At 37.9% G+C, this 246839-nt stretch overlaps 27 protein-coding genes, 1 non-coding gene and 4 pseudogenes across 46 annotated transcripts in view; 14 read left to right on the top strand and 18 right to left on the bottom strand.

Moving 5' to 3' along the window:
• Window positions 1-6538: 6538 nt before the first annotated feature.
• Window positions 6539-8196, bottom strand: LOC121800563 (annotated as a pseudogene).
• An 11483-nt stretch (window positions 8197-19679) lies between these two features.
• LOC121798186 (probable alpha,alpha-trehalose-phosphate synthase [UDP-forming] 8) lies at window positions 19680-24380 on the top strand. 2 transcript variants are annotated; one of them, XM_042197065.1, is made up of 6 exons: window positions 19680-19919; window positions 20199-20253; window positions 21283-23307; window positions 23402-23669; window positions 23755-24090; window positions 24191-24380. In XM_042197065.1, exons 3-5 carry the CDS (start codon window positions 21326-21328, stop codon window positions 24076-24078), a joined length of 2574 nt encoding a protein of 857 aa, XP_042052999.1. In that variant the 5' UTR covers window positions 19680-19919; window positions 20199-20253; window positions 21283-21325; the 3' UTR covers window positions 24079-24090; window positions 24191-24380. The 2 variants fall into 2 exon arrangements, with proteins under 2 accessions (XP_042052999.1, XP_042052998.1); XM_042197064.1 differs by having other exon boundaries at window positions 23755-24380.
• Window positions 24381-26059: 1679 nt separating this feature from the next.
• Window positions 26060-28874, top strand: LOC121798188. The gene is made up of 7 exons (XM_042197066.1): window positions 26060-26387; window positions 26478-26558; window positions 26637-26813; window positions 26996-27166; window positions 27315-27527; window positions 27622-27710; window positions 27898-28874. Exons 1-7 carry the CDS (start codon window positions 26288-26290, stop codon window positions 28564-28566), a joined length of 1500 nt encoding a protein of 499 aa, XP_042053000.1. The 5' UTR covers window positions 26060-26287; the 3' UTR covers window positions 28567-28874.
• Window positions 28875-29253: 379 nt separating this feature from the next.
• LOC121798185 lies at window positions 29254-32053 on the bottom strand. 2 transcript variants are annotated; one of them, XM_042197062.1, is made up of 6 exons: window positions 31920-32053; window positions 31624-31821; window positions 30822-30986; window positions 30231-30428; window positions 29958-30055; window positions 29254-29884 (listed from the first exon to the last, which is right to left on the bottom strand). In XM_042197062.1, exons 1-6 carry the CDS (start codon window positions 32029-32031, stop codon window positions 29390-29392), a joined length of 1266 nt encoding a protein of 421 aa, XP_042052996.1. In that variant the 5' UTR covers window positions 32032-32053; the 3' UTR covers window positions 29254-29389. The 2 variants fall into 2 exon arrangements, with proteins under 2 accessions (XP_042052996.1, XP_042052997.1); XM_042197063.1 differs by having other exon boundaries at window positions 29646-29888.
• A 138-nt stretch (window positions 32054-32191) lies between these two features.
• Window positions 32192-47272, top strand: LOC121798184 (AP-1 complex subunit gamma-2-like). 5 transcript variants are annotated; one of them, XM_042197059.1, is made up of 18 exons: window positions 32192-32451; window positions 33667-33969; window positions 34141-34282; window positions 34538-34714; window positions 34831-35010; window positions 35199-35353; window positions 35961-36051; window positions 36625-36788; window positions 42725-42779; window positions 43922-44044; window positions 44137-44232; window positions 44317-44444; window positions 44570-44674; window positions 44777-45030; window positions 45750-46007; window positions 46090-46265; window positions 46591-46695; window positions 46957-47272. In XM_042197059.1, exons 1-18 carry the CDS (start codon window positions 32420-32422, stop codon window positions 47050-47052), a joined length of 2640 nt encoding a protein of 879 aa, XP_042052993.1. In that variant the 5' UTR covers window positions 32192-32419; the 3' UTR covers window positions 47053-47272. The 5 variants fall into 5 exon arrangements, with proteins under 5 accessions (XP_042052993.1, XP_042052991.1, XP_042052995.1 ...); XM_042197057.1 differs by having other exon boundaries at window positions 46084-46265; XM_042197061.1 differs by having other exon boundaries at window positions 32192-32503; window positions 46084-46265.
• Window positions 47273-56812: 9540 nt separating this feature from the next.
• LOC121801574 (protein RICE SALT SENSITIVE 3-like) lies at window positions 56813-58559 on the bottom strand. The gene is made up of 7 exons (XM_042201094.1): window positions 58306-58559; window positions 58162-58215; window positions 57933-58070; window positions 57740-57845; window positions 57601-57642; window positions 57464-57520; window positions 56813-57382 (listed from the first exon to the last, which is right to left on the bottom strand). Exons 1-7 carry the CDS (start codon window positions 58440-58442, stop codon window positions 56975-56977), a joined length of 942 nt encoding a protein of 313 aa, XP_042057028.1. The 5' UTR covers window positions 58443-58559; the 3' UTR covers window positions 56813-56974.
• A 16577-nt stretch (window positions 58560-75136) lies between these two features.
• LOC121798402 (WAT1-related protein At3g28050-like) lies at window positions 75137-77468 on the top strand. 2 transcript variants are annotated; one of them, XM_042197389.1, is made up of 7 exons: window positions 75137-75410; window positions 75513-75575; window positions 75878-75991; window positions 76348-76582; window positions 76663-76821; window positions 76948-77099; window positions 77166-77468. In XM_042197389.1, exons 1-7 carry the CDS (start codon window positions 75223-75225, stop codon window positions 77308-77310), a joined length of 1056 nt encoding a protein of 351 aa, XP_042053323.1. In that variant the 5' UTR covers window positions 75137-75222; the 3' UTR covers window positions 77311-77468. The 2 variants fall into 2 exon arrangements, with proteins under 2 accessions (XP_042053323.1, XP_042053324.1); XM_042197390.1 differs by having other exon boundaries at window positions 75175-75410; window positions 75889-75991.
• A 612-nt stretch (window positions 77469-78080) lies between these two features.
• On the top strand, window positions 78081-80711 carry LOC121798878 (WAT1-related protein At3g28050-like). 4 transcript variants are annotated; one of them, XM_042198117.1, is made up of 7 exons: window positions 78081-78176; window positions 78273-78451; window positions 78516-78578; window positions 78640-78753; window positions 78837-79218; window positions 80114-80265; window positions 80454-80711. In XM_042198117.1, the coding sequence occupies exons 2-7, from the start codon at window positions 78273-78275 to the stop codon at window positions 80587-80589; spliced, it is 1026 nt and encodes a 341-aa protein (XP_042054051.1). In that variant the 5' UTR covers window positions 78081-78176; the 3' UTR covers window positions 80590-80711. The 4 variants fall into 4 exon arrangements, with proteins under 4 accessions (XP_042054051.1, XP_042054050.1, XP_042054052.1 ...); XM_042198116.1 differs by having other exon boundaries at window positions 78101-78176; window positions 78269-78451; XM_042198118.1 differs by having other exon boundaries at window positions 78129-78156; window positions 78271-78451.
• Window positions 80712-84218: 3507 nt separating this feature from the next.
• Window positions 84219-87190, top strand: LOC121798478 (WAT1-related protein At1g70260-like). Of its 3 annotated transcripts, none has more exons than XM_042197506.1 (7): window positions 84219-84447; window positions 84618-84680; window positions 84765-84881; window positions 86021-86261; window positions 86360-86518; window positions 86636-86787; window positions 86874-87190. In XM_042197506.1, exons 1-7 carry the CDS (start codon window positions 84254-84256, stop codon window positions 87028-87030), a joined length of 1083 nt encoding a protein of 360 aa, XP_042053440.1. In that variant the 5' UTR covers window positions 84219-84253; the 3' UTR covers window positions 87031-87190. The 3 variants fall into 3 exon arrangements, with proteins under 3 accessions (XP_042053440.1, XP_042053441.1, XP_042053442.1); XM_042197508.1 differs by having other exon boundaries at window positions 84253-84447; window positions 84602-84680; XM_042197507.1 differs by lacking the exon at window positions 84618-84680.
• On the bottom strand, window positions 85351-85422 carry TRNAH-GUG. The gene has a single exon. It is a non-coding gene; the product is annotated as a tRNA-His (tRNA).
• Window positions 87191-87308: 118 nt separating the features above from the next.
• LOC121798479 (MLP-like protein 423) lies at window positions 87309-88065 on the bottom strand. Its single transcript, XM_042197509.1, has 2 exons — window positions 87816-88065; window positions 87309-87677 (listed from the first exon to the last, which is right to left on the bottom strand). Exons 1-2 carry the CDS (start codon window positions 87994-87996, stop codon window positions 87394-87396), a joined length of 465 nt encoding a protein of 154 aa, XP_042053443.1. The 5' UTR covers window positions 87997-88065; the 3' UTR covers window positions 87309-87393.
• Window positions 88066-92925: 4860 nt separating this feature from the next.
• LOC121798182 lies at window positions 92926-99403 on the bottom strand. 5 transcript variants are annotated; one of them, XR_006050029.1, is made up of 5 exons: window positions 98636-99403; window positions 97908-98198; window positions 93839-93990; window positions 93555-93748; window positions 92926-93410 (listed from the first exon to the last, which is right to left on the bottom strand). XR_006050029.1 is itself a non-coding variant. In XM_042197054.1 (3 exons), the coding sequence occupies exons 1-2, from the start codon at window positions 99274-99276 to the stop codon at window positions 97922-97924; spliced, it is 918 nt and encodes a 305-aa protein (XP_042052988.1). In that variant the 5' UTR covers window positions 99277-99403; the 3' UTR covers window positions 95659-96481; window positions 97908-97921. The 5 variants fall into 5 exon arrangements, 2 of the variants coding, with proteins under 2 accessions (XP_042052988.1, XP_042052987.1); XR_006050028.1 differs by having other exon boundaries at window positions 93842-93990; XR_006050030.1 differs by having other exon boundaries at window positions 92926-93371; window positions 93842-93990.
• On the top strand, window positions 93320-97292 carry LOC121798181 (probable serine/threonine-protein kinase PBL28). The gene is made up of 7 exons (XM_042197052.1): window positions 93320-93461; window positions 93543-93727; window positions 93811-94009; window positions 94096-94259; window positions 94346-94453; window positions 96398-96520; window positions 96602-97292. Exons 1-7 carry the CDS (start codon window positions 93392-93394, stop codon window positions 96836-96838), a joined length of 1086 nt encoding a protein of 361 aa, XP_042052986.1. The 5' UTR covers window positions 93320-93391; the 3' UTR covers window positions 96839-97292.
• Window positions 99404-102049: 2646 nt separating the features above from the next.
• LOC121801163 (nucleobase-ascorbate transporter 7-like) lies at window positions 102050-105317 on the top strand. The gene is made up of 15 exons (XM_042200609.1): window positions 102050-102363; window positions 102449-102597; window positions 102694-102791; window positions 102883-103059; window positions 103133-103233; window positions 103315-103390; window positions 103477-103536; window positions 103626-103810; window positions 103893-103989; window positions 104068-104154; window positions 104229-104287; window positions 104371-104462; window positions 104549-104626; window positions 104704-104864; window positions 104943-105317. Exons 2-15 carry the CDS (start codon window positions 102483-102485, stop codon window positions 105159-105161), a joined length of 1605 nt encoding a protein of 534 aa, XP_042056543.1. The 5' UTR covers window positions 102050-102363; window positions 102449-102482; the 3' UTR covers window positions 105162-105317.
• A 6222-nt stretch (window positions 105318-111539) lies between these two features.
• Window positions 111540-112429, top strand: LOC121798566. The gene is made up of 3 exons (XM_042197630.1): window positions 111540-111968; window positions 112075-112181; window positions 112273-112429. The coding sequence occupies exons 1-3, from the start codon at window positions 111737-111739 to the stop codon at window positions 112375-112377; spliced, it is 444 nt and encodes a 147-aa protein (XP_042053564.1). The 5' UTR covers window positions 111540-111736; the 3' UTR covers window positions 112378-112429.
• Window positions 112430-119957: 7528 nt separating this feature from the next.
• Window positions 119958-123483, bottom strand: LOC121801363 (cyclin-D1-1-like). Its single transcript, XM_042200844.1, has 6 exons — window positions 122927-123483; window positions 122653-122739; window positions 121594-121692; window positions 121297-121498; window positions 121020-121150; window positions 119958-120927 (listed from the first exon to the last, which is right to left on the bottom strand). Exons 1-6 carry the CDS (start codon window positions 123161-123163, stop codon window positions 120691-120693), a joined length of 993 nt encoding a protein of 330 aa, XP_042056778.1. The 5' UTR covers window positions 123164-123483; the 3' UTR covers window positions 119958-120690.
• A 648-nt stretch (window positions 123484-124131) lies between these two features.
• On the top strand, window positions 124132-143125 carry LOC121800562 (annotated as a pseudogene).
• Window positions 143126-145026: 1901 nt separating this feature from the next.
• Window positions 145027-149917, top strand: LOC121798177. Its single transcript, XM_042197048.1, has 10 exons — window positions 145027-145352; window positions 145742-146110; window positions 146530-146679; window positions 147730-147810; window positions 148254-148346; window positions 148538-148630; window positions 148706-148849; window positions 149270-149377; window positions 149474-149525; window positions 149608-149917. The coding sequence occupies exons 2-10, from the start codon at window positions 145775-145777 to the stop codon at window positions 149637-149639; spliced, it is 1089 nt and encodes a 362-aa protein (XP_042052982.1). The 5' UTR covers window positions 145027-145352; window positions 145742-145774; the 3' UTR covers window positions 149640-149917.
• Window positions 149918-151078: 1161 nt separating this feature from the next.
• On the top strand, window positions 151079-154225 carry LOC121798174 (nucleolar GTP-binding protein 1-like). 2 transcript variants are annotated; one of them, XM_042197045.1, is made up of 3 exons: window positions 151079-151212; window positions 151701-153749; window positions 154020-154225. In XM_042197045.1, exon 2 carries the CDS (start codon window positions 151715-151717, stop codon window positions 153737-153739), a length of 2025 nt encoding a protein of 674 aa, XP_042052979.1. In that variant the 5' UTR covers window positions 151079-151212; window positions 151701-151714; the 3' UTR covers window positions 153740-153749; window positions 154020-154225. The 2 variants fall into 2 exon arrangements, with proteins under 2 accessions (XP_042052979.1, XP_042052978.1); XM_042197044.1 differs by having other exon boundaries at window positions 151141-151291.
• Window positions 154226-154363: 138 nt separating this feature from the next.
• Window positions 154364-156347, top strand: LOC121798178 (uncharacterized protein YuxK-like). The gene is made up of 3 exons (XM_042197049.1): window positions 154364-155337; window positions 155675-155842; window positions 155916-156347. Exons 1-3 carry the CDS (start codon window positions 155109-155111, stop codon window positions 156140-156142), a joined length of 624 nt encoding a protein of 207 aa, XP_042052983.1. The 5' UTR covers window positions 154364-155108; the 3' UTR covers window positions 156143-156347.
• On the bottom strand, window positions 156281-157581 carry LOC121798179 (protein PLASTID REDOX INSENSITIVE 2, chloroplastic-like). Its single transcript, XM_042197051.1, has 3 exons — window positions 157270-157581; window positions 157061-157156; window positions 156281-156664 (listed from the first exon to the last, which is right to left on the bottom strand). The coding sequence occupies exons 1-3, from the start codon at window positions 157501-157503 to the stop codon at window positions 156479-156481; spliced, it is 516 nt and encodes a 171-aa protein (XP_042052985.1). The 5' UTR covers window positions 157504-157581; the 3' UTR covers window positions 156281-156478.
• Window positions 157582-157843: 262 nt separating this feature from the next.
• LOC121798180 lies at window positions 157844-161858 on the bottom strand (annotated as a pseudogene).
• Window positions 161859-162066: 208 nt separating this feature from the next.
• LOC121798175 (DEAD-box ATP-dependent RNA helicase 22-like) lies at window positions 162067-165248 on the top strand. The gene is made up of 8 exons (XM_042197046.1): window positions 162067-162396; window positions 162774-163049; window positions 163130-163252; window positions 163339-163766; window positions 164038-164362; window positions 164576-164728; window positions 164895-164946; window positions 165042-165248. Exons 1-8 carry the CDS (start codon window positions 162082-162084, stop codon window positions 165092-165094), a joined length of 1725 nt encoding a protein of 574 aa, XP_042052980.1. The 5' UTR covers window positions 162067-162081; the 3' UTR covers window positions 165095-165248.
• A 124-nt stretch (window positions 165249-165372) lies between these two features.
• Window positions 165373-169236, bottom strand: LOC121798176 (UDP-glycosyltransferase 74B1-like). Its single transcript, XM_042197047.1, has 3 exons — window positions 169157-169236; window positions 166322-167160; window positions 165373-166242 (listed from the first exon to the last, which is right to left on the bottom strand). Exons 2-3 carry the CDS (start codon window positions 166964-166966, stop codon window positions 165511-165513), a joined length of 1377 nt encoding a protein of 458 aa, XP_042052981.1. The 5' UTR covers window positions 166967-167160; window positions 169157-169236; the 3' UTR covers window positions 165373-165510.
• Window positions 169237-185516: 16280 nt separating this feature from the next.
• Window positions 185517-190117, bottom strand: LOC121798172 (NLR family CARD domain-containing protein 3-like). 2 transcript variants are annotated; one of them, XM_042197039.1, is made up of 18 exons: window positions 189987-190117; window positions 189603-189909; window positions 188962-189171; window positions 188817-188875; window positions 188583-188720; window positions 188305-188379; window positions 188104-188187; window positions 187939-188000; window positions 187695-187764; window positions 187236-187311; window positions 187038-187168; window positions 186853-186912; window positions 186651-186725; window positions 186472-186576; window positions 186299-186394; window positions 186135-186215; window positions 185947-186048; window positions 185517-185879 (listed from the first exon to the last, which is right to left on the bottom strand). In XM_042197039.1, exons 1-18 carry the CDS (start codon window positions 190026-190028, stop codon window positions 185808-185810), a joined length of 1845 nt encoding a protein of 614 aa, XP_042052973.1. In that variant the 5' UTR covers window positions 190029-190117; the 3' UTR covers window positions 185517-185807. The 2 variants fall into 2 exon arrangements, with proteins under 2 accessions (XP_042052973.1, XP_042052974.1); XM_042197040.1 differs by having other exon boundaries at window positions 185517-185851.
• Window positions 190118-190690: 573 nt separating this feature from the next.
• Window positions 190691-192538, bottom strand: LOC121798171 (IAA-amino acid hydrolase ILR1-like 7). Its single transcript, XM_042197038.1, has 4 exons — window positions 192140-192538; window positions 191780-192073; window positions 191580-191696; window positions 190691-191237 (listed from the first exon to the last, which is right to left on the bottom strand). Exons 1-4 carry the CDS (start codon window positions 192221-192223, stop codon window positions 190848-190850), a joined length of 885 nt encoding a protein of 294 aa, XP_042052972.1. The 5' UTR covers window positions 192224-192538; the 3' UTR covers window positions 190691-190847.
• Window positions 192539-205580: 13042 nt separating this feature from the next.
• Window positions 205581-206776, bottom strand: LOC121800252 (peroxidase 6-like). The gene has a single exon (XM_042199826.1). It carries the CDS (start codon window positions 206637-206639, stop codon window positions 205653-205655), a length of 987 nt encoding a protein of 328 aa, XP_042055760.1. The 5' UTR covers window positions 206640-206776; the 3' UTR covers window positions 205581-205652.
• An 842-nt stretch (window positions 206777-207618) lies between these two features.
• On the bottom strand, window positions 207619-212202 carry LOC121798727 (chaperone protein dnaJ 16-like). The gene is made up of 11 exons (XM_042197866.1): window positions 211748-212202; window positions 211196-211319; window positions 211012-211094; window positions 210793-210904; window positions 210601-210705; window positions 209336-209386; window positions 208755-208844; window positions 208556-208664; window positions 208314-208462; window positions 208181-208234; window positions 207619-208093 (listed from the first exon to the last, which is right to left on the bottom strand). Exons 1-11 carry the CDS (start codon window positions 211882-211884, stop codon window positions 207866-207868), a joined length of 1242 nt encoding a protein of 413 aa, XP_042053800.1. The 5' UTR covers window positions 211885-212202; the 3' UTR covers window positions 207619-207865.
• A 2339-nt stretch (window positions 212203-214541) lies between these two features.
• LOC121799510 (zinc finger protein GIS-like) lies at window positions 214542-215462 on the bottom strand. The gene has a single exon (XM_042198903.1). It carries the CDS (start codon window positions 215410-215412, stop codon window positions 214696-214698), a length of 717 nt encoding a protein of 238 aa, XP_042054837.1. The 5' UTR covers window positions 215413-215462; the 3' UTR covers window positions 214542-214695.
• Window positions 215463-220442: 4980 nt separating this feature from the next.
• Window positions 220443-226340, bottom strand: LOC121798170. Its single transcript, XM_042197037.1, has 8 exons — window positions 226088-226340; window positions 224072-224376; window positions 223654-223784; window positions 223309-223346; window positions 222472-223211; window positions 221719-221799; window positions 221312-221374; window positions 220443-220717 (listed from the first exon to the last, which is right to left on the bottom strand). Exons 2-8 carry the CDS (start codon window positions 224123-224125, stop codon window positions 220661-220663), a joined length of 1164 nt encoding a protein of 387 aa, XP_042052971.1. The 5' UTR covers window positions 224126-224376; window positions 226088-226340; the 3' UTR covers window positions 220443-220660.
• A 1584-nt stretch (window positions 226341-227924) lies between these two features.
• LOC121800561 lies at window positions 227925-229727 on the bottom strand (annotated as a pseudogene).
• Window positions 229728-245523: 15796 nt separating this feature from the next.
• Window positions 245524-246839, bottom strand: part of LOC121801392 (protein JINGUBANG-like) — a 1579-nt gene continuing 263 nt past the window's right edge. The window contains exon 1 of the mRNA XM_042200874.1: window positions 245524-246839. This exon is cut by the window's right edge and continues 263 nt beyond it. Coding sequence (XP_042056808.1) covers window positions 245698-246839 — 1142 coding nt within the window. The 3' untranslated portion in view covers window positions 245524-245697.

Here is a 246839-nt window from a genome sequence, read left to right as displayed (position 1 = left end):
GATCATATGATGTTGATAAACCTCCATGACTTGTAGGCTGCTGATATTCAAACACTCCATTATCTCTCTCCATACAGCACGTTTTGCGTAAGGATCTAGGAATCCACGTGCAATTTGATGGACCTGGGAAGTAAAAGATGATAAAGACTTGATCAAACTTCGCCATTTAATAATGAATGGAATGGCAATTCCATTCCATTCTTGTGCTTGGTAAGCACAAGGAATGTAATTGTTATTCCTTGATTGATTTCATTCCTATGTTTGATAACTACAAATTAATATAGAAATGAAATGGAATAAAATATGAATAATTAATATGTTTGATTCTACCAAAAAAAGCACTACACGCACTTCACACACTACCCACATTTCACACACTACACAGTTAGTATGAGCTGATGACATTTTGTATAGATTAGCAAGTTTATTACACACATCTCTTCCAATTAAGGCTTTGTTTTTTTATTGCTTGTAGATGTATAACCTATATGGGTAATATAGATTGAAGACCCTTATACATGTAAGGAGTTATGGGCCTAAGTGTTTAATATTGGGCCTAGGTATTTTGGGCCGACTATTATGTATAGATAAACAAGTGGAAACGAGCTGATGTTATTGACTTCTCTCGGTTTTAGAAAACTCGAAAATGACAAATCTTGTAGTATTATTCATAGGACAGTTAGGCATACATTAAAGAGTGTACTTATTTTTTGGTATAAAATCGCACAACGATGTTATTTATATCATGCGTCAAGTGTAAATATATAACAAAATGAGGTGACAAGTGACCAGTGCATAGCAATTAGATTACAATCTGGTTTAGACATATATAGGCGGGAAAAAAAGGTGACGAGTTAAGACAAGGTGTCGGGACTCGGCTGGTCAAGGCAGGTCAAGCGGTGTCGGGACTAGGCTGGTCAGGGCAGGTCGAGCGACACATTGTAGTCGAGTTGTTGACGATTTATGATAGACTGTTTTGCGAGCTTTGGTGTGGAACCAATGTCTGGATAGATTTACTAGATGAAGCTCCAAGGATAAAAGAGGTTGTGAATTTGTTTTTGCATAACCAGTTAGGAATGACTTTAGACCGTTTGTGTTCGATATATGAACTGTATTTGAACTTTATAGTATTGCCTTCTTCTTTAGTGAGAAAAAATGGTTCAAACATGTCAAATTAAAGTAGTGTTACGGACGTATTGTTGCATTGTGTGTCCGACGAATCACATTTGCATAAATAATTTTTCTTCTATTTTACATCAGTCTCTAAAAATATAACTCAAATTTAACCAAAATAATATTGTGGTATCCTTTTCACTCAATGAAATATGAGGACTATATTCAGAATTCAGAAAGAAAACAAAAGAGAGGTACGGAGTATAAGTACACATCTTGATGTAAGGATCATCAAAATTGTTCAAAGAACCAAGACTTCATTTGTTTACGAGTGTAATAATGCTATTAGTTTACTATGAACATATCTTTTACATAAATACTACTAGTAAATACTGAGAATATACAAACATTTGTAACAAGAGGACCCTGACCTAGATTTAGCTTTTATCAATTGTAATAGATAAAATAATAACGAAATTTAAAGAAAACACAATACAAAAGATGAAATAGTATAAAAAATTTAAAGTCGAATTTAACAAAACCATTGATTTGAGCTAGCTATAGCTTTGACCAATTGTTAACAGGTGTTCGTGGATGAGATATAGTATATCTTTCTCCTCGATACCAACCATGAAAATATAGTCAGTCATTTTGGGCCCACTTGGGCCATCAAATAATTGTTGAACCTTCACAGATATTATACTGTATATAACAAAATGAATTATAAGTCAACTTTCGATGTAATTAGAAGAAAAAATGATTTGGAGTAGTATGATTGTAATTTACTACCAAAACCGATCTATTGATTTACAAGGATTTTCACATAAAAGCACTAGGAATATCATACTAGTTCTTAACACTTTTCTCTAACACAAAAAGGGAAATTCTAGCATACACACAGACTAAAAGCATGACAAAAATGGAATCCGAGGAAGCCGAAAAATGTCAAAATCCTAGACAAAGGTTTGCAAAAATTGATTGGATCAATGATAGCTCTATTTCTAACAAAAATCATCTAAACAGGAGTACTAATTTTCCACTCAAAATAAAGGATAGTACTATTTTCACAAAAGGATAGAACGATTTTTATTTGATACAACTATTTTCACACATAAATACTATAACTACCAACAACTAAATATGGCGAATATTGACCGTGAAGGATCATCATAAATGGTAAGAGGCATATCCTGCTCTGTATATACTACATAAACACCAACTTATTATAGAGTATAAAATGAAATTGATACTACTCCATAATATAGGATAATATATTGTAATTGAGCATTCATTTGACTCGGAGGTAATTGTCCGATTGTGGAAGAGACTTAGCTTTCAAAGTTACCCAATAAAGGCTGCAAATTGGGTGTGGAAATAATTTAGGATTTGCAAATTTAAGATTGAAGATCATTTGTGGGACATCAGAATCTTTGAGATTTGTAATAAAGAGTTTGCAAGTGGAACAATGAATGTAACGAGTCATTATGTTGTACAATATCCATGCTGTATCAATATGTTCATATGCACTGCAACTTGGAAAAAACACATACCACACACCACACACTTGTTTCAAACAACATACGTATCAATTATTCTCATTCTTCCTCTCTTATCTCCCACTTACAATTAAAATGCAAATATGTAAAAGAACAGAAGAGTTGTTACTTGAGTTTAACGTCAATCTAAGCACAATATAGCTTGAAGATGCGGTTGGAATTTGGAACATTCTTCTTTGGGTGGGTAGAAAAAAAGAAAAAAAAAGGAAAAAATCAAAAGGTGTGGGGTCAAAATAAGAGGGGTGGTGAAAGAGCCATAGCCTGTCTGTTAAATAAGGCCTTTCGGATAAAGTCGGCCCCACGCTCCAATTTCGAACCACGTGCCCATCTTCTGACTAGACAGTTGGATACCCATTTTTGGAAGACGTGTTGTGCGCTAATTGGTACGTCGGCGTCGATGTGGGTCCGTCGGCTGGACGCCGACGGTGGGTGGATGAGGAAAATGGAAATTGTGAATCCAAAAATATCCTTGTCGGAAGACTCATAATTGTCCGATTTGAACAAACTTGTCGCCGCTACAGACCTTATATTACCGTTATATAGAGCATCCACAACCGTGCTCTTGCCAGCGGCACGGTTGTGGGCCCGAGCGGTACTATTCAGCCTGCTCTCTGGCAAGAGCACAACACCCACAACTGTGCTCTTCCGCAAGGACGAGCACAATTAATATAAAATTCAATTAAACAATAACATTTCCATAATATTAAAATCCATTTAAAAACCATAATAAATATTACAAATTACAAATAAAATTAAAAAATACATAATTAAAATCCTAAAAATTAAAAATTACATAATTAAAATCCTAAAAATTAAAAATTACATAATTAAATTCCTAATAAGACTACGCATCCGGCGGGATCAACCCCAATTGTTTTTGGAGACCTTTTTATCATGGTCTCGTGTGTTTCAAGTTGCGTGGGGGTCATAAATGACCTATCGGCCATATTGAGTTGGCTTAAGAGCATCCACAGCGAGTTGTTCGGGGGTGGAGGTGGCACATAGGGAGCGGGAGCGGCTTCGGAAGTGGCTTCGGGAGTCGAGCCGCGACGACGGTTGGCCGCCGCCTTCTTCCTTCCTTGGGGGCGGCGTTGGGAACCGCTCGGTCCGGCGTCGGGGCTACCCAAGTTAGCTCCGGTGAGTTGGCTAGCCACTTCTTCCGAGCCGGAGTCGGATAGGGCTACCGACCGTGATCGTTTGGAGGAGCCGCTAGAGGAGGATGTTATGCCTCCCTTATACTTCGGGTGCGTCCGCGTCTCCTGCCAAACGTTAAGATATTACCGTTCATGGATTGGTAGGTGCTCAGCGCGGCGGTGATGATGTCGACCTCGCTTCGGCCGTTCCCGGCATTCCGGGACTCCTGGATGAAATAGCCGTTGAACTTGCCAATTTCTTCGTTGGCTCGGCCGATGCAGTTGCGCACCATACTCTCGTTGCGCTCGATCATTCCGGGCGGTCGGTTTGCATTGTACCGGCTAGAGACGCGCCACCAAAAGTGATCGCCGGATTGGTTCGTTCCAACCACCGCATCTTCGGAGATTTCCAAGTACGCCTTGAACAATCTTTCCATCTCCGCCGGTGAGTACGGTATGCGGACACCGGCGCGAGATGGAGGAATCGGCATTTGGGAAGGGGCGCGATGCCTAGGCTCCGGTGTCCACCCGTAGCGCCCTTCGGAGGCACCTTGGTCGTCGATTGGGTATGGACGATAGCCACCCGGAACGGCCGAATCTTGGGTTTGAGGAGGGGCCGAATATTCCGTTTCCGGACTAGGAAACGGTTGTGAACCGAACCATTCGGGGTTCCAACCGTGGGAGCCCGAAGGGTTATCGTCTTGGCCGGACATAGTGATGTTGTAGGGTATGAGAGAATGAAGATGAAAATGGATATGAGAGAATGGAGATGAGAATGGATATTGGAGAATGATGATGAGAGTTGTGTAGTTTGATGTGAATTTTTGGGGTGAAATTGGAGGTATTTATAGATGAAAGTGTGTATTTTTGGGGTAAAAAAAATGAATTTTTTTTTAAAAAGGTGTAAAAAACGGTTATAAACGGATATATTTTTTTGGGGAAGTGAAATTTTTTTTTATTTTTATCGGTTTTTTTAATAAAAAACCGATTTAAAAAAAAAATAAAAAAAAAGTTTAAACACAACGGCTATGCCGTTGACGAATGGGAGCGCGACACGTGTGCGTCCGCTGGCACGGACGTGCTTGATACATCGAGCAGCGCCGTGCCAGCGGCGCGGCTGCAGCGGCGGCGGTCCTTCGCCTTGCCAACGGCGCGGACGGCGGTGGCGACTTTCGCCACCGCTGCGGATGCTCTTACGCTTCTGCTACTCCTTTTTTTTTCTTTTCTTTTTTTCTTTTGGCTAATTATTTTATTATAAATAATACTCATACAATGTTGGCCTTCTTGATTTTTCTTCTTCTTTTTGAGATAAAGAAATAAATTAATCCTCTCATAATTATTTCGCATTTTTGTTACTTGAGTGACATTTTGATAGGATAGATAGATCAGTCATTTATATAGGAATTATATGATCAAAAATAATTTAAAATGTGTATTTTTGTTATATTTTACTTTATTTAAGAGACAGTTTGGAAGATTCAAGACATAGATTATGCATCAGTCCATCTAAAATCGTACAATTCTAATTAGCTTGAAATAGAGATACTAGAAATGTTAAAAGGATCAATACAATTTATCACATGACAAATTAGTACTCCATGAATGTGACAACAACACAATGACAAAGTGCAATTATTACTCAATCTGTCCTATACAAATATAGTATAATACATGAATTAAAACAAAATTGGTAAAGTAAGAAATGTGAGTAGAAGGGTCGTTAAATAGTTTTAGTGGATAATGAGACACTCATTATTATTAGTGTTGTAGTGGTAGTATAAATTGTAAATAAATTAATGTATATGAATAATAAATTGTGATAACTTTTCATAAATGTAAATGCTCATATTTTTATGGGACAGATGAAAATGGAAAGTGTACATTTTTATGGGCAAATGAAGTATAACATTATTGGAAAAAATATCTCGAAAGCAAGTATACATAATAAGTAGTACTGCCTCCATCCGTGAATAGGAGTCTCATTTCTATCCGGCTTGAATTTTAAAAACGGTTAAGAAAAGTAGGTTGAAGAAAGATAGTAGAATATGAGTATTACTTGTATATATTAGTTTTAAATGGCATTTGAGTGAAATGAGTTAGTGGAATGTGAGGTCTCTTTACCATTTATAGTAATTATGAACCGGGATTTTTATTCACGGGTGGACAAAAATGAAAAAAAAGGAACTCTTATTCGAGGACATAGAGAAAGTAGTATGATAGAAATAAGAATGTTCAAACACAAATACAAATGATGAAATGAAAAACCTCATTTTTTAGAATAAATCATACTTATGTGTCGTGTACTATTTTGTATTTGTTTGTTTTGTGTTCTGATAGTCACTTGATATTGTTATTTTATAGGAGGTAATTACTAAGGAATTGCACATTCCCAACCTGTATGAGTATAAAATATTCATAAATATAATTTGGCAATTTGTATAAACATTCAAATTTTACACTTTCGCATACCAATAATTTCATAATATGGCAAAGACTAAAGTCCCAAAATGGTCTTTAACATATTGCGTTTTTTTTTTTATTTTGGTCCAAAACATTATCTTTTGAATTATTCGGTCCCTCACATTTGAAATCGGATCACATTTGGTCCATTTGGGACAGTTCCGTCAAATTTTTGACGGTTTTAATTACCGGGTCACAAATTCGTCCCTAATTGGGAGAAACTGACCCGTCACAAATCCGTCACTAATCCGTCACAAAATCTGTCACTAATCCGTCACAAGCTGTTCGAGATAATTGATCAGCTTTTCTTTCAAAAATAATTTCAAAACAAAAACAAAATGTGGTTGAAATCTCTCATCCATGAGTGTTGACAGCTTCCCATAGCAAGTTCCTGGGAGTCATGGAGAAATCACGGGCCTCAACCGCGGCGGTTCTAAGCATTCACAGCGTCCACTTGTTCGCCTCGACGAAGGTTAAGCTCCGGTAGGGCAAGTTGTGCTTCTTATAGAGGTCTTTAATGATGGGGGAAACTTTCCTCAAATGGCACCTCAGCAGCCTGGGGAAGAGATGGTGCTCCAGCTGAAACTGCAGCCCGCCGAAGAACCAATCCATCCAAGAAGGGCATTTGATGTCGATGGTCCCGGCGGTTTGTTTCTCGAACCAGTTGTTCCGCTTGGGCGGGCCCACGTAGACGTCGGCGGTGAAGTGGTTGAGCGTGAATTGGATGTGTTGGATGGCGCAGACGCAAAAGCTGGCTAACACGAAGAGCACACGTTCGGTCCAATTGGGCAAGCATGAGACGGGGAGAGGGAACCATGTCCAGAAAATCATGATTCCCAATATGTTTAGGGCTCGGTCGGGGACTCTGCGGTTGGAGAGGAGGAGGATGAATGTCTGGAGATAGAGATTGACTCTGGCGACGCACACCACGGGGAAGTAGGTGAGGTGCTGGTAGCTGATGAAGAATCGGGCGATTGGATAGAATTCGAGGTTTATGTTGTAGAATTTGGAGGTGAGGTTGGTGAAGAAGAGGGTGGAGACGGCGAGCATCGGGAGGTGCTGGAGATCGGGGTCGTAATCGAGGCTGTTGCAGGCGATGCTGATGCCGGTGATGCAGTTACCGGTGAGGATCTGCGCCAGTTTGTTGAATCTAGGGCTAATCATGATGTTGTTGTGACCGGAGTCGTGCCCTAGGTAGGCGACCTGCATCCAGATCAATCCGAGGAGGCCTCCGGAGAGAATGTGTGTGAGGAAATCGTCCCAGCGGAGGAAGCCGTAGAAGCAGGTGGCGAGGAGCACCGAGATGAAGCAGAGCTGTAGATCACGCCGTGGCCTTTCTTCTCGAACATTCCGGATCTGGTGAACTGTGTCGCGAGGTTGCGATAGTCGCGAGAAAGCTGATCAATTATCTCGAATAGCTTGTGACGGATTAGTGACGAATTTTGTGACGGATTAGTGACGGATTAGTGACGGATCAGTTTCTCCCAGTTAGTGACGGATTTGTGACCCGGTAATTAAAATCGTCTAAACTTTGACGGAACCGTCCAAAATGGACCAAATGTGGTCTGATTTCAAATGTGAGGGACCGAATAATTCAAAATATAATGTTTTGGACCAAAATAAAAAAACGCAATATGTTAAGGACCATTTTGGGACTTTAGTCTATGGCAAATATGTGGACAATAAAATAGGAAAGATGTTAAATGTACATAATTCCTTTATACTTAAATTGGATTTTATTTATATTAATTAATTTGTTATTAGGTAGATTATTTTGTAGTAGAAATAAAAAATAGCAGATGAATAAAACTTTTATGACAAATTCACTTGTGATTTCGAGCTTTATTTGGGTCACTTATAACTACCATATTTTAATAAATCATTATATATTATATCGTATATGTTACTTTTATTACAAAAGTACCATGATCCATTATCTTGTTTCTTCGATATTATTAGCACTTTATCATTTATTAAATAATTAAGTGATATTGTAAAGAACTAAGACGCGCCCACCTATTTCACAACAACCGATAGCTCATTTCTAATACGAGAGAGATAATTAAAAGTAGTATAAAATGCATAAAATCGTAGTCAAAAATAAAATATATAAATAAATATGGTTATCATTTCAAAAAATTGTATTGTACTCCATATATTATAACAAGTTGTTACATGGAGCATGATAAATGATAATCATACAAAATGAGTAGATGTGCAAAACAAAAAAAAAACTATATACTACTCCCTACTACTGCAAAATATAGAATGATACTACTAGTAGTTTTAAGTTTTGAAACACATTTGATTTTTAGGTTTAAAGAAGTATCAGTTGTATAATTTGCATTTAACGATGATATAATAAGGGAGATAGTATGATTGAATTTTGAAAGTTGTTTGATATATATGTGGAACTGGGAAAATGGTGACATTTATACAAATTATGTCAGAAAATGTGAAATATCTACTATTAGGCCACCGCAGCGCGTTACGCGGGTGGCCCGAATCTCGTTACTCCGTGACGAAACAGTGGCGGGACGCATTGCAGCGTCTCGTCCCGTCACCGTCTCGCCGGATCGCCCGTCACGCCGAGACACGGCACGGGACGGCTCGCCACGCGCTCCCGCGACGTGGCGCGCTCCCAGGCCATGCGTGACGCCCACTCGCCCGCCCGCGAGTGGGATTCGTCACGCTGACGCAATAAATTATTAAAAAAATTAAAATAAAATAATTAAAAAAATTAAAAGTGGAAAATGGTTTTCTAGCCGTTTTCTAATTTTTTTTTTACTCTATAAATACTCCTAATTCATCCTCATTTCACACACAACTACACATCTATTCTTCCCAAATCATCTCCATTTCCACTCCAATTTCCATCTCAAATCAACTCTCTTTTATTCCCCAAATTTAATTGATCGCATAGATCCATATGAGCAAATGCGTCAAATAATGGAAGAATCACTTGAAGAAGATCGACGCCAGGAAGAGGAGGAAGCCGCTCCGCCCCAAAGACGCTCACGGACTTACATCCATCGTAACCGGGAGGAAGCCGCCGCAATGTTAGTCCGCGACTACTTCTGCGATAACCCGTGTGGGGAGATACCTACTTCCGTCGCCGTTTCCGAATGCGGCGACCGCTATTTCTCCACATCGCAAATACATTGGAGGCACGGGAAGAGTTCTTCCAAGAAAGGTTCAACGCCGTCGGCCATCCCAGCCACACGACGCTGCAGAAATGTACTGTAGCAATCCGTCAGCTTGCGACTGGACAAACGGCGGATGTGTTCGACGAATACCTCCACATTGGAGACAGCACTGGGAGAATGTGTTTGCTCCAATTCTGCAAAGACGTTCGGGCAGCCTTCACGTACGAATTTCTCCGGAAGCCAAGCACGACAGATTGCTAGTTCCTACTCCGCCTTCACGAAGAAGTGCATGGATTCCCCGGGATGCTTGGCAGCGTCGACTGCATGCACTGGCAATGGAAGAATTGTCCGGTGGCATGGAGGGAGTCGTACACGAGCGGCCACAAAGGCACCCACCCCACCGTTATACTCGAGGCCGTTACCGACTACCGGTTATGGATCTGGCATGCGTACTTTGGGGTCCCAGGCTTGAACAACGACATAAACGTGCTCCACCAATCCGACCTCTTCGCCGAAGCTTTGGATGGTAAAGCGCCGGCCATCAACTTCACCGCTAACAACCAGCGCTATAAAATGGGGTACTATCTTGCCGAAGGCATCTACCCGAAGTGGCCAACCTTCATGAAGGCGTGCACTATGCCTGTGAACGCAAAGCAGACGCTTTTTGCGCAGAAGCAGGAGGCTGCTCGGAAGGATGTGGAGCGGGCGTTCGGGGTTCTCCAAGCGCGCTTCAACATTATCAAAGCCCCGGATCGTACGTGGTTCATGGAGAGCATGGTCGACATCATGTATACGTGCATAATCTTGCACAACATGATTGTCCACGACGAAGGACCCGAGGCGGGAAATTGGTTCGACCCTGAAGCCCCCGGAAGCTCACACGCCAGTAGTCAGTCTCGAAGTGAAGTGCATCCGTCTATACAAGAACGGTTGTCTATTCGGGCAAGGACACGTGACTCTTCCGCCCACACCCAACTCCAAGATGATCTAATGGGACACATTTGGGCAAACTTTGGCGGATGACATTAAATTATATATTTTTAATTTTTTAGGATTTTTAATTATGTTTTTTTTAATTTTTTACGAATTTTATGTTGTAATGTTATTTTATTTTTAATGAAGTGTGTTTTTTATTAATTGAATTTGTTGGAAAAAAATAAAAAAATGAAATTGAATGAATAGTAATTTAAAGGACGGATAAGTGACGGGGGGTTGCAGGTTCCGTCCCTTAGTTACGAGATGGAGTAAAAAAGTACAATGGAGCCCTAAATAGTAATTTAAGGGACGGTTAAGGAACGGTTTAATGACAGCGTTGTGGATGACCTTATAGTCAATAGTTGCGTGGTAACGTGGGAACTGAGACGACCGTCACGAAACCTAGCTTCATGTGTTGTTGTAAATTTAAATTTTTAATAATATATTTAAACTTTTAAACTTATGATGTGGTTTTCAAAATTTTAAGGTAATCTATGTTAAAAATTTGATATTACTAATTTACTAGACACAAAGGCATGCACAAGGGTCGTAAACCGCCGGTTCCGGGCCCGAACCGGCGGTTCAAGGGTCGAGAAAATGCCGAACCTGAACCGGCCCGCCTAGCTCCCGGCGGTTCCGGTTCAGGTTCAAAAAACCGGCGGGTTACGCGGCGGTTCAAAACCGCCGATTTTCGGCTTGAACCGCCGGTTCCGGGCCGGTTCGGCGGTTCGACGATTTTTTTTTTTTTTTTGCATTTTTCAACTTTTCAATTTTAATCAAATTAATTTACACTTTTCAAGTTTGTTTTTGTATGAAATGTGAGTAAATAAAATTGAAAAAAATACGGCTAAAGTTGCAATTTTATTGAAATAGCATGTTTACAAATTACACGTTACAAGTTACAACAATTACAAATTGAAAACATATGGCGGTCTTGAAGTCTTAAACAAAATTTAAATACAAATGAGACTACTAGTGAAGAACTAATTACAAATGACAAGAAATGACGTTGAAGTTCTTAAACGTATAAGTGTATTATATATATACTCTTAACCGGCGAAGAAGATCTTTCTACATAACTAAATTAAGGACACCTTTAGCAATTCAACTTTAAATGTTGAGTTTCGTCTAACAATCAACAATTATAGTAGAATTGTCAAAAGTTTCCCTCATTTAGCCGTATAGAGAAATATACTTCATCGACTAGAGTATATACAAATACAATTATGTAATTGTATTTGCATATTTTTAAAGTAGGAATTAATGGGAAAAAAAAAGAAATAAAAGAAAAAGGACTTGAGCTCAACTTAAATTAAAAAATTTAAGTTGAGGTGCCTACGTATCCCAATTGCTCATTTGCATTAGGGAATCAAAGTCCACGTAGTTCTCTTACCTTACTTACCTATTTGGCTTGGCCGGCGGCGGTTGACGGTTGGCCTAATCTTCATCCCCGGTGAATTCATCTTGTGATCCCTCTTGACGATCATTCCAATCATTTTCTTGTTCTCGGACGTCAGCTTTGGCCCAATCATCAAGTAACATCACGGCTTCCATATTTTTCGCCGAGAGCTTACTTCGTGATTCATCCAAAACGCGCGAGCCAACACTAAAAGCGGACTCGACGGCGACGGTGGAAGCCGGAACAGAAAAAATCTCCTTGGCCATTGAAGCAAGGATGGGAAAATCTTTGTCGTGGGTTCCCCACCAATCGAGGACGTCGATTTGGGCGGGAGGAGTAGGACCTTCATCACCAAAGGAAAAGAGTGATTCAAAATATAAATCTAATTCACTGACCATACCTGAGGACCTTCCGCCGGTGCTGTAGTTGTATAGGTCGGCTAGTTGGGATTGCGCGTCGGGGTCATCATAATCGGCTTGAAATGCAAAGCCATAGTTATGTTGTGGAGGAGGTGGTCTTCTGACTTGGTGAGTGGTGTTATACTTGGTTTCATATTCGGTGTAGAGAGAGCGCAAGTTATACTCGAGGTTTTGTTGCACAACTGACCGGTCCGGGAGGTTTATTTGAAAGGTTTCTGAGAGGTCGACTCCAAATTCGTCACTGGTATCCGATTGGATTGCTTGAAGGGGACCAAGATCAATTGAACTCAAATTGTTATAATAAAAATCTAAAATTCTAGAGGTACCTGCTAATTTCCATTTTGGATCCAATACCTTTGCAATCAAAAACACGTTAGGAATCTCACTGAAATACTTGAGCCATTTTTCAATCATATAATACAAAACGCACATTAACTCGGGAGAAGAGGAAGCATTTTTCATTGCAGTTTTAAAACCAAGGGATATGTACATGCAATGCTCCAAAACACGAACAACAGTGCAATAATAAACACCCGACAATTCAACAGTAGCATTTTTGAAATATTTGAACAATTTAAATAAAGCCAAACTGTTATCCCAACAACTATGCGAAAGATATAAATCACGGTAGGGGTTAGTTCTATAAAAATCACATAAAGCATCTTTATGTGTCAAGGTAGAATTCAGACAATCATATGTCGAATTCCATCTATGAGACACATCCATAGTAAAATTCGTGTACCTGACATTCTTTTGATGGCAATATTTCTTCCATGCTTTGCCAATAGCTGGCTTTTGATGGATTAATCTAACTGCATTTCTAATAGGAGAGACATGCTTTTGCCATAATTCAAGCGCATCCTGTACACATAAATTTAAAATATGGAAAATGCATCTTTGATGAAAATACTTACCTCCAATTACCAGTGTACAAGCCGCAATCAAATCGGCAATACTTGCGGTGTTGGCAGTTGCATTATCAAAACCAATAGAAAATATCTTGTTGCATAACTGAAACTCATTCAACACTTGTATAATCAAAGAAGCAATTTCGGGTGCAGTGTGTGGACTTTCAAATTCTCTAAAACCAATTAAACGCTTGTTCAAAGTCCAACTGTTGTCCACAAAGTGAACCGTAATACCCATGTATGAATGACGGTTAAAACAATCCGTCCAAACATCTGAGCAAATGTTCACCCTGTGGCCCATGTTAACTAAATAACGTGATAATTCTACCTTTTTCTCCAAGCACTGCCGAACGGTAGATCGTTGCACGGTCATTCGACCTATTCTTTTGATTGCTACATTCAACCCACTTTGCATAGTAACCTCAAAACTTTTGTCATCAAAAACATTAAAGGGCATATGCTTCATAGCCGCCCATCTAGTCATTGTATCATCAAAATTCTTTTTATCATATTTAAATAGAGGCGCACCTGACGAACCCGAGCCGGCGGGTTGGAAGTTTAGTTGGCTTTGGGTAGAGGCAGTGCCGCATTCTACCGGATGCTTTGCCACTAAATGGCGACGGAGGGTGCCATATCCACCACCGGCGGACCATTTGTACACTTTATCGCAATAGTTGCAGTAAACATGAAAGTCCGAAGTCTCTTCTTGGGAGTTCGGATCGTGAGAACTTGGAATCACCACCGCCACCTTCTTGTAGTGTTTGATAAAAATGTCCGATTTCAAAGCTTTTGCCGTGTTAGTGGGTGCAGGGGGAGACATCTCCTCATTTCCGCCGGTGCTAGAAGGAATACGAGAATGCGATCTATCCTCGTTGTTGTCCGAGTCCGACGATATAGTAACGTCGAACTCCTCATCTTGTTGGGAACGACCTCCCCTACCCCCACCTTGTTGCATTTCAGCAAGTAGCATGGCGGTCCTATGATCTTCTTCCATCTACAAATATTATGTAAGTAGAAGTTAAAAGTATGAACGCAAAAAAAAAATTAATGAAATTTTGTGCATGTGAATTGGAAAATAAATTTTTCATTACTTACTTGCATGCGCTCGGCTGCCAATCGGGAAACCTCTTCCATAACATCTCGACGACTAGGTCGTCGAGATTTTGAGGGACGCGTAGTGCTTTGATCTTGGGCTATTCCCTTGCCCCGATCACCACGTCCCGATCCACCACGAGAAGAAGACATATTGAATATATTGATAAATGAAAAGTAATATTGACTTGGAATGAAATATGTATAAAGTATAAAAGAAGTGGTAAATTATGAGCACAACAAATATAGTAGTGAGCAGAAAGTGTAGAATTAAACTTGCGCAATTAGAGAGAATAGAGAAATGGAGATTGAGAATGAAATCCTTGTTAACACAAGAATGGGGTAAGGAAATATGGAGGAGAAGTGAGGTATTTATAGGAGTAAAATTGGAAGAAATAAAAAAAAAATTCAAATTTCAAAATTTCGGCCGAACCGTCGGTTTACCGCCTGAACCGGCGGTTCAACCACAAAACCGGCGGTTTTTCCACAAAACCGGCGGGTTGGTCCACGGTTTTCCGACACAAACCGCCGGTTTCTGACCTCACCTAGCCCCTACGCCTGAAATGCTTCCGGAACCGGCGGTTTTCGTCCAAAACCGGCGGTTTTCGCCCAAAACCGGCGAACCGCCGGTTCATACCAATCCCTACTTTGAACCCCTACGAACCCCTACGAACCCTATGCTGTTCGACCCTTTGAACCGGCGGTTCGAACCGCCGAACCGCTGGTTTTGAACCGCCGGTTCAGGTTCAATATATTGTCGAACCTGAACCGGCCCTTCCGACCCTGCGACCCTTCTGCCGGTTCCGGGCCCGGTTCCGGGCCCGGTTCCGGTTCATGAACCGGCGGTTCCGAACCGCCGGTTAACCGTCGGGCCGGGTCGGTTTGTGCATGCCTAGACACAAGCATATAAAAATGACGTATCATAAAACGTTTGGAGATGCTGGTGATGTGTCCGATAAATCTTATCCGATTTTAAACATTCAAGCTCGGAAGTGGGCCCCGGCGTGCTGTTTATGCTCATTCCACTTCTTCCCCTGGAATAAATAATTTAAAAATATGAATAAATAAAAAGAGTGTAAAAAGAGTGTTATGTTGCCTAACTCAATACTTAATTACTAACTATAATTAAATTAAAGTCCTTAAATATTTAAATCAATGGCTTAGATCGTCAACCCAAAATGTTAATATGATAAAAAAATGTCAATAAGGGTATTAAGGTCAATTTATAACAAACTAGTTGTAATTAACATTTGAAAAATATCACATAACTTTAAAACACATATAACTTTTGCGATTTAAATTATTTTTTCGCACAACATATATCGAATTAAAGATAATTTCATAAGAATTCTAACGAGATCTCACTTGCATATGTTCCGATGTCAAAATTTGAAAAAAAATCGAAAATTTTTAATTTTTTCGTACAGTAACAAAAGTCAAAATTGTATATAAAATATGTCAATATAATACATGTAGAATGTCATTTTTAAAGCAATGTGTTGACATAAGCAATGCGTTGACATTCTCAAAGCATTGTGTTGATATTTTCAAAACACTATATTAACATTTTCATTCAAAACCTTAATTTGGTAGTTTTTTATCTTTTTAGATTTAATTAATAAAAATGAAAATTACACGTGGTAAATTTTAGAGCACTAGATTTCTAAAATCATATGGTCTTAAATTAATTGTAGTTAGCAATTAGAGAGTGAATTAGTAATTGATTAATCCGAGTATATAAGAGTAAAATACTTATGATAATAAGTAATCGGAGTGGCCCCGCCCTCATACACACATATGATAATAGAATATTGACTTTTCCATAAAATAAATATTTGTATTTTGAATAGTACAAAATAATGAATACGACACATTCTTTTTGTTCGAGCAGAAGTTGATCTATTGTTAAAAATCAAAATACTATCTTCTCTAATTTACTCTTTCACAATGTGAAAGGTTAAATAATACGCATAAAATCTTGTATCATCTGAAAAGAAAATTATCTTAGTTGGAACAGAAGCGTATATGAATACTTGTCATTATACTTTTTAATCTCTTTCCACTTCATAATAATTTTAATACTATGATAGTTAGAGCGTGGGGATTATGTCTGTATCTACTCGCAACTCTATAGTTCGAAAATGTGTGATTACTTTAACTAAATGAGACAAGACATCGCGAGAAGAAAACGATAATAAAACTTGGTTTTAATTAACACTACAATAAAAAGAACGGCTAAGGACATTTTTAATGCTATTAAGAACACTAATTTATGTTCCAATTATACCACCAAACGTTTCATAAAGTGTCTTTATTATTAATGTCCCAATTAAAATTGGATGACACAAATAAAAGTGCCCAAAAAAAGTAATAAATTAAGATATTTTGTCATCAAGAACGTTTTCTTTTGCATCTTGAATTGTGATTATTTTTTAAAAATTTCAAACACTAGTAATTGCATCTCAATTTTTTGTGTCCTTAAAAGATACAGTTTTTTTGTAGTGTAAAATTATTAATCGACCATAATTTTTTCCTTTTAAGCTATAATCTGAAACCATCTAACAAGACCTACATCAATTGACAATTTGACGTTACGACTAAAAACTAATCCAAAGAAACAGATTGGAGAAATTAGATCTACAACAAATTTGTCAAACTACACCTTGAACACATTGGTAGGATGAATTGTAAATTGGTAGAGACATATTGAAACTCAACACAAATAAACTGAATTTGATTGCACGATGAGGTTATGTTTAGCATAGAGAAGACAAACTCTATGGTGGTATCAGATATTGCAGATGTGAGATGTCTAGTACAACTCAATTTTGCTAAATATTTCTTCGTAAATAAATAAGCTCAATCATAAAGAAACAATTTTTTTTAACTCTTTGTCCTTCTTGTGGTGTTGTCACGTTCATGGAGTATTAATTTGACATCCCAAATTTACAAATACAGTATAAAATTTTAATGTAGAATAACGCTTATAATTACATGTATCAACAGAGTGAAGCAGATGAAAGGCAGGCAGATCCATATTTATATCATTGTTGTTGATAGTAGTATAATTTTGCACGTGTGTATATGTTTCTATGTATATTAATATAGGTTGAAAATAAAGAGTGGTAGTAAGATGCAATAATTGCAGTAGATGAATGAGAAATAGATAAGTGGATAAAGTGCATTAATTGAAGGCAACAAAATTAGATTTAGACCTCCTTTTCATCACAACCTTCGGAGAATTGCAACAATCCTAATATTATTAATATATGACTATAATTTTTATCTAATCAATATACTACTAGTATTAGGTTGCCGTGTGATTGACTGAATAAGTTAGACTAGGTTTAATTAATGTTGGATAGTAATTTACTATCAACAACTGTGAAACAGATGAAAGATGGACTTATGTAGGACCAAAAGTCATATTTAATTAGCAATAACATTACTATGTCCTGTTAAAAATTAAAAATATATATGAATACAGCATTGCTTGATCTGTACATAAGTTTAGGTTTAATGATTAAATGTAACATCTCTTGCGATTTCAATGGATTCAAGATTAAGTCAGTTAGTATAAAAAATATTTCACATTCCACTTCACCAAAAACAAATTTTAGAATGTCTCTTTGATTATTTTTGTAACGAACCCCTATATATATAAAATATAGTATACGTGTATATATTAGATCTCACTCGTGATTTAGTCAAAAAATGCAGGCTACAGGTGGTGGTGACTTACTTTTTTCTTTAGGGAACTATTTGTCTTAATCTTTTACCAAATTAAATAACAATTTGGAAGCACTAGTGATTTGCATATCTACATTTGACTTAGAATATCCAATAAAAATGCTACAAGTTGTACGCCTTCTTCGATAAACAATGGGCAAAATGAAATTCTTTGCATTCAGCGTTTTTTTAAAAATTAAGATCTGTTAATTAGGATTTCTCTTATCGCCATAAGATAAAACAAACTTAAACAACAAATAATTTTGATCGTCTTTATCTATTTGAAAATGACAGTATTCTATTCTCTATTGTATTCCTTGCAATTGTAATTAAACAAACAATTTTATTCTTATTCAATATTTCAGCACGACTAGAATTTTACAGACTCTTAATACTACTCCTACTATATTTTTTCCGGCTTACAACACTCGTTCTAGGAAATTAGTTGTGTATTAGCAAATAGTTCTTGCGTTTGCAAATACTCTTTGCGCCTAAAGTGATGTGTATTCCTTATAAAAACTTGTGCAAAAGTAATACGATTTTTTATTCGCTCTCATACCTTGTTACATTTTACTTTTTCTATTTACTTTTTGGCATAGTTAAAAAAATGAATGTGATTTAATTTGAATTGCCCGATAAGCTGAAACTCGAGCTATGAAATCTGATCCAAAAATTGTAAAATTACTTATAAAGTATTTAAATTCCAAAATTTTAGTATTTATAAGTTATAAGTTTTAAATGAGAAAAATGAATTCCAAAATTTCAAATTTAGGACCCATATTCTAACTATTTCTATTCACATTTAAATATATTTAAAACTCAGTCTCCAATTAAACTTGATCTTAGAGCATCCACAATGGCGCCTAGCGCACCGCCTAGCCGAGCCCCGGCGCTAGGCGGTCCGCTAGGCGAACCATTGTAACCGCCGAGCCGGTTTTCGGAAAAAAAATCGCCTAGCGCTAGTCGATGTGTGGGCGCTGGGCGATCCGCTCGGCGCCATTACAGGCTCCGGATCGCCGAGCGCATCGCCCAACGGATTTTTTAAATTTTTTTATTTAATGTTTTTTTTATGAAACTCATTCTTGGTTGTTTCTGTTTTATAGAGACATCCGTGAATGTTTTATGTTCCACTTTCGATGTGGGACAAACTCATTAATGGGGATGTTGTAATGTTATTTTAATTTTAATGAAGTGTGTTTTTTTAATTAATGTACTTTTTAAAATTTTAATATTATTATTGAATTTTCCCGTATATGTGTCGTAAATTTAATTCCGTATTTTGTGTGATTGTTAATTATTTGTTTTATATAATTTTGAGTGAGGTGGCTAGGCTATGACTGGACTATTTGCTTGTTTTGATGATGTGACATGAGGATTTTTAGTGTTGATGATGTGGCAAGAGAAGTTTGTGGCTAGACTATGACTGAGCTATTGCTGGGCTATTCCTATTGTGGATGGCCTTATTGAACTACCGGAGTAATTCTTATAAGTTATACTACTCCACTAAGTTTTAAATGAGAAATATGAATAACATAATTGTGGTAAATATAAGGACGAAGTAGGGGTAAATGCGGAAATAGAGAAATAGTGGGCTGAGAAGTAGCCTAGGTTTTGGATCACACATCCGGACTATAGTAGTTCTACTCGTCTTTATCCATTTGTTCTTGCCGCATTTTCCACTTCATTTCTAATTTTCTTTTTTCGACATTTCTGCCAGTTGTTTCATTTATCCATCTCGCCGCATTTATTACTTTATCTCTCTAAAACTTAATCCTTATCTCTATCTTTCTTTCTCTCTCTATCTCTAAATTCACACCCACGCTCTCTCTAAAAACTATATCCATCTGCCCGAATACTAATTTCTTCAATTTGTTCTTTCTATCTAATTTGTTCGGTGATTCTTCAATTCTCTTCTCCTCTATTCAACCACAGACAAATTCCGGAAGGTTCATCGGCGCTAGCGTCGACGGCTTACTGTTGTGATCGAAGGTGGGCGATTCCGCGTCTTCTTTATTTTTTTTGTTTTTTCTTATTCTTTTGACTCTTGGATTTCTGTGTATTAGTTACAAATTGTGGAATATGTCGAGATTTCTTCTTCTTCTTCTTCTTCTGATTTTTATATTTTGAAGTTACTACATGAAAATAAAAAATTTCGAGTTTGGTGTGTTTTTTTGCTATTTGATCTGCGTTTCTTAATCGTGTAGCGTTCAACCAACTTTTATATTATTTTATTGTGATGTCGTTTCAACTTCATTTTCCTGCCTACAGGAGTTGAATTCCGAGTATCGTGCTTTGGGAAGAAATCTCCTTTTTTCAGGCTAAGGTGAATAAATTTGTTTTTATTTCTTTTATTTCTTTGGTGTCTGTGGATTTTTTAGAAGTCAATGCTTTGAGTATTGAGTACCTTGTACAAATATAAGCCAGTGGTTTCTAGAACATGTTTATCGCACGAGACACATTCAATCATTTTTTATTGATTAACTATGAATTTAGCAGTCATTCATTTTATACAAGCATATTTGCATTAGATATGTTCTTATATTTCTCCATCTTTCTCTAAATGCTCTTCTTGGGAAACTTGGGTGGATATATCCGTACAAGTTGCAACATCCTTTGAATAAATCATGTTTCAAAAGTTTAAATATTTGCCCCAATTATGTATTAGTATTAGTATAGGTATAACTGCACAGTGATGGCTCTTGCGACTTGTTGCTTGCGTTTTTATGAAGATATTGCAATGTGACTGCTGTTTGGCTCGAATTTTGATCTGCAACTAAAAATCTATGTATTGGCCTTCTGCTGTTCAGACGTCCGTAAGACCGCAAGTCCGCAACTAGTATTAGTGCATCGTGTATTATAGTCTAGCTATAAAATTCTGTTAGATATCAATTTTGTTGTGCATGATCTGTAAATCTATGTCTTTCTTGTTTATTATTCCCCTCCATTCCAACTAAGATGTCCCACTTTTTTGGGTTGTAAGAGATTTTAGGAGGTGTGATTTAGTGTGTTAAGTGGAGAGTGTAAACTTAGTTGAATGTATTAGTTCATTACTTTTTCGTTCTAGATTTGTCATTTTTATTCGATCAACTGGGTTGATGTGATGCTTGCAGACTAGAGTATCTATTTAATTTGTGGAGAAATGGAGCATTTTAATTCCCCCTTTTCTCTTTTTATTCCCATTACTTTGTTAAGTTCAAGTTTTGTCTTACAAAGTGAGTGCTGAGGAACTTATGTTAACCAAAGTGCAGAATTGTACTGCTTACATTTAGTATCTAAAATGTTCTGTTATGTAATGTAGACTTGTTGATAGAAAAAGTTATGGCAGCCTTTTCATTGACTTCTATAATTGCAGTTTCTGAGGAACAAGTTCGTGGGGACTTTTCTCTGGAAGTTACATGGCCTCAAGATCATGTGGAAATTTTTTTGACTTGGCTTCTGGAGAATTGGAGGAAGTTCCTCCAACTCCCAGAAGCCTTCCAAGGGTGATGACTATTCCTGGAATTATAGGTGATGGAAATGGGAACAGTGATGTAGAATCGGATAGCGCGTCAGCTGTTTCCCGTGAGAGGAAAATTATCGTGACAAACATGTTGCCGTTGATAGCTCAAAAAGGTAATGGGACTGATAAATGGCGATTTAGTTGGGATGAAGATTCAATATATTTACAAATAAAGGATGGGTTTTCGCCTGAGACTGAAGTTATATATGTGGGATCTCTAAAGATCGAAATAGAGGCCAATGAACAGGAGGAAATTGCACAGAGTCTTCTAGATGAATTCAATTGTGTACCCACTTTTCTTCCTCCTGATATCCAGAAAAAATTTTATTACGGTTTTTGTAAGCAACAACTCTGGCCTCTTTTTCATTACATGCTGCCTATGTGCCCAGATCATGGAGATCGATTTGATAGACAACTGTGGCAGGCCTATGTGTCTGCAAATAAGAAATTCGCTGATAAGGTCATGGAAATAGCCAATCCAGAGGATGATTTCATTTGGATTCATGATTACCATCTCATGGTGCTGCCTACTTTTTTAAGGAAGCGCTATAACCGTGTCAAGCTTGGCTTTTTTCTTCACAGCCCATTTCCTTCATCAGAGATTTACAGAACATTGCCTGTTAGAGATGAAATTCTGAAAGGACTACTAAATGCTGATTTAATAGGTTTCCACACATTTGACTATGCTCGTCATTTCCTGTCTTGTTGTGGTAGAATGCTAGGCCTCGACTATGAATCCAAAAGGGGGCACATTGGACTGGATTACTTTGGTCGAACAGTCTACATCAAAATCCTCCCAGTAGGTATTCACATGGGGAGACTGGAATCTGTATTGAATCTGCGTTCTACGTGCAATAAAGTCAAAGAATTGCAAGAACAGTTCAATGGAAAGAAAGTGATTCTTGGAGTTGATGACATGGATATATTCAAAGGAATCAGTCTAAAGTTACTAGCTTTTGAACAGCTCTTGCTGCAGCATCGAGAATTGCAAGGTAAACTTGTGTTGGTTCAGATAGTTAATCCTGCAAGGAGCTCTGGAAAAGATGTCCAGGAAGTAAAAAAGGAAACATACAATGCTGCTAAAAGAATTAATGAGCTGTATGGTTGTTCGGACTATGTACCTGTTATTTTGATTGATCGTCATGCTCCTCGGTATGAGAAGACCGCCTACTATGCTGTAGCCGAATGTTGCATAGTTAATGCAGTGAGGGATGGGATGAACTTGGTCCCATATAAATATATCGTTTGCCGGCAGGGATCTTCTATAATGGATCAAGTTACTGGTACAAAACCAGAATCTCCCCGGACAAGCACACTTGTCGTGTCGGAGTTCATTGGTTGTTCGCCCTCTTTAAGTGGAGCTATTAGGGTTAATCCATGGGATATTGATGCTGTTGCTGAGGCCATGAACATGGCGATCACCATGGCTGATGCAGAAAAGCAATTGCGGCACGAGAAACACTATCGATATGTTAGCTCTCATGATATCGCTTATTGGGCTCGCAGCTTCATGCAGGACTTGGAGAGAGCTTGCAAGGATCACTATGACAAGCGCTGTTGGGGCATCGGCTTGGGCTTGGGTTTCAGGGTTGTGTCACTTTCTCCAAGTTTTAGGAAGTTGTCAGTTGATCACATTGTTTCATCCTATAAAAGGACTCTCAGAAGGGCTATATTTCTAGACTATGATGGTACTGTTGTATCTCAATCCTCCATGGTTAAACTCCCAAGTCCTGAAGTGGTGAATATGCTCAATGCTTTGAGCAATGATTCTAATAACACGGTGTTCATAGTTAGTGGTAGAGGAAGGGATCCACTAAGTGAGTGGCTTGCTCCGTGTGAAAATTTGGGACTGGCTGCTGAACATGGGTACTTTCTAAGGTATTGAACATAATCTTGTTCTTGTACTTCTGTTTTACTGAATGTTGGTGTGCCTTTGATGCAACTCAACATGATTATTTCCTTTGTTTGTCAGGTGGAACAAAACCTCGGAGTGGGAGTCATTAGCTGCGGATCTTGATTGGAAAGGAATTGTCGAACCCATTATGAAACATTACATGGAGGCAACTGATGGATCTTCTATGGAAGTTAAAGAGAGTGCATTGGTCTGGCATCACAGTGATGCTGACCCTGACTTCGGTTCCTGCCAGGCCATGGAACTTCTAGATCATTTGGAAAATGTTCTTGCAAATGAACCTGCTGTTGTCCAAAGGGGTCTGCATATAGTTGAAGTTAAGCCGCAAGTATGTCTCTCTCACACACACAAATACTTCAACTCTCTGACTTTATGGATATGAGTTATCATATTGATGTATCTCTCATCTGTAGGGAGTGACCAAAGGTTTGGTTGCTGAGAAGGTGCTCTCAATGTTGGCCGCTGATGGCGAGGCACCAGATTTTGTCATGTGTATAGGGGATGATAGATCAGATGAAGATATGTTTGAGAGCATATCAAACACCGTCTCTAATTCATCCTCCACTGCAGTTCCAGCGATATTCGCTTGCACTGTTGGGCAAAAGCCGAGCAAGGCTAAGTACTATCTTGATGACACTGTAGATGTTGTGAGGATGCTTCGAGGTCTTGCCAGAGCTTCTAACCCGAATCCTCGGCGTAGTGCCCAATTCAAGGTCGCATTCGATAGAGTTTTCTGACCGAAGTCGAAGGTAGGTTTTGTATATTTTTGCTTTTGGACTTCTGAGTTCTGACCAGGTTAAAAAAAAGGAAAAAAAAAGAAAAATTGACACGGGTTCTAACTTTGAATAGGGTGTGGAAACGTTGAGGTAAAATCTTCTCGTGGGATGTTGTGAAATACTTGATAGTGTAGAAGAGCATATTGTAGTTATGCAGATGTTGATAATGGTTGCTCTTCATTGCTTAGATGCCACCATTATTTTGTATATAGTTGAAATTGCTCCTTCACATGTAATCCTAATTTCATCACGATTTCAGCTTATATCTTTTTCTGCGTTCTATTTATGTTTGAAGTTTTTGCATCTGGAATTTTCAATTATTTAGTTATCATATTGTTCATTTGGTTATTTAGGTGATTTAAATCATGGCTCATTGCCTTTTTGTTTATGTTTTAGCCATCGGGAAAAGTGTAATGAATTGTCTACATCGTTATCGTGTTTATCAAGATGGATGAGTAATAGTGGGCATATTTTATGCTACACTTTATAAATCTTATCATGTTAGTTTTCGTGACAATAAGATGAGATGCATATAAAGTTGGCTTGCATGTGATTACACCTAGCTATATAGTGGATATTTTATTCATGGTATTTGATAAATAACACCAAAATATACAAAATTCAATTATCTATACTAGATCTTTTTCTACAAAAAATGATTGACTTGTTGACATACACAAGATCAGAAATAAAAAAGACACATTAATTAAACGTCGTTCTCAAGCACACACCCAAAACTTAAAACTTCATTAGTGTGTCAGTGGCATCTATTGCCACTTAAATTATACATTTTCATTATATTATATTTTATTTTGCGAAAATATTTATATTAGTAGATATTTTGACGATATATTTTTTGATGCACAATTAATAAATTATAAGAGAGAAAATAATGATTCAAGAATGTGATAAAAAGAGAGAAAATTGGTTGAAGTGATGTGTTGTATATGCATAACTTGTAAATATGCATGTATGTTGATAATAAATTGCGATAATTTTTTTTTATAAATAGATACGAATTAATTTTGGTAGATGAATAAAAATGAAAAAAAAATAACAAATTTTCGTGAAAGTAAACAATACTTCCTTATAATGTCATACTATGATTTGCACTACATGTGGTTAGATCATATAATAATTTTAAAGATTAACATCCAATGTTTCTTGATAACTTTTAATTGTTGGTCTTAAATAGATAATTATATTTGCATTTCCCTTGTAGTTGTATAATAGTAGTAAATCTTTTTTCAGGTAGCCAAATTAGATTTTGCAAACCATAATTTTCATAAATGCATAAAGGCTAAAAAGCCCACTAGCCTCTAATACCGTCGGCTATTGATGTGTGTGTGAGAGAATAAAGTTAATGGGCCAATCTATTGTGGACCTACTTGCCTTTTTGCAAACTTACCTGGGGCCCTGAAATAAGTCCATTCCCAACAATTGATGGTGAATATTGAATATCATTATTTAAAAATATATTAATTGATTAAAGGTAAATTCCTCATAATATTAATAGGCCATGGGATTTAGTGTCCCACAACATAATTGTTGACATTTTCTTGTTGCTTAAAATGAAAGCGATTAATGAATTTTGACAATGTATATTACAAATATTTATTGCACATTCTTGTTTTGAATTATCAAAATTGTAGATAACATATAAGTACTCCATTTTTTAGTTTTCAAACGTTATATGATAGTATGATGAACTTAATTTACTTTCCTACTATTTCATTACTGCCTGGAAAGAATGTTTTAAAAAGTTTATATCTAAAGCACTCCAATCCAATATGATTGGAAAACAGAATTTATGTTAAATTGTGTTGGAAAAAATGTAGATGAGAATCTACTTTGACTAACAAATAAGGAAACATTTGGTGTTAAATTATGTTTTTATTAATTGATTGAAAATTAAACAAAATCAGTAAGCAACACACAGTGGTCCACACAACCGTCTCGCTCTCTCGTCTCTTTTCATACCATTCTCTCTCCTCGTCACGCACTCGCCCCTCACAAAGTCCATACTTTTTTTTGCCTCCACCTTCCCCTTTTCCGTCAAGAATCTCAAAACCCACAAAGAAACCTTTCACCCCACTCCCTTTTCTCTGCTAGGGTTTGATTTCCAGCAAATGCCGAGCTTCTTAACTGGTTGCATCGCATTTTGCTAAAAATGGCGTTGAAAATGGGGAAAAATGCTGTTGTGCTGCTTTTCACTCTCGCTCTCCTCTTTGGTGGCGTGTGCTGCGTTTCTGCTCCTTCCTCACCCTCCAGTAAGTGCACGCATTGTGCGTGCGTGCGAGGTTTAGAATTTTCTCTCTCATTTGATCTGTGCTGAAATTCTTTGATTTTTTTGGGTACAGGGATTGTTAATGGGGCTTTCTCAAACGCATTCTCGATGCTGATGAAATGGACTCTGTCGCTCAAGGCCACTACTAAAACTGGTGACGATTGGATTTTGATTCCATTCCTTTTCCTTTTCCCTTCCTTTTGAAAAATATCTGATGGTACGTTATCTGCAGCCATTTCTGGGCGTCCGATGATGAAGTTCGAGGGCGGTTACAATGTGGAGACCTTGTTTGAAGGCAGCAAGCTCGGAATTGAGCCCTACTCCGTCGAGGTCTTGCCAGATGGCGACCTTCTCATTTTGGATTCCGCTAACAGTAATCTCTACAAGATTGGCTCATCCTTGTCATTGTGTGAGTTCCGTTTATTTGATTCGGGAAGAGAACAAACAAACTCAGAGTGTTTTTGGTTTGTTATTGATCAATTGCATAAACATCAACTTTATTGGAGCTCCTCTTGTTAGCCGTTTTGATTATAGGTATCTGCTTTTCCTTGTTGATATGAGGACTAACTTATGTACTTTTGGTGAATTTAGATAGTAGGCCGAGGCTGGTTTCAGGGTCGGGAGACGGATACTACGGACATGTGGACGGGAAACTGAGGGAAGCAAGAATGAATCATCCGAAGGGGCTTACTGTTGATGACAGAGGCAATATCTACATTGCTGACACAGATAACATGGCGATCCGGAAGATAAGTGATGCAGGTGATTTGATATACTTTAACACTCATTGCATCTAACATATGAAATCAACTACAGGCGATTCGATGCGTTATTAAGTCCTTTCGTATGTACTTGAATCACTAATAGAACATGACTCATTCTTGATTCTGCCGTGATCAATTTTTTTCAGGGGTCACAACAATTGCTGGGGGCAAACGGGTTCGTGGAGGTGGACATGTGGATGGACCAAGTGAGGATGCAAAGTTTTCAAATGATTTTGACGTGGTGTATCTTGGAAGCAGCTGCTCCCTCCTTGTTATCGATCGTGGAAACAAGGCAATTAGGGAGATTCAACTCAATTTTGATGATTGTGCTTATCAGTATGGGAGTGGCTTCCCCCTAGGTAAATTTTGTGATATGATTATCTTAGTTACGTTAAGTTCACAAATACTAGTATATACTAACTCTTATAACTCCTTTTTCTTCTTTTTTTGCAGGAATTGCTGTGCTTGTAGCAGCTGGCTTCTTTGGTTACAGGCTTGCTTTGCTTCAACGCAGGGTTGGTTTGATTGTGTCTTCTGAAAATGTGAGTCGTCATCCACTTATTGCGTCACACTTCATCTCCGGAAAGTAGTACTAGTATATAATTGTTCTTGTGGTGAGGATTGTTGGCAATGTGTAGAAAGAAGAAAAATGTGATTATGGATCTTTGTTTTGAATCTGCTGCTTCTTATCTATATTTGATAACACTATGTTGTTATTTGCTCTTGAAGGATCAAAATGCCATGAATGAGAGTTTTACCCAAAGTGAGTTTCCGAAGCCATTAAAATCTATGATGAGGCCACCACTGATTCCATCTGAAGATGAGCAGGAAAAGCAAGAAGAAAGCTTTCTGGGATCTTTGGCAAGGCTGGTGGCACAAACGGGGGAATCTGCTGCTGATATTCTAGGAGCAGTGTTTCCCATCTTCAAGAAGAAAAAACCGAACACTAGGTATCAGGCCCAATATCCGTATCAACAGCAGTTCAAGTACTCAAATGCTTGGCCTGTGCAGGAGAGCTACGTTATACCACATGAAGACGAGCCTCCCTCCATTGAAACCAGAGCTCCTACTCCTAAGAAGACGTATGCCTTCATGACTAAAGACTCGGAGAAAATGCAGCAGCTTAGGCAGAGCCGTGCCTTCTATTCTGGATGGGATGGCGATCTTCAGAAGCAGCAGCAAACCAAGAAACAACAGCATCTTCATCAGTATCACGCATCACCTGCTCAGACCTACTACGAGCGAAGCCCTGAGACAACTAATGAGATACTTTTTGGAGCAGTACAAGAGCAAGACAAAAGGAGAGAAACTGTGGTGATCAAGCCCCTAAACCATGGTGTTTCTTACTATGATGGTCAAAACATTCAGTCTCGACCTGGCTACAATCATGACCATTGATTACTTATGCATACAGAGCTACTGTTCTTTGATTTGATCAAGACTACTTGCCAAAGGGATTCGGTTGTGGAATCTGGAATATAGCTAGATGCAAGATTACAGTTTTAGTACACCTTCTTTGAGAGTGGAATCTGTTTATTCAAGTAGGGTAGTGCAAAGTTTACAATGGCTATTTCTGTTGCAGAACTTCACCGGTCCTGTGAAAATGGGAGGAAGTTAATTAAATTTTCCTCAGTAACTAAACACTACTACTTTATTTTATTTATTGAACTATGCAGGCAAAGAGACTTCTCAGTTGATCAAGTTAATTTAAGCTCTGTTTTTTAGAGTGAAGTAGTTGGGGTTGTCACTTGTCAGCGGATCCAATGTTGCTAAATAATATATATCGACTCACATTAATATAATACTGAGTGGTGAGCTACAATAAACTAGACAGATACAGACATTCATCTTAATAAAATTATTTTTGCAAGAATGTCTTTGAGTTAAAAAACATCTCATGCTGTTGGACGTTTCATTAGTTTAATTTAGATCAGTGGACTGTCACTACAATTTGAGGGTCCGAGCACGTTCTCACGTGACCAAGTAAGGCCAAATTATTGGGATCTGTTAGCCAGATCACAATTTAGATTTATCTCAGTTTTATTCATATTCTTGGAATGTTAAGAGAGAGAGGGAGAGGGAAGATACCAAAATAAGCATAGAGCTGCCATAATGCATTTGAAGCATTTGCTGCTATAGAAACAAGCATTGTGTGGTTATATCATACTTACAATGCTTAATACGACAACAAAGAAGACACATAGCATGGATGACATATACTTCATCTTCGCCTCACCAATCCCAACCGGCTGTCAAAGGAGTCGACTTTAAGAGCTTCACCTTCAAAACTAGCTAGATTTGCCTTAATCATACCATCAATCGTTTGGCGCTCATGCTTGCTTTCTGGCTCTGCCATTTCATCTGTATTCACGGGTGCCATCAAAAGCCCTTTGTCAAAAGTGAGCAGATCTTTCAGTTGATCTGCCACCTGCTGTGAGATGACTGCATTACTACTACTGCTACTGCTACTACATACTTCATCCATGTCCAACAAAGACACTTTTTTTCCAGAACTAGAACGAGACTCTAATGGCGTACACCTAAACATGAGGGATAAGTGCGAGAGGGTGAGCAAAACGATCTGTTGACCGCGCAAATATACTGTAGATTTAACAACTGCGCTTCTCAAGTCTGAGCAGAGCATCAGTACTTGTCTCTCCAGACTCATTTGGCAATGTGTCCGTGTCCAGGGGAGCTGATGACGTCTGACGCCTTCCTGTCTACAAAGTATAGTTAGATAATGGTGTTTATTACGCAACTCACTTGTATGTATAAGCGGCCAGACTTACATATGGAATAACATATGGGCGGATGACAAGGCCAACAGCAAGGCTGATCACGCTGCAGAGTCCCAAACCAAGAAGCCAGGCAGAGGTGGTTCCCAGAACTGCAAAGAATCAATGGCACCATAAGACAAACATGATAATGTGTAATATATGCAGTCATGTCATGAAAGAACTTAAAACTCCTCATATGTGTAGCAGTAGGGAAGTACTAAGTTAAACTCCTGGAGAGGAATAATGAAACTAAACAAAGAACCTCAAAAATACGGCAGTTCTCACCAGAGCCAGACTGCCTGCTACAATCTTCTGGTCTCAAACTTATTTGACGAACTAATCTCTTGCCATGGTCAGATATCAGCAAAGCACACATTTCAGCGACAAAGGTCAACTCAAAATCATCAGAAAATGATGCATCACGAGCAGGTCCATCAGCATGGCCAGCCTTTTGTGAATAACCTCCAGCGATCGTGGTCACACCTGCAATATACAATATAAGATAGGAATCAAACACGACATGTAAAGAACACGATTATTGTTCTCCAGCAGAGGCCAGATACGAAGTGTTAAGATTATTTAGAATCAAATGATTCTTGTAGTATGAGAATAAGAAGGAACAACAGGTGTATCAGCAAAATCTGTCAGTTGCAGTATAAAAACATAAATGCATCACATAAAAGTATCCCTTAAATCAGTAAAAGTTTGTGAATGTGCTTCACTAAATGTTTTTAAAAAGAGCATATGGCAAGCCTACTTCAACCAGTTAAACTGATTCAGGATTCATTGGTCTCCTTGACACTGAAACAATGATGTATGTTTGTAAGCAGGCAAAAGAATCTATTGTCTGCTTAAACATGTCCTTGATGTATCCACCTGATTTGGTGATCTTCCGAATGGCATGGTTACGATGGTCAGCGACATATAAATTCCCACTGAGATCAACGGCAAAACTCTTTGGCTTATTGAACTTTGCTGAAGCCAAGTCACCATCCACATACCCAAACACTTCATTTCCTGCCAGCTTCTTCATCACAGTCTCTGCAAGACAAAGATCCCAAGAAAAGTTCATTATATCGTAAATTCCCTTCACCATTATTAGTATTCACCAATAAAAGATAAGGTAAATTAAAAATTTGAATCATGGACTTCAAGTATTAACTTACGACCCCCTAAATACGGCACCACGTCCTCCGATTCGAACCTACCCATAACACAAAAACATATAGAACACGTTCTTGAAATAGCATATTGAATCAAACCATCAAATTTGGGGCACCTTCTACGATAAATGCATTTCTTTGAAAACCACCTCCAAGTCTCCAACCCAACTCTATCTCACCAAATACAAAATTTTAGCATACAACCATTTCCCACTCATTCTTTAAATTAAGTGTGAAACAATATTTTACTGTTTTTGTTTGTACTACTTAATTAGAATAAAATCACTAAAGAGACACAAAAAATGAAAGTCCTGCACTAAAGGATCATTGATGCACAATTCTTTCAAAACCACCTCCATGTCATGAAACAGCCATTTGAGTTTGGGACAGTGTTCTGTTAGTTTGAGATACAATTCATTCCCAGTAAATGTAGTGTAGTACTGTTCCTAACCCTAAATTCAGTAAAAAAACACAGTTTGGTTGGAGTACTAGATAAAAAGATCAAAGTTTTTAACCGTTGGAGGTTGAGGTTGTAGGCAGCAATGCGGTGTAGAAAGTGCTGGCAACGGAGTCGAGAATGATGAAGAGATCGGACGGCGGAGATTGATGCAGGATGGACTGAGGATTGACTTTGATGTTAGACTTGTCACCATTGATGAGTGTGGTGACTGTGTAGCTGTCTTCATAAATGATTTCCCCACTTCCACCAGCCACTGTAAATATAACAATTAACTAAATTTCCAAATTCCGTAATATGATCAAATGGCTCGATTTTTAACCGAAAATTTTGATATTTTCTCGATTCTTATACCTTGGACCAGAATCACACAAATTTGCAGGAAGACAACGACGAAGCAGAGGGAAAAGTTGGAATGCGCCATGATCGATTTGCAAGGGGAGAGAGAAGATGACTGTATGTGCATAAGTGAATAAGGCAATGTTACAGTTACCCTATACCGTACAGTAATATTTACGAAACCACCCCAAATCTCTTTGTAAACATTCCAAATACCCCCAAATAAAAGGAAAGGGGAAAAAAGGAAAGAAATTTCTCAACTAATCTATTATTTTAATATATTTAACACAAATCTTTCTTCGAATTTAGCAGCTACTCTGGCATCTTCATTTCCGATTTCCAGATCCAATCATTGAATTCCAGCTTCTCCAGATCTCTGCATCAACGCTCTGTTTCTTTGTGATCTCGTATACTAGTAGGAGTTATACTGCGGCGGTTAGGCCGTTGAGAGTGTGTGAAATTCGACACTGCTGGATCTGGTAGAGCTTTCTCGGAGCTTCAAAACGGACCCAATCATGAACCCCTTCTCCTCCGGCACTCGCCTGAGGTTAGTCGTACCCTAGATGGATCAAGTGTGGAACTGCGCTCAATTGCGATAGGTCTGCTTCGTCTTTGTTTGTTTTGGTTCTATTTTTGCTGCGTGTTCGATAATGTTGCATTGGGGGCGTAGGTATAGGTTTATTTCAACATTGTATTGGACCTATTGCTGTGGATGTTCGTTTAAATTATTGGACGCGGGATTTCTGTCTTCCTTTTGGGTTATATGAGGAGTTCATTGATGAATTGTGGGTTGAATGAGGAGTTCATTGATGAATTGATTGATAAAAATGATGTGTAGCTAATTCATTCAAATAAGGCTAGTAGAGATAAATATAGAACCTAGATGTTGCTAACTGAAGATACTCCTGCATTCTGGTACTTGGTAGAACAATTAAATTACTCCTCATTTTGTGATTTAAACTAATTATATAGCCTTAGTCATCTTTGGTAATCATGCTCCTGCGCCTAATAGAAATCCTCCATGTTTCCTGTTAAACGCAAAAGTATCTTCTTGTTTGCTGCAAAAGTTAGTTGTTTTGTTGTATGAAGAATCTCCCTACGGAAGAACTCAACGAGCTTTTATGGGTTTGCCATGCGTTTGCTAAGTAAGTTAGTTTTTTGAGTGCCCGTGTCATGTATCTAACCCGCCAAAAATGCCTATGTTTCACCATGAAAAATGGTGGGTTAGAATACTTGCCTCATGGATTGAATCTAGATAGTAGGAGAAATTGCCATGAGTGCCCTTCATATTAACCAAACCAAAATGGTTAATATGGAGGTTATTTTTGTCCACAAAAGATATACGGAGTAACATGTTTTTCATCTTCTATAACAAACATGGATTCATGATAAAGCGAACTTTTAACTAAGCTATCAAACACGTCAATAAGATAACTAACTAGTCATGATACATATCGTGATTATTATCCTACCTAGGCGAAATATAGTTAGTCTACCAAACGTGCCCTAAAGTTCAACTTGCTTTTTTCTGCTTTCTCTCTCTCTCTCTCTCTATGCAGTATATATCTATATATATAATCTAAAGTATGTACTATGATATATTGATCTATTTTCATTCATTTGCACTGCAATCATATTATGGAACGTTAACATAAGCACCTCAAAAACCCAACTTGAACTGGGGGCTATGCATACAGTTGCATTTCATTGTGCTGATTATATAGATAAGATTGTACTGAAATAAGTTCGATGTTTCTGCTAGGGATATGATTCGGGCTATACGTGCTTGCAAAACTGCTGCAGAGGAACGTGCTGTTGTTAGAAAAGAATGTGCTTCTATTCGAGCTTCTATAAGTGAAAATGACCAAGATTATATGCATCGCAATTTGGCGAAGCTCATGTTCATCCACATGCTTGGTTACCCAACACATTTTGGTCAAATGGAATGTCTAAAATTAATTGCATCTCCAGGATTCCCAGAGAAAAGAATAGGCTATCTTGGTCTAATGTTGCTCCTTGATGAAAGACAAGAAGTTTTGATGCTCGTTACAAATTCCATAAAACAGTATCCTTCTTACGGTTCTTACTATGTAGGATGAAGCAACATACACAACCATATCTACATATAGTAAAATAAGACAAATATTGTGTGGCTTTGTCTGGAAATGAAATCACTACATATGGTCCATCTGTTTCCTTGGCCCTTGTTCTTTATTTTGCCTTAACTTATGTAAAGAGATCTAAATCATACAAACCAATATATTGTTGGACTTGCTCTTTGTGCTTTGGGTAATATATGCTCTGCAGAAATGGCTCGTGATCTTGCACCAGAAGTCGAAAGATTGCTTCAATTCAGAGATCCTAACATCAGGAAGAAAGTAAGCATCCTGATTTCTCTTTTAAAGACAGTTTGGGTCTAGAGATCTACCTATAGAGTCTGTCACTAGTATCCAGTTATGCTATACCATTGTTGTGATGTCTTCACCTATCAGAATATAATGCTAAAAAACATCAAGCACTGTACTGATATTACTTGCTTAGTGGCTATTTTCAGTATTTTGGTCAGAAGACTCAGAACATGGGGGGTCTGACATGTTTCATTCCCTATGTAGACCTTATTTTTGTGTCATAAGCAGGCAGCACTATGCACAATAAGGATAATCAAGAAAGTGCCGGACCTGGCTGAGAATTTTATAAATGCTGCTGCTGCCTTACTTAAAGAAAAGCACCATGGAGTTTTAATAACTGGTGCCCAGCTTTGCACAGATATGTGTAAAGTCAGTACAGAGGCTCATGAACATTTTAGAAAGGTATGTTTTGTGTCAGTCGGGAGTGCTTCCTGGAGAAAGGCAAAAGGAGCCAACATATGAAGACCCAACTTAAAAAGATTCTAATGTTCTCTTTGTTTTATTCTTTCATTTTCCAGAAATGCCTAGATGGCGTGGTCAAACTTCTAAGGGATCTTGCAAACAGTCCATATGCACCCGAGTATGATATTTCTGGGATCACAGATCCTTTACTTCATATTAGATTGCTCAGGCTTTTGTATGTGTTGGGCCAAGGAGATGCTGATGCTAGCGATACTATGAATGATGTCCTTGCCCAGGCAAGTTAGCTGCATTGGTCTAAGCTACAAAGAGAAAATTATTGATCACAGTTAACTGCTTATACTAATTCCTCCATAAAAGCCTTAATTATGATGCTTGATGCTTAACTTCCAATATTCAGCACTTCCAAAGGAAAATCGGGTACCCTATTTCTGAGAGTTTGTATTTTGTTTCCCTTATGTTTTAGGTGGCTACAAAGACTGAGACAAATAAAAATGCAGGCAATGCCATACTCTATGAATGTGTTGCTACAATCATGAATATTGAAGATAATGGTGGATTACGCGTGCTTGCTGTCAATATTCTGGGAAGGTTTTTGTCCAGCCGTGACAACAATATTAGGTAAGTTTCTATGAACAAGTCATGGGACCACGAAAAAGTCAAGAAAGCTGTACGGTTTGGTCTTACATAACATCATGCTTGCGTGATATACTTTTTTCAGCTTATCTATACTGAATTGTGAACCGAACCTCACATGCTGCTAAATGTTTTACAGAGTGCTTGACATACTCAGTAATGGGCACTGCAAACTATATCTTTCAATATAACACTAGCAGAATGATGATATTTTGCCTTGACTTCAATAATCTTAAAGAATAATGTTATCCAACGATGATCTCAAGCCTTTTTGTTGTAGACTTTTCTACTAAAAGTCCCTTTCAGGGCTATTTTGATGCATAACTTTGCTCCATGAACTAATGTATCAATCATGCTTGCATCATATTTATATTCTCGAATTCATTAGGGAAGTTGTAACGATGACCTGTTCTCTGAGGCTTATATATCTTCTACTCTTAATGATGAATCTTTGTGTGGCAAGCAAGGGCATTGGTTGCTGTATTATTCTATTTGGAGTTCTCCACTCCCATTTTGGTTGAATGTATCTTGATGGTACTCTAATTTATCTGGATCTTTTTTCTACCTAATTGAATAAATGTCATTCCTCCAGATACGTAGCATTGAACATGCTGATGAAAGCTATTTCATTAGATAGTCAAGCAGTACAGAGGCATCGTGCAACAATTTTAGAATGTGTAAAGGTATCATGTGACCACAATTTAACTGCAACGTTTTCCCTTTTAATTTTCACATTTTCAATTGAATTCTTCTGTTTCAGACATGATACAGTTTATCTCCGAGAATTAACCATGCATTTTAGCATTTGAATCTTGACTTTGGTTCGTCTGTTCCAAATCTTTATCCTTTACTTGGTAATGCATATGGTAAATTGGTAATGCATGAAACTTGACTTGTGAAATCAGATTAATCCAGCGGGGGTATTTAGTTGTGTGCCATCTTAAAACTTTGATGATATATTCTATTCCCCTAGATTCCCAATCCAATTTACAAGATGTTATGTGAATTAGTTATATATTTCCCTGGAATACCAGATTCCCAATCCAAAATTTCAATCCTGTTTCGTGAATAGATTTTATTTATTTATATCCCTGGAATCCACAAGTTTCTTCTTAAAATGTTCCTATTTTAACCCCATCAATTTAAGTTTCTCAGCTTCTTAAATTTCTTTCATCCTGTTTCTCCAACTACCTTCAAACTGTATTGTTCTAGGATAACATATAGGATAGTTATAATGCCAGCTGATTCATTGTCAGGATCCAGATGCTTCAATCCGTAAAAGGGCCCTGGAGCTTGTTTATCTTCTGGTAAATGAAAGCAATGCAAAGCCTTTAACCAAGGAGCTTGTTGACTATCTGGAAGTAAGTGACCCGGAATTCAAGGGAGATCTGACGGCCAAAATATGCTCAATTGTGGAGAAGTAAGTTGGTTATTCTGAAGTTGACAAAGAAGATTTTCTTTTCTTGCTAATAATTTATAATTGACCCGTGTTGTGGCTATATTTGTTTGTCCCTTTAGAAACTCACAAATCTGAAAGGCTGCAAATTGTTTTTGTTCAACTGGAGATGGGTTTTAAGCCACACTTTTGAGCTATAAGAAATTTTCATCGGTGATTCGTTTCACTTTGTATAGGAACAAGATCATGGTTTGTGTGAAAGTGTGTCCATGCAAACTACTGGAGCTCGGCTTCTGAGCTCGGAAATGAAGCTCGGCTTTGAGTCCGGTTGTGATCGAGTGGTGGAGCCTCGGCAGCTCCGAGAAGAGATCAAGAAATAAAGCTCGGCTTTGAGCTAGCCGAGAAAGGCAGTTCGGTTGATAGCCGAGAAAGGCAGTTCGGTTGATAGCCGAGAAATGCAGTTCGGTTGCTAACCAAGAATGGCAGTTCGGTTTTAGCCGAGCAGCGGTTATAACTAACTTTGGGAAATAGAGTTAGTTGGATTTTATTTCTTGATTGCATCTTGTATAAATAGCTCGATAGAGCTCAGTAGTGAGAGAGCAGAATTACACCATATACACACACTCAGAGAGATTAAATCTCAAGATAGCAAGCAGTTGTGAGCGGTAGAGTGTGAGTGTGAGTTCGTTGTAATTGTAAAGAGTTCGTCAATAAGATTCCGGTCATCTTCTCCGTGGACGTAGGTGGATTATCACCGAACCACGTTATATCGTTTGCGTGCTTTATTTCCTCGTTCGTGCGTGTGTGAGATCGGCGGTATCACGACCCAACAAGTGGCGCCGTCTGTGGGAAACGTTGAAACGTTTTCTTGATTGGTTTTCTGGGCGAGTTGAAGTCCGGGAGCTCTGTTGTCTGAGCCGATCTTGGCGATTGCCCACCGTTTGTTCGAGAAATGTCCACGGCCAGGTTCGAGGTGGAGAAGTTCACCGGCAGAAACGATTTTGGGCTGTGGAGGCTGAAGATGAAGGCCATCTTGATGCAGCAAGGCCTATGGGATGTCTTGAAGGGAAATAGTGATCCTAAAGAGAATCCGGAGGCCGACGAGAAGGAGAAAGGGAGGCTTCAAGACATGCAATACAAGGCCTATAGCACCCTGATCTTAAACTTGACAGATAGGGTGCTTAGAGAGGTTTCCAAGGAGGAGACAGCCGCAGGGGTGTGGACAAAACTTGAGTCATTATATATGACCAAGTCCCTTGCAAATCGATTGCATTTGAAGCAGAAACTTCTTGCCTTCAAGTTCTCGGATGGAAGAAGCATTGCTGAGCAGCTTGAGGAGTTCGGAAAGTGTATTGATGATCTTGAAAACATCGATGAGGTAATCAAGGATGAGGACAAAGCCTTGATGTTGCTGAATTCCCTTCCTAAAAGTTTCGAACATTTCAAGGATGCGGTGCTACTTGGAAGAGAGTCCAAGGTTACCTATGAGGAGATTCATTCTGCCCTAAAATTGAAAGAATCACAGAGGATTGATCATCCAACTTCTTCAAGGAAAAATGATCCAGTAGCTGAAAGTTTGTATCTGAAGAAAAGTCAGAACAAGAAAGGCTTCAAGAAAAAGAAACCAAAGAAGGAGAGGGCTGAGGGAGAGAAGGAGACCAGGAGCTGCTATTATTGCAAGAAACCGGGCCATTTAAAGAAATCTTGCAATGCTTGGAGAAGGAAGCAAGGGCAAGAGATGGCTGGCAACCTGGAGACTGCTGATCTAGCTCAAGAGGTGGAGGCCAACGAGGCCTTGAATATACACTCAGGAGCAAGGATTGAAGAGTGCTGGATTATGGACTCGGGCTGCTCCTTCCATATATGCTCTCACAAATCCTGGTTTCAAGAATTGTCAGCATGGAGAGGATCAGTGATGCTGGGGAATGATCAGACGTGTGATGTCAAGGGCATTGGGGAGATCAAGCTCAGAATGAAGGGTGGAAGTGTCAAGACTCTCACAGAGGTCAGGTTTATACCACAGATCAAGAGAAACTTGATCTCTCTTGGATTGTTAGAATCAAAGGGGTACAAGTTTGATTCCAGTAATGGGATTCTCAGAGTAACAAAGGGTTCCAGAATCATTATGGAGGCCCAAAGAAAGAATAGCTTGTACTACTTGCTGGGAGAGACAGTGGTTGATGCAGTGAATGTTGCTCAGTCAGAGAATCTTAATATTTGGCATGCTAGGCTGGGACATGTGGGTGAAAAGGGCATCAGGCAGCTGGCCAAACGTGGTGTAATGAAGTTAGGTACATCAGAGAAGCTGAGTAAGTGTGAATCTTGCATTCTTGGAAAGGCAAAGAAGTTGCCATATACTGGTGGGAAGCACACTTCAACAGCACCCTTTGTGTATGCCCACAGTGACCTTTGGGGGCCATCTCCAACTGAATCCATAGGTGGAGGTAAGTATTTCATCTCCATCATAGATGATTATTCAAGAAAAGTATGGATATATATCCTGAAAGAGAAGTCCCAAGCATTTGAGAAGTTTAGAGAATGGCATGCTAGATATGAGAATGAGAAAGGGTCAGTGCTGAAATATCTTAGGACTGATAATGGCATGGAGTTTCTGTCTACTGAATTTGATAGCTTCTGTAAGGAGAAGGGAATAAGGAGACATAGGACAGTGCCAAGAAACCCCCAACAAAACGGGTTGGCAGAGAGAATGAATAGGACATTGCTAGAGAAAGTGAGATGTATGCTATTTTATTCTGGAATGCCAAAGAAGTTTTGGGCAGAGGCCGTTTCTACTGCAGCTGCCCTCATCAATAAGTGTCCTTCTTCAGCAATCTCTGATGAGACCCCAGATCAGAGATGGTATGGGAGCTTGGGAGATTATTCTGCATTGAAGATTTTTGGATGTGCAGCTTATGCACATATAAGGCAGAATAAATTAGAACCAAGAGCCAAGAAATGTGCAATGTTAGGATACCAAGATGGTGTGAAGGGATACAGATTGTGGAACTTGGATGGAGAAGGTCAGAATGTTATAGTGAGCAGAGATGTAATATTCAATGAAGAAGAAATGCCATTCAAGAAAAATGGAAGAGCCTCTGATGGTGGCAGCAGCTCTAGTATGCAGAACTTTGAGTTTGGTGAAGGATCTGGTGGAACAGATACAGATGAGGATGCTGATATTACAGAAAATCAAGAAGAAGGTGGAGTACTTAATCCTCAACCAGCTCAGGATGTGAGTGATCATGATCCGCCAATGGAGCAAGCTGCTGCAAGTCAGGAAATTAGAAGGAATCCGAGGAGGAATGCAGGCTTGCCTAGTAGGTTTTCAGATTATGATATGAGCTTCTTTGCTCTATGTGTAGCAGAAGTACTCATGTTTTCAGAGCCCTCGACCTATGAAGAAGCCATGAGTTGCAAGGAAAGTCAGAAATGGATCAAGGCCATGGAAGAAGAAATTGAGTCCCTATTGAAAAATGGAACTTGGGTTTTGGTGATTGATCCAGGGATACAAACTGATCAGTTGCAAATGGTTGTTCAAAAAGAAGGTAGAGGTGGGGGAGGTTGAAAGCATACGTTTTAAGGCAAGGCTGGTTGCTAGGGGGGTTCACACAAGTGGAGGGAATTGATTACACAGAGGTGTTCTCTCCAGTGGTGAAACATACTTCCATTCGGATCTTGTTGGCCATGACTGCTCATTTTAACTGGGAGCTGCATCAACTCGATGTGAAGACAGCCTTTTTACATGGAGATCTAGAGGAAACAATCTACATGATGCAGCCTAAAGGCTTTGAGAAACCTGGAGAGGAGAAGAAAGTTTGCTTGCTGAAAAAGAGCCTATATGGCCTCAAGCAAAGTAGTAGGCAGTGGAACAAGAAATTCCATGAGCAGATGGAGCTGATGGATTTTGAGAGATCAAACTTTGATAGCTGTGTATATATCAAGAGAAAGGGAGATCTGATAGTTGCCTACTTATTGCTGTATGTAGATGACATCCTGTTGGCTGGATCTAGCAAGAATGAGCTGCAGATTGTCAAGAAGGAACTGAAGCAGAAGTTTGAAATGAAAGACCTTGGGGAGGCAAAGCGGATCCTAGGGATGGATATCATCAGAGACAGAGGAAAAAGGGAGCTGAGGTTGGTTCAAGCTGATTACATCAGGAAGGTGATAGAAAAGTATCAAGTGAAGGATGCAAGGTTAGTCTCCACTCCATTGGCAGGCCATTTCAAACTTAGCAAAGAACAAGAGCCAAAGACAGATGAAGCTAGAAGGGAAATGAGTCTGATACCCTATGCGAATATAGTGGGCAGTGTGATGTACTTGATGATTTGTACAAGGCCGGATGTTGCTCATGCTATAAGCGTGGCCAGTAGGTACATGGCTGACCCGGGCAGAGAGCACTGGGCCGCGCTGAAATGGATCTTGAAGTATCTAAAGGGATCTGTAATGATTGGTTTGAAGTTTGGTGGTGGAGCCTGGTCTGAAAAGGATGAAGTTCTTGAGGGATTTTGTGATTCGGATTATGCTGCCAACTTGGACAACAGAAAATCCCAAAGTGGCTACATATTCACGTTATTTGGCACAGCAGTGAGTTGGAAATCAAATCTACAGTCTGTGGTTGCATTGTCTACGACCGAGGCTGAGTATATTGCGCTAACAGAGGCTGCAAAGGAAGGAAAATGGCTGCAAGGGATACTACAAGATCTAGGAATGAAGCTGGGAGCAGTGAAGATTAACTGTGACAGCAACTCGGCTATATGTTTAGCAAAACATCAAATGTTCCATGAGAGGTCGAAGCATATAGATGTGAGGAGACACTTCATCAGAGATGAGATTCAAAGTGGAAAGATCAATGTGGTGAAAGTTCCTACCGAAGAAAATGCATCAGACATGTTGACAAAATCTCTGCCAACTTCGAAATTCAAACATTGTTTGAAGTTGGTTGAGATTGTGGAGTGTTGAAGCTTGTAACAAGGATTGAGAAGGGAATCCAGATATTGATGGAGTTTTGCAAGGACAAGGTGGAGATTTGTGAAAGTGTGTCCATGCAAACTACTGGAGCTCGGCTTCTGAGCTCGGAAATGAAGCTCGGCTTTGAGTCCGGTTGTGATCGAGTGGTGGAGCCTCGGCAGCTCCGAGAAGAGATCAAGAAATAAAGCTCGGCTTTGAGCTAGCCGAGAAAGGCAGTTCGGTTGATAGCCGAGAAAGGCAGTTCGGTTGATAGCCGAGAAATGCAGTTCGGTTGCTAACCAAGAATGGCAGTTCGGTTTTAGCCGAGCAGCGGTTATAACTAACTTTGGGAAATAGAGTTAGTTGGATTTTATTTCTTGATTGCATCTTGTATAAATAGCTCGATAGAGCTCAGTAGTGAGAGAGCAGAATTACACCATATACACACACTCAGAGAGATTAAATCTCAAGATAGCAAGCAGTTGTGAGCGGTAGAGTGTGAGTGTGAGTTCGTTGTAATTGTAAAGAGTTCGTCAATAAGATTCCGGTCATCTTCTCCGTGGACGTAGGTGGATTATCACCGAACCACGTTATATCGTTTGCGTGCTTTATTTCCTCGTTCGTGCGTGTGTGAGATCGGCGGTATCACGACCCAACAGTTTGTGCAAGTAATACTTTAACAACAGGACATTTAAAAGTTCTTTATTTCCATTTTCCCTTCTACTAGTGAGCTCCTGCAACTATTCTTACAACTACAGGAATGTACTTTTCATGTTAAAACATTGTTTTATCTCTTCATTATCCTTTCATCTGCAGTTTTGCTCACTTTATCACAATTTTATGCTCTGAACTTCCATAACCGTTCTGTTTCTCGTCACTTAAAACAGTGAAAGAATGCATGATTGCAATTTTTGTTTAACAATATAAATAGCTTTATTGGATGTGGAATATGATATATTTTCCAGTTTATTGCATTTGTTCATATCCTTAATCGTCTGTTTTTGTTACTCCAGGTTTTCCCCTGAAAAATTGTGGTATATTGATCAGATGGTGAAGGTTCTTTCAGAGGTACGCCTTGGTCTTAAATACTTTGTGGAATTTCTGTGCACTTCTATTATTTCGACTTTAGAGGTTTTTCTTGATGATTGATGAATAAATATTCATGTATTTAAGCTCGAGAAGCAGGCTATTTTCTTCTTGGTATAGAGAATGTTCAATATAAACGGTAGGATGCTTAAAGCTTATATGTCTGTGGTTTGAGAATGCCAAGTACTTGTGCTGCTATTGTCCTCATCAAAGTATTTCAAAGAAATCTTTTGATTCACATTAAAATACTCCCTCCGTCTCTGAAAAGCATAAACTATTTCTTTATTAGTCCATCCCTGAAAAGCATGAACTTTCTACTTTTGGAATAGTTAAACAACACATTACCCCTACACACCATTTTATATACCGCATCCGTCCCAACTAAGTTGGGTCACTTCTTTTGGACACGGAGAGTAAATTAAGTGATGGAGTAAAGCAAGAGTGATTAGATGTTTTGTTTTTTGTCAAAAAAGGAAATGACTTAACTTTGTTGGGACGTCCCAAAAATGAATATGACTCAACTTAGTTGGGACGGAGGGAGTACAACTTATACGATTACACTACACTACTAATAATGTGGAGCCCACTCTCCACTAACACCTACACTACCCTTTATCTCTCTCTTACTTTACCAATAAATCATTAGAACCCGTGCCGAACCAAATGTTCATACTTTTCTGGGACGGAGGGAGTAACTTAACGAACCCCTGGTTTGACTGTATATATATCTCCTGATTTGTTATCAGAATTGTGTGCGTTTCAATTTTTGAAAAAAGTTGCCGTCATGTTCATCCTGTTGCTTGTATGTATTTTTGCAAAAGCAAGATATGCTATTGGATTTTCGTTTATCCAATTTATCTCCTAGTTTGACTCTGAATTGTATATATCTCCTGATTTGTTATCAGAATTTTGTGCTTTTCAATTTCTGAAAAAGAGTTGCTGTCATGCTCATCCCGTTGCTTGTATGTATTTTTGCAAAAGCTAGATATGCTATTGGATTATCGTTTATCCATACTCATTCATATTTTCTACAATCAAATTCCTATAAACAGAACCGAGCCTAATTAAATTATCTTTATTTATTGTCATAATGAAGTGAATTGATTTTTGTGATAGTGTTTCAGGCTGGAAACTATGTAAAGGATGAAGTTTGGCATGCACTTATTGTCGTTATTACTAATGCTCCTAACCTACATGGATATACAGTTAGAGCTCTATACAAGGCTGTTCAAAAATCAAGTGAACAGGTAGGCATGCTGCAGAGGTGTAGGTTCCTTCTGAAATTTGGTTAAATTGTCTTGTCTGAGCAGTCATGCCTATTTTTCTATTTCTTCATCAGGAAACACTTGTTCGAGTTGCCGTGTGGTGCATTGGTGAATATGGGGAAATGCTGGTGGGTAATGCTGGCATGCTTGATGTCGAGGATCCCATAACTGTGAGTTGATGCTTCTTAGAATTTTCTTAAAAAAATTGCCATCTTTAAATTCCTTGACTTTTCTATCAATGGAACTTGGAACAGGTAACTGAGGCTGAAGCTGTGGATCTTGTAGAAACTGCAATTAAGTGCCATACTTCAGATCTCACAACACAAGCAATATGTTTAGTCGCATTGTTAAAGCTATCAAGTCGATATCCTTCCTGTGCAAAGTATGTTGGCATTGGTTCCCTGCATATTATCCCTGGGTTGCCTGTTTCTAGTTACTGTTTATTAATCTTAATTATATGATCAGTTACCATTATGAAGCTAGGAATCATTTTGTAATCTATTGCAGGAGGATAAATGACATTGTCCTTCATCAGAAGGGAAGCCTTGTGCTTGAGTTGCAACAAAGAGCCATTGAATTCAACTCTATTATAGGAAAGCATGGGAAAATTAGGTACAGATCCAGGCTTTCAACCTTGATTAGAAAATTTATGCTTTCTTTTCTTTGCTTCTTTGTTCAATATCTTAACTTCTAAGATCATGCTGTGTGGTCCAGATCTGCATTGGTGGAAAGGATGCCGGTGCTTGATGAGGCAACTTATAGTGGGAGGAGGGCTGGTTCTGTACCAGCTGTGGTTTCAACTTCATTAGGAACTCAACCGAAAATGTCAAATGGTGTTGCTAAACCCACTTCAGCTCCTCTTGTTGATTTACTTGATCTTAGCTCTGATGACGTTCAAACACCAAGCTCTTCTGGTGGAGATTTTCTTCATGATCTTCTTGGTGTTGATCTGTCTCCAGCTTCCCCAGGTTAATTTTCTTATTTGTATATCTGATTTTTTTAGATTGAATATTTGGCAATGTCTATGTGTCATCTTTGAAGTTTTTATATGATGCCAAGACTTATTCAATATGCATGCACTGGCATTGATCCGCCTTTTCTTCTCTTGAGCACTTGCAAGGGTTTAGGAATTATGAGATCCATAGGTTGTAGTACAAGTATCTTGGACTGTCTTGTTGCATAGAGTTTACTGTTAAGTTACTCTCAGGTGAAAACACTTTATGATCCCAAATATACTAATCTCTGCACTTTACCATCTCAACTTTAATCATAAAAATTTACCATTTAAACCATAGATTTTCTTCAATCAAGTTCCTACTAGTTTTAGTCTTTTATGACCACTAGTTACCAAAACCATAAAAAGTTAAATACACTGTGGTGGCACCATTATATACCCCTTCGTTAATTTTCTATTTCTTCTTCTATATATATCATCTGTATTTTAGATTCCATATTTCGACAACTGAAACATGACAAGATGAATTTCTGTCGAATGTTGGATAATCTTCAAGTTATGGATAAAGTTTGGACGGTTATCCAGGGGAAGATGGTAAAGTGTAAAAACACTCATAGTTGGGATGGCAAAACACTTTTACCCCTTATCCTTATTTCAATAAAGAGAATAAAATTGTTCTAAATTAGTTTTTGGTTTCTTTTTCCTCTGTCACTAACATCTGCATGTCTTCAGTTTCAGGAACTAATAATAAGGCCCCAAAGAATGGAACAGATGCGTTGCTAGACCTTTTATCCGTTGGAGCTCCTACAGCACAAAGTAGTTCTTCCATGCTTGATATGTTATCATCTGAACAAGATAACAAAAGGTCTGAGGGTCTGCTAGACAATTTTGCATCCCTTTCTACATCTTCAGCACACTCTTCTTCAGCTGTATCAAGTTCTTCAATGATGGATTTGTTAGATGGATTTGGAACCAGCTCGTCTGTTCCTGGTATGTCCTTTTCATCAGTCAAGTTCCCTTGTGTTTGTATTATTTCATTTCTAGTACTTTGATGACCTAGCTATAGTTGCAGAAACAAGTGGCCCATCCTATCCATCAGTTGTTGCATTTGAGAGCGGCTCGTTAAAAGTAACTTTCAACTTTTCGAAAGAGCCTGGAAATCCTCAGACCACAACAATTGAGGCTCAATTTGTGAACAAGTCTCCTGATATCTACTCTAATTTCGTATTCCAGGCTGCTGTGCCAAAGGTATTTTAAGCATGCAATTGACTTTATATGCATCTGTTTTCCTGTGCTGGAAGTACTAAGAGATTATTCTGCTCAAAGTGATCCTTTCTTGTCATTGTACAAGCTGGAGGATTACTGTTTTGTTACTTTGTATTTGTCATATGCTGGTTTCTAAGTCAATCATCTTCCTTTTCTGTTATTTGTGGTGATAGCTCTTATTGCTAAGCCTTTTGCACACTGCCTCAGTTATTTTGTAGTGTTGGCTTGCAGAATCGTGCTCTTAATAATTTTATCCTTGGTGGTTATCGCATCTATCCTCATATCGTTTTGTGAATCCAATGTACAGTTTCTTCAATTGCACTTGGAACCAGCTAGTGGCAGTACGCTTCCAGCAAGTGGTAAAGGATCAATCACGCAGAAGCTAAAAGTTTCAAACAGCCAGCATGGCAAGGTAAGATAATCCATATCCACTCGCATTATTTACCGGTTGCATATTATTAAAATTAATATTGCATACTATAATGTTACACATGTATGTGTATATATATTGTTCAGAATTATGTATTGAGCAATGGTACGTACTACCCTTCTATCTTAAAATAGAAAATCATTCCAATGTCAGTCAATAGGGTTAGTAAATGAAAAGATGCAAGAGTAGTTTTGTGAGTAATCTGCTTATCTGCATTTCATAAGAGTATGGTTTCACTTTCAGAAATCCCTGGTCATGAGGGTAAGAATAAACTACAAGGCCAAAGACAAAGATGTTTTGGAGGATGGTCAAATAAGCAATTTCCCCCATGGCCTGTAGACTCATGATGAAAAAGCTAAGATATGGTGGCAATTGGAGTAGGATGATTTTGAACGACGGCCTGTTTTTGCCTTATCACTACTTCCAGGAAAAGTTTCGACTTGATTTTAAACCTTTGGGTGCATACATACTTATTTGTATTACAGATATCTTATCGATTGTATTCAGGCTTTGTGTAAATCTTAAAGAGAGAAATTAATCTACATTTGTTTTTTGTTAATTTTAAATGTTTGGTTACCTTACAATAATGGTATATATCATGTCACTTGTCGCCATGCCATCATCTCTTTCTCTCTTTCTAAACACATAGTAAAAGATTAAGACAAAGCATAATTGTGTAAATAAATTTGTTGCTAACAAATGAAAGTATGACATCGTTGTCTCTTGAATGGTCAAAAGAATCTAGAGCTTAATCACATCAATGTCGAATCAAATGCAACCCTTTCCAATCGTCCGTATACGGCTGCTCTAACTCCAACATGATTCTTAATTAAAAAAAAATCAATATTCCGAAAACATATTCAAAGCTTTTTGATAGAAATACTGACATTGAATGGTAGGAGGACCCAAATGCCAATTTCGTATTTATGCGACGGTGCGAAATAAGATCGTGTTCATCATTTTTCGATACAGTAGGGATTGTTCAGCATTATAGCATTAGCATTGGGGCGCCCTAAGAGACGCCCTAAAGCCCGCCCTATGCACCGCCACGTCAGCATTTTATCCTTCCATCTGCAGTGGGGTGCCCTATAAGCCGCCCTAAAGGCCGCCCTATATGTTTCACTATTGTTTTATTAATTAATTTAAATGTTTTCAAATATGTCAATGCAAAATAATAAAAAATACCACGATTAATTAAAAACGACAAATCCTACATTGATTAAAAAAAAGTTTTACACGCGTTAGAAATGAAAAAAAAGTTGACGACTCTACAAAAGTCCCAACTTGCGGCGCAGCTCATTGATCATCCCCTGGACGTATTCGGCTTTGACCGGGTCCTGACATTGCATGAGGACGTTGTGCGTGTCCAACAACGTCCTCCGGTTGGCGGCCGCTGCCAACTCTGCGTAGGCAAGTGCAGTCGGGGTCGGGGTCGGGATCGGCGATGGGGGGCGGCCGCGGCCGCGGCTTGCGAGGAGGATGTCGTCTTCGCCTTCCCCTTGTTCTTCGCAGTCTTGACACCAATGGGACGTCGGGAAGACACCGATGTGCCGGAACTCTCCTCCTCCTCGTACATCGTCCAGTTGAGGTCCACCGGATATGCGCCGCTTTCGATGCTTGTGTAAGCACCGGCTTCAGTGGTCCTCGTCCTCTTTGGCGCAACCGATGGCAGAATCCGGCACTGTAACTTCTGCTTGTCCTTCAAGAGCGTCCAGATGTTGAAATGCTTGAAGTCACCGTACATTGACTGGTATGACAACAACGCTCTATCGCTCACATCGCTCAAGCTCTCGCCGCTTCCCTGCTCCCTCGAGCACCTCTCATACTCCGCCGAGAACATGTTGACTTGCTTCTTCACCTGATCTTAGTGCTTGCAGAGCTGCTCCCTATGGCGCTTGTACGCGCTCAGCGGCTTCGCCTCATTGTAGCGCTCGACGATGCGCTCCCAAACGCAACCTGCTTTTGGTTGTTCGCTAATACCGGGTCCTCCGAAATATCCACCCAACACCTCGCCAAGACGAGGGTTTCATCCGATTGGTAGTTTGTCCTCCCGGGGGCGTACTCTTCATTCATTTTCGGAGGTGGCACCTTGTATGCCAGGTGTCGGTTCCGCTTTTTTCTAGCAGGGGCGGCGGCGCGGCGGGAAGGGGCGGCGGGGCGAGTCGGAGACGGCACCATATCAGACAGACCGTACGAATCCGTACTGAATTTGGGATCGTACTGCGTGTTGGAGTCGAACGACCGATATTCGTCAGGGTCTGTACCCGGCCAACGTGCACCACCCCAAAACATCGGACTATTCGGACTTGGGTATTCACCGGAATCCATTTTATAGTGTAATTTGAGTGTGGAAAAGTGAATGGAAATGTTACAAATGAAGTTGAGATAGGGGGTATTTATATAAATAAAATTTTCAAAATAAAAAAAATAAAATAAAAACGTGTTGCATCGTCCGCGGATCCGCGGACGATCTATAGGGCGCGGACGATGCATCGGGTATCGTCCGAGGCATCGGGCGGCCTATCGTCCGCCCAATTGCGGATGCTCTTATTGCTAGTGCTGATTGAATATAGCTTTTCCAATGCTCGTTTGGTAATGATCGGATTCACATCCCAAAAATAATGCTCTCTTTGCACGAGACTAAAATATTCAATTTGACTCCGCATAAGTTTTAAGAAATGTAAATGAAAATGAGTATAAAAAATTGATCGAAATATGAGCCATACATTTATATACTATATTGAATTTATAATAAAATATGAGTAGAATTGGAACATGATACTTATTTATCAAAAGTAGTAGAACTAAAAATGAAGGGTAACATTTAATGATATATCCCAAAATGGCAATATGGACATAAAGAATTATAGTATTATTATTATTATTATTATTATTATTATTATTATTATTATTATTATTATTATTATTATTATTATAAATAAAATACAGTTGGGTTGTCTCCAAGGCTTGGCTTTCTTGGTTATTTAAACCAATTACTACTACTACTAGTACTATTTAATTTGAAAGAATAAATTAATGTTATTAATATTAACAAATATAGGGAGTAGTAAATATAAAATGAGTTCAGTCATCCCTTTTTAATACATCACCTTAATTATCTTATTTAACGTCTATTTTAATAGGCTAGTTCTAGTATTACTAAATGAGAATTAAGTATATAAGAAACACCTCAGCCTCACTCATTATTTAGGCTATACGTGATCATTTGTTTTCCCTATCTTATACACTTTTATTAATTGAAATTGATGTATATATCATTAAAATTTACATTCTGTCATAATGTGTATTCTGGGCACAGTTAGACACAAAATGGTTGTAAAAGAGAAGAAACCCTATATATATATATATAGGGTCATGATCTATGGCAAACACCTCTTAACCATATAACTAGAGAACAAATAATAGCCACAAGATCAAAAAAATCAAGGGCTAGTATTAATTTTTGAATTTAAGGAGAAATTAGTTCCCTCAATCACAAATTTACTCTACAATAACAAGGCAGGGGTATAATGGTCATTGCATATCCAAAAATAGGATACGTCGGCAAATTAGAATTCATCTCCTCTTCTTCTCTTCTCCATCCTCATCACCGCCTTGTACCTGCCGTTGTCGCAGCGGCGGCAGGAGATTCAACCTCATTGTGCGATTCAACCTTTTCTTCTCTCTTCTGCAAAATTCGCGCGATTCAACCTTCTCGTCGATGTTGGCATCGTCGTCGTCACGTTCTGCAGGAATCAGACGCTGAATTGGAGGAAAAAGGCGTCGCTGATGGTGGAATTGGATGCTAGAGATGAGCGAATCCAGGTTTTGGAAAGGATTGTGGAGAAAGTAGAATCGGAAGATTTGGCAGAGTAGGAAATGCAGATGTGCTTTGATGAGAAGGAGATGGTGATTAGGGAGATCGGCGGTGGAAGGAGGTGGATGGTCACAGCCATTGCCACTGCTGCTGCTGTCATATTCTACTTCCATGCTCACAGAAATCATTGATTTTTGTTGATTAGAGTTTCAGTTTTGGATAATTGTTGCTAAATAATGCACTTAATTTGCTTCAATTTTGTGTTTGCTGCACTGGCATATATTTTTTATCACTACTATTATGAGAATTTGATTTCTTGAATCTTGATGGTGCTTGAGTTTGGAATTAGATCACTTCATATTTATGTGTTGTTCTTTGTGTTTTGTAAACAAGAGTGAAGTAAAATAAGAATAAGAGTGATGTAATTTGTAAACAAGAGTGAAGTAAAATCAGAATAAGAGTGATGTGTTTTGTAAACAAGAGTGAAGTAAAATCACAATAAGAGTGACGTGTTTTGTAAACAAGAGTGAAGTAAATTAACAATAAGAGTGATGTGTTTTGTAAACAAGAGTGAAGTAAAAGAGTGATTTGTTTTGTAAACAAGAGTGAAGTAAAATCGGAATAAGAGTGATGTGTTTTGTAAACAAGAGTTAAGTAAAATCAGAATATGAGTGATGTGTTTTGTAAACAAGAGTGAAGTGCTTTCTGAACAAGAGTGAAGTGTTTTGTGAACAAGAGTGAAGTAAAATCAGAATAAGAGTGATGTGTTTTGTGAACAAGAGTGAAGTAAAATCAGAATAAGAGTGATGTGTTTTGTGAACAAGAGTGAAGTGTTTTCTGAACAAGAGTGAAGTGTTTTGTGAACAAGAGTGAAGTAAAATCAGAATAAGAGTGATGTGTTTTGTGAACAAGAGTGAAGTAAAATCAGAATAAGAGTGATGTGTTTTGTGAACAAGAGTGAAGTGTTTTCTGAACAAGAGTGAAGTGTTTTGTGAACAAGAGTGAAGTAAAATCAGAATAAGAGTGATGTGTTTTGTGAACAAGAGTGAAGTAAAATCAGAATAAGAGTGATGTGTTTTGTGAACAAGAGTGAAGTAAAATCAGAATAAGAGTGATGTGTTTTGTGAACAAGAGTGAAGTAAAATCAGAATAAGAGTGATGTGTTTTGTGAACAAGAGTGAAGTAAAATCAGAATAAGAGTGATGTGTTTTGTGAACAAGAGTGAAGTGTTTTCTGAACAAGAGTGAAGTGTTTTGTGAACAAGAGTGAAGTAAAATCAGAATAAGAGTGATGTGTTTTGTGAACAAGAGTGAAGTAAAATCAGAATAAGAGTGATGTGTTTTGTAAACAAGAGTGAAGTAAAATAATGCTAGGAGTGATGCGTTTTGTAAACAAGAGTGAAGTAAAATCATGCTAAGAGTGATGTATTTCAGGGTTATGAATTGGAAGGTATCGAAATCCATTTGCCTTTGCTGAATAATTAAGCTACTTTTTGCCCGATTCCTCTTAATTTGTGCAATTTTTTTTAGTTTCATCTTCATAATCTTGCAAATATGCAATTCACAAGTGCTTAACAAACTGCGAATCTTGCAAATCATACAATTCACACGCACACAAATTCCTACTCGTATTCCAATCACAACATACAATTTTCAGCTGCGTAGATCAAACAATACCAAAATAGTTCATACTTACAATTTACAATAATCATCCAATGAAATTATAGCCATGTATCACAAACTAGAATCGCCATTAACGAGGTGCTATCACAAACTATAATCGATCAAAATGTTCGATTCTATGAACAGTGCAAATGATCAATTTCATAGTAATCTTAATTTGAATAGCATAAATCGCATGAATCCACCATAGTTCTTTCTTATTGAGATCAGATCTTGCAGATGCGATCAAATAATTGACGAAATATGGATGAATTGCAATTGCTAACTGCCGCTGTAACGTGGCGAATGCGCCGGGGAGCCTTGCGCCTGCTGCACAGGTTGAAGGTTTGAGCGTGGTGTTGGTAGGGTGGAGGCGGATGATGAGTTCGGCGGCGGAGCCTACATCGTCGCCGCCTTCATCGGTGAAGAACAGCGAGTCGCCGGGGGAGAATGCCGTTTTCATAATGAGAATGAAAGGAATCTGCGTAATTCATTTAAATTTGATAATTTAATTTCCAAAAATACCCTTGGCCTATTTTACATTATTAAAATAATTAATATTTATTTCATTAAGATGTGTGGCTGAGATTTGTTCTCTAGTTATACACTTAAGATTAGTTATACCTTGATCACTACCCTCTATATATATATATGTATATATATATATATATATAGGGTCATGATCTATGGCAAACACCTCTTAACCATATAACTAGAGAACAAATATTAGCCACAAGATCAAAAAAATCAAGGGCTAGTATTAATTTTTAAATTTAATGAGATATTAGTTCCCTCAATCACAAATTTACTCCACAATAATAAGGCGGGGGTATAATGGTCATTGCACATCCAAAATTAGATTACATCATTGGCATTTGAAAAAGAAACCGCTTTCTTCTCTTCTCCTCCTATTCCTTCTTCTGCAAAATAGTTCTCAGCTCTCCTACCGCCGATTCGTCCGATTGAAGAGGATTTCGATTGGAAATTATCAATATTTTCGCGATTCAAGTGACTCTTTCCCCGACGAAGGAATCTGCATCGGTGTCTCCAATCATCACTCTTCCAGCGGCCAACAACACCGCCACGTCAACAAGGCGGCGGCGGCGCTCCGGAAGGAGCTCATCGCGGTGATCAAGGAGAAGAAGAAGGCGATGGCCAAGGGCGGGCCGCTCTACAACATCTTGTCGCACATGATCGTGGCATCTGACCCCGAGCTGGAACACACAGATCTATGATATGATTTAGCCTGCATTTCCCAATTTATCTTCTGTTTTTCTTAGTTTTGATTTCCTTTAATTAGGGAATTAACATTAGGTGATAAGCTATCGTTGCAATTTTTATGATGGGATGTAGTGTAGTATTTGAATTTTGTGAGATTTTAGCTATGCATTTCAGATGTAGCCCCTTTCTGTTTCTTCTTGCTCTGATCTAATTATAATATCAATGTTGAATTGTCCCAAAAATAATCATGCTAAGAGTGAAGAGTGAAGTAAAATCATGCTAAGAGTGATGTGTTTTGTAAACAAGAGTGAAGTAAAATAGTGATGTGTTTTGTAAACAAGAGTGAAGCATTATCATGCTAAGAATGATGTGTTTTGTAAATAAGAGTGAAGTAAAATCATGCTAAGAGTGATGTGTTTTGCAAACAAGAGTGAAGTACAATAACGATGTGTTTTGCAAACAAGAGTGAAGTAAAATCATTCAAAGAGTGATGTGTTTTGTAAATAACAGTAAAGTAAAAAATCATAATAAGAGTGACGTGTTTTGTGAACAAGAGTGAAGTAAAATCATAATAAGAGTGATGTGTTTTGTGAATAAGAGTGAAGTAAAATCATAATAAGAGTGATGTGTTTTGTAAACAAGAGTGAAGTAAAATCAGAATAAGAGTGATGTATTTTGTAAACAAGAGTGAAGTAAAATCGGAGTAAGAGTGATGTGTTTTGTAAACAAGAGTGAAGTAAAATCAGAATAAAAGTGGTGTGTTTTGTAAACAAGAGTGAAGTAAAATCAGAGTAAGAATGATGTGTTTTGTGAACAAGAGTGAAGTAAAATCAGAATACGAGTGATGTGTTTTGTGAACAAGAGTGAAGTAAAATCACAGTAAGAGTGAAGTGTTTTGTGAACAAGAGTGAAGTAAAATCATAATAAGAGTGATGTGTTTTGTGAACAAGAGTGAAGTAAAATCAGAATAAGAGTGATGTGTTTTGTGAACAAGAGTGGAGTAAAATCAGAATAAGAGTGATGTGTTTTGTAAACAAGAGTGAAGTAAAATCACAGTAAGAGTGATGTGTTTTGTGAACAAGAGTGAAGTAAAATCACAGTAAGAGTGATGTGTTTTGTGAACAAGAGTGAAGTAAAATCAGAATAAGAGTGATGTGTTTTGTGAACAAGAGTGAAGTAAAATCACAGTAAGAGTGAAGTGTTTTGTGAACAAGAGTGAAGTAAAATCAGAATAAGAGTGATGTGTTTTGTGAACAAGAGTGAAGTAAAATCAGAATAAGAGTGATGTGTTTTGTGAACAAGAGTGAAGTAAAATCAGAATAAGAGTGATGTGTTTTGTGAACAAGAGTGAAGTAAAATCACAGTAAGAGTGATGTGTTTTGTGAACAAGAGTGAAGTAAAATCACAGTAAGAGTGATGTGTTTTGTGAACAAGAGTGAAGTAAAATCAGAATAAGAGTGATGTGTTTTGTGAACAAGAGTGAAGTAAAATCAGAATAAGAGTGATGTGTTTTGTGAACAAGAGTGAAGTAAAATCACAGTAAGAGTGAAGTGTTTTGTGAACAAGAGTGAAGTAAAATCAGAATAAGAGTGATGTGTTTTGTGAACAAGAGTGGAGTAAAATCAGAATAAGAGTGATGTGTTTTGTAAACAAGAGTGATGTAAAATATTTTGTAAACAAGAGTGAAGCAATTATTTTTTTTTTGCAATACATAGGAATGAAACTTGTCTCTGTCAGAAATGAATATTTAGTAGCATAAGATTTACAAAAATATTCCTTTAATTTTCTTCTTCACCCAAATCTTTGCTTACAGATCAGTATCAACATAGTTAGCACTTAGCACCAACTTTCTCTCTTAAAACTCGTAAAACACATCCACTGCGTGCGATTCTCCGACGATCCGCGAGAAAACCGCGATTCACGCAATGGACGACCGCAACAGGCCATACTCAGGCGTACGCAATCACCGAATCTCTCTCTCAAACCGAGCATATGCGGAGTATACCAGAAAGCATTAGATGGCCTAATTGTTCCACAACATCAGAAGCTGGAGAGGCGGTGCTGCCATTAAAAAATCTGACATGACATAGCTTCCCACCAGCTTCATCAGGAAACATGATCTTCCTCTCCACCTTAGGAAACTATCTTTTGCTCTCCCGTTTTCTCAATTCACAATCAATCATCCCTTTTTACTCTCCAAGTTATCAAATATTCTTGCTGTAGCTTTTCCACTTTCTGCAAATCTTCTGAAAAAAAACAGAGAATCATGCCGCGATCGAAAAACGGAGTTCACCACGATTCCAATCTTCAGTCGGCTCCAAATCCTTCTTCTCTAAGATCATTTCCGACTCCAGCGCCGCCGTCCCCTTCATCGACGGGGACCCCGAGCTCTTCTCCCTCTTCCTCTCTCTCCTCCGCACCGGAAATTACATAGTTATTTAAATTTCATAATAGAATTTCCTAAAATACCCTTGGCCTATTTTATATAATTAAAATAAATAATATTTGTTCCATTAAGATGTGTGGCTGAGATTTGTTCTCTAGTTATACACTTAAGATTAGTTATATCTTGATCACTACCTATATATAGGGTTTTGATCGATGCAAAACCATTTTTAATACAAAAATGCAGAACCATTTTTAATATAAAAGTCATTTTTAGGTCATTGTAAGCTTATTTTTACGTCATTATAGTAAGGATGACATGAAATGATCTTAACATGACCTCAAACCCAAAGTTTATAATATGACCTAAAACTGCTTTACAATGACCCTCCGTGTTTTTGTTTAATTATTGACCATTGGATTGTCAAATCTCATGGTCAGGATTTGGTCTGGATTTTGTATTGAGATCAAGTTTTGTATTGATCATTTTCATATATATATATATATATATATAGGGAGATGATCAAAATAAGTATGTGTTTAAATCCAGAAATGCAGACCAAATCTTGGCCCTACAATTAGATGATCTAATGGTCAATAATTAACCAAAAACACGGAAGGTCATAATTAAGTAATTTTAGGTCATATTATAATATTTGGGTTTAATGTCATGCTAAGATCGTTTTAGGTCATGCTTTGTTATCATGACCTAAAAATTACCTAATTATGACCTAAAAGTGACCTAATTATGATATTGTTCTGCGTTTCTGTATTTAAATCTAGTTTTGCATAGATCAAAACCCTATATATATATATATATATAAAAGTAGTTGAAAATGAGCATCAAGTGTGAGCTTAGATGCAACTCTGCACCTTACCATTTTGTATACACGCTTACTGCATTTCCCATATTAGCATATTATATACTAGCTCAGACTCAACCAGGGAACTGCTATCTACATAGAGAGAGAGAGAAAGAGATGTTTTAGAGAGCTGGTAAAAATAGATTAGCGCATAGTATAAAATGGATTGAATAAATATATTTGGCCCTTATTCTAGAGTGACCAAGATGAAATTAGAAGGCTACACAATCATCAAACAACATACTACTATTATGAAATCCTAGTAATAATTAAACATACGAATTAAAATACTGAAGAAACATGATCGAACATCATCAACATCCACTGTTGTTCACATTCAAATCTTGATGGTGAAAAGCGTAGTAGCCCGGCGGCATGCTACTCTCTCCCTCCTCCTCCTCCTCCTCCTTCATCAGCTCCACCGGCCTGGCCGTGGCGGAGGAGGGCCCCACGGAGGGCAGCTTGGACAGGAGGGCTTCGAGGCTGCTCATCGACGGGGCTATTCTCATCTGATGATCGTAATACTCATTTGCAAGCGGATTCATCAAGTTGTTTTGATAATGCCACGCTTCTTGAGGTGCATCCATCTTCGTTGCCGAAGGGTAGGCTGCTGCACCTGACAACGACAACGACGACGGATGTGGCAACAAAACTCCCGGTATGCTTTCGATGTAGATCAGCTTCTTTCTCAGCAGCACTACATAGCTCAGGTCCTCAACAACCTGCACCACATCATTTTCAATATTTATCTATCTATATTAATTAATGGAGTAATTAATAATATAAACAAAGAGAGTGAGAACCTTGTGGACAGCTCCTAATTGAATGACACCTTCTCTAACAGCAATCAAAGCAATAGTCTGCAGTAATGGATGTGGCCTTCAATTTTATTCCTTGAGATATATACTACTACATTAAAATAAATTGAGGTTCATTGTACCTTAATACCAGACCGGAATTGAGCTTCCCAAGTCCTGGGGTGCTGTTTGTTCCCAATTATTATAATGTTACAAATCCAATTAAATTACTAATTTATTGAGATAAGATGTCGATTAGTATTTGATATTAACTATACTTACAGAATCAGCTGAGTTATGCCATGCAGATAAGAAGTTGATTTCTTGATCATTTGGCTCTTTGTGGATCCATTTGTGGGTGTGATCAGCCGCCACTTTCCCAATCAAACTGACAATTAGTTAATTAAACAGATTAATGAAATAATTAGGTAGCTAGTTAAGTAGTAGTACTCTCTCTACATACAAACATACATACCCTTCACCATAATTGTAGATTTCATGTGACATTTTGAAGAAGAGGTCAGGCTGCAGACCTTGATACTCACTCCCACATTCCTTCACCTCACCAGCAGAAGCTGCAAAATTGCAAAAACCATCTTCCCAAACCAATATCCTGATTCAACTAAATCCACATCAATACTACTAATTTCACACAATTATATATGGAGTATAATTATTAGTAGCCTAAATTAAAGCTTGCTTACCAGTTCTTCCTCACACCTCTTGACCTGTCATACACCCCTCCTTGCCCATCCCACCTGTCATAAAAAACATCAAATACATAAATATAGAATAAGTTATAAGTCATGTAGATAGATAGATAGAGAGAGTATGTAAAGAGTACTGACTTAGGAGGAGGATAGTTTCTAGGGAGAATCCTCCAAAAAACAGCATAAACCCATTGGGAATTCTCATGTATGCAGAGACTCCTAAGAGTGTGTTGGAGAAGATGAGTTACAGCAAGAGAGCTGAGTTGTTCTTCCATTCTCTTTCTTTCTTCTTTTTTTGGTGGGGGTGATGAGAGAATGAGCTATAGAGGAGTAGCTTTCACTCTTTATATTGTGTGTGTTTGTTGAGCCAATTTACAAAACAAGTAAAACCCCAACATCTCTTTAGAGACTTTATATAAGGGTAATTAGGCCACCACCAACGCCTCTCTCATTACTAGTATAATTTTACGAAAATGATTTGAGATGGCCCACGCTTTATGGTGTCGATTTTTTCAAACCTCCATTCAACACTAGAGCCCTCTATAGTCGTATGCTTTTTTCGTATCATCCATAATCACTACCTCCCATTTATTTCTCTTTTCCTCCCTGACACACCACCACTCATTATCACACTCATTATCACTATTTACACACTTCTGCCTAATCTCAATTATTTCCACTTTTAATTATGGACTATCAACTACACAACTACTTGGTAATGCTACGTAGAATCACAATTTTAATTCATTTACTATTTTATTAATTACTCACTAATCCACATTATTTCTCCCAAAACCGCCAAACATCCCATAAGATCAATTCAGAAATTAGGGATATAGTAGCATTATTGCATAGAATGTGACATGTGTTAATTCGTTGTCTATAACGCGCGAATGACTGCAAATGCATATAGACAACATTATGACGGTATATTGGATCAAGCTGTATTAGGGGTTTAATTAGGATCGTACAAATTTATTTGATATTAAATGCACCTAAACTTGATGTTTTCAATAATACACCTAGTCACATCATCATGCTAACGTACTTAAGTATAGGCAGGAATCATCTTCCCAATTTAGGACAAAGTGTTTGTAATCTTCTTGACTATCATAATCAACAATTTACTCGCAGTTAAAACCTATGTAGTGTAAATTAATAATCGAGTTATATTTACTGTTAGAAAACATTCTAGACGGCCTAGGCCTAGCTAAGCCAAAACTATATCAAATATTACTCCCTCCGTCCGCGAATAGGTGTCATATTTCTTTCGGGCATGAGTTTTAAGAAATATTAAGAAAAGTTGGTGAAAAAAGGTTGGTGGAATATGGACCCCACTTATATGTATTAGTTTTAAATGATATGTGAGTATAATGATTTACCGGAATGTGTGGCCTCTTTACTCATTCATACAAAAAAAGGTTGAAATCCCAACCCTAAGGGCCCCCCACATCCCGGTCCGACAGTATTATGAGAGGTGTTAAATTAGGGTACGCAGTGACCCGCTAAGAGGGAGGGCCTAACTCACTACCTGCTAGAAGCCCACCTCCCAAGGACTTACACTTGTGTGGTAATTATGAACCGGGATTCCTATTTGCGGACAGACCAAAATTGAAAAACGAGACTCCTATTTGCGGACGCAGGGAGTAAAATCTAAATATTAACAAAGTCCAATTATTAACCACTATATTTGGTGATCTAATGATTCTAATGGCTCGAAATAATGTCATGGAATTTTATTTTATTCGAAAGGGTCAAGCCATTGCACAAAGTCCCCAAACAACGAGGGCCCGGGAAACATTTTTGCAAAGAAAGTAAAATGAAACTTATGAGGTTTAATAAGGACACAAATTGCACAGTACTAGTAGTCTAGTAGTCAATTTTTTTCGATATAACCACAAAGACTCAAACCACAAAAGATATTAGTCATTTTTACAACTCGATCTGAAGTTTTAAAATGCCCATAAATTCACAACCCATTTTTTATTTTCCCGGTTTTTTAGTATCTACTGATAATTAAATGTGAATATAGATAAATTAAGCATGAAAAAAAATCAGATGCTCTTGCCCATTCTGTCATTTAAAATTTCTCTTCGGTTGATCGACCAAGATCTATTGCCACCTAACATCGGTTAAAAGAACATAAAAAATTAGGTAAGAAATTAAATTAAAAGAAGCCCACAGACGTTTTTTTACTCCATTTTTTACTTTTATTTTGGTAAAAAGATGGAAATAATAAATGCATATATGAATGTGATATGAATAGAAGGTTGTGAGTACTCCTTTAACAGTGTATACATCACTCTCAATCTCAGACTCATCGTGTACAAACATATCACAGTTTTAATAAAGAGTGGTCGAATTCCTCAGTGTACTTTTTTTTTCTGAGTCTTTGGTAACTTGTACTGTTTTTTTCCTTACATACTGCTGCATGATTACAACAGCTGATCATATAAAAATACATGCATATATACATCATATATATGTGTGTTCCACCAATTACAATCTACTACACTATATTCATGATTGTTTTGCAAAATTATTTTTGCAGATTTTTCTTTAAAAAATATAAAAAAAATGTTCTTTTGAAGCTCAGTAATTATAGTAAATATAAGTGTGTGTGTGAGTGTGTGTGACTATATAAATAATTAAAATAGTTATATTATTATTGTTATTATATATAGATGGTGTGAGTGGTTTCATATCTACCAGGCTGACAGAAACATTAAGAAAGTCCTTTTGACCATTCATTAACAAGCAAATGTACTGTTTATGCAGTGGTGAAAATTGATGCAACCAACTCCATGATTTATTAAAAATAGAAACAAGAAAACAACATCACAATTCTAGTTTCAATTCTTTTATCTCTCCCTTGGATTCTTCTAACCCAAAACCCATCCCCTTTTTCACACACACCACACACTAGAGATAGAGAGAGAGTAGGGTTTTGTGAAGCATATACTTACAATGGCATTGTACATTGACATAATATTGGGTGGGTGCCGTGTATGTACGACTGCACAAATAGAGAAAAATTGGGACAAAATCTGAGGAAATGATGTAAGCAATGCTTGGGGTTGGAAATAATAATTTCCAAGTTTTTTTTAATTTTCACATTTATTGTTTCTGATTTGGGATAGTGATGGTTGTAGTGTTATTGGATTTTGTTCTTATTTATAAAATTTAGCTGCATATATTAAAATTTCTCAGATTTTCTGTGGATTTTGTTTGAAAAATAATGGCATGAGAGAGAAAGAAAGAAAAGGTTGGGTGAAAGATAACAAAGTGTGGGAATGCATTGCCCCATCCCTTTCCTCCATTAAGGAAGTGGAATCTCTGCCCTTCCGGCCCATCCTTTTCATTGTTACTTGTCTCACATTATTTTATTTCAATTCAATTATTACACCCAAATATCCAATAGTTTTCATCTACTGTATATATACCTACTGAACATTATTCACCATTCATATGTAAAAATTCAAGAACGGGTCTTGATGACTAATTCATATACTCCTTCCGTCCCAAGTTAGTTGAGAAATTTCTTTTGAACACGGATTTAAGAAGTTGATATGTCAAAAGTTAAAGTGGAAAGAGTAAAGTAAGAGAAAATAAAGTTTGGCCAAAAATGGAGCTACTCAATTATTTTAGGACAATTAAAAAAACGACTCAACTATCATGAAAGATACAAAGCTTAGATTAGTTCTATACTCAAGATAAGTACTCCATTATATTAATGGATGATACTGCAGCTTATAATATGTAGGAGACAAATATTGGTCTTTCTCCTTGATTCCCGGTAGAATTCTCCCTAAAATTATTTAATGATGATGATCTGACATCTTGGATACTTTTTCATCATAAATTGGTTTTAGAATGGTGTGTAATAATTTGTTTTTCGTCTTTTAATAAGTAATACTATTGCATTCGTGCAGTAAATCGAATTATGTTGATTAAATAACTAACCACTTTAACGGTAGCCTACGTCATTATATGTGTTTATAATTAAATATGGGTAGCCCGCAGAGACTGTCAGTTGGCAACGAAGAGACAGATATTGCTGCAATAATTAAATATGGGTCTTTGGTTTTCTTTAATTACGTTAACAGAATCAGGATTTCGGAAGATTCTAAAATTTATAATATTAATCATTTATTTCTTTTACCTTATTTTCCGAGAGTATTTATAACAAAAAATAGTTGCAATTTTGAAAGATTATCCGGTGAAGAAAAAGGCGTTTTGGGCTAAATCGTTGAAATTGAATACCAAGTGATGGGGTACGTACTAAACAAGCCCAATAGCAGTGACGGCCCATCAGCCCAAAGCCCAAGGAAGAGTATCAGTTCGGCATTACCAAAGAGTTCGGCCCCAGCCTACAGCTCGGTAAAAGCCAACCAATCAGTTCGGCATTACCAAAGAGTTCGGCTCCAGCCTACAGCTCGGTAAAAGCCGACCAATCAAGCTCTACTCTCAGATCGGCAAAAGCTGCTCGGCAATAGTTCAGAAGTTCGGTCTCAGTATTCGACCGAACTGGAAGATAGTCAACTCATGCAGGATCACATGCAGGATAGTGGATCAAGCACAGAGATAGTGGACTCATACAGGATCTCATGCAGGATAGTGGACCCATGCAGGATCTCCATGACCTCCACGACATTCACAACCATCATTAGTGGTGATGCAAGCCACGATCTTAGTTCAATGTATAAATAGAACTCAGATCAGATAAAGAAGGGTTAAGTTCTCTAGAGATAAAATATCAAATAGCAAGTCTGTATTGTAAGCTGTAGAAAACAGATCAAGCAATACAACTCTGCCCTCTTTTCTTCCCGTGGACGTAGATTTACCTCAGTAAATCGAACCACGTAAATCTCTGTGTCGTGATCTGTATTTTCCTGCATTCATCACCATCAAAAATTCGCCCAACCATCACTGGCGCCGTCTGTGGGAAACAGAGAACCAAATTTGTGATAAAGCGAATTTTTGACCCTTTTTCCACCCCAAAAAAATGCATACCAGATCACATACTACCCGTAATACCGTTCGTGAAAACCATGAGGAAGCTAGTCCAGCCCGCAGGTCCAGAAAACAGCCTCGGGAGACATCTACTTCCAGTTTTCACGATGAAGGAACAAGCCGCTCAAAAGGTCCACACACCGAGTCTTCCCAGCAGCCTGATTTGAATGAGGCTGTCAAGCTGTTCTTGGCTGAGAAGCAGGATGAGTTCTTAGCCTTCCTGCAAAAGAGCCAAGAGCCGAAGACGAAAACGGTGGATTCTCCTTCCTCATCCAGACATGAAAGTCACTACCGCAGTAGTGCCGTGTCTTCCAGGAAGAAGAATCCTCAACCCCGACATGTTCCTGTTCCTCCTCGGTACCGGAATCACAGGAGATCTCCATCTCCTCCATACCGAAGAAATGTCGGGTTCGCCATGTACGGAGCATTGAAGACTCCGTTCTCGGACGATATTACCCGAACTCCCCTTCCACAGAACTACCGAACTCCGTCGATAACCTATGACGGGTTAGTGGATCCTCATGATTTCTTGGGACGCTATCAGTATAACATGGCGAACCAGGGTCTCAATGAGGTCCATATGTGCAAGCTGTTTCCCGAGCTGCTTATCGGGAACGCAAGAAGGTGGTTCGATAGCCTCCCCCAAGGCAGCATTAGATCTTACCGAGATCTAATGGATGCTTTCCACAGGAGGTTCTTTCAGAAAGCGGAAGCCCGAATCACTTCGGCTCAGCTGCTTTCTACACGTCAAGGTCGCGACGAAAAGATCAGCGACTTTATGACGAGGTTCCACAAGGAATGCCTACAAGTAGATTATCTCAATGATCTACTTGTCATTTCGGCATTCCAAAATGGAATCCTGCCCGGAGCTCTCTACAGAAAGCTCGTGGAATGCAGTCCGCAAACAGCTCAAGAGATGTGGGACATTGCGGACCAGTTTTCTCGTGCCGATGAGGCAGACCGTCGAAAACGGTCTTTAGACAGCTCATCTAGAGAAGACAAAAAGAAGCCCGATCATAGCGATCAGAGGCTTCCTCGCCGAACTCCTTCCCCACTAAAGGAGGGATAGCGGTCATCCGAGGTGATCAAAAAAGAGCGACTGTTTGCAGATTGCGCTTAAAAGTGCCGAGCAATCAGATCGGCACCATCAAGCATAGCAATCACAGCAACCGGAGTCAGAGGCAGGCGAAATGACCGAAGTCACACCGTAGCCGAACTCGATGGTGTGCGGCACTGAAGCCGTGATTCCAGTTGAGATCGGCGTACCCAGTCCCCGAACTCTAAATTTCTCCTCAGAAATGAATGGTGACGGACTGAGAGCCGAACTAGATCTTGCCGAAGAAAGAAGAGAATTGGCCTGCATAAAAGCAGCCAAGTACAAGGAGCAAGTAGCCCGGTATTATAACCAAAGGGTGAAAAAGCTGCAATTTCAAGTGGGAGATCTCGTCTTGAGAAACAACGAAGTAAGCCGAGCAGAAAAGCTGGGCAAACTCGAACCCACATGGGAAGGTCCATATCGGGTGTCAGAAGTCCTCGGCAAAGGGTCTTATAAATTGACTCACATGTCAGGAGAACAAGCACCCCGAACATGGTACGTTTCCAATCTCAAGAAGTTCCATTTGTAAGAGACAGTCCGGTCAGTCAGTCTTGTGTCTAGTTCGGTCCTAGGGGTATGTGCTTTCTTTGTTTTTTACTTGCGTTTTGTTTGTCTATATGCGTTTTGTTTGTCTATGTGCGTTTTGTCTGTCTATGTGCGTGTCGTCTCTTACAAATGTTACTGAGGTATCTTGTTCTTCAAAGGCTGATCCCCTTTTTAGAACATATATAAGCCAACGATTGTGAGTCCAAGCTTCTAAGGAGGATACAAGACCACAATTCAGCTTAAAAAACAAGCAGTTCGTCTGAAACGAACTGCAACAATAAGCCAACGATTGTGAGTCCAAGCTTCTAAGGAGGATACAAGACCACAATTCGGCTTAAGAAACAAGCAGTTCGTCTGAAACGAACTGCAACAAAGGGAAAGTCCGATCCACGCGATAAAACTCGCCGAATTAGGACAAGGGAAAGTCCGATCCAAGCGATAAAACTCGCCAAATTAGGACACAAGCTTAGTCCGGTCAAAGAAATTTACTTCATAAGATCAAAGACGAGTCCGGTCAAAGAAGTTTATTTCATAAGACCAAGGACGAGTCCGGTCAAAGATGTTTATTTCATCAGACCAAAGACGAGTCCGGTCAAAGAAGTTTATTTCATAAGACCAAGGACCAAGTCCGGTCAAAGAAGTTTACTTCATAAGACCGAGGACAAGTACGATGAAATTTTTTCGCTAAGCTGTAAATACACAGTGTTAGAAGCGAAAACAAAATTTCATTTTTCAAATCTTGTTCGGCACACAACTCCGCTACCCTACGAGATGGCGTTACGCTATTACAAAGGACTATTCTACTGTCCAGGGTTGCTAAAGTTGAGCCATCTATTCACAAAATCCTCGTGAAGCTGAGTTCGGGCGTTCCGGGCAGCTGCAGAATAAGCAGGTCGACGAGATGCTCTAATCGACCTGCCACCTCTTCTCTGAGCCCGGGAAGCCCTAGCACCTCGGCGGCGAAGAGTCTCTTCACGAAGCATTTGCCGATCTTGCTCACTCATAACCACAGCTCCTCTGCGAACTTCAGTCCGTCCTCGACTTGACGTCTCTGGTTGTCCCTGAGTTCGTTGCTGACTTGGAGTAGGGTTTTGAGCAAGTGAATCAGAGGTTTGAGCTGGAGTACTAGCATCTGTTGGCGGGAAATGCCTGAGGAATCTCTCAATTGAGGGACGCCGGGAAAGAACTATGTCGTACCGAGAAGCCCAGCGCCGCAATGATTTCACGACTTGTTGGCAAGCCGAGCTCTCCAGCGCATTGTTCCTCCGGAGTACATGATATTCCTCCCACAGTTCGTCAACTCGTTCCTGAACTTCAGAGATGGTCATTCCCCCACGCCTGCAGATGAAATCCTCATACGCAGTCCTCTCAGCGACGGCAGTGTTCAGCTCGGCCTCCAGATCCTTCTTTTCGGACTCTAAGTCCTTATTATCGGCCTCCAGCTTCATTGAACGAGCCAAGAGTTCGTCATTCTTCATCTGGTCAGCTATAGCTCTTTTCTCAGCTTCGTCTAAAGCCGAAGAGTACAGCCGCTTCCAGTGAAGTACCTCCAGCTCCTTGAGAGTTAAGAATACAAAGCAGCTACGTCAGTTCGGCATTTCAGCTTACCGAGCAGGTAGTAAACCACAACAGGAGTAAGAGAGTACGAAAAGCTATACGAAGACACAAGGGTAGACAGAAGAATTTTTTCATACATAAGGAAAAATTTTTTACACAAGGAGGGCTTCAAGGCCATCTTACAAGAAGGAAGAAACTAAACTAGGAGAAGGGAGACGAAATCATACTCCGCTAGCTTCGTCTCCGGCTCCTCGGTTAGGTTCAGCTTCCTTCTCCTTGTCTGCTTCAGCTTCAGCCTCGGCCTCCCTGCTCTCCCCAGCCTGCTCGGCGCCACCGTAGCCGATCTGCTGCGCCTCCTGCTCGGCCTGCTCATCGCCGGTCTGCCGCTCATGCTGTTCGGTCTCACCCTCTCCGTGGAAAATTGGAGCGGGTGAAACTGACCCTATGGAGGCAAAGATAGCCTCCATGTTCTCATCGCGGTCAGCTCGGCAACTACGAACTTGGTCTGCAGAAAGCAGGACCGAGGACGAAGCAAGCTCCTCAAGCACCGGCAGACTCTGAAGCCGAGCTGCTATCTCTCGGCCGTACAGCGGCAGGATGACTTCGGGACCCTGCTCGGCTTTATCGGTCATCAGTTTCAGCAGATCACCGACAAAGGCCGAAAATTGGTTGCTCAGAAAGAGTTTCTCCGCGAAAGCACGGAGAGCCTCTCCTTGGGCAACCACGGCGGCAGCATCCCTCCGTTTCGTCTGCTCTCGCTGGATGACGAGCTGGTTTTTGGCAAACTGAGCTTCATCCTGGGCCGAAATCCTAGCAGCTCTGGCTTTCTCAAAGTTTGCCTCAGCCTGCTCGGCCCGGTGACAAGCAGCCGCCAACTTCCTCTGCATCTCAGCATAGTCGTTGGACGCTTTGGAGAGTTCGACGGCGACGAGCTTGGAGAGCATATCGTTCCTCTGAAAATGGAAAAAGCAAAAAGTCAACAGAGGGGCTACAAAAAATACAGAGAAAAAAAGCAAGGCCAGAAAATCAAGAAGAAAGTTCACCTCGGCGAAGTCCGTGGGCCATAAAAATGGCTCACAGATATGCTCCGAAGGAGGCGCCAAGACCACGTCTTTCTCTGACGCTCTTGGGGGCTTCTGGGTCTTCCCCTTCCTACTTGCCGAAGTCGACTCCGGCTTCTTTGGATCCGAAGAGGTCTTTTGCCTCTTCGGATTCTTCTCGGCATCAGGCGCCGAGCTGGTAGCCTTCTCTTTCTCCGGCTCCTTAAGCTCGGAGGAATTGCGGCTAATCTTATTCAGCATGTACACTGCCAAAAAGCAAGAAAACAAGGTTAGTTTTCGTCGTCAAAGCAGTAATGCATAAAAAAGAAATCCTCACCCTCAGCCTCTTCGTCCGAAGACGAGGAGTCGAACAAGAAGTCGCCCTTGACGAGCTCAGACTCCGAGTACTGCTTCCTAATCATGGGAATCTTATTGAGCTCGGCCTCGAGCTCGTCCAACGGTTCTACCCGAGGGTGAGGAATAACGGACTTCGGCCCTCTCCAGGAAAAGTCCGAAGCCGAAGTCCTATTATAAAAAAAGAAGCGATTTTGCCATTTCGGCCATTTGGTTTTACAAAAGGCTCTAAAGGGCTGTAAAGGGATCAAGTAAAACCAAGATCCCTTCCTCTTAAACTGGAAGAAATTAAGGATTGCCCTCAGAGACAGATCCTTGTCTAGCCTACGCAGTTCGGCAGCAAAGGCCGATAAGTGCCTCCAAGAGTTCGGAGTCACCTGACCTAAAGGGAGTTGAAAAAAATCTAGCAGCTCTACAAAGGCAGGGGGAAGAGGGAAACGAAGCCCGCATTCCAAGCCGGCTTCATAAACGGTGGCGTAACCCTCCGGCGGCGAGTCAGCCCTATGAAGGTCGTCGGGAATCGCAACCTTTCCCCCAGGAAAAAAATATTTTTCGTGTAAGGATATCACAGTATCCTTACTCAAGATGCTGTGAAAATACTCTACGGTCTTCTCCCCGGATTCTTTCCGGCTAGAAGACCCCTTACCCCCTTTCCTACCGCTACCTGACTCAGAAGACGAAGAAGAAGACATAGTTCTTACTCTTTGAAAGTCTGAAGAAATTCTGAAGAAATTCTTGAAAGCGGAAGAAAATTTTTTCGCAAAAGAGAGAGAATGCAGAAGAAGCAATAGCAAAAGTGTTCAACTGATGAAGAAAGGACGTATTTATCAGATTCGGAGAAGATTTCAAAATCATCGCACCGTTTCGAATCCCACCTTTTCAGGATTCAACGGCCGGATTTTACTGTCGCATTTAATGCAGTCACGCGCAAGGCACGTCCCCTAACGTCAGCCTCCCCCGCACCTTTATCCAGAATGCCGAAGTGACTCGCTTCGCCGAAGTGATTCACTTCGCTTTTCGGGGGGGGGTAGTGATGGGGTACGTACTAAACAAGCCCAATAGCAGTGACGGCCCATCAGCCCAAAGCCCAAGGAAGAGTATCAGTTCGGCATTACCAAAGAGTTCGGCCCCAGCCTACAGCTCGGTAAAAGCCAACCAATCAGTTCGGCATTACCAAAGAGTTCGGCTCCAGCCTACAGCTCGGTAAAAGCCGACCAATCAAGCTCTACTCTCAGATCGGCAAAAGCTGCTCGGCAATAGTTCAGAAGTTCGGTCTCAGTATTCGACCGAACTGGAAGATAGTCAACTCATGCAGGATCACATGCAGGATAGTGGATCAAGCACAGAGATAGTGGACTCATACAGGATCTCATGCAGGATAGTGGACCCATGCAGGATCTCCATGACCTCCACGACATTCACAACCATCATTAGTGGTGATGCAAGCCACGATCTTAGTTCAATGTATAAATAGAACTCAGATCAGATAAAGAAGGGTTAAGTTCTCTAGAGATAAAATATCAAATAGCAAGTCTGTATTGTAAGCTGTAGAAAACAGATCAAGCAATACAACTCTGCCCTCTTTTCTTCCCGTGGACGTAGATTTACCTCAGTAAATCGAACCACGTAAATCTCTGTGTCGTGATCTGTATTTTCCTGCATTCATCACCATCAAAAATTCGCCCAACCATCACCATGTAATTGAGTCGATCGATATAGATTAAAAGAGTGGACAAATAATAGATATCGGTTGATATAAAATTCAGTGTTTTTTCTTGGAGTGATGAATTTAGATACTCCCATGATCTTATACTATAAATGTATGCAGTTATATATTAGTTAAATTTCTACAATTTCCCACATGTCTCTGTAATTTTTTGACATTCTAAATTCAGAAATCGGCGTTTAGCATTCAATCCTTCCAGCGGCCATTAATGCATGTTCATCTACTCTAGTTTATGTATATACAAATATTTTGACGATTTCTTTATGTATATACTCATTATAAGACTCGTGATCTTTTGTTTCGTGGTAGTATTATTTATTTTGACCTAAGTTTTGGTGTGCGCACCCCTCCTTTTTTACCCGCCATTGCCGTCTTCTCACCCCTCCTCCCCATATAAAAGGGACAATAGTCATTTAAATAATGAATTTTTGTTACATACTAATTTGTCCATAATCTTCGAAATTGAAATTACAAAATTTAAATTTTTCTAATTTAACCGACTCGTAAACAAATCAACGTATTTTGGTAATGTTAAAACAACATTGTTTCAACAGAATAAGAAAAGAAATAAGAGCATAAAGAAAAAAAAGAAAAAATATTTATTTTAGTGAAACATGTTATTTTAAACATTATCAAAAGACGACATTTTATAGATGATAATAAGAAATCTAAAACTTTGTAATTTAATATTCAACTGATTTCAAAAATTATGTGATTGATTAGAATTTAATTTAATGATTCAAAATGGCTAATAATTTTTTTCTATCTCATTCTTACTTTATTAATTTGTATTGTACATTAAAATTTGTTTTGTTTTGTTTCATGATTGTTAGCTAAACTAACCTAGGTGCATGCAAGTATGCAACGCATACTTTTAAAAAAGAAAATTACGCATTATGTAATCAAATCTAGAGATGGTAGTTTAGTATTTTGATCATACATCAAACTAAAATTATTGGTATTACTATGATACTATCATTGTGGGGAATGGTGTAAGTGTAACGCACTAAGTATGTAGCATTGAGCGACACGTTGCACTGTGCCTCATGTTCCCGAATTCTGGAATCCATATAAATAAATTCACAACTATAATTAATAAGACCGATTCGAGCACACAAAATATTCAACAACTAAAAAATCTCATTATTTTATGACAGCTTGTGGTATATTATTTCGCACTAAAATTAAATAGGTTGGGTTAGTGGAAGACTTAATGAGAGCATGGGTGTATATTTGTCAAAGAAGCCAGTGATTGAAGAGCTGGATGCCACGCAACTTAGTCAAAATGGTACCTTTTGGCATTTGATAACATATAGTACTAATTTTTTGTATATATATAATGAATTATATTCGGGCAAATTTTCTTTTGTGCGAACGCGCTTATAGAAACGAGTTTTAAGAAATTGTTAATTAATAATAAAATTTGGTAGAAAAATTAATAAATATAGAGTTCACTTATAAAAAATAGTAAAATAAAATATACGGTCAAAAGAAAAAATAAATGAAAAAAATATAAGTATATGAAACATATAAAAGCGAGTAGAAGAAATGTACCGTGGGTACATTACCGACGGTGACTGATGTCGGCGCCTCAGTTTTGAAATGCAATTGAGGATCTATTTATTGTATTGATTGGTCATACCCTCGTAGCGTTGAGCAGAAGCTAAAGAAGTAATATAAAGGCATTAATTGGGCTTGTAAGTTATTGAAGTAATCAATTATGGAGTATGTTATTTAATCTATTTGACATACAAAATTAAATTTTGACATGGACAACACCCATTCTCTTCATAATGAACTAGGAAATAAGCACCATAAATTAGCCCAATTCTCATGCTTAATTAGTTAATAAATATAAGAAACCTAGTTATCAAGAAAAATGCGTGTACAACCCTAATTAAGAAAAGAGTTCAAACATGTCAACCTATGTAATAATATGATTAGAAGAATCTAAAATAGGTCATAACCTAGGATGAAGTCTCTTAATTACTTACTTTTTGCAATCATTGTTTCTTCTTATTCGTGGATTAGAATATCAAGAATGATTATGTTAACCAATGAAAGTAATTGTTGAGTAGGGTTGGATAGTGGCTATGGAAGAAAAGCAAATACATTATATTGAGAAAAGCCCTTTTGTATGTGGTCCTTTTAGTGCGCAATTACGCATACATACCTTAATTTTCGGGGTTGCCTTATTGTTTCCTTTAAACCAATTTTTCAAAGTATGTTTTAAAATGATCACATTGATTAGATATTCTTGATTTGAATGTACTCATATTTAAAAGTTCAAACTTCCCTATAAGACTAAAATCTTTGTACTACCTTTCATTATATATATATCAACAATAGGCACGTTTGTTGTGTTCATGCCACTTGCACCATCAATAGTAGTCCTATTTTCTTTTGGCGTGAATATTAGAAAATATAAAAATATGAATTGAAAAAATTAATGAAATATGAGATCGTTATTAGCAGAACAAAATGACAGAATGAAATTTCTATTAGCAAACGAACCAAAATAAACACAAAATGAGATTTCTATTTGTAGATAAAGAAAATAACATGAGTATTATCCAAATTGCATAAGTATATATCTAGTTCAACTCTTTTTACATTATCTTTGAGTGTCAATTTTATCTTATGCATCAAGTAATATGGAATAATTGGGGTGGGAGTGGGACAATGGATGATGCTAGCATCTTTAGGCAACAGATGCATTGAAAATGACTCGATGGAATACGCATCTATCTAAAGCTTTCTGATTTGCGAAAGAGCCCACGCCTAAATTTAAAATTTCTGGCATGTACAACATTTTAGCAACTTGAAACCATATAATGGAGGCATCGTCCGCGCCCGAGGATGATGGCCGCCATCGGGCGCCCCATTGTGGGTGCCCTAATACTATTTTAGCACACAAAAAATAGTCACCTTTTGCCATTTTAACCTTTTCATCAAAATTTTTATGGTAAATTTAACTCTAATTAGCTAGTTATATTTTTCACTAAAAATATTTCAATTTTTTTTATCTATATCCTTATTATTTTACCAATTATGTATTTAAAATCCATGTCCTAAAAAATAAAACTATTTTTCGTGGACAGAGTTAGTGTTATGTATATTACCTTCGTCCACAAAAATATTCTTACTTTTTTATTCCATATGTCAAAATTAGTCTCAATTTCCATATATGGAAACTTTTCTAGCGGTGTTTTGTTTTCCTCTCCTATTCTAACCACATTTTCTTTTTAGCCCTTATATTTATCAATTTTTTTAAAAGATACTCCCTCCGTTCCATACCCATACTAGTAGGAGCATTTCTTTTCGGCGCGTAGAATAAAAAATTATAGAGATGAAGAGAGGATAAAGTAAGAGAGAGTAAAGTAAGTGAGAATAAATGTGTTGACTTTTACTGAAAGAGGAAATGACTATACTGCTATGGAACGTACTAAAATGACAAAATTACTCTATAACTATGAAAAGGAAGTAAGACTCTTGGTTGTTTATATTCCGGTGACATGATATGAAGAGGGATGTGGCTCTTTTATGGAAAGACTCAAAAGGGGAGGTTGTGTTTACCAACTCCATTGGCATATTTTGCACTATCAGAACATCACTTCGATGTCAACCGGCAGCATCTTCTGTACTTTGCTTGATTTGAGTTTATCTTTACAGAAGAGATTGCACATGCTCAATGGTTTCCATCTATCCAAGATGCTCTTTGTTCTTTTTTTTTTTATTGTTCATAGTTACCAATTTCATATTCTTCACTTTTATTATATAAAACTATACCGCTGTTAGAATCGACGTGGTGGAACATTAGTGCTAATATTTATAATTGGGGGCCAATTAGGTTACCTAAAAGTGAAATTGGATAAGTTGATTAGTCTAATCATGAAATTCTTGATTTGGAAGGCCCATTACACATATGGTGATGGTGGGGGTCTTGGTTGGTGAAATTTGTTGTTTTCTAATGTGAACATTTCTTTAACAGATATTTAGGATAAGTAGTCACATGATTATTGCATGGTATAATTTTGGGGGGAATAACGTTTTTAGAAATGAAAGTTGTGGTTCAAAATGAAAATGGTAGTATATGCTTATAAATGTTAGGCCTAGAATCGGGGCCCACGGCCTTTGGGGCTTTAGTTGGTCGGACCTATTAAGTAGGTAGGCCTAACCTAAGTGCGAATCATTCATTCATTCATTCGGCTATTGGACTCCAATTATTATCTCATGCTCTAAAAATCAGCAATCATATATAACTCGGTTCACCGTCGATTGGATTAAGTTTTATATTTTAATTTTGATTTTGACTAGCTAACGAGACGGCCTAATGGAAATTTCTATGGTTTATAAAATAATTAAATAACTTAAACACAGGTCAAATTGTTCTATTCTTATTAAATTTGAAAAATTAATGGAACCTAATATTACAATAGAATGGAGTATAGTTTTAGAATCATGTACATTGGAAATTTCTTAATATGCAGCAAATAAATCCATGATTAAGTATAGCGATTTTGTTTTTGGAATTATTATGATTCACAACTGACTTGTTGTTACCATCATAACGCTTAATTAGTGCCTAGTCGGGATTATGAGAGTTGGGTCTGGCCGCCTGGGCCCATTAAAACTTCAGCCCATGAAAATGCTGATATCATCTTAGGCCTGATTTTTTAAGGATATAGTTACGAGTAAGCTGGAGACTTGGGCCGGCCCACTTCCACACATATTAGAAGAAAATGTTTCAATTGCAATAGAGGTGTGTGATTCTTTTCCATGGATTAGATAATGCCATTATATTTTCTATAAACAGTGAACGAGCATATATACAAATTCATCAATTTTTTCTCCACGATTGGGGCGCAACTGTAGTAAATGTAATCCTCTCTCAAGTCACAAGCACCTTGGATTCATTTTTTGGTGAGAATCCGCAAGATCATGAGGTGCCCTTACTGCAAGATCATGTTAAGGTTCCTAAATATTGTTGTGTCTGAATTTAGGAGAAAGCACAAGTGTGGGAGCATATATGTAAATTATGATACATAATCACTACTAATTAGATATGGATATGGGTCATAGGAAATGTACATAGATTCAATTAGGGTAGAATGGTCAAAGAGAATTGTTTGCAGTCGGATTAATTTTTTATGATCAAGTGTCCCAGATTTATAAAGCTTACAGAATAACATTCATTACTATTAAATTATTCTGTTTATAATTTAATATTGGTGAGTTTTGTGCTGATACTATTTTACCTACCAAACAACCCCACTTATTATTAATCTTATCCTGAATATTGGTGAGTTTTGTGCTGATACTATTTTACCTACCAAACAACCCCACTTATTATTAATCTTATCCTGAGCTAAACTAATCTACCAATCTTAGGCGGCCTAGAACTCTACGGGTGGGTATGGTAACGTCATACCGCATACCGTACCGAAAACTGTGATACCGATACCATACCGAACTTTCAGTATACCATATATTGAATATTCGGTATACCGCAGTATAGGAAAATTGATACCTTTAATGTACCGAAAATTGCAGTATACTGAAAAACCAGTATTTTCGGTAGTGCGGTATTTCGATATTTTTCCCCAACCCTATTCTAGACGTGTAAGTAAATATTTGAATATTATAGTCCTGCCAACTTGTCCTCTGCATCAATTCTTAAAGATACTATTCAAATAAATTCCAAAGCTTGATCAATTCCTCCAATGGCGACGACTTGGATTCGGAGCTCTCTGCCGTATGCAGGGATGGTGTCGGCAGTTATAGCTATAGCAATAAACCAGATCACAAGCAAAATGGCCATGACCAATGGCACCAGCTTCTACATTTTGTCGGTCTATTCCAATGCCTTGGCCGCTCTTGTTCTTTTCCCCACTGCCTATCTCTTCCACCGGTGCACAACCCATTTTCATTTTTTGATTTTTTTTCATCAGGATCACGGCCTCCTCTGTTTATTTATGGCTGACATTTGTTTCTGTGGTTTCATTCTTGGCAGGTCAAAGCGCCCCCCTTTATCGTTCTCGGTGCTCTGGAGGATTTTCTTTCTTGCTTCTTTTGGGTTGGTGGAATCAATTTTCGAATTTTGTATTCACTTCGATCTCATGAGAAATGCTGTTTACTTCACTGTGCTTTACATGGTAGATTTCAAGAATAAAAGGAATTGGTTGGATACATTTTTGTAATATGATACTTACTACTAGTTTTTATGTATATTTTGTTCAATAATTCAATGTTTTATCTCAAAAAAGACTGACTAAAGTTTACAGCTTCTTGACTTTGGTAAACAAAGGCTCCAAGATCAGATTTGGCACTTGTGGAAGACAAGGACACTAATTGAATTTATGGATTTTTTGCTGCTAGATGTTTCTCAGACATTACTTCGTATTCTGGTGTAAACTATAGCTCGCCAACGCTTAGTACAGCCATGTTGAATCTTGTTCCAGCATTCGCGTACATCCTTGCTATTATTTTCAGGTAATTTGCCAGTCAATCGCGTGATAGATTTTTAATACATTGATCCTTGTGTAGTTTCAAGTTTCAAGCCTCTACTATATAGTATGTTTTTTAGCACGTGTTATGAAGAGAAGACATAATGTATGCTTGCTTGTGGAACAAGTTCTTACAGCTTGACAAGTTTTGTGCAACTGATTGAGGTTCAATTGATAACTATGCTGGCTTTGTTATAAATACAAGTCTAATCTTCTAGAGGATTGAAACTATTTAGATCAGTCACTTGATCGTGCGAGAAAACTTCTTGTTTCTCGTCTAATCATTGTTCCTGATATGAACAAAATGCACGGTTATTACATCCTAGGCTTCGATTGTGCCAGGTTGGAAGAAGTAGATTTCAGAAGATTAAGTACCGTGGCTAAGTCTTTGGGCACTGTAGTCTCCATATCAGGAGCATTTGTGGTAACCTTCTATAACGGACCAGCTATCCTCAACACGCCACTAACTTCCAGCTCTTTAACTCATCTCGCCTTGTCATCGACACAAAATTGGGCCCTTGGAGGATTTTTGCTCGCTTCTGGTGCTTTTGCGGTTGCATCTTGGTGCATATTACAGGTTTAACCTCTTATAGACATCTGTGCGCATAAATTCTGCTGCTGATTATTCAACTCTAACTCCAATTAAAATCCCTGCAGGCCTTCATACTGGAGATGTATCCAGCTGAAATGATTGTAGTTGCCTTTTACTGCCTCTTTGTAACCATCCAATCTTCAGTGGTCACTCTGATTGCCGAAAGAGAAGCAACTATATGGAGAATCGACACGAGGATTGGACTATATGCTATTCTCTTTTCAGTAAGCATGCCTAGATAATAAAGCTTTTCACCATCTTTATAGAAGGAAAGCCTAATTTGTTCGGGTTGCTGTAGTATGCCTACACGCTTTTTTGGCTATTAATCTTGAAATACTCTTCCTCTGCAGGCAATATTTAACATAGCATGCAGGCTCTATGTTACTTCTTGGTGCATCTGGAAGAAAGGCCCGCTCTTTGTTGCGCTGTTCAAGCCGCTAGCTATAGTCGTCGCTGTTATCATTGGTGTCATCTTTATGAAAGAGACTCTCTACCTTGGAAGGTATTCCTACTCTTAAGTCCATATTTTCCAACCATTTTACTCAAATTTTTTTCTTCATATTTTCAGTTTGGCTGGGGCATTTGTGTTGGTGGTTGGGTTCTATGCTGTGATATGGGGAAAATCCAAAGAAGAGAAGATAAAGATAAATAATGACACAGAATCATCAAACAATCAGGCTCTCCTGTTGCACCAGAATACAGATGAAGTGTAGCTTTTCTGCAAACAATTTTTCAGCACTGGAAATGGTGATATTATTTCCAACCTCAAACTCTTATTTTCTGTTCTTTTAGACCCTCAAAAGGGAGGAGAACAGTTAGTGGATTGAAGATTATTTTGTAAATTGTAAATCAAAGGCCTGAACCTGAATGCCATGCTCAATAGGTGACAATGAATCTTGTTGATATACAACTTTCTTACATTTTGTGCGCTAACTGTCTCAAATGTACAAGTAATTAGAGCAGCTGCTGTTGATCAAGATTGTACTTCCTGGGATTCAAGTAAACGGAATCAATTAGTCCTAGTAGATGCTTTGAACTTCAATTGTTTTTAGTTAGAATTCTCAGTCTTAAATATTTGTATCTTATAAGGGATAGCTCAACTGCTACATAATAAGGACCACTGCCTTTGATGTATGCAATATTAGTAGTAATTAGCAAGAATGTTTAAAGAAACTGTATAATTCTGCATTAGACACATCATCGTTATTAACAAAATGGGAAATCAAGATTAAATATTTTTTTTTGAATAAAGACACTTTGCCCAATTCCAAATCAAGATTTGTCATATTATTTAGTGGATCATTCTTATTGGCTGAATTCTCAACTACTAGTGATTAGGTTATCAAATAAGTTACTCCTAATATTTAGGTCCACATTTGGACGTGAACCTTAAAATTAGATATATAACCAATGCTTTAAAAAGTTAGGATCGTGGTACTTCTGATTATGACTAATTTAAAAAAGAACTCTTAATTGCCACATTAAAACTTAGTTAATCACACTCTCTGTACTATCACAACTCACAAGCAACATTGTTGGATTTCACGAAACGAAACCATGTGAGTTTCCTCGATCAAAGGTGTATATATATAATTTTGTATTCAACCTTGTTTGTTTTTTTAACTTGAGATAGTGAATAGTAAACTGAACCTCGCTCCATTGGTGTGTGAGAGAGATGGGGATGGTGGAGGCGCTTCCATACATAGGAATGGTGGCGGTGCAGTTAGCACAGGTGGTGATGCTGTTAGCAGCGGAAACTGCCATAGCAAACGGGATGACTACTTTCGCATTCCTCTCATACTCCAATATCTTCTCTGCAATCCTTCTTCTTCCAATTTGTTTCTCCATATACAGGTAAATCAATACACCAATTCCGCTGCAGATCTCAATATTTTCCTGATATTCGCTGTGATTGTAGATCTGATCATCCTCCGCTCCTCCCCGCCTTCTTGTGTGGCTTTTTCCTGCTCGGATTCATAGGGTACGGCAAATAATTTGTGATTAAGGAAAAAAAATGTAGCTATGAGTAATGGCGTATATAGATTCACGGTGCAGGTGTTGGGGATGACGGGGCTCATATTCAGCTCTGCATCACTCTCCACTACAATACTCAACCTCATCCCGGGCTTCACCTTCGTCATCGCCGTTATCCTCAGGTGTGTGACTGTGAGCCCTAATTTCGTTGAATACAACTCATACTCAAAACTCAACAATGTTGAAAATCAAATTAATGAATCAGGCTGGAGAAATTCAACTACAGAAGCGCGACTAGTATGGCGAAATCAACGGGCACCGTGATCTCGATCGGGGGAGCGGTGTTGGCGACTCTGTACCAGGGGCCTTCGCTTTTGGGGAAGTCCGGTGATCTGCTGACGGCAGTCTCTTCTAATTGGGTGATAGGGGGGCTGCTCCTGACCTTAGACAGCGCGGCGGCGGCGATCTTAATCATTGTGCAGGCGTTGGTGGTGAGGAAATGCCCTGCTGTGCTGATTCTGATGCTCTTCTACAGCTGCTTCATCGCCCTTGTATCGGCTGCGGCGTCTGCGATCGTGGAGAAAGACCTTGCCGCTTGGACTCTCAATCTCAACTCCACAGGGAGGTTCATTCCAGTTATATTATCGGTAGGCTGCCTCTGTTTCAAGTTTGAACTTTTAATAGGGGTGGTATGAGTATATTATGGTGGTGTTCGGTTTCCTAGATAAAATAGTGTCAAGATATAATCTAGGATAGAGTTGCGAGATTATTTTAGTCACAAGGGGGTTAGCTAAGACTAATTATCCCATAATTATCCATCTAGGATTGAGTTGTGGAATTGAATCTCATGAACCAAACACACTACGTATTTAATCCCGGGATACAATCTTATAAACCGAACACCCCCTGTGAGTATGAAATTTTGACCCGGGGGCTATTTGGGATTTAATTGGGGATTTTTTAAATCTTTTTTTCTCTTCTTTTTCTCATAAAATATAAAAATGGAACTATCTAACAAGAGATTTTATGAGGCACGCAAGCTTTTCATTTTAGGTGATTTTTACATTTTTATCTTATTTTTATATTCTTCTATCTTATTCAACAAAAAATTTCAGTTTTTCTTCACGAAATACAAGAATTAACCAAACTACAAGACAAGAGATTTCAATTTTCTAAAAATTGAAATCTCTTGTCGGATAGTTTAGTTCATTCTTGTATTTTGTAAGGGATGAGAATACAAAAAAAAGAAAAAAAATAAGAGAAAAATGTAAAAATCTCCTAAAATGAAAAGTTTGCATGGCGGGATCTCATATTCTGAAAGGCTTGCAAATTTAATCCAAAAAACCTGAAAGAGGTACGAATTTAATCCTAAAATCTCTCTAGAAGTCAATTTGGTTGGCATGATTACTTATGATCAAATTTTATGTCTAATCTTATATCTTATTCGATTACCTCTTCCTTAAAAATTACCTAAATAAATCTTATTTTAGTTTGCTTTTGACTTATCACGGCTTTACTATATAAAATCAAAATTTGATGCAGGGGTTATTTGGGAACGTATTTCAACTGAGCATAGTGATGTGGTGTGTGAGACGAAAGGGTCCTGTGTTTGCATCCATTTTCCATCCAATTGGAGTCATCGTTTCCATAGTGGCGGGCGTCCTCGTCTTGGGAGAGACCTTCTATCTTGGAAGGTATAATACTTTTTTTAAAATTAATAAATAAATAAAAATTTAAAGATCGTGGACCCATATCCAAGACCTTTAGTATTTAATATTCATATTAATCATTCCACCACTAAATCAATGCACACATACTAAAATTTTATAATTAACAAGAGAGAAGGGATTGGTTAGCTAATATGGTTGAAATTGGGTTGCAGTTTGCTCGGAGCGGTGGTGGTGGTGGTGGGCTTCTACGCTGTGTTGTGGGGAAAAGCTAATGAAGCGAAGGTGATTGACAATGACGACGGGAAGGATACGACGCCGCTGCTGCAGGAACAGGGCCAACTAGCTTGAAATTTGTAATCTATATTGGGCAAAAACGCAGTTAATAAGGTGTTCAACTATCCCATTTTCAGTGTCCATTTTGTATCACACTTCAATTTTTAGTCAATCTTTCCCTTCATTATTTATCCCTATTCTTGACTACACTAATTAGTAATTACATAACATAATACTCCATCTGTCCTACTTTAAACAACACATTTTTCTCTTTAGAATGTCCTATATACATTTTATAAAGATAGAAATATAACTCTCTCAATATTTTCTCATTCTTATTTTATCATCTCATAAAATAATATTACATAAAGTCTCATGCTAAAAAGAACATACTCCACTAAGGATGGAATGGAGGGAATACATTTTACTATTTGTATAACTAATTTTTACTTATAAAATATTGGGATACCATGCAACTATCAAAATTTGTGGGACCGATGATTTCATCGAAGCAAAGGCAGGGAATTAATTTTTATAAAGAATTTAATAGGAATAATAAAATTTTGAGCAAATTATATACTACGTACTACTATTATATATGTAGTGCTTTTAAATTTTCTAGTACTTTTTCGAAAAAAAATAAGAGAAGGCATTTGCTTCGGACGTTATATTATTGTATTTTACTAAAGAGATTTGGGCTTCAATGGCAACAGCCCAATACGGACAACTTTCGCTACTATCCTAAAATGGTGCAATTCGTGACCGTTGATGTTCGCATGAAGATTTAGTTTATGCAAACAAATTTTTCGTCCAACTTTTTCGACAGCAACGAAGCTACGCCTTGTGTAGTGTATTTTTGTGGATGGGTTGCCGGCGAAGATTTGGTGGTGGCGCGAATGGACAAAGAGACGAACTGCGGCCTGCATATGAATCCCAATTTTTTGTGTTTTTTATCAGTAACACGCATCTGCAAAACTAGTATTGTTAGTGTTGTTTTATGGGTTAATGAAGAGAGATTAAAGTAAGAGATATAAAAAAAAGTAGAGATATACTTGTTTCTATTTAAGGAAATATTTTATTTTTAATGAGACAATTTAAAAAGGGAAACATTTCATATTTAATACTCCATTTTGAATTACGTTTCATATTTAATAAGACAGATGGAGTATGTGTTATACGGCTAGTCTACAATTATGCAATCTCAAACTTTTCTCTAGCTGACCATACCTCTCTAGGCTCTCTACTCTTACCACCAGGTAGTATTTTTTTAATTGCTATCTAATTTTATATTTATTTTAAAATATTGTTGTATATAATATTACAATAAATAACTAAAATCACATTAATAAAATACGATTAATTAATTTTTCTGATAGTATATTAATTATACATAAAAAGTTCTAATTTAAAATTCAAATTTTTATTGAAAATTAATTTTCAATTTGAAAGTTATTAAACTAAATAATTTTAAATGTGATTTTTCAATTAAAAAAAAGGTGTTGCTTACAAATAATCTCTCATGGATTTATCGGTCCGGCCCGAAGCCCCGCCATGCACACTCCTCACTTTATCGGACCCACAGACGGAACCAACAAAGGCCAAGCTCCTGCCATCTGCCACTTTTACATAGAGTAGTGAAAGCAGAAATGGTGGAGAATGGATACAGAGAGACTAGGGCTTCAGAGAGGATTAAGGAGGGAGTATTTCTTAAGAAGATTTGGTAAATTAAATATCTTTAATTACTCTTCAAATCTTGCTGTATATATGTAATAATATGTACTACTATATTAATTTCTTGTCTTTATAATTTATTAATAAGTAGGAGTATTATGTTTATGTATAAATTAGTATTTTAATAATTTATTTTACATTATCTTTATAATTAATTTGTATCAATATAAAAATACAATAATATTTATTTAGACTATATAAATTGATAATTTTTGATACGTCTGGATAAAGGTTGGCCTCTTCTGCTGATAACAGGGACATTATGCCGCACACCGTTAAATTTCAGCCTCGGCTTTTCTAAATTCTTAGTTCCGTCACTCGTCGGACCCATCTCCGAGTTGGGTCTCCCACCCCTCTCCTGGCCCCGTACCAGACCCTTCCTTCTTGTAATATGGGGTTGTTGCGGACCGCACTCCTCGAACGATCGGGCACCCCTAAATATGTGTTGCACATCCCCTAAATGGTTAAGATGAATAAACTACCCTAACTACTGTGGACAAAGGCACCACTTTATCAGTTACTAAAAAAACATGAATCAATTGACATGGTTAAGTCTAGCTAGGAATAGGTAATTCTTAAGTAGATTTGTTAATAATATTATTGAAATATATCAATAGCAATTGAACTCCGTCAGTATAGATGGATTAAATTATAGGTCTGTTTCTGTCCATATAGATCTAATTTGATCCCGAACCGACCAATGGCAATAATTTTGTTTATAATCATTAGCAAATTAATTTAAATGACGAGGATATACTAATATTTAATCGATCTAAAAAACGTGCTTAGATCATCTTAAAAAGTTGAAAAAATTCCACGTAAACATGCCATAATTAATTGGCTACAACGTGACGAATTGTTAGGTCTTGTTTCCGTCAAGACCCCAGCAATTAATTCTGCTGATGCACCACTAAAAAACACTGAAACTACATAACCACTAATTAATTAATTAAAATAATGACGTCCATTTATTATTCCGAATTAAACAACTGTCTAACAAAACCTTTAATTGGTGCATATATATATAGAGAGACTATTGGGATCACACGTTAATCAATTAGTGATCTTGCTACTAATCTCGTTACCTTTTAATTTGATTTTCTTCTCTTGAGCTTTTAAAGGAAGCAGTAATTACAGAAAAAGGTAAAAATGGCCTACTATTTTTATAGGTACACGTAATTAGAGGGGCAGCAGTGTCTTTATTGATATCAACCATTAATATCCAATTTTCGTAAACCAGTTTAATGATTTCATCTCTGACCCCCTGGCCCACATCAATTTTTTTTTTCGTGGTAGGACTTAATTATAAACAAAATAACTTTTTCAATTTGCTATTTTATGTCATTTTATCACCCTCCGTTTTGCTTATCGTTTATCCAACTTTATTCGTTTTTCAATATTGTCACTTCCAAGTTACTATTTCAAACTCATGTTTTGTGTTTTTCTAGTTGTACCATTTCACATCGTTGTACAATTTTAGAAGTATAAAGTCCATTATTCTTGATATATAATGTATATTCAAATAGTGTAGTTAAAAAGCAAAACACAGATGAATTGTTGCGGATGCGGAATAATAAAAGAAACAAAAAACAAGTTAGAATTGCTCATACAATAAATAAATTAAAGTATATATGACAAGCGACAAATTGACAAATTTGGAAAAGTTATTATTACCAAATAATAGTAGTAGTATTTTGTAATAAAGGTGTAGGTCAGAAATGGACAATACGAGCAGAAATGTAATAATATATGTGAATAAAATCTAGATATGTATGATGTATGGGCTTTATTAAGTATGCATGGGTCAGAACGAGTTGCAAAGTCCCCTAAGTAGCTTCACATGAGCATGAAAGGTTACATTGCATTCCTTCTTCTCCTTTTTGAAAATACATAATGCAACTTTTGGACTCTATAAATGTGAGGGAGAATTGAACATGATCGATCATTCATTTCCGGAGGGAGAGAGAGAGAGATACTAATAGACGATTAATAGAGAGAGGGCGGAAAGATGAGGAGGGTGGCGTTAAGCGATGTGATGGCATGCGGGAGCATGGTTGTGGTGGAGGGTTGCATTATTGGGTTGACAATCATGGCTAGCACCGCGATGGCTAAAGGGATGAGCCCTTTCGTGTTTGTTGTCTATACCAATGCCCTTTCTTCACTCATTCTCCTCCCGTATTCCTTCTTTTTTGATACCAATAGGTATATACCAGATTAATTACTTTGATTCTTCTTCAACCACAACATTAAAACATTTATGTGTGTGTTTGGTGTATTTAAGTATACATATATAAAATGTAGGTGAAGCTTAACGTACGAATTCATGTAACGTAGATTAACTAAGTAATATGGTTTGTTTGTGAAATGGTCAGGTCGGAAGGGACATGGCTCACCCTACCTTTTCTCATTCAAGTCTTCGTCCTCGGTTTAATAGGGTTTGCTCTCGCTCTCCACGCACACACGTTCACATGAAGTTGTCATAGATAAGTAATTATATGTTGTTAACAATTGCTTTGCAGGGTAACGATTTCTCAAAACCTAGCGTTTGTGGGTTTGAGCTACAGCTCTCCCATTGTTGCATGTGGCTTCGCAAATCAGATGCCTGCTTTATCTTTCATTTTGGCCATACTCCTCAGGTGCTTAATTATTCAAACTCATCTATTCCTTAACCCTCACTTTAATCTTTTTTCACCTACTACATATCTATTAATGTTTGTTTACATATATATATACGACATGAAGCGCTAATCAAGTAGTAGTACAAATTAAATGAATAATTTAGAAATTGAATATTGACATTATTCTCTACATATTTGTTATCCCTAAAAGCAAAAGATGAGTCAATAATTTGAAAGCTATTTTCATAGTATAAGAGAAGATCAATGAGTTGTTATTGAATATTGTGTGTATTTGGTTTGCGCTGAGCTGTGAGATTCATCAAATCAATTTAACAGATATTAACTGATCACTTGATGCTACTTTATTAAAGTTACGTATTCACTTTATCTTAACTGATCACTTATTTTAAAATTAATTTAAACTGATCACATAATTTAAAGTGATTAAAAAAATAATAGTAGTAGAAGCGTAATAAAAAGAGAGATGTGTGGCTGCTGGGATTCGAGCCCAGGTCTCCACGGCCACAACGTGGAATTCTTACCACTAAACTACAGCCACATCTTTGCTACACAACCTCACTAATAATTATAGGTACGTGTGTGGATGTGTGACACGGAGCTCAGTTCAAGTTCGGGAGCAGGCAGGACTAGCTGATCAAATTATTACTGCACTAAACTAATCTCAAAAGAATAACGATTTAATGAATATTTATAGAAACAGTGTTGTTGAAGTTAATGACTTGATAGTTTGTAAATATATGAGAAGAGATAGGGTATTTATTAGTGATCAGTATGACATGGACTCCATAACATATGTCTGTTGCATCCGATAATTATGCATGTGATTGTCATTCTTTTCAACTCTGGCTCATTTTTGTTTTTTTTTTTGGTATCATTTTGTTAATATAGTTACTTACTTTTTTTTATCATTTAGTCATCTATATCTGACATTTCTTCAATGTCTAATCTATGACATGTTACTATTTGAAATCATGTACACATATTACAAAACAATTTTACTATAGTTTTGGTCGTATTTGAGAAGAAAAAAGTAGTTTTCACTTATTCTGAAATTTAAATACCTTAATTAACATGAAAATTGTATACAGATGGAATAGTTTGTTAATTCTACTACTGAACAATAAATGTTGTTTTAGGAGTACAAAATTTGATTGGAAGAGGTCAGGCAGTCTAGCAAGATTGATAGGCACCCTCATATCTTTTGGTGGTGCAATTTCACTCACTCTTTACAAAGGCCCTACCATCAAAGCTCCCTCCCTGACCTTACCGTTGCGGCCGCCGCTGCTGGTCTTCATTTCAACTCATGAAAACTGGGTTCTTGGTTGTAAACTCTTTGCTGCTTCTTCATTTGCTCTAGCCATCTGGAACTTTCTCCAGGTATTTATAAATATATATAACCAATTTTTTTAATTAACTATGTATGTAGTGGAGTATAACTTATGTTAATCACTGACTATATTTGTATAAATGATCAGGCGAAAACTCTGAAAATATGCAAACAAGTGATGAAAATAATCTCATTTTACACCTTGTTTGGGACCATCCAAACAACTGGATTGGCCCTCTACTTTGAAAGGGATCCTGAGGCATGGAAGCTAGGGCTTAATTTTGAACTCCTCGTCATCGTCTTAACAGTAAGAATTTTAATTAATACACTAATGTAAAAAAATGAAGGTTAATTATTTAAATGAAGATGATGATGATGATGATGATGATGATGATGATGATGATGATGATGATGATGATAACAGGGAATATTCAGCAGCCTGATTAGGACCAAAGTCCAAATGTGGTGTACACGTTTGAAAGGGCCTTTTTTTGTGGCCTTATTCAAGCCTTGTGGGATTGCCTACGCCACCACCTTTGGCTGTTTGCTCTTTTCTACTACTTTTCACTATGGAAGGTAAATCAAATCAAATCAAACCAATTCCAAACCTCATTTCAATCTAAATGTTTAGTACAATTAATGGTGTTGTTGCATGTGTGTAGCATTACGGGAGCGTTCATCTGCGGAGTGGGGTACTACACCGTGCTGTGGGGCCAGATGAAGGACGAGGAGGCGAGTAAATTGGGCGGTCGTAACAAGATCGTCAGTCCATCAAGGGATGAGAAGGTCCCTCTTCTGCAGCAAGATTCTCAAGTGTGATTTAATTATGGATATTAATCACGTGGATTGATCTTAATTGTGATACTATAAATTATAATGCTCTCATCAGAAGATGCATGCACTTTCTTTTTCTGGAGGGGGTTGTTATTTTTCCATCACCCCATTTTCAATATTTTAATAATCATGCTCTACTTTTGCATCTATGTAAATGTTTACGAATATTTCAATTTTTCTTTAATAATTATATTTCCCAGTCAAATGTGAAAATGGAAACTTATATAAAAAGGGACTAATTTAGTAGAAGGATATATAAGTAATTAACAAAACTTATGGATAATTTATTATAGTGCTTCGGTGAAGCCATTAATTCTTCTTCCATAAGTAGAAACATAGTAGTAGTGATTAATTAGCAAGAAGATAAGCATCCAAATCTTGGAAAGTTTTGAGGGCAAAGTCCTTGATGAAATCCGGGTTGGGGGTATCCTCAGTGGCCTTGTGGAATTCGCAGGTCCATTTCAGTAAAGTTTTGTTGTCGCCATTGCTGCTGCTGCTGCTGACGCTGAGGCTGCCCTTGAAATTCTTGTAGTAGTTCAGTATGTCTCCGTCTATCACACTGTAACTCACGAAGTTCTTCTCGTCGTCTACAGCTTCGATCTTCTCTTTGATGCTTGAAACTGCTGAGATTCCTGCATTTTTGGAATTGATATGATGACAACTTCATTCACTCAAACTCAAACTCAAACACATAGTACACAGTTTTTACAAGGAGTTGACCTTGCAAAGCAGACAATATCAAATTAATGCGAGAGAGTTAGGGAGAGAACCTTGTGGATAGGTGACGAGGCGCACAGAGTTGACGGACTTGCCATCGCCTTCAACAATTTGGATGCTTTGGTAGTGCTGAGGCAAGGCTTTGGGGAAGAGAGTCGTGGATTCCCTCATGCTGTTCCAAACCTTTTCTGCTTCACTTTTCAACTCAACCTCCATTTCAATCTTTGATGCCATTGCTTAATTATATGTATCACAATCACAATTTGATGATGCTAATTGCTATGTATAAAACTCGTTACACACCCCTCTTTATATACACTCACTTTCTGCATATCTACATTCTATTCAATTCCCTTTAACAACCTAACCACTTGATTCCATGCATCTATTAATGCACAACTATAGTTTGCCCAACCATATTTCATTATGCTACAAATCTCAATTCAATTCTACCCCAAATTCGTGAATTGCTTCTAATATGTTTAGACATTAAAAATATGTCTTAATTAGGGCTGTGAAAAAAATATGTCTCGAAATAGACTAGGGCTTATTCTAGTTGACCCATGCTGTCTGCTGCTATGATAATGATGATAAAGTAACCAGCGTCGAGATCTACTGCTAATAAATGATTATTGAATTACAACCGTACCATTTCACACATGGTTGTTATCAATTCAACTAATTTATTCATTTTTTATTGCGTTACGACAAAAAAATTACCAGTTTACGGATTGATGGTATAGTACTACTACCTATATGAATGTTTTACGACTTATATACGCAACAAAATTTGATAGTCCAATTGAAAATATTTCGACTGGGTATTTTCTACTTTAATGCAATGAAATTTTTTACAGCTAGCCATACACCAAAAATAGTTTTATTCTTTTATTTGCGGCCGTCCAATAAAATTAGTCTTTATAATCATTTTATAATAGTATGTTACTCTATAATAAAGTGATTCCAATTTTTCATTAATAATACTCCAACCAATTTTTTTCGGTCTCTTTCTCTTACTTTATCAATTATGTATTAGCACTCGTGTTTTGTACTATCAAAACTATTTTTTATGGACGGAGGTAGTATATTTTTTTAATCAAGATATATGAAACTATAAAATACTCATTTTTGGGGGAAATAGGTAAAAAAAGAATAATCAATAATATATTAGAAAGGAAGGTAGTGTTAATAAAACAGAGGGATTGATGTTTGAATTTTAGTCAGTTGTAGTAGTACATTATTGTTGAAAGAGTATGAGGTGATGAATTAATTGAGAAGTTAAAAGGTGGGTATGAGTTAGTTCCGAAAGAAAAAAGATGGGTGAGAGAGGGATATGTAATTAATTGCTTGTGTTGGACCTTCAATTTCAGCAGGTGGAAATACAGTAGGCAGTTACAAAACATTAATGACCACACTTTCTTTTATTTATATACTAGTTATTTATTTATTTATTTATTTATTTCTATAAATAGGGAATAAATAAGTAATTACGAGCGTTGCTAAATTGTCACGTAACGGAAATCAAAATGCTTCTTTCTATTCTATATCTCTATGGGGGAAGGGATATTCAAAAATGATTAATAGGAATTTTAGTTTATTAAGAATGTATAATAATGGAAGTTATTCTTTTTTCTCAATCTCATAGACAAGATCTAAGAATAACAAAGAATAATAATATTAGAAAGAATAACATTAGTTATTATTTATTAAGAATGAATAATAATGGAAGTTTCTTTCTTTTCTCAATCTCACATACTCGAATGAATCAAGAATCAATTGAAATTTACCATTGAATTTAATCTCAATCGAATTAAATATAAATTGAAATCCATTTGGATATGGTCAATCAAATCTATAATTATGTAATCATGCAAATTTCTTCAATAAAATAAATTGAAAATCTTTCAAAATTACTCCCCAACTATCCAATATTCCAATGGGATGATGTATATCAATTTAAACGAGACTAAAGTTCAAATTTGATCATTTACCTTTTTTCTAAAATATTTTTTTATTATTTACATTAAGTTTGCCCTCAAACAATGTGTTATTAAATTTAATATTTTTCTGTTAAATTTAACGGACAAATGTAATTTGATCAAATTAGTGATTTAATTATAAATCTAATTAACCAATTAACCTAACTAACTCAATAATTAAAATCTATAAAATATGTTTTACCTTATATAAAAAATATTACTATGCATAAAATATTTCAATACACGTAATAAAAATATTAAAAATTATAAAATAATTTTTATAATATTCAAAAAATTATAAAATATTTTCTTACCTATAATAAAAATAAATATAGTTAAAATTTATAAATATTCACAAATTTAATTTTTATTATAGGTAAAAAAATATTGATAAATTATTTTAAAATTTTTAATTTAATTTAATTTTCATAACATATTGTATAAGTTGTAAGTTAATTTTTATTATAGGCTAAATTTTTTTATAAAATTTAATAGTATTAATTAATTAGGTTAATTTGACTAATTAGATTCACAATTAAGCAATAATAAATCACGTTTGACAGTCGAATTTAATGGAAAAGGCTAACTTTGGACCAAAACATACTGTTTGAGACCAAAAAGTAACAAACTTAATATAAAGGACCTAAAAGTTTTTTAGAGCAAATGTAAACGATCAAATTTGAACTTTAGTCTTTACACAACCAAGTACTCCCTCCGTCCCAATAAATATGAAACGTTTGCTTTTCAGTATGAGATTTTATGTAGTGTTGTTTTGTGGTTAAATAAGAGAGAGTAAAGTAAGAGAGATAAAAAAGTGAGATAAAATTATTTCTATTTTAAGAAACGTTTCATTTCTAATGGGACAACTCAAAAAGGAAAATGTTTCATTTTTAATAGGATAGGGTTTAATAGGATAGGGAGTATTTAATTTGAACGGATCATTTAATAAGCAACACTACAAAAGTAACCAAGAATGAATGATTAAAAATCACCAATTGAACAATTTCACTATCATTGATCCAATTGAATCTAAAATCTTATTATAATATCTTAGATGTCATAATATCTATATATTTCTACATGGTTGTACTAGAATGGCAACCCAAATTCAAATGACAATCTACTATTAATGAGAACCCTTAGATTTAGGAGCATATTCAACTTTAACTTGTCACGTGGCAAGCTTGCTTGACTATGTATCTTATATTGCTTGATTATCTCTGATTTTGTATTGCAGATTGATTGAAACCATATATCAAATTGCTTGCCTATATATCACAAATTGCTTGTCTATGTACTACAGATTGCTTGCCTAGGTTATCATTTTACCTATAGTGTTTTTCTCTTACTGTAACTCTTCCAGCACCACCACCACCAGCTCCAACTCCTCCAGCACCACCAGGGACGGACCTAGCGCAGGCCAAGCCGCCGCTCCAGCGGGGGCTTGGCCGACGCCGGAAACACCCCAGCCATGGTTACCCGTCGCCCGGAGCAAGAAAGTTTGACTGTAAATGTGTGAGTGTATGAATGAGATGAGAATATAAGAAGGAAGAAGATATATAAAATTTTACTCTATAGGCTACTAACCGACTTTATCCCTTTTAACAAATCAACAAGATTTTCTATATATTTTTATTCAAATTAAATTGCTACTGTTTATTGCCTTCTGTGTAATAACGAGTACTCCTACTAATTACTCCTTTTTATTTAAATGGAATAATTGCTTAGTAGGAGTATTTCCTACTTCCTTCTTTCTATTTAATGAAATAATTGCTTTTATTTACCAACCCACTAATATTCTAGTAAAATTTAATTAGAGTATCTGCAATTTTTTAAAATAATTAGAGAAATTGTTTACTTATAATAAATTGAGGATTTGTACTTTATTAGTAATTTTTTGATTCAAAATTACAATTTTAGAAATTATGATATTGATATATGAATTAGATGGAGTAATTTGTTTTTATTTATTTGGGAATTAATTAGAGCCAGATTTGAGATATAATTTATGATTTATGATTTGTCTGAAGTTGAGAATATAGATTTATTGATTTTTTTTTCATTACAATGATCATACTATAAGATTTCATAAAAAAATATTATATTATATATAAAATTAAATATTTTAATATTATTCAAATTTCAGCACCGGCTTATTCGAATTTCTGGTTCCGTCCTTGAGCACCACCCGCCGTTGTTTTTCTCTTACTGCAAGACAAAATTAATAATCATAACATAAAAGTAGGAAATGATGATAGTGTAAAATACTTGAATATTAACTGAGAATTTTTGATAGATATATTATTGAAAAGATATTTTGTGGCTTGCTACATTACGGCTGCATAGTTTTACTGGTAAATAAAAGAAATAAAATGCACAACACTGTACGGTCTAACAGATCTCGTGAAACAGCAAAAACTTTAGTGCTATATATATATTCAAAGCTCACAAATTTCCTTTGCTTAATTGATTTTCTGGAGTTTTGGTTCAATAAGAATAGAAATGTGGATGAGTTTTGACGAATATGAAGTCCTATTTATCTCATTTGAATCTGGAATAAAGAATTCAATCTGAGAGCATGATTTGTAGTGAAGCACCACATTGTTTGTACGATGTTTCCCTTCAATCGATTTGAGCCACCATAATCACCGGAGTTTATGAGGAAGTTTTATTGATTTTTTTATAAAATGGATAGAATAACATTGGTGCCTATAATAATAACCTCAACGATCTAGATCTAAACTTAATATCTCTCTTTTCCATTTTGTAGATGTATAATAAATTTCAATTCTATTTACTCTTATTATGATACTCTTTGTTACTACATTCTAAGGGGGGAATAACCATTGTGCGCAAGTTTTAATAATGGCTAAATTGTTTTTAGGGCTGTTTTTAAAAATAATTCTGGTAGGATATGTATTTATTTCCTTGTTTTATTAATATATTTATATAAATTGTACAACGAATTCTAAAACAAAGAGAGGGTAGTGTATACTTCGTGTAGATGGGAAGTAATGATTCTTTTCTTGATTGAAACCCATAACTCATTCCTCAAAAAGGCCATATACAAACGGAAATCTTTTCAAGATATGGCGCACATTCATTCCAAACTAGTGAAAAAAAATCAAGAATCATCAAAAGCCCATAATTCTTAAATAGTTTGAAATAATAGTGAACCGAGAAATAAAAATATGAGTATGGTTGTATTCTAACAAACAAAAGTTGCTTTGAAGAACAAGGACGTGCGATCAAATGAGAAGTTGAACAGAAGATTGATTTGGAGCAGCAATGAAAGCCACCCCTCAACCACACCATTTCTCATTCTCACAAATATTCAAAACAAGAAATTATGGAACAAGATTTTGCAGATGCTCTTTCCCTTTCAGACATACATACGCATGCACAAACCTAAGCAAATTACACCTCTTTCTTTAACTTCAAGTGCCAAATCCTGGTTGTTGTTGGAACTAAGTATGCTCAAAGCTAACTTACCTCACTTGCTTTGTACACACTCATATACCGATTCTCGTACTTCCAAACAATATAACCTCTCTCCGGCCTCATTCTTACACCTGCTTCTAGTTTAAGGAAATCTCAACTCCTATGTTGTTGTGTTAGGACTACTTCTTCCTAGACCAAAGCAACAAAAGATGCCTTTTGGATTAGTTTCTGCGTGGAACAAACGTAGGAGAAGCAAGTCCGAGGATCAGACCAATCCGTGTAATTTTTCTATTTCTCATACTTCCTAAGATGATATGATGATATTTATGTTTCAGTTCTGAGATTTTAGTGGTTGTTTAGGGGTGTACAAACCTGTGGAGCAGTGGCAGATCGAGTGCAAAGGGCCTCCGCCGAAGAGAAGAGCTGCATCAGCAGTATACACGGTGAAGGAGATGGAGGAGGCGACATGTTCCTTCAGTGATGAATACCTGCTTGGGAAAGGAGGCTTTGGCCGGGTATATAAAGGCACTCTAAGGTCCGGGCAGGTATGTTGGAGTCGCACTTTTCTTCAGTAAACAAAATACCTTAAATAAGAAGTTGTAACAATAAGTTGTATCTGAATTGACAGGTTGTGGCGATCAAGAAAATGGAGCTACCACCATTCAAGAAGGCAGAGGGAGAGAGGGAGTTCCGCGTAGAGGTCGATATTCTGAGCAGACTGGACCATCCCAATCTCGTCAACTTGATTGGATACTGTGCAGATGGGAAGCAAAGGTTTCTGGTGTACGAGTATCTACACAAAGGGAACCTGCAAGATCACTTAAACGGTGGGTTAGTTAGGGCTAATAAAAAGAGGTTTTTGCTTATTACATTTTCCATTGCCTCGTTGGTTTATATGCAAATCATCCTACAGGAATCGAACACGTAAAGATTGATTGGCCATCAAGGCTGAAAGTGGCTCTCGGAGCAGCAAGAGGACTTGCATACCTCCATTCAGGTTCTGATGTTGGGATTCCTATTGTCCACAGAGACTTCAAATCCACTAATATTCTTCTCGATGCTAATTTGGAAGCAAAGGTCACATTTTTTTCCCAGAAACATTAACATATTACAACTGTTATCATAAGCATATTAAGACTTATCATCAAAAGCCTTATTAACAGATATCAGACTTCGGGCTAGCAAAATTAATGCCAGAAGGCCAGGAAACTTGTATTACAACAGCAACAGTGCTTGGCACTTTTGGCTATTTTGATCCCGAATATACCTTGGTATGACTACAAACTTCTTTCTATTGTTTTCATCTTAAAGAATGTATGATGTTTTGGTTTCTTTCTTGACTTCTTTTACTAAATTCTCTAAGCCGACGACTGAAAATTGACATTTTGAACCAGAAATTTGGGAGATTAAAGCAATAGATCCAACAATAGCTATCTTGAGACAATTCTACTTTTGTTCTAGAGAATTAATGGAATTCCATTTTAATGAAGGAGATTAGATTTATTCCGATTGGGGGAGTGACGCACAAGGGTTATGCGTCGTTATTATTGAACGACGCACAACCCTTATGCGTCGTTCAAAGACGCATAAGTATTATGCGTCTTACCCTAATGACGCATAACCCTTATGCGTCACACTGGTAAGCATTGCCACCTGTCACCCGGGTGACCCGGGTTCGATCCCTGGAAACGGTGCATTTTTACTATTATTATTACTATTATTTATTAGAGTATAGTCACCGCTATTATAATAAGCATTATTTTATTTTCTTATAATTTTATTTTCTTATAATAGTGGGTAGAACATTCATTAATCAATATTGCAGCAAGAACTTTTGGAAATTATTTTATAATAAGCATTATTTTATTTTCTTATAACATAAAGACTTGGATTATTTAATTAATAGTATATAATATTATGCCATGTATTTTATATAAGCGTAATCTATAAGTGAATAAAGTTTTGATTTTTATGTTATTATACCATTAACGGCATAAACAATAGTAATTTTTAAGATATTCAAAAATAAACTTAATATATAAAATAAAATAAACAGTGGTCATAGATAATAGAAGTATAAATTAATTTGTCAATGTACATGTATTCGTTTTGGGGGACCAATTAGATTGGGCATTTATTCTTAACTTCTTTAATTAATTCTTTTATAAGAGTAATATCTATTTGCCAAAAACAAATGTTTAGAATAACTCATTTTTATCAAATACTAATCACTTAAAAAAATGCGCCGTTGCCGGGGATCGGACCCGGGTCACCCGGGTGACAGGCGGGAATGCTTACCAGTGTGACGCATAAGGGATATGCGTCATTAGGGTAAGACGCATAACCCTTATGCGTCTTTTAACGACGCATAATCCTTGTGCGTCGTTACCCAACGACGCATAAGGGTTGTGCGTCGTTCAATAATAACGACGCATAACCCTTGTGCGTCACTCCCCCAATCGGAATAAATCTAATCTCCTTTATTAAAATGGAATTCCATTAATTTTCTAGAACAAATGTAGAATTGTTCCTAGCTATCTTACTATAAGCTAATCTGTTACTTGCACAATGATTTTCCATAATAAGACTAACAACCTCAGCAAAGAAAGATATTACTAGTTACAAGAAATATAAATGCAAATACCAACTTCAAATACATGTTTAGTTATAATAATTGAGTTCCAATTAATCCCTTACCTCTTTGGTTCAATTTTGAGTTCCACTTAGAGAGTAGAAGCACATAATAAAGGCATTCAAAATCAAACAAATACTGGGGCTTCGAAATTTTCCATCTCAGTTAGAAATTAGAATGCACTTAAAGAATATACTGAAAGAAAGCAGAACTAGGCCGAAATAATGTTAATATTAAGGCTGTTACTGATTCTATGTACATTTTCTCTTGGTTTTTACTATTTACAAGCATCAACTCTTTTATTTTTGTTTTGCTTGCAAACTTTTGATAAAGCTAGGACTCTAACAAACATCCCCTTGATTGAGTAAACCTAACAAACCAGTTAACCTGGATATCTGTAAAATTAGTCATTTGCAGTCTTATAAATCTTGGAGATCATTGCCTTAAGTGGGAGCTAATATAAAAGAGTAAAGGAGGGATATCTAGTTTTTTTTTGTCATGAGATAGGACTTTCAAACCATTTCTAACCTTAATTTATGGAATGGCAAGAGGGATTAACATGGAGATGTCTAACTTGCAACAGACAGGGAAACTTACTCTACAAAGTGATGTCTACGCATTTGGAGTCGTGCTACTTGAGCTTTTGACCGGACGAAGAGCAGTAGACCTGACCCAAGGACCAAGTGATCAAAATTTAGTGATCCAGGTACTGGAAATAATATATACATTCTTTGAACATCCTAAACCTGTTACCAATATAAAGTGGTGTACATATCAAATTCCACAGGTTAGGCACATATTAAATGACAAGAAGAAACTGAAAAGGGTGATTGATCCTGAAATGGGACGGAGTTCATACACAATGGAGTCAGTAGCCATGTTTGCAAACCTGGCATCACGCTGCATCCGAGTAGACAGTCATGAGAGGCCCTCGATGATAGAATGTGTGAAAGAACTCCAACTGATCATCTACATCAACTCTAAAGGATTAGGGATGACGATGCACGCACTTAGAATGTTGTGAAACCACTCGAAGTGATTCTGTTCATAACACACTCAAAGTGATTCTGTTTACAACAGAATAGGATGGGCAGTCAACCGCAAGGTTTAATAAGATGGGCAGTCAACCGCAAGGTTTTCCCTAAATCTTCATAACAGGGAACCATTCAAAGTTTGGTAAATGCTTCAACTCAAACACATCAGAGATGTCGGTGTGCTTCTGAGTAATCTGATACTACTCAACAAAACAATCATAAATTCCAACTAAAAACCATTCATGTCGACGTGACATGTGCCTGTTGTACTCATAAGAATTTTAGTCTGTTGTGTTTTGATATAGATATTTCTGGTCACTGGAGTTCATATCTCCTTTGTATGTAACCAAAAAAAAAGTCATCTGGATTCTTACTACAGTTCTATCAAAATACAACGTTGAGTAACTCGAATAATAGGAATTCCACACCCATATAACACAATAACTAAGAGTGTAAGGCACTAAAGCAAATAAAAAACAGATGAGAAAATCCCATATAAGTATATAACACAGTAACTATAGGAGTGTAATGCAGCTCCGCAAAGAAAATTCACCAGACTATATGGTAAAGAAAAGAAGAAAAAACAGATGAAAAATTATCAACCCAAGTAAAATGGAAAGATGAGATAAGTCAACCAGCCAAATTAAGAGCACCATCAGTGTAACAACAATGGTCAATGGATACAAGTGATGGCATTCATAACACTCAGCCTAAGACACAGTCCGAAGACTTAAGCTACATTGACCTACTAATTGGGAGAGTTGGGCCATTTTCTGGGACATAACATCCCACCGAAGTTAGATTAGATCAGAATAATTGTTTATTACAAAGTGCACCATTGAACTTGGTAAAACAAAGTGGAACTTATGTTGCTAATTACTCTTCTGCCTTCAGACACCTCTGATGAAACTATGCCGTGTGCAGAAGTTGGTAGCGGGTATAGTCTATTTCTTGGTCATGTATAGTGTACAGCAACAATTCTCAGCAAGTGAAAAAAATATAGCAAATACATGAGAAGCTTTGATGGGAAATTTCCAACATTTTCCCCTTGATTCGTACCTCAAAGGCCATTTTTACAACCGTTCATCAATAAGCTGGTCATCAGGAGGAGCATCTACAGCAGAAGCATCCTCAGAGGCAGGAAGTTCTTTGCGCATCAAGCGCCTCCGCCTCTGTAGCGTTAACAAGGTCAAGATGCTATCCGTCTGAACAACGCTGTAACCTGCTTTTGTATACATGTTGAATGGACCTTTGTCAATAATTCTGCAGTGCAGATAGACCTCCCTAGATGAACTCATTTTTGTAATAAGTTCTTCGCCCGCTCTCAGTAAATGCCAGCCAATGCCTCTCCTGGAATGCATTTTTACATGAAGACTCGAATCATGCTTCGATAACCAATAAGATTATGAAACTAATGAAGGATGATATTCAACATAGAAATAACTGTTCCCAAGAATAACGTAGAACGTATTCCATTTGCTTCCACAACGGTAAGCCAGCAGTTAATCAAATACCTCAAACGGTGGTCGAGTTTTAAGTCAAAACACGAATATCACTCAGAAATTCACCCATCTCTTCCCAACTTCCAATTTAATTTTTCATACATATACTAAGTGAGAAACTTGATCTATAGCCAAAGCCTGGTTTTGCCAGATGGATTCATGATTGCTACAGTTTGAGCTTAAAATCTTTACTTATGCTTATATAAGTAAACAGCACATCTTGATAGAGGCGAGCTAATACACAGATGAAGAATAAATAAAAAGATAATAGTACTAAATTGATACCTCCTGAGAGGCTTCCTGACAGCCATATTACAAATGTAAGGCGAGTTCTTAGGCGGCGTAGGAGTAGGAGGATTCGCATTCGCCCCCTTTCCATCAAAAGTCAATTCCACAGTTCCCGCCAGCTCAAAATCCTCTTCCCCATTCTCCCTGTACACTCCTAGAAGCGTAGCATTGTGAGGCATCATCTCCCTCCTCTCAATCAAGTAATTCTTCACCAAGAACTCCAACAATTTCACATAACCGCTCGCCATCATCATCGATTCCGCGAAGGACTCGGACAGCAGAGTCACGGTCAGGTCCATCTCCTCCTCCCTCATCGCGCGAACCCAGAGAAGCCCGGATTCCAATTGCTGGTGGTAGCTGTAGTTCCCGAGAAGCTCGAGCTTCTCGAGGTCGTCGTCGGTGAGAAATCGGCCGGTTTGAAGCGGATTCAGTAATGAGGGAGAGGACGAAGAGGGGGAGGGAGAGGGAGAGGGAGAGTGGGAGGCTGAGAGAGAGATGGAGTTATTGTGTTGCTTGTGGTTGGGGAATTGAAGAAATGGGTGTCGGTGGGTTGCGGCTGGGAGGTGGTGGTGGTGGTGCGGCTGCAAGTGAAGGGAGATTGAGAGGGAAGCTTCTGCTGCCATTGAAACTTGAAACATTGATATGATTTGGGAATTCCAGATTTAGTGAATGGTTGAGCCAATTCAACAACTTTCCTTCTTGGAAGTATTCTTCATTCACTATAATAATTTTGTGTCACTATTATTTTCTTTAATCAGTTCCAAACTCCTACACATATACGGTGTTCTTTTTTCTCCACTAAATATGGGAAACTAATTTTAATGTTCTCACTTTTCAAGATAAGATTTTAAACACTTTTTTAAATAATAATTATTTACAGTATTTTACTCTACAGCCCATAGCTACTACATATATGAACAAACTCTCAGTCATACAACTCAACGGCAGAAATCTGTGTTTCTTCTTATTATCCTAATCCAATTCTTCATTTTTCTTGAGTTTTGCTTCAGAACTAGAATTTGCATTTATTTTCAGAGACAAATGATCTATATCCTGAGAGTTTGCTAACTTTAATGGCAACAATTAGTAATGCAGTGGGGAAAAGAAACTTAAAGCAATGCAGCCCAGGACCTTTGTAACAAGTTCAAAAAAATCAGAGGCCCAACTCAAGCCCATTTATTTCAAAATGACAAAAATTCGCCCAGCCCAGCCCACACCTCCTTAAGAATGGGAAGGTATATATAGAAATACCATGTGAATATGTATTCAATATTCCTATAGTAGATTTTTGTGATTTTATGTAAAATCACAATTTTTGTTAAAATTTTGTATTTTTGTTAAAACTTGATAGTTAATATCATAAATTTATACCTTGTAAACAATATTCCAAGAATTTAATATTTCCCTAAATTAAATTCAATGTTACATGTCAAATTGTAGGTGGACAAACTGGTTAATACAGAATATGATAGTATTGTTTTTAGTGGAGTTGAATCGATTTTGTGAGTTATTTGAGTTTCAAATTTTATCCCAATTCGAATCAAAATTCCATATCATGGAAAATTTACTACATACATAACATTATGATTTTTTTGCAACTAAATTTTAAGTTCATAGAAAATAGTAGTATCAATTTTCAGCAAAAAAATTAGCTCTATACAAAAAAACCATTCGGTGTTTAACCCTGCAAATGTTCCCCTTTCATAACACTAATTAAACAAAACCCATATTATACTCTCGTAAAATGTAAAGAACGAAATTACAATGATGTCGTAGAACGTCGAAAGCATAAATTATTAACCAAAGAGAGTTTTAGTAGTATCACAATTTCAAAATAATTTCAGAAAATGGATTTTGAATATTTTTGCTTTTATAGACATTTTAGTATTGAACCACCATAAAATTAAGTCTTTCATTTTATCATTTTCGTCCCTCCATCAATAAATGTCTTATTTTTTTTTTTATAACTTTTGACAATGAATCTCACATTCAACTAATTATATTCACTCACGTATAAAACTATAATAAAGTAGGACTACCTTCTATTGACATTTTCACTAACTTTTTATTACTACTATAATTTTTAAAACTCAGATCAAATTGACCTTTTATTGTTGAGAGGAGTAAGTAAAAAAATTACTCCACTAAAGAATGGACACTTCCGAGTTCCGACCATAGTAGCGTGCGGCCATTTCTAAGGTGACCTTACAATGTCCAGCAGCATTGGGCTAATGAGATCATGCCAAGCGTCCCAATGTTGGACTTTTATGGCTGGTGCAGAAGGCCTAGAGCCTAAATTCTATAGTGTATTCTTGCAGAAGCTATCGCCTTTAATTATACCCAAATAAAAGCAACTTGTCCCACAACATAAATTCTTCTAAATCTGCATGTACAATTTTTAATTAAATGGAATACAGTGGAGTAGCAGTATTAGAGCATCTTCATAAACGTCAAATATCCCTCACATAGCCTTCACACTGCCACATCATCAATCCTACAATTCTCCTGCCAAATCAACTGGACATCAAATAGCCATCACATAGTCTTCACACTACCTATCCACATCACTAATAACAATTATATAATTTAATTTACACTCGTATCAACATACGGAATTTAATTTACGAGACAAATACGGAAAATTCGAATAATAATATTAAAACTTAAAAAGTACATTAATTTTTAAAAAAAAGTACAATAATTTAAAAAAAGTACAAAAATTAAAAAGTACATTAATTAAAAAAAGTAAAACAAAATCACTCATCGCCGCCGTCCTCGTCTCCGTCGCCCAACGCTTCTGAGACCCTACCCCGGGAGTCGGGGGCGTCTGAGACCCTACACCGGGAGGCGGGGGAGTCTGAGACCATCCCCCGGGAGTCACTGGAGTACCTTCGTAGTTGTTCTCCATTGCTCGTTATTGATCTTGAACAGAAAGTAAGGTAGAAAGAGTACTCGTTAAAACAAATGGTGCGAATGAAAATGACGTTCAAAGCGCATATATATAGTGTTTTCAAAAGAAATAAAAAATAAAAAATAAAATCTGACGCCGGTTTGACGCCGATCCGGGACCCACAATGGCGCCGTGAGGATCGGCGTCGGAACCGGTGTCATTGCGCGAATCGGCATGGCCACGCCGATTTTGACACCGATTTCACCGACGCCGGTTCCAATGGTTCGGCGTCAGAACCGGCGTCGGCGAAAAATCGGCGTCGCGATTTTGACGCCGGCATTGGAGATGCTCTTAGTTTTCATTATGTGTGGCTGGTCTAACAAAGGTGGCAAGATGCTCCACAGCTTTATCTTTTGCTTCACAGAGAAGTTGAATTTGATTTTATTTTTTGTGAGTCTTTGAAATTGCATGACACAGAATCGCCTAGGAAGGTGCTAGGGTTGTATTTATGTTTTTGCTTTATCTCTTTACTCTTTTTCTTTCTCTTGTTTCTTTTATTGGTTTTTTTTTTTTTATTTGCCATCTTTCCTCTCACCACTGCCTTGTTTTTAGGCCCATATTCACATTTGCTTTATCATATTCTTGAATTTCTTGACGAAGGTTGTTAGTCCTTTTCCGCTGTGTGTGAAGTACTCTCTTATCTTTCTCCCTCAAAACTTCACTCACAGTAGAAAAAAAAACAGTACTACTAATTTTGTGGCAGGGACTTTGCATGGTTTCTTTTTCTTGATCACTTGCGCTGTCAAAAAGACTTTGTTGTTTTCCATCATTTTTGGTAAATTTATTAATGTTGTTGATTTGTTCTGTCTGAGGTGTGGGCTGTAATAATTGAGATTTGGCATTTTTGTTTGGATTTTAAGGCTTTTTAGTGAGGGTGAAAAAGAAGCAGAGATCATGGCAGGAGGGGGAGCAGCAGCGCCGCCGCCGAAGCAAGAGGAGTTAATGCCGCATCCAGTCAAGGATCAGCTTCCCGGAGTTTCTTTCTGCATAACTAGCCCACCTCCATGGCGTGAGCCCTTCTTCCATATTTTCTCATTAGTAATGTTATACTACTGTAATTTGAATTGTATGTTTTCTAAAATTTTGGCGATGTTTATAAATGAAGCTGAGGCCATATTGCTTGGGTTCCAGCACTTTCTTGTGATGCTTGGCACAACTGTGCTCATACCCTCCATTTTGGTCCCCCAAATGGGAGGAGGAAAAGTAAGGATATGCTTTAGTTCTGTATAAGTTTTGAATAAGTCCCACAAATTCTTGATTTTAATTGAGGCAAAATGGATTTGTCCCCTGTTAGGAAGAGAAAGCTTTGATGATTCAAACACTACAGTTTGTTGCTGGTTTGAACACTCTTGCTCAGACATTGTTTGGCACTCGGCTACCGGCTGTCATCGGAGGCTCTTACACTTTTGTGCCCGCCACTCTGTCTATCGTCTTAGCTGGCCGATATAGTGATATTTTGGATCCTTATGAGGTGATCATCAAATCATTTCCCTTTTCACCCTCTTTCGATAATTAGTTAACTTGATGCCTTCATTCATTTATAGAAATTCAAGAAGATTATGAGGGGAATTCAAGGGGCTATGATCGTAGCTTCCACTCTTCAGATTGTCATTGGCTTCAGTGGCCTGTGGCGCAACGTGACCAGGTGACACGCCTCGTGTGGTATGCGTCTGTACAATGGTCTTGTTTTAGGACATAAATTTAGTAATGAAGTTCAAAATTTCAGGTTAATGAGCCCCCTTTCCACAGTTCCATTGGTAGCTCTCACCGGGTTCGGTCTGTATGAATTAGGCTTTCCTCTGGTAACATTTATGTGAAGAATGCAAGCAAGTTTTTAGGGGTTCTGTTTCCTTTCTTACATGATATCCATTTTGATCTGTGATTCCAGCTTACAAAATGTGTGGAGATTGGACTGCCTCAGCTTGTTTTGCTTGTGATATTTTCACAGGTGAGAGACGATCATGTCTGATCGAATACGTATAGCAAGAATCTTTAGCATGTAACTCCATAACTAATCCTAATATGGCTGCTTTGCAGTACTTGCCACATCTGATGAAAGGAGGGAGAAATGTGTTTGATCGGTTTGCAGTGTTATTCTCTGTGATCATCGTCTGGATATACGCTCACCTACTCACTGTGGGAGGAGCATACAAGAACGTGCCAATCACGACTCAGCTAAGCTGCAGAACTGACCGCGCTGGGATCATAGGCGCTGCTCCTTGGTGAGAAGAGTATTATAAAATTGAACGAGAGAGTAAAAAGTGAACTGTACACACATCTAAAGTGCGAGGCGCGTTGTTGCAGGATCAGAGTTCCGTATCCATTTCAATGGGGAGCTCCAAGCTTTCATGCTGGAGAATCATTTGCCATGATGGCAACTTCATTCGTAGCCCTTGTTGAGGTCTCTCAAAATTATTAATCAGTACAAAAATTTTCTTGAACATTGTTGACATTGATTATCTGAATCTGTGAAGTGCAGTCAACTGGTGCTTTCATTGCTGTGTCAAGGTATGCGAGTGCAACTCCCGTACCACATTCTGTTCTCAGCCGTGGCATCGGATGGCAGGTATGAGGACTTGCATCCTGCTTATTTTCTCTTTACCTCATCTCATTCGTCTAAATCAAACCTAATTGTTACAGGGTGTAGCTATATTGTTCTCCGGAATCTTTGGAACGGGAACTGGATCATCGGTGTCTGTGTAAGTTGCCTCTTTTTCATCATCATCAATTCATCACAACACAAATACTACACAGACACGCACTCACACTGTCTTTGTTACAGTGAAAATGCCGGCTTGCTTGGGCTGACACGCGTTGGCAGCCGTAGAGTGATACAAATATCTGCTGGTTTCATGCTGTTCTTCTCCATACTAGGCAAGTAGTCACCATTACTACTCTGCAAGCATGCACATGAATTATGTTTGTTTACTAAAAAGGCTATTTCCTCATTTGAACCTCAGCTAAATTTGGAGCTGTCTTCGCCTCAATCCCTGCTCCCATCGTCGCTGCTCTGTATTGCCTTCTCTTTGCCTATGTTGGTATGTAATGACTAATGTGTGTGTTGATCTTACTTTATCCAAATTATATTGATTGGTACATTGATTGTTACAAACAGGTGCTGGTGGGCTTACTTTCCTGCAGTTCTGCAATCTCAACAGTTTTAGGACAAAGTTCATTCTTGCATTCTCGGTGTTCATGGGACTGTCCGTGCCACACTACTTCAACGAGTACGAATCTTTGAAAGGCTATGGACCTGTTCACACCAAAGCAAGATGGGTAAGAAGCCACCCATATTCGTTCCTTTCACTAATGTTGGTTTCGAGCATTTGAGCCTAGACATGAATGTTTGTGCAGTTCAACGACATGATCAACGTGCCCTTCTCGTCTGAGCCATTTGTGGCTGGTTTTCTGGGCCTGGTTCTGGACCTGACTATGCCTCCCAAGGACACCACTACGAGGAAGGACAGAGGCATGCATTGGTGGGACAAGTTCCGGTCTTACAAGACCGATACTAGGAGTGAAGAGTTCTACTCTCTGCCTCTCAATCTCAACAAGTTCTTCCCATCTGTCTAGATCTTTGCAAAAATATCACACTATCTCTGCTTTCTTTACCTACTGTAGACTGTAGTATCAAGGTGTGATTAATATACTCTTTCAGTCAAAATTTTGTGTTTTCTTCTTGTAAAATGAGATCAATATTTGCTTATGATTAGGAAACTTTCCACTCAATGAATCCCTTAAGCTTATGTAATGACAAACTTATGCTATGATTTATGTGTGTAAATTTTTGTGATTATGTTGAAGTAATGTGGTAGGTTGTACACCTATAGCAAAGATTATAAGAGTCATGGTCTAAGTATATCTGTATCAACAAATATCTTCAGTGTGAAAATTGATTTATGATTTTTTAATCAATTTTTTTTTATATTCCGGGACTACTAGAATTTGACCAAACATAATAATTTTATGACAATTTTTCCTTATAATTATGTTGTGGTTTTCTTCAATTATTGTTGTGACAGTGTCTGGCATTCCATAAAGTAATAAATCCAAGTGCTGTGTCTATATACAAAAAAAATGTTGATATGCTTAATTGTGTCTCCCTATTCCCTAAATCTTGCTGAAACATAAATCCCAGCTCTTCTGCAAATTGTCTTGTTTTGCATTCAAAATAAATAAATAAATAATTTTGTCTAATCGAGTCCAAAATCGAACTCGTCACTGACTTCCACATGTGTTGACCAAAAAAATCAATTGAAAAAAAAAACTTTACAAATAAAGTTACAAAACAAAACCCTCGTTCAATTAGTGTAAAAATATAATCTAGTTATATTAATTGTGCCAAATTTATAATTTGTCACTAGGGAAACATGCTAATTGTAGAGCGAGGGGGTGGGGGTCAAAATCAAATTTTTGGTGTGATAAAGGGCAAATTACATGGCTAACAACAATATAAATTATAATGAGGTGATCACTAATTTATTACTATTAATCCACATAAACTATCTCAATTATCATTTATCATGCTCTAATGTCTTCAAATAATAGGACAGTCCTTGCAAAATGTGAACCAGGGCAACAAAACTACATTAGTTACACGTATCGCCTCGGGATTGGTCTATTTAATTAGTCGCCATAAAAAAAACCAATAATTTGGGCCAGTGTCAAATAGTACTTATTATTTTATTCTTAATTTACAATAAATCTATACATGAGCTCAGCAGCAAATATTTCAAATAAATAATTCCACATAATTTATTTGGACGTGGAGTTCTATTATTATTATTCTTTTGAAAATTTCCATTATTATTACTATTATTATTATTATTATTATTATTATTATTATTATTATTATTATTATTATTATTAGTATAAGGCGGGGGTGACGGCCGACGGGTCGCGGGGCACACTTGCCTACGCGGATTTGGCAACGGCCTCGATGGCATGGACGTTGTTGGATACGCACAACGCCCTTATGAAGTGTATGGATCCGGCCAGAGCCGAATTCCTCCAGAGGTTGATCGATGAGTTGAGCCGGAATTTGTGACTTTTGTAGGATAGTCAATTTTTTTTATTTCTAACCAATGTAACTTTTTTTTATAATCAATGAATTTTTTGCCATTCTTAGTTAATTGTTGTGTTTTTTCTAAGTTTGCATTTATATATTTGAAAACATTTAACTTAATTAACAAAACAATAGTAAAATGCTTAGGGCGCCCCACTGCAGGTGGAAGGGGAGGAGGATAAAATGCTGACGTGGCGGGGCATAGAGCGGGCTTTAGAGCATCTCCAATGCACGGATGTCCCACTCGGACATCCACTAGGACTTCCCAAAAATACCTCATGTCACGTCACTAGGACTTCCCCTGCACAATCCGCCCTTCCCATCGCCCTTCCCACTAGGACTTCCGGTAATAAAAAAAATCACAAATTCACAAATAAAGCAATTTACGTTTACGGAAATAAAATTTCAACACGAATACGAACGGGAAAAAATATATAGAGTTTTAAAAAAAATTAATACCGGACGTCCGACCCACGCCACAATGGCGGACATCCGCCCGCCCGTCGCCCCGGACGTCCGAGGACATCCGACCTCCTTACGGGACGTCCGTATCCGAGTTGCTTCGTTACAAAGGAGGACGTCCCGGTCGCCCGTCGCGGATGTCCGACCGGACGTCCGCCATTGGAGATGCTCTTAGGGCGCCCCACTTTGGATGCTCTTATTGGTGGGTCGGATCATGATATAGGCCAAACCCAGTCTGATGCATATGCCTGTCCATCCTTTTCTTTTTGACAAATTTTACAGTACTCATAAACTTCCAAAAAATATAAATATAATTGAATAAAAATATTAGTAACATACTAACATGTAAATCTTATAGTATTTCATAAAATGTGAATTAAGTAAGTTAGTGAAATGTTAAATCAATTTATCAAAATCAGTAAAAAGTGAAATGTGACATATAATTATTAATTTTCCAAAATGATCATATGAATGGAGGGAGTATATAAGTACATGATTGTGAAATTAATGGATCCTATTATTTGTAAATTAGACATAAAAATTATATCCTTAACGCGGTTTTAGTTATTTTTTATTTTCTTAAAGCCAAACACATGATATACGCGGTCCTGCTTCTTTAATCGGTATCCATCACATAATTTAATGCTTGTAGGTTCGTTTTAGGTAAGTTTAAATATTGATTTCTTTTTACTAACAAGAATATATGCTCCATTATCTTGCAATTAAGAGTACTGATTCTTTATTCTTATAGGGTTCCTTTAGATAGCTAAAAATTTCTGTAATCATCAATGTGCTCTCCAAGTCCCTTTCATTTAAAGGATAGAAAATGTTGTCACGCTTAAAACATGGCTCTCATAGAATTTGTAAATTAAAATATTAAACATAATTAATTGACACTCATAAAATATCAATAATTCATTCACTGAATTTGTAAATTATGTGGTCTAGTCATAGCAAGATTTCAACACAACTAATTTTGTACCCTCACATCACATTAAATGTGGTATATGCACATGATACATTGTATCACGCGCGTGATTAAATGAAATGTGGATTTTATTTGTTATTAATATATGCCTTTTTGGAAATGCTTTGAGATGTAATGTACTAGCGCTTAATGGTTTCTATTATTGATAAACCATTTCCACAAAGTACTACTACAGTCTACATTAGAATTTCTTCCCTAAACAAATTGTTGTGCCCACATATTCTACAAAACCCATAGAAATATAAAATACAATCTTTAATTATCATAGCCTATCATATTGGTTAATTAATTAGCACTAGCTAGATTATATAATATGAGTGTGTGTGTGTGTGTGTGTGTGTGTGTGTGTATATATTTAACTTAATTCCGCGGTCCATAATCATATGAGGTTCAACTGACTAATAATATTATGGAATAATATAATAACCAAGTGTTAGTAGTCTCCTAGTTAGGTCACGTTTGAACATGAAATAGTCCATTTCACCATTTAATGTTTTTGGAACTAAGATCCCCAACATCTCACATGGCTTACACAAACTGGCAATCAGTCAGAAATTTTTGGAATTGTGATAGTCCATGTGTATATATCGTTCACAAATCGTAAGTTGGGCAATATTCAAATCGAGGGTTTCTATTTTAGTTGAATGTAAATCCGATATACCAAAGTCAAAGATATTCAACAAGAATTAGGGGATTCTCTACATTAGTTAATAGTAAATCTTGCAAGTGATCGAAAATCTATGACAAAACACACGACAACAAAAAAAAGGTTTGACCAAGAAAGAAATTAGTCAATTTTTACGGTGAATAAATATAACACGACTGAACAAGGAGTACAATTCTTGATTTTTAATTAGTAAGATGTTTTTTCTTTTTCACAAAAATATTAGAATGTCGATGTATCTGTGTGTGAGTTTTAAGTTGCAGTAGTAGTAACCAAAAAAATCATCTTCAATAGACATGCAAGATAATTGATAATTCAATCACAAAAAAAAGTGTAGAACTTGAACGCACATTTATTATATCGTCATGTCTGATAAATATATATTTGGGGATATTAGTCTTGTATTCATTATAATGAAAATTTTAATTATGAGTTTATGTTTTCATTTTAGTTCTCACATATTAATTTAAAGGTCAAATTTACATCATTTCTTCTTCTTCTTTTTCTTTCGGAAAGTAATCGATGTGTATCAGGAATAAACTAACTACTACCTCCGTCCAATATTAAGAGTCACATTTATTTTTCTGCACTCTTCTCTACATTATTCTCTTTCTTACTTTACTATGTCTCCACTTTAACTATTTATAATCATTTTTATAAAACGGATGTTGAAAAGCAAATGTGACTACTAATGCGGGACGGAAGTAGTATAATAAATAAATATAATATATTTAGATAGATCATTGTATAAAGAGATAGATTAATTTTTATTCTAATTATATGAGATTAGGTACTCAAGATTGAGTTCAAAACTTAGTTATAATTAATATAAATAAAGCACTATAAGTGATAGTTACACCTAAAGGATTGACTTGTTATAATTATTTTTAATTTAAGGGCATGTGCCTATTAGTATTGGCCAATTAATTATTTTGTAGGAACTAATCATTGTTAGGACAGTGCAATTTCCTAATAAATACTAATACTCCATTAGATATATATAGACAGACGAAGCTTGGCCGTTCGTTAGCGAATTGAAATCGTCTCCACGCATGCTTATTAGGTTGAGTGTGGATCTATTTAAAAATTTAAACACCATGTTCTTTTTCCACAACTTATGTCTAATTGTTAATATAAGTTACGAATTACCACCATCATAATAAGATTGAATTTCTTAAATTTTGAATTCATAATGAGTCTACAATTCGAAATAAAGTTTGAATTTATATTTGGATGGAGTGAGATGCTGTTCAAATATGTTGACGTGGCATTCAATTATTTTGAAGACGCAATTATTTATGCAACTTTCTTACACAATAACAAAGTACCTTTATCATCTTCTCCTCTTTTTTTGGTACAAAATCGCATGCCTCGTCCGAAAAGAGAAACTAACGAATATATACATTATTGTTCGTTTTTAATTAAACTGTATTGATTGATATATAAAAATAAAATCATTTCAATATATGAAGCGTTTATAATATTACACGTTATTGCAGAAGAAAACGGGAAAAAATATACAATTACATTTAACATCTTTTCAAACCAATATACTCCATAGTAAATAGATTTTTAAGAAAATTGGTTAAAACGCGAGACTATTACATAAGAGAGGCGGTTTAAATAAATGCAATACTTACTTTAAAATTAATTTATAATTGAATTAATACTATAAATAAACCATATTTGTGATAAAAAATTAGCTTTGACACTTTATTTTGTTAAGAATCCTCTATACATTGATATACTTCTGCCGTTCTGGGTGTATAGATAGTTCGTGAGAGAGAGAGAGAGAGGTGACGTAAGTAAAAGTCTTGACTCGTTGACCGTTTCGACTAAGCTCACTGCTCACCAAAATTATGATGAGACAAATTAAATGAGTACCACTAATTGTTTCATCCACTGATCACATAGATGATAGAACAGCATTATTATAATAAAATTATCCATGCATAACCAAAAATTACTTCATGGCCATAGGAGTATAAATCATTGAATTGAATTGAATTGAATTGAATTGAATTGAATTGAATTGAATTGAATGTATCTCTCTCCGCTCCGCCGCTTGAGAATATAGACTTTGGAATCACAAAATAAACGGATGAATTATGTTAATATGAATATCAATAAACAAGCACGTATATTATTAACATATGCAACCCAAATTATGAGAGCATTTATTATGTAAAAGTTGTTTTCTACTATCTCTTAAAAAAATATCTGACACTTTTGAATTCCATGCGATTACTAAAATTAATAGTTCTTCTCAAATTGAATATATCTCTCTCTTCTTTGTTCATGTTCTTGTCCCTTAGAATAGAAACTTTGAAGTGATACTAGTGTAAAACTAGTAAAATAAAAAAAAATAAAAGAGAAAGATATAATAAAAAGAGTATTAGCGGATATTTGGACCCACATAAATAATGGTGTACCGTATGCTAAAAAATATCATAATTTGAAGAATGGACTGAAATAGACTATAAGATATAGGGATGTGATCAAATGCAAATTTTAAATATTGTACAAACTCCAAACTATGATCTGGACCGTTAGAAAATGTCAATACAGTTTCAACACAATGTCAACACAACATCAACCGTTGACACTCCGGTGACATTTTTGTTGCTATTATTTTGTCATCTGTTGACATTTTCTAACGGTCCAGATCATAGTTTGGAGTTTGTACAATATTTAGAGTTTGCATTTTAGCACTAGCCATAAGATATAAATATTAGTACTAGTATATGATAAGATAAGAATATGGAATGGAGGGTGAGAATGGACCATGTCTAAGAGGCCTTAGCTTCGTGGTCTCTTCCTTTGCCTTTTGTTATCTCATATAATTAATTTCCTCCTTCACAAACATTCTTAACTGAAAGAAAACTACATCAAACCAACCATATTTCCCCCCTTAATTAATTCATGCCATCCATTCCACAATCAATGTAGCTCTAGAGAGAGAGAGAGAGATGGGCAACTGTCAGGCTGTGGAGGCGGCAGCGCTGGTGATACAGCACCCATGCGGCAAGCTGGAGAGGATGTATTGGCCAATCTCCGCTACCGACGTCATGAAAACCAACCCCGGCCACTACGTCTCTCTCATCATCCCCAATCACCACAACCGCACCGTCCGCCTCAAGCTTCTCCGCCCCACCGACACTCTCCTTCTCGGCCGCGCCTATCGCCTCCTCACCACTCAAGGTCTTTTCCTTTTTTTTATTCTCCCTCTCTTTAGATAAATAAATAACAACACATATTTTCAGCTCCAAGATAGATGAGTTATCTTCTAAATGAATTGGTTTGGCAGAGGTGATGAGAGTGGTGAGAGCCAAGAGCCATGCAAAGATGAAGAGGAGCATCACGGAATCTGAGCCCGACCCAAGACAGCCTGCATCGGAGACCAACCATGATGAGGTAATACTTTCTTTTTTTTGTATCTTTGTTATATTTTTTTTCTTTTATTTTCCAACCGAATTGATGTTTTTGTTGGAAATATTAATATCAGGGTGATGCGAGGCTCCGGCACCGGGAAGGCGGAGGAAGATCGAGATCGTGGCGGCCGTCTTTACAGAGCATATCCGAGGCTGCAAGCTCATCAATACTTGTATAGCTACTAGATTACATAACTCCACTTTTAATACTACATCAACAAATTAAATCAATCCTTTCTTCTTCTACTTTATTTTTTTCCAATTCAACCGGAGTTCTAAATTGTCCCAAAATTTACGTTAGTATAATACTGTCAGTTTTGGGAAATATTCTCATGGTTTGAGTTAAATCTGTGAAGGTTCGTCATCACACCCAAATACCCCTTTAGTATAGTATTGTCCGATTTATGCGAATCCCTCTCATGGTTAATAGTGTTTAGGATAATAGTAGTACTCCCCAAAAATCTTATACTAATGGAGTTGGGATAACTCATAAATTTTACTTATTTCCCTATTTCATGTGTGGTTTGCACTCCCAAACAAATAAAAATCCGACAATTGCTTACTTTGCTATATGACATGAAGAGATATTAGAGAAACACACTCGTACCTCCTCAACCACAGAAATAAGCTGATTTTGTTTATGCAATTAAAAAGGAAAAAGAAAAGAAGAAATCATGTCTTGGAGTGTAGCTACGACAAATTGGCCTTGCTTTTAGTGAACAAATATTCAGCTTTAGTTTATTGAGATATGCACAAAGAAGTTGAAAGCAAGTTGTGTTGAACCATTTTGTTGGAGATATAGTGTACAGAAACCTAGGAAAATATATGAAAGCTGATGATAAATATATATCTAACTAGGCTCCATGTGATATGGATAAATCATGCTACAACTTTTTCTATATTTTTTGCTTTCCTAAAGATTCCGACCAGATTCTATCTTATATTTTGTTCAATTCATGTTTTGTAGCATATGCATATCGTCTAGTATAAATATTACTCCCTCCGTCCCTGAAAATTTGTCCCAACTTTCCTTTTTCGTCCGTCCCCCAAAATTTGTCCCATTTCACTTTTACCATTTTTGGTAGTGGACCCCACATTCCACTAACTCATTCCTACTCACATTTTATTATAAAACTAATATATAAAAGTCAAGCCCACATTCCACTAACTTTTTCAACCCACTTTCCATTACATTTCTTAAAACCCGTGCCCGGTCAAACTGGGACGAATTTTGGTGGACGGAGGTAGTAGTTTATAACATTTTGATGCCTTTGCGAACAATATCTAAATCTTTGAACGTTTATGGCTTGAAACTTTGGATCTCATATCGATTATTGGAATATGTTTAGTGAAAATTTGTTTTATGAAGAGGTAATAGAAAGCTGAACAAACTACAAATACTTGATGTGATAGGCTTAACCTACATAGTTAATAAATATTTTGATGAAAATCCAACTTAAGACATTTTTGTTAAGAATTGGAAATTTGTAGAAACCATTAAAAGCCAATTTGGCCAATAACCGAACCAAGCCATGATTGAAGTTGTAGAAATAGGAGAATGGAAATTGGACCGAACACCGAAAATTGAGTTTATTATTGGGCTAGGTATATCAAACATTAAAAACTAGGAGTAATACTAAGTAGTAGTAACAAATAAAGATAATATGTTGGGCTGAGTTTAATGATATATTCAAGTACACAAAACTGGGCTGATCTTTTGAGTCGACTAAGAACTTAAATAAAAACTACACTGACATCTCTTTAGCAGGAGATTTTCACCATCAAAACACAATAAAATTAGGCCATATTAATAAATCTAATTAAAAGTTGCTAAACAATCTTACGTGGCCCAATCTCGTAAAACCCTCAGTAAAGTGCAGAATTGACTGGAAAAAGTAGTAAATGTCTGTTTCCATATTTAGAAATTAGTACATTGCATATTCCCAATGAAACAAAACGTGCAACAGCCATTAGCAAGTATATGATTTTAATTCGAATAATGCTATGCGGCCACATTATGGCCAGCCATAAATTAAGTAAATAACAAAAACAATTGATTTTTTTTCAAATTTTTGGTTTAATACTATTTGATTTTACTTTTATATCATCTTCATTATATGTTGCTCAACATGTTAGTGTTGTTCTTTCGTAGTTTTGGCTCAACTTATTACTACTGTCATTTCTTGATTGTTGCTCAACGTATACAGTAATTCGTGATATTAATGTGTTTTACGTAATGAAATTCAAAGATAAGTATCAACTCACAAGTCCATTCACACACATATAAGTTTATATCGGTAATTCTAATTTTTTATACATGTAAATGGACTAAATTAACTTTTTATGGCCGGCCACATTATGGCCATTTAGCATCACTCTTTTAATTCCATGATTAACAAATTGAGGTTTGTCAAATCTTGAAATATACTATACCAGTATAATACATACAAATCCTCCTGTATTAAATTAAGAATCAAACAGGAACCCAAATTTTCTGGTTAATTGTCCCGGGCAAAAAATATACTAGGGTCTAAATTTTTTTCAAAATAAATAAATTAGGAGTAACATTTCTATAGTATATCAGTATATGTATCTAAAAGGTTCTGACAAATAAACCTAATATAAGTATATACTCCATTTATAAATGAACAATGAAAAAAGAACTATGTCTACAAACAGTGCTTTCAGATATTCTTTTACAAACAGTGCTTTCAGATATTCTTTTACCTTTGATTTGATATTATTTACGCCTATTGAAATTTACAATAAAATAAAATAAAATCCCGATGATATTTCTTGAGGTGTAGCTTCTTCTTTTTTAGGTATAATAGAAATACGATCGATCTGTCAAATAGGATACTTGAGCCAAAAGAGAAAAAATATTCAATCATTTCCCACATATTTGCAATAATATTAACTAATCTTGACATTCTCTCAATGTGTACTTTGCTACCCCTTTTCTTTTCCCCCTTTATTGGTAAACTAAAATTTTACTAATTGGTAAAAACGTAGTCAAATATCGAAAGCTTTCGGCAAAACACAATCTCTTACCTTCCTTCACTTTCCCTCGTAAACTTTATATGTTGAAAAAATAATTAATTTCAAACAATTAATTAAGCCACTTTAGTCAATTCCGCTAAACACAAAAAAAAACTCAGAAACTGCCAATATTTAGCTATAAATAAGCCGGGCGATTGTTGGTATTTGCTTTATGTGATTAAGACAGGAAAAAAATAAGATAATGATAAAAAAAAATAATATGATGAGTTTATAAAATTGATGATTATAGAGATGACTCTTTTGTCTCCACTCTTTATGAATTGGAGGCCACTATCACATTTTTTGCAGACGCTCCTCTCCATTAATACATATATATACTAGCTCTATAGCACCTCTATTCTTATTCCACTCTCTTTATTTTTTTCAGCTCCTTTTGTGGCTTTCCAATTGGGATCCAAAGCCAATTTTTTCATCTCCCTTTTAGAGAGAATTGAAACACATCTTTTAACAAACCTATCATGTTCTAAGCTTACATCGCTTGCAAAGTTTCACGTGTGATCTTTGCTTTCCATTAAAATTAAAATCTTGATGAAAATGCCATTTTCTATTTACATGGAGAACTATTTATTGCATTGGGAAAATTTGTGTTACGAACTTTAGTGTCACATATCGATTGTAAATTAGTGTGATTAAGTTGGTAATCAAGATTTTGACACAAAACTTGATAGGGAACAAGGATTAGAAAAAGAAATTAAGGAATTAGCGTACGAAGTTTGGGGTGGTGATAATGATGATAACATAAAATTCTAGAGCAAAATGATTATAGCTAGAACAGTCGATAAGTAATCATGCACATCATGTTTTTATTACATCTACAGTCCTCTCTACATCACAACCATGGCACTTTGCATTTACACACACACACACACACACACACACATATATATATATATATATAGGCCCCTATGTATATATGATTGCCTCAAATACTATGATAACGAAATTTTATCAACATATACTTGAATGTTCTTTGAAAAACATCTTCTCTCTTTTGCAATACACTTTGGCAATTTTCAGTTATGATGTAAAGTTTTTTAAAAAATCGAATTATTTAATGGTAATTTCGTAAATTATTTCAGAGTGATGTAATTTAATTAGCCATAACGTTGTTTGGTTTTACAAATAAAATAAGTTCATTTGCTAGTGGTTTAGTAAAACACTTAATTCACCTTAAAATCATAATTTTGTTATGAATTATACTCCTACAATCATCATCTCTATCCGAAATAAGTAAAAGAGGTAAATTTAAAGAGAATTGAGCAATAAATATAAATCATTAATTTAGCAGTATTATTGAATCTATTAACTATTACTCCATAAAAATAAGTTTTTATGGCTAGACACAATGTGGTTGCATAGCTTTATTCAACAAATAATTGGCATAAAAAAGCATAATGTTTCTTATGAATATTATACTCTTCACTTAATCAAATCGTCTAAAATAAATAGAAATGAGTAATGATGTAAATATATATGAACATAAATAAGATATTCATGTATTATTATTAAAATTTATAAAATATACTCCCTCCGTCCCGGACTACTCGCACATTTCCTTTTCGGCACGGAGATTAAGGAATGAGTGTATAGCAAAGTCAACAATTGCGGCTGTAGGTGATAATTTTTACTAAAAATGGAAAGAGTGCAAATAACTTGGGACGCCCAGAAAGGAAATAAGTGCAAATAGTCCGGGACGGAGGGAGTACTTTTATATATGTCGTGACTGCATAGCATTATTCAATGTTAATAAATTAAGTGCGACGATAGCTTACATATTTGATATTCCAAGAATGGGTATTATTTATGTTCGACTATGTTTACTATTTCCCTCAACTCGAAAAAGGGGGACAACAGGAATGCAAGTGATGCTGTCTCGCATTCAGCATAAAATCTCAGCTCTATCTCGAAAATTTGTAAGAATTATTCCAACTTTTGAAATAAACTTTCATTTCAGGGTCCATTAAAAACGCCCCACGAGATGCACGTACTAGTCTTACACAAAAAAAATGAAATAAAAGTTTATAAAGCTGAATTTTTAGGTCATCTTTTATCTTTGTCACACATATGCCTAAAAATGTTTGAAATTTTGGATTTTAATTGAATTAGTTTTCATGTAAAAAGAATAGGAGAAAGTGACTGAAGAACGCTCCCCTATACCCCTCCAATAGATGGATTTCATGTGGAGAGAGAAAAGTTTTTTTGGCTTTTACGAGAAACACCACTTGGGATTCTCTTTATATTTATACTCACTTCGACTATTCAAACATAGAATGTATAGTGTTGGATTTTTTTCTTGTTCATATTATAAACTCAGCTCCTTTTCCATTTTGCCACTCCTTTGTTTCTTTTTTTCATAGTTATTCTCTTTTTTAATGATTAAATAAATATTCATTTTAAAGGTCATGTTATGGTGAACTTGAACTCAGACAATAGCCTCTTACATTAACCATTTTACCGTTAGCTCAAATCAATACACTGATAAGGAGATTTAAAGTAAAAAAAAATAATTGGCCAGGAAGGATGCAAAATCATTTTCTCTAAAAGAGGAATCAAGTAATATCATGAATATATACTTGTAAGGAACACACACACACACACCCAAAAAAAAAGAGAGAGAGATCGTATAAGTTAAAAGAAATTGAATGGAGTATTTCATCATCAAGATTTTAGCTATCCATAACCTTTGTGATTGATCGATATATCTATACTGTGTAATTAATTCTTTAAAAAATAGTAGTATAAGTATTGTGATGGAAGTGTGGGACGTGTAACATGCAACTGATGGAGCTTTTCCAGAATTGTCACTAAATAAAGTGGAAATCCAATGCTAGCCGAAAGAGAATATTCAAATAATTATCTACTTTACTTAGCCAATTTTACAAATTTATGAGCATTGCATTACAAAACGACCCCACATCCTAAACAAAAATTTCCATGCATCGTGCCAATATTATTTATTTAACTCTTATCTTTAACCTTATCTTATACACACATGTATTAATTAGTTACCTTTATGAATGTTGTGGATAAAATTAGCAACACCAAAAAAACCTTTAATAGTAGTACAGTAGTAGTATTAAATATGTCCATACCTCCTTGGCAAACTGCCTATTCACATCATAACACGTACCCAAATTATGGTTACTAATTAACACAAGCCATTTAATACATTAATGTGGGCTTTGTAATTTATGTACTGAGACATGCCAAAAAATAAAAAAAAATCAATTAGTGAAATGTCGATTTTGCCCTTTCACTTCAGTCTCTTCAATTCATGTCAAGAGTATGAAAGAAAGTTAAAGCTGCCACAGATATTGCACGCCACTCGTGTCTTATATATTATCTCCTTTTTTTCACTAATTTCCTTTCATTGTATAAAGTATTTTTGGTTTGATGTAGTATAGTCGTGGCCTGGTGGCCTGGCTGCTATTGCATAATTAAATAATTAATCACACTTATTGGTTGCTAATTACCTAACCAACCCACAAGTAACATTTTTTAGAGGGAAAACATCAAATATCAATATGTATTGCTCAAAATTCAAAAAGTCTTTACGACTTTTCCTATAAAACTGATCTCTAATCTAATTGGCATTCGCCACGCACCCCAAATAATTGAAATGAAGATAGCTACTCTTATCATGATCCATCATCTTAAAATGAATTCAATTTTTTTGCCTACGGGGGCCACTCCCTACATAGACATTGTTAGTTTCAAATTGGTATTAGGACTTTTCATAAAGCTCTTGTGCAATTTCAAAAGTTACAGCCCAAAAATTCCTAAGTTTTATCTGAAAATATAAACTGGTCTCAAGTTTTGAGGATCTGGTCCCACTTCCCCCTTAGTAGATCAAGAAAGATTACTAAATGCACATATTATATATTGGGGTGGATGTATTATAAGTAGTACTACTACTATTATTCAATGTAAAAACTAAAAACCAATCAAGGCCATCCATTTGATCAAGATCCATGGATGATATTGATTATGATAAACCTTATGGCCTGACCAATCTCCATATATGGGGGCAAGGTGTTTTGTTTTTGCTTTATTCATTATTAAATTAGATGCCAGTCTAATGAGGTAATCTCAAGCCTCTAGCTGACAAAAATTGTCACAGAGTGGTTATATTATATGTGCAAAGTGGAGCACACACCAGCTGTTGGATATAATAAAAAGAAGCATGATTGACAGAGGGAATCCCCTCATTTTTGGGTACTTAGTAATTGTGTACCATGTTAGATCTTATGTTTAAAATAGGAGGTGGATTATGAAAGCACAGTCACTCCCTTTTACAGACCACATTTATATGGACACGAGCCATGTTTCTTTTTAAAAACAACTAGAATCGACAAATTGTATGTCGGGTATATGGGGGATATGAACAACGATTATTCTCAAAATTAATTAAAATTTAAATATAGGCAAAGGCAAGGTCACGAGAAGGGGGAGGTTAAGGAGTCACATTCATTGATTTGGATGAGTCGTTTATTGCAGGAGAGGGACCATGGCTCAGTCCCTTCATCTACAATCACCTCCACCACTGATAAACCAAATGGCTAACCTACAAAATCTTCATTTTCAGTCACATGCACTCATGGGTCGAGGTCGGTTTGGTGGGGGCGAGCGAGCTCACACTATAAATTTATAAATAATCTTTTCATTTTTTTTTATTATTTCATCAAGTACAAACAACAAGAGCAACAACCAAGAGCAAAAAAATGAAAGAAATTCCACAAAATTTAAATAAAAAAAAGGCCCCAAAGACCTCTGTATGGTTAGGCCACCTCTTATTGGCCAGAGAAAGAAAAAAAAAAGAATTCGATATATGTGCGTACATCCATATACGCACATATGTTCGATCTTCACCCGAGAAAAATTGAGTCTAGTATATGGTTAGGACAAAATAAAAAAAAGGGGAGAATTCCCGCCAAAAAAAAGCACACGTACTCAAAAATTGACAAACGGAACGGTAGTCTTGTTTTTCTGCCTCTCCTCTTTGCAGCAACCTTGAATCTTGATTGATATTGGAATCCCCATATAAATAATTATCTCAGGATTCTGGATCCCACCAAACTCAAATCCAAATATCACTTCTCTTTCTTCCCACACTCCCAACTAAATTATTGATTTTCACTTTCTCACACGAAATTATATAATTACTATGTACCAAGCCCCCCCTTTCCCTCTTGGGAATCTGCGAGATGTAGCATTTCCCACTAAAGAAATGGGTCACCAATGAAAACTCTCTTGTACATGACATACCATACATTATACTCCCTAATTATCTACATCATATTCTTAACCCTCGCTCACCCATGGAATTAAAAGAAAAACTTGAGGATTTGAAGTCTAGACAAACCTTGGACCACCACCACCATTATTATTATTATACTCCTATTATTTTAGTCCCCTCCCCTCCTTGTTTTTTCTTAATCAGAGCTCCCCTTGTCATCACCCACCCAAGCCTTGCTATTCACTCTCCTCCTCTTAAACGGTGGTGGCGTGGACGACGACGACGATGAGGCTGACGACGACGTGTCACTAGACGACACAGCACTCACCCACCCCGTCGTCACCCGCAGCTGCGGCAACACCTTCGGCTGCTTCCTCGCTTTGTTCTTTCCCGCCACTTTTTGAATTAGTTGGTGGCATCTTGTGATGCTCTCCTGCAAAATAAAACAATTTTGTTTTTCCAGTTTTAATCACTTGCGAAATGTACGTATATAGGAGTATTAATTTTTTTGACATTTCTTCTTACTTTGTGGAGTCCATCACTCCATGATTCAGCATGTTGAGCGCTGATCAAAGAGAATTTCGGTAGATCGTTTGCCGCGGAGAGTATGGCTGCTGCAGCAACGCATGATGGCCGAAACTCAATGAAGCTCACCTCTGTTTTATTTAAAAATTCAAATATTTATTATTGTCTTTTTTTTGGTAGTTAACCATAATTGATGTATGTAAGCCACACAAAAATGTGTATAAAAGTCAAAACAAAATAAGTATAGTAGATTAAGAAGATTTTGTATAAAGAATACCTTGCATTGTTGAAAGGATGACTTCTTTTGCCCTTGAAACAAGGAAGCCGGTATATGTCGCAGTCGGGTCGATTTTCAGTGCAAAAAAGCTTAAGTACCAAAATGGAGAAATTGATCTTAGTCTCCACTCCAAGACTCTTAGCACCAGAAGCTCCATTCTTTGGATATTTTTTGGTTCAAAAATAAATTTTGAGCTTTCAACCTATAAATCAATGAAGAATTATCAAAACAATTTAACCCCAAAAATAAATACTAAGTACTAGTATTATTATAAAAAGTACTCCTTAATTTACTTACCTGAAGATCCAAAAGAGAAGGAACAATGGGTTCCTCCATCTTAGCAGCTAGTGACAAGCATGCAACCGACAACAGTTGCAACGGCCACCCGTTCATTTTCTGAAATTATTGTACAACTATATTCATCAGCATGCAAAAAAACACAAAAATAAAATAAAATAAAAAAGATTAGGTGTACATACTAGTACAATAATACGATGCATAAATTCTGAGGTTGTAGCAGACCACCAGTCCTTATTAAATTATGGAAAAGATAATTTTGCTAATTAATTATGATTAACAAGCATGCTTAATATTGAGCCATCATTCACTGCATAATCTCATCCAAGTCATCAAATAATAATGTAATTAGGAAGATGCTACCCCTAAACAGTATGTATTGGTAGATTAGATATAATTAATTGATCATATTTATTAGTGTTTAATTAGGAGGAGGCGAACTAATTGCCTTTAATTAATGAAAGCGCCCTCCATACGTGTGACACTTTACGCCAATTGGTATAATATTATTTTAATTAGTGGGCACCGAGTGGGGCAAAGAATACTGTTTATATATATAGGAATATACATGGATTTAACCAAAAAGACATAACTGATACTTTTTAATAATTTTAACTTAAAATCATGGAGTTTAATTAATAAATTATTTTAATATCTACCCAATATAAATTTTATAGTATTGAGGATGGATTCCTTATTTACAGTTATAGGTCATTGTCATATTGGTATTAAAAGTCAATTTATATCTAATGTTTTGGAATGGAACAAAGTGAATAGGAGTACTATTTATTCACGCTAATTAATGAGTGGATGAAAGTTTGGAGATTACTGCAGAGTGATTTTGACCGAAAATGAATAAGATTTTGTACGAAATACTTTCATTAAATTATATTGTCGAGATTAAATGGGCAGTTCAGAAGCTGATGGGTGTATATTAATTGCCGGGCTGGTGAAGAAAATAAGATTTAGATTAAATGAATATTAAAATTCGAATAACCATTGCATTAATTTGCCAACTCAAAAAGAAAAGTAATGCACTTGACAGTAACGGAGTCTTACCGGCAAATGATGGGAGTAAAGGAAACGATCGAAATAGTTGACGGAGAGATACGCCGTTAGTGGCTGGAAACAGTAATATCGTTGTACCTGCATCAAAGCAAAAAAAACTCTCCCGTCATAAAATGCGCCGAAAACACTAAAGTGCGCCGCTAGCCACTGTTTCATCGCGTTCTAGAATACTCTGCGGGTTGATTTTAGCGCCTCTAACAACCGGTTCGCCACCTGCGCACCATAGCGAAGACCAATGAAACGGAGTCTGGAATGAGGAAAATACCTTGAGAATCCATGCAACGGAATCCGCTCTTGTAGATGCGTCGATCGATTCATGAGAGAGAGGCCAATTGATTCCGGCGAGATCTCTCTCGTCTTCCAAAAGTCCGGCGATGGATTCCTCGACGTCCGGCGGGCCGGAATCGATGTCCGATGAATATTCCGGCAATTCATCCACGCCGGCGGCGAATATGATATTGGAATCCTCGCCGCAGAGAAGGTCGGAGCACGACAGTGACATAGCGATTGGCGAATGCGACCACCGATGATCGGCCGTTAATCTCTTCTGATCATTCCACCTCGAAATTTTTGGATTCGGTTATTGCCGGATATTCATCGGAGTTGGCGCCGGAAAATGTGGCGGCAGCGGGAGGTGTGTGCTAGGGTAGAAATGAGTGTGTTTGAGTTTGGAGTCTCTCCTGTTTGCGTCGGATATATAGATAGATAGATAGATAAAATTAATTGGCTAATATTTATTTTCTTTTTTTCAATGTAAAGTTTGTGGTATGTTTTTTGTACGTTTCTATAATATAACGAATCTCTTATTTAATTAATGTATTCATCTTAGTTAGCTAAGAATAGAAAGTAAATGTAGATGTTAAGGAATGGTAGATTGAAATGAATGGATGGGAGGAGGTGGGGAAAAGAAAAGAGAAACTAAATGTGTAATTAAGAATGCACGAGTATATATATAAAGATAATTGTAATATGAGTATGAGTGTATGTGTATGAGCTATCATATTGATACATAGTATATAGATGGGGATGGGGTAAGATTTTGTTCCAATGCTTCTGTTGATGTGCATTTGTCCCAATTTAATTTTATGAGGACCACATTTATGCTACTTGGAGAAATTATTTAACTGCCTCTATAGTCTATATACGTTATACGTATTGCTAATGCTGTAGAATTTAATTTTATGAGGACCACATACACATTTATGCGTATGGGCCGGACCGGAGTGGCCCAATCCAAATATGAACTAAACACGAACCTCTCAGTCCGAATCCTTCCTTGTCAAAATATGGCTCAAATATACTCGATAACTTATGATTCAATTTGTAAAATTATGTAAATACAGAAATAATTATTCACAATCACAAAGACAGTGAGTGCTATATAGAACAGTAAATTCCGGTCCTGGCCTTATTAATGTTCTCATTGACGACGTCGTTTTGGCTGGGAGCATGTCCAAATGAACGCAGAGTATGACGGCGTTGGAGTCTTCCATGGCTGATGATGCTTACGTCTTCCTCGCAACTCCAAACTCTCCAATTTGCCTTGATCGACATTCATTTTCGTCGAATACTCAGCGCTGTTTATTAGTTGGAGGAGGTGAAAGGTGGGTTTAATTTGGTAGTAGTATTATTTTGAATGATGACTGATGATGGGTCCGGTAAAACTCGTTTCTTACTTAATTATACATGCTACATTTTATTATTTCTCCATTATTGGGAGTAGAAGAAGCAAGCAATGTGTTCCGTCCTGAATTACTAATTCTCAACATTCTTTCCTACGAATAATTTTGTCCCCCATTAATTTATTTTTATTAGAGGAAAGCATATATTTCACCTAAACTCTTACTATTTCACGCGTTCTGTAATACAGTGATATATATGGATCATTTTCGTTGGGCAACATGGACTAAATCCAGTGATATATATGGATCATTCATCGCCGTCGCCGTCGCCGCTATCCGGGACCCCCAAATCCGCGGTATCTGAGCCCGCGTCTGAGCCCCCCACCTGTGCCGCGGCGGGATTCAAATCGGCCCGCATACTCACGAGCATTGCGTGAAGAAAACTCTTCTCCTCGGGGTCAGTTGCCGCCCTCCATTCAGCTAAGATCTTGTACATCTGAGCTCGCGTTTGTTGACGCGCGAAGAAGAGGAGCTCGGCTGTCGACCCGTCAACAGGGGGAATGCCGACTGGACCTCCTGGGAGGCCTGGCGAGCCCGTTGCGCCCGCCTTTGACCAATCGGGCGAGTGCGGCGAGCAAACGCGGGAGGGGACGGGAACTCCTGTACATCCTCGGGGAGGTCGTGGGAATCGTCGCTGCTTCTTCGGCCAGCCAGCATCGACACATGCCCGAAACTTCTCGGAGTCCATCAGCACCTCATAGCAGTTCCAGTAGGTGAACTCCTTGTAAAGCCCGGGCACGGGGAAGGCTTTCTCCGCTATCCTCCTGCAGTCCTCGTCAGTTTGGCCACTGGTCTGCATTCGGAGGGCGTTGGTGTACAAGCCCGAAAATCGGGAGACCCCGGCCCGGATTCAGTCCCACCACTTCCGGCACTCCTCCCCACTGCGTGGCCTCCCCTCCGGGCAAAATGCCTTGTAGGCTGCTGCTATTTTATCCCACAAGTTGACGATCCTCTGATTGTTCTCCGCTATCCTCCTGCAGTTCTCGTCAGTTTGAGACCCGCTCGTCCCTGAAGTAGGCTCGTTGTTGTGCTCCATTTCGCGTTGTTGCACTTGTACAGAAATTAAGATAGAGAGAATACTCGTTAAAACAAGTGGTGCAAATGAAAATGACGTGCAAATGCGTATATATAGTGTTTCGAAAATTAAAAAAAAAATCCGCTGGCCGCTCGGGAGCCTGCAATGGTGGTCAGTCGATCGGCGAGCTCATCGGCCAGCGCTCGGGAATCGGCGTGCGCTCGCCGTTTTTCTCACCGATTTGACGCTCGCCGGCTGCAATGGTTAGGCGAGCGGACCGGCGAGCGCCAGAGATCGGCTAGCCGGTCCGCTCGCCGCCATTGTGGATGCTGTAATATATGTTTGTTGCCGTCTGACTTAATTTATTTATAATATATAGTTTTTATTATTTAATAAATACGTATATTTGATTCAGAGCATGACTTTAATTTATAGAGTATTATTTTAAAGTCACGCTTCCAATTATTGAATTAGCAAATCTTGTGTGCATGTGTACTGAGATAGATTTAATTAAGCTTCCAATTATTAGATTTATATTTGACATAACCAAATTATATAGTGGGAACTTGGGGAAGGGTTACAATTTGAAGATTTTGATTAATTCAACTATACCCAATCTAAAATCACTATTTACACCATGTTTCCAACTTTCTAGTGTACACATGACAAAAGTCTCATTTCACTTACGAAAACGTGACGAGTTTGTGCACTACAATAAAATTTAAATTAATAAGCTTAGTATAGAACATAATTAAATTGCATTGATCTCATCTAGTACATCCCACGAATTTTCTCTCTTTTTCCTTTCTCGTATTTTTCTCTTTGCCAATTAAATCTATGAAGAAATAAAATTATTATGGTGCCCTTCCCACCAACAACTGAAGTTGAACCAAATAAATAAGAATAAATATATGCATATGGAGAAAGCTAATATGGAAGAAAATCTGCTCAAATGTGGACTCATAGTTTAGAATGTTTATGTGGGTGATTAACACAAATTGTTGAGTAATTTGAGGTATAAAGTTTAGGTTTCATCCACTTATTTGCTATTTTAGAGCTAACGAGAGTGTCAAAGTCTTAATGCAAAAACAGGTCTAAAATAAGCTTAAACGGAGTTGAATGGGCCAATACAGAGAGTTTTGCCCACCTGGGAGTTTTCTAGGCGAAGAAATACTCGCCCGGGCGTTCTGGCTGGAAATGCACATAGAGAGACAGAGAATTCGTCCGGTCGGGCGTTTTCCATCCGAAGAAACGCCCGCCCGGGCGTTTTGAAGCGAGTTGCGAGTTCCAGGCAAAACACCTGGTCGGGTGTTTCGACAGTCACAGATCACCCGGTCGGGTGGTTTTGATAGCTTCCTTATTTTGCTCATTTTTCACTCCAATATAAAAGGGACTTCACACATTCGAGTCCTACCTCCTACATGCCACGATTTTGAGCGGAAACAAGAGAATGAAGAGGATTTGAAGGCCAATGAGCTTCTCCTCTCAAGAGATTGAAGGAGAAGACTCCCCACCATCAATCCCACCTATAGGGAGTTCTAGTTTATCTTTCTACTATGTTTTCTTTCATTTTCTTTGTATTTCATTTTATTTGACTTTGTTCATGTTTAGTTAAGTTTCTGGTATGGATTTGGTAAAGTTTGAATGGATTGTATGGATTGAATCTATGGTTTAAAGTTAATTATCTCATTTTGTTGGTTTTGTTGATTCTTGAGCTTTTAATATCTAATTGCTTAGCTACCAATTAGATAAATCCTTTTTGCCTAATTGTTGTCATTGAGAAATGCATGATTAGGATAGATGTGTAATCAACAACTCCGTGCATTACATGTGATCGAGAGATGCATGAGCTAGAGAGAGGGCTTGGGTCCGTTGTTCTTAGGAGTCAATCTCGAACTGTATGGAGGGGGACTCCTACTCTAGAGATTGATCCACGTGTTAGATGCACCCGAGAGGGGGTCTAACCAACCTTTCCGACTTTCCTATCCACAATTGCGGCCCAATAGATGAGCATGACCCTTAGATGACATCCTTGATTCTTTCTAACGGATCCATTTCTCCATCCTTTCCTAATTTATGTGAAAACCATATTTTATTTGCTTTATTTAGTTAATTGTCTTTACTTACTTATTTGTTCTTCATTATTAGTTAAGAATACCCAAAACCCCCCATCATTAGTCTAAATAGTGTTTGACATTGCATCATAGTATTCATTCCAGCATTTTAGTCCTTGTGGATCGATAATTTAACTTGCCACGTGCTACATATCCCACACACTTGTGGGTGACATTTTGATTGTAAAAATTAGCAAGAGTCAAGTTTTTGGCGTCGTTGCCGGGGACTAAATTTGCTTTTGTGTTTGATATTGTGATAAGATAGAGAATACTAATTTAGACATTTTACTTGTTTTATTTAGTTTAATTTTCCTGTTTAGTTATAACTTGTGGTTTGTTCTTCTCTGATCTTTTGTAGGTGCGTATCCTTACGCGCTCAAGGTATCTACCTCTTGAGCCGAGAAGGAGAGTTGGACAAGGGAGGAGAACAAGAGCTCAAAATACTCTTCAATCATAGATTGAGGTTCTTCCCGGGTATAAAAAATAGTGCTTAGAGCTGATAATTGTGGGGTGGAATTGCATACCGTCGGGGAGAAAAAGAGATGGAAGGTCCTCTCAAAATCCAATCTTTCTTTCAAATTTATCCTAGCTTTGCTTGGAATAAGTTTGGGGGGTGTCTAGTGGATTCCCTCTTACCTCTCTCTTTGGCTTTGGATTGTTGAATTTTTGGGAATGTTTTCCTTGTTCCACTTGTGTTTGTTATTGTTTTTATGATTATGTTTTTAGGAATGTTTTTCTTGTTGTTTTGTGTGTCGAATAATCTCTCTAGTGGTGGAAGTTGAACGAGTGTGAGACATGTTGGAGGAGTTGCCAATGATGATCTTGTGAAATTTTTTTCGAAAATCTTGTTGATATGGCTAGTAAAGTGTAATTTTTCATTTCAAATTACCTAAAATGAATTGCGTGGTGCCTTGTATTTTGCCAAAAACACCTTGTGAGAATTGAGCCTACTTTGTTTTTAAATGTGTGTTTTATCTCAAGCATGTCATATGTTTCTAGAACTTGCTCTCGATTTCCTTGAGTCTACATAGTGGTTATAGAGATAAGAGGGGATGTTAGGCCATCTTTATTAGCCAAATATTATTCCTACCCGTTATATTAATAATCTTTGTTAGCCCACTTTGAGCATAAACCTTTTCTTTGACAAACCTTGGGGTTGGATTTCTTATGTGTTATTTTTGAAAAATCAAAGGGAAATGAAAATTTGGAAGTGGTTTTAGCAAATAAAAAATAAGGTTGTGTAGGTAGAAAAGAAAAAGAAAGAAATGATAGTGATGATACCATGCAAAGCATGGAGAAAAAGAAAAATGAAAGTGAAAAATAGTGAATAATTAGCTTTTGGTGAAAAGGGTGTCTTGAAGGTTGAAAAAGAGGTGAAGAACAAAAGTGGAATGTTGATAGATGAGAAGAGTCTAGGCAAAGCCTAGAACTAGCTAAGATTGGGGAAAAAATTTGGTGAAGTTGAATAAGTTATATCTTGGTGATTAAAGTCACTTTAGCCAAAAATTACCTCACCTATCCAAAGAACCTACATTACAACCTATAGAAAAGACCTTTCGGACCTTAGATCTTTAGTCACACCGTAGTAGAGGAGGGTGTAGATTTCAAGCAAGCCTATGGTAAACTACGCATGTCTTGATGATTTGAGAGTTATGTCATGAGCTTATACACTTTGAGAGTGAGTGAAATTTCCAAAATGCACATTGCATTTTCTCCTTGTGAGGGCAAATTGGCAAGGTTGATTATATGATAGTAACTTGAAGCTATATGTTATAATATATTTTACATGTTTACAAGGCCATTGATACTTGTTCTTTATTTCATTTCTACTGAGGCAATGATGACACTCCAACATTCATACACGAGTTTGTAATTCTTGTTTCATTCTTCTTGTTTGAGGACAACCAAGTGTTTAAGTTTGTGGAGTTGACAAACTCATAGTTTAAGATGTTTAGGTGGGTGATTAACACAAATTATTGAGTAATTTGAGGTATAAAGTTTAGGTTATATCCACTTATTTGCTATTTTAGAGCTAACGAGAGTATCAAAGTCTTGATGCAAAAACAGGTCTAAAATGAGCTTGAACGGAGTTGAATGGGCCAATACATAGAGTTTTGCCCGCCCGGGCATTTTCTAGGTGAAGAAACGCCCGCCCGGGCGTTTTCCAGACATAACACCCGGTCAGGTGTTTCGACAGTCACAGATCACCCGGTCGGGTGTTTTTGACAGCTTCCTTATTTTGCTCATTTTTCACTCCAAATATAAAAGGGACTTCACACATTCGAGTCCTAACTTCTACATACCACGATTTTGAGCGGAAACAAGAGAATGAAGAGGATTTGAAGGCCAAGTAGATGAAGAGGACTTCACACATTCGAGTCTCGACTTTCCTAACCACAATTGCGGCCCAATAGATGAGCATGACCCTTAGATGACATCCTTGATTCATTCTAACGGATCCATTTCTTCATCATTTCCTAATTTATGTGAAAACCATATTTTATTTGATCTTTACTTACTTATTTGTTCTTCATTATTAGTTAAGAAAACCCAAAACCCCTATCATTAGTCTAAATAGTGTTCGACATTGCATCATAGTATCCATTCCAGCATTTTAGTCCTTGTAGATCGATAATTTAACTTGCCATGTACTATATATCCCATACACTTATGGGTGACATTTTGATTGCAAAAATTAGCATGAGTCAGTGGGGACTACTTACATTTCTACCTCTGCCTAATTCAATTAATACTCATCGCATTTCTCAACCATATATTGCTAACCTACTAGCATATTGTCTGTCACCTCAATTTATTGCCCATTGATATATATGTTCTTCAATTACTTTCATGTCCGTGTACAAATCAAGCTAATCAAAACTTATTTTTAGACTAGTCAAAGTTTAAAACACATTTTGGACCTCTTCTTTAGGCGCATATGTCCAATTAATGAAAATGATCTCGATTTACATCATGTTGTAGTATTCTCTGGATTGAAAATTCTACACCAATATAGTGATTCACAAACAAAAAATCTCAAATTGTAGAAGAGAATAAGAGACACAAATTATAGTGGTTCAAAATGGCACTAATTTAAGGCAATAATGAAAACAGAAATATAGTCAACATCCCATGAATAAAGCATAGTGCCCATATCCTGAGGAAGGGAGATGGGGTGGTGCTGGATGTGGGATATGCATATGCTTCTCCAAATTGAGTAGTATTTGTTTCTCACACACCTCCATAATTATATGCTTTGTGACACAATATATATATCATGTATGCATAATACTATTACTATAGCATGCCCAATTTATTACTATGAGAACGTAAAAACATTTGCATTGAACGTGTAAAGAAAAATGCATTTGCAATAAAAATCAATTACACTCAAAAAATTAAAAAAATTGCCTCATCCAAAATTCCAAGCAAGTTCTGCATTCATTCGGCAAGAGAGATACATTCATCGTAGATCTTCATCATCTAATGACTAAAAGTACTTCTTAATTTTTATAAAAAAAAATGTTTTTATTTGAATTCACAATATATATGTATATTGCGAAGTGGAAGTGTCATTTGAATCACTTCTCACATGGTTTGATCCATATCGCTCTTCTTTATGTTTTTCAACATTGCATTATTGCACTTTGACAAAACCTTAATGGTCACTGTTATATTATGTGCGTTGTGCATTTCCCATTTTTTCCATTTTGTATTTTCCATTATTGGTCTAAGAGAGTATTAATTTGTCATTATTTCTCCTTGAGAGCCGGATTTGGTGGAGTAGAGCTTTGCTTGGGTGGTGTAGGTGCAAACCGTGCAATGCAAGGTCTAACAATTTTAATCATAAATGAAAATAAAATCGAACCCTCATCCCTAATCCATATATGAGTGAAGGATAACACATAATAGTACTGGACTATAAGTTTGTGGCTACTATTAAATTATACTATTAAATTATTACTACTATAAAATAATCCAATATTCTATATTAGTGGGTGGATTAGTTTGCATTATTTCAACATTTTAATTGAAGCCATTAATTAATCTCGATCTATATAGCTAATCTACTTTGGGAACTCAAAAGCCACTTGTAGTGCATGGTGGGTAGATATATAAAATAATATGCACTCAATTGTATAATTCATCACATAAATCATTATTCAAGGTAAATTTATTACACATGTGGCAAATACTCAATTTTATACAAAAGTCATTATTCATTTTCCACATCAGTGAAAATTTTTATTACACATGTGACGCTATAGTCAATCTCCAATACCTTAATGCATGCATCTTTGTCGCTTTTTCAAGTCCGATGACTAATACTAAAGTCCAAACAAAGCCTACATTTTTTCAATTAGATGAATGTTTAATGTGTATATAAAAAACATTGGAAAAATCAAGCTAGCATGATGCCACTGAATTGGAGGTTTGTGATTTTATTCCAAATTAGTATGTAATTATTAGATTATGAATAAATTGTATATGAATCTATATATTTCCAAAGGAAAATAGACAATACAGGACTTTTCAACATAAGCTCAAAATGATGTCTTTTCTTGAAGAGAATATAAGATATCCATGTTTTAATGATAATTTAGTGTGTTTGTTTGACCAGAAATCGGTAATATTAGAACAAAATGTGGAAATGGACAATTATGCTAACAACCAAAAATATAGTGAAAGTGGTGTTTTCATTCTTGTTATTCGGCACAACTCTTGTCTTAACTCTTAACATTTCCTCTGCTAAGTGTCAATTATTTGGCTTGATTGTATAATCATTAAACCCTAAGCTTATCCGCTCCAATAATTATATAGGGACTGGGTTATACATCAAATCTTCTTACTACGAGAAAGTGACAATATATTTGTATTTCATGTATAAAGAAATTGTTTTGCAATGAAAATTAACTGCACTAAAAAAATAAATATAGTACTCCTTAAATGATATATGGAGTAATCGATAATTTTTAAAACAAAAGGGACTTCTGAGCCCAATTTCCTAAATTCTACTACTACTACTACTACTATATGGTTTACACAGGGTGAGATGCTATTAATTTTCTTTTGCAAAGTAATGTATCTAGTTATTATAATTTGTTAGTAATATTTTATGACAGTAATAATTTATTCACATAAATATGCTATTGTCACTAGACTAAAAAACACCTCATGTTACATTAGTGGTTATAAGAAGTATATAAATCTGTACTAATTAACTCATAAATTAACACATGAGCAGTGATTGTCACGGTAGATACGATTATTTATTTTATGCAACTGTTGAAAACGACTGATTGGAGCCATTCCGACAAAACTTGTCAAATCGAATTAAGGATTAGTAATTATTATTTGGGCCGTCTAGAAGTCCATAAAATTTTAATCATATGATTCAATCAAATCCTCATTTTATGACTAGCTAGCTATATGTGCAATATAAGTATTTCGAATTCTTTTTACATTCACAGTTGAAATAAAATTTCATAGTAGTATTGAATTAAGAGCAATCGGTAAAGCTAGATTGGCACCATTAACACTAAAAACGCATTGTTTATGAATGAATGGTAGTCGCTTATATTGAGGGGACATAAATGAATTATTATGATAATTGAGAAAACATAACAACGATGATTGAGTGATGAGTCCGCGAATTTCTGATGGTAGTAAATGCTGGTAGAGAATGAAAACTACAACACACAGAATTTACGTGGTTCGATTTACTGAAGTAAATCTACGTCCACGGGAAGAAGGGAGGGCAAGATTGTATTGCTTGATCTGGGATTACAGCTTACAACACAGACTTGCTATATGATTTTATCTCTAGAGAGCTTAACCTTTTTCTATCTGATCTAAGTTCTATTTATACATTGAACTAAGATCGTGGCTTGCATCACCACTAAGTCGTGGATGTCGTGTAGGTCATGGCCTAAGATCGTGGATGTAGTGTAGGTCATGGCCTACGATCGTGGCCTGAGTTGACACCACGTGGTAGTGGGTGTGTTGGAAGTTGTGGAAATCCAGTATGGGTCCAATAACTCCTTGTTCGGTCGAATGCTGAGACCGAACTGCTTTGGTTGCCGATCTGAGAGTAGAGCTTGATGCCGACCTGAGAGCAGAGCTTGATTGGTTGGCTTTTACCGAGCTGTAGGCTGAGGCCGAACTCCTTGTTCGGTCGAATACTGAGACCGAACTGCTTTGGTAGCCGATCTGAGAGTAGAGCTTGATGCCGACCTGAGAGCAGGAGCCAACCGAGCTGTAGGCTGAGGCCGAACTCTTTGGTAATGCCGAACTCATACTCTTCCTTGGGCTTTGGGCTGATGGGCCGTCATTGCTGTTGGGCTTATTTAGTACGCACCCCATCACTACCCCCCCCGAAGGGCGAAGTGAATCACTTCGGCGAAGTGAGTCACTTCGGCATTCTGGATAAAGGCAAGGGGGAGGCTGATGTCAGGGGACGTGCCTTGCATTAAATGCGACAGTAAAATCCGGCCGTTGAATCCTGAAAAGGTGGGATTCGAAACGGTGCGACGATTTTGAAATCTTCGCCGAATCTGATAAATACCTCCCTCTTCATCATTGAAGCACTTTTGCGACTGCTTCTTCTGCACTCTATCTCCTTTGCGTAAAAATTTCCTTCCGCTTTCAAGAATTTCTTCAGAATTTCTTCAGATTTTGCAAAGAGTAAGAACCATGTCTTCTTCTTCTTCTTCCGAGTTAGGTAGCGGTAGGAAAGGGGGCAAGGGGTCTTTTAGCCGGAAAGAGTCCGGAGAGAAGACTGTAGAATACTTTCACAGCGTCTTGAGTAAGGACACCGTGATATCTCTACACGAAAAATATCTTCTTCCCGGGGGGAAGGCGGTGGTTCCCGACGATGATCATAGGGCTAACGACCCGCCGGAGGGTTATGCCACCGTTTACGAAGCCTGCTTAGAATGCGGGCTTCGTTTCCCCCTTCCCCCACCTTTTGTAGAGCTTCTTGATTTTTTTCAACTCCCTTTAGGTCAGGTGACTCCGAATTCTTGGAGGCACTTGTCGGCTTTTGCTGCCGAACTCCGTAGGCTAGATAAGGATCTGTCTCTGCGGGCAATCCTTAATTTTTCCAATTTAAAAGGAAGGGATCTTGGTTTTACTTGATCCCCTTACAGCCTTTTAGGGCATTCTGCAAAACCAAGTGGCCGAAATGGCAAAACCGCTTCTTTTTTTATAATAGGACAGCGGCTCCGGGCTTTCCCTGGAGAGGGCCGAAGTCCGTGATTCCTCATCCTCGGTTAGAACCGTTGGCCGAGCTCGAGGGCGAGCTCAATAAGATTCCTATGATTAGGAAACAATACTCGGAAACTGAGCTCGTCAAGGGCGACCTCGTGTTCAATATCTCGTCTTCGGACGAAGAAACTGAGGGTGAGGATTTCTTTTTTATGCTTTACTGCTTTAGCAGCGAAAACTAACCTGGTTTCCTTGCTTTTTGGCAGTGTACATGCTGAACAAGGCTACCCGAAAATCTTCGGAGTCCAAGGAGCCGGAGAGGCCGAAAACCACCAGCTCGGCGTCTGATGCCGAGAGGACTCCGAAAAGGCAAAAAACCTCTTCGGATCCGGAGAAGCCGGAGTCGACTTCGGCAAAGGGGAAGGGGAAGGCCCAGAAGCCCCCGAGAGCGCCAGAGAAAGACGTGGTCTTGGCGCCTCCTTCGGAACATATCTGTGAGCCGTTTTTATGGCCCACGGACTTCGCCGAGGTGAATTCTCTTCTTGATTTTCTGGCCTTGCTTTTTTCCTGTATTTTTTGTGGCCCCTTTGTTGACTTTTTTTTTTTTTTTTATTCATTTTCAGAGGAACGATATGCTCTCCAAGCTCGTCGCCGTCGAACTCTCCAAAGCGTCCAATGACTATGCTGAGATGCAGAGGAAGTTGGCGGCTGCTTGTCATCGGGCCGAACAGGCTGAGGCTAACTTTGAGAAGGCCAGAGCTGCTAGGATTTCGGCCCAGGATGAAGCTCAGTTTGCCAAAAACCAGCTCGTCATCCAGCGAGAGCAGACGAAACGGAGGGATGCTGCTGCCGTGGTTGCCCAAGGGGAGGTTCTCCGTGCTTTCGCGGAGAAACTCTTTTTGAGCAGCCAGTTCTCGGCCTTTGTCGGTAGTCTGGTAAGGCTAATTACCGATAAGGGCGAGCAGGGGGCCGACGTCGTGCTGCCTCTGTACAGCCGAGAGATAGCAGCTCGGCTTCAGAATCTGCCGCTCCTTGAGGAGCTCGCTTCATCCTCGGTCCTGCTTTCTGCAGACCGAGTCCGGAGTTGTCGAGCTGATCGGGACGAGAACCTGGAGGCTATCTTTGCCTCCGTGGGACCCGTTTCACCCGCTTCGACTTACAACGGAGAGGGTGAGGCCGAGCCGCTGGAGCGGGAGGCCGAAGTCGAGCGGGCCGGGCATCCGGAGAAGGAAGCCGATCAGGAGGCGGAGGCGAGGCCGGCAGGATGCGAGGCCGAGGCTGAGGTAGCTCAGGAGAAAGAAGCTGAACCAGACCAAGGAGCCGGAGACGAAGCTGGCGGAGTATGATTTCGTCTCCCTTCTCTTAGTCTAGTTTCTTCCTTGTACGGTGGCCTTGAAGCCCGAGTGTAAAAAATTTTCCTTGTGAATGAAAAATTCTCTACACTTGTCTTCGTATAGCTTTTCGTACTCGCCTTTATTCCTGTTGTATTTTACTATCTGCTCGGTACAGCTGCCGAACTAATATAGCTGCTTTGTACTCAAGGAGATGGAGATACTTCACTGGAAACGGCTGTACTCTTCGGCTTTAGACGAAGCTGAGAAAAGAGCTATAGCCGATCAGACGAAGAATGACGAGCTTCTGGCTCGTTTAGTGAAGCTGGATGCCGATAATAAGGACTTAGCGTCCGATAAGAATGATCTGGAGGCCGAGCTGAATACGACCATTGCTGAGAGGACTGCGTACGAGGATTACATCCGTGTGCGCGGGGGAATGACCATATCAGATGTTCAGAGTCGAGTTGACGAACTGTGGGAGGAATATCATGTACTCCGGAGGAACAATGCGCTGGAGAGCTCGGCTTGCCAACAAGTCGTGAAATCATTGCGGCGCTGGGCTTCTCGGTACGACATCATTCTTTCCCGGCGTCCCGCAATTGAGAGATTCCTCAGGCATTTCCCGCTAACAGATGCTAGTACTCCAGCTCAAACCTCTGATTCACTTGCTCAAAACCCTACTCCAAGTCAGCGACGAACTCCGGAACAGCCGGAAACGTCAAGACGAGAACGGACTGAAGTTCGCAGAGGAGCTGTGGTTATGAGTGAGCAAGATCGGCAAATGCTTCGTGAAGAGACTCTTAGCCGCCGAGGTGCTAGGGCTTCCCGGGCTCAGAGAAGAGGTGGCAGGTCGATTAGAGCATCTCGTCGACCTGCTTATTCTGCGGCTGCCTGGAACGCCCGAACTCAGCTTCACGAGGATTTTGTGAATAGATGGCTTAACTTCAGCAACCCTGGACAGTAGAATAGTCCTTTGTAATAGCGTAACGCCATTTTGTAGGGTAGCTGAGTTGTATGCCGAACAAGATTTGAAAAATGAAATTTTGTTTTCGCTTCTAACACTGTATTTACAGCTTAGCGAAAAAATTTCATCGTACTCGTCCTCGGTCTTATGAAGTAAACTTCTTTGACCGGACTTGGTCCTTGGTCTTATGAAGTAAACTTCTTTGACCGGACTCGTCTTTGGTCTGATGAAATAAACATCTTTGACCGGACTCGTCTTTGGTCTGATGAAATAAACATCTTTGACCGGACTCGTCCTTGGTCTGATGAAATAAACATCTTTGACCGGACTCGTCTTTGGTCTGATGAAATAAACATCTTTGACCGGACTCGTCTTTGGTCTGATGAAATAAACATCTTTGACCGGACTTGGTTTGTGTTCTAATTTGGCGATTTTTGTCGCCGGGATCGAACTTTCCCTTGTCCTAATTCGGCGAGTTTTATCGCGTGGATCGGACTTTCCCAGTTAACCGAAGTGGTCTTATGCAGTAAACCTCTTTGACTAGACATGGTCGTCCTCGGTCTTATGAGGTAAACTTCTTTGACCGAACTTGGTCGTCCTAATTCGGCGAGGTTTATCGCGTGGATCGGACTTTCCCTTATTGCAGTTCGTTTCAGACGAAGTGCTTATTTCTTAAGCCGAATTGTGGTCTTGTATCTTCCTGAGAAGCTTGGACTCACAATCGTTGGCTTATTGCAGTTCGTTTCAGACGAAGTGCTTGTTAAGCTGAATTGTGGTCTTGTATCCTCCTTGGAAGCTTGGACTTCACAATCGTTGGCTTATTGCAGCTCGTTTCAGACGAACTGCTTGTTTAAGCTGAATTGTGGTCTTGTATCTTCTTTAGAAGCTTTGACTCACAATCGTTTAGCTTGTATATGTTCTAAGAAGGGGATCAGCCTTCGAAGAACAAGATACCTCAGTAACATTTGTAAGAGACGACACGCACATAGACAGACAAAACGCACAGACAAAACGCACAGAGACAAATAAAGACCAAGCAAACCAAAGAAAGCACATTGACCGAACAGGACTCAAGACTGACTGACCGGACTGTCTCTTACAAATGAAACTTTTTGAGGTTGGAAACGTACCATGTTCGGGGTACTTGTGCTCCTGACACGTGAGTCAATTTGTAAGACCCTTTGCCGAGGACTTCTGACACCCGATATGGACCTTCCCATGTGGGTTCGAGTTCGCCCAGCTTTTCTGCTCGGCTTACTTCGTTGTTTCTCAAGACGAGATCTCCCACTTGAAATTGCAACTTCTTCACCCTTTGGTTGTAATACCGGGCTACTTGCTCCTTGTACTTGGCTGCTTTTATGCAGGCCAATTCTCTTCTTTCTTCGGCAAGATCTAGTTCGGCTCTCAGTCCGTCACCATTCATTTCTGAGGAGAAATTGAGTTCGGGGACTGGGTATGCCGATCTAAACCGGAATCACGGCTTCAGTGCCGTACACCATTGAGTTCGGCTCCGGTGTGACTTCGGTCATTTCGCCTGCCTCTGACTCCGGCTGCTGTGATTGCTATGCTTGATGGTGCCGAACTGATTGCTCGGCACTTTTAAGCGCAATCTGCGAGCACACTTGCTCTTTTTCGATCACCTCGGATGACCGCTATCCCTCCTTTGGTGGGGAAGGTGTTCGGCGAGGAAGCCTCTGATCGCTATGATCGGGCTTCTTTTCGTCTCCTCTAGACGAGCTGTCTAAAGACCGTTTTCGACGGTCTGCCTCATCGGCTCGGGAGAACTGGTCCGCAATGTCCCACATCTCTTGAGCTGTTCGCGGACTGCATTCCACGAGCTTTCTGTAGAGAGCTCCGGGCAGGATTCCATTTTGGAATGCCGAAATGACAAGTAGATCATTGAGATTATCTACTTGTAGGCATTCCTTATGGAATCTCGTCAGGAAGTCGCTGATCTTTTCGTCGCGACCTTGACGTATAGAAAGCAGCTGAGCCGAAGTATTCCGGGCTTCCGCTTTCTGAAAGAACCTCCTGTGGAAAGCATCCATCAGATCTCGGTAGGATCTAATGCTGCCTTGAGGAAGGCTGTCGAACCACCTTCTGGCGTTCCCAATGAGCAGCTCGGGGAACAGCTTGCACATATGGACCTCATGCCTGGTTCGCCATATTATACTGATAGCGTCCCAGGAAGTCATGACGATCCACCAACCCGTCATAAGTCATCGACGGAGTTCGGTAGTTCTGTGGAAGGGGAGTTCGGGTGATATCGTCCGAGAACGGAGTCTTCAATGCTCCGTACATGGCGAACCCGACATCTCTTCGGTATGGAGGAGATGGAGTTCTCCTGTGATTCCGGTACCGAGGAGGAACAGGAACATGTCGGGGTTGAGGATTCTTCTTCCTGGAAGACACGGCACTACTGCGGTAGCGACTTTCATGTCTGGATGAGGAAGGAGAATCCACCGTTTTCGTCTTCGGCTCTTGGCTCTTTTGCAGGAAGGCTAAGAACTCATCCTACTTCTCAGCCAAGAACAGCTTGACAGCCTCATTCAAATCAGGCTGCTGGGAAGACTCGGTGTGTGGACCTTTTGAGCGGCTTGTTCCTTCATCGTGAAAACAGGAAGTAGATGTCTCCCGAGGCTGTTTTCCGGACCTGCGGGCTGGACTAGCTTCCTCATGGTTTTCACGATCGGTATTACGGGTAGTATGTGATCTGGTATGCATTTTTTTTTGGGGTGGGAAAAGGGTCAAAAATTCGCTTTATCACAAATTTGGTTCTCTGTTTCCCACAGACGGCGCCAGTGATGAGTCCGCGAATTTCTGATGGTAGTAAATGCTGGTAGAGAATGAAAACTACAACACACAGAATTTACGTGGTTCGATTTACTGAAGTAAATCTACGTCCACGGGAAGAAGGGAGGGCAAGATTGTATTGCTTGATCTGGGATTACAGCTTACAAGTGATGAGTCCGCGAATTTCTGATGGTAGTAAATGCTGGTAGAGAATGAAAACTACAACACACAGAATTTACGTGGTTCGATTTACTGAAGTAAATCTACGTCCACGGGAAGAAGGGAGGGCAAGATTGTATTGCTTGATCTGGGATTACAGCTTACAACACAGACTTGCTATATGATTTTATCTCTAGAGAGCTTAACCTTTTTCTATCTGATCTAAGTTCTATTTATACATTGAACTAAGATCGTGGCTTGCATCACCACTAAGTCGTGGATGTCGTGTAGGTCATGGCCTAAGATCGTGGATGTAGTGTAGGTCATGGCCTACGATCGTGGCCTGAGTTGACACCACGTGGTAGTGGGTGTGTTGGAAGTTGTGGAAATCCAGTATGGGTCCAATAACTCCTTGTTCGGTCGAATGCTGAGACCGAACTGCTTTGGTTGCCGATCTGAGAGTAGAGCTTGATGCCGACCTGAGAGCAGAGCTTGATTGGTTGGCTTTTACCGAGCTGTAGGCTGAGGCCGAACTCCTTGTTCGGTCGAATACTGAGACCGAACTGCTTTGGTAGCCGATCTGAGAGTAGAGCTTGATGCCGACCTGAGAGCAGGAGCCAACCGAGCTGTAGGCTGAAGCCGAACTCTTTGGTAATGCCGAACTCATACTCTTCCTTGGGCTTTGGGCTGATGGGCCGTCATTGCTGTTGGGCTTATTTAGTACGCACCCCATCATTGAGTATTTAAATGAAAAACTGATCAAACAAATTCAAAACTAATCAATCTATCAGAAATATACGTTGAATTATTAATAATTGGGCCATTATTTTGAAGAGAGGTGTATATCAAAGACAGAATTTAATATGGGCCTAAAACAAAAAATTAATTTGACGGACCGGCCCATTCAGTGCGTCCAAACATGGCCTTAACGAAACGCTTGCCAAACAGATTTTCCAACTGAAATTCACTCTATGAAAACTCCCATTGGAGCTTGTAACTGAGAGAATCGCGTGGAAGAAATGCTGAGCCTTGGAAGATTTCCTGCGAAGTTACAGCACAATCCCATCACAAACAATCTTCAATTTCCCCCCAAATCCCACTTCCCGTATTCGACCCACCTCAAGTGAGCTGTGCTGCAACGCCTTGAAAACCAAGAAGAAAGGCGGTGGCTATATCTTGAAAGAAAAGGAGGAAGCTGAAGATTTTGACGGCGAATTCGTTGATTCGACTGAAATTGAAGACGGCGATGACGAGGATGAGGATGATGACGTGTTTGTTCCTTTGAGGGATATGAAGAAGTGGATTGAGAGGCGGCCGCGTGGGTTCGGCGAAGGCAAAAAGTGTATGATACTTCAATTGAGGATAAGTTGATGGAAGAAATCGAGCAGAGTAGGGTAGCCCAGATTGCAAACCTGAAAAAGCTCAAGGAAAATTCACTTAAACCGATTCCCAAGAAAGACAAAGGTTTGCCATTTTAATTTTCTAGTGTTTGATTTCTTCATGTTTTCACATTGGGTAAATTGGGAAGCTTGATTTGCACACTAGTTTTGAGAGCTTGTAACTAGGTTTTTGCACTTAAATTGTTTGTACATTTGTTTAAGATATAAGTCGAATACTTACTTGTATGTTTGGTTGGGTTGTGTCTTGATTTGATAAGAAGGAATTTGAGCAGCACAAAACAAATATTGTATATACTGGTTTTGGTGTCTTAACCGTTGTGCTTACTTGACTCCTTAGCGAATGCCATCGATCGAGTAGAACCATGCTAGGATGTTTAATTTGTATCCAAAATGTTTGTTAATCCTCAAAGGCTCTGCTCTGTGCTAACAAGGCATTGAAATCCACCAATTTCTAGTGGATGACCCTAACCTTGGATAGCTTGTTTAGAGGTTCATCCTTATGAGTGTGCAGCTGGACCAATATCGACCATATCTATTTGTTTGAGAACTTACTATCTACCTGTTTACTATCCTATTCTGCAACGGCTCCTCACTTATCTTCTCTGCGTGTTTATGGCATTTTGTTTTGGAATGACAACACGTGCACGGCTTCTGCAGGACCTCAGCCTCTCTTTGATGGATTTCGAGTGCGTTTGGTCAATCTCCCTAAGAAGAAGAACATTCATAAGGATTTACGAATAGCATATCAAGGAGTTCCTGGAATAGTAAATATAATCCCAGTAGTTTCTGGAAATGAAAAAACCAGGGATCCAGTTTGCAAAGGGGTTGCTTTTGTTGACTTCAAGAAGGAGGACGAGGCACATAGGTACATCTACCAGACTTGCATATGTAGTTTGTGTTTTTCATATTATATGAAAATATTCAGTTGGCTGCACTTGTTGTTGTATTTTGCTAGATTTATGCAGAAATTCACAGGTAAAAGCATAGCCTTCGGCAAGGTTGAAAAGCAGATAAAATGTGAGATGGTGAAACTAAAGCTGCCAAAGCCTGAATTTGATCAATCAGTTGATGGTAGTAGAAAGAGCCCTTCTGAACAACAACGCATTCCCGACTCCGATGAAGAGATCAGTGGTTCGCTGCTGCATTCATTGGAAGAGAGTGTAGCTAATGAAGCGGGTGAGATGCATGATGTGTCTGGACAATGGGAAGAAGATGATGGAGGGATCAGTGACGCCTCAACTACCACCTGTTCTGAGTTAGCTGATGAACCGGAAGAAAGAAAAGAGCCGGCTATTGACAAAAAGGAGACAAGAAAAACAAAGAAGCTTCCGAAAAAGGTGGCATCAAGACGAGTGAAACCCAATGTTCCAACCCTAGACATACCGGGATCTGCCAAGAAGTAAACCCTCACTAATACTATACAGAAGCACGAGAGCAGTAAACGTTCTTGTTTCCTTACTAACATTTCTTCTTCATGCAGGTTGAAGATTAGAGAGCAAGCGGTGCTGTCAGGCGTGTTTTCGAAATATGGAGCAGCTGCTGCTTTGACTGTACAGGAAGAGAGTAGATAACAGATGGCACTCTTGAACAAGAATTTTGTGTTTTCAAGAATGTGAGAGAATTTCTCTTGCAACTCGTTCAAAAATGGAGAGTTCTTTTTGGGTTTATATTGCAAAATCTGGTTAAATTCATTCGACCTTTATTCAGTATATTTCCATTGATGAACATGGTTGAGCATTCGAGTCTGTATTCCATTTTCAGCTCAGTAAATGTGAAATTTACTCGGTCAGAGAAACATGTCTACATGTACACACACCAAGTTTACATGATACAACAAGGTATTTATGCATATTTTAAATTGCATTAATATTTTTCTAAATCAATTCAAGCTCAACAGTGGAAGGGGACCATTTAAAACCTCAAGAATCACGATACAAACAAAACTCAAGAGTCAACTCAATGTAGACAAGCCTCCAACAATGAGAGATTTAAGAATTTGGATTAAATTGGATGACCTTTCAAAATATGGGTCCAGGCACACAAATTTTTCATTTTAGAGGATTATTGCATTTTTCTCTTACTTTTTTTTTATTATTATTTTCATCACAAAATACAAAATTTGACCAAACTACCCGACAAGATATTTCAGGATTTGGGATCCAATTTAATCTCATATTTGCGCTTAGAGCATCCGCAATGGCGCCCGTCCCGCGGACGTCCGTCATTGTGCAAGGGTGAGGCGGATACGGACGTCCGTTGCGGACACCGGAGTTTCGCGGCGTTCCCGGGACGTCCGTCGCGACGTCCTTGCGTTGACCCCCAAGGACGCCCGCGCGGACGTCCCGATTATTTGATTATTTTTTTAAAAAATTCTATAAATACGGCCTGAAACGAAACATCGCGTCTCTTCACGAAGCATTGCGTCTCTTTCATTTCTTAACTGAATTTAACAGTTTTTTAAGGAGTTTCAAAAATTGCAAATCAGTCCTTCGACTATCATAAATTATATTTTCGGATGAATCAACCCCAGCCAGGGGCTCTGCCCCTTGGACCCCGCAACTCGGGGGCGCTGCCCCTGAACCCCCGTCTAATCACAATGAATTCAAACAAGCGTGCACTCAGCACTTCCAAACTTATATGGTGTCTCATTATGATAATATTGATCAATCAAGTTAATCCAATTACACTAAAATAACCAACAGTATATCTCTCTCTCTAAATACTTTTCTTTCGAAGATAAATACTTTTAATAATTATGTATGTTTTTTTGTACTATGTATGTTTTTTTAAATAAAGTGGTTGCAATTTCTCCGTTTTTGTGTCGAAATTTTAATTCCGTAAATTGTTTAATTTGGTGAATTTGTGAATTTTTATTATTGTAGGAAGTCCGTCGGGATGTCCGCCACTGTGCAGTGGGAAGTCCTTATGATGTGGCAGTGCAGTGGGAAGTCCTTATGACGTGGTAGAAGGTGTTTTTGGGATGTCCGCCGGGACATCCGCACCACTGCGGATGGCGGATGCCCTTACTGCTTAGTTTCTTACAGTGTGACTTAAGATGGTTTTTTTAATCCATGCTTTTGTGTAAGTATTTGGTTAATTCTTGTATTTTTATGTGAAAAGAATAATAAAATAAAAGAAAATAAGACGAAAATTGAAAAAATCCCAATAAATGAAAAGGTTTGTATGCTCCGATATCATATTTTGATTGAGGTGCAAATTAGATCCCAAATATTGAAATATTTTGTTGGATAGTTTGGTCAATTCATTTATTTGTGATAGAAAAGAAGAGAAAATAGAAAAATGCAATACTCTTAAAATGATAAAAAAAATTCACATGCATTGGTCTCATATCCTGAAAGAATATCTAATTTAATCCAAAAAATTAAAAGGTCATCCAATTTAATTACATATGAAATCTCTCTACTAAAATAAGAAATCGATATACATCACCTAATTTTGGTAAATTTTATTAAAACCTTGAGCAGATAAAATGAAAATGTCCTTAACTGGGATAAAATAATACAGTAAAACAGTTTCAGGGTGGATTGGCCGGTGAATAAGCTCGAAAAAAATAAAACAACTTTCTTTTTCATTGGTTTCATTTAAATCACACCTTTAAAACCCAACTCCCATCCACCACCCACCCACTCCCTAATCTCACCTCCGTCCACAAACTTGCTGACCTTCCCCCCCCCCCCCCACCCGTACAACCTCAGCTCCACCACCCTTTTCCCCTACCCTACTCCTACACACCCCCTACCTATACCTTTCCCCCCTACTACTACTCCTTGCAGTAAGGGTTTCGCGATTTTTGCTGCGCTACTCGATGTTCTATTTTGTGTTCAATTGATCACTCATTTGCCTACGGTTTTCTGTTCTGTATCATACATATTTTGTGTTTATTGGGCTTTTTTATTTGTGGGTTTTGCTGTCTGTTATTTGTATGTTTTGGTTGATGAGAAGCTTCAATTTTGTTCAGAAGTTGGGGAAGTTTGGTTCTTCAAGTTGGAGATAGGGACACTCTGTAAGTTGGTCGCTCTTTAAGTATTTATCGCGTTTATGCTCCCTTTTGCTATCTTTATGTCTGGTTAATCTAGTATTTTTTATTTCTTCAACTGATACACCAGAAATAGCAGTGTTGTATAGCTTCTCCACAAGAGAGGAATTGTCTTTATTGTATGAAGGTTTGGAACTTTGTGGTTTGAGCATGTAAACAGGGGCTAATTGAACGCCCCAATCATTGGGCCTTAAGTTGTTCTTGTGTTTTACTTCTGAATGAATTTGAGATATCTGGTTGAGTGAAATGCTATAGTGACATTAGGCATGTGTGTCTTATTGCAGTATCCTGCCTCCCTTTTTGTCTTTTTTTTTTGTGTGGATTTCTTGACGAGGGGAGGGATCTTTTTATTTCAGCGAATCTTGAGAACTGGAGGGAGATAAACTGTAATGATTGGTTTGTTTCGTGCATGTGGTTCGTCAATATTCCCGGGAACTAGGCGTTTCACTACTACAAGCCCATCTTGCAAAACTCTTTTTAATTCACGGGGAGCAAGCTTGCAGCATTCTAGTGCTAGGACAGTGAAGTTTGAATTGTTGTTGACAAGGCTTCAGTGTCAGAGCTATTCATCAAAAAAGTTGGGGGGAGGTAGTTCCCGTAAGGGGAAACTCAAGTCTAAACCACTAATGAAGGATGATAAGGAAGCCTTTTTTGTTCTTCGCAAGGGTGATCTCGTTGGGGTTTACAAAAGCTTAAGTGATTGTCAAGCTCAAGTTGGAACCTCGGTAATAACAAGTTCTCTAACATTGGCTTAAATTTCTGCATATTTATTTTCTACTTGGCTATATAATTATGCGGTGATTCCTAAAACTTGATGCAATTTTTGTTCACTGTTTGGTTCTAATTATCCCCGCTTTATTGTAGACTTTTCATATATGGTTTCATCTTGTGTAATCATGCCTTTTCAATCATCCAACTTATATGGTTTGCTAAATTTTTTATGGAGTATTATTTTTTGAATATATCTTCCAGAAAACTGCACTTCCCTTTTCCATGGTTGAAACTATATATCTCAAATTTGAATTCAAACTCAAACTGTGTTTCCATGGCTATGATTTGGTTGGAAGCAATTGAAACTGTTGTTGTAATTGAAATTGTTGGGCATCATTAAAAATAACTCACTTGTTTCTTTATTTCCTATCAGATATGCGACCCTCCTGTCAGTGCATACAAAGGTTATAACATGCCCAAAGACACTGAGAAGCATCTCATGTCTTGTGGGCTTAAGAATGCTCTTTACTCCATTAGAGCTTCTGATCTTACTGAAGAACTCTTTGGCACTCTTATACCGTTGGTAATATTGCTCTTTCTCGTCAACTTGTATTTCATCCTTTTTCTGTTATATACATAGTTCAATGCTGCAGTGTTGCTAAAATATGAAATTTACTTGTCATTTACCTCTTTGAAACTGATAGGTATAAGATTCTTTCCTTTTGGAAATATACCAAAGTAGGGTTAAGTTAAGAATGTGTTTGTCGATAGTGGGAAATGTGAAAATACAATATGTTTATTACTCCCTCCGTCCCAACTTAAGAGTCCTGTTTTGCCATTTCCGCCCGTCCCAACTTAAGAGTCATATTTTATTTCACTTTTACTATAAATGATAATCAGGCCACACATTCCACCAACTTATTCCACTCACATTTTATTAGAAAAGTAATATATATAAGTGTGACCCATATTCCATTAACTTATTCAACCCATTTTTCTTTACATTTCTTAAAACCCGTGCCCTAACTAATTAGGACTATTAAGTTGGGACGGAGGGAGTATCTGAATAAAAAAGTGTAAAAGAGTATAATTCTTTTAGGGAGACAAACAGTATTATAGTGATAGTTTGTGGGATTATATTGCAACATATATTGATAGTTATCAGGTATAATGTATTGTTATTTTGATAGTTGATAGGATAAGAGAATAACACTTTTTACATTTATGAAAATCAATTTCAGGCAGGAAAAGTACTACTCCACTTTCCTTTTCCAGAGGCAATGTGCTTCACTAAATAGATATAGATTAAGTTTAATCATTAGACCACTCCGACAAGTTGCTAGCTATCTTTTAGATTAGATCTTAGTTCTGACATACTATAAGTTAAAACAATGTCTTTTAAGATGTCAGAGTTTACATATTCCTTGAAATAAACTTAGCCAAATACCCTCTTAAGTCATAGATAGTGAATGGCAAAATCAATGATTGTATAAAATCTTGTGGGAAAATAAAAAAGTTGTGAAGGAAACTTACTCTTCTTGAGTTCCAACATTGTCTTTTACTTTACTGACTAGTTAAAATGTTCACACCAACAGTTAAGATATTTACAAAGATTTAATTCTTCATTCTGCAGCCTTCCTCTTATAGAGGTGAAACATCTAGTGAACCTGTGTCAAAGAAGAGGCCACAGGAACCTATGTGGTCAGAATATGGGGTAAGTCAGATGTTTACCAGTCACCAATTCATCTTCAGTTAGTGAACTTAAATTTTCTGCATTGTTGATTCATATATAATTTAACATTCAAGTTTGAAGTGCCATCGGCCCATGAGTGCAATGCAGTTGAATATAAAAGATATCCTACTCTCTATGTAACCAAAATTTGTAATTGGAGAAAAATATATTGATTATTTTCTTTTGGATATGCTCTTGATAAATGTAGTTGAGAACTTATTGTTACGCAGGATATTTGAAAATGGCCATGGTGTTCTTTGCATGCCATGCATGATTTTGTGTGTATTATTAAGTATTCTATTGGATATACATAGTCAGTGCAGGGTCTTTTTAGCCTTAACACAACTTCCCAAGTGTTTTCATTTATATGATCATTTTGATTGGAAATTTAACTAGACACTGGTTTGTCTGCATTCAATTTGCAGGAGGCTGTTGGACCCATCTTGACTGCAAGTGATGCGTTAACAAAGCATTTTAAGTTAGACCCTTATCGAGTTGACCAGAATCAATCAGTTTGTGTGAGTGGCATATGGTTGGAATTCATAGTACTTATAACACTTTCTTTTTTAATTGGTTCCAAAAGTTTGTCTACTTATAAAGTGTCACTCAGTTCATAGTAAAAGATAAATCTTTACATTTAATACGGAAATGCTAAAAATAATAAACAAAAGTTTCTGTGCTTAAAAAGCTATCTATGTGTCCTTCACAGCGGTCTTGTACTATCGAGTTTGATGGTGCTTCAAAGGGAAACCCTGGTCAAGCAGGGGCTGGAGCTGTACTGCGATCTGACGATGGAAACTTGGTGAGTAGATTGCTCTGTTGAGAGGTTGTATGCCTTTATTGCTCAGCTAATGAGTTTGACATTTCACATGTTAAGATTTGCAGGCTACGTGAAGGCTTAGGTGTTGCCACCAATAACTTTGCTGAATATCGTGGCTTTATACTTGGGTTAAGATATGCACTCACAAAAGGTTTTACAAGTGTTCGAGTTCGAGGTGACTCCAAACTTGTTTGCATGCAGGTATACGTCCCTGTTAACGAATTAGAATTTCTATATCTGAGCAGGGGCTGGCAAAAAAAGTCATGCTGGCCCTTTTTCTCCAATTTTTTGCACTAGTGATAGCTGCAGTTTCTTGTTTTTGGCCGCTTTACTCAACACTTCTGTGTCCCATTTTCACTTTCTTCTTTTTCTTTTTAAAAATTTGGTAAGTCGTAATGAAAATGTTAAACTAAACATATAGGCGCCTTTTAAATTGTTTGACAGCTGTTTTAAGTTGATGTCAATCTATCATTGCAGCATGTATGTTTCCGATATTTGCAGCATTAAGAGGTTTAGATCCTTGCAGCATGTGTGTTTTTAGTATGCTTTTTGGTCTAGTATAGCTTCCTTTATTCGTTTATGCTTGCCTACGAGGCATGAAACCTATGATTTCTCTGGCAGATTCAGGGATTATGGAAGGTCAAAAACCAAAATATCTCTGGCTTGTTTGATGAGGCTAAGAAATTGAAGGACAGATTTCTCTCGTTCCAGATTATTCACATTTTAAGGGTAAATCCATGACTATGACATGGTCTGCGTAGTGCAACTACCTGCTAATTATATCATCGTGATTGAGATTAACTCGTTATTTCTATCTTCTTCAAGGATTTAAATTCTGAGGCCGATACTCTGGCTAACTTGGCTGTAGATCTTGCTGGTAATCTATTACTCCTCTTACTGTAATTCAATTTAGTTATGAAAGCTACATCATTTTGATCTGGTTTGGTATGTGGCTGCAGAGGGACAGATTCAGGAGGAGATCGATAAATAACTTCGACTGACAAGAACCTTAGCTTCTTCTTCCTAACGCAATTTTGCATTTTTTGTTGGCATTTTCTTATTTTCTTGGATTTATTGGTTGCTCTGTATCATCTACTGTTGCAATTTTGAACAGTTAATATGTTAATTTGGAATGTAGAGTATCAGTGGCAAAGAGTTTTTAGTTTTCATTTTTGTTGAACTAGCTAAGTCTGATGTGGGGATTAGTCTTTATTCAACATGGATGCTTGTCAAAATTTCTATGTAATTATGAAAACGTTACCCACAAAATCTCTCCCTCTCTTATACACAGTTTTATTATAGTTTGGGAAGGCAGCTTATATAGTTTGGTTTGTCATATGTCAAGTCAAAAAACAATGAATTATGTAATGAGTAACTATATATTCTAAAGGATATAAAATTGGTGCATTAACTTTCTCACAATATTGTGCTAAGAATGTGTCTATAGACTGAGTAGAAAAAAAGGTAAATTGCTAAAAAAATCATTAAATTTAGTTTGTCCTGCAATTTTAAAATTAGTCGTAAAAATGTAAACTTTTAACATTTTCTCATTTTTGTGTAAGCTCTAATTTAGGATAGGCACCTAATGTGTTATCTGAAAATTTGAAAGTCTCATAATTTTATCACTTTTCTCAACATAATTAGCAAACAAATCAACTATGTCATCCATTTAAAACACACATGTCAATTTAAAACATAGTACTTAGTACTTATTACTAACATGGATTTGAATTTTTCGTTAAGGTTGAGATAAATTTTAAAATTCATAACTTTTAAGGCTGATTTTCGCGGTTGATGACAAGTGAGAATTTGACAAACATTCATGATTTTTTTAATTGACAAAAATTGAATTATATATTTACTAATATTCTAAAGTATACTAAGTTCCACATGATAGCTTTAATTTTAAAGTACACTTCATAATTTTCATTCGGACAATTTTACCCACATGACCCCTTGTTCGTGTATATACAACGAACACAAAATAAATTGGATTTTTACTATATTTTTTATCTAATGAAATCTTTAATATGTGGATTCACCATAACCCTACTCTATACTCCCCCTCCCAAGATAGTTGGCTCATATTTTTCTTTGAATTGTTAGTCTAATTTTATACTCTCATGTATTTTACCTTCTCTTTTTTTCTCTAACTTTACTCTCTCCATCAATTTCTTAAATCACGTGCTCAAAAGAAATGTTCAGTTATCTTAGGGCAGAGGGAGCATATATTTATACTATATTAGTAGTAAAATTTTGTGATCTTTATAGGATCACACAGTAATTATAATTTGTGTATTTATAGATGGTATTTTATTAATTTAAATAAACAATTAAAGCATCTAATTAAGATATTGAGCAAAATAAGATTTAAATTATTTAAATATAACTGTCAAGCCTTTTGTGGTAAATACGAGCAGACGAAATTATATGGAATCAAATTGTGAAACCTATAAAATATAGGCCCAGCCCATTAGGTTGCTGCCTGACCTTAACTTACTCTCTTCCTCTTGCCGCCATTGTTGCTGAGCACAAGTGCGGCCGCCACACCATCGCCCAACACCGTAAGATCCTCGCTCCTCTCGCCTTTTCTTCTTGGTTTCCAGGAATAAGTCTTCCTGTTTGATTTCTACGCTGCTCAAGGTTGCTTATAGTTTAATTTTGATTTCTGTTTTTATGCTTTTGTTGACAATTTATATGATGTTTCATTTATCTAAGTGAAATCAGTTGATATTACTTCGTATGCATTTTATGTGAGCCTTATTTCAACAAATTGAAATTACCTGGCCAGGTTATAGTGATTGTTCTATTGTCTAGCTGATTTTCCGTTGCTTCTTTTTGTTTCTAATTGGTTGGAAATCTATGCCTCGATGGTTAGTTTTGCTGCAGTGGTGTGTAACATCGTATTTATCCGTGAGAAAGTGGTATAAGCTGATTTTTTTTTCTGCAAGTGTACTCATTTATCTTATTGCTTCTGTTTGTGTTATTTGCTAATGATTTAGCTTGTTCTTTTTTTGTTTGTCTGGTGATTTGATTCTCATTCCTCGTATAGGAAAAGAGTAAGCCATGGTTCAGTACAATTTCAAAAAGATTACCGTTGTCCCCACGGGGAAGGAGTTCATTGATATTATTCTTTCGCGTACACAACGCCGAACCCCTACCCAAGTGCACAAGGGATACGCCATTTCACGTCTTCGGCAATTTTATATGCGCAAGGTGAAGTTCACGCAGCAGAATTTTCACGAGAAGCTGTCAACAATCATTGATGATTTCCCCAGGCTGAATGACATCCACCCTTTCTACGGTGATTTGCTGCATGTTCTTTATAACAAAGATCATTACAAGCTTGCCTTGGGCCAAATTAATACTGCAAGGAACCTGATTGGAAAGATTGCCAAGGACTATGTCAGGCTATTGAAGTATGGGGATTCTCTCTATCGCTGTAAGTCTCTGAAGGTTGCTGCTCTTGGGCGTATGTGTACTGTTATCAAAAGGGTTACCCCTAGTTTAGCTTATCTCGAGCAGATAAGACAGCACATGGCTAGGTTGCCTTCTATTGATCCGAATAGTAGAACTTTGCTGATCTGTGGGTACCCCAATGTCGGAAAGAGTTCATTCGTGAACAAGATCACGAGAGCTGAAGTTGATGTACAACCATATGCTTTCACCACAAAGTCATTATTTGTTGGTCATACAGACTACAAATATCTGAGGTATCAAGTGATTGACACTCCTGGGATTTTGGATCGACCGTTTGAAGATCGGAATATCATTGAGATGTGCAGCATTACAGCTCTTGCACATCTTAGAGCTGCTGTGCTGTTTTTCCTTGATATCTCTGGTTCTTGTGGATATAGCATTGCTCAGCAGGCTGCTCTTTTTGATAGCATCAAGTCTTTGTTCATGAACAAACCCCTGATCATTGTCTGCAACAAGACTGACTTGCAGGCATTGGAAGGGCTTTCTGAAGATGATATGAAACTGGTCATGGAGATGAAGTCGGAAGCTATGAAAACTCTAGTAGGCCAAGGGGGTGAGGCAACAGATGGCAGTAATGTGCTCTTGACTATGAGTACTTTGACTGAGGAAGGAGTAATAGCTGTAAAGAATGCTGCTTGTGAGAGGTTATTGGATCAACGGGTGGAACAGAAAATGAAGTCGAAAAAGCTGAATGACTGTCTGAACCGATTCCATGTTGCCATGCCTAAGCCGCGTGATCAGAAGGAAAGGCCTGCTTGTATTCCCCAGGCTGTTTTGGAAGCCAAAGCTAAGCAAGCTGAGGTTGATGCTGAGAAGGAGAATAGGAAGCTTGAGAGAGATCTTGAAAATGAGAATGGAGGTGCTGGTGTTTACTCTGCTAGCTTGAAAAAGCGCTATATTCTCGCGCATGATGAATGGAAAGAGGACATCATCCCAGAGATTCTTGATGGGCACAATGTGGCGAACTTCCTCGACCCGGATATATTAATGAGACTTGAGGAGTTGGAGCGAGAAGAAGGTGTTCTCCAAGGACTGGAGGAAGATGATGATTTTGAGATGGACGGGGCTGAGCTGACCCCTGAAGAACAGGCTGCACTTACAGAGATCAGGAAGAAGAAGAGTTTACTTATCCAACAGCATAGAATTAGAAAGAGTACTGCTGAGAGCCGACCAACTATTCCCAGAAAATTCGATAAAGATAAAAAGTTCACATCTGAAAGAATGGGGAGACAGCTATCATCCCTTGGACTTGATCCATCGATGGCTATTGACAGAGCTCGCAGCAAATCTAGGGGCCGTAAGAGGGAGAGGTCCACTGACGGAGTAGAGTCTATGGATGTTGATGGTGATAAACAAAATAAGAAAATGCGGTTGAAGTCGAGATCTATGTCTAGGTCAAGGTCGATGTCCAGACCACCGGGCGAAGTTGTCCCAGGAGAGGGCTTCAAAGATTCTGCTCAGAAAAAGAAGGCTATTAAGATTGCTAAAAGTTCAAGCAAAAACAGGAACAAGGAGGCTCGTAGAGGAGAAGCAGACAGAGTCATACCAACTCTCAAACCTAAACATTTGTTTTCCGGCAAGAGATCAACTGGCAAAACAGACAGACGCTAGTAAAATCAAGGTAAATATTAGCTCAATTATATCTACTAATTTCTGCATTCTCTATGTTGCTAAGACAAAATATTATGCTATTGTTCATTTCATCATCCTTTTGGTCTTTCATTGAAACTGTCTGTTCATTTATACACTTCATATTATTATAGTGTTGCACTGTTATTGTATTCTTGGACGTCCTTGTTATCAATGCAAATGTGGTGTTGTATTCTTGGACGTCCTTGTTATCAATGCTCACCCAACAATCTGATAATATTATTGCTTATGTGTGATGCAGATAATCTTTGTTGCTGTATGGTGCTGCTGTGGGACTCAAGTTGTGGTTGCTAGTGTTTCAGTCTAGATGTTTGTTTTTGGTTTAACCCCATATGTTTGAACATGTTTTATTTTACTCAGTTTTGGCCGAAGATTTATTGTTTATGCATGCATTTTGATACTCTTGTTATAGTAAAACCATATGAATTTTGTTTGTTTGTTATTTTATTATTGGAGTTTATAAGTGAATAGTTTGTATGCAGCTGGCCGAGGTGATTGGCTCAAGTAATACTTCTCACCAAGTTAACAGCTGCACATATCACAAAATAATGGTATCAACAACCAGCTCTTGTCTCCGTCAGTTTCGGGCTCAAGATAGAGAGTGCCGTACAAGTCTCCAATTTTGATTTTCTTTTTTTGAAATTTTATTTGCGTGCTACTAGTACTACTCCTACTTTATTTGTTTTGATAAACATAAGTCTAAATTTATGGTACTTGTCACATATATTTGTAGTTAACAGATTCGAGATTGATTTTACTGTTTAACTACTCTTTGTATTTCGTTTGGACCTTTTCAATTATTGTGAGGTTTTAAATCATTTTACTTCTTTTATCCATGAAAATAGTTTTTTTTTTATTATTTGGATAGTCTATTAAAATTAGTTTTTATCTATTTATGAAAGTTTTTTCTCAATAATGGGTCTTATATTCTACTAGTAATATTTTAATCACTTTTACTTCTATTTTTTTTACTTTATCAAGGAGTATGTGTTTAAATATGTTTTGTCTACAACTAAAACTAACTTTTTTTTTCGATGGAGGTAGTGTTAATTTCATCAAATGATAAGATAGTAATTTTAAATCATACATATGCAAACGTTAATAACCAGCCAATAATAATTGATCTGGAAAATTATCAACGCTTTAGAGGGGTACCTATATTTGATTTGTGCGAGGAAATACGTTTCTTCTCGAATTTGTTGGAGTTGGGCCCTACTTGCGTGCGAGGTTGGAGTATAAAACTGCACCGACTTGGAGCGTAAGAAAGCATAATAGGGACGAAAATCACGACGGTTTCTCTCTCAACATCCAAAATCAATTACGTCCAGTGATGGCGGCGGTGTTGAGGCGATCGGCTCTCACCCTAGCGGCGCCGTTCACGACCACCCGAACCTGCTCCACTGCTTTTTCCGAGCCGTTTAGCTATCGCCTCTATGCGACGCGTGCACCTCCGGCGGAGCTACTTGACCATGCCGCGCCAACCAGGGTTGAAATGCTGCCGGTCAACATTGAGCGTCGTGTGGTCCTGTACGACGGCGTTTGCCACCTTTGTCACGCCGGTATATATTTTCCACATTTCTGTGAAAATATAGCTATGCAGTCTATGATCTTTGCTTACTATTTTGTTGCCTACGCATTTATATCTTATAATTCGAGATTTTTCCCTTCTTTCTCTCGATTTTGGGGGTTTATCTGGCACATTTTGTGTGTGTGTTTGTATATTTCGGTGATGCTTTATTCGTGCTATTTCATCGTTTAATTGCATGTAGACAGATTTCGTTCTACATTTTCCCTAAACCCTACCAATCTTAAAATTAGCACGTGCTCTATTCTTTCTGGTGAGTGTATTTCATTTACTGAAGCAATATTTCCCTTGAATTCTATCAAATATTGTAGGAGTGAAATGGATCATAAAGACCGACAAGGATAGGAAAATAAGTTTCTGTTGTGTGCAATCAAAAGCAGCTGAACCTTACTTGAGCATTTGTAGAGTGAAGCGTAAAGATGTTCTTCGTCGCTTCCTGTTCGTTGAGGGCCCCAATTCATACCACCAAGGCTCTGCTGGTAATCGCTTGTCCACAGCCAAGTAGCATCAAATATACATAATGTTGGCTGATGGTACTTTTTTTTTGTGTAGCTGCTTTAAGGGTTTGTTCATACTTGCCCCTGCCTTACTCTGCCTTGAGTGCTCTCATGGTTATTCCGGCTCCGTTGAGGGATGCTGTCTATGACTATGTGGCAAAGCGGCGCTATGACTGGTATGGAAAAGCAGATGACTGCTTGGTCCTCAGGGAAACTGAGCTGCTCGAACGCTTTGTCGATTGGGAAGAGCTTCTGGAGCGCAGCAAATCCAAACAAGAATGAGGCTTCTTTTGGGACATGATGTAAATATGTTGCTCTTCCACTAGACACAATTCCACCACCTTGTGTGTGTGTGTGTGTGTGGTGTTTTTGGTTTGATGTTTAGTGAAATTTGAAACCCTCACAAGGGAGCTGATCACATTGGCATCTTCAACATGATGGTTCTTGAATTTAGATGAAATAAATCAATGTTTCTAGATATTCTGAAGTACTTGCATTTCTCAAATAGGAGTACAAATATAGTAGTAGTTGGATTGACAGAAGTTGAAGAGTTCTATGATGTAGGACCAACTTTACTTTTTGGCTAACTATTCTACAAATAAGATTTGAGGATGAATTCTAGGTGCTAGTCCATTCTTTCCAGTCTTTGTCTACATGAGCTTGAGCCCATTTTATGGCTGCTCGGGCAGCCTGCGGTCCTCCGGGCAAGCCCTTTTCGTTGATGGTATCCGCCATATCAATGAAAGGAAGCACCAAGAGTGTTCCTGGACCACCATACTCGGAGTGCAAGAAGTTATCGAATATCTGTTACAAGTGAAACACTAGACATTCAGCAGTTGCAAAAACATCAACATTACTTATTCACTCTCTTGATACAGACAAAAATAGATGTTTTGAATGTAGATTTCTGATATCTGATGTTCAGCATGAATATAATCCTCTGTTTTTAACTCAACCATTACTCACACAATATTTGAACTCCATCCCAACCACCAACGGAACTTTCAAAGGGTGAAATACAATTCCATATCCCAAAATTCAACATTACAACAGCAAACAATCATCAAGAATATGCATTAACGCTGCAAGTTAAATCCTCCCTATTAGTCCTAATTTGCTGCGACAGCTTGCTAATATGATAAAATTAGCATTGAAATCCAAATTCATTATTGAAAGAGAAGTAAAGGTTAGGGGAAGTACCTCAGTACAGACTCCAACAACTTCATCTAGGGAATCTCCAAACATATCTTTCTTGGCCAACTTCTTCTGTAAATGGGACTTAAACTTTTCAGTCTCCTGGAGAAAGAGAGAGAGAGAGAGAGAGATTCATTATCACAATTGAAATTGCAAAACATAAAAGGCGGTAATTGATGAGGAAGCAACTAAAAAGGAAAAAGAATAAAGCTGACGGATTCAGCGAATTCGGGGATTGGGTCGGGGAATTTGTACTCCTTCTCAGCTCTGCAAATGAGGTTTGATTTGTTTGTGTTGAGAAGCAGAGGAGGGGTTATAGGTTTGGTAGTGGATGAGGAAGCCAAATTAATGGAAAATAAGAGATTTGAGGGCGGGAGGAAAGAGGTAACAAGTGAGGGGGCTGGAGCTGCTGCTGCTGCTGCTGCTGCTCTACATATGCCACAAGCCATTCTCTTATCTTCACCGCTTCGAATAAACTGGGGTTTTGGTTTCTCTTTTTCTCCAGTATTTAAGGGTTTATCTGCACATCCTCTCATTCCATTTTGTAATATTCTCTTCACATTTTTCGTCGCAGGTCAAAGGTCTAAATAGTCATTTTATGCAATTATTAGGAAATGAAACAATTAGTCTGAGGGCTCCACTTGGGTATAAAATACTACTATATTAGATAGATTACTGATACACAAATGTTTAAACCGATGAAACACAAAACGGAAAGATTAAAATCTGTACTTACATACAAATGGTTTACATAGATAATTAGAGTGGTTAGCATAGAGAGCTAGAATTTCACAAATTCCTTTGATTGGGCTCCACCCATGGGAACCCCAACGAAATCAAACACTTGTTTTTCAGTTGCAAACTTCAAACTTGCGCTGCCTTTGCTTCCCTGCATTCAAAACATTCCTAGTATATTAGTATTATCACAATACATAACACTATATATATATATATATAGGGTCGTTCAGTTTGGGGTGATTAGGTGTGAGCCTAGTTATCTATCATGACCATTTATTAAGTTTGATTATTTTATCAATCTTGTCTTGTCACTCAAGCCAGATGCCAGATAGTGATTAGTGATATATAAACATGTATACAAAATGATGACAAAATCATACCCTTTTTTCCCCTGAACTATGAGTTGCAGGGAACAATCCTGTGTCATCAAGCCTGAATCCCTTTGATTCTGCTAATATTCTCAGCCTGTTCCACATAATCAAACCAACAATTGTAAAATAAAGAAGAGAGTTCAGCACCACCACATAAAAATATAACCAACTCTAGGCAGATCCAAAGGCCCTAAGCTTTTCAAACATGGCACTAAATAATTTTGCAAATGAGAGCTGGCATAGGTCAAATGTAAATGGGCACACCTCCCGTTCAGCACATCATTCCCTGTCCATGCTATTAATCCAAATGCATATATATCCCTCGGATAAACCTACAGACGAGAAACAAAATTAGGACGCAGAAAATCTCCATGGTTATTTTATGTGATCATTTCTTAATCAGCAAAAGACGATAAGAGTCTTGGGTAAATACTTATCCATGATGTCTTCAATCATTTCTGGTAAGCATTTTATATAATTCATTGGAATAGTATCCTGTTTTTGATAAGGAAAACATCAACACACCTTCAAATCTATGCGATGTCGCAACTATCGACCAGGATAGGTGCAAAGACCAAAATATGTATCCACTCCAGAATCAGTACCCTGAGCTCATAGATGAAATCCAAATGAGAATCCTTTGTATTATGTAGTTTTCCAAACTATTAACAGATGAGGAGAATGGGACAAAATTACCTCCTCACTGTGAATCCTGAAGACCAAATCCTCTCTTAAGAAGTTAATATCCTTGAGACGCTTTACATATTTTGTAAGAAAACCTATATGACTGGAGACGAAGAAGACTGAGTCGTCTGTCCATGAAAAAGCTAAAAAGATTATATGATAACGTACTTAGAATTATCCTCTCCTTAATTTCAAAAAGGAATTACTAGAGATGAATATGCTTTACTGAAATTCCTTTTCCTTCCCCATTTCAATTTCAAATGAAAGAAATAGCTCAAGGAACTACAAATAATTAGTTCAATATACGAAAGCGAATACAAACAATATACTGAAGCTATATAACTTTGATAAATCACCTTTTCCCATCAGGGTGTGTGATCACAATATCCATATCCCCACAAGAAGCCTTCCCACGTCTGTATGATCCTCCACAAACAATGTCTGCCTGTGGAAACATAGGACCATGAGAAAAAATATTTGAGAGGTGTTGTCACGTATTAATTCCTAAACTTCTTCCAGATTGACTGGTGTGACTAAGAAGGCAAAACTAAACTTGATGATAAATGCATAAACAAATTGACCTGTGGGAACAATATCAGAAAACAATATGAAACCGCAGCAAGCATATCTGCGTCTGATGTTTCATTAAAAAAAATTAACCAACTTGGTGATGTTGGCCTAAATCTCACTGGTACACGTTGAGTGTATCCCTAGTTGGCGTTCAAAAACCACTCACGAGGAAAATTGAGACTGCTCTTATCTTTATAAATCTCATTTAGCACATAACGTGAGCTTTCAAAGTTAAATCAGCAGCTGAGATTCTCTCATCCCAGGTAATATCTCTTCTCCAATTTTCTTTAAAAGACTCTCCATCTCCTGAACCTAAATGGTGAATAATAAGGATAATATCACATTCTTTAAATGGAAATATTGATAAACTAATTTAAAAAGACGGAGAGCCAACCTCGTGGCGCAGAATTCTGGTCTTGATGTCATCAAAGTATTTTAAGCCTAACCTTTGGGCATTTGTTAATGATTCCTCATTTTCAAGATCATCTAGGGTTCTGCGTCCTTTATCATAAAGTTTTGATGCAGTTGTAGGTCCAATGCCCCATACTTCTCCAAATAAACTGATTGAGCGTACCTGAGAAGAAATAAGATCATACTGGTATCTGGCAGAATAAGCAATGAACTTTGGTTTGGAATGTAGGAAGAAACCTATGGTCTTTGAAGTCTAGAATCCTAATCCCTAAAGGAAAACAGTGTAAATATGCACTTATTGCATCTTTTTTCTGTACTGACATGAAAACCAATTAGCAAATCTGTTTACCACATCCAATGGAACCAAAATACAGCAGAACATTTTGGAGCCTCTGTGCCATGTTTCAGGATAAAATGTGTTATCTTCTCATCCTTCTCAAAGTGCTCCAACTTGGATAAGGCTATAGCCAAGAAATTACCTAGTATTATCTCTTAATCTCAGATAAGATGGCTCAAAATCAGACAGAAGAGAAAATGAGTAAGATATCAACATGATGCCAGAAGTGCTTACATGATCCTGGAGATACTTTCCAATACCAGGTAAATGTTTGACCTGGTCTGCACTTTCAATTTTGAAAGGCAATTTTTCAATAACTGGGATAGCCTTGTAATAACTAAATGACCTACGATCTTCACCTAGGGCTGTCATAGTATCATGAAGCATAGGTAATAAAGCCAGCTTTGACAAAGGCTGTATGAAGAATAATTTAAACCTCTGTAAATGTCGATAAGCTTTCCAAATATCTCGGTTATATTCCTGTTCATATCAGGAGGGCTATACAATGGCGATGCATCGCATGAGGAAACCTGATTATGAATGAAACAATGATTACATAAAAAAGAAACAGTATCTTCTGTGTTTTTCACATTATAACAGAATGATTGTCTCTTCCAAATGTTCATGTAAAAGAAAACAAAAAATGGCAAGCAAATCCCACACACAGACACAGGACAGAATGTCAAGAACTTACGTCTCTATTTACAATATCCAAACTTGGACTGGTGACTTGTGGGCTTATAGGGCCTGACGATTGAGACAGTCCGCTAGCATTATCACATTTTGAAGAATATATAGCGGAATCCACTGAAAGCCTAGGCCTTTTCTTCAGATTCAACTGTTTTGGAACTGGAACAGGTCTTGATCTTCTTTGATGGCAATTGGTCTTCATAATTATCCGCAGCGTCCTCCGAGAAAACATATGAATCTTCAGACACCTTTTCTCCTGATTTCAAGCAGTCCTCTACCCACTGATAGTTCAAAATTTTCTGTTACAAGGCCCATCAAATCACACCCTAGATAATCAGACGTGTAAATGCAGAAACAAAACTATAAGATCATCTAGGCAGCTAATATCACCATTTTAAATAAACAACTTAAAAGCAGCAGGAAATACTAAAGTGTTACAAATACAAAACAGTCATTTCTGTACAAAATGTAACTGCATGCCCAATCATAAAATTATGGCCACACGAACAACAAACATTGACAAATTCTTTGCAATTGCAATTTACAGCAAGCAATCACCATCGAAACAAAACAATTAACCCATCAATTGCACAGTAAAGCATCGGATACAGAAGAGTTTGAGCAATAATTACACACGTACTCCTTTGAATCGCTTCAGATTCTGGGCACCAACTTTTTTGAGAAGCGAATCCGAATCCGCGGCAAAAATGTGTGTAACCCTTTTGGAGAAAATGTCCTCAATCTTAGCCCCCAACTGCTCCAGCTTTTGCTTCCAAATCTACAAAACAAGTAAATAAATTTAGTACTAAAAATACTAGCAGAGTCTTCAAAAGTAAAAATTTGGGCAACTAAAAGAAAGTGGAGAAAACCTGAAGGCGACGCGCTTGAACTCCGGTTTCAATAAGGAAGACGGTGATTCCAGAAAATATTCCGTTAGGATCAAACGGCGGAGATGATTTCTTCTTAGCCTTTGGCGCCATTTTGTTTGTGTTTAGCTTTTTCCGCTCTGGAAGAAGTCGTTCAGTTGAAGATTGCAGCTTGCTACAAACGGAAACAGAGAAGGGTGGGTGTAAAGGTCAAATCCTCCGAAAGAACAAGCTTGGGCCCAATTTCAGCCCTGCAATTTCAAGTTTTCAACCCTTGTAAAAAGAAAAGCGAAAAATATAAAACAGTAAAACCCAAGCAAAACCCATCAATCGTCATCCGTTCCTACAAGCGGAGAGAAAATGCTTCTGCAGCGTTCAATTTCAGCTCTAAATACTTGCAGAATTTCATTACATTCGCCGAGGATTTTCTCATTTCCGGCGAGCAACCTCTCTTTATTATCACTCCCACCGGCCTATTTTTCCAGTCTCAGCCGTTATCGCCAGCTCAAGTCCCATAAACTCCGAGGCTTCGCCACAAACGCCACCGACGAAAACGGGAGCGCCGCCGACACGTTTTTGGCAGAGGAAGGCGTTTCCTGGACTTCTCTTGGCGTCTCCGATTCCATCTCACGCGCTCTCGCTAATGTTGGGCTCCCTAGACCGTCTTTAGTCCAGGTTAGTACCTCTCTAGTTTTTGGGTTTTGCTTAATCATTTCCTTCAATTCGTTTGTTCTTTACATTTTTTCTCTCTGGGATGTTTAAAGTTTTGGTTTTTTTCGTGGGTAGAGTTGGAATTGCTCACTAATTTAGAAACTGTAGGATTGAATGTAACTCTCATTATTTAGAAATCTTAATCAATCTACACAACACATATATGGCTTTCTTTCTCGAGATCATAATGAATATTCACAACACATATAATAATGATGAAATCCTGAAACAAAATCGCCTTAGTTTTCTGCGAATATAATGCTTTTTTGTGTATTCTCTATACTTGCTACCCGGGAATAGTGTTTAATCGTGGTGGAATTAACATATTAGTTGGGATTCAGGCGGCCTGTGTTCCAGCCATTCTCTCTGGAGATGATGTGGTGGTTGCAGCAGAGACAGGGAGTGGTAAAACTCATGGCTACTTAGTTCCTATAATTCATAAAGTTTACAGCAACTCGGATGCATTGCATGATCCGAAACTGAAGAAGCATCAACATGTTTCTCTTGTTCTATGCCCTAATGTAATGCTCTGTGAGCAAGTGGTTCGCATGGCGAATTCCCTCCTTGATGGTGCAGGAGTGCCACTTCTCAAAGCGGCAGCCGTTTGTGGCCGTCAGGTACATGGTGGTCGTCGCAAACAGTTTCTCTTATGTAGCATTTGGCCTCCAGATGCTTATTGATGATCTACTGACTGCAGGGGTTGATAGTTAAAGATCCTGATATAATAGTGTCGACGCCAGTAGCACTTCTAAACTATCTTTATGCCATCGACCCAGAAAGGCGTAAACGTACTGATTTTATACGAGGCGTAAAATATGTGGTAATTTTCAGTTGTTGATTGTGGACTGAACATTGCTATAGTGTCCAGGTTCGCTGAATTAGTTATCTATGTCTATATACATTTAGGTATTTGATGAAGCAGACTTGCTGCTCTGTGGGAGTTTCCAGAACCAAGTGATTCGTCTCATAAATATGCTTCGTTTTGATGAGAAGCAGTTATCTAGATTCAAAGATGCAGATGCAGGAGCTCAGGATCCTTTGTCTGTTTCCGCTGATGCGTCTGATACAGAAGAAGATTTTCCGGAAGATTTTGACTTGGAGGAAGCTGAAGATGGTGATGAGAAATCTATTGACGAGCCTAACACCGAGCCCAGGAAAAGAACCTGGAAAGACTGGATGAGAGTGAGGAAAATATATGCACGGAGTAAGCAATACATTTTTGTTGCAGCCACCCTTCCTCTGAATGGAAAGAGAACCGCTGGAGGAACGTTGAAGCGGATGTTTCCAGAGGCAAACTGGGTTAATGGGAGTTATCTGCATCACCATAATCCAAGGTTTTTTCCCTTAACTAATTGTCACCCTCAGTTGATTCAGTGTCTTATTTAATTTTATTTAATCCACTTTAAAATACTTGCACTACCGACTCTACAATTCAAATATTGTTTCAATGGATTAAGAAATGCATTGTTTGCTCTGTGATTAAGAACCTATATCATGCCTCCTTTCATTGCTTTATTTTATTCTGAGATATGAATTCAATGTAGCCTTAAATTTGTCTGCTAGTTCACCTGTTCATTACAATCTTTCTCCTGTATGAGCATATAGGTTGGAGCAAAGGTGGATTGAAGTGAATGTAGATACACAGGTAGATGTGCTGATAAATGCTGTAAAAAATGGATATAAAACCAATGCAGATTCTGCCTCTGGAGTAGTTTGGACCATGGTGTTTGCCAACACTGTTGAAGCTGCTGAAGCTGTTGCTAACATTTTGGTGGGAGCTGGAATTAGGTTTTTACGGTACCATAGAGACATCTCTCTGGAGGAGAGGACAGAGAATCTAGCTGATTTCCAGCAGAATGGTGGTGTTTTTGTATGCACTGATGCTGCTGCTCGTGGACTTGACGTACCAAATGTTTCACATGTTATTCAGGTGTCTCTTTCAACTTGTTCACTTTAAATGTTTTAAAGCCAATGTTTGATATTTGTTTCGAACTGGTGGTGATTTCTGTTACACACTAATCAATGCGATTCTGTTAATTCCATCTAGGCATGTAAGATATTCAATGCGATTTTATATCTGTTACAAACTAATCAATGTGATTCTTCACCTTAGCCTGATCTTGCCATATTTATTTCGTTGTAGGCAGAGTTTGCTAGTTCTGCTGTAGACTTTTTGCACAGAGTTGGAAGAACAGCCAGAGCTGGTCAGCCTGGCCTTGTCACAAGTCTTTATACAGAATCAAATCGGGAGCTCGTTGCTTCAGTTCGTCAGGCTGAGGAACTTAGTATGCCTGTGGTAATTTTTACAATTTACTGCTTTTGATGTGATAAGAAACTGTGATAGGGTCCATCCACAACCCTGCTTGATCTAAACATCTAATGGATTTCAAATAAAGAAAATAGCTTGGTACTGTAATATTCCCTCTCAGACTGTGTAGTAACCAGCTTTCGTATGGTTGCAGGAGAAGGCATTTAGTAGAAAGAGAAGCTTCCGGAAAAAGCTCAAGAAGAGAGGTAACTTACCATATTCATCTTGTGATCACAGTGACAACAAAGTGCTTTTTTTAGTGTAATTTTTCAACACTAAAGCAAATTACTCTTCACATCAGGTTTAGCTCAGCGAGATGGTGCATCATCAGCGTCGCGGTCAATCCCAGCGTAGGCTACTTGGTGTCTAGAGCAGCTGTATAAAGCCCTTGATGTCTTGAAAAGATTGTAAAGCTATCCCTCCCCAGGGTTACCGAGAGGCCTAAGTCGAAAACATGGGCACCATCTCACCATATGTAGGCTGTGCTTGCAGTTGTTGCCCCCTCTACTTCAGTGTGTTCACTTCTCTCTTTCATTCATGTGAGAGAAGAAAAGGCCATCATGGTGGATCATACCTAGCAAGTTCATATTCTTTTTTCTCACTGTTGTGTATGAACTATGATAGCATTACAATATGGGCTTGTTGGAAAAGTGACAACAAATTTCAAAGTAACTTTTGATTCCATTTTAAAAATCTTAGAGACTACTATTATTTATTGAAATAAATGAAGCACCTAAAGTTTAGTCATTTTAGTAGTGCTTTCACCGTCTCTAATTTTGTAGGGCAATCTTCAATTTCATTACAAATTCATTAATGGCGGTGTCTGAGGTACCCCCTTCATCAGCAGCTTGAATAGCCAGCTCCCTCCATTTCCTTGCATTGCTCCTCATCTTCACTCTACTCTCTCCTTCCATCACCTGTTTCAAACAATAAAGCAGCTCCTCCCTCCCAGCAACCCCAAACTCATCCTCCTTAGCCCTAACCCCTACCCCCCATATCTCCTCTATGAACTTGGCATCCGTCACCTGGTCCGACCACTGGGGTAGCGCCACCATGGGCACCCCCAGCGCCAGCCCCTCCAGAGTCGAGTTCCACCCACAGTGCGTGACAAAGCAGCCAATCGCCGGATGAGCCAGCATCTCCAGCTGATTGCACCACGACACGATCAGCCCCTTCCCCTTGACAGACTCTGTGAATCCGGGCGGGAGCTTTTCGCTCTCGGTCTCCCTGACCACCCAGAGGAAGTAGGAGGTGCTGGAGTTGACCGCCCACGCCATCTCCTCCATCTGTTTGGAGGTCAGCGAAACCATGCTCCCAAATGAGACGTAGATCACTGATTCGCGTGGCTTGGTGTTGAGCCAGGCCGCGCATTGCTCGCTTAACGGCTTCCATAGGCTCGCGCCGTACCCTTTGTCCCCTTCGATTCGCCCATCCAGATACGCCGACGGCACCATCGGCCCCACCAGCTTCGCCGGCCAGTTCTTCTCCGCACTTTTCGCCTCCTTTTTGTTAAATACACAAACCATTAACAAATCCATACAGTGAGGGAATTAATTTAAGAGGAAGCTGAGATAAACGCACCTGTCGTTCTAGTTGGTGGAAAGTGTTGGCGAAGACGAAATCGGCATTTTGGAGATTGGAAAACTGGCTCAATTTCATAGCTAAGTAAGCAGGGTAGCTACTAGGGTTCCTGATGAAGGTGGGGACGTCGCAGGCGTTCAAAGGCGGCAATCCGGGCAAAATCAGAGGCGCGTCGTCGACATTCACCGGAAGCGTGATCGTGCCGCCGCTGATGTGGCTGAAGATGGCGCATACGGCGGCGGAGTTGGTGAAGAAGGCCGCGGCCATGGCGCCGTGGCGGTGGGCGACGTCGAGCGCCCAGGGGAAGAAGGCGTCGTAGATGACGCAAGTGACGGGGGAACCGGCGGATTTGAAGGTGTGGAGGAGTTTGGCTAGGGATTGGGAGCCGTGGTCTCGGATTGAGGTGAGGTAGTCGCCTTCTTTGCCGGCTTTGGCGAAGTCGGTCTCGTCGAAGCCGTCGGAGATCGGGGCCACGGCGACGGCGGCGGAGGCGTGGATGGACTGCATGGTGTTGGCGGTGGTGGCGAGGGTGGCTCGGACGCCCTTGGCGGCTAGGCGCTTGGCGAATTGGAGGAGGGGGTTTATGTGGCCTTGGCTCGGATACGGGATCACTATCACGTGAGCTTGCAGGTTTGATTTCTCCATTTTTGGTTGTTTGTATTTGATGAGAGGGTTTAAGCTTAATTTATAGGCAGGCGCCAATGCCCATCGCTTCTTATTCAATACCGACTAAAGCATTTTCATTTATTGCATTCTTCAAAACCTTCTATATTTGAGTTCAGTTGTGGTGTCGAAACGTGTCATGTCATGTGTTGTCATAATGCTGCATGGAATATTACCTGTAATAGTAAAAGGAAGTGGTACTGGTAAAAGTTCAAGAGGGAGTATGTCATTTCAATGAAATGAAAACTGTATAGACTATAGAAGATTGAAAGATGACGAGAGATATCGACTCTAGCCATCTCCAACCATTTACACCAAACTCAAACTCATTTTTCCAGTTCTGTCACATCAAACAGTAATTCTACTCCAACCATTTACAGCATACTCAAACTCATAAGAATATTTCATATTCACCTACTTTTTTACTTTTTCAATCTTCACTACATATTTATTTAAATTACACATTCATCCCACAACACTTTGTCAATAATTTTTCAAATATAATTAAATAATTTGATACAATTATTTATAATATATATATATATATATATATATATATATAGTTGTGATCAATGTAGAACCAATTTTAAAGACCGAACTAGAGACCAAATCTGGGCCATTAGATCTAGTTTTTTTTATGAGATGTGCTGCTGTATAAATTTTTCGGTCTTCATTACAAGCTCATTTTACTTCATTGTATAGATATATTACTTCATTCCGTACGTAATACCTTGAAACTACAACATGTTTTTACTTTCTTCCAGTAGGTTTTGAAATGATTCAACATATGTTTCATTTGAATTCATTGACTTGCGTTTTTACTTTATTTACATTAAAAAATACAATTTATTCAAGTGTGTTTATTACTTCATTCAGAAACGTTATTACTTCATTTGATAAGGTTTTTACTTCATTCCAGTAGGACTTCAAATGTTTCTACACATACTTCATTCTAATAATTTATCACATCATTCCATGTGTTTATTACACCATATCAGCGTTGTGGCGGTGGTGATAGATATTGTAGAGAGAAAGAACGGCACGCGGCGGCGAAACCGCATTTACGTACTGGAATGAAGTAATAATCCTACTGGAATGAAGTAAAAACCTACTGGAATGAAGTAAAAACTTCGCAACATGTTAGTATGACTTATTTACCTTCGGATGAATTAAAATAGGCTCGTGATGAAGGCGAAAATAATTGATAAATTTGTGTCTCTCATCCATTAAAAAGTAGATCTAAAAACCCTAATTTGGTATGGTTCGGTGGTTCGGTCTTTAAGAGTGGATTTGTGAATAATGGGACTCTCTCTCTCTCTCTCTCTCTATATATATATATATATATATATATATATATATATATATATATATATATATATATATATATATATATATCAAATATATTATGCATTCAATAAAATATACACTAACTTCAAATTATAATACATCAAACGCACTATAATAACATTCAAACATAGATTAAAATACATTCAAAGACATCATTATTATACTCCCTCCGTCCCGTGCTACTCGCACGTTTGCTTTTCGGCTCGTCACAAAGTCCTTACACTATTTATAATTTAAGTTAGAATTAATGCATTTAATTAATATGTTAGTTTAAGTTAAGAGCTCTTTTATTAAGTGATGTCTCATTACACCTAAAATTCTTTTTTAATTACACAAAAAAATCAATCCCAAATTTACGGCCTAAAATGAAAAGTGCGAGTAGCATGGGACGGAGGGAGTATAAAACATAGGACAACACAAAAAAATAGCTAAAATTCAAGATTGCGTATTTGAGAAATTTTTCCACAAATGATCAACTAATGCATTTCAGAAATTTTCCCACAAATGATCAACTAATGCATTTCGAAGTTTTAGATGTACATTTTTACAAATCATACTCAATAAAATAACTAATACTCAATAAATTATTTAATAAATTATATTAAATATAATTTCACAAATCACACAAAATCCTAATATATTTAAATATATTATACATTTCAATAAAATATACCCTAAATATTGATGATTAAATCGTTATCATACATATGATAATTAATTAGTCCATCTCACATATGTATCTAATTAGCCCATTTCAAATAAAAAACAAATACATGTATTTAATTAGCCCATTAATTAGCCCATTAACGTTACAATGATACAAACCTTGATTTTCTCTCTCCCATCGCTGCTATATTCTTCTTCTTCCCCTTCTCTATCTTCTTCTTCCCCTTCTCTGTATTTTCCCCTCCTGCATCTCCAAATTTTCTTCACAAGTTCTTCAACCATCTACAGCTCTCCATAATCAGGTAAGTCGTTTCTTCATTCTTCTTCTCCATTTTCCATCTCTGTGCTCTCTCATCTCTCTCTTCTTCGAATATCATCAAAAAGGAAGGGCTTAATTGCAATTTCGGATGAGTTTTGCGTCGTGCTACAGTGTTACTGCAAAGATGGAGTAATACTGTTCAAAAACTCAAAAAAGGACGATTTTGGGATGGGTTTTCCAGTATGGTTGGAGCTCAATTCCACCTCAAAAATGGTTTTCCAATATGGTTGGGGATGCCCTCAATAAGTAATTAAGTCTGAGAAAGGAAATACTCTCCCTCGTGCCCCTTTACAGTGTCCACAGTGGTGGACACAAGCCCAACAGTCACAAAAACTTTTCCTGTCACAAAAACTTATCCGGCCCAATGGACAGTCACGTCACAGCTACCAGTCACATTATTTTATCAATTGTTGGTATATTTTAATTAGATTATAATAAAATTAATTGGACAAAAATAAATAGAATTGAATGGAGAGAAAAAAATGAATTGAGAATAAATATTTTATAGAATTAAATTCAGAAAAAAATATAAAAAAATTCCGGCGTCGGCACTGCAGTGGTCCGCCGCGCCGGAGAATCGCCCCAACCGCCCCTTCCACGCCGCGCCCCACCCGCCACCCCCCCTACCCGCCGGACGCCGCGGCTGTGCGTGTCCAGCAGTGGTTTTGCCGCGGCGCCTCCGCCGGCGACGGCGGCTGCCGTAGCGTTGCCACTATGGACACTCTTAGGAGTCTCAATTGAAATTTTCCATAAATATAATAGATCTCACATTTCATTAATCTCATTTTACTCACATTTTATTATAAAACTAACATTCATATAAATATGTGACTTCGCATTTCACTATTTTTCTTTTACTAACTTTAATGTACATTTCTTGAAATCCGTGTGAGACTCGATTGAGACTCCTAAGGAGAGACGGAAGGAGTAGTTTAATTCAAATAAATAACGTGAAAAAATAAATGAAATGCTATTTAGTAACTCATTCTATGTTACACCGAATAATTGTTAAATCATTTTGAAGTATTTGCTCTTATAATATTTAGTAACTTTAAATTTGATTAAATTTTAATTAATGCGATGTATCCATGACATTCTCATTTGGTTTATATATTAGGTTTCCTTTGCTCAAAAGAATTATTCAGAAAAGTTTTGAAAATTTTGAAATTATGGTAAGTTATACAATTAAATTAAAACCCATGCTATAGCTACAAAGCGAGGGTTCAAATATATATATATTCACAACAGTTTAACTAAAACCCAATTCTTGAATGTAAAAATGGAAACACAGAGCTTTTTGCTTTAGCAATGTAAAAATGGAAACACAGAGCCTAAGGCCATTAGCAATGGGGCGCCCTAAGGCGCGCTCTATGCACCGTCACGTCATCATTTTTATCCTTCTACTCTCCCACCTGCAGTGGGGCGCCCTAAGGCGCGCCCTTTGCATTTTCTTTTATTTGAATATTTAAGTAACTACAAAAATTTGGAAAAAACTTCATTTAATTTATAAAAATTAATACATTATAATACGAATTAAAAAAACGCAAACTCAGCGACGGCGGTTATGGACCCACACTTCTTCAATCATGTCGTTCATGAGCTGAGCATGGTCTTGTTGGTTGCGCATTGAGGCCTGTCTAGATAGAACCTCATTGAAGCCCGTCGGTAATCCTCTAGCGGGGGGCTCGGTCGCCGTGCTGGACGAGCTAGATGCACCTTCATCATCGTTCCAGTCGGTGATGCTCCCACCTTCATGCTCGACTATCATGTTGTGCATGATTATGCACGCATACATGACATCGGCGATGACTTCCTTGAACCAGAGACGAGCCGACCCTTTCACAATTGCCCACCGTGCTTGGAGCACACCAAATGCCCGTTCGACATCCTTCCGCGCCGCCTCCTGCTTTTGCGCAAATAAAACCCTCTTCTCACCCATTGGGCAGCTGGTTGTCTTCACAAAAACAGGCCACTGTGGGTATATCCCATCGGCCAAGTAGTACCCCATGTGGTATTGACGCTTGTTGGCAGTGAACTCGATGGCCGGGCACTGGCGTATACACATTGGAATAAGGGGGTACAACTGTACCCCCAAACTTTTGTGTATTAATATTATATATAGTCCAACATTCAGAAAATTTGTCTGTAGCCCAGTGGTAAGTTGCCTCTCACTCCAAGCTAGGGACCCGAGTTCAATACTTACTGAGCACATTTTCTACTCTCAACTTTTAATTAGACTTTCTCTTCTCCAACTTAACTTTGTATTAATCTATATCATATCTAATTCAATTTTATTTTTTTCTCAATTCGTATTTAAGTTTTATTAATTATTTTGTTTTTAACAAATACGTTTATTAGTTTAACCACTAATTTCTCTTTTTTAATTTAATTATGTATTCTTTCATATTTAACTATCATTAATTATTTGTTAATAGATACTTATATGACTAATACAAAGTATATTTTTTGTAAATTAAAAACAACTCAATATAAATTACTAAATTGAAATAAGTATTATAAAATACTCCATATTTATAAAACTAACTTCCTCGTTATATTCATATCTATGGTATATTGCTAATTAACAAAACATGGATACTTGTATTTCAATTGTATAATTTATGTGGTACTATAAAATAGATTTTTTTTATTTAAAATGAAACTCTTTGATTAAAAAAAATAAAGACAAAGATTTTATTTAAAAAAATATTTGAAAAGGCATAACAAGGAAAATAAAAAAAGATTGGTCACATTTTGAAATTTTAAATCGTAATTATTTTTGTACCCCTAAATTAAAAATCCTGGATACGCCACTGTGGCCGGGTCGTTGCCATTGCATTGCTCGGTGAAGAGGGTGGATGAGTTGAGGACGTTAATGTCGTTGTTCGACCCGGCTACGCCGAAGTAAGCATGCCAGATCCAGAGCCGATGGTCAGCTACGACTTCGAGGATCATCGTCGGGTGGCTGCCCTTGTATCCACTTGTGAATTGGCCTCTCCACGCCGTCGGACAATTCTTCAACTCCCAGTGTATACAGTCGCTGCTCCCTAGCATCCCAGGAAAGCCGTGCGCCGTCTCGTGCATCTTTATCAGGTCCTGGCAATCAACAGCAGTCGGCCTGCGCAAATATGTGTCGGCGTAGGCCTCCACAACTCCCCTACAAAATCTCTTCAGGCACTCCCGGCCTGTTGTCTCCCCGACGTGGAGGTACTCGTCGAAAATGTCCGTCGTGGTGCCGTAGGCCAACTGACGGAGTGCAGCCATGCACTTTTGCACTGGTGTAAGGCCGGGTCTGTCGACGCCATCTTCCCGATACGTCATGTATTCATCGCGTGACTCCAACATCTGGACAATGCTAAGAAAAAGGTAACGCGGCATTCTAAACCGACGGCGGAAAACAGTCGGTCCCCACCGTGGTTGATCGGCAAAATAGTCTGCAATCAGACGTTGGTGAGTTGCCGCGTGGTTCTCGTCGGACAACCGTCCGACGTCGAATAGGCTTGTGGATCTGCTCCTCCGCCGCCGCCGCCGCCGCCTCCTCGCGTTGCATTTCGACTAAGCATTCCGTCATGGCTTCTTCAACGGCTGCATCTAAGGCTTCTGAGGTCGGACTACCTGACTCCGAGGAACTAGAACTAGTGTCATCGTCGTGGTTCATTTTGGTATGTGAGAGATGAGAGAAATGAGAGAGGCGAGATGTTCGTATGAACAAGTGCATGAGAAACAAGGTTTAAATAGACAAAATTCGAAAAAAAATAAAAAAACACGTGCAATCGTCCGCGCCCATCGTCCGTCGAGCCCACAATTGTGCCCGATGCCGCGGACGATAGGCCATCGTCCGCGCTTCTTCCACGCCCGAAGCTTAGGGCGTGGGCGTGGGCGTAGGCCGCGCCCTAAGGCGGCCACCCATCGGACGTGCCATCGGGCACCCCATTGTGGGTGCCCTTAAAAAAAATCTTGGAAAGTGAAAAAGAAGGGAATAATACAACACACAAAGCTCATGCTGTTTTTGGACCCATGACGAAATAGACACGCCACGAGTGTAGGACGGAATATCCGCTAATAGCATAGTGACGTCACTCCTCAACATCAGCGTGGTTTACGTCAACAATGACGCACATCAAATATTGTCTTAACATAGTGGTAGTAGTAGTAATTTGTAATCCAACCGCTGGCAAATGGAAAGTGTGATAATTGTTTATTTGAACTCCTAAAAGAAACTACTACGACTACTAAGATAATGACCGACTGATAGTATTTTGTTAGGATGTCCAAATTCAATTTATCTTTTAAGTTTTAAGTCTAACAATTTCTTGTTTTTAATAAAAGAGAAAATGCTCAAACTGCTCTACAATTAATGAACAAAGAAACCAAAATTCAGAACAAAAATTAGTCTAACAAGGACAAAAAAGTAGAACACGTCAAATCTAAACAAATCAAAACAAGCAAGCTAAATCAAGAGGCAACTGAGAGAATACCAAAAAGTGCACCCTTAAAACAAAATTTTAATATGATGACCTAATAACTTATGAGAATACATAATTTTTTTATATAAGAGAAACAATGAAACAAAATTAAACATTAGGACGTGTATAAAAAAAATATTAGCAATAAACAATAAGGTAGAGTTGATACGATTCATCCAATTTTTACTTGCACCGAAAATAAGGGTGCGCAAAATTTAATTATAAAATATAAATTGTTAACAACTAGTAAATCTATTTCTATTTTTAAAATCCAAAATCAAACTGAATGTTAAAACTAAGTCCATTTTTAAAAAGTAGACTTTCAGCTTTTCAATACTGTTTTCATAGTCATAAGCCTCATAGGTCTAATTTCAGTTCAGTTTCAATTTGATTTTGAGACGCATTTTGAAGCTTCATAAATCAACATGAGATATTACTACTCTTTCCGCCCCCAATTAAGTTTAGACAAAAAATTTTAGACACAAAGATTAAGAAATTGTGTTGAAAATTGGGAGAGATAAATAGAGTACTCCCTCCGACTCAACTATGTTGAGACAAAACTTTTAGACACAGAGATTAAGAAGTTGTGTTGAAAAGTAGGAGAGATGAATAAACTAAGAAAGATAAACAGAGAGCATCCACAATAGTGGACAACTAAAATAACTAAGAGGGAACATCATTTTAGGTCTACGAACTTTGCCAAAGTATCATTTTAGGTCCGTGAACTTTGAAAATATCATTTTAGGTCCGTGAACTATGAGTTAGTATCATTTGAGGTACTTTTTACTATTTCCAAGTTTTTTTGGACGAAAATACCCCCAATACCTTAAAGTGTATATATTTTTAATAAATTTATCATATAGTCATATTTTTTTTATAAATATCTTTACAATATATTTTTGACAAATTTTCTAAATATAATTTGACCTTAAATATTATCACTTAATTTTGTGACATGCAAGTAACATTGCTTCTTCAATTTTTTATATTAATTTTTTAAAAATTGAATAAAGAACTTTTCTTTAATAATAAAAAATTGAATAAAGATCTTTTCTTGCATGTCACAAAATTAAATGATAATATTGAAGGTCAAATTATATTTAGAAAATTTGTCAAAAATATATTGTAAAGATATTTATAAAAAGATCTTTATTCAATTTTTTATTATTAAAGAAAAGTTCTTTATTCAATTTTTTTAAAAAATAATATAAAAAATTGAAGAAACAATTTTACTTGCATGTCACAAAATTAAGTGATAATATTTAAGGTCAAATTATATTTAGAAAATTTGTCAAAAATATATTGTAAAGATATTTATAAAAAAATATGAGTATATGATAAATTTATTAAAAATATATACACTTTAAGGTATTGGGGGTATTTTCGTCCAAAAAAATTTAGAAATAGAAAAAAGTACCTCAAATAATACTAACTCAAAGTTCACGGACCTAAAATGATATTTTCAAAGTTCACGGACCTAAAATGATACTTTGGCAAAGTTCGTAGACCTAAAATGATGTTCCCTCAATAACTAAAATTACGAGCGGCTCATTTTGGTATGTGGGCTGCACCAACTCACAACTAGTAACAACTAAAATTCTTGCTATTTAATGTGTGTGCACGTGCAGTGTATATGTAGCGTTTGGAAAAAATATCAATGTATTAAAAAATTTAGTTTTATTATAAAAAAAATGTAGGGTATAAAATTGAGATGATATAAAATTAATGTAATACAATATAATTCTCGTATGATGAAAAAGAAAAAAAATGGTGATTTCTTGGCTAAATGAAATAGAATGGTGATTCTAAAAGAAATTATGATTCCTAAAGAATGGAATATCAAGTAAAAGAATGAGATAGAATTTTTTGGTTTATGAGTCAAATATGTGTAACAAGCACGGCTTAATTGTACTTGAGTTGGATTGAGTTGCATAAATTTTGGTTTATGAGTCAAATATGTGTAAGAATTTTAGGTGGGTACTTTTTTTGGTTGCTTTATTATAGCCATTGTCACTATCTAGAAGTACTTTTGTTGCTTGTTAATATGGTCCATAAATTTCTTTCTATTTAATTCTCTTCGTGTAGCTCCCTTGTAATTACTCTATGTTAAAGTTGAATATATAAAACACATAAGAATTGCAAGCTTTAGATGTAAATGTATTCAAAGATAATTATAGAACCTTTGAATCACAATTTAAAATTTTGGACACTAATTAATCTATTCCTCTATATTATAGATTGGACACTAATCTATTTCTATATTTGTATAGATTGGACACTAATCTATTCCTATATACTCCTATTATAATATTAACTTATTTATGAATTTTTAAAACAATGATGATGAACATATTAATTTAATATATTCATAATCTCAATTTTATACTTGAAAATTCTAAAATTTTAGCTAAGCATTAATGTATTGATTGATGGAATTGATTACGCATATATTTTGATTATGTACTACTATAAGATAATTAAATCGTTTTAAGAAATTTCCTTCTTGTATATCTTTTAAATCGTTTCATTTTCATCAGTCAATGGAGTAGTATACAAATAAATTGATTATGGAACATTTCTTTTCCCCAAATGATCAAGAACTACGACATACTGGCTCACTTGTTGATTTCAATAGGCGTATTTATAGTAAGTGCTACTTTTATTAACACGTTATAATTTTATTCAGAACAAACTAGAACTCGATCTTGGATTAATTGAACAAAAACTATGTCTAAATTTGACCTTTCGAAAGTGGTGGTTGTTGAATCTTTGGTTGCATGTACTATTGACTCTAGGAATTTTCAATCGATCAATATATAAACCAAGAAAAAGTCTTTAAATTTCAGCACTACTTTTAGTTAACATAATTGATTTTGTATAAGCGCATACACACATTTTTGTCTTTAATGAAAACATTATGCACATTACATTGCCTGCAAATATCATTAATAATTAAATGAATAATTATTTTAATTAATAATCAAATAATATCGTCATACGCAATTGCGTACAAGACAAGTATATAGACAGCCATAACATTTGAAGGGAACAATTTATAAGAGAATGACATGATATTTTTTGAGATAAAATAATATTACCCTTTCTATAAAAACGGATTGTTCATTCATAGATAAAATTTAAATAAATATGGCAACAATTTTTTGAGGGGATTTTCTTTAATAGATAAAGTTTTAAATAAATATGCCAATAATTTTCATTAATAGATAAAGTTTTAAATAAATATGCCAATAATTTTTTGAGGGGATTTTCATTAATAGATAAAGTTTTAAATAAATATGCCAATAATTTTTTGAGGATTTCATCGAAATCCTAATCGCATATATTCACATAGATAAAATTCAATGATCCAAAATAGAGCCCAACTTTTAAGTTGAATTACGTGGTCCAAATACAAATTGTCACATTCAGAATGCAAATAGTCAAATTCGTGACTGCATGGGCATTAATGAATGTAATTGTCGGTAAATATTACCCATAGACTAAATTAAATGTAACCCATATTTTATAGGCGTCCAAACATGAAAATAGGGGAAAATAGCGGTGAGAAATAATGTGTCTCATTGTAAGAGATTTGGCAGGCTAAAAGTTAAACAATATCAGCCAAAAATTAGTCAAACTTTTCCCGCCATATTTGAAAATTGAAATTCCTGAGGAGGCCCTCATAAAATGCCAGTAGTGTACACGAGTTTGATATTGCAACATGGATTTTTTTATAATTTGAGAATTTATAGTAATTTGATTGAAGTATTTGAGTAATTTGTGACTGGGACTGGTCTATCTTTAAATTATGAGATAATGTCTATCAATAATAGTAATGAGTCTAGTGACTAATTTTTTTGAATCTAACAAAATAATAAAATGAAATTATTGTATTTAAACGACCAAGTATTTCATACAAATAATAGTTCCAACAAATATAAAAATATAACGTTTTTCTATTTTGGACAGGAACATTTCAAAGTTAATGCTTTCAATATTAAATTGAAAGGAGTTTTCTCTTTGATATTTATTATTATTATTATAGTAATAACCATTAGTATTATTATTATTATTACTATTATTATTGTTGTTGTTGTTAATTTTATCGTAGAGTTATCATTTCGCTTTTAATCGTATGTAAATATATCACAATCACATCACCGCTTTCGGAATTTTGATATTTAAAATGCACCTATTTCAGTTTGGGCCACGGAATTGCTAAATGAAGCCCAGATCAAACTAGTACTTTAACATCAAGTACGACAGCTACCTCAAACAGTTTTTTTTATTTTTATTTTTGTAATTGCTGTGTGTTTCAGAACTTAAAAATAACTTCAATAATACACAACCAAGGTTGAAAAATACATTTGTACTATAGCATCTCAATGTAACTCGTGTCATTTTATTCTAATTGAAATTTTCATGTTTAAATTGGTTAAAGTTCGACTTTTGTTCAAATGTTATATGGTACATTTATTTAAATTACTGAGTGTGCACAACTTCAACATGATCATTAAACACCCCTATCTCTAAACCATAACATATTACTCCATATAAATTATCTATATACCGAAATAACATTTTTTTTGTATGCTCTTAACTGTTTCTGAATCAATTTAAACTCATTGAAATCGAGATTTGCAAGTTGTGTCTTTTGAACTAAATAGGCTGACCCATTTATACTATGGTCCAATCTTACAGGTACAACCTTTTATACATTGTATAATATAAAGATTAAATAATGTTTTACCCATTAAATCCACAAATAATTTGTCATTTTAAAATGTCCATAATTTAATTTGCTTATTTTACTAACCTACTTATACTAACACTATTTAAAACAACTGTATTCACCAACTTTTTATAGTACTTGTTTCTTCTTAAACTTAAATAATTTCTTAAAATCTGGAGTACTCCATATGTGAAGTAAAAATAGTAAGATTATTAATTATGAGTTGAGAAATTATTTGCACGTTATTTTACTAGTAGTAGGACATATTGTAAGTGTTTTTGAGTTTTAAAATATGCGATAAATCAATTTTGAAGTTAAGAGAAATATCAAAATATTTATCATTAAAATAGCTAAAACAAAATAGAACCTGTTGTACTTACTACTCCAATTTCATTGAACTCTATATATGTATAGCCTCACGTCCCAATTATAAATTAAGGTGATAATCAAAATTGAAACTGTAAACAAATAAAAAAAAAGCTTTAATTTAGAATTTCGACAGATAGTATATAAGAAAGAAAACAAAACGAAAAAAGGAAGACAGATGGAGTGGATGAGAGTAAAACAAAAAAGAGAAATTAAGGGCACTTAGAGTGTCCACAGTGGGAGAGCCGTGGCCCGTGGCTCGGGTGCGCTGCCCCCACTGCAGAGAGCCACGATCGGTGGCTGGGAGCCGAGAGCCGAGAGGGAGCCGCTCTTGACGATGGTAATCGAGAGAGGCGGCTCATATTGGTGAAAGGAATGCTAGAATCGACCAAGAGTAGGGAAGGTTTTTCTTTGTATATTGATTGATGATTTCAATGTATTACAGCCCTAGAATATATAATACAATCATTTACTTAACTATGGTAAATACCATAAATGTAATCAATCTATTCTAGGCTAATGTGTGATTGAATCAATCAATTATTCCTTTGATTATTCCATGGTATCTTCCTTGATATTTGACACTCCCCCTCAAGTTGGGAAACGGCATCCCCGATACTCAACTTGCCCAAAATTTCCTTGAAGGCCTTCGGATGAACGGCTTTGGTCAGGATATCTGCCAACTGCTCCTCGGATCGTACAAACGGGAACTCGATAGTGCCGGCTTCAAGATTTTCTTTAATGAAATGCCGATCGACTTCCACATGCTTAGTTCTATCGTGTTGTACTGGATTCTCGGAGATGCTGATTGCCGCCTTGTTGTCACAGAATAATTGGCTCTTTCTAGTAGGAGGATAGCCGATTTCTGTTAATAGTCTCCTTAACCACATGATCTCCATCAGTCCACTTTTGATTCCTCTGAATTCTGCCTCGGCACTAGACAAGGCCACCACTTTTTGTTTCTTACTTCTCCATGTAACAAGATTGCCTCCAACGAAGGTGAAGTATCCTCCTGTGGACTTCATATCGATGGGATTGCTTGCCCAATCAGCGTCGGTGTAACCGTCGATTTCAAGATCATCTCTTTTGGCTAAGAACACTCCGTAACCCACTGTTCCTTTCAGATATCGAACAATTCTCAAAGCTGCTTCCATGTGGTGGGTCTGTGGTCGGTGCATGAACTGACTGACTACCCCGACTGCATAAGTGATGTCAGGTCGAGTGTGTGACAAATAAATGAGTTTTCCTACCAACCGTTGGTACCATTCTCGATTTGCAAGGTCGGCTCCTTCTTCTATCTTCAAGCCATGATTTGTAATCATAAGGGTTTCTGCTGGCTTGCACTCCAACAAACCTATCTCTACCAGGAGGTCTAGGACATACTTTTTCTGCCTCAAGAATATCCCATGCCTTGATCTCAACACCTCGATTCCAAGGAAATACTTCAATGCTCCAAGGTCTTTCATTGCAAACTCCTTGAATAGGTTCTCTCTCAGACTTTGAATTTCTTCACTGTCATCTCCCGTTATGATCATGTCGTCCACATAGATGATTAGACAAGTTATCTTGTCTCCTCGTCTCTTTGTGAAGAGTGTGTGATCTGATTGACTTTGTTTGAACCCTTGCTTAACCATATGGCCTGGCAGAATCTTCCAAACCAGACTCTTGGTGATTGCTTCAGTCCATATAGTGTTTTCTTCAGACGACACACTTGGCCAGCTCCGAATTCGGCCGAGAAACCAGGAGGAACTTCCATATAGACTTCCTTATTCTCTTCCAATTCTCCATGCAGAAAGACATTGGTAACGTCGAATTGATGTAGGGGCCAGTCTTTACACGCTGCTACAGATAGTAATGCTCGAACCGTGTTTAGCTTTGCAACAGGGGAGAAGGTCTCTTCATAATCTACTCCATAGACCTGAGTGTATCCTTTCGCCACAAGTCTCGCCTTATATCTCTCGATTGAACCATCTGCTCTCCTTTTAATGGTGAATATCCATCGACATCCAACCGGTTTCTTCCCATTAGGTAGTGAACATTTTTCCCACGTTCCATTAGTGACAAGGGCATCTATCTCCTTCTTCATGGCCTCTCTCCAGTGTTTGTGTTTCGATGCCTCTTCGAATGACTGTGGTATTTCCTCCTCCTCATACAAAGCAGCTTCAAAAGCTCGGGCCATTTCTGATAGCTGCGTTTGGGCGATATATGCTACAGCATATCTGGCCTTTTTCCCTTTCCATTCTGGTGAGAATCTTCGAGGTGGAACTCCTCTTGTACTTCGGGTAGGTAACTTGTACGTTTGTTCCGTATCTCCACACCCTCCACTGGTTTCACATTCGGTTCCATGGTTCCTGTCAAGATTAGTGTTTTCGGAAGATGCACCATCATGGTTAGAACCAGTTACCTCAGGAATCGATGACGGGGTTGATGGTTAGTTTGTGTCACTTTGCTCCTCGTCCTGCTCTACAGAATTTGACGGCCCGGCGGTGTCGTTAACCTCCTCGGTTGGACCAACGTCTGTGACAGGGCTTGACTGTGACTGTGATTCTCCCCCTGGTTGGGATTCCCTTGGGCTAGTGGCGGTCATGGGTGTAGGTAGCCAATTTAGTAGGTCGATGTTCGGATGATTATCATCTGATGGTTGTGTCTCCCCCTGACCACTAGATTGGCTATAGTAATATTCCCCTTCTACGAAATCACAATTCATGGTGGTATGTATTGTCCTAGTGGTTGGGTCATAACATCTATACCCCTTTTGGTTTTTGCCGTAGCCAAGGAAGACACATTTGAGGGCACATGGTGAGAACTTGGTGCGGTCGTGCTTAGGGATGTGCACGAAGACAGTACAGCCGAACACCCTAGGTTCTAGAGATAGGGAAGAGGGTAGCTCGAAATGTTGGGGAAAAAGGTCTAAGGGTGATTTGAATTCTAGAATTCCCGTAGGTAATCGGTTCATAAGGTAGACCGCGGTGGCAATGGCTTCGGGCCAAAAAGACTTTGGTATTTTAGACTCTATTAGGAGGGCTCTTGTAATTTCAAGGATATATCTATTTTTCCTCTCTACTACCCCATTATGTTCTGGAGTGTATGCACAGGATGTCTGATGAACTAGACCCTTTTCCCGAAAAAAGTCTTGCATTTTTGTGTTGACAAATTCCCCCCCGTTATCTGACCTTAGGATTTGAATTTTTTGGTTATACTGGGTCTGGACTAAGGTGTAGAATTGAGTGAATTTATCAAAAACTTCAGACTTATTTTTCAAGAAATATATCCAAGTCATACGTGAATAATCATCGATGAATAACACAAAATAGCGAAAACCCTGACCCCCACTAATAGGAGCTGGACCCCACACATCAGAATGTATTAAAGCAAAAGGTGATTTCATTCTCGTATTGTTCAATTTAAACGTGTGCCTGTGGCTTTTGGCTAACAGACAAGTTTCACAATGAAAAGAGTGCATAGGAGTAACTAACTTAGGAAAAATCATGCGGAGATATCCTATAGACGGATGTCCTAACCGACGATGCCACAGCCAAGCCTGCCTTTCTGTCGGTCCGTGAGTTAGCATTGCGGCACTCTGTTGGGCTATCTCGTCCACATAGTACAGTCCTCGTTGCTCAGTGCCACGCCCAACTATCGTCCCCGTCTTGATATCCTGTAACATGCAAAATTTTGGCTGCATTAGTAATTTGAAGTGAAGCTCCTTAGTCACGTGACTAATTGATAGGAGTTTATGTGATAATGATGGGACAAAAAGACAATTAGAAAGGCGTAGAGTAGGCAAGATATTGATTGTGCCAGCTCCTTGGACCCGGGCTAGATCCCCACTGGCTGTTTGGACATAGGACTTAGTCGATTTTGAAATCGTCAGAAAGTCAGACACATCAAATGACATTGTGTCAGTTGCTCCGCAGTCGAAAATCCAATGGTGATTTTTAGGGCCAGTTTGGGATGTGGAGGAGCAGGCTAAGACATCGAAGGAATTTGTACAGGGTACAGATGGCAGGTTCTGAAAAGTATGTGGGTCGGATTTGGATTTTTCATTTTTTGAGGGGTAAACCGCAAGGGGCCTTTGTTTTTGGGGGTTATTGGGTAATATTTGGGTTTTACGGGGTGTAATGTTGTAGGTATTTATGGCTCGGGGGTTATTATGGTATTTTGGAGAGTATGGGGTTGCATTTGGAGAGGAATTTCTGGATCGGGGGTTGGGGGGTAATTTAGGTGGAGTTCTGGGGTTAGAATGCAGCTTCGGTTTAATTGAGGATTTTAGGAAAAAATCCCCAAATTCGTCACGAACCCTAGCCGCTCCCTCGCTCGAAACCCTAACCTCTGTCGCTGCATCCTCTCCAGTGGGGATCCTAGCCGCCGCCATCTCCCTGTCGCCGGTTCGATCTCCCATCGTATTGTTACCTTCTGACCATACTCGAGCAATTGTTGCCGATGCCACTGCTTTCTTGTCCACCGTTAATTGATCTCTGTCGTCTCCTCCATTCGCGGCACTTGAACCAATGCCGCCCGCCGATTCATCGGCGTAGGTGGCCCGGTTGGTGCGGTCGTTGAGTGTGACGGCAGCCGCTGCTCTTCCGCCTCCTCCGCCATTATTTCGGTGACTATTTTTCTGTTGGCGAGCTTTCTTCATGTCGTCCCACCACTCCGGGAATCCATGGAGGTGGAAGCAGGTTTCTTTCGTATGCTTCTTCCCCCCACAATGGGTGCACACAAGCTTGCTCTTGTCTTCGTCCCGTCGGTAGGGTTTGGATGGTGGCGGCTGGTTCTGGGCGGAGTATGTTCGGCTTCTGTCGAGGGTGGCTAGTCCGATTCCTACTCCAGAATCGTTGACTTCTTGGTTCATTAGTTTTTCGTTTACGGCTTCCCGCCTGACTATGCCGTATGCCTTCTTGGATGTTGGAAAGGGATCCATGTTTAGGATTTCCCGCTTGATTTTGTCATACCTCTCATCGAGTGCCCATATGAATTGGTACAGTCGGTGCCGTTGGACGATTTGGTTGTATTTCTCGATGGAGGATGAGGTGTCCATCGGATTTGGGTCGCGGCTGTCAATAGAAATCCATAAGCCCTGGAATTTTTGCCAGAGGTTTTCCAGCGATAAGTTTCCTTGTCTCATCCCGTATGCTTGTCTGTGCAGGTCTGAGATTTGGAATGGATCGGCGCCGCTTCCGTACGTAATAGCCAAGTTCTCCCACAGATCTTGGGCTGTTTCGTATTGAGAAACCTCGTTGACGAGGCTGGCGTCGATGTTGTTGATTATCCAGTTAAAGCAGCAATGATCTCTCTGAATCCACCGTGAGTAAGTTGGGTCGGTCGGCGATGGGGGGTCTGAGACTCCAGAAATGTGAGATATCAGGCCCTTCCCTCCGATTGCCCTCTTCATCAATTTCGCCCATAGGGGGTAATTCTCCCCATTGAGTTTGGCCTGTACGTGAACATCTCCTAATGACTCTGGTTGGGGTTCAGTTTGAACCGATTGTTTTGGGGTTGTTTGAGACATGCTCAGTCTCATAAATTCTGCAAACTGCTTTGCAGAAAGGATTATTGGCTGGTTTGTATGTGGGGTGATAGGTCCGGATTCTGACATCAGGTTTGTTGGTTGTTTTTGCAGGGTTCAAAAAGGTCGGGAAAGGTATTCGAGACTATGATGAGATTGCTCTGAGTCTCAAGCTTGAATCGTCCTGCTCTGATACCATCTTGACGATGGTAATCGAGAGAGGCGGCTCATATTGGTGAAAGGAATGCTAGAATCGGCCAAGAGTAGGGAAGGTTTTTCTTTGTATATTGATTGATGATTTCAATGTATTACAGCCCTAGAATATATAATACAATCATTTACTTAACTATGGTAAATACCATAAATGTAATCAATCTATTCTAGGCTAATGTGTGATTGAATCAATCAATTATTCCTTTGATTATTCCATGGTATCTTCCTTGATATTTGACAGCCGCAGCCGCAGCCTTCACGCGGCTCAGTCGTGTGTTCCGCGGCCGACCACTGCAGCGGGCCGCATTTCGTGGCCCAGCCACCGAATTTTTTTTTTTTTGCTTCTTTTTTTTTATAAATACACACCATTTTCCTACCCCAATTCAAACACCACTCTTTCCAATCTATTTTAATTCAATTATTTCTATTTTTAGTAATGTATTATCTTGATTAACACAAATTGAAAAGAAAAATGAATCATCTTTAGTAACACACAAAGTGAAATTTTACTACCAGTATGTTTTCTCAGGAGAAATACTGTAATTTTTTTCCACATAAAAAAACTAAAACTTAGTTTTTACTTTAGCATGGAGTTAGGTCTGAAAAAATCAATGTTGTGCATGAATTCTCGGTCATGACACAATGTTAGTTAGATGACCCCATACTCATGGGGACCAAGACCAACACTATGCTGACATGTACTGTATCACATTTAAATGGCAAATCTTCAATATATTTTCAACTTTCTCCAAACTACCAAGAAATCAACAAAAATGTTATCGGGGCTCTGATAAATACTACTTCCACCACCTTCCCCTAGCAATACTATAGAAGAAAGTGGGAAAAAGTAATTGGCCATGTTACTATAATGGAAGGAAAGGAACTAATAGTTGTGATTTGTTAACAACCCAAAATGAAAAAAAGAACACTAACTTTTACCCACTGGTAAATTATTAATCATGCAAAAACATATTACACCAATAAAGAAGCAAACAAAACGTGCTACAACAACAAAAGCAACGATAAAATGATATAAAGTGGTCAAAATTTATAGTTTACCCTATTGAAATAATCCCAGTTAATTTTGTCGAAAAGGTATTATCTAATATGGATTAATCTCTTAAGACCGTCACCAAATGGAATCCTAAAAAAAAAAGGAAAAAGAATTATATGTTCCTATCTAGAAAACAATAGTAAGCTCCTTCTCATTCATCTCGAATACGTGATCGCTTGCATCTGTGATTGCACTCTGCAGGTTTTTTCAGGTTTATTTCAAGCTACCCATTGATATATTATTAAACAGTTTTGATTATTTTAAAAAAATGAATATGTAAAGTGAATTACCTGTCCCAATTTGGTAAGGAAATTGTTCATGAGATTTAATGATGTGAGCCTTACATCTTCGTTCGACTTGAGCGCTTGAGCAATGGCAAAAGCCCCTTCATCCTGAATCAGGAGGGGGAAATGGTGCTATAAAATAATGATACAAGCCTACACTATGTAGTCAGAATTTTCGAAGAGGCATTTCATACTCTGATTTCATTGAAGCCAAGATTGAGCGACACCAAAGATTCGTTTACGACTTTCAAGCTGCGAGCAAGGCATATGGCGCCCTGCAGAACATGAGATTGTTAGTTGTGATAACATATATGGGATCATATTATGAACAATTAATGACAGCATTACTAAGCCAAACCTCGTCTCGGAGCCCGTTGGCTCGGAGATCTAGACTTGAAATGGTGCTATTGTATCTCAGCATATCTGCAATATCTTCGGCTCCAGTTGCACCTATCTGTAAAATTGTCCGTACAGAATATATTCAAATACATCCTCAAAAAGGGTGGTAGACTATTATATATAAGTTCATACCTGACACCAACCAAGCATGAGGTCTTTTACATTCCCGTGAAACTTAAGAACTTCGGCTAAAGCCTTTGCACCATCAGGGCCGATTGGATTATAACCAATTTCCAACTGGAACAGAACTTATGGCTTTTATTATGTACATCACATCTAAGATACTGAGAAGCAAAAGGTGAGAAACTCACAGCTGAAATAACAGAATTATCTTTCAGAACACGAGCAATTGCACTGATCCCTTTGGCGTGGATGTCATTTCCGCCCTGCAAATAAATTCACAATTGTTACCTAGTACCACAAAAACTCGGGATTACCAGGGGTCAAGCATACATATTCGAGGATATAGTCACTTCACAGATCATAATGAGTTCCATACTTCCATTTACTTACTAGATCAACATTTGTAACTGAACGATTATCCTTCAAAGCCTCTGCTACTTTTTCAGCTCCCTGAAGCAAATATATAAGAGAACAATTAGTACATATAGTATCAATTTTCAAAATAGGCAAGAATTGGGTTGAAACCATGAGGTCACAACTGCATTTTTTTTTCAGTGGCAGATTTGAAATACTACCTCATCCCCAATATCATTCATGTAAAGGTTAATCAGCAGTAAACTCTTGCTCTTTTTTATATACTCAGCAACATGAGAGGCTCCACGTGCACCAATCGAATTGTTTGCAAGATCCAAGACGGTAAGCTTCCCTGCATGAACATATTAAATGCCAGATCTGCTGCAGTACGCATCAGAAGGAAAGTGGCTGCAACTGACCTTTATGAGAAGACAAGCCAGACATTAGAGCAATGACACCCTCATCTCCAAAAGAATTCCCTTGCAAATAGAGTTCCTAGATAATTACAGTGAAACACTGACCTCGGTAATGAATCTAAAAAATTTTATGGAAACAGGTCTTGCACATTTACAGCCCATTGTAATATTTCATCGCAGAAATCCCATGCCCAGTAACCAATAGCAATACATAAGATGCCACTCTTATTTCCATCAAGAAATATGCAAGCACCCACACTTTTTACATGATGTATCCATGGAAGTTGGAACAAACACTTGTCTATGCAAATTAGGCAGTGTATTTTCCAGGGGGACAAAGTTCATATGAATATGGTGTTGCAGCTTTACAATGCACAAGTCTTCTTCTTTCTAGGCTATTGCACGATTGACATAATTTTTAAGATGAGACAATTCAAACAAAGAAAAATTATAAAAATATACCCTCAAGGATTTGTTTCCCTCCAGCCCTTTCGCCAGTGCAGATGCACCTAGGGGACCGCCATAATTACCACTGGAATAGAACAAAAATAAATATTTACACAAATGAAGACAAGTTTCTTCTTAAAGGAGAAAATTCATGTTCTCAGAAAACTATACCAAGAGAAGGTAATTAGGCATCGGTTCTTTGATATTTATGCATTCGTTAAAACATATTAAGCAGTCTTTTGGTGAAATAGATCATTACCTGAGGTATATAGACAGTATAGTCTTGTTCTCAAGAAGTGCTCCAGCAAGGCTTGAAAATCCCTACCTCCATTTCCAAAGTTAATACAAACAGAATCAGTGGTAAGACTCAATGTATTGACACAAACTGAGATTGTGTGTAGTACAACAAGATATAATTTCATACAGAGTAGTCAATTAGATTGTTATTAAGTTCAATGATACGCAAGGTCGAATTTTTCTTCAACATCTCAGCAATAGCTTTTGCTCCCTACACATACAAAGTGAGAACAATAAATTAGGCTATTTCATGACTGTTACCAAGGTATTCACATTATGGAACATGTCTGAATCTTAATAAATATTCAAAGACTAAAAGTAAGCTAACCTCATCTCCAAATGCACTGCTACTAAGTTGTAGCTTTTGAATACCAGAATTTTTCACCAGAATGTCACATAAACACTGCAACAATAAAAAATCTAAAATAAAATAAATAAATAAAAACTGTTTGAGTGGGACTAAAACTTTGAACCATGAAAGAGGTTAGGTCAAACAGTATTCAATAGATAAACAAAATTGAGTAATTATATACTTACATCAGTGTAAGAGTTAACATGTAATAATTGTATAATTCCAAACAAATAGAGCTATCTATGTAAGTCTACCTTCACTCCTTCATCTCCAATAGAGTTTCCTGACAAGTTGAGAGATTTCAAAGCAACATTTGACTGTAATATCCCATCAAAAGCCATTATTCCTTTAGCAGTAATCCCATTTGCAGCAAAACTCACTTCTTCTGCAGTCTGCAAATGATACAAGATTACAAGTAGGGAGTAAATGGCAGAAATCTTCCAAGGTGATTTATAGCTGAACAAGATATAGTTTAAATAAACTCTTACTTGATTATACGCCAAGCTCTCAGCTAGGAAGAATAACCCTTCATCTCCAAAGTTGCGACCTAATAGCACCGTCTAGCGTTAGACCAATGGTTTTTCATAGTGGAAAATTCAGCTTCAACTGAACACAGAATAAACTTTCCAATACCTGACATGTCAATGCTGCTAAATGATCTAAGCTCCCTGGCAAAATCATTTAACCTCATTCTGGATTCCCTTTCAACTTTGGCACCAGAAGGTGACAAAAAGTTTATCCCCTGAGAGAAAGACCACTTCTCCCCAGAGGCAGGCTTATCCTCTTCGGCTACAGACTTAGTCGATTTTGGCACTAGGATTTTCTCCACCAATTTCCATAAAACTGTCAGCTGGAAAGCACAGATTAGTTACCAATTGAGAACTACAGAACTCCCTCGGACGGTCAACACAAATTACATTATGACAACTCTAGAGCAGTGGCTACTACACTAACTATTTGATAAAATCTCCAATCGAGCATAATGCCTTGAACACTGCTATACAGGGAGCAGCGCATAAATCAAGTTAAACTCAAATAATAAAATACCGAACTGCCACAAAACATCAAATGCAAGCAAATTGGTCAAAGTATCCTAAATCCTACACTTCCCCCAAATTCTACAAATAAGCCAAGTATCCTTTTCCATAAATCAAATAATCAAAGAGATGCAAGCTATGATGGAATCCAATACAACGACCAACGCACATTAAAACTGCCGAAAACATCTAAACCAGTAAAAAATGGTAAACACTCATAACGCGCGAAAGGCATACCAAAAGTGGCGATTACGAATGCGCCTGCAGGCAAAATATAGGAAGCAGCTTGTGTGACCGGAGCAATGGGAGCTTGCGCTTGAGACTCCTGATAAATCCTACGAGAACTACCGCTACGCCTGGAACTGCCTCCGCCGGCCGCCGCCGCTCTGATTTCGAAATTTCTAGAGCTTAATGGTTCGGAATTGATGGTAACTAGAGTAAAATGGCGGCCCAAATCCGCCCCCCTGCGCCTTAGCGAAGAGCTGTTGGTGGAGCTCAGGGTCCATAGCTGAGTTGTGTGTTTGCTTCTAAAAGCGAAACTAATCTGAGATAGCAGAAATCAAACCTTAAACAAAATTCAGAAGACTAACTAAAGTAGAAGTGAGGAGATGTATGGCGTACCTCTAGATGAGAAGAGAGAGAAAGCGCAGAAGTAGACACCATTAGTTTAGGTGTTGAAGGTGTTGAAGAGAGGGATAGAATTTAATGGAACGGCGCTTGAAGAGGAAGAAGTAGATGACGATACATCAATCATCAAAGAGAAATTTCAGTTGCTCTTACTAAAGTTGGGCTTATTAAGTGGCTTAGCCCAATTATTTGGGCCTATCAAATAAAAAGACCTTCCATTTTACTATCCGATTGCCGTATCACACTATCAATTTTCTAATTTTTCTTTACATTTTAATCAGGTTATTATTTGTACTACTAGTATTTTCAAGTCAATTAATGATTTTAGGGTTAATTATAAATTTTAAAAAAAATTAATAATTAGTGAAATTGTAAATTTCATAATGATCTCACTATAAATATTTTTGATCTTTTTATAATATTATTAGAATAGAGATATTAATAGTGGGATCGCACATAAAATTGTTTAAGAAAGAATCTGAATCGTGTACCTATATAGGCTTTATTACCCCCTAATAAAAAAAACTATGACCGTTGATCATTTGGTTGTTGGAAAACATAAACAATGTTTATTTATGTTCGTGTATTTGCTCAAAAAAATACAGTAATTAGTTTGCAAAATCGAAATGCACACAAAGTTTGTATATACAAACACCAATAACTCCTCTATGTATTTTATAAATGTGCAAAATCGAATCACTAGTTATATGTAGTGCTTTTAGCATCACTTGATTTCATTCATGTGAAGAGATAAGCCACATATATATGGAGTTGTTAGCAGTATTAATTATTTGATGAAGCATGCATAACTGAAATAATTGAAGCATATTGTTGCAAATGACAATAATGGTAGTATCAAATAAGGAGTAATTGGCAAGGGGTAGTTAGATTGAGCAGATAAGAAATTGCAAAAAGAGCATGGATTGAGGCTCCAATGGGAAGAACATCCTCATCAACTGTGAAGTAAGGGCTGTGAGGTGGGTAAACAGATCCTGCCTTTTCGTTTCCAACTCCCAACAGCAAGAATGATCCTTCTATTTTCTCCAAGTATACTGCAAAATCTTCACTTCCCATAAACGTTGGAGCCAAAATCGTGTTGTCTTCCCCAACAACATTCCATGAAACTTGCTTCACATGTTCGTATATTTTCTCGGTGTTTATGGTCGGCGGAAGCGTCGGATGCTCTTCTCCCTCGAATTCCACCTCCGCCAAGCACCGCTGCACCGCAGCTTGACCTTTTATAACCTATACAAAAATAAACCACTCGAAAAGCGTCCCACTTTTCTTTTCTTTTTATATTTTAAGTTATTAGTTATTTAAATTATAAAAATGGTCAAATTCTGATGAGTTTCATTAAGTTTAAAATCGAATTGTTAAATCACAAAGTCTGAATTTTTATACAAAAATGTCACATTTTGATGATGTTCAAAACGTCATTGTTTCACTAAAGTAGAATAGAAAAAAGAAAAAATAATAATTTAATATTTTTAATTTCAAACTTGATAGAATTGACATAGCTTTAACCAAATTTTACAATTTAAATGACTATTAACTTTAAACAAGTAGTACTTTTTTAAAAATAATTACCTCTTCAATTCTTTTCCTAATTGCATACATGCTATTTCTGCCGAATGCTCTGAACGTTCCCGCAATCGTGACTACATTCGTTGCATCTCCCGCATGCACCATAGTCACAGAAACCACCTCAAGAAAAAAAGAAATCGCATTCAAACAAAAAAAACAAAGAGAAGGAAATTGTAATTGATGAAGTTTGTAGAAAGTAGTACCTGAGAGTCCAAAGGGTCAGTCTCTCTAGACACAATATTCTGCAAGCTTATAATCGAAGCAGAAGCAGCCAAGATGTGATCGGCTGCATCTCCATGGCCGCCGATCACGGCCTTGAAGCTCCCGCAGCCGGCCAGAAACTTCCCCGGGCGGGAAGCGACGACGCCGCGCGAATATCCATGCACGGTGTGCAGCCCCAAAATAGCGGTGACGTTGTCGACCACGCCCTCTCTCACCATCTCCCTCGCGCCCTCGCCGCTCTCCTCCGCCGGTTGGAATATCAGCACCACCGTTCCCTGCGCCATCAAAATTAATTCCCATCAGTTGACAGAGTGTTTTCATTTGTGTGTATGAGTTCTTACGGTTAAGTAGGCGCGGAGCTGCTGCAGAATCGATGCGGCGCCCAGAAGCATTGCGGTGTGGGCGTCATGGCCGCATGCGTGCATCTTGCCCTTCACTTGGCTCTTGTGCTCCCATTCTCTCAATTCCTGTTATGAGGATTGGGGCAAAACTGCACAATCAGTTCAGTTCGGTTACCGATATACTGTTCGGCGATTAGGGACCGATGTGCTGTTCAGTGATCTGACGAACTGCAATCATGCTCGGTGATTGGTCGAGTTTGTAGTCGTGCTCAGGGATTAACCGAGCTCAATGTTCGGTGTTGAGCTCGGTGCTCAGTGCTCGGTGTTGGCCGAACTTAAACGAGTTCGGTGTTGGTGCTCGGTGTTGGCCGAACTTAAACGAGTTCGGAGTTGACAGTTGTTATTAACTGATGCACGTCGTCGGATGCGACTAGTTAGTTAGCTTTAAATGAAAGCCGTTAGGTTTGAACTAGTTGTTAGATAAGTGTTAGTTAAATAGAGCCGAGCTGTGAAAAAAGAAAAAGGATTTTTCATCCATGAGTTTTGTAATCTTCCACACAAATAAAACACAAGATTTCCATTGACTCTCCAAGAATTGTTCTTGCTTATTCATTTTCATATCAAGTATTCGTTCTTCTCGTTCCGGAATCGATCTCGTTGTGATAACAAGATTGAGTCGCGTATCTATAGCATTACAAATTGGCGCCGTCTGTGGGAATCGAAGAAGGACGACGAATTCAACAATGTCTACCGCAAAGTTCGACGTTGAGAAATTCACCGGCGAAAATGATTTCGGCCTGTGGAGATTGAAGATGAGAGCTGTTCTGATGCAGCAAGGCGTCTGGGATTATGTGAAATCCAAGACGGACAAGAAAGAGATTCAAGGGATGGATGCGGCGAAATGTCAAGAACTGGAATACAAGGCGTATAGCTCGATTGTCTTGTGCCTCAGCGATAGAGTCTTGAGGGAGGTTCAGAAAGAGGATGATGCCGCGGGAGTGTGGGAGAAATTGGAGAAAATATATATGGAGAAGTCAATCTCCAATAGGTTGCATCTCAAGCAAAGATTGTTCAACTTTAGATTTTCTGACTCCAAGAATCTGGCGGATCAGCTGGAAGATTTTCGAAAGTATATAGATGATCTTGAGGGTGTGGATGATCCCATGAAAGATGAGGATAAAGCTTTGATGTTATTGAATGCTCTGCCTCAGAGTTTTGAGCAATTCAAAGACTCAATACTTCTTGGAAGGGATTCGAAAGTGACTTTGGAGGAGGTATTTTCTGCATTAAAGCTGAAGGCAATGCAGAAATGTGTCAGCAAGCCAATCGATCAAGCTGCTGAAAGCCTCAATGTGAAGGCAACTTCAAAGAAACAATTCAAATTCAAGAAACCCCCATCTGACAAGTGGAAGCCAAGATCATCTAAGGAAGGAGATCAAAAGGAATCTAGAAGCTGCTTCTGGTGTAAGAAACCAGGACACATCAAGCAAAATTGTTTTGCTTGGAAGAAAAAGCAATCTGAAAATCACAAAGGAGATGGCACAGCAGCTATCACTGAGGAAATTGAAGAGGCAAGAGCTCTCAATGTGGTGGAGGATAGCCCATTATCAAGGCTATGGATCATGGACTCAGGCTGCAGTTTCCATATGTCCTCCAATCTCGACTGGTTCCAAGATTTAAAGGAATCTGAAGGCTCAGTGTTGCTGGGAGATGACCATGTGTGTGATGTAAGGGGTGTTGGGAGCATATGTTTGAGGATGGACAATGGAATTTTCAGAACTCTCACTGATGTGAGATACATCCCATCCATTAAAAGGAATCTTATATCCTTGGGTCTTCTTGAGAAGAATGGCTACGAATTGACTCTCTTTGGTGGAGAGATGCTTGTCAAAAAGGATGGCCAAATGATCATGAAGGCTGTCAGAAACAATGTGCTCTATTATCTGAAAGCTGAGGCAGTTGCTGGAACAGCTAACAACACACAAAAGACCATCAATTGGCATGCTAGGCTGGGCCATGTGGGGGACACTGGGCTGATGCAGCTGGTAAAGCAAGGCATTATTCAGATGGCTGATTCAGAGATACAAAGAGCCATTGGATCGTGTGAAGAATGCATTCTTGGCAAAAACAATAAGCTGCCATATGGAGTGGGCAAACATAACTCAACACAACCTCTCCAATATGTTCACAGTGACATATGGGGCCCTGCACCAGTAAATAGCATTGGAGGAGGCAGGTATTTCTTATCATTTGTTGATGATTTTTCAAGAAAGGTTTGGATAATGATCATGAAAGAAAAGTCAGAGACCTTCAAGAAATTTCAGGAGTGGTGTACTGCAGTTGAGCTAGAAAAGGGGAAGCCTTTGAGATGCCTAAGAACTGACAATGGGCTGGAATTTTTGTCCCATGAGTTTGATGAGTTTTGCAAGAGAAAAGGAATTAAAAGGCATAGAACGGTGCCTCACAACCCACAACAAAATGGGGTCGCCGAGAGAATAAATAGAACCATTCTTGAAAGGGTAAGATGCATGTTGATAGCATCTGGAATGTCAAAACCATTTTGGGCAGAAGCAGCCTCCACAGCTGTTGTTTTAATCAACAAATGCCCCTCTGCTGCCATTGAAAATCAGACTCCGGATAGTAGATGGTATGGATCTTATGGAGACTATTCAAAATTAAGACCATTTGGGTGTAGAGCATATGCTCACATCAAACAAGGAAAGCTGGAACCAAGGGCTCTCAGATGTGTGATGATAGGCTATCAGGTTGGAGTTAAAGGTTACAGATTATGGTGCTGTGAGGAAGGGAATAAGAAGGTTGTCATCAGTAGGGATGTTATTTTCAGGGAATCTGAAATGCCTTTCTTCATGAAGCAAGTTCAGACTGTTGAGTTTGAGGTGGAGGGTCAGAGGGAATCCTCATCTGATGCTGTAAGAAGTCCACCAGATACTGTGAGAAATTCACAAGAAACCAGTGTTGGTGGATCCTCTGAACATGAAAGTAACATCAAGACTCCACAGAGACTGGTTGCAAGAGACAGAACCAGAAGAAGGATCAAGCTCCCTTCCAGATTTCAGGATTTTGATATGATGCACTATGCACTGGCCATAGCTGAGGAGATGGACTATCATGAGCCTTCAAATTACAAGGAAGCAATAAGGAGTCCGGAGAAGGATCAGTGGCTATTAGCCATGCAGGAGGAGATTGATAGCTTGTACAAAAATCACACATGGATTTTGGTGTTGAGGCCAACTGATCAGAAAACAGTTGGTTGTAAATGGATTTTTAAGAAGAAAATTGAGGCCTTCAACAACAATCAAATCAGATTTAAAGCCAGGTTGGTGGCCAAAGGCTTTACACAAAAGGAGGGAGTAGATTATAATGAAATATTCTCCCCTGTGGTAAAGCATAGCTCCATCAGGATTCTACTTGCCATTGTTGCTCAGAGAAATTGGGAATTGCAGCAACTCGATGTCAAAACAGCCTTTCTTCATGGAGAGCTCGAAGAGAAAATTTACATGGAGCAGCCTCCTGGTTTTGTCCAACCAGGAAATGAAGGAAAGGTGTGTTTGCTGAAAAGAAGCTTGTATGGTCTAAAACAAAGTTCAAGACAGTGGTATCTCAGGTTCAATCAGTTCATGCATAAGATCGGTTTTGAGAAGTCTTTGTATGATCATTGTGTCTTCATCAAGAGAAGAGGTGGAGTTGCTGTGGCATATCTACTATTGTATGTAGATGATATGCTGATCTCTGCAGAGCATAAGGAAGAGGTGGAGTTAGTGAAAGGTGATCTGAAATCTGAATTTGATATGAAGGATCTTGGAGATGCAAAGAAGATCCTTGGAATGGAGATCATAAGGGATAGAGACAAGAAAAGGATATGGCTAACTCAGAAAGATTACATCAGGAATGTGATCAAGAAATTTCAGATGGATAAAAGCAAACCAGTGAGTGTGCCCCTGAGCCAGCAGTTTAAGCTCAGTGTAAATCAGTGCCCTAAAGATGATAGTCAGAGAAGAGAGATGGATAAAATCCCATATGCAAACATAGTGGGAAGCATCATGTACACCATGGTGTGTACAAGGCCAGACATCAGCCAAGCCATAAGTGTTGTGAGCAGATACATGGCAGATCCAGGTATGGAGCATTGGCATGCTTTAAAATGGATACTAAGGTATCTGAATGGTACTCAGGATTATGGCATACTGTTTGATGGAAGTAAGAATTTTGATGCACAGCCTCTATTGGGATATTGTGATTCTGATTTTGCTACTAACATTGACACAAGGAAGTCCCAATCCGGCTATGTTTTCTGCATGTATGGAGCTGCTGTAAGTTGGAAGTCGAGTTTGCAATCTGTGGTGGCACTCTCAACAACTGAGGCAGAATATATTTCCATGGCTGAGGCCGTAAAGGAGAGCATGTGGCTGAAAGGAATCTGCTCGGATTTTGGAGTTGATCAAGGAGCTGTGACTGTATTATGTGATTCAAATAGTGCCATATGTTTGTCAAAACATCAGACATTCCATGAGAGGAGCAAGCATGTGGATGTTAAGCTTCATTTTGTGAGGGATGAAGTTGAAATGGGCTCAGTGAAGATTGAAAAGGTAGCTACTGAGCACAATGCAGCTGATATGCTAACAAAGGTGTTGCCCGGACTTAAGTTGAAGTATTGCATGGATTTGGTGAATCTGATTCAGCTGGAGTGATTGTGGAAGATGGATGAAATCTATGGATTGTCCAGTTATGTCCCAAGGTGGAGATTTGTTATGAGGATTGGGGCAAAACTGCACAATCAGTTCAGTTCGGTTACCGATATACTGTTCGGCGATTAGGGACCGATGTGCTGTTCAGTGATCTGACGAACTGCAATCATGCTCGGTGATTGGTCGAGTTTGTAGTCGTGCTCAGGGATTAACCGAGCTCAATGTTCGGTGTTGAGCTCGGTGCTCAGTGCTCGGTGTTGGCCGAACTTAAACGAGTTCGGTGTTGGTGCTCGGTGTTGGCCGAACTTAAACGAGTTCGGAGTTGACAGTTGTTATTAACTGATGCACGTCGTCGGATGCGACTAGTTAGTTAGCTTTAAATGAAAGCCGTTAGGTTTGAACTAGTTGTTAGATAAGTGTTAGTTAAATAGAGCCGAGCTGTGAAAAAAGAAAAAGGATTTTTCATCCATGAGTTTTGTAATCTTCCACACAAATAAAACACAAGATTTCCATTGACTCTCCAAGAATTGTTCTTGCTTATTCATTTTCATATCAAGTATTCGTTCTTCTCGTTCCGGAATCGATCTCGTTGTGATAACAAGATTGAGTCGCGTATCTATAGCATTACAATTCCTACATGCTTGTTGCTACACCTTTTAATTAACTCTATCACTAAATTTTTTTTATCCTTGTAATTAAACCACCATATTTAGCAAATTACAGATTCTAGATTCTCTTTGGTTATGAGAATCGATGCAAAATTAATGATGATTGGTAACGTTCGTATGTGACATATATATAATGAGAATGCAAATAATTAGCACATACCACTAGAAGTTGAAATAATTACTACTCCCTCAGTTCCGCCTCGTTAGAGTGGTATTCCTTTATATTTTTGACAAAAAGTAATACTTTATATCTCTTATTTTATTCTTTATTCTATTTTATAGGGGATATTTTGAGAAATTTAGAGTGGATAAGATCTTCAGCTGTTGATTCTATACCACATACACATCTAGTACTATTCAAGTGTCTGTAAGGTACAGCTATACCATTTAGGGTGTTTATTTGGAGTGATATGAAATATTATTGATTATTTGAAGGATAAAATAGTCATGTTCGAAACTAAACAATTGATCAAAGTAAAAAAAAATGAATTAGCTTGAATTATTTCTATGAATTCATCCTATACTGAATTAATCAAAGTAAATGGGTCATGGATACCAAACCAACTGTCTAATCAACAAAATCTACATAAAGTGGCTGCATTTTGTATAATGAAGGGCTTGTTTGTCTTATACTCCTCCATAATTCAAACTAATTAAACTACCTAGGACCACTTGATCAAGTCATACCTGAATTGGCAGAGCATCAATGTCAGCTCTAAGCGCCACAAACGGTGGAGAACCCGAACCTATGGCAGCGACGACACCTGTACGAGCCACCGGCCACTGATACCGAACCCCCATTCGGTCCAGCTCATCTCTGATGAGAGAGCTAGTCTCAAATTCTTCAAAAGCAAGCTCTGGATTCCTGTGGATTTGTCTCCTTATCTTCACCATCCACCTCTTCGTCTCCGCTGAATTCGCCATAGCGTTTACCACACCGGAAAGGGAAGAGTTGTGTTTGTGGAGAAAAGGGTTGCAAACATGGCTGCTACAAATCTGTATACATGAGTAGAGCAATACAGCACTGAAAATAATCGAGATTTGGAGATCTTTAACTACTCCCATTTTTTTTCTAGTTAATTGTATATGTAGATTTTTTTTGTGAGTTTTATTATATATGCCATATAAAGTTTTCTCAAGTTTCTTTTATAATTGTATTGTACCGTTAATGAGTTTAATAGTAGAAAAAAAGAAGAAAATGGTGGACCATGATATTGATTGGTAGCTATTGGACTGGGGAGAAAGAAGTTAAATTTGCTTGGACAATTTGCAAAACAAAAAATCTATGGAGGAAAATGAGACAGCAAGATGATGGACGTTTTAGTTATTTTTTTAATTTTATTTGGATGGTAGATTAATAATTGGAGGAGAAAGAACATATTTCAGAACAAAAACGTGCAAATGTCGTATGAAAACAACAGATGGTGTGATTCTATATACTGTTGTCGCCCTCTTATTTGTTAATTTGAGGTCGATAATTCACGAGTTGATATTTTCTAGAGGGAATAGGAACTTTATGTGTCCGGTGTCCCCATGTACAGAAATTGAATATACATGAATTAGTTTTTACAATATAAGCAAATAAATAATGCGAAAGTCGTGCACCATGCCGCCGACGGCAGTTATTATTAATTTAAATCTATAAGTATTGCTTTTTATTTAACATCTATTAAATCTGATATTTACTATCGGTTATAATTTAATTAATAATGATTATAAATCAATCACCGTAAATACAATTCAACTAGTTGAAAAAAAAGATGTTCTTATTAAGCAGCTGGGTACGTCTAAATTCTCATGTCTGTTTTCATAGAATATCCAGAAATTAATAATCATAATTAATGCGCATGCAATACGTGCAAGATTATTAATTAGTATCATACAATGTAACTGAATAGCAATCAATGCGAGATAACTATTTCTAACTATTTTTCATGCATTCGTTGCCCTAAAAGCATTAGAGGTTGGCGCACCTTAAAAATAAAAGAAAATTAGGTGTTCATGACAGAGGATGATATCAAACAGTGGTTGGTGGATACAAGATTCTAAAATATAGGGAGCGAAATAAAACTGTTCGGATGTTAATGGAGGGGGAGAGGTGGCGTCGGAAGCTATCGGAGGGGGCGACAATAGAAAATTCACGTCCATACCCATCTTAGTGGGTCGCCGGGGAGGGGCGGTCGCTCCCTCGTGCCCCCTGGATCCGCCATTGATTTCAAACAGTCAGTAATTATCTTCTTTTGTATGACGTGTCGAGGTAATGTGGTGCTTCTTGAGGTTTATGAGGTGTGTTCTTTTGTTGCTTTTGTGTTTTGTTTTAATTTCCCTTATTTTGCTTTTGTTTTTCTGGGTGTGTTGGTGTTTTGTTCTTGGTTAATGGTTGTTGGAAGGAAAGATCCTACACAATGGAGGGAAGATCCTGCACAATCAAGATTGGAAGAATAATTAGTAATTGATTGATATCTTTTTATACCTTGTAATTAGGTATAGCATTAGTGACTTACCATATATGGGGAATATTGAGGCCTATATGAGGCGTGTAAATCAGTGTAATTCAACAACCAATAATGAAATCAATTCCCTCAAAACCTACTTTTATCATGGCTTCAGAGTAGGTTATGAATTAGGGCTCAGAAAAATATCATCACTGCCCCATACCAATCCCGACTAGAAAATAAGAAACAAGTGAGAAAACGAAATCCTAAACCAGTCCCAAATGGCCAACGAAAAACCAACCATAGTATCATCAAGCAGCAAGATACTAGCAAGCAAGAATGTAACTGTTGCGCTCAAACTCAACGGAGGAAATTACCCACTATGGTCGCGTCTGATGAAAGTCGCGATCGGGAGTAGGGGAGGCTACTCTCACATAACTGGAAAACCAGCCCTGCCACTGCCAGGAAGCGAGCAGTACGAAGATTGGGAGGAGACTGATCTCATCGTATTCTCCTGGATCGTGGATAACATCGAAACAAACATCATCGCGGATTTCGCCCATCACCAAACATCCCAGTCACTCTGGGAGAGTCTAGCTGTCACATATGAGAGTGAGGCGGACCTTTATCTCGTGTACGACCTGGAGGACAAGACAAACACGATTAGATATGGAGATATGGATCTGGAGACATATTATCGGAAGATCCATGGAATGTGGATCAACATCGATTGGTGTCAGAAGTAGCCGATCGACTGCTGTGACAAAGGGGTAAGCCAATTCCGAGCGTACTCCAACACCAAACGAGTACTTCGGTTCCTCGCGGGACTGAACGGAGAGTATGAAGGTGTCTGTCGTGACATTCTTAAGGAAGTGTCACCACCCCAAATAGAAACCGCCTACAGCTGGGTGAAGAAGGAGGCAGCTCAACGCAGAATCAGACCGCCAAGTTCCTCCAATGCCACCACCGAAGGCAGCCACGGCGGTACTGATTCCACATCTAGGAGAATTGGTCACGGACTCGCAGCGCAAGGACAGAGGCAACCCCATCGGAGCGGAAACCCACGACCGACAACCATCGCCCACCGCCTGGGAAGCAAATCGGCTGACATATTGAAATTGTGGTGCTCCCACTGCGAAATGCAAAAGCACACGCGGGAGACATGCTTCCAACTGGTAGGATACCCCGATTGGTGGGAGGAGAGGCAGACGACGAGGGCCAAGATGGCAGTCGGGTTCACCGTCGGAAATGAGACCGGAAAACCAAATCCCGAAATTCGGGAGTTACAGTATGGACGAGAGAAGCAGAAGAAAGGAGGGCCGGAAGCCTCCAGCGGAGGCGGCGGCAGCGGCAGAGCCGACAATTTTGCTGAGAGGACGAATTGGAACGAAAGAGGAAGCGCAAATGGAAGTAAAGGGTTGGGGATTCACAACCCTAACCCTAGCTTTTGTTATATTTATCAAAATGACCCCCAGTATTTTCGAGAATTATATAAAACACCCCATGTTTTGTTGAAAGACCCCCCCCCCCCAATGATGACTTGCATGATGACCCCCAATTTATGAATTATTGTGAAAAACCCCCTGATATCTCTAGAATTGCCCAAATTAGTCCTATTGACCTTAAAAATCAGTTTGAGCCCTTAGACAGAATTTCCGCTGCATATATTGTGAAAAATGGAATTGATGGGGAAAAAATGGATGGATTTTTTATTGTGGGGCCACCGACACCATGACCCCAAATAAGGATGATTTTATTAGTTTTAGTAATATTACTAAGACATATATACAGATTGCTAGTGGGGAATTGATCACTGTAGCCGGGGAGGGCACTATTGAAATATCCCCGACTTTGAGACTTTCAAATTGCCTTTATGTTCCTACATTGTCCCATAGATTAATGTTTATAAGTCATGTGACGAAGGAGTTAAATTGTACCTTACTGATGCATCCCGACTTTTGTATTTTGCATGATATTCGGACGAGGAGGATACTTGGGCGTGGCACTGAGAGCCAATGACTCTACTATGTGGACGAGATAGCTCAACAAGGAAGTGTGATGCTGGCTCACGGGTCCACGAAAAGGGAGATTTGGCTTTGGCACCAACAACTGGGACACCCCTCCCCTGGTTATTTTAGTTTACTTTTTCCTAAACTCTCTATTCCGAAAGATTTTGCTTGTGAGACTTGTGTTTTGGCCAAAAGCCACAGACAATCGTTTAATCCTACGAATACTCGTATGAATTCCATTTTTACCCTTGTTCATGCTGATGTTTGGGGTCCTGCACTCGTTGTTGGTGGGAATGGTTTTGGATATATGCTTTGTGATATTTGTAGAGGATTGCACTAGGATGACATGGATATATTTTCTAAAGCACAAATCTGAGGTACTTGATAAATTCATTCTTTTCTTTAAACTTGTTCAAACCCAATTCCAGACCACTATAAAAACCCTTCGATCTGACAATGGGAGGGAATTTGTTAACCAAAAAATGACTGACTTTTTTTTTACCGAAAAAGGCCTTATCCATCAAACTTCCTGCCCATATACACCCGAACAAAATGGGGTAGCCGAGAGAAAAAACCGAACCATCCTTGAGATCACCCGAGCCTTGATGATTGAGCCCAAAGTCCCCAAATCTTTCTGGCCCGAAGCTGTTGCCACCTCGATTTTCCTTATAAACCGACTCCCCAAAAAATTTCTGAACAAAAAAACACCTCTTGATATTTTGATCAAGCTCACCAAAATTCCCGAACATTTGAACCTTCAGCCCAAAGTTTTTGGATGTACAGTGTATGTCCATATCCCAAAACAAGAGAGAACCATATTATCACCTTGTGCCACCAAATGCGTCTTTGTAGGTTATGGGATTAATAAAAAAGGGTATAGATGCTATGACCCAAGCACACGAAAAGTAGTAACCACAATGAACTGCAATTTTTTGGAAACAAAATTCTTTTACCACACCAACTTTAGTAGTCAGGGGGAGAGTAAGTCAGATAAAACATTATTCTACCTAAGTTGGTTTGTGCCTCGGTCAAATCTCTCCAACGAGAACTCAACAGAAAAGGCTAGCACGACCACTGAGCATGTCTCTACCACAGAGTCCTCTCAACCACCACAGCCCGATGATCCTCCTCAACCGGTATCCGAGGCACATGAGGTAACTTCTGATCCTCCTCAAGAAAATACTCTTCCTAATCCGGTTGATGCAGAGACTGCTCTAGACGAGAGCACCAGGAGGTATATACTTCCCCCACGGAGCACTCAGGCAATTCTACCAAAAAGATACACCCCGGAGAAGATAGGAAGAAGGAGTCAGTATGCTGTTGCAAATTTTGCATAGGCAAACTTAACCAAGATAGAGAGGGCCTTTGAGGCTGCCCTCTATGAGGAGGAAGAAATTCTCTATACAGCAGAAGGGCTTGATAGAAAAAGCATTGGAGGGATGCAATTCTTGTGGAGATGGATGCACTGTTGAAAAATAAAACTTGGGAGATCAGCAAATTACCCAAAGGAGCAGCAACTGTGGAGTGTAGATGGGTGTTCACTATCAAGAGGAGACCAGATGGGTCTATTGATCGATACAAGGCCAGGCTGATAGCAAAAAGGTACGCCCAAACTTACGGCGTGGATTATGCTGAAACCTTTTCACCGGTAGCCAAAATCAACACAGTGAGGGTGCTATTTTCAATTGCAGCTATCCGAGAATGGTCTCTTCATCAATTTGATGTAACAAATGCATTCCTACACGGTGAATTGACCAAGCCTGTCTACATGGAATCTCCCCTAGGCTTCAAAGGAGATTTTTTGAATGGGGATGTTTGCAAACTCAAGAAGACCTTGTATGGTTTGAAGCAATCTCCGAGAGCTTGGTTTGGAAGATTTACTGAAGTGATGAAGAAGTATGAATACCAACAAAGCAACTCGGACCACACCTTATTCCTCAAGAAGAGAAATAGTAAGATTACTTGTCTTATTATTTATGTTGATGACATGATTATTACCAGTGATGACGAAGATGAGATAAGTCAGTTGAAGAAGAATTTATTCAAAGAATTCGAGATGAAAGACCTTGGTGCCTTAAAATACTTTTTAGGCATTGAGGTGAAGAGATCAAAACAGGGTGTCTTATTATTCATGTGTTTGATATCCTCGCAGAAACAGGAATGGTAGACTGTAAACCAGCGGACACTCCAATGTTTCAGAACACGGATTATAGATCCGAGAAGGAGCTAAGCGGGCTGATCGAGGAAAATATGAAAGATTAGTGGGAAAGCTCATTTATCTATCCCACACCAGGCCGGATTTGGCCTATGTCGTAGGAGTGGTAAGTCAGTTCATGCATGCACCTCAGGAAGAACATTGGGAGGCTGTTTTGAGAATAGTATGATACTTGAAGGGCACACCAGGACATGGAGTGTTATTCAAGAAGCATGACCACTTAGAGATACATGGATATACAGATGCAGATTGGGCAGGAAACCCGAATGATCGGAAGTCAACAGTCGGGTATTTCACCTTTGTAGGGGACAATCTTGTGACATGGAGGAGCAAGAAGTAGAAAGTAGTAGCTTTGTCTAGTGCTGAGACAGAATTTCGGTGGATCAAGAGTGGATTAACCGAAGTACTATGGCTTAGGAGACTAATGGCTGAGTTGGAACTCAAATCGACCCAACCATGCCGATTACTGTGTGATAACAAGGGCGCCATTAGTATCTCCGAGAATCCGGTTCAACATGATCAAACCAAACATGTAGAAGTTGACAGACACTTTATAAAAGATACAATTGATGCAAGAATCGTGGAGCTACCATACGTAAAGTCAGAAGATCAACTGTCAGATATCTTGACGAAAGTCGTGAACTCTCAATCTTTTCACGGAGTATTGGACAAGTTAAGCATCGGTAATCCTGTCACTTAACTTGAGGGGGAGTGTTGGAAGGAAAGATCCTACACAATCAAGGAAAGATCCTACACAATCAAGGGAAGATCCTACACAATCAAGATTGGAAGAATAATTAGTACTCCCTCCGTCCCATTGAAGATGACTCACTTTCCTTTTGGGTTTGTCCCAATCAAGATGACTCATTACTAAAATGGAAACACCTTTATCTCTACTTTATTCTCCCTCTCTTACTTTACTCTCTCCACTTAACACACTAAATAAAGCTACCTAAAATCCCGTGCCACCCAAGGAAAGGGTCATCTTCCTTGGGACCGAGGGAGTAATTGATTGATATCTTTTTATACCTTGTATAGAATTAGGTATAACATTAGTGACTTACCATATATGGGGAATATTGTGGCCTATATGAGGCGTGTAAATCAGTGTAATTCCGTAACCAATAATGAAATCAATTCGCTCAGAACCTACTTTTATCAATGGGTGGTGTGGCTCTTTGTTGAGGGTTGTCTTGGATGTCGTAATGTAGCTAGGGATATGGTATTACTTTGCTTAGCCGTATATATATTCGTTTATTTGTTAACGACTATTCTGCTTACTGCTTCTTTTCACTTGAGCAATTTTATTTTATTTAGTGCTTGAGATATGTTGATATATTGCCGTGTGATAGTGTACATATTTAAGTACTCTTAACAACGTATAAATCTGATAACCAAACATGTTATTTTTTCCTTTTTCATCATGTTTATACACATATTTAAAATACTACAAGAAGCCTAAAAGTTGAATGAAATAAAATCAATTTGGAGTGTCACACCTCTTCCTTACCTCCCCTTGATTCCCAGTCTTGACATCTAGCAAGCCCACTTTCTCCATAGCCTTGGCGAAATCCTTGAAGAATTTGGTCCCATCCTTGGCGTACATATCAACGAAGGGCTTGGTCCGTGGATCGGACGCCATGATCTGATCGCTGGCCAGCAGACCAAACCCATTCTGCAGATTCACATAATAGGCATTGTCGAACTTGCCAGCCGTCATGGGGTCGTTGAAGGCGGCCAAAGTGAGGTCCTTCTTGTAACCGGCGCAGAGCTTGCGGAGGCCATCGACGTAGGAAGGGTTCATGGAGGGGTCGTGGTCCTGCGTGGCGCTGAAGTTGAAGATGCGGGAGGCGAACTCGGTGCAGTGGGAGAAGCCGATGGTGTGGGCCCCGGAGAGGGTGACCATCTCCTGGACGGAGAATCCCCTGGCGGCGAAGATGTCGATGATCTGAGTGAGGGGCATGGTGGGGGTGGCGATGTGGCCCTGGACGTCGTCGGCGTGGGCGGCGAGGCTGTCGCGGCGGCCGAGGGGGACGGGGTAGAAGGGGCCGCCGACCATGGTGAGGAGGTCGCGGGTGGCCTCGGCGAGGATGTCGGAGCAGGAGACGACGCCGGGGCACTCCAGCTCCAGGCGGGTCTTGGCGCGGATGACCACGTCGAAGGCGTCGCCGGGGAGGGAGCGGTTGATTTCGTGGTCGCGCTCGGAGGAGTGGGAGGAGGAGGGGGACTTGAGGAGGAGGGAGGCGTCGCACCCGCCCACCACGCAGTCGTGGAAGAACAGCCGAAGGACGCCCGCCGCGGCCGAGGGGACGGCCATCTGCTTGTCGGTGATCACATCTTGGAGGATCTTGCCGAAGCGGGGGCACGTCTTCGCGTAGAAGTCTGTTTTCAGCTGCGGCGGAGACGGCCGGCTGGATTGGACGAGGACGAGGAAAGGAAGGATGAACAGAACCGGTGGTGGGGACATTGTTTGGTGCTGGTGTGTATGGAAACAAACAGGTGTTTCTGTTTGTTTTTTTTTTACCAAGGGATTTAATTTCTGTAAATACCGATTTTAGCTCCCTTTCACCCATCTCTTTCCTTAGCGACTCAACTCAACTCAACCCAACCATCTCTCTCTTAATTTCATACTCATTATCTCACAGATATTGCTAGATTTTTTATAATGCTATATATACTTTCTGTCATTTTTCAAATATGTTAATTTTATTGTCAAAAACGAATTGACTATGATTTTGATCGAATCCGCATAGACCACAGTACGACTGCGATCGGACTCCTTTTATTTATTTATAAAAAATATTTTCAGTTTTAATTAAATGCATTAGTAATTTTTTATTGAAATGAATATAACATAAATGTATTAAATTATGTGTACTAAAATTTAGTCTAAAATTCTCGAATTCTGTTTCAAATTTCTACTCATAACTCAACATTTTACTATATTATGGTTAAAGTTTTTTTTATTAGGGAATATTTAGTTAAAGTAAAAGGTGAATGAAAATATAGAAATAAAGTAAGAGCATTTACGCCAACGGATTGTAGCACAGTTGACCGCGTGAAGTTGTGGTGACCTCCTGGTCACAGGATCAAACCCCACCAACCTGGAAGACTTTCAGCCTTACAATAAAGTAAGGCCTCTCAACACGTCCTCATTCTCCTTCATTCTTGTCCCAAGCCACAACTAAAATTGTGTGTATTTATAGAAAATTTGAAATTAAAAAAAAAATCAAACACTACCAGCCCACAATGGGCGTTGGATACCCAGGCCGGTTGCTACGCCCCCCCCCCCCCCCCCCCCCCCCCCCCCCACACACACACACTGTAAATGATCCAATTGTGGTGGCATCAACAAGTTAAAGGAAACATCGTCAACGCTTCTACAGATTTGGGGCCTGATTTTCCAACTGTACATCAATTGGGGCATCAACAAAATGGTAGAGGCATTTCAGAAGCACAAGAAAGATAGATTGTGTTATATTCCAACGTAACAAAATTTCCAATTCTATGTTACCTGTGACAAATGACAACTTTTACATCTCGATTGCCATGTAGCAACCTTTAACAAGAAGAAGATAATAATGCATCGAAGAGAATGAATTAAACTCGTTCAATATATAATACAAGACAATCTTCAGCTGGAAGACCATACAAAGAAACAGACTGATGAGAGATTAGTAATAATAGTATTACTCAATCCATTCCACAAGGCTTCTTTTTGTCTCCCTTTAGGTGAAGGTTGTACCATTTCTTCTTTTTCGATCTCTCTCCTCTCGACTGCTTCTTATCCTTCCCTTGGCAATCATCACCCTCCTTCACCGTGGCTTTATTCTTGCTTCGACTACTACTGCTGCGCTTTATTTGTGGAGCAGTTGTATAAGAAGCATGTATCTCGTTCCTCTGTTGGAGAAGCTCGTCAATCTGCAGAACCACAACTTTTCAGATAGTACTAAGATAAATGCGTTGCTCCCTACAATTAGTAGTGGTTTTAACTCAGGCATTACTTACAGCTTGCATTTCTTGAGCGTATCTACTTGTCATCTCAGTGAATTGAGTGAGCACCTGTTTACAATAACGTATGGAAGTAAGTTCCCATGTACCTTGCCATAAAGTGCGAGTACAAATTATTCTAACAACAAACCTCTCTATATTCGGTTTCAAATTTGGAAAGCTCCACTCTTTTTGACAATATTTGAGCTTCAACAGATCTAAGATCCTCCTTCTCTTCAGAAAAGATTTCAGTAGAAAGAATTTCTATAGTGTAGCTTACACTTTTGAAAAAATTATCACCTGCAAAATAATTCGAAAAGCCCAACAGGCATGAGTAGTAGTCTCTTTCAGGTAAAGATAGATATGGAAACAAATTTCAAGGACAAGTCTTACCATAAACTGCAAAATAATGGTTGCCGGCTTTGAGTTCAGTTATTTCAAATGGCTGAAATCCATCCAGCTTTCTAAAGAAAGCTGCATCTGGATCTTTTACAGCAGTCGCCTGAAATCAGTAGTAGGGAAGTTATGTGAATGAATTAAGAATAGAAGTGGAGGGTTCACACATGTAGTTGAGCATACCAGATTTACTTACAGAGTTATGGGCAGGGTCCATCCGATAAACAGGGAACCCGAGAAAATACATCCCAGCAGATGTAACCTTCCCTGCTTTTGAACTATCCTCCTATAAACAAAAGTTTATCATGACTAAAGTTGTGAGAATAGAACACCAAATTGAAAATAAATTGCAAGAAAATAACACATCCTAAATGGACAAAAAGTGCAAGCCTTGTGCCATGTAAACCAAAAACCAATGACTAGTCTTAAAAGTAGTCCAAGAGGAGAGGTTTGGCTTTATTCTGAGCATGTATTCCAGGAAAGGGACATGGAAATAACCAATCCAGAGAAAAATAAGTGGTAGTACCATAAATTTCATTTCAGAAAAGTATTAATTAAACTATTTCATTTTAATAATAAACTACTACTATATGGCAGTCTTTTTATCAGGATAAAAGTGGCAAGTTCCCAGGGTTCATATCATGTTTATTGAAACCAGTGAAAATTTATTTATTTATTAAATTAATAATGTACTTCTCCCGGGGAACTACAAGATTAGAGTTTTACTGAATTATACATCTGATTAAAAAGGTCTACACGGAACTAGGAGAAATAAACCTGTAAAGCAAGGCATAGTCCACCATTCTCTTCCTGATCAAAGTACAATAGCTGCAAAAGACCAACATGGATACATTAAGGCAGCAGGAAGCATATTATTAAACCACAGGAAAAGGTTATAATGAGCTGGAGAATTAAAGCAAATTAAAATCTGGTTAGGGTAATTTAGGAAGAATACATGTTACCCGATAGCATGACCTGTAACCGCAAATGAATGGAAGACCAGGACATTTTGTAAGGATATTTTTCTCTCTCCATGGCTAAGATAATACTACTACTTTGTCATGAAAAGTTGCTGTTATTTTTTACCTAATTATATGAGTTTTATACTACTATTTCATAACATACGAGATGAACGAAGGATGAATATATTTCAGAAGACATGGACACAGTTCACGTCTTCTCACAAATATAAACCTATTGTTGGGTTATGTTTGTTACTATTTTATAGAGTAAAATGAGTTTGAAGCCAAAAAAATCCAATAAATACAGTTATGCAATTTCAGCACAATCAGTAATAAGCATTATGCTGTCTAATGCCTAAGAAACCCCAAGCTAAGGCTGCATAGAGTTAGCATCTAACATTTACTTAATAGTACTATTAACTAGCTACACGAAAAAGCTAATATTAAAATGGGAAATTGGCACCTAATATCATGGAACTTTCAAAAAGTTGGGTTTTTCCCACGAACTTTAGAATTGACAAATAATATCACGAACTTTACCCCGAGTGTGTTATTTTCCACCAATGAAAAAATTCCGGCAAATAACATCATGATTCATATTTTTTTTTGTAATTTCTCGACAACAACTTCGAGAGCTTCAAGTTTTTCAGTCTTTGAGAATAATTTTTCATGAAGCACACCCTCCAACTTTGTTCTTCAATCTATTAATATAGCCGGAATTTTTTCATTGGTGGGAAATAACAAACTCAGGGTAAAGTTCATGATATTATTCACCAATTTTAAAGTTCGTGGGAAAAACCCAACTTTTTGAAAGTTCCATGATATTAGATGCCAATATCCCTATTAAAATTAATTCTGTATAGAAGACTAATGCAACTCCCATTTCCAGGAATCTCCACGTATAACGGATGAGAAGCACAATTTCTCAATAACAAAATTGAACGAGAACGATATAAAGCACAACTGAGATATTAGGATATGTTATAATCATTTTCAGATGCTGCATAATCATTTTAAGAAAAACTGAACAACATTTTCCATTCTCTTGACAAAGCTGTAAACTGACTAGAATATATATACCTTAAACTTGCTCTTATCTGATGAAGAAACTCGGCAAACAAGTCCTGCATGTGCTTCCTTTTCTGTTATGGTTACAGAATAAAAGTGAGCACACTGCTTCTCAACCTGTTGGGAGAAGAATAATGTATTAGTTTAAACAGAAAAAGTATGAGACTATAATATTGCTTACTAAATTTAGGCAGGTGATTATACCTTCCTGCACAAAGATTGTCCCAGCAGGAGTGGAAGAATTGATACTGCCCCATTTAGTGCTTCCTCCAGAACAGTGGCCGATACAGTAGTCTTGATAGGAACTCCGAGTTTACTGATCGACCAAATGAAGTACAGTTTATTTAGGTAAATCAAAAATATAATCCTATAGTTCACAACAAGATTGAAAACATAATAAAATAACCCATTATAAATACCAACCTAAAAATTGCAGCAAACATAGTATTAACAGTTCCTAAACTTGAAAGGTCAAGTTCTAGTTCTTGGCTTTCTGATTCGACAGCCTGAAAAAGGATAAGGCGTAGAACTTGGAGACTGTTCAAACAATCAACTAATTAAGGTTTACATTAAATCCTTAGGCTGGGTTGAGTTCACAAACACTAACCTCAAAACCTGCTGTATCATACTGCCGCCTTTTATCCGTATCAGACAAAATGTTATATGAGAATGTGACCTCTTTGAACATATCTGCAGCTGTAACATCGTTTGCATTTTTGTCCGGGTGGTACCTACATTTTGTAATACAAACATAACCAACACATAATCGATCCTGAGAAATTCTTCTCAGCATACAACACACATTTAGCAACGAAATTGGATCTATAGGAACCAAATAATACAGTGGAGACAGAGCATCTCATCAGTATTTGTTAAATGAATGGTTTGGCAGAGAGAAGACCAATTTTCCTGTATGTGTCATGATCCGTCTTACAGTCTACAAACGGAACATCATACTTTTTGTACTAAAATAAATCATGCCCTGAATCACTACCAAATTTAAATGTTGGAATTAAAAGTTGGGCAATGGAGAAACATAATAATGCAATATGTCATCCATTATATCTTAAATAGTTGATATTCATATCAAAACATAACTACAGAGGTGAAAGAAAGCACAACTCAACATTAAGCGAAGATCAGAAGTAAGTTAACATACTTTAAAGCCAACTTCCGGTAGGCACTCTTAATTTCCTGGTCGGTAGAATTTCTGTTCACCCCCAAAACCTCATAGGGGTCTCTCCGCAGCTGCTTCTCCCCATCCCCTTTCTCAGATTTAGATTTTTGCCCCGGCATTTTCTTTATATGCAAACAAAATAATGAATCAAAGAGGAACAAAACCCAACCAAAGGTCGAATCCTGAATCCATTTCAAATGAGAGATATTGAGCTGAAACACAAATGTCCGAAAACCCTAAATGAAGGAATTGACTTTAAAACATTTCAAATTGGAAACTATTTAGAGAAATTGAGACAAAATGCATGATTCTATTCGGAGGAGATAATTTTCTTAAGAAAACCCTAAGCAACAGAGCTCAATAGCTGAAGAAAATGGAGGGTAAATTAGGTGGCATTTTCTGTTTTTTAGTTTCTTGTTTTCTTTAGATATAATACTCCTATGAGGTAGCTGTTTAAAATTCAAATTTATTGCTAGCGCTTGCTACCATGAGCCATGTGGACCACTTTTGCAGCAGAATGGGTATCGTGCGCATCCTGGCGCATACAACGCGGGCTCACTTTTCTATTAATATTAACCTTGTTTTTTCGAATTTTTAATGAAGGTAATTAATTTATTAATTGGTGATTAGGTGAATGCATATGGAGATAAGTGAAGTAGATCAGATTCGTAAGCATAATTGATGAGAAAAAGGTAAGACATTATTATCGTAATTAATTGGTGTGGTGATGAGAGTGACTGATTTTTGACCTCTTAATTACTCATTACTCATATGATCGCCATCGCTAATTGTCTCATAATTATGCTACAGACTAAATATCATAAAATTTATTTTCATCTGTTTTTTTTAAAATCTCATGGAAATTCTAAATATTAGAACTTGAAATTGAAATTCAATAAAAATAAGGGGCAAAGATTTGGTAAGAATATAAATTATGCCGGCAATATACTGTAATTATCATGTTTACAAAGTACAAGGACACGTTTGACATGAAATAGTATTTGATAAAATGCGATAAATTTGATAGAGTTGTTTTTATTATAATATTTCAATATTATGTTTGAGTAAATATTCATTAAGGGTTAGTTAGTGAAGTCCAGTTTTTTTTTTTTTTTGTGAATTGTGACAAATAGAAAATAAAAACAATATACTACTAGTAATAATTCAATACAACAATTTATTTCGCAATAAATGCACCTGTCTATATAAATAATGGAGTACAACAATAAAGTGTAGAAATGGTTTGATGATTGGGCCACTTTATTGATCGTAGGCCCTCTAACACAAACGCTGGCCTATTAAACATGTTAGCTGGACTACTATATAAACGGGCCAATAAATTATATAGGCCCAAGAAATCCATCATTCATTAAATATTGGTCCCAAGAAATCAATCATTAAGTAAATATTGTTCCAATTAATTTTACAATTTAAAAAAGTTCATTCGGCCTGTAAAGTAGCTGTCAATTTGCTCCCTTTTCTTCAATTGGTAAGTATGTATACATACTAGAGTTGCTATTGATGGCATGCACTAAATGTTTGAATTGTTCCATATCACATGAGACGTATTAGTTTAAGTTTGCAATCACAAAGCTCTTATCTTAAATTTATTGACTATAAATTCAGCTTAATCGATCAAATGTTTTCCTTCCAACCAATAGGTTAAAAAGCTCTGAGTTACCACGGCCAAAAAGGTAAATAAAGAACAATGATTAATCTTTTTTAAAAAAAATTATCACGTGACATATTGATATATATGCACCAACAAAACCACAAAATGAATTTACTCTTATCTTTATTGTTGGGGCTGGGAAAATGAGATTTGTAGAATTTGAACCTTAAGTCTCTTTGTTCGTACCTTGGATGTCTCAGTATGAGATTTTTTTAGATGGAGATTGGATCATAATTATATCGATATATATCTCAATCATTTCAAATCAGAGTTCTGAAATTTTTATTTTTATACTATGTTATGCTATGCTATAGCCTATACTTATAGTCTACCTCTTTTTTCTTTTTCTTTTTTCGTGAATATTAAAACCAGACCAAGTTGAATGTTGTACGGATACATAAATTAATACTCCCTCTGTTTTTTAAAAATAGAAACATTTGAAATGGCACAGATTTTAATGCACAATTTGGTAAAATAAGAGAGAGAGAGAGAGAAAAAAAAGTGGTAAAGTAAGAGAGATGGAGAGAAAAATTAATGTTAGTGGATTATGGGGTCTACTTTATTAGTGGTATAAGTGGTAAATAAATTGACCGTGTAAAAGTTTCCTAAAATAGAAAGTTTAAAAGTTGTTATTTTAAAATACGGAGGGAGTATATAGTGCGATTGAAGAATATATGTACTATATGCTAGCTTCATCGATCTGATGGGTGTAGCTTAACTACCAGCAACCTTATTTTTTTAAGCATGTATTATTCTGAAAAATTATTAATTATTGCTGTTGTGGTATATGGCATCAATTACATACTCTATTTCACACACACATATAATATAATATTAGTACTTGCAACATTTATATTGAAATTTCCTTCCATATTAAAACATGGAGTAACAACGAATTCACATCTCTCGTGTGTTTTCCATCCATTATTAAAATAATACCAGCTATAAAAGCAAGAAAAAAATTCGCTGATTATTCTTGCGTGCATCTCCATATAGTTAAATAAAGAATATTTGTTATCTAAATTAATAGAGCGTCATAACATAAAATAAAAACGATCGTCTATAATCATAACAACGCAAAAAATGGCATTCAAACCTTGATCATAAGCAACGATGCATCTTTTTCATTGATTTATCATATTCCTCTTCAAATTAAAGAGCTACACAGTTGCAAACCCTAACTTAAAAGATAAATTTTGAAGAAAAATGAGGCCCTATCCCTATATATGTAGATATAGAATGAAAGTAACGTATAAATTCAAATTGTAGACTGCAAACTCAACCCTAATTGAAGATCCAAATTCTTCCTGGTACAATTCTTGATTGAATTAGGCAAGGATGAACCCTTGTTGATTATGAGGGGCCTCGGCTTGTGATGATCCGTTGAAGCATGCGTGAGACTAAACGCACGCGTGTCTTGATGAAGTGAAACATGGTCAACCCCGGCCCATGACCTTGAGATCTCGGGACCACTAAAGCTGATCTGCGGCTGCTGATCCTCGTAAGCCGAAAATTCAGGAGGATGGGATGATGGATCATAAAACCATGCAGATTTAGATCCATAATAATCCAAAGAATGGTTATTACTATTTTGATTGTTGCTGTTGTTGTAGTAAAAAGGTTGAATGTAGCAATTGATGCTGGCCTTTCTTGCTTGAAGCTGCAGCCTCTTTTTCCTCAGCCTTTCCTTCTTGTGTGCATTTTGGTGCCCTCCTAAAGCTTGCGAGTTTGCAAACACCTTCAAGCAGTATTGGCACTCGAACTTCCTGTCCTCCGCCTCGGTGGGGCCCGCTTTGTCGGTCACCGTGGAGGACCCTGACGAGTTGACGCTCTCGTCGCGCTCTAACCACCCTTTGTTGTTGATGTTGTTGTTGGCATCGTGATCAGATTGATCGAGCTCGACTCCGAATAGCTTTAGCTTTTTATTGCAATTGGAATTTTCTTCGGAGGAAGAGTAGGCACTATTTTTATCCATGATCTTGAATTGAAATAATATTGATGATTTGAGAAGGGAGAGTTTTTTTTGGGGGGTTTTGGAAGGTGTGTGTTGAAATGATAATGTTGTGCCCTCTCTTATATAGCAAAGAAATATGCTATTGGTTATAGAGTATGCATTGTATCTCCAAAATAGGAATAGTTTTAATAATTGTATATAGGAAAGAAAGGTCAACAAAAAATAAAGGATAAAGAGGAATAGTCAGATAAGGGAAGTTAATTTGTCTGATGCAAAGATATTGTTTAATATATAAACGGTACGCTTGAAGCTTTAATTTTTTTTTCTTCCCACCAAAGAGGATTCAGTGTGTGTCTAATTTAAGAAAGAATTCCATGTTTCGTAACCACTTTAATTAAATTATTTTAAGTGTACAGTTGTGGTACCACTTGATCAAATTCAAAAAAAAAACACAAATATTCCATGCTTAGAGAGGTGGGAAAATGGGTTAACTTTTATTAAAATAATAGTGGGAAAAAGTCAAAAGAAAGATGGGGATGCAATCACCTGGAAGGATGGCGATCTAGCTTTGCAACAAATCTACCACACTCTACTAAAAAAATCATTAAAAAAGTATTACTTTGATTGACCAACTAATTAGTGGGTTCATGGATAAATCATTTATTATCTAACCAAAGCTAATAAACAAGCTAGAACAATCTTGATTAACTAAATATGTTCAGGTGTCAAGTCCCATCCTCTACAGTCCCACACATTATAATATTATTGATTGATTGATTATCACTGTAGCTTTTGATTATTCAGCACTTAACCGAAGGTTCGTCATGATAATCCACACTCTAATTCCGCAATAAATATATCAAAGAAAATTAATGGCAAATATAATATTCTACATGTTTTAATCTTGACCATGTTTCTTGGATGCATTAATTAAAAAAAAAAGCGGGTTAGAGCTAGAGTAGTTCGCTAAACAAAGGAATATCAAGAAGTGGGCAATGATGTAAGAAAATATTATATACTAATTTAATGATTAAGGTCTTCAACCAAATCTGAGCAAATCTTCTTAGAGCAAGCAAAACCCTATATTTTATGCCCCAAAAGCATATGTTTAAGGTGAATCCAGTCATCATCTTGTATTAATCAAATGAATTTGGGTTGGACAGTTGTTGAGATTTGGACCCACATAGGTTTGGCTTTGGGGGCATGTATATAAATAAATTTAGATTGTGTTGTCATTCCATTGTCTCTTAATATATCTTCAAGGTGGACTATATCTTCCACCAATAAATCTTTTCATTCTCATCAATTATAATTCAAATTCCCACTCTTTGTTTATTTAGTGTTTATTCACCCTTTTTCTAGTTTGTTCCCAATTGCTTTTTTCGATCCGGCTTTAGAGAAGAAATTCTAAATAGGCATGCTATTCTCAATCATTTTGAATTACTGTGTTCACTATTCAATTAATTACATGTATATAGTGAACTGATATTCTCCGTGGCCGGTTGCACCAATTCTTATGATTAATTAAATATAATGAATCTAATAATCAATATTAAAATATTGACAGTGGAATTTTCTCATTCACTATTCTCACTCATTCAATCAGGTGTTGTTTCAATTATACTAGTACTATCAAATATCAATACAAATTAATGTTCTCTAGGGTAGTCTAAGGAGACGTAGCTAGGGTTAGGGTTAGGGTGGGTGGGGTGAGTAATTTTCTTTTGATTGATTTCTTCTTTCCTCAATCTAATCTTAATTTGATAGAAAAAGGTGGGCAATTGTGGTTCTCCTCCCCAAGAAGCTAATTTTCATATTCATTGTATCATAGCGTTTTGGGTAAAACTAAAAAAACGTGAAGTAACAAATAAATAGAAATATTAAGAAGAGACCGTTTTGGAAGATCCTGATTTGATATGATATAACTTTGATATGTTCGATCGAATTTAAATGATGAAAGCCGTCCAAACTTCAAACTAATCATGTCTTTGCTGATAATTAGCATTTATTAAGTAGTTAATTATACATGTAATCTTATCGCTTGGAAGAGAAGTATATCGCTTTGGAAAAGTTGCACTATATATGTTTTTTGTCCTACTTTCACAAACTCAATTTCTTTCTCACGTAATTAATTAGCGAATAGGTTACCAACATTAAATTGTATTAGTATTGTATTGTTATCACTAATCTAAGTAACTATTACTCCATCCATCAAAAGATAGATGTAAAAAATATTATCATTTGGTAATTAAAACACTATAAGATGATATTAATCAAGATTCTAATATGATACTAGTATTAATCAAGATTCTTTTAAGAATTCTAAAACTTTAAAATCAAATATCGTCATATAATTGGCGCATGGTTGTCTTTTAACTTTATGTGGTACATCACATAAAAGTGATGGTGTTATGCCTTCCCACATATTAGAATTTTCAATACAAAATTATTCTATATTAATTAGCAAACAATCTTAATTTTAAGAATTCTGAAAGTAAAAATAATACACTAGGATTTATGGGTATATTAATGTATTTAAGTAGTACTATTTGTAAGCTCCAAGTTGAATCATACAATCGGCCAAATTAAAGTAATTAAAAAATAGCGTACATCAATCTATTTTCTATACGACCTCTATGAAATAATCTCTAATTATATAATTTTCATGTACATTTCTCAATTCATGAGAGTAACTTGATAACGAAATTACTTTAATAATATTCACACATTACATAAGCAAGAACAACTTCAAATTATCTTTTAATGTATTGGCGCATTAGTTATCTAAATGAATATATCCAGTTATCCACTCGTTGGTATTCAAGTCATAGTTATTGGCTAGTTTTTGTAGTTGGTATTCAAGTCAATGCAGGTACAGAGTACTGAATTTTTCTACGATCATTATTTGATTACGTTTAAAATTAAGGCTAATTATCAACAAGGATGAAATTTAATTAGATATTAAGAAGGCCAAGATTGACACTTAACTGCACTCAATAAAACTATATAGGGATTAAAGTTGATGGGAGGAGAATCTTTTGTGATAAATTAAGAAGATAAAAGAAATGAAGGACATATTAGATTAGGACGTTGTCTACTTAAAATAATAATCTACTAGTTATTAATGTTAAATTGTTAATCAACTGTTTGAGTTTTTGTCCTGTGTGGAGATATTCAAGTCCAAAACACATTTTGAAATTCCTTCCCCATTAGCCTGCCAAAACTCTAGCCCTTTTATTAACAGGTCTCTCTCTCTAAAATCAGTTCACGTGATGCACATATATATAGATCGATTGATCATTGATAGTTCTAATTTAGACCTATTAATTTGATCTTGTCAGAGCATCTCCAAGGGGAAAGGGTAAATTGAGAATGTATATATTCATTTATCTTCTTAAAAAGGTAATTATACATTCTCAAAAAGTAAAGGATTCCAAGAGAAGAAAGTAACTGAAAAAGGCAAATAAAAATAATTAACTTTGCAGAGGAGGTAAACATAATAGTTATTTCTCTTTACCTCTCCATTTACCTCTTCTCTTATAAATGCTTTTATATATAATATCATATTTAATATCAGAAACATCTAATCATTGAACGTTAGGCTTAGGTTTATTCTAATTTCATCAAGATTAGGGACTGTGCATAGCGTAACAGCAATATTTAATTACCTTTTATTTTAATCTTTTGGAACCATTTGTGATTACAGTTGCACACCATAATGCCTTTGATTCTAATTCCAATTTTATCCTCCGAAATAAGAACCGACATTATTTAGAGAGAGATATAATAGTTTTATGTATTCTGAAAATAACAAAGAAAATTTTCCCAATATATTGCAAACCTTTTCATGAACCAAACATAAATCTTACCTGTATCCTAGAATATTCGCAAATTCAATCAATCTTGATAATAAAGAGGGTACTAATGTGATATAAAATCCATCCAATCTCTCACACATATGTGTGTGTCCAATGGTAATTGGATTATGCAAAAATGTGCATACAACAGTTTCTAAAATAGAGCATGACAAGTGCAAATCTATCAACTATCCACTCGAATTAGTCAACATGTTACCATGTGAAACATCACTGCAATCACTCACCAAATTACTTATCATCAACCAGAAAATAATGTCTTCACTTGGTCAAAATACATCCATCGCATATAGTGCATAAATTTATGATTATATTGGCTGAAGATTACTCCAAGTAGGATGTGTAAAAATATTTTAGTGCAATTTCTACACAACAATCACACCGTTTTTCGTTTTCCTCACGTTCCATGATATTTCCCAAATAAGGCTTGAAAACACACAAATGTGCATGAATCTCCAAACATAAAAAGTCTAATTTGGCTAACTTCCAAAATACACAAATGCTAGGTTAAATGATTCTTATCATAGTTGTAACTGTAACTGTAACTGACTAGACAGACCCATGTTTTTTTCAAGCCCTAGATGAAAAAAACTCATTTCTCATCTGACTTTGCAGCAACAGTTCAATCGTCATCAATTTACAAAACGATCGGATAGAGATGGAAGTGAAAAAGGTGAGGTGTAGAAAAATAGTGACGATTCCTAGTCTTTGTATCTTGAGATAAGATATGAAAAAGATGTCAACTCCATACTCACTACTCTTTACACAGAATATTTAGCAACAGTAAGATCTCATTTAACAGTTAAAAGTGTACGTAAAAAAGCAGCTTTTTTCACTTCTCCAATACTCCTTTTTCACAACATTCACACGCACTTTATCAAAATCCTAATTGAAGGCATATATAATAAAGGTGAGATTATACAGCTGTGATTCTGCATCACTCACGGCAAAAACAACATGCATAAGCACCAATCATCTTTTGTGCCTGTGTTGGGACCCTTAAAAAGCTTAGCAAAACAATTACAACTAGTTCTGTGAAATTGCTGTTGCTGTAGTTTGGTCAAAATATAGGGACTGTGACAGTGCACAACTCTGAGCATCAGTTCTCCTCCTGCCGGGTAACAACAAAACAACCAGCTTCGAGGCACATACCGCATTTTCACATGGTGCTGGGGATATGCATCAGAGGAGAGTATCAAAATACAAAATCAACCCAAGTGAATCCGTTACATGGAAAAAGGATGAAAAATGTATCGCAGTGTATGAACAACGCTCAACAAAATGAGTATCTTGGAAGCCAAATACAAAAGTACGGGATCTGCTAGGGTAAGTTCTCCTACTAATGATTATGGCAGTGATGCTCCAAGTAACCCCATACACTTCACATGATTGCATCATACTGGTTGCTTCAAACGAGGTTGCAACGCGAGTAATATCTTCTTCCTTGGCCCCTGCAATTAGTAAGCCTTATATAGGTGAAACTGAAAACACAAACTGAGAATATGCATTGATGGTTAACAGTTAGACTTATGACGATATCTTATCCAGGGGGACATGTATAAGGTGTTAATAGTTCTAAAGCCCAAAAATCAAGCATCAAGATGTCATTCTAAACCCCGGATGGCACCCCAATTAGATGGATGTCAAAATTTGTCTTGATGGTAGCAGCCCCATGGTAGCAGCCCCAATTATATGGTTAGTCAATGTACTAGAGAATACAAAATGTCATTTAGAGCATTTAGAACAATGAAAAGTTCAAGGAGACCACAAACACAGAACTACATACAACATGTTATTTTGGAAAGGTTCGGAACAGACGTATATAGAAATTCTAAGATGTTAGATTTTTTGATTACATGGTAACAAAAAGGATATGCGTTTCCTCCACCCAAAAAGAATCGAAAGAAAAACCAGAAATACTTTCAAACAATATCAGTTAGATGTAACAATGAACAAGCACACAAATCACTTCTAAATTACACTTCTAAATTACACTACCAATAAGTTGTTCAACATAAAAAGCACTTTTTGGTTAGGGAGGTTACCATAGGTATTCCCATCTCCTTAAGGTCTCTTTCAGTCATACGCTTCAAAGAATACATGTCCACCTGCAGGAAAGTATCAAAGGTTAATTAATGAACCGGATTATCATACTTCCTGATTTGGTAAACAAAATGATCCTACAAGGTTATAGCTTCCCCACAGGCATACAGCCATACAACCTTCTAATAGTCACCAACAATATTCTACAAGCTTCAGTAAAAAGTCATTTTCTTTTTTTCATACCCCAAGGGGAGGAGGTGGATTTTCTTTCTTTGTATCTCTTATTTTAGTTTCTTAATGACAGACTCCACATCCATGCTGTCGAATGTGGATTAGGCAAAAAAGCTAGCTAGTAGCATTGGGAATTCAATGTGCAGGGCAGTCACATAAATCACAAAAGATTACGTACCTCCTCAGCCTTAAAGATAACAGTAAATTTTTCAAGACCCAATGTGTGCAAGAACCTGTCAACTGTAACTTCATCATCCACCTGCAAGTACAAAAGCCAATGAGAGGAGAAATATGGACTTTCCAAGAGAACCATGACAAACTTCAAACACTAAGTCTTCAGTATTTTTGAGAAAGTGTTAGTTTAATCGATTAACAAAGGGATCAGAGATGATAAACCTCTGACTGCTTGGGGCAAGAAATTTTATAGCAATTGAAGACAAAAAATGGCACAAACTGAATAAGATGCTTCTTAAGTTCATTCAAGAAGAACCACATTGTGGGGCCACAATAGAGAGCAACCTAATAAACTAGGTGCCCTAAACGGCTTCATTCCATGCAATAGAAGTGACGAAGCTGGTCCTCAGGATGTTGTTCCAAGAGGAAGACTAGCTTACTTATATGTTTATGTTACCAAAAGGGCAGACTATTCAGACAGGTGGATGACCATCATGTTGAATCATATTCGCAATCAGACACCAACATTGATACTTGTTAATAAGCACCAGTTCTAGGTTTAGAAACTATCCAAGGCTTTCATCATCAATTTCCCCTTCAACTTTCTTGGTGCCTTGTAGACTGATTCCAATGCAGGCTTACAGCAGTTCCAACATAATATCTAAGTAACAGCTTGTTCAAATAAATAAACTACATAGTAGATCTGCAGAAATGGCACAAAGACTAAGGGGTTAAACATAATAGTAAGTAGACTAACCACATATGAACTTTTTTGCATGAAACTCCCAGACCGAGGAAGTGAGGAGGCCACTGGTGTCATGGACTTCATCTGCCCTACAGGTGGAGCCCTTTTGGTCATGAGAGACGAACTCATTGGCCTTGAAATATCAAAAGCATCTTTACTCATATATGTGCTTGTCCTAGAATCATCATATGAGGTAGCTGCAAATCTTCTCGGCAAAATTTCATCTTTCTTTGGTGCAGTAAGAACTCTAGAAGTTGATAAAGATTCATCAGGTGATCTTCGCCTTAAACTGTCCAATGTCCAGGGAGAATAAGAAGTAATCCCAGAGTCCATTCTGGTCACAGTAGTTGAAGGTCTATGTTCTGGCATAGGACGTCTGGCATTCTGTGCCTCAAAATAGCTTCTTCCACCAACCCCCATTTCCACAATGTGTTGTTTTCTTGGATCAGGAGCATGCCCAGACCTGTATTCAGGAATATGCATGCTAGCATTCCTTGCTACAGGTGTTAAACTTCTACCATCCATTGTCTCTGTAAAGTGCTGCCTGCCATCTCTTGGTTCCGGATAACGCATTTTAGTGTCTTTTGGCTCAGGCATCCTGTTCCTTGCAGCTATACTATTGATAGAAGATTGAGCAGGCCTTGATAAAATGTTGCGGAGATCCCCATCATTCTGCTGGCCGTTTTGATTTTGCTTCAGTCCTTTCTTTTGCATGATTTTGTACCGAAGATCACCCTTACTAAGATGCATGTCTTTTATTCAATTGAAACCACCAAATTTAAAAAATTATTCACCAACCAAAACCAAACGAGTATTGAAGAATCTTAAATACAAAGACAAGCTAGTTACCATCAAAATCATCTGCAGGCCAGCCATCTCTCCGCAGCCTGCATAACATAATTGCAAAAATTAAAGGTAGTTTCTAACAAACAAAAGATTTACTATTTTATTAGCTTGCGGTGTCATAATAATTTAAGCCTCTTCTTTCATGCTGACAATTTATGAGGTCCCTTTTAGTATGCAATCATTATTAAAACATTCCAAAGGCTGCATATTATTATTATGCATACCAAGAAGCCAGTTTTCCCAGCAAAGTGAACTTGTTAACTATGAAAGAGTCCTTGAGAATTTCCACTAAGAACAATGAATCATAATCAGTTAACCATGAATGGTTGATAAACAAGAGAAACAGACCTTTTATGATTATCTTCGGAAGATGAATCAACATTACTGCCAAGCCTCTCTCGAACTGGCCTTTTGCTTCCTACAGGTGGGTGCTCATCAGTGAAAGAGCTAGCCATCGAACTTCCAGGTCTTTTCACAACCTACAGCAAATGAAGAATCACACATCACATAATGCAATGGCTTCGAATATGCATCCGAGAAGCATATTCGATAAAAACCTATTTCTTCTCTTCAAATTGCTATGCACAATCAAGTTGTTCTAAAGCTAGTAAACACACATACACCGACTCGGAAGATTAATGCCGTCTCGTAAATCACGAAAATCACAATTGACAAAAGTAGCAATTTTCACAAACAAAAAATTCCACAATTCCAAAGGAAAATTAATGAAAGCTTGAAATTAGACAACCAATAAACAACAAAATACCTGCCCACTGCGTCTCAGGGTGATGGTAACCCGAGACCTAGAAGCCTCCGACATTTAACCCTCCAAAATCTACGCAAGTTCGTCGGAAGATTGAATCGGCAACTGAGCTACGTATGCGCCTTTAACAGAATCCAGAGCCCCCAATCAAACAGATGCTGCTGATTATTTAATATTTAGGGTTCTTCTTCGCTGTGAGTGAACGAGAGATTTCATCATGGCAAATCGGAAATGGGAAAGTAGGGATCAGGGTAGCGCGTGAATGTTGCAGCGCGTGCGATAAGATTTTGGAAATACTCACGAGCCACCTGAAATAAAATTGTTTGGGCCTATATATGGGCTTCGATTTGGGCTAATTAAATTTTGATAAACACTACGAAGTTGGACTCAAATAAAATAAAAATATAGTAGTACTAGTAGTTTCATGTCACACTATTTTGACATGTAAATTGTAAGGTCACACTAATTTTTTTTATAAATATGCTATCAAGAATAGATCCAAATCATAGCAACACTGTATAAAATTTTCTGTCGAAAAAGAAATACACGATTACTCATTAATTACACTTTAATTTTTGTTTTTTTAAAAGCTTATGTTTGTGTTCTTCTAATTTGGTTGGGACAAAAATACTGAAAATAATTTTTAAATGGTAGGTGGTGTATTTAGAAATACGAATTGACGATCTTTTACAAGAGAGGGCAGAGCCCTTAAGAAAATACTACAGCCTATTCAACTCGAATATATACAATTCTCAAATGATCATTCAATAACAAGTTTCGTACCTCAATTGGTGGCTCATCATGCAAATATAAACCTGTATTCCAACCTGACGACCAGCTTGCCAAATAACTAAAAACTTCCTAACACTTTATTTTTTAAATTAAAATTGTAATGTGAAAACAGTCGTTGGTCTACTAAAAGTGATGATCTTAAAAAATGTCAAAGTTCAAATAATAGGCAGCCCGAAAATAAATTAATATTTTTTAAAATTAATTTATAAACTTTACATATTATAACTTTCAGTCTGAAGTGGTTGAGAATTTGTGTAATTAATTATGATATACTAGAATAAATGGGTGGATTTAGTCCTGATAATCATGAGTGTTAGTACCAGCTTACGGTAAATTATTTATTAATCAGCAGGCACAATCATTTCTTGCCAGAAATATCCACCAAGTGATATATTTGGCATTGCATATTAATGACCCTTAAAACATTATCTCCAAAAGCTACGACAACATTACTATTACTTATTCTTTTCAACTACTTGTTGATGATTATATTTACAAATGGAAAACCGCAAGAATGAGCTAAATCTGCGTATTATTTTTCATTTTTATTTGCGAGTTGAAAATTGAAATAATCACAGCTGAATTACTAGTTCCTTATAATACAATTTAGTGATGGATGAAAGCAAACGCAATTTAATTGATCTACGAAGAACTCCACCAATAAATTTTCTGAAATTAATTAGTACAACTAACTATTAGATCTCATTTGATATCAAACAGTAACAAGAAAAAAGTATGATCTGCTATTTGTTCAATAGGAGGAATATATGAAAGTATGACTACATCTCAAACAACAGAAGACTAATATACATATTTCATCAAACCCCTAATTAACTAGGATATTCAACAATTCAAATAGATAGATAGAAGGATGGATGGATCTATAGTTTTCAGAAGATTTTGTCTTCTCAAGTCTCAACAAAGATCAACTGGATTTCACTGTTTCGATTGTTGAAACAGAAAATATTTCTGATTTAAAAAAAACTAGCTATGGAACTAATATAGAGAAGTAGAGAGAGAGAGAGAGAGAGAGAATAACAACCAACAATAAGAAAATCTTCATAGTAAACCAACCAAATTTATATAGACCTAAAACTAATTACAAAGTAAACGCAGACACGCTAGAAATTAAGATTTCAAACTCAATAGATAGATTTGCTTTGCTGAAAACAAATAATCGGACCGTGAAGCTTCAATTCCCCAGAGAGTAAGTTGAAGAAACCAAACCTTTATCTCATGTATTTGGAAGTAGAAACTAGGGTTTATTCTTCTCGATTGAAAGAAAGCCATCAGAAGCTATGCAAGTTTAATAAAATTCTTCATTTTCCAATGTGTGGTTATGCTCAGCTTGATGTTTGCGGTTGAAGAAGAAGAACAGATGGGTGGTTCAATGGAAATAACAAGGCAAAAAAGGGTCATCTTTAGAAGATGGAAGTGAGGTACTAATGATGAAATTATGCTGAGATTGGAGGACACCATTATTAGTGCTGTTTCTCCCTTATATATACTAAGATTTTGAATCACAAAGATTTTTAATACTAAGAAATTGGTGAGTAGGAAAAAATTAGAAAGAAATAATAAATAGAGTATTGTTAATGAAGAATGTGGTACATTGATTTATTAGAAAGAAAAAAAGTTACCAAAAATAGAAATGACTTATGTTCATAGGACGAACAAAAATAAAAATAGTGTCTATTTTTATGAAATAGAGATAGTATCCTATTATTATGCAAACAATATTAATGTAATGTATGAAATTATTATACCACATCGTTGTCATCGCTAATCTAAAGATTAAGCGAATTTAGCTAGACACTGCAACCAATATTACTCCCTCCGTCCCGCTTTAGCAGTCTCGATTACTATTGTGCACTCGTTTTGTAAAAATAATAATAAATAAATAAAGTAGATAAATCGTAAAGTAAGAAGAAGAATAATGTAGACAATGTATAAAGTTATCAATTTTATATATAGGTTGTGAACTATTATTCCTTTTTACGAGGAACAAGTTAATGATCACTTAAATGAAGATGCCACTATTTTCTGTACAACACAGAAAATAATATGTGTATTGGTGAAGCTAGAAAGAATTAATGGCCTGAGCTATTCTTAAGTACAAATTATTCATCTGTAAATAATAATATAGTATATACTTTTTCTATTTGTCATTAATTATCACAAATTGACAAATTTATGAAATATAAAGGGAAATAAATGGTAAAAAATAGTAAAAATTTTATATATTAATGTTATAATAAAATGCAAGTGAAATGAATTGATTGAATATAAAGTTTATTTCAAATATAATAATAATAGTAGTAAAAAGTAAAAATATGATAAAGTATTGGCAGAGTCCTATCCAAAAAGGAAAACTAAAAACATACAGCAACGGAAAATTGGGAACAATTAATGGCTAAAATAATGGGGTTTGTCAAGATTAAAGGCAAATTTTATTTGACTTTGTAGCCAGTACAATTAAATATTCACAATTATCCTCTTTTTTCCACCTTTTTGTTTGACTATAAAAGTTTTCTAGTTTTAACAAGCCCCATTTACAGTCCTAACCCCTACCCACCAAACAATTGGATTTTGTAAGGGACACGGCTTGTTTTACACTCCTATATTTTCACGTGTTTAACCATAAAGTCTCCAGAATTAACATCAAGTTTCCAAGCTAGAGCATGTGACATGCAGTTTCATTCAATAAAATTAGGATTCATTGTTATTTAGATAAATGAAAGGTCAACGGGACTAGTATTATTTAGCGATGACACCGATTATAGAAACATCTGTTCCATTTTTTGGGAGGCAAAACCGGAACCGGACCGTGAAGAGTTCAAACAGAACAGTTTACGGAACCAAAACAGAACCATGAAGCATCCAAGCGGTTTTGAATCGTTGATTTTTCGGTTCAAGAAACTCGGTCCAAAAGACTCTATTGTCAAATACCAATTTGGGATATTTTGAACTTTATGATTACAAATGATTAACAACCAAAATATGTATGCAACATAATACTTTATAATTAACATTTTCTAATTTAAAATATGTACGCAAGTAGTAATACTATAAAATAATAGTAGTATTTTCTAATTTAAAATATGTAGAGGTTATAATAAGAACAGGTCAAGTTGCATGTAATGTTAGCAATCACTAACTAAGGCTATACAGTGACCACAAAAGCATTACCATCTAAACATGTGCTCTAACTTCCTACACTATTAATGTTGTCGTTTATAGTATCAATCCCTTCTTTAACTGCATCAGTATTCCAAACTCAAAGAAACCTGCAGTTTTCAATATGCAAAAACAGTGTCATTCCGCCTGGGCGGTCTATCAGGAACTAAACCACCGGGTTTGAACTTGGAAGCCTCGTGTCTCGCAAGCTCTGGGGGGACAGGACTGTTGTTTTGGATCAGCATTTGATTCAGATCATAAAAGACATCTGTGTCATGCATAGTCAAGAAAATGGTAGCTAAACCAGTCTTTCCAGCACGACCTGTTCTTCCAATACGATGAGTGTACGCTTCGATATTCCCAGGCATGTCATAGTTTATAACATGTGCAACATCGGGTATATCAATACCACGCCCAGCAACATCAGTTGTTACAAGAACATTATATCTCTTCGTCCTAAAACCCTCGAGGCTTATTTCTCTCTGGTCTTGAGACTTCCCACCGTGCAATGTGGTGACCCTGTACCCACATCTATCCAGATTTTTAGCAACGTTATCAGCAACCTTCTTCGTGTTAACAAACACAATAGCAGACCTATCACCTAGCTCATCAAGCAACCTTCCCAGCTTGTCCATCTTATCATTCTCCTTCGTCATCATAACACGCTGTGTGATAAGGTCGGTTGCCTTTCCTGCAGTGCCATTATTGACAACAATTGGATTTCTCAGGTACTTCCTTGAGAGCCGCTCCACAGCAGGGGGCATGGTAGCACTGAACATATAAGTAGTTCTGTAAATCTTTTCATCGTCGAGCTCTACATCCTCATTCTCCGGTTTCATGTTGCTTGAAAGGCATTGCATCCAGTACACCAACAACCTGCGGTTCAAAACCCATGTCAATAATCCTATCAGCTTCATCAAGGACCACACAGTTACACTGGTTCAGCACTGCATATCGCCTCTCCAAACAATCAAGAAGACGTCCAGGCGTAGCAATCACAGCCTCACACCCCTGCCTAATCCTTAAACCCTGTTCTTCTATGCACTGACCACCAACAATAGAAACAACCTTAATCCCCAAGTAATGGGCAAATTTCACAGTCTCATCCTCAATTTGCTGCGCAAGCTCTCTAGTAGGCGCCAGCACAACAGCATACGGCCCCTCCGCCTCATTATCCTCACCTGTTGGGGGAAGTCTACTTATGTAATTCAGCATAGGAAGAACAAAAGCAGCAGTTTTACCTGAACCAGTTTCAGCAACTCCAATAACGTCTCGCTGCTGCAGGCCCAGCGGAATTGCAGCCATCTGAATGGGCGATGGGGTTTTGTATCCAGCTGCCCTCAGCAACTCATTACCCAGGTTGCTCTCCTCCCAGCTTGTCATAGGGCGAGGAATCCTAGAGCCCTTGTAAGAAATGTTGAAATCTTCCCTAAAAATACACCAATCTCTCTCAGTCATTTCATCGAGCATCTTCTCTGACCAATGACGGTCGACTCATATAAATATCTGGAGCCAGATCCTTCTTCCTTTGGGCAGCAGCGTCCTCAGTGCCTTCCTTGTTGCGAATCTCATGCCAGATGTCATTCTTCTGCCCCCTCCGGTCTATCCCAGCTCGGAGGCCTCGGCCGAATAGAGGGCGGGCATCGTGAGGGTTCTGGGAGAGCGAATTGATATCCCGCGAAGTATCTGTTTAAGAAGGAAAAATTAGTAATTCCCTAAATTAAGGGATGCATAGGAATAATTTATTCTCTTACCATGTATATGCTTTGTACACCCTATTTAAAGGGCACCCATATCACTAATGAAATTATCAAGCATTATACCAAATATCTCTTCTTCTTAGCCATTTAACATGGCATCAGAGCAGACAATTCTGAGAGCTTAGATTTGGAATCATCATCGATCGTAAAACCCTTTCCCGAACCCCTTGGCCTAAACCTGAAAAAGAGCTATGTCAGATAACGAAAGAGAAACCACCAGCGGCACAAACACATCCGAAGCGGATGAGTTTGCACGCCTCTTCTCAAACTTTATGCGAAAAAGTCTTATGAATCAACCACCAGAAATCCAAACCGAAACCAAACAAGAAAAAACCACATACAAAACAGATACTCAGCCCTTGACAGTAGGGTTCAAGCTCAACAGAAAGAATTATCCGTTGTGATCCAATCTTATGCATAACGCAATTAGTGGGCGGGGGATGGTATCTCACATCACTGGAGTCCCAACCCCACCGCCGAGGACCGACCCAACGTTTACACAGTGGCAGACGATCGATCTTTGTGTATTCACGTGGTTAGTCCAAAACATCGAGACAAAGTTGGTCAGTCGAGTTGCCCAACAACCAACCGGAAAACACATATGGGACAACCTAGTTGTAACTTATGCAAGTGGCGGTGATACGTTGCAAACATACGATCTTCACCGAAGGGCGAGTACTTTGAAACAAGCGAACAATACACTAGAAGAATTGTGGACAGATCTTAACGAGATTTGGACAGCAATTGATCAGAAAAGGCCAAACCGAATGAAGGAACCTGAGGATATCCGGATTCACAATGAGGAAACGAAACAAGATAGGCTCTATCAATTGCTTACTGCACTAGACGATAAGTATGAACATGTAAAGAGAGAAGTTTTGAAGATAGAGCCACTTCCCTCAACAGAACATGCATACAACATAGTGATGCGGGAGGATGTTCGAGCAGGAATCCTCCGGACCTCAGACGGTAAATCCCCTGGGGATGGAATCGAAGCAGGTTTGTTCACAGCAAGGGATAGGGGAGGACCGAACCCCTCTAATGCTTCACGCGGCGGCGGCGGCAATGGAGGGTGGAATCAGTGGCACACCGACGACTGGCGACGGAGGAAGACAAGTCCAAATTGTTGTGCTCACACTGCAGTAAATGAAAACACACCAAGGATCAATGTTTCGAGTTGTTGGGGTATCCGGACTGGTGGGAGTCCAAGCACAGATTGGCGTACAATTGTCCGCCATGGAGCAAGGGCCATGCCGCAGCCGCCGTCGGAGCAGATGGAGGGGCAGCGACCGTCATCACCACCGAGGGCAACCGTGAAATGGCTGCATATTCTCGCCGGTCAGCGGACCACCAAAGGCGGCCGGAGCAGCGCAATTCGCTGTCGCCACCGTCAGAACAAAACCAGAGGAGATGAATGAAGAGATAGTGGCGGGAGGTAAAAGAGGGTTAGGATTAAGTTTTGCCTTATTTAAACCTAACCCCCCAACTTTTGATAAATTCAATTCCTTACCCATTTTGAAAATATCCAGAGTTCTGCCCCACAATTTTCTGAAAATTATAGAGAGACCCGAAAATTCTTAGAAAATTCAAAAAACTCCTCTGTTGAGTGTATGAACCATTTTCAAATTTTGGAAAATGTCGGGGTAGCTTGTGTTGTATCTACGGGGTTTGGGAAAAATAGTAGGTGGATTTTTTATTGCGGGGCAATTGATACCATGACATATGTTGAGTCAGATATAACCAAACCTCATAAACCTCACTTGTCTCATATACAAACTGCTAGTGGGGAATTTACAGTTGTCGAGGGGGCAGGGACTATTAAAATTTCTCCTACATTAGAATTATCAAATTGTTTACATGTTCCCTCACTTTCTCATAAATTACTGTCAATTAGTCATGTGACCCAAGAATTGAATTGCACATTGCTAATGCAGCCGAATTTTTTTCTGTTACAGGATATCAGCACCGGAGAGATTATTGGGCGTGGCACTGAAAGCGACGGGTTGTACTATGTGGATGAGATAGCTAAAATAGGGGCTGCCATGCTAACTCACGGGTCTGCTGATAGGGAAGCTTGGCTTTGGCACCGACGTTTAGGACATCCATCCCCGGGTTATTTACAAATGTTATTTCCTAATATTATTCCAAAATATAGCATGTGCTGTGAGACTTGTGTGTTTGCTAAAAGCCATCGAAACTCTTATCCTTTGAGTAATTCTCGTACTGAAACCTTATTTGCCTTAGTACATTCTGACGTGTGGGGGCCCGCACCAGTTACTAGGGGCAAGGTTTTAAATATTTCCTTATTTTTGTTGATGATTGCTCTCGTATGACTTGGTTGTACTTTATAAAACATAAATCTGAATTCTTCGAACACTTTGTCCATTTTTATAATCTTGTCCAAACCCAATTCTAGAAACCTATTCGAATCCTTCGTTCCGATAACATGGGAGAATTTGTAAACCTCAAAATGAAACAGTTTGCTCTAGAAAAAGGAATGATACACCAACAACTTGTGCCCATACCCCTGAATAGAACGAAGTGGCCGAAAGAAAAAACCGAATTCTCCTATAAATGACCCGTGCCATTCTCATTAAGTCACAAGTACCAAAAAAGTTCTGGCCCGAAGCTCTTGCCATTTCTGCTTACCTCTTAAACCGATTACCCACACACATACTAAAGTTTCAAACCCCTCTCGATGCCCTAGCCTTACATACCAATATCCCACAACATCTTTCCCTAGAATCTCATGTCTTTGGTTGTTCTGTTTTTGTTCATATACCCAAACATGAAGAATGAAATTGTCCACATGTGCTATTAAATGTGTCTTTGTAGGCTATAGGGTAAACCAGAAGGGATATAGGTGCTTTGATCCTAAAACTAATCGCATGTACACCACAATGAATTGTGATTTCCTTGAGCCTGAATATTTTTATGACCACCTTAGCGGTTAGGGGGAGAGTGAGAATGATATTAGGAGTAACGTTAGTGACCCACTAAGCTGGGTGTCAATGCCAAGTGCACCTGAAGCGGACCTACCAGAGGAAGCAGTACGCAGTTCCGCTGAGCAAGTCTCTGATGTAGTGCAAACCAGAGTCGACAGTGACATATCTCCGGTTACCTCTCCGCTTTTGATATCTGATGTAAGTCCTTTTCCCCTGTGAATGTTATTGTGGAATCTAATCCAGAAGGTGAAAGTCAGGAAACAGGTGATGAACAATCAGATGATACACCTACAGTGGAAGTCGAAGGGATTGATCCCGATACTAGAGGGTATATATTACCTCCAAGGCTGAATAGAGGAGTTCCACCTAAGAGATATACTCCGGAGAGGATCAACTAGAACGCCCGATATTCCATTGCAAATTTGGTGAAAGGGCATCTGACAGAAATGGCATATGCATTTGAGGAAACACTATATTACGAGGAAGAAATTCCTTACTCGGCAGATGAGGCCATGAAACATAAACATTGGAGGGAAGCTATGAAAAAGGAAATTGATGCTCTACTTCGAAACCAGACATGGGAAAAATGTGTGCTGCCTGAAGGGAAAAAGCCGGTTGGATGCAGATGGGTCTTCACTATCAAAAGGAGACCCGACGGATCAATTGAGCGATAAAAAGCTCGACTTGTGCTAAAAGAATATACTCAGACATATGTGGTAGACTACTCAGAGATTTTCTCACCAGTAGCCAAGATGGATACTGTTCGAGTACTTCTATCGATTGCAACCAACCGAGACAGGCCGTTATATCAATTCGACGTCACAAATGCATTTATTCATGGTGAGTTAAAAAATGAGATGTATATGGAAGCACCGCCCGGTTTCTCAAGTAATTTCAAGACATGCGAAGGATGTAGACTAAAGAAGACTCTGTATGGACCTAAGCAATCCCCAAGAGTCTGGTTTGGGAGATTTTCTGATGCAATGAAGAGCTATGGGTATAAACAGAGCAACTCATATCATACTTTGTTCTTGAAAAAAATTGGGGGGAAGACTACCTGTTTGATAGTGTAAGTCGATGATATGATCATTATAGGCGATGATGCGGAAGAGATCAAAAGCTTGAAGGAGAACCTCTTCAAGGAATTCGAGATGAAGGACTTGGGTGACCTCAAGTATTTTCTAGGAATTGAAGTTCTTCGATCACCGCGAGGAATATTTTTGAGACAAAAGAAGTACATCTTGGACATTCTAACAGAAACGGGTATGCTTGAGTGTAAACCGGTTGACACACCAATCATGCTGAATCATGGGTTGCAGATAAAGGAAGGACTGAATCGGCATATCGTGGGCGATATCAACGCTTAGTTGGGAAACTCTTCTACCTCTCCCACACTAGACCTGATATTGCTTATGCTGTAGGAGTTGTAAGTCAGTTTATGCACCAGCCTCAAGCTGAGCATTTGGAAGCTGCGATGCGAATAGTCCGGTATCTGAAGGGAACAGTTGGACATGGAGTAGTGTTCAAGAAAAATGGAAATCTAGAAATCCATGGGTACACTGATGCTGACTGGGTAGGCAACCCGGGGATATGAGGTCCACTTTTGGATACTTCACTTTTGTTGGGGGAAATCTGGTGACGTGGAAAAGCAAGAAGCAGAAAGTGGTCGCATTGGCGAGTGCAGAAGCAGAGTTCAGAGGAATCAAAAGTGGCTTGACCGAGATTTTGTGGTTGAGAAAACTGTTGACTGAGATCGATTTTTCCTCCAAAAAGATGTCAACTATATTGTGATAATAAAGCTGCAATAAGCATCTCAGAAAACCCAGTTCAACATGACAGAACTAAGCATGTAGAGGTAGATCGACACTTTATCAAGGAAAAGATTGAGGCTGACATTGTTGAGTTTCCGTTTGTGCGCTCTGAAGATCAGTTGGCGGATATATTGACAAAATCAGTTACTTTAAGAAGTTTCGAAGAAGTTCTCGGCAAATTGAGTATCGGTGACCCCACTACTCAATTTGAGGGGAGTGTTAAAGAAGGAAAAAGATCAATTAGGAGAGTAAATTAGTAATTCCCTAAATTAAGGGATTGTCATATATTCTATATAGGAATGATTTATTCTCTTACCATGTATATGCTTTGTACACCCTATTTAAATGGCACCCATATCAATAATGAAATTATCAAGCATTACACCAAATATCTCTTCTTCTTAGCCATTTAACAGTATCCTCGGAGTTGTCCCAATCGAAAGAGTCCCAATCAAAAGAGAACCGGAACTTCTGGCTAGGCTTAATCACCCTCTTTTTAACTTTGTTAGACCCTAAATACTGCTCTCTGATTGCAGAAAGCTCAATCTCCAAGCGAGCCTTCTTCTGCTCGTCCTCGCGTTTCCTCTTGCAATTCCTCCGCTCAGAGTCCTGCTCTCTCTCCCTCTCATAATCGCCGTTGCAGTCTCGGCCAACGAAAGAGGTAGGCAGTGCGTATCTGCTGAGCCACTTAGTCCTGGCAACGTGCGAGAATTTACCGATCGACTTCGCATCCAGTTTGTCATAGTTGGCTCTCCTCATTCTCAATCAATTTAGGGTTTGAGCAAATCGAGCTTGTTCCAACTCCTTCTTCGTCAAGATTAGGCGTTTAATTCTTTCTCGGCTCAGCGATATGTTTCAGATCTCCGATCAATTCCGCCATATATAACAGCAATTATTTGACATGGAGTATTTCATTAATTTTAAATATGGAAATTTCTCTAAAATATTTTGGACCTTACTTAATTAGAATTCGATATGTGAGTGTCATTTATAGAACAAGCAAACATTATAGTGAGTTTGCATTTTGCAAGTTATGCTTTACGCAACCATTCATACTATTATTCTTTGAAGCATCACTTCACTTATACATGCATGTAGAAGACAATTCAGAAAATTGTTGAGTCATTTGGGAATTGGGATTGAATTAATTAGACGAGGAGGACCTCCAGTTTAGTTTTAAGTAGTAGCAATGAATACGTGTTTTGTGATGTCAAACTCGCTCTCGTTTCAGTCCCGTCATTATGTTTATCTTGTAAGTTGTAATAGAGGCAAGTCCATTTTAATTTCATTTTTCTAATTTTTCGATGAAGCACTATTGTTCTCACATTTTCGATTTTCTGGAATCATTTGTTCTGTTTTGAATATTCTCGTGGTGCAGGCTTTCCTTTCTCATGATTGGATGCATGCTAAACGTGCATTTTAGCTCGTCGCCGAGTTATAGCTTAAGCACGTTTCAAGTTTATAAAAAAATGTAAGCAAATTTGGTGGTCATAATTGGTCTTACAAGTTGCAATAATACTCCATATATATGGTCCATCGATTTAAATTTACAGGTGCCGAAATCTGGCCCAACTTTCAATCTATATAACAGCTTATTTATTAGGAAATAGGCTTAATGTTGAAATAGTCAGATTGATAACATTCTCATTGGAATTTTTGAGATCCAAGGTCACACTAGATTCTCTATGACACTACCGTTTCTATCAATCTAAGTTTGTCAAGTTCGATTTTCAAATACTCACATATCTCATGAACATATCCCATTGATCTCTGCCTTTAGGAAACATAATTTAAATTTATTGGATCAGACACAATAAGCGTCATCAACTAGTTCGTCTATGGTCACCAGCTCAGGATGTATTTCTTTTCTTTCTGAAGTTATTCATACTCTCCAAACAAATACCTAAGCACACGGTAAATTTATATTACCATATTTGTAGACCAATGTGACGCACGTTACATGTGTATCTATCCTCCACGCAACTAGACGCATTATCAATTTAATTCCACCGACACATTCAATTCAATCATGGTTCACTGAAATAAGAATGAAAGAAAGAAAGAAAGTGATGAGAATGGATGCTGCTGAGAAAATCCAACAGCACTATATAACATGCTGTCCTATGATTTAATCCACACTATTATTTTAGTATATGTGAATAATGAATAACCCAAAACAATCATGCAGAGCTGTTAATTTGTCATTATTTATCAGCGTGATAATTCTTTTTTAAATGTTTTTCCACACGCCCATGTTAGAGCATCCGCATCGCGTCTCGATGCGGGCTCGATCTCGTCTCTCCGAGACAAGATCGCATCGAAACAGCGATGCAAGATACCGTCTCGTCCCCATCTCGTCCCGTAGCTCGCCCGGAAGAGGAAGCTGGCGAGCTCTCGTTGGTCCGTGACGCCCACTCGACGGCCCGCGAGTGGGCGTCTTTAATTTCCGTTGAAAATGTTTTTTTGTTTTTTTTAAAAATTCAGGAAAAAATCGAAAAATAAAAAATATCCCAAAATTATACTAGCCGTTTTTTACAAATTTTTAAATTTTTTTGTATTTTTTTAAGCCCCCAATCACTTCTATAAATATCAAATCATTCTCACAAATTAATCCACCATAAAAAAAACTCTCTATTCTCACTCAAACACTCTACATTCTTCATCTCAAAACATTAGAGCATCCGCATCGCGTCTCGATGCGGGCTCGATCTCGTCTCTCCGAGATGAAACCGCATCGAGACAGCGATGCAAGATCCTGTCTCGTCCCCATCTCGTCCCGTAGCTCGCCCGGAAGAGGAAGCTGGCGAGCTCCAGTTGGTCCGTGACGCCCACTCGCCGGCCCGCGAGTGGGCGTCTTTAATTTCCGTTGAAATTATTTTTTTTGTTTTTTTTTAAATTCAGGAAAAATTTGAAAATAAAAAATATCCCAAAATTATACTAGCCGTTTTTTACAATTTTTTTATTTTTTTGTATGTTTTTAAGCCCTCAATCACTTCTATAAATATCAAATCATTCCCACAAATTAATCCACCATAAAAAAACTCTCTATTCTCACTCAAACACTCTACATTCTTCATCTCAAAACATTATTCTTCTTCCAAATTTAATCCATTCATGGATACATTTGAGCAAATGCGTCGAATAATGTAAGAATCGCTAGAAGAAGATCGATGTAGGGAGGAGGAAGCCGCGGCGCCTCAAAGGCGATCCCGGATTTACATCCATCGTAACCGGGAGAAAGCCGCCGCAAGGTTGGTACGCGATTACTTCTGTGAGAACCCGGTATGGGGAGAGACCTACTTTCGTCGTCGTTTTCGCATTCGGAAACTGCTATTTATGCATATCGCAAATACATTGGCAGCCCGGAAAGAGTACTTTCAAGAAGGGTTCCGTCCCAGTCACACGACGCTCCACAAATGTACTGCGGCAATCCTTCAGCTTGCTGCTGGACAAACGGCGGATTTGTTCGACGAATACCTGCACATTGGGGAAAGCACTATGAGACTGTGTTTGATGAACTTCTGCAAAGGCGTCCGGGCAGCCTTCACCGATGAATTTCTCCGGAAGCCAAGCACCACAGATTGTCAGTTTCTGCTCCGACTTCACGAAGAAGGGCACGGATTCCCCGGGATGCTTGGCAGCGTCGATTGCATGCATTGGCAATGGAAGAATTGCCATGTGGCGTAGAGGGGGTCATACACGAGCGGTCACAAAGGCGTCCACCGTACCGTTATACTCGAGGCCGTTGCCGACTACCGGCTATGGATTTGGCATGCGTATTTCGGGGTCCCCGGATCGAACAACAACGTCAACGTGCTCAACCAATCCGACCTCTTCAGCGAAGTTTTGAATGGTAAAGCGCCGGCCATCAACTTCATCGCTAACAACCGCCAGTATAAAATGGGGTACTATCTTGTCGACGACATCTATCCGAAGTGGCCAACCTTCGTGAAGACGTTCAACAGGCCGATGAACGAAAAACATGCTCTTTTTGCGCAGAAGCAAGAGGCTGCTCGCAAGGATGCGGAAAGAGCGTTCGGGGTTCTCCAAGCTCGATTCAACATTATCAAAGCCCCGGCTCGTACGTGGTTTATGGAGAATATGGTCGACAGCATGTATACGTGCATAATCTTGCACAACATGATTGTCGCCGACGAAGGACCTGAGGCGGGAAATTGGTTCGACTCTGAAACCCCGAGAAGCTCTACCGCAAGTAGTCCGCCTCGCAGTGGAGTACATCCGTCTTTGCAAGAGCGGTTGTTTGTTCGGGCAAGGACACGTGATTCTACCTCCCACGCCCAACTTCAGGAGGATCTAATGGAGCACATTTGAGCAAAATTTGGCAACCAGTAGATGCACATGATCGTCATTAGACAACTCTTTCTTCTGCTTCTTTGAGTTTTAAATTATGTATTTTTATTTTTTTAGGATTTTATTAATGTGGTTTTTTATTTTTTTAGAACTTTAAGTTGTGATTTTATTTTATTTAATGAAGTGTGTTTTAATTAATTGAATTTGTTGGAAATAAAAATAAAAAATGAAATTGAATGAATAGTTAAGTGATGAGAAGGTTAAGAGACGGTTAAGAGATGGATGGATACAAGTGTTGTCTCTTAGTTAAGAGATGAATGAAAAGTTCAGTAGGACCCATGAATAGTGAAGAGATGAGACGGATAAGAGACATGGATGCGGATGGCCTTAGGTGTCATTTCGTGAATTTATCAATGGAGGGGTTCGGAATTAAAATCTAATTATTATCATAAAATTAAGACTTGAGAGCTAATTAATGCAACTATTTAATAGTTACTATTTCATTACCGATTTTGAAGATGGAGTAGTATTTTTGGTCTTGTAGTATATATAGTAAGTAAATTATATCTTTCTCAACTTAATTTGTAGTATTAGATACAGCAGTTCGACACGTTTGTTTACTAGTGCAAAGTATGTGATTTGTATAGAGTGAACTACATAAAATGTCAATGGCGTTTTCATTTGTTGCATTCCAGACCCCTGATAAAAAAAAATATCGCCACAAGACTCTGACCTTTAACATAATCACATATCGTATATTTGTAGCAATTTTTCAGACCAAAATGCCCAAATGCTTTGAAGGGCATTTCAGACATATTCCCGTTGTGTGTGCATGCCTACTCTGCACACACCTACACTTTTGCAGACATAGCTCTGCACTTTTTGTCAAATCAAAGTTGATTTAAATTAGCTTCTTATATTTCTACTTGATTAAGAGTTATAAATAGTTATATAAACTAACTATTGTATAACTATATTCTCACATATATGCACGCAATTATAGCTTCTATTATATGTATATATTTCAAAAGACACATATCATATTGTATGATATCAATATGAATAGAAAAATAACAATTTATCAAATCAACTATATATATACACGTATGCATATACACCTAAATCAACAAATATGTTTGACTAATATTTATATATATTTATTTGGAAAAGGGTACTCACGTACTCCGATTTACTAATTACATGTGTAATTGGTAAAAAAAACTAACATAGATAGTAGGATCAAAATATAATTAGTAAAAATATTAATAAAAAAATGTGCATTAGTTCATGTATTTTCACTAATATCATCACTAATTCTAAATAACTCCACATGTATATGACTCAATAGTTTATTAAATAAGTATTCAAATCTTACCTTCACCAATCCTATTATCTCTTGTGAATGAGACCTTTCTCTTTCTTTTTATTTGTTTTTATTTTTGGATATGGCATATATGTGTAACAGAGTAAATGTGTGTATGCTAATAGAAAAATTAATCCATCTTTTTTTTGGAAAGGCAACAACCGACTTAATATAATTACTCAGCATTCTTTAAAAATGCATTAGTCATACTAGGTGAAACATAAATATGACACGTCTCAAAACAAGGAAATCAAATTCTCCTCTCATATTTCTGAAAATATTTTATTAACTAGTACTTTAAAAATTGCATGCATTAAAAATTTCATTTACAGGTAGGTTACAATGTCAAATCTCATCGGGAGAACAATAATCAGGAGTACATGCACTGCAGCTTGCCGACCGTCACTGCAGATTTCCATTTGATATGGCTATAATGCCCTTTTAGGGCTAAAGGGTATTTTAGTCAGAAAAAACATGATATGTGATTATGTTTAAGGCCAGAGTCTTGTGGCGATATTTTTTTTGTCAAGGGTCTGCAGTGTTACAAATGGAAACGTCAGAGACATTTTATGTAGTTCGCTAATTTGTACTCCCTCAGTCCCGCACTACTCGCACGTTTCATTTTCGGCACGGAGATTAAGGAATGGGTGTATAACAAAGTCAAATATTACGGTTGTAGGTGAAAATTTTTACTAAAAATGGAAATAGTGCAAATAACTTGGGACGCCCAGAAAGGAAATAAGTGCAAGTAGTCCGGGACGGAGGGAGTATATTAATTACTACGATTCATGATGTGATTAGATGATTGCATTTTTTACGAATTTTTAAATTTTAGTCAAACACCCCACCTGTCGCAGAAGAAGTCGACATAATTAATTCAAATATCGAATTGTGTCAAAACTGGTGACGCAAAATTAATTTTTTAATGAACCTGACTAATCACATCTCAATTTTGTATAAGTGCAGTTGAAAATGTAGGTGGACTGACTTTGAGTCTTTAATATTGCTGATTTTATTCGTTAGATTAGATGGCCTATTTTAAAAATATATTTTCAAATTACAAAAATTATAATTTATTTGGTAGTACGAAACTTCCCACTACCATTTATATATGATGGAACATAATTTTATAATGATAAATGTTAATGTTCTAGAACAATTAGGACAACCTTAATTAGGCATCGGCCTACTAATTTATTTAATTTAAATCTAATTAACAATGATTGAGCTTGTGTATTGTCTCCAAAACTCAATGTCAATCTCTCAGAAACGAGTACTAATATTAACCCCACTTTTAACCAAACTCCAGCCCACTTTATCATTAATTATTTTTAAGATGGAAATGAAGGATATATTTAAAATGAATCTAAATTTCGCATTTGAAATTGTTTCAACTTTGGAATGAATTCTCGTTCTGAAGATTTATCTTAGCTAATAACATCTTGCATATTTTGATTCTGAAAATAGTGGTTGCTGATGATATAGTCAAAATAATTTTAGGATTTAATGAAAGTGAAAAATAATTAAGATAATGATTCATTTTTTATATATGTTTAACCTTCTTAATATTAACAAATTTTCAACGCTGTTAGGTTAGTTGTACAATCATGATCATGATGAGAAGACGAAAAAATAAGCATCATTTTTATGTCAAACTATTTTAGATAGAGTAGTCTACCTTTATGTGGATGGTTTTTTTCTTATTTTTTGTTTGTTCATGAGATTCGTTTTTTAAACTATCAACGATTACTAAAGTTAGTTTATTCATAACTCTGGTGTATCAATTATCATTTGATTGCGTTCGCTAGCTTTTAAGCTACTACTACCATTTACTAAAAGATCTAAATCTTTTAATTTTGCTGTATCGTCGCATATCATTGATTGTAATTTCTTGACATCAAAATATTTGAATGTAAATTTATAAAAGTATGAGTGTGAATTATCAGGGCTCTCATACATAGCGCATGACTATGAATTCTACAAGGTACGTTCTCCACTATTTGCAAATTTCTAATTTTTTACCAACTTTAAAATTAGTCTAAAATATTGAACTATTGGTTTATTGTGAATTTGTGATTTACAACCAATTTTAATACTAACTTAGCTTATGACTAACTAATACTTCTTCTGTTCACGAAAAATAATCTTATTTTTTTATTTTGAAATATAAAAAAATAGTCCATTTTCTAAAAATAAGAAGTTTCTCTCTCATATCTCTCTTACTTTACCTAATATCACTCCATTGACTAACTTAGCTCATGACCTATTTTTTCTCATATCTCTCTTACTTTACCTAATTTTTCTCACATCTCTCTTACTTTAATTACCAATTTCTCATTAAAACTCGAGTCGTCCACAAATGAAACTATCTTTTGTGGAAGAAGGGAGAATGATTTTATCACACGTCAGGCCACCTGCAACGCGTCACGCGGGTGGCCCGTGTTCCATCACGAAGGAACGAGACGACGGCGTGACGCGTTGCGGCGCCCCATCTCGTCCCCAGCCCGTTCTGCGTTCCGTCCCTCCGAGACCCGTTGCGAGACGTCTCGCCACGCGCTCCCGCGACGTGGCGAGCTCCCAGGCCATGCGTGACGCCCACTCGCCGGCCCGCGAGTGATATTCGTCACGCTGACGCAATAAATCATTTTTTTAAAAAAAATCAAATTAAAATTAAAAAAAAAATTGGCAAACGGTAGTATTATCGTTTTATAGCCGCTTTCCTTTTTTTTTTTGTTTTTTTTACTCTATAAATACTCATAATTCATCCTCATTTCACACACAACTACACATCTATTCTTCCCAAACTATCTCCATTTCCTCTCCAATTTTCATCTCAAATCATCTCTCTTTTATTCTTCCCCCAAATTTAATCGATCTCATGGATCCGTATGTGCAAATGCGTCGAATAATGGAAGAATCATTTGAAGAAGATCGATGCCGGGAGGCGGAGGAAGCCGCTCCGGCCCAAAGACGCTTCCGGACTTACATCCATCGTAACCGGGAGGAATCCGCCGCAAGGTTAGTCCGCGACTACTTCTGCGAAAACCCGGTATGGGGAGATACCTACTTCCGTCACCGTTTCCGCATGTGGCGACCGCTATTTCTCCACATTTCAAATACATTGGCGGCCAGGGAAGAGTTTTTCCAAGAAAGGTTCGACGCTGTCGGCCGTCCAGCCACACGACGCTGCAGAAATGTACTGCAGCAATCCGTCAGCTTGCGACTGGACAAACAGAGGATGTGTTCGACGAATACCTCCACATTGGAGACATCACTGGGAGAATTTGCTTGCTCCAATTCTGCAAAGGCGTCCGGGTAGCCTTCACCGACGAATTTCTTCGGAAGCCAAGCACGACAGATTGCCAGTTTATGCTCTGCCTTCACGAACAAGTGCATGGATTCCCCGGAATGCTTGGCAGCGTCGATTGCATGCACTGGCATGGAAGAATTGCCCGGTGGCGTGGAGGGGGTCGTACACGAGCGGCCACAAAGGCACCCACCCCACCGTTATACTCGAGGCCGTCGCCGACTACCGGCTATGGATCTGGCATGCGTACTTCAGGGTTCCCAGCTCGAACAATGACATAAACGTGCTCCACCAATCCGACCTCTTCGCCGAAGTTTTGGATGGTAAAGCGCCGGCCATCAACTTCACCGCTAACAACCAGCGCTATAAAATGGGGTACTATCTTGCCGACGGCATCTACCCGAAGTGGCCAACCTTCGTGAAGACGTGCATTAGGCCTGTGAACGCAAAGCTTGCGCTTTTTGCACAGAAGTAGGAGGCTGCTCGAAAGGATGTGGAGCGGGCGTTCGGGGTTCTCCAATCGCGCTTCAACATTATCGAAGCTCCGGCTCGTACGTGGTTCATGGAGAGCATGGTCGACATCATGTATACGTGCATAATCTTGCACAACATGATTGTCCAAGACGAAGGACCCGAGGCAGGAAATTGGTTCGACCCTGAAGCCCCTGGAAGCTCAACCGCAAGTAGTGTCTGCCTTGAAGTGGAGTGCATCCGTCTGTACAAGAACGGTTGTCTATTCGGGCAAGGACACGTGACTCTACCGCACACGCCAACTCCAAGATGATCTAATGGAGCACATTTGGGCAAACTTTGGCGGAGTAAATTAAATTATGTATTTTTAATTTTTTAAGGATTTTTAATTATGTTTTTTTAATTTTTTTCAAATTTTATGTTGTAATGTTATTTTATTTTTAATGAAGTGTGTTTTTTATTAATTGAATTTGGTTGGAAATAAAAATAAAAAATAAAATTGAATGAATAGTAATTTAAGGGACGATTAAGGGATGGAGGGTTGCAGGTTCCGTCCCTTAGTTAAGGGATGAGTAAAAAAGTACAGTGGGGCCCGCGAATAGTAATTTAAGGGACGGTTTAGTGACAGCGTTGTGGATGGCCTCAACAAGATAGTGTTACATTGTACTCCTTCCATTCCATAATAGTGGATGCATTTCTTTTCGGCACGGATATTAAGAAAAAAATGTGTAATGTATTAAATAAAAAGATAATAAAGTAGGAGAAATGAAAAAGTAGAGAGAATAAAGTAAGAGATAGAGAAAGAAAAGCTATTGAGAATAAATGTGTTGACTTTTACTAAAAAGATAAATGACTTTATTACTATGGAACATACCAAAATTGCAAGATAACTCTACTATCATGGAACGGAGGAAGTAGGCATCAAAGTGATGTCGTGTTATACTAAATTTAATACTCGGAATTTCATTTGTTTTACTTCATTCCATCATGGTTCTTGTTTTCTCCCTTCCATCTCAATATGTTCTACTAATATACTATAAATCACAATTCAGCTAATAAAATTACTTAATTAAAGTGTAATACGACATTTCGTTGGTTACAATAGTGACTTTAATTTGGTTAACGTTTGATATTGTCAAATAAATAAATTATCCAGATGTACAATAGAACGAGTAAGAAATTATAATTTAATTTAGAAGCCGATGTACAAAACTAGAATTTGCCGCGTTTAGAAATTAAAAGCAAACTATTCATTATTCAATTAGGCCGTGAATTTTAAGGCCAAAGATTAGAAATTAAAGTTATTATCCTCTATAATTATATGATTCAAATTCAAACCATTGAAAATTCAAAATCAAGGTAGCATAAATTCAATGAAAGATTCTTTTCTGTTCAGACCAATCACGCAATATGGGCGTCAACTTGCAATAATAATCATCAGTCATCACTACTATTCCCATTCCTCTAGAGAATTTGCATATTCGTTCCACACCACTACACTAGTCACGCTACAAGATATTTATCATCCCCACTGTTCCAAATTTAATAATCTTTTCCAATTCCACTGTTATACTTACACACAAAATCAAATTTAGATATACTATATTTATAAACAAAATCAAAACATCGGAAGAACAAAAAAAAAGGTATGTGCTCCCTCCAAATCTCTACAGAAAATAAACACGTAATTAATTAATTAATTAACGGGACCTTAATCTTCCAAACCTTAATCTCAAAATCCAAACTCCCACTATAAATGAGATAAGAATCATCCGAATCAACGTCGCCTTTCACATGATTACTATCCAATCCCGCCGCCAAACACTTGACCGGATTCCGGTGACCTTCCAAAACCGCCAGGCAAGAATAGCTATTTCCACTCCATCCTCTCCTCCAAACCCTAACCGTTTTATCCGCCGAGCCACTGCACAGCACCTCCCCGACCACCGCCAGGCACAGAATCGCCTTCGTGTGTCCCCTCAGCGCCCCTGCCACCGCCATAAGGGCCCCGCCGCCGATTCCCCTCTCCCACACAATGATCGACCTATCGCACGCGCCTGAATAAAGCACCGAGCCGTCGCCGCTGAGCGCCAGCGAATTCACAGCGGACTTATGCTTCTCCAGCGTGGAGACTAGCGAATGCTTTTGCTCAACTCCTTCGATCCTCCACACCTTGATCCTCCTATCCGCGGACCCCGTGTACACGTGGCCGTCGCTGGATAAAACGACGGCGTTTATAGCGTCGTCGTGCGCGTTCTGGACAGACTCAACGCACTTGAAATCCGAAGTCCGCCAGATTTTGAAGCTTCTATCCCACGATGCGGAGTAGAGGAGGGATCCGTCCGCGGTGGCAGCCAGTGCCGCCACCGCGTCCACGTGGTGCACCCACGTGCAGTGCTTGTGGCGGCGCACTTTGACGTAATTCTTCGCCGACAAGAGGCTCATGCAGCGGTCGCTCATCGTCGGGAGGATCGCCACGGCGGCGTAGTGCTTCCTCCCTTGGCTGTAATTGTTGTCGATTTTCCAGACGCGGATTTTGTAATCGCTGTGGGCAGTGAAGAGATTCTCGCCGGAGACGACGATCGATTTGACGGCTCTGCGGCTCTCGGAGACGGGGTAATTGTAGGATGTTTGGGTGAAGGAGGAGGGGTTGCGGTCCCAGACGCGGATTTGACCGTCGGAGGCGCCGCTGTAGAGGTGCTTGCCGGCGAGGGAGAGGGAGAAGATGGAGGAGGAGTGGCCCTTGAGGGTGGCGAGGCAGTTGGGGTGGGCGGCGGGGTCGAAGGGAGGCGTGAGCGAAGGGATGGTGGGGAGACTCGGCTGGGAAAGGAGGG

This window comes from Salvia splendens, chromosome 4, assembly GCF_004379255.2.
Source record: "Salvia splendens isolate huo1 chromosome 4, SspV2, whole genome shotgun sequence".
NCBI lineage: Eukaryota > Viridiplantae > Streptophyta > Magnoliopsida > Lamiales > Lamiaceae > Salvia > Salvia splendens.
The sequence above is the reverse complement of the archived record's forward strand: the minus strand, read 5'-3'. Positions and strand labels throughout refer to the sequence as shown.

Excerpts from the sequence above, each read along its gene's own strand:
- LOC121799510 (XM_042198903.1), bottom strand. The coding sequence starts at position 215,412 with ATGGATAAAAATAGTGCCTACTCTTCCTCCGAAGAAAATTCCAATTGC.
- LOC121798170 (XM_042197037.1), bottom strand. The coding sequence starts at position 224,125 with ATGTCGGAGGCTTCTAGGTCTCGGGTTACCATCACCCTGAGACGCAGT. Across the intron at positions 223,785-224,071 it reads CCCTGAGACGCAGTGGGCAG|GTTGTGAAAAGACCTGGAAG; the intron begins GTATTTTGTTGT and ends CATTTGCTGTAG. Across the intron at positions 221,375-221,718 it reads TTATCTTTAAGGCTGAGGAG|GTGGACATGTATTCTTTGAA; the intron begins GTACGTAATCTT and ends ACTTTCCTGCAG.
- LOC121798179 (XM_042197051.1), bottom strand. The coding sequence starts at position 157,503 with ATGGCTTGTGGCATATGTAGAGCAGCAGCAGCAGCAGCAGCAGCTCCA. Across the intron at positions 157,157-157,269 it reads TCCCCGAATTCGCTGAATCC|GAGACTGAAAAGTTTAAGTC; the intron begins GTCAGCTTTATT and ends CTCTTTCTCCAG. Across the intron at positions 156,665-157,060 it reads TTGTTGGAGTCTGTACTGAG|ATATTCGATAACTTCTTGCA; the intron begins GTACTTCCCCTA and ends CACTTGTAACAG.
- LOC121801163 (XM_042200609.1), top strand. The coding sequence starts at position 102,483 with ATGGCAGGAGGGGGAGCAGCAGCGCCGCCGCCGAAGCAAGAGGAGTTA. Across the intron at positions 104,155-104,228 it reads GCCGTGGCATCGGATGGCAG|GGTGTAGCTATATTGTTCTC; the intron begins GTATGAGGACTT and ends TAATTGTTACAG. Across the intron at positions 104,288-104,370 it reads ACTGGATCATCGGTGTCTGT|TGAAAATGCCGGCTTGCTTG; the intron begins GTAAGTTGCCTC and ends TCTTTGTTACAG.
- LOC121798184 (XM_042197057.1), top strand. The coding sequence starts at position 32,420 with ATGAACCCCTTCTCCTCCGGCACTCGCCTGAG. Across the intron at positions 33,970-34,140 it reads GTTACAAATTCCATAAAACA|AGATCTAAATCATACAAACC; the intron begins GTATCCTTCTTA and ends ACTTATGTAAAG. Across the intron at positions 34,715-34,830 it reads CTCATGAACATTTTAGAAAG|AAATGCCTAGATGGCGTGGT; the intron begins GTATGTTTTGTG and ends TTCATTTTCCAG.
- LOC121798185 (XM_042197062.1), bottom strand. The coding sequence starts at position 32,031 with ATGCACATACAGTCATCTTCTCTCTCCCCTTGCAAATCGATCATGGCG. Across the intron at positions 31,822-31,919 it reads TTGTGTGATTCTGGTCCAAG|TGGCTGGTGGAAGTGGGGAA; the intron begins GTATAAGAATCG and ends TTATATTTACAG. Across the intron at positions 29,885-29,957 it reads GCCCATATGTTATTCCATAT|GAAGGCGTCAGACGTCATCA; the intron begins GTAAGTCTGGCC and ends CTTTGTAGACAG.
- LOC121798402 (XM_042197389.1), top strand. The coding sequence starts at position 75,223 with ATGGCGACGACTTGGATTCGGAGCTCTCTGCCGTATGCAGGGATGGTG. Across the intron at positions 75,576-75,877 it reads TTCTTTCTTGCTTCTTTTGG|ATGTTTCTCAGACATTACTT; the intron begins GTTGGTGGAATC and ends TTTTGCTGCTAG. Across the intron at positions 76,583-76,662 it reads CATCTTGGTGCATATTACAG|GCCTTCATACTGGAGATGTA; the intron begins GTTTAACCTCTT and ends AAATCCCTGCAG.
- LOC121798478 (XM_042197506.1), top strand. The coding sequence starts at position 84,254 with ATGAGGAGGGTGGCGTTAAGCGATGTGATGGCATGCGGGAGCATGGTT. Across the intron at positions 84,448-84,617 it reads TTCTTTTTTGATACCAATAG|GTCGGAAGGGACATGGCTCA; the intron begins GTATATACCAGA and ends TGAAATGGTCAG. Across the intron at positions 86,519-86,635 it reads TCCTCGTCATCGTCTTAACA|GGAATATTCAGCAGCCTGAT; the intron begins GTAAGAATTTTA and ends TGATGATAACAG.
- LOC121798878 (XM_042198117.1), top strand. The coding sequence starts at position 78,273 with ATGGGGATGGTGGAGGCGCTTCCATACATAGGAATGGTGGCGGTGCAG. Across the intron at positions 78,579-78,639 it reads TTCCTGCTCGGATTCATAGG|ATTCACGGTGCAGGTGTTGG; the intron begins GTACGGCAAATA and ends TGGCGTATATAG. Across the intron at positions 79,219-80,113 it reads TCATTCCAGTTATATTATCG|GGGTTATTTGGGAACGTATT; the intron begins GTAGGCTGCCTC and ends AATTTGATGCAG.
- LOC121798727 (XM_042197866.1), bottom strand. The coding sequence starts at position 211,884 with ATGCCGGGGCAAAAATCTAAATCTGAGAAAGGGGATGGGGAGAAGCAG. Across the intron at positions 210,905-211,011 it reads ATGTTTGCTGCAATTTTTAG|TAAACTCGGAGTTCCTATCA; the intron begins GTTGGTATTTAT and ends TTGGTCGATCAG. Across the intron at positions 210,706-210,792 it reads GACAATCTTTGTGCAGGAAG|GTTGAGAAGCAGTGTGCTCA; the intron begins GTATAATCACCT and ends TTCTCCCAACAG.
- LOC121798181 (XM_042197052.1), top strand. The coding sequence starts at position 93,392 with ATGCCTTTTGGATTAGTTTCTGCGTGGAACAAACGTAGGAGAAGCAAG. Across the intron at positions 94,010-94,095 it reads CCTGCAAGATCACTTAAACG|GAATCGAACACGTAAAGATT; the intron begins GTGGGTTAGTTA and ends ATCATCCTACAG. Across the intron at positions 94,260-94,345 it reads ATGCTAATTTGGAAGCAAAG|ATATCAGACTTCGGGCTAGC; the intron begins GTCACATTTTTT and ends CCTTATTAACAG.
- LOC121798479 (XM_042197509.1), bottom strand. The coding sequence starts at position 87,996 with ATGGCATCAAAGATTGAAATGGAGGTTGAGTTGAAAAGTGAAGCAGAA. Across the intron at positions 87,678-87,815 it reads CCTCGTCACCTATCCACAAG|GAATCTCAGCAGTTTCAAGC; the intron begins GTTCTCTCCCTA and ends CCAAAAATGCAG.
- LOC121800252 (XM_042199826.1), bottom strand. The coding sequence starts at position 206,639 with ATGTCCCCACCACCGGTTCTGTTCATCCTTCCTTTCCTCGTCCTCGTC.
- LOC121798175 (XM_042197046.1), top strand. The coding sequence starts at position 162,082 with ATGCTTCTGCAGCGTTCAATTTCAGCTCTAAATACTTGCAGAATTTCA. Across the intron at positions 162,397-162,773 it reads CTAGACCGTCTTTAGTCCAG|GCGGCCTGTGTTCCAGCCAT; the intron begins GTTAGTACCTCT and ends GTTGGGATTCAG. Across the intron at positions 164,947-165,041 it reads GAAAAAGCTCAAGAAGAGAG|GTTTAGCTCAGCGAGATGGT; the intron begins GTAACTTACCAT and ends TCTTCACATCAG.
- LOC121798172 (XM_042197039.1), bottom strand. The coding sequence starts at position 190,028 with ATGGTGTCTACTTCTGCGCTTTCTCTCTCTTCTCATCTAGAG. Across the intron at positions 188,876-188,961 it reads TAGCAGCATTGACATGTCAG|GTCGCAACTTTGGAGATGAA; the intron begins GTATTGGAAAGT and ends CGGTGCTATTAG. Across the intron at positions 185,880-185,946 it reads TCCTTACCAAATTGGGACAG|CTTGAAATAAACCTGAAAAA; the intron begins GTAATTCACTTT and ends ATCAATGGGTAG.
- LOC121798177 (XM_042197048.1), top strand. The coding sequence starts at position 145,775 with ATGATTGGTTTGTTTCGTGCATGTGGTTCGTCAATATTCCCGGGAACT. Across the intron at positions 147,811-148,253 it reads CTATGTGGTCAGAATATGGG|GAGGCTGTTGGACCCATCTT; the intron begins GTAAGTCAGATG and ends TTCAATTTGCAG. Across the intron at positions 148,631-148,705 it reads GATCTGACGATGGAAACTTG|ATTTGCAGGCTACGTGAAGG; the intron begins GTGAGTAGATTG and ends TCACATGTTAAG.
- LOC121801363 (XM_042200844.1), bottom strand. The coding sequence starts at position 123,163 with ATGTCACTGTCGTGCTCCGACCTTCTCTGCGGCGAGGATTCCAATATC. Across the intron at positions 121,499-121,593 it reads CTTCTCTTTTGGATCTTCAG|GTTGAAAGCTCAAAATTTAT; the intron begins GTAAGTAAATTA and ends ATTGATTTATAG. Across the intron at positions 120,928-121,019 it reads GGAGTGATGGACTCCACAAA|GAGAGCATCACAAGATGCCA; the intron begins GTAAGAAGAAAT and ends TTTATTTTGCAG.
- LOC121801574 (XM_042201094.1), bottom strand. The coding sequence starts at position 58,442 with ATGGAAGAACAACTCAGCTCTCTTGCTGTAACTCATCTTCTCCAACAC. Across the intron at positions 57,643-57,739 it reads GGCATAACTCAGCTGATTCT|CACCCCAGGACTTGGGAAGC; the intron begins GTAAGTATAGTT and ends GGGAACAAACAG. Across the intron at positions 57,521-57,600 it reads AATTCCGGTCTGGTATTAAG|ACTATTGCTTTGATTGCTGT; the intron begins GTACAATGAACC and ends CCATTACTGCAG.
- LOC121798186 (XM_042197065.1), top strand. The coding sequence starts at position 21,326 with ATGGCCTCAAGATCATGTGGAAATTTTTTTGACTTGGCTTCTGGAGAA. Across the intron at positions 23,308-23,401 it reads GAACATGGGTACTTTCTAAG|GTGGAACAAAACCTCGGAGT; the intron begins GTATTGAACATA and ends TTTGTTTGTCAG. Across the intron at positions 23,670-23,754 it reads TAGTTGAAGTTAAGCCGCAA|GGAGTGACCAAAGGTTTGGT; the intron begins GTATGTCTCTCT and ends TCTCATCTGTAG.
- LOC121798566 (XM_042197630.1), top strand. The coding sequence starts at position 111,737 with ATGGGCAACTGTCAGGCTGTGGAGGCGGCAGCGCTGGTGATACAGCAC. Across the intron at positions 111,969-112,074 it reads TCGCCTCCTCACCACTCAAG|AGGTGATGAGAGTGGTGAGA; the intron begins GTCTTTTCCTTT and ends TTGGTTTGGCAG. Across the intron at positions 112,182-112,272 it reads CGGAGACCAACCATGATGAG|GGTGATGCGAGGCTCCGGCA; the intron begins GTAATACTTTCT and ends TATTAATATCAG.
- LOC121798171 (XM_042197038.1), bottom strand. The coding sequence starts at position 192,223 with ATGCACGCATGCGGCCATGACGCCCACACCGCAATGCTTCTGGGCGCC. Across the intron at positions 192,074-192,139 it reads AGCTCCGCGCCTACTTAACC|GGAACGGTGGTGCTGATATT; the intron begins GTAAGAACTCAT and ends TTGATGGCGCAG. Across the intron at positions 191,697-191,779 it reads CTGACCCTTTGGACTCTCAG|GTGGTTTCTGTGACTATGGT; the intron begins GTACTACTTTCT and ends TTTTTTCTTGAG.
- LOC121798176 (XM_042197047.1), bottom strand. The coding sequence starts at position 166,966 with ATGGAGAAATCAAACCTGCAAGCTCACGTGATAGTGATCCCGTATCCG. Across the intron at positions 166,243-166,321 it reads TCCACCAACTAGAACGACAG|GAGGCGAAAAGTGCGGAGAA; the intron begins GTGCGTTTATCT and ends TTTAACAAAAAG.
- LOC121798188 (XM_042197066.1), top strand. The coding sequence starts at position 26,288 with ATGGCGTTGAAAATGGGGAAAAATGCTGTTGTGCTGCTTTTCACTCTC. Across the intron at positions 26,388-26,477 it reads TGCTCCTTCCTCACCCTCCA|GGATTGTTAATGGGGCTTTC; the intron begins GTAAGTGCACGC and ends TTTTGGGTACAG. Across the intron at positions 27,528-27,621 it reads TGGGAGTGGCTTCCCCCTAG|GAATTGCTGTGCTTGTAGCA; the intron begins GTAAATTTTGTG and ends CTTTTTTTGCAG.
- LOC121798174 (XM_042197045.1), top strand. The coding sequence starts at position 151,715 with ATGGTTCAGTACAATTTCAAAAAGATTACCGTTGTCCCCACGGGGAAG.
- LOC121798182 (XM_042197054.1), bottom strand. The coding sequence starts at position 99,276 with ATGTTTCAAGTTTCAATGGCAGCAGAAGCTTCCCTCTCAATCTCCCTT. Across the intron at positions 98,199-98,635 it reads GTCAGGAAGCCTCTCAGGAG|GAGAGGCATTGGCTGGCATT; the intron begins GTATCAATTTAG and ends AATGCATTCCAG.
- LOC121798178 (XM_042197049.1), top strand. The coding sequence starts at position 155,109 with ATGGCGGCGGTGTTGAGGCGATCGGCTCTCACCCTAGCGGCGCCGTTC. Across the intron at positions 155,338-155,674 it reads TTGCCACCTTTGTCACGCCG|GAGTGAAATGGATCATAAAG; the intron begins GTATATATTTTC and ends CAAATATTGTAG. Across the intron at positions 155,843-155,915 it reads ATACCACCAAGGCTCTGCTG|CTGCTTTAAGGGTTTGTTCA; the intron begins GTAATCGCTTGT and ends TTTTTTGTGTAG.